A 246,739-nucleotide genomic window follows, 5' to 3' on the forward strand; every position below is an offset into this window, starting at 1 on the left:
TTTGCCTTTCTTGTTCTGCAGCTGTTTGTTTCTGGACCACTTCAGCTACTACAGAACTAGAAAGTGACAGTGGCAGCAAGGCTTGGCCCTCCCCCAGGGCCTACCTGTTGCACTGCAGTTGGCCTATAAAGCCAAAAATTTCTCCTTCCATGTGTTGCTGGACTGAAGGTCATTTGTCTTGCTCCTTTGTATAGCTGCTGAAATCATTGCTGTACAGGCATGGCTGCTTGTAGGCTGGCTTTTTTGCTCAAAGCATGAGTCAAGCATTATGTTCCAAACACTGACATTTTTATTAAGAGGCTCCGTGCCATATAAGATTATGTATTAAGCTCTTGTGTAAACAATGCAAATTGTGGCATAATTCTGAATTAGAGTTGCAAGCTTTAAGATACATTAAAGAAATCTGTGTGCTGTCTGGAGTAGACTTTAAATTTCTTGGGGCAGGCGCTGCATTTTCAGCTGTCTGATATAGCTGTTGTGTGCATGGTTCTGTTCAAACAGAAAAACTGTGCAGGGGAGGGCTTTTTCTTTTGGCTGGTTCAGGAGGCGGAGCTAAACAACGTCAGCAAATTCTGCACCTTCTATGTACAGCTAAATTATGAAGTAGTGAATCAGGTGTGTTGTCAGCGTGCACAAGCGGAGCAGCCATTTCCGGTCCATGCATTAATCCGTCTGTATGACACAGTATGGGTTTGGCAGCTGATCCCCCTCAGCATCATGATGTGATGGATAATATGGTCTCATGAAGGACTTAAATCCATTTGGGCTGCTTGCAGAGATAAGGATGGCATTGGCCGTATGTGGGGAATCTCAAGGCATTTATTAGCATACTACATGAGTGACTTACTTAAAATAGTCTTTGAAAGTGCTGATATAGAAAGATGCTATGATATATAAGCTAGGGTTCCAAATTGGCCTAGAGTTTGGTTTTGATCCCCAACCCCCAGCTGGCTGCAACGGAAAAAAAAAAATTGTGTATGTTAACTAATTGTCGCTGTGGGCGTGACGTTGCAGGACAAAGGCATTGTGCGCTAAGGTGCACACTGCCAGCTGAGTGGTGCGTGTGGCATTTTGCACCTCGCAGCTGGTGCTGTTGGCAGCGGTTTCTGCCATCATCCTGAACATAGCTGCATCGAGCCAGCGATTGCTTTGAGCACACTTGGATTGATCAGCTTCCTCAATAATTTGAAGTCTTCCCATAGCTAAACCTGAAGGCTTGCAAAAAGTTAGGACTTCTTTTTTAGTCCTGTAAAATGATAGTACACGCACAGGTCATACTGTCTCTCTTTGGAGTTTGTGGAGGGAGATTCAACTTCTGAAAGTGACGTCGATGCTTCCAAGACACTCAGATTTTTGGCTTGAAAAGTATGTCGTTTTCTTGTGCCACGCTTCTATCTCTGAATTTGTAAACCCAAACAGTCCCAGTAACTAAGTAACAGCACAGCTGAATGTTTTCATAAAAACAACGTTGCTGCTTAGAGATGTGATTTAGTACTTTAGTGTCTGTCTGTACATATATACAGGGGCAAAAAGTGATGATGACCTCATCTTAAACCAGCTCACAAGAGCAGTCTCAGTTTTTTAGTCTCTAAGCCAAAGACAAATTTACTGTAAGCAGACAGAGCTCCATTGACTGCAGTTGCAGGGTGACCATTAATGTCGGTACTCACTTAATTGCTGAGATAATTCCGTTTGTAGTGATCAGCGCTTGAAATATAAACCTAAAAGAAAAAAATTTATTATCTTGCCTCTTTCCTGGTATCTCTGCACAGAAAGGAAAGGCAGAGAAGCTAGTTAATAGTCAGGGTTTTACAAGTAAATCTTACCATTTTATTTTCTGAATTTTGATATTGCCATGTTAGAAGACTCTTAAACTAATTCAGCAGTGCGTGGACTGTGCCCTTTACTTGGAATCAGTTGTAAGTGATGTTGTATTGCAATTACTAGATGCACAAAGTAGACCTGCATAATTTCTAACCTATGGAAAAAAAGCATCTGCAGGTAACTTTTATTTGGCAAAAGTTTCTCAGAACTTATGGGTCATGTTCCTCCATTTTGTTTAAAAGAAATTCTGGGTCACAAGCAGAATAGTCTGATAAATTTTGGTCAGTTTTAGATGCTGCCCTCACTTCATCTGCATTCATCATATTTAAAATTTCTAAATCTTATGCTTGCATGCTTCTACTGAAACAGTTAATAGTCTTTACCAGAAGGGAAGCTTTCTACTTGTGTAATATTTATTGATGTTAAACCCACATTATATCAGCACAACAATCCAAAGTAATGATAATACATTTTTTTTTATAAATACAAATGAAAGGTGGCAAAATAATGCTAGTGAAGCTAAATAAAAAAAGTAAATTAGCATGTCACAGTCGAGAAAAATTTGGCAAATGATATGACATACTTTTTCTAGAATAGAATCAGATTATTCCCAGATGACAGACTACGACGTTAATCTAGATTAACGATCCCCATAACCGGTCATATCCTGCACCAGAATAGTACTACCTTATGTGCTAAAGTTTATTAGTCACTAAAAAACAAAACAAACTTTGTGTACTTACAAAGCAATACATGTATAGCAGTAATGCAATATATGGTGTACACAATTACAAAATTAAAAAAAAAAAACAACCCTAAGTACAGGACTTCTGAATAACTGAACTGAGATAAAAGATTTCAACACTTTTATTATAAATAATGAAAGATACCATATATGTGCTTCATATAAGGAATACAGTGTTTTCCTTTCATAGCAAAGTATCGTAGCTCGTACCATCAAATGCTCATTTTTCTTGTCAGGCCTAGTAATTCTCCCATCCGTCCCTCCCTCCCCTTCATCTGAAATTCATTGGATTCTAATTTAAAACTACCTAGGCTGGTCTGACTTAGGTGGGGCTCCAGTTTGATGTGGATTGCTTTGCACTCTGAAAGTAGCCTTCAGGCTTTTCATCTACAGCAGACGGGCTCTACCCATTAAAGGCGCTGTCGTTGGCCTGCAGTCAGGAGAAGGAAAAATAAAACCTACCAGAGACACATGCTAGGTTAAGAGGGGGGGGAAGGTGCAAATTTGATGTTATTTTTGTCCATCCTCATCTTCTACTTTCTCAGATCTGCAAGCTTATCACCTGTGGCATATACTTGTCACTGAATTCGTATTGCAGTCTCAACCCATTTTTCACTTACTGTACATTCCTAAAATCCTCACAGACACAACACAAGCTTTAAACAGTCGAACGTCCCATACATACGCTCCCTAGATTTCAGCTCACCTTGGAATTTCAGATTCTTGAAGGGGAGTATTACGAGGTTATGGGCTGGTTCAGGAAATCCACAGAGAGTTTCAACCTCTTGCCCTGTCCCCCTCCCACCCCTTGCAGGAACCTCCTGCAGTGGTTCATACTGTTGGCATTTTTTCCCCATCTAGTTACTAATATTTACAGTCTGGAGTAGACTGTTACTATGGCAGCTCTTTTTCTTCGTTATCTTGAAGAGGTTAAGTTACTTATGCTTAAACTGTCTTTGCTGTATGTTTGTTTGTAAGAAAGCCTCCTCCTAGATGACAAAAAGGAAAAATACAAAAGAATTGAAAGTTAGGGTGTTGGCATTGCTTTATAGAAGTGTCCGTACTAACAGCATTTAAGGCAAGGTATTTTTTCCCGTTGTAGAATAGAAAGCGGTTTGCAGAGATACAGCATTTGCTTACGTTTCTCTTCCTCGTCCCTTCCTGTTTTATCCTTACACTATTGCACTTGTTCATTGTAGCTATCAGAATGCATTGCCGTTTTAGAACTACAGATAACCATACATTCTAATTTTCTTTGTGATCTAATGGCCTCAAATGAAACATCTCGCACCATTAGGATTGTGTAGCATCTACTCACTGCTTATGAAGGCGTGTAGTGATAAATAGTGTTCTCTTCTGAGAAATCCGTCTCTCTCATGTATTTCGGCCTTTATGAAAGGGGTTATTCATAAGAGCTGAAGCAACTTAGGTATAAGGAACTGGTGAATGTGATTTGTTGTGCAACATGTACATTTCTATTAATAACCTACCTAGTCTTCTAATTTGGCATAATGAATAAGGAATATATGGTTATTGTGTTGGTTGTTTATCTTTTGTACTTGAAGGTGTCTGCCTTTGCATAAAGTGACATAGGAGTATCATTGGTCAAGGCAATGGCTTTCAGTGTTTCTGCTTTGAAAGAAAATGACGGAAGCAGCCGCTGGATCTACAGATCGTCACTCTCTACCAAGCCAGACTGCATTGTCAGGTGGACTGGATTTGCTTCGGGCTGGAAAGCTGCTTTGATGTCTAGTCCTTGGTCACAAAGCGCAGCGTATCGGCTGGCCGAGGGCCGCACCTTCTTTGGCTTGGTTGTCTGAGGTGGTTGTTGCCACTGAGCTGTGCAGATTAAAAAGCGAAGAAAAAAGGTTAGCCTTCTTGAGCTCTGCAACAAAGCATACCAGATGCACAATCAACCCTTTGTAAAGGAGGTGCTAATTTCTCAGTGGCAGAAAGCCACGATATCAAAGGTAAGTTTTTTTAATTTCTTTGTGTTTTGGGTTTTTTTTTTCTCTCGGCATCTAGTTTCACTTTCAAATGCGGTAAGTAAAAACAATTGTCTCTCTGTGTGTCACACTGCCTTTCTGGCATAGCTTTGTACCTTCCCTTGTGCCACTGAGAAGGGTAGCAACGAGGGGTTTGCTTCTGTGCACTAATATTACAGTGACAGGCCTGTTCTAGGGTGGGTTGTTGTTGTACATAGAAGGAACTCAGCTGGCTGCCATTGCTGCCCCTTGTTTGCTGAAGAACGCTGAGCCACATCTAATTCACAAGTCCCGCTACCCCCACCACCCCAGCACCTATCCTTTATCATCCCAGTCTCTCCCCTTACCCCCTCCCTGCCCCCCTTAATTCTTGTTACGAGAAGCCTGGTAAGAGACTTTGGTTTAAGAAAACATTCACTATGGAAGGGGCTGCTTTGGACCAGACTGATTATTAAGCAGAAAGCCATAAAAACACCTACTGTTCTTGTGATAGCTGTCACGGGTGTATTATAGACTAATGTACAAAAGAATATGAAAGGTTAGGGAAGTGCTAGCAGAGCAATAGTAATAATGATCCACAAAAATAACGTAATCATGCCGTTATCTGTTGTTAATTAGCTATAATTTAATATACTGAGCAAAAACAGAAAGCATGCATGCTTGTTTTGCTTTAGGTATCTGAAAGATGGCGAAATGTACTTTGACAGAGCATTTGTTGTCTTGATGTGGATCGTTATTATTGAGGACAAACTATAAACAAAAGAAAGAGAGACCAGTGTAAACCATTCTGTGAACAAACTGAAACTTGTAGAACGGTCGCTTTTGGGGGGAATTAATGTGATGATGAAAATTGAAGTCACTTACTATAAACATCCAACCTGGCAGTGCAGGACACAATCCCAGCCTCATTCTTGGCTGAAACGGTGTACCAGCCAGCGTCCTCCTTTGTGGCTCCCTGAATAAGCAGGCAGATGTAGCCGTAGTTATCCTGGTGCATGCTAAATGAAAGAAAAGTAGAAAGTTACTATTGAAATTGCAAAACAGCATAGGCTAGTTTTAAATGTAAGCAGAGCCAACCCTAGTTACAGACTACTTATAGTCCACTTCTAATTAATATGGAACTTCCTCTGAAATTAGCAGGTAGAAAATAAAACCTTGAGTATGCGTGATGATCAGTCAGTTTAATATCCTGTACTGAAAACTAAGAAGCAAAAATGCATAAAGTAACTTCTTTTTCACAATCACCGGTTAAGGCATCTGGAATTTGAGTTTAAGTAGTGGGGGCACCAGAAGTTACCCAGACTTTTTGGGGAAAGGATAAAAAACCCCAAACCTTCTGGAAAAAAGTACTTAAATACTCTTAGTTATTTAGAAGGACAGCAATAATTCATTACAGCGTCATATCAGTAACGAGTCCCTTTTCTTGCAATATATCATGCATTTGCTTTTAAACATTTGTACAAAATGTTATCAAATATTGAAGACAAGTTTATAGTATATAGAATATTAAAAATATTGAATCTTAGTTGCTGAACTACACAGCATATCTATGAATCAAGGTTTCTGCAGAGAAGCAGATGGCTTTACTTAGGAGCCTAGGTTTTCACCAGTAAATTTCTCTAAGTCTTAGTTCTACAAGACAAGAACTACTTCTCCACATGCTTAAAGTGCAAAGATAGTTGTTTAAGTCCAGGGCTGGAAGGCAGAGCTAACATTTTAATTCTGGCTCAGCCACCAGGCTGGCTCCAGGTTTGAGTAAATGTCATCTGTTATTACAATAACTAGTTAATATTCATGAGCTGCTGCTCACACAAAGCATTCTGAAGACCTTCTAGGTTTTCCTTTGTGTTACAGGATAAATTGTCACTGCAGTTATATACGGGGAGATTATTCTAAGTCAGTCTAACCTCACTCGGTCAGTGTTGTATGTGAGTGACTCGTTCTCTTTCTTCCAAAATATCTGAGGAGACGGCTCCCCTGAGATTCGGCACTCCAGTCGCACGGGGAACCCCTCAGTCACACCTGTGTTTTGTAGCTTCTCTATAAACACAGGTGCTTTGTGTACTTCCTTAGCTGTGAAGATAAAGATTGCAGTCATGTTAACACTGGTCTATGAAAATATAGCCTTTCTCTCAGCAACGTGCTAAAAACCAATAGTGAAAAATCTAAGTGGCAGGAAACTTAAGCGTTGTCTTTGTTAATCAAAAAGTCCAGCCCTGGTTCATCTGAAGAAAACATCAGTCCCATCAGTATTTTAATAGGCAAGAAGTGAGCACTAAGAGCTGGAGTGGTGTGTGTCCCCCTCCGCCTCCCCGAAAGAATTGATATGTGGAGCACAAAGACTCCATAAACTGGCCGCACAATGCCTGTTAAGCAGTGTTCCTTAATAATAGGGTGGGCTTTTAATTATAGAAGGAACTGCTCTACCGGGAGTAGAGCGCTGGAATGGCACTAGTCTGATACGCTGTGAAAGGCACAAGCCATGCCATCCTCGCTACCCAGTGGTAAGGCTGGGGCTGCACAAATCGCCATTAAAAACCCTGTTCCAGTGAACAGTCTGGTGTGTGGCCCCAATGTGGCAACCGCCCTCTTTTCTTAACTGTGTACACGGAGGTTACTTATGCCACAACATAACGCAAATGTGTCACCTACAACTAACTGCCATAGTTGTGTTTCTGCCAGGTTCCCTTCCCATACCCCCACCCCTTAACCACCCTGCCTGATGGCACTTAAGGCTTCCTTTTCCATGGTACCCTTACAGTGCTCTGTGTGGAAGCTTAGCGTGACAGTGTTACCTGCAACAATGAGCTCCAGGCTGAATGTATTTTCGCCAGCTCGATTGCTGGCAATACACGTGTAAATTCCAGCATCTCTGGCTGTGACGGGCTCTATGATCAAGGAGTGCACACCATTCTCACGCACCAGCATTTTGTGAGAACTATCGGGGCGAATTGGTCTTCCATTAAGTTGCCAGCTTAAATCTGGAGTCGGCAATCCACTAACCTTAAGTGTAAACAGAATAGAAGGAAACGGTCTTAGCCGTATGAAACACCAGAGAAGTTCGGTTGTGTTTGCTACTGCAGGTGCACTACAAGGTTTGAAGATCTAATCCTGTCCTGAGTTACACACTGACTCAGTTGTAGTCATTTACTTACTTTCTGGCCAACTCCCTGGATTCCACGTCTTATGGGCGTGACTGAAGAAAGATCAGTGTTTAGATATGCTAGAAGCTAAATAGTAATACGTTGCAAAAGAAAAGGCAGGCTGACACCTTTTGTCTTTTTAGATTGTTCACTCTTCACGTGGAACAAGAAGATACTCCTTTCTGGATTAACTTTTTGTGGAAAACTTGCAGCCAAAAAGATGCTTAGCTGACTAATTGCTGGACTCCAAGTTCCATTCTGCTGAGGTGTGACCTAGTGACAGCACCGCCTGCGCTATTAATGCTTGGTGTGTGTGGCCCAGTCTTGTGCTTTGGGAAGCCGTGCTGTGGGTACTGCTTGAAAGCAAATAGCTTCTCCCAAATATGTCAGCGTAAAGTAAACAGAAGTCATCAAAGCCTTAATCAATTCTGTTAGGCAAAGTCATAAATCAAGATTATATTGTTTGAAACTTTAATGGGGGATCGAAACTCAAGTAGTGAAAGGACTTAAAATGGAGAAGTGCACTGTCTTTCTAGTGTGGTGCTGCTTCCCTCCGCACCCTGGCACAGCTGAATTCTAGCTGCCAGCTTGCTCTGAGCTGTAACCTTCGCCTGAAGCACTTTGATTGGAGGGGAGGCAAACTTTTATTGTCAGCTTGCTCATAAGCAATGAGATTAATTAACCTAGTGGCAGTCGCTGAAACTGCCAATAGGTAAAACACCTTTAAAGAGAAACTACCTTGGGTCCTGAGCCAGCTAAGGTTACAGAGAGGCTGCCACTGGCCGGCGCACGATACTTACCTTGCAGTCCATTCTGCAGAGTTTTCCTTCTTGAACAGTCAGGTCTCCAGGAGCCTGCAGAAAATGAGGCCGGAAGAATCGTTCCTGAATTGGTTCATTTTCATCACCACTGTCCCTTGATCGAGATCGTGGTCTTAAAATAATATGAAATAAAGGTAAATTATTTTTTTTCTCTGATAAATCAGAAGAACCAAAATCACTTATAAGACTGCTTTGAATTTTAAATCAATTCTTTGACCTATACCATAATCACTCCGTATTTACACACACACACACATATTTGGCTCAGACTGAGTTAATGATGACACTGTACTTGTGAATTGCTTTTGTTTAATTCATGTTGTGGCAAAAGACGATCTAGAAAACAATCTTGCCACAGAATAATTGCTTGTATTTTTACCTGGTAGTATTTTTCTTTAGAGTTAGTCTTTAAATCACTGAAGTACAAATAAAGTCAGTCAGTCGGCCTTAGCACGTAGCTTCAGTTCCCCATTTCTGGTGTCCTGGGTATTTAATCCCTTCACCCTTGCTGATTACAGCAGAAAGCACCTGTCCTGTTGGTCAACTGTGTTTACCTTTCAGAAAATAACAGCAGCTAAAAGCTGACTCATCTCAGCTGAGAAGAGACTTTGCACGAGACTTATTTTTATTTTGTTCTGTACCACTGCAGGCCACACAGAAAATTCTGTGGCTTGAAGTGCTGTGGGTATTTATTCCTCATTTAACAGGTTTTCTGTTTGAGATGTTCTTGAGCGTTTTCAAAGCCATCAAACTGTGGTGTCAAAACAACGAGAATGGCATTTGTAAGCAATAGGAAGAAAAACTTTGGTCATTAAATTGTTCTTCAAAAAGGGACCCTAAAGTTTAACAAAAAGTAAAAAGAAGGAAAAATAACTCCTGTCCCCAGAAACCGTATCAATTGCCATAAGCTTCCACGGTATCATTTGGTCTATTTTCAGCATTGGCTGTTCTTGCCTGTTAATTTAATCTATAGAATCTTTTTCTTTGCTTAACTGGATTTTTTTCCAGTTGAAATTAGCATGATTCCGTTCATGTGATTTAGTAATGAAATAAATTTGTAATGGAAACAAAATTTTAGGTCAGTTTTTGTCCTTTCTTGATCAGCTCTGATGGATTCTGTTCTGGAGCCAGCTGCTGCCTACGGTACCATCCTGCTGCAGCGAAGGGGAGCTATTCAAATATCCTCCCAGGTAACTCTTATCAATGATACCTCACAGGGAAATTCTCTTTTCTGAATTCCAGTTTCTGTTAACTTCGTCAGTGTTCTGGCCGGTGTCTGCAGCATACATGCTGCCGTAGACATGGCTCTACTGCTTTTTCCACTGCCCAGGGGCGTTTCTTTAGGTTAAAATAATTTGTAACAACAACAAAACAGCTTAAACTCCCCACAGTTACATGTGGAAAAGAAGATGCTGTGCTACGGTATGAGAGAGAAACCCTCTTGCTGCATGCTGTGTGCCACTGAGGTTAAGTCTAATTAGACTTGCTTGAATTTGGTTTATTTTGCCCTCTGTTGTTGCCCTTCTCTCTGTTATTGCGCTGTTTGAATTCTGACCAGTCATCACTTCTACCACCATATAAATCTGTCGTGAACAGATAAATTTTGACTTTTTAATGATCATCACAGCCTTCCCACAGCTATAACTAAAGCAAATGTGTGTGTGTGGGGGGGATCCAACAGGCTGACATCTTTGCGCACACTAAAAGCTTAGGTAATTCTTCAGGTGCCTCAGTCCAGGTCTTAAGCACCCAGGATTTTTGCCACTTGAACATACCTAAAGCTACTGGATTACAGCTCATAAGCAACACTCAGCTCCAGCTGGTGAGTTCCTAACCATTTCTGCAGACAAACCTGCCTCATGCGCATGCAGCTGGGATGGAAAATGGGTGGTAACAAAGAAAGCCTGTACTTGGAGCTTTTGGTAGTGAGTTCTGCAAGACCAACAAGAGATGATGGTATCTGGTCAAGTGAGCGCAACACAGTGCAAGCAACCCTTCAGAGCACTTATGTGCACCCCGGTCAGATGCATGGAAAGGCAGTGCTCACCAAAACTGGGCGAAAAATTCAGCAAAATGAAATGCAAAAAGATCAGGAGTTTGTGACTGAAGATGGCCTTTTTTCCTGATAGTTTTCACGATTCAAGAGCATACTGTTTTCAAATTACTCATTTGAAAGGAAACCTAAATCAGCATTCTGTTTAGTCTGGAGTCAGAAATAAATAATGCATTTCTTTTTACCTCTTTGTAAATTTACTTCTAAAATTGCAGACTACTTTTAAGCTTTCACCTTGAGAGGTGAAACCAGGGTTATTTTAATTCTAAAACATTTTGTGGTTTTAAAGAAATGATGAAACAAGTAGAGCCACGTACTTCAGATGTCCAGGAAAGACAAACTGCCATAGACTGGAATACCCTTGGATTAGTTGTGGGTTCTTTAGAGTTGTGATGTGGGCATCAAATTGCGAAGATCAGTTTCAGCAGTGCTGACATCCTGCACTAAATGTGTCCGGGGGAGACTCCATGGGTTGGAGTGGCGTAACGCACGAGGAATTTCAGCAAGCAAGAAGCTGGGGAACACTTTATGACTCACCTTGTAATAATGATCACTAATTTGGGATAAAGGAGATTAGGTTCAAATTAATCCTCTCACTGAGAGCAGGGGCAATAGGAATATTTATTTTTTAAAGCTTCCTCAAATCTTATACATTTTAAGATCATTTATTTGGGGCTCTGGCTGCAGTGCACTGCAAGACAGCCTAGGTGCTACAGTGTCGAGTGCTGTGTCGTCTAAGGGATTGTGCCCAAGCTCTGTACACATCAAGACACTTCAAGACGTTCCCCCGCCCCGTGCAAAGTGATGCTAAAAAGGTAATGTTTGCAAGCTAAGCAAATGTCAGAAAAATGAAATAACTACAGAGAGTGTTTTAAAATGTTTGTGATTTAGTGAGGATGACAAAAAAACAGAGTTCTGCCAGAACAGTTCTGTAAGAGGATAAAAATACTTCAGGAAAAGCCTGTCAACAGTGTAACAAGTCATAAAGTTCATTAAGCTAATAATTACACTCATTTAAAAAAGAGGGGAAAAAAAAAAAAAAAAGGCTTTTGTTGCTCTCAAGCAGAAAGCTTCCAGAAATAATATTGTAACGCCACAGGAGGATTACTTATCAGAAGTATATGGCAATATACGCAACACATACGATGGTATAGGGGGAGCACGGTATCACCATACGGTGCATTAGACAAGCCAACAGTGGGAGCCTGCCTTAGGGGGCTTTGACACGCTCAAATTTCATCCGTCTCGGGGACAACGGGGTGCTGGGCGCAGTGGGAAATGTCACTAAACAGAAATAGCATTGTGCTGAATGCTCGGCAGAGCCAGGCCTGCCCTAAGTAAACATAGCGGAATGAGCCCTTCACATATGGTCATTTTACAGGAACAAAAAATCCCCAATAATTGCCCTAATTTTAATTAAACTGCTATATGGAAATCTCATATTTGGAATTCATGACTATTGGACCCCCAACTGAAACAATAGTGGCTGCCCGAGTACTTGTCTCAATTAGAAAATAAAATACCAGCTGCCGGCGGCCTCAGACTTTGTTTGAGTTTGGAGAGACTGAAAGATGAGCCTCCCTGTGGGTAACCAAGGGTTTTTTCTGCCCGTCGCAGAAAGAGGCGTCTGTCTTTTGGCCTTCACAACGAGGCAGAAGTGGCAGCTGCTCGCTGTGCTCCTGCCCGCATCCACCTTCCTTTCTCCCGTCCTTGTTTAAAGACGCTTCCCCTTTCTCACCCTGTGCGCGCTAAGTCAGCTGAAGCCTGGCGCTGCATGGCAGCTTTTCCCTGCAGGGATTAACAGAGACTTTTCATTTCTACCTTTTCATTTCATTTGCAGGTGTCACATGCCTTATTTGCTGTACGCCCCACGGACCCAGCTTTTTTGGGCTGTTGTCACGCTGCAGCGACAGAGCGCAGGATACTCCCTTCCGTAAGCAGCCTGAGCCTGGGGTTTCACCGGCCTAAAGGTGAGGCGTTCGAGGGGGAGGTGGTAGGATGCCTCATGAGACACTGGGAAATACTTTCAGGACTGCAGGAAGCCCAGTTTGTTCTGCGCAGGAATAAAACTGACAAGATCTTTTAAACACCCAACCTCACTTCCCAGTACTTTCTAGTTATCAGAGGGGGGAAAGCAAGCCTGTTTGTGTGCAGCAGGGCTACAGTCCATCCTGCTACCTCTACTAATTGTTACAGGAAGCATTTCTTTATTGCACACTATGTAATTACATCTATCCTATATATTACGGTTGGACCGTATGGAGATTCCGTGGCCAGTGTGCCCCTTAAGCAAAACACATGCCTAATCACAGCAGGAGCTGTGATGCGGGAGCCCTTGTACTCCTGTGAGAGCAGTTCTGGTTGGGTAACTAAAACGAATATTTTTGTATTATCTACAGCTGCCTAAGCAGTGCTCAATAGCCTCAGAAATGCTCTGGGTAATGGAAAAAAAGTATTTGAAAGGAAAATTCCCTTATATGGTCCAAAAACATAAAGCAAACCTTCCTATGTGAATAATTGTAAACTCAAAGATAAGTTTAATACTTTATTTCTGACTCATAATTCCTTATAAGAACCTGAAGTGAAATCACTGAAATACTAAAATATTTCTAATGTAAATCTAATAAATGTCTTTGGTGGCAGTTATTTCTGCTGCTTCTTTAAATGGCTACTTATTAAAATCTGCAGAAAGTACAGGTTCCTGGCAGCACCCTGGTCAGGTGAGACGTTTTAAAAAAAGAGAAGTGACAGGGTCCTTCCCAACAGCTGACAGGGTAACGTAAGCCAGGGAGTAATTAGTGAACGGCACAAAGAAAGGCGGAGGAGACAGGCAAAATTAAAGATCCTCAAACGTCGCGTCATTTCCGAGGTGTATGCAAGCTTTGCAGTCCTCTGTAGACAGCAGAGGTTACTTTTTTTTCCCCCAATGCCATAACTTACCTTCTTACTTCACATTCTTTGCCTTACCATCATAATTTTACAAAACATATTATTAAAAGAGGGAGATTAAAAAAAAAAAGCATCAGGTACCTTCTCATATGAGGCTGACCAGAAGGCGACCAAGGACTGCGGCCTCTCTGATTTACAGCTTGAACCATCAGCCTGCCCGTGCAACTTACTCTGCCCTGTTGTGATGAAGGAGAGGAGAAGCATTAAAAGACTTAAAAGCATGGAACGTGAATAAATGTTCAACCTGCTCGCTTCTCTTCTGCCCACCTGTTACAGAGCCCGTAACACAAGCTCTTTTTCACAAAGCCATTGAAAAACATTTGCCAAGATACCTTCTGATGCTAAACTATTGAACCAGCTTCCAGTCTAACACAGAACAGGCTGGAGTTACTGGCACCATAACACAGTAAAGGGTTATTGGTTAAAGGGTTCTGCCTGGAAGTTTTTCTTTTAAAAAAAAGGTTATTAGTGCCACTGGCAATTAAGTCCTTGAAACAGTGTATTGACTAAGTCATCGATGTGGGTGGGAGGTTTCTCTGTGTGGACAGAAAGACGAGCCAACTAGTCAAGATCCTGAAAACGGCACTTGGTAAGCGTTGGCCTCCAAAGCGGATCGATGCCCTTCACCTGGCGGGGCCACAGCTCTGACACCCCCACGAATGTAACAACCAAAAGAATCGCTGGAGTACCTGACGGGTCCCCTCTGCAGAGTGAGCCTGGTTTGGGGTAGGCATCGCACCACAGCGCAGCGCTGCGCTGGTGGCCGTTGGAGACTGTTCAGTCGTCCTGGGTTATTGTCAGTGAATGAGAAATAAAACCTGGGCACTGTCATATTTGGTTCTCTTTTTTATTTTACTTTGTTTCCCAGAAGACAGCGTGTCCACCACAAGCTCTAGAGGTAACAAACGTGGGCGGGGGCTGCCTGCAGCTAGAACTGCTGCTGTCCAGGGGGCTGCAGAATTCACCAGGTGAGGGGGAGAAGCATCTGGTGGCACTAATAAATCTGCACAACAGATACAAATAGAAAAGCTGTGTATAAAAATAATACTGCGGTAAAAGTTTATATACTTCTCTATAACAATGTAATAATTTTACTAGCTTTCCAAAATGAGTTTTAAATAGCTCTTTGATAAATGGATAGCTGGTGCACATCTGCCTCTCAGCCCCTGGAGTGGGCGCAGTAAGGCGATGCCCACGCCAGCTTTGCAGCGTATTGCGGGTCGACGCTATGAGTCCTGCACGCTCAAGTCTGTCCACATAAAAGCGCCAAATATTTTTGCCGCAGTAATTCGGGGGGATGCAAGCAGCTCTTCACTAACAACCATCCAAAGCCCACTGAAAAACAATTTCACTGGGGTCCCAAGCAGCCTCCAAGTGCAGTGGCCGCTGCCTTACTGCCAGGCTGTTAGAAACGAAGTTGCCGTGTCCCGCCTTTATTCCCATGACTCATTTAGTCCACAAGAAAAATACTTGCGTTAAAATAAGCCCTTGCCTGTGACCTGCAGCGATTTCTTAAGCAAAAGCTTTTTTTTCCCCCCCCTGTTACAAGATCATGAGAGACATCTGGAACAAATACAGTTCTATTTTAGGCACCACTGCATATTATTCTTTTTCTGGCAGGTGATGCATTCACACATTTTGAGATAATTTCTGCGTATCTCAGTACAGGAAGGCATCACAAATGAAAGCACAAAGGACAGTACGGAATTTGGATAGGGAAGAACAAGCAGGAAGCCAAAGATTCGGAAAAGTCATGGGATGAAAGGGAAGGAAGCAACGAGTGGACGTAATTGATGAGAAAGTGGCCTAGAAAATAAGGGAAGTCCAGCCTGAGGACTGCAGGTGCATCGTGCAGCGAAGAGAGTGGGATGAAAGGAAAGAAGGTGAAAAAAAGAACTCAACTCGAGCCCACTCAGCTCACGGGAGAAGCTCGGTTTAGGGACGTAACCTTTAACTAAAGGCCTAAAACAGGCAAGGTTCCGTGTTTGCCCAGGCCTGGGGTCCATTTACTCTCGACTGAGTTCTGTGGCAAGTGTTACTGCAGACCCCAGAGGTGCATTAGAACCTTGACTCCGGGTCGCTGCGCTTCACCTCGCAGGCAGTGCTGCCTGACACCGTCACGCCACGGATGCCTTCCGAGGCGTGTCAACAAGTCACTTCACATTAGTGTCACATTAGTCCAGATCCTGAAGTGGCATGAACTGGCAGAGCTTTAATGAGCTGAACCCTTTGTGTTAATAAAATCCATTTCCGTCAACTAAGAATATGCCTTTTTGTTTTGTAGCTCGGTGGTTCCACTAGCAATGACCAAAACACAGCAACAGCCCAGCAAATACCTACCAGCCCATCAGAAGCCCGATGCGGCTCCCTTATATTTACATGTTTTGCTTTTCTTGAGGAAAGCTTGCCAAATTTGCCTTAAGTTTGTGATAGCTGGGAGATGCAGACAACTTTCCATTACAATTGGGGTGGCTATGCCAAAATTATTTCCACTCAGGATGACTTAAAAGAATTGGAATCCCGATCTTTGAGTGTGAAAGGCAAGTACATTAACTCACAGCCCTTCTTTGCCTCCATTGTGCTGTGAAACACACAGTAAAAGCAAGCAAGTAGTGGAAGAGATGAGTGGGTTTGCTTGGGAATTACACTGTGAAGAAAGAACAGAATGGGCTTGGTGCAACAGCCAGATGTTTTGTTTAGGGGAGCCAGAAGAAGATGCTTCTGGTCCTTCTCCAAAGAGGGAGGGGAAAAAAAGCACAGATGCAGTATTACCATTCAACAAAACTGCTTTTTCAATCCCCAAACTAGGAACAATACAAACCCAGCTCATTTTAGTGCAGCTAAAAATCCACTGACAAAGTAGTGTCATCAGTGACCAGAGCTGATAACCTAGGTCACCGTTGTGTCATTGAACGGGAGCGTTACCGAATAACAAATGCCAAAAGCAAGCCCTAAATATCTGGGGCGCGAGTGCAGTGCCCAGACACAGAGGCAGCTTATTCACCAGGTGCTCAAGGTGCTGGATCACGCAGTAATGCCACCTCGGGCAACCCTGTACTGTGTTAACACAAGACGTACAGGAAGACAAACAGGATTTACCTCCTACCTTGAGCACGTATGTATTTATTCATTATTTTTAAACCTGCTGTGAATTTCCGCAGTTTAAATGGTACCAAGTGTTGTAACCCAATGGCCATCTATGTGTCAAAGCTCCCAGCTTGCAGAAGTCCCTTCGCCTTCTGCTATTTCTTTGTTATTTCTTTATTTCTGTTATTTGTATATGTAGAAATAATGGTTAAACCACCTAGATTTAAGCACTGCAGCGTGTAGAATCTAGCCTAAAACTGCTGTTTGTGTGTCGCCTGCGTGCACAGTCCAGCCCAGGCACTCACAAGCACGCTGCAGTGCGAGCAGGACTGACAAAGAGCGAGGCAAAAATGGCAGTGTCGCGCTAAGTAACCTAGCAACGTTCATAACAGAGCACAACACTCCTGTTTAGATTAAACTCTGTCTCAGTGATACAGTTTGTGATTTTACAGTGTGATTCTGCTTGCAGGCCTCGTCTTGGCAAGATATTTGGTGCTACAGAAGAAAATAATTCATTATATCCCACAAGTTATGTTACTGCTGCCTTGGTTTCTCACGTGCAAATCTTTCCCCTCAAGTTGCTGGGCTGTAGGAAAAGCGGCTTGGAAAAATTACTTCAACAGGCTGCATGAACTGTGAGCTTAGCTGGGTCGTACGCACTCGTGGGTTTCTGTTGCACACCTCAGCTCCTGCACTGGGTCTGCGACGAACAAATAATATTACAAAACCAGTCACGCTCTGCGTTTCAGAAAAACTTTGTTTAAGACTTGGGGATCAGCACAGGAGACCTCCCCCCTGCATTATGAGCGCTGGAGTTTTTTGCCTCACAGAATTGCAATCACAGCCTAACGTAAACACAGTGAGGTGTGATACATTCCTACTCATTTCAAAAAGTTGGCCTCAGTCAGTGAGGAGCGTCAACACAAAAATTAAGTTGCTGGATTGGGTGGCTTCTGCTGGTAAACTGGATTTTTTTTCCTCCCTTTAGAGTACGCTTGCTATCCGTGCTGGGTTAGGATATTGAGATGTTATCAGCTGAAACAAATGGGGAAAAGTGATTAAAAAATACCACCCCTCCCCTCTGAATCCTCAAACCACAGGAAAAAAAAAACCTGCTGTTGAGTTGCTAATCTCTTGGAGATAGAAAGGTCCCACCCTACTGATGCAAGATGAAAACAGAAATCTAACTTACATACTTTATGGTGACTTCATCATTTAATTAAATCATGCATACGTAAGATGAGATAGTTTTCTCAAGATTTATGTCCAGAAGCACTTTTGGAGCCAAACCTTCATTTACCTGTGGGTTAGCAGCCATAATAGTGTAATTCCCGTCGTCATCCAGGGTGGAGGCTGCAGTATGCAGTGAGCAAGTTCCATCAGGTTCTCTTTGAATTCGGTAGTGATCACTTCGTTTAGAAATTTGCTTCCCATCTTTAAACCAATAAATCTGCAGGAAAAAAAACAAGGTGCGGCCAATAAGAGGTGGGTGCGCATTGTCATCGTTTCTCAATTAATAGCGCTAATGAATCGTAACTGCTGAAAACTCTCTGGTAAGCATTAAAAGAAAACCCGTTTGGTCAATAAGTGAAAGTGCAGAACCACACTCCACGAACCGCTTGCACTGAAAGACAAGTTACGGATTAACAATCAAAGAGAAAGGCGGCAGCGTGAACATTTACCGAAGAAATTTACAGGTGCGTAAGGGCTGTACCCGTCTCGAGGGCAGAACAGCAGCTGAACGCTTCAAGAGCTGACAATAAGTGACATTATAGAGAAAAGTCCCGTTTCAGAGAAGATTAATAATTTTCAATTTTTATTTCACTTGAATCTGAAGAAGTTGGAGAAAGAACGCTGTCGCTCTTGTTTCAGAAAATAAAAACATAGACCAAGGTAATCGTAGGAATAATTAGTTCAGCGATGAACAAAACAGAAGTAACGCTCTCACTGTTGAAACCCCAGTTCTTGTCTCCTACCCATTGCGCTGCCTGGACCGCCCCAAGAAGCCGAAGGGGGCTGAGCCGCCGGCGCTGGCAGCGAGCAGCTCGGTGTGTGGCCGGGCCAGCTCAGCCGAACGGCACGGCTGAGACCCACAGTGTCACCCCGACGTGACAGACGCCTTCAGAAATGGACGGCTTTACAAAGTAAGAGGAAATACTTCAAAGCGAGTCAGCACACAGATAGCCTTTAATGATGGTGCGCCAACACCGGCGTAGTTCCAAGTTGTACAGAACAGTTAAATTATCTGTCAAACAGAGGTCTCTTCCATTACTTTTGATACACAATTTTATTCTCTGGCTGACCCGAGATCTACTTTCAGTGAGCCAAAAAAAATGATGTATGCAGAATAATATCTTATAGTAATCCATAAGTTACACAAAAAACCATGTATGTGTTTTTAGTGCCTCAAACTTGAGCCGCAAAAGAATTCAAATATTTTGACCCAGCTTTGGGATTTTTTTGCTATCTTTTAAAAATAATGTAAAACCCCAAACTGAAATCTGCTGGAATTAAAACAAAACAAAACAAACAAACAAACAAACAAAAAGCCCCCACAAAAACCCAAACGAAGAAAAGCCAAAACCACCAAACCCCAAACCGTGGTGTACACATGAAAACGCACATAGGAATATGTGAAAAATTTTACCCTAGGGAAGCTGCAGTCAGCTCCCCAGACCAACATTTGAGTAGAACAGTATTTACTTGTCCTTTCTGAGGTATGCATTACTCCGTAAGGTCAGCGGTGTTCAGCATTTCTTAAGTCACTTGTGCAGGTACCGACACAATTTTTATGAGGTTGACCCTTGCAAAGTAGAGCAAATATATTCATCCCAGTCACGTGACTGCTGGGGCTATTTAGTGTGAGGAAAACACACACAGCTTCCTCAGTCTAGTTCCTGAAGTGGGAATTGAGGTCTGACGGTGAGGAAAGGGTGCTGGCTCTCCAGTAAGAATGAAGTGACAAAGCAAATCACAATTCCCGGGTTTAATGTGCCGCCTTCGTCATACATGCCCATGTTTCAAGGCTCCAAATAAATTCACTTGGGGGGAAAGTTAAGGATATACTTTTAAGTTTCACAAAAAGACAATGGAGAACATTTTGGAGGGAACGGTTAGAAATTTCCCTTAAAAATTAATTACCATGTATGGTTTTTATATTAACAAGCATTATGCGTAACTAGAAATGATTTCATTTCCTCAATAGCTGGTTATACTTGTTTCCCGTTTTGTCTGTCAGCAGCCTTGCAGAGACTCTGTGGTGCTAACAAAAGATTTAGTCATGTCTTCTCATCTGCTGACAGAGCACTTACTGGAGATGCAGAAGATATTTGATCACTTACACACACATGCTAATGGATGCTGGTAACAACATAGATGCAAAAAATGAGTTTTAACTTGCACGCTTTACATGTGTCGTAACGTTGCTTGGAAATCGGCTGCATTAAGTAGTAATTATTTAATAACAATGAACTTATCAGAAATATCAGGAGACATGCCAGGAATTATTACAAGGCAACACATGCAAATATTGACTGAACCAGCTAGCCAAACACCATGCGTGTGTTGCCCAATACTCATTTCCACTAAGTATAAAAGCGTTAGCACCACTGGGTTTTACTTATGAGTAAATTCTTAATGTTACCTTTATCTGACATGGAGCTAATAAGTAAAACAGTACCACTGCTGGAAACAACGGCCCTTGCAGGGAAGCATTTTCTTGCTAGGATACCTCTTCATAAATGTACCATTAAGCTACGCAAGCACCGAACGCTGCATCTGGATTTCTTTTGTTTGTACCACGTTTTCAGAAACCTATGTGTGATGACTAGGAATCGAACGGAATACACAGTACAGAAGGGGTTTTGATCTTGGGCGGCACGGGCATTTCTAATCACTAGGAATTATATTCAGCCAGTATGAGCTTTACGCAACAGTCACGTCTCAATTATCCGTTTGTACGGCATTGTCCTAATTCTGAAGGGAAATATCTCTTAAAAAGAAGTATTCCACAATCCCTCTTGAATCACTACAGGTTCTCATTTTAATGAGAAAATAGTTTCATATTACACTGAAGGTTATAACACAAGTAGACTCAGATTTAAAAAGTCCTATTTATGAAGACAGAATTTGCACATCAGTATTCAATTTACATGGCATGTTCAGGGGAAAAAATAATCAAGCCAATAACCCCGCTTAGAAAAATCCCTTGTAATGAATGCCAGATTTTAGAAACACTACAGCCCTTCCCAAAGCCATTCCTTGGCAGAGCTGACAGAAGACTTAGAAGGGAGGAGCTTCAAGTTAGTAAATTATTTCCAGCTTTTCATTTGCCAAAGTAAAGAATTTATTCAGGGGCAACACTTCCAGCTTCAGCAAACGACAGCAGAGGGACAGCCGTCAGCCATCGAGCAGGTCAAAATCGCTGTCTCGGCTTGCTCTGGCAGGTGAGGGGAAGATACAGCCTTGGACATTTGCAAAGCCCAGCTAACAAGTAGCCATCCAACAGGACTGAAATTGGTTCCATCCCAAGCAACTTAACAAATCGCACAAAGCATCTGCAAGTGAATGGAATAAAGGGTCATAGCCCCAGGTGCAGGAGCCAATCACTGCTTAATGTGCGTGCTTTGACGCTGCATAAAACCAGAACACCGTATCGGAATCAGAGTGCACTCACATCAGATACTCCTTTACAGAGCCACGCTTTAGGGGATGCAATAACAATGTGGTTTCTTGGCTGTGCAACCCCTAACACCAAAACGAGGAGAGTGAGGGAAAGGAGACATCCTCTTTCATCTGTCCTAAATCAGATTAAGATGACCGTGAAACTACACCTTAATTGAAAACTGAAAATGAGGGAATGGCTGAATTGACTAAGGCTGACTCATTACAGGTGATCCAGCAACTTAGTCATGAGCCTCAGGCAAAGAGAGTATCTCTCCAGGACACTGCACCTCTAACACCAACGAACCCATTTGTCTTCCACCCTTATTCAGCACAACAGACTCTTCTGTGCGGTCATCTCCAAAGGAATGCTGGACATCAAAGGTTTGGTTTCAGCCAGGCTGGGCTAATCTTCTCAGTGTGCGTCTTCAGCTTGAAGCAGGAGTGCTTTTTGACATGACTATAGTGATCAGCCCCACTTACTTTGCAGTGGTTCACATCGTGTTGTGGTCTTGGAGCACAGAATTGGATTCCTTTCAGATGAAACTAAGCCAGAAAATGTGCTCCAAGAACACATCTAATGTGCTGCATCTGCTCCGGTCTGCGGGACGAGATCAGAGCTAGCCTGAAGTAAAACCTCCTGAAATGCATGCAGGGATGATGTCTCATTCCACAGATTTGCTTCTTCTGGTCTGCACTACTCGCTAATGTAGACATAGCTCTAGTTCTCTGTTGCTCCTTCTTTGCTACCTGACAAAGTCCGTTTTTCCTTCTTACATTCTGTGCACTATCATACACGTGTATCACTGGACATGTAATGGCATTTGCATTTATCTCTGTTCAAAATCCTAAATACCTGTAAAGCTTACGCTAGATGAGAGATATGGATGTGGCTGCTTCTGTGAAGATCTTATCTAAGAGACAAGGCAGCTTTGAACTTGCCTAAGAAGAAAAGAGCCCCTGTCCACAAGAGGTCACTGTAAGAGCTGCAAGGACCTCACGGGGAAGATACTGGTTTTGGCAAGGAAGTTGAAGACACTCCTGCTGTTTGCCTGCTGCATAATGAGTCAGTTGATTGCCAAGCAATTTTTTTCAACGGTTAAACACAACCTACCGAAGGAAGGCATTCTTCCAGACTACTGACATCACGCAACCGGTACTTTTACATTTGCTAAAAGGAAACACTTCCCAAGCCCAACCCTCCCTCAGACGCTCATCATTAAAACCTCAACCATCATGTCTCATCTTGCTGTTGGGATATGTGGGAGCTTATGGTATTTTATTATGCCTTCCTCTAACTTTCAATAAAATTTAGTCTTGTTAGGGTGTATGTGGAGTATGAACTCTGCAACGCTGAAGAATGCAGAAATACCACGCTGGCTCCTGAACCAGAAGCAACGTATTTTTGCATTAGCATGTTGCTGTGTCTGAGCTAATGACCCATGTTGACCTGATGAGGTTGCTTTTGGGACTACTGTGCCAGCTCACATGGGGTTTTCGAGCATTGCACTGCATTCTGTGGCACAGATGTACCCTGAAGGTAACCTTGAAAATGACGGAGGTATTACTTCTAGGTAAAATAACTGAGATGAAGTCTCAGGAGGGAGTAACTAAGAGCGGAAACCTCGCGGTAGGATTTTTGCATAGTATAAATCTAAATAATTACAGTGATGTGAAAAGAGATTTGACAGTTTATACCAGCTAGGAGTCTTTCTTGTCAAGAGAGAATGTCTGCTGTTCCTGTACAGCCCATAGGGTCCAGGGGCTGACTGTTGGTAAGGCATTACCAATATTGGTAAGGTACCAATACAGAATTCTTCAGAATGTTTCTAGAAACATTCACGTTCTTTTCTTACCTTTGGCTTTGGATTTCCTGCCACTCTGCATGTGAATGTGACTGGCATTCCCTCAAAGATTTTGTAATGCTTCAGCTTTATCTCAAAATATGGTGACATGCTGTTATCAGTAGGTTCATCTCCATGTTGCACCTCATCATCTGATTCTTCCACAGGAGATCTCTCCAGCCTGTATTCAATTTCACTGATCAATCTTTGCTCAAAGCTGGAGACTTTATATTCCTGTCAAACAAGAAAAGAACATGTTACTGTCCAGCTTCAACAGAGTGCTCAGCAAGATGTGTTCCTAATGGTTTTGGGTTTTTTTGGTTTGGTTTTTTTTTTTTTATTCTACTGATCCTTGACAATCCGTTAAGGTTTTACATATAAAAGGAAACTGTATCTTGTTGAAGAAAAACACTATAATCCATGCCTCCAATAAATTCCCTAAGAAACAATGAAGACATCTGGTATGAGGCAAAAATTGTATTTCATGTTATCTTAAGGTCTAATTTATAAGAGGAAGGAAAGTCATTGGTTGCTTTCTTTCCATTTTTTAAAAAAGCCTATAAGAACAAAAGTATTCTGAAGCAGTTCATAAAGACCAAAGAAACACACTAATATTTCCTTGAGGGTACAGGCAGATTTAGGCTGGGTTTTGTTTCCAGATGGCCAGAAGACCATATGGTTCACATCTGCTATTTGCATAGAACTGTACCAGAGGCTGCACCAGATGGCTAAAATGATTTTGTTTACAGTTGCCTGTAAAACTGGGGGGGGGGGAAGAAAAAAAAGAAAATGGCAACACTGGCAGTCCATGATAGTTGCTTCCCTTTACTCCTGTTGCCATGGTCCCCTTTGTCTGGCCTTAAAAACAAAATTTGTCATAAAAGTATTGAAGATACAGAAAGAAGAGTAAAAAGTTCATCCAGTGTAAAACACTACTGCTGGTTTAAATTTGCTATTCAGATACTAGGAAACATTACTGTGGCATACGCAGTTATTTACTTTCTTGAGCTGTTCACTTGGTCTACATTGCAGTACAAAAGTCCTACTTTGAATCTCAGTGATAACAAAAATAATGCCAGAATGTAAGAAAGCTCAGAAGCAGGAGAGAAAAAAAAAAATCAAATCTTTATTTGCCAACGCTCTTCTTAGTCAGCAGAAATTGAGGCACTCTTTCAAATGACCTTTGGCCATTGTCTCTGACCCTTATTTTATTTAAGATAGAACAGACATCTTGTACGAAGCCTCCTTTCAGATGCCCATCGTCTGTCATTGCCTCTGGCCTGAAAATGACACGTAGTCTTTCTACTGACTGGTTACAGAACTAATCATAACCCTCAATAACGGTAAAAAAAAGGAAGAAGAGAGAAATACCTTTGCAAACTGCAGAGATATTTTTAAATTTCTTTGTTCGCTGAAAGTTTATCATAAAAGTAAACCATGAAGTACACATGGTATATATAAAGAGCAGCTGATTTGGATGCAAGGCAGTTAGGATCGGTGTATGTTAACATTACGGCAGAAGGATGCTGGAGCACGCCATAACTGCGGTTAAGCTGCCGGCACTCAGACAACTGGGCTTATAGGACAACTTTAACACCTTGAAGGGAGTGCAGCCAAAATCTCACCAGTTATCAATGCTAGGTGACCTCTTGTTATTAACCAAGAATAGCAGAAGGGAAAGGGCAAAGATGACAGAGAAGAAGAAAAAAAAAAAAACAGTGGACAAAAAAGCAAGCCAGGAAAAAGGTGAAAACATTAACCTTTTGAATATCCACAGGAGTGACTACAGAAGCACCAACAGAGCGAGCTTCCTGCAAAGGTAGAAAAAAAGATCAAGAAGCAGAAAGAAGATCAAGAGGCATCCATGGCAGTTTCTCAGAGTTTTTAATCAGGAGAACGTACTTTATGTGGTAACATAAGCAAACGATAGCGACACATTTCCGAATAGCAACTCTGGCATCTGAACAATGGAGAACGTGTACCTGGCCTTTCAAGCGGACTTTATGTTGTGTTTTTGGTCTGCATCCAAAAAGTGCAGATTACACACATAAAGAGAACGTGGTTTCAAGATAGTAAATGTATTTTTGCCTTGAGAGACTTAGAGGTCAGGATAGAATAGGATAAATGGAAGAGTTTAGAGCAGAGAGCAGACATATGAGAACTTTCAACCTTATTCAGTATGGAAAAAACGAGCAACAGGCATGTGATCCTCCAGTTTACTTCACTGATACGTAACATATGACTTCTGTAATGAAAACCGTCCTATCCTGTGCATATTTATTGTCTTATCTAGGACTTTTTTTAAGACAATCACAGCCTGTAAAAAAGAAACATTGAAAGAAATTTTTTGTTTTCCTATGAAATGGTAGAGTTATGTGGCACCTGTATAACAGGCTCCTCTTCTGGTTCCTGTATGTTGAAGACAGTTGCAGCACTGTCTGCTCCCAGCAATCGACGAGCCATTTTCTCCTCATATGTTAATCTCTGAGCAAAAAAATAAAGGGGTGGGATAAGGGGGAGGGAAAAGAAGGTTGAAAATTTCTTATTTCTCCTTAAAAACTACAGGGCTGTTAGTAAGCAATGCTTTAAATAATGTTAATAAAATAAAGCAGCAGTATGGTTCTAACAAATTTTCTGCTACAGTTTGTAATGCATTTTTTTGGCATTACAAGTGGCTCTTGTGGCTTAAGCAACCCTTGCCCTGACTCTGCCATTTGTTTCCATCCTCTTGCCAGGAACTTGGGCAGGAATGAGCAATTAGAACTGCTTAAATCAGCATGGCCATCAAAAAAGTGCATGTCAAATCATCCCAAATCTTACTCCTTGTCGTTCTGCTCAATTTTTACATTAGAACCATACAGCAGAAAACTCTGCCAAAAAGGCTAAGGAGATACTACTCTACTCAATTATTTTGTCAAAAATATGACAGCCCTTATAGAAAAATATATTCTGTAAGGATTTTTTATTTATATTTCTTCTTACCTGTTAGGAAATTAAAGAGGCAGCTTATAAAAGACAATTTACACTCTGAAGGTAAAGCAAGTTAAAAGAAAACCTTAAGCGTACAACTCATTTCATCGTTGTTTTTCCTTCTACAATCAGTAACACTTTTCAGATGCTTAGCCACTTCCTAACAAATCAACATTGCAAAAAAATGCCAGTGAATGAAAGGCAAAGTCATTACATGGTGAAATGCTTCATTTAAACAGAAAAATGAAAGAATGGAAATTGAAAAACATTATGTCTACCTAATGCTTCCATTTTTAAAAAAAGCTCACTTCAGTTTTTAAAAGATGCCATATTGTAGCTGAAACAGCAGGCTGAGACTCATGAAAACTAGGTACCACTCTTGGCTTGCTTACAAATGTCTAAGCAAGTCATGAACTTCTCTTCACTTCAGTTTCTCCTGTGATCACTCCAACTGCCCACAGCCATGATTACACAAACAGAATCACCCAAGACAGGAATCTGCAAGGCAAAAGCCTCATGGCAAGCACAAAAACAGAGTTTACTTGGTTCAAGCTCCCACATCATCTGATCACAGTTTGTTGGGTTTGTTGTTTAGGGGAGAGCTTATGCTTTCCTATCCTTGGGCCATGTGGGTTTTCTCAGGACATTCCATTCATTTGTCCAGGCCAAACATCTCTCTCATTTTCCAAAATAGGCATTGACAATCAAGCTCAGCCCACCTCCTTTGAAAAAAGTGGGAACTTCTACTATGAGAGTGCTTCTGCTTAACTGTTACAGAAAATTGCCGAGCCCTGTGCAGTCAATGGAGAAAGGTAAGTACAGCAGCACTAGTCGCTCTGAACATTTTCCCTACTTCACTCCATTGACCTTATTAAGAACCAGAATCTGGCAGCTGTAGTGTCTGACTCAATAGGCTGTCTTGAACTACAACTCCAGAGTCCGTATCTCAGACACAGTAGGAAGCATAGCAAACTTCTGAGCATTGTCCCGAGAAACGAAAGCACGCTACCTTTCAGTGGCACAAAGGCATCCCAAGGCATTCAGATGCTTTGGAAAACATGTCATTGACAAAGCAGGGGTGACAGTCTACATTTAAAAAATTACTTTCCTGTTTCAAAAACATTTAGATCAATGCCTTAATAACTGTAATCGAGCCTTACGAGAGTTGCTTCTCATCCACTCTGAGCAGGAAGAATTTGGTATTTTATCTTTTCTGCATACCTTAAAATGCACAAAAACTAAGGGAGAACTTTTTGGCTGCACATATCAGTTGTTTGAAATACTTGCCCATTTTCACCTCGTTTCTTGACTCCTCAAGCAGATTGTTAACTCTTCACAAAGTCTGTAAGTTAGTACTATCAGTAGTTCTTTATTCTATTGGTCAAAAAGATCCAACAACTGCGAGCTCTAATGACACCTGATTCCTAATGGGTCCTTTCTCATGATGAACTGCCTTGTCCCCCTCGGATGTCCACTTACCACCTACTCTTTTCCCATCTTGTCCAACAGCTGGGCAAAAGGTAGAATGAGCCTGGACTGATCAAGAGCTATACATATGTTTATTGGCCCTTGATGTTCAGACTGTGCAGGCTTCTTATGCAAATTCATCACCTTTGAGACCTCCATTGCTTTGTTAAGTCCAAGTTGTCTAACAGAAGAAGGAATGATAGGCCAAAACGTACACTATAATTCCTTATGGATATGCAACTAAAAATAATAAATACATAAAATATAAGAATAATCTACAAAAATTATTTTATATGCAGCATGTCTGAGAAACTACCCATGATTCCCACTCCCATTCCCCAGGGTATTTTATGTTTTTATACCGGTTGCCCATTGTTCAAAAGGTCTTCCTTGAAGCGAAGTTTTCTTTCCAGATCCTGAATTACAGCATCTTTTGACCCTTGAATCTCTTCATCTGATGCTATCCTAGCAGTTCTGCCTGTTTTCTTGGGAAATCCCCTGCAAAACAGTACAGGAAAATTCATGAGCTTTCCTGAAACCATTGGTATTTAGGAATTTATCTGGAATCACTGCTATTAATAAAGAAAATGACATTGTGTCTTTGAACTTAGAGGTCTGGCACCTTATTACTATGTTGTCCCTTCTAACTCACATCACTGATTAAATGGTTAGTTTAAGGACAACGTTGAAACTATGCTTTATTTGTGCATTAGTTGAATTAGGGCTCTGGATTTTGTAGCAGTGGCTGTAAACACCATACACTTAAAGAGGAAAGTGATGAGCAATGGCAATAAAGTGAGAAGAGACATGAAAGAGAAAGCATGACTAGATAAGTGGGAATGGAAGATAAACCAGGTTCCTATGAGGTACCAGATGGATAAAGATCAGAAAGATGTAAGACAAGGTAGTTAATTATTAGTTTCCTACATTATTTATTAACTAATTCTGTGTTACAGCTTTTTAATGCACAATGCATAATTTCATGTTTATCCTTCATATCTCTGTGAACACATACCCGTAAGGCAACAAGGAAACGTGGTTTCTGAAAGAAGAGCCATTCACAGAGTCTAGGTTACACTGCTAAAAAGAACTATCATCCCTGTAAAGCAGTTTTCAGCAGCCGGGTTTCGCAGTTTGCGTTCATAGGGCTAAGCTATTCCTCATACCAGTCTACAAGTTATGATTGCACTTTCAGAACATCTCGCTCCTGTTTTCTGGAATGGCACAGGAATTTTTTTTTTCCAATCTGCACTAATATTTAACACTTTTCAGAAATATTATGATGGCTGTGTTGCTGGAAACGCCCAGCAATGGTGGTTTCTACTGGAGATCATCTGCTCTTACACAGTTGTGAAGAAATCAACATTGCTATCAGTATTTGAGATTTGTAGCACACCCCACTTCTCCAGTGAAGTCACACATTACCATTTAAAACATTGATAGTGATAAACAGGGCTCGGTCCATTACATGAGAATGACTTATGCAAAATATGGAATTGAATCAGGTAAATTGCCAAACTCACAGATGACACAGATGGAAAAAAAATCAGACCAGCGTGTAAGGAGTAAACTTCTTTCCAATACACAACTTAATAATTTAATTACCAGCACCAAAATGTTAAACAAGGATCATACAGAGATAACAGATTTTGTTGGATATTGTTTGGTACTATGTTTCTATAACACAGAGAAAACTCATTCTTCATTAAGTGTTTTCAATGGTAATTTTTAGCATTAGTTAAAATGAAACAATACACATATGCTGTCCAAAGCCAAAAAGGAATTAAGTGAATAGATGGAGAAGACAATAATTGGAAACACTTCTGACTAAATTCCTAAAACATTTCATACTCTGTTACTGAAAGTAAATTTAAAATGGGAAAATGATGAAGTTCCTGTAAAAAGAACTGCATTTTCATATTAAATCACAGCAGAAGAGCAGACATTTGCCTAACGTCACCAAGAGCCAGAGAGCAACACCCCTCACCCTAGAAATACTCAGCCATTAGCTGGAGACCTTCTCAGTCATGAGGCAGAATAATTCCCATAGCATTTGGCTGGGGGTGTTTGCAGTCATAAGTAACAAACAAAGTCTTCTCCACTCTGTTTTGGGGAAGAAGTCAGGAAAATTATCCCATTTACAAGGAGGCAAGAGAAAGCTAAGAGGGAGGGGTAGGGTCTCTTCAAGAAAGAGATGCTTCAATAACTCAAGAAACTTGGGGAGAGTAAATGTAAAGGAAGATACAGAAGGAAGATGGGCAGGAGAAGTTGGGAAGAGGGGATCAGAAGGTAATGTCCCTCAGGAAGGCTGGACCAACTGCTGAAAGGCTAGTGGAAAGGTGGCATCTGTCTCTCCTCAGTCTTTCCCTTCACCTTCCGGCCTCTTACCCCACCCAGTCCAGCACCCCCCTGGAACTGAGTTTTATCACTTTTTGGATAAGGACACACACCCCCAAAAACCATACAGCCAACGCAGCAAATTTCAAATTTGGCTTCACTTTGCAGAAGCCCTGTACCAGCTTTTAATGGAGACATGTACCCTGCCTTGAAAATTTCAAGTGATACATTAAGACATACAGTTTTTACTTCACATTCTTACAATTTTCATACTTGAATGATAAAAATAGTCTTAGCAGAAAAAGGCCTGCTGATGCCTGGCACTCCATAGGCTGTAAAGGTAAAATATACAGTTTACCCAAGAAAGTCAGAAGAGTACATGAAAAGAGGGGGATGGGCTAAGTGCTCTGGAGTGGATTTCAAGTAACAAGTGAAACCATTTTCTGAAGCATTATCAGTTACCTCTGAAAACAAAAACCCCTAAGCAAACACACCCATTTTTAAAAGGGAAAGGAGTACCAGGAGAATTACAAGTCAGTGAGTACAATGTCCATACTAAACATAAGAAAACAATATTACATTCCATTTCAAAGCATTGTGGATAATAAGGAAAAGAATATTGAATCCTAACAAACCTCACAAATTTCTCCCTGTGTCAGGTTGAAGGACATACAGATAGGCAAAAAGAAGTAGCTTCGATACACTTCAGTTTGTGGCTTCTGAATAAGCCTTCAGGAGCTGCAATAAGTTCCCTAGTAAATCAGGGAAACAGAATCTGGCTGAAATTTCTATCCTATGGCTGCATAACAGTATGAAAAAGTTATTCAGAGAGTAGCAATGATTTTTTCTTTTTCTATCAAACTGGAAGAATATAGACCAATGAGGTCTATGTATAGTAAGTTCACTACTTAGTATTTAAACCTTAATGACAGGAATAGCGAAACAAAAAAGCACATTCCTCAAATTGGCTGGTGACACTAAACTTGTAGAGTTCGCAACTCATTGTCAGGTAGCAACTGTCATTTACAATAATCTTCATAACTAGTCTAGAAGTGGACTAATGTTCATGAAACGCTGGAAAAATGTTCAAAGCATGACAGCAATACAAATGGAAAATTAGCACTAACATATTAAGCATCTATCCAGAATCTGTGAGATTAAAACTTGGACAACACCACCATTATTTCAAAAGGAAAAGAAATATAATTCTGGGACACATTAGCCTGAGACTGAAACTTCATTGTTTGCCTTTATTCCTTGCAGTTGGACACTGAATCCAGTTTTACCACTGCACTTCAAGAAAAATACAGCAAATTGGAAAGTTTTAGAACAAGAAAACTGTCAGATGGTATTAAAAGCTTAGCTGTTGTGACAAGCTATGTCTCTCACACACACAAAAATATCTTGTTTATTTAGTCAGGAAATAACGAGAATGAAGATAGAGAGGTAAATCAAACACAAAACATCAGAAACCAGCTGACGTTCGGTCATTCTCCATGTCCACTGAGGATGAAGCAGACAACAACTTGAAGAACAACAGGCCTAGCTTGGACAAAAACAACTCAGAACTCTCCTCTCTCCACCCTCCAACAGTGACGGCTCAACACTGGGACAAGTCACGTAGGGAAGCTAAGGAATTAATTTAATAACAAGGTATGCAAACATTTTAGCAATGGCCTGGGGATCCCTGGTAGCTTTTAATAACAGGAGAGGCAGACTCCCTAACAACCTTCCAGATCTCTGGTTATGTGCCAGAACATCCTGAGCTTTGCACAGTGGGTGTGGAAGTGTCATCCAAGACCTCGTCAAGGCAACTTGCCTGAAAACTAGATTCTCTTCTCTTTACTTACATTCACAAATAAGTACTTAAGTGAGGAAGTAGTTGGTTTAAAAATATAACTATAAAAATGAGTATCAGTCAAAATTCCTTCAAATGCCCTTTAGAAAGGTCTCTCTCTTTCAGAACTATTTTAAATTGGGACAAAAAAAAGAACAGGTGCACGAGGAAATGTAATTCTTCCTGCAAATGCTCTATTTCCAACCTCTCTGTAGAACCTTTCTTTCTTTACATATATACACTTTAAAATATGTACATATATATACACCTGTACATACCCCTACACCAAGTTTTTGCGCTTAAGACACACCTTCTCGAGATGAATTTCAGAATGGCTACAAGGCGATGGCAGCAAATAGAAGGTCCTTGGTAAGTCTATCGTCTGAAAGCACAGATCCGTTCAGCTTGAGATGGTTTACATGTCAAGACAGCCTGGCAGCAAACGTTCTTCAGCTGCTTTTGCAAATATTTTTCAGCATCCATACATGCCCTTATCTGGACGCATTAAGTTCCTGAGATTTGTGTCCTCCTTAGTGACTCACCAGCTTTCTTTTTGCCTCTCCTCAGGGATAATATCAAACAAAACGTTCTGCCAATTCATTTCTGTATTTGTATGTTCAATTTTTGCCTGATGCTATTTTCAGAGTACATCATGAGTACTAAGGTAGCAGGAGATGGCTGGAGAAGGCATATTTCAAGATATTGACACCATTAGTCTCGAGCACACAACCACCATCACAAATATGCAAACAATCAGCCTTTGAGAATCAGACTGAAATCCACATGGATTTTAAGCACCTCTGAAACATGCATCACTTAAGTCACTGACGGACTGAGTACAGACGTAGATAAAAGAACACAAGTCTGAATTCTTTTGGTCAGAAAGGGCGCAAAGAAATTGCCAAAACTCAGTCATCTTAATTCACACAGAGATTTTTGACAGCAAAGATTTTTGCAACCTCGGCCTGGCTCTCCTTAGTTTTGAATATTTGCCCTAACATTTGTTTAGAAAGAAGGCCAAACCAGCAGTACTTTTCATGTTTTAATTACACACAGCTCATGCTGGATGCAATTCCCTCTTTTCCTATGTACCTTTTACAGTGTAAACAAGGGCAACAGGCTGGCTGTTGTTATCCTTCCAAGAACAAATTCCTGTTCGCAGCCAATATGGCTCAGTTTCACAGAAATCCAAACCAATTCTCTGGTACTGAGGTAATGAACAGTAACTTGATTTTTCCTTTAAAAACTAAAGCCTTCCAAAAATACAGCTAATTCCTGCCCATTTAACACATTTCTCACTTACTGTAAGAACAAAGTTACTATAAGCACTGTAACAGGTCACAAACTTTGAAGCTGCAGCTGCATATTAAGATTGTTTTAGTCTGATCTTGCCGTACACACTGTGCAGACCAGGAGTCAGCTCAGTACTGCGATGTTACATGCATCTGAATTAAGGGAACGCCTGAGGCACAGACCTGGCTAAGGATGACTTGCAGTAAATGAAACAAAGGTAACAAAAGTTCAATTATTTCTACCACCCAAGAAAAGGTTATGAAACTGTAGTTGCAAAAAAAATATCATGCCTCAGCATTGGATAGGATCAAGACTGACATGAATTACATATATTTCTGAGCAAGTTTGATCCTTCTTAATGATTAGATAACACAAGAAGACAACTCACCTATAAACTGCATGTCTTCTACCAAAAATTTATTTTTCTAAGGCTTATCTTTAAAAATGCATTATTACTCATTAAAAGAAGAATTGCTACTTTTTCATTCTCCTGTTCAGCTCCTTCCCCACCTGAGCAAGTTATCCCTCTGCCTCATGCTGCACTGGTTACCATAGATACGTAAGTGCCATTTGCTCTACAAAAGATGCCCACATACTTGGTTATCCATTTAAAAACTACTACCTATTTTGTAACTGGTAATCTTATCTGCATTTCTATTTGTCAGCAGCACTATGACAGAACTGACGGTCAAGAAGAAATCACTAAAGCACTGACTGCTCCTGAACGTAGAAAAGGCTGGCACAGTCCTCATAGTCCTGAAATCTTGAGAAGAACAGGTAACTGCCAGAATCATGTGAAGAAAAATCTACACTGGACTGAGAAAAGGTAATATATCCAAAATATTAACCTTTGCTCTACTTGATGAAATGCTACTGGTTAAGGTCTCCACAACTATCAAGCACTGTACCTGGCTTTTACATTCACAGACATTCCTGTGGCATTCAGATCTGCTTAAAATAAGAAAGTTATAAAATTAAGTCCTCTGAAGAAAAAACATCTGCAGACCAAAAAAGCTGCAAAGCCACGCTGCTGACAGCCTCTCTCTCTTTTCAACAGAGAGGTATATGTACTAATTCTCTTTATTTAATTCTTTTAACTTAAGTTCAGTTGCCATCTTAGAACACTCTTAAGCATCTTCAAATACCATTTAGAAAAAGAACTGGATAAAAACATCTTGAAAATTAAGACTTCCAGATGCAATGATTGTGAGGATACAGTAGGTCAGTTATTCTGGCTACTGTCTGTGTGTCTCCATATTAAATCCTCAATCTCTACTTTTGAGCAACTTTGATTAGATCTGGGTCACAACCTGGTTTTTGAAGTTCAAGTGGAACAAACGTGCATTCCTCATGTTTCAAAAAAGCTGATATGGATATGTATTTTATGATAATCACATGCATGTACACAATAAGAAGGTGTTATGCTGTGCAAAAAGAAAGCCCCCAACATGAACTGTTTCTTAGCACAACCAATAAGAAGCGATCTGATATCACAGATAAACCACGCAGGTGTTGGTCTAACAGCCACGAGTAGTATCCAAACCATGGGAAAAGGAGGTACAACACAATAAATCAAGAAACTTTGAACAAAAACTGTCTAATGGACAGGAGCAATAGCTTAAGAAAATTGGGGGTTGGGAATGCATCCAAAACCCAATATTTGCTTAAATTTTTCCGGTTACAGAAATACTTGTCTTCAGATATATTTTCCTGAGATCCAGGGATAACTCCAGGTATGTCTGAATAGGTAGCATACAGAGATGAGGTGAAACCCCTCAGAAGCAAGAAAATACCCTGACCTTTCTCCTCATTTTGATGTTGGAATTCTTAATCAAGATACTTCCTCCTACGTATCACTATTTTCACATCGATCATACTGTACGCAACCTCTGTTTTTTAGAGTTGTGACAGACATAACTTACAGAAATGGGAAAAGTAAATGTCCATCCTACACAGGAGAGCAATACAGTTTACTCTGAAATGAAAGCTGGCATTTGTACTGGGAGGCTGTTGAAAGTTGTAAGATGAAAAGATGGAGAAGCGTAGCTTTTCCGCAGAGTGGTCACCACCATTGCTGACTCAAGGAACATAAGGGTTACTAAAATATTTGCTTCAGTGCTATTTAAGACAGAATTCAATAGACAAAGTCACAGTACACAGCTGCAAGGACAGACCAGCAGCTCTGATTCAAAGGTAAAAAAAGCACGATATCCCTCTGATCTTGCTATTCTCATGATTCCTACAGAATCTCCTTTAAGATTTGGATTTAAGATTCTAGAGATCATTGAAACAGCAGTTAAATTTATTATGTAGAACGATAAAAGCAGCTTATTTAATTATGTTTTACAAGATACTTTAGACAATCCTGTCTTCAAACCAATGTTTTCTTCTCCATTTTCCATTCTTTTCCAGAAAGTAGTAAATCTAGAGTTATGTTCTTTCACCAATTCTGTAGAGTCAGATATTTTTTCTGTTTGTGACTAAGGTAGTATTACTGAAAATATCTACTTTAAGAAAAAAAATCTACTTTAAGGAAAAGTGTCTACTTTAAGAAAATACTGCCACTTTTAAAGTTGCTTTCAGAAGGCTATATGTATAGCTGACAATACCTTTTTTATACTTAGAAAGAGATTCCATTCCTCCAGGTTGGATGACTCCACACCTTTTTGTGGCAGGATTTATATTTTTGTTGTTTAAATATTCACAAAATAGTCACTAAATCCTTCTCTGGGATTAACTTTGCTTTCACAAATGCTCACGTAAACTTACCAATGTATGTGCTCACCTAGAATTTGTAAGGATACTTATTTCTTTTCATACAGATATTATTTGTTTTCTCTGTGAACAGTGAAGACCAGATTCTAGCTTCTACAGATTTAACTGTGGGCAAAACCCACTCAGTTCTATGTTTCTGTCGCATTAACTCTGCTCCCCGCAAGTCTTTTGTAACTGAAAGCTAACATGAGTCCAGCACATCCACCCACCCTAGAGTTTTCTTTAGGTAAAGAAAGAACAGAGATTTTTAAGAACAGTATCCAACAAACTTACTCCAGCCAAGTTTTACCTCAGAAATAACAGACAAGTGTTCATAATTCCCTTAAGTACTTAATTAGCTATGCAGTTCCACCAGTACTTCTCTTTTGTTTAATAACACTAGCTTTGGCAAGACATGAATTTATCAAATCTGCCCCATTAATAAAAAAAAAAAAGGTTATTCCCAAAGCTCGTTCAGCTAACACCATCACAGTCACAGCTTGAAGATGCTGGTCACTACAAAGTGTCTAGAGCTTACTGGAATGATGAGATATATTTTATTCAACTAAATCATTTACCATACAATTGTTGCAAATAAATGCTTAGAATATTTTAAGGTGAATTAGTAGGTACTAATGACACAAAGCCACTTTCCATGTTCCAGATGTCCAGATAAAGTATAATACATTCACAAGTAGCTATTCCCATTGTTCAGGCAAGGCTGTAAGACTACATGTTGTTAAAAAACAAAAAAAACGCCACCCCAAAGAAACAAAAAACCCCAGTGCAACGTTTCTAAATCTATCAACTGGAAAGAATATTCATTTGATCAAACTGGTTTAGATAATGCTGTCACTTCCACAGAGTCTCAGAGTTCAAAACCAAGGAAAATGTCAACCCTAGCTGAAATATTAGCATGGCACTTACTGCTCATGGGCTCACAGGCAGAGTACAGGGATCGAAGAGAGGCACAACACCTCCTCGGATTAATTTCTCTTTTAAGCAGAACAAAGATGACACACACATGGGAAAGGAAATGCCTGAAGAAAACTGATGGAGGGAAGGTCTGGCTCCATAAGGAGAAATGAAGACTCTGTTGGTTTACATACAACCACTGTGTCTTCCATTTTACAGAAAACTTCACCGATACTGCCTTTGGCCATGTCCAAAAATAATTAACTCCACCTGAAATGTTTATTACTTTACCTTTATCTGCTCCTACCACAAAAGAAATCTGAAGAAAATAAGACTGATGCCTACTAAGCACTGATTCCGAGGAGCAGATCTGTAATCATGCTAAGATTTAGTAATGAAAAAATAATTTAAATGTATGAAAAAATGAAACAATTATTCAATAAAATTCCACAGACTTATAAAAATAGTCTGCAGAATTTCTTACTCTGCCAAACAATAGTTTTTGTTACTTAAAAGAGACTCTGACAAGGCTAAACATTTATTGTTTTCATTCAGATATTTGGCTATCAGTGCCACAGTACCCATGCCTGGGAAACAAGAGAGGAAACAACCGTGGTAAAAGGCCATATAGTCAAAATATGAACAGTGAATTACCACCCCTGAAACACACACACAAAAAAGACAAGGCAAGAGAAAGGTGCCATGAAAACATTGAAAGCAGACAGGAAACCTCTTTTAAGAGCATTTTATCTGCTAGAGGCACTTGATATGAAAGTGTTGAAGTATCTAAATGGAATGACAGGCCCAAGGCTACTTCCACTGATGTTAAAATATAATAATAAATCATAAAGTTATTGTCTAAGAGGAAGTTCTACCACTTCAAGCACTGTATTTGGAGTCACTAGTAAAAAATGTACCTCCTTTCCATGAAAGGTATTTCAAACTCTGCTTGGTTTACTTTCAGCAACCCATATCATATTCTCAGTATCACCACTACATGACTGATGAAGAAGCAGATGGCTTGACTAGCAGTTTAGGTGCTAAGCTGAAGCAAAACTGTGAATGTTCCAATTCATTCCTTGCACCCGGTCTGTACGGCACGCTGTCAGGCAATACTATCATCCTTTTCAATCAATGGATCTTGGAGATCATGGAGTACCTGGTGAGACTATAGGCTGAGCTTAGGCAATACTGTGAGTGGCTCAAAAACTACGACGTCTGAGAAAGACAAATGCATTCAAGAAAAAAGGATTTGTGAGGATGGAGCAAAAGACAAGGGGAAAGCAGCAAAAAGTTAAGGTGGGAGAAAAAAAGAACTGAGACTGCAGCGCAAAGCAGACGAGACCAAAAGCAGTGGAGGGGAAGGGAGGCAAGGGGAAGAATTGCTCAGGAGTGGTATGAGAATGATGGGAAACAGAATGATATACTCAACAAGACACACCAGACATTAGTAACCTACACAGTAAATGAAAAAAGAGAGGCTAGGGAAAAACTGGCATCAAAGATACACAACAATAGAATTTTTTTTTGCATCACGCAGAACACTTTTACCATGTTTTAATGTTATAATTCAGATGACAAATGCTCAATGTATATATACACACACACATGTATATATACATCTACATAAATTATACACATATACATTCAGTATGGTTTATATGATCCAGCTCCCATCTGGACTACGTTTCCTGAGGGAATGCAGGCCAAACAGCCAACCACCTCAGCCTCAGCTCAGAGCCTTGAGGCTGCTGCCTTGTCCCAGGAAAACAGACACACCATCATGTGCGCACCCAAACTAGCTGCTGGGCTTGGGGAGATGAGGGGCATGGGGAAGGGGGAAGCATCCTTGCAGAGTTGTCTCTCTGTCTAAAGATTGAAGGCAATGAGGAAGAACACAGCTAATGCCTCAGGTGAGGACATGTGTGCATGAACATAGCATAAGAGGGAAAGAGGGACACAGCAGAGACTCAAGCTGTTGCTGTCACCCTCACAACACACAGAAGGGAACTTGAAAGAGAATCCAGTTCCTATCCAGAACTTTATAGCTGTACTAGAGCCTTTCCTGGAAAATCAGGGGTAATTGCAGGCTTTTGCAGACTGTTCTTACCTGTCAAGCTGTCAGTAAATTAATCGTGCAACTTTCAGCAGTCAGTATCAATAGAGAAATTCAGCCAGTGCAAAGGACACAGTAAGACAGAAAATCACAACTCTTACGAGTGCAAGGGCAAACTGTAATATTTATTCATTTTTCCCCTAAATCTGTTTTATGGCCAGACTCCATAATGAGCCATCTGACAGAAATCAAGATAAAGAAATGCTTTTTAAAGCATATACAGGATTTACTACTTTGATATCTGTCCACTTTCTTCCTTCTCTTCCTTTCCATATCTTGGACTGAAATAACAGAAGTTCCCACCGCAACGGTATGTTGCTGAGCAAGTCACCTAGATACCGTAGATATGTTTAGACAAACTTCTAGACAAAGTTATAAATAAGCCTTGGATACAGCTATTCTCATTTTTGTTCTTCAGCATGTCTCTTTGTTCTCTAAGGATGGAATGAGAGTTTAGTGCCAGTGGAAAGACAAACTGATCTATGATGGGAGCTGACATGCTCCAAAATACTATTTTGGCCTTTCGAGAAGACAAAAGGGGAAAACAAGTATGCGGAGTTGTTAGGAGGAGGGATTCTGTTTGTTTTTATGCACTGCTTTTCTAAATCCCCTCCTAAACCCTCTTCCAAACTCCCTTGGAACAAAAGCTCCAGCCAAAAGTCAATATATCATTATGACCACTTTCTTGTCAGATGTATACTTTAATACCTTATACTTTAAGTATCACAAAGCTATAGGGACTCCTGAACAATGCTCTCTTTACTTGATATTTCTCTACCTCCAGACATAGTGGGAACATTGACTGCAAATATCACTGAATATGTAACTTGAAAAGAACTGGGTCATGAGAAGGGTTTTCTTGGGTCTCCTTCCACTGCCCTGGGCATGCAGAGCCTTTTGCTGCTGCTTTCATACTTTCATCAACTCCAATTTAAAGCTTTAGCTTCCCCTCTTTTGTGTTTCTACTGTAGGACTCTTTCAAAGTCTCACTTCTGTGAGGGTTAGAAAACTATATCCCATCTCTAGCGCAGAGGCATTTGCAAATAATTCATGCATCTCTCCATCTCAGGTAGCAGGTAACAGCAAAGGACCCTAGAACAGCATAAAACACAGCAAGTGCAATAATCTTCAGTACAATCTTCAGTACAGTCAAACTCAAGAGCTCATTAGCTGATACTTACGGAGGTGTCACTCCTTTTGGGAGGCCTAATGCGTTGACAGAAACGGGTGGCGGCTGGGATGGCAGCATGGAGCTGAGAAAAGCTGCTGGAGACTGGCTGGAATTAGGAAATCTGGGAGTTGGAGATAGGCTGTGGGAAGGTGAAGAAAGCGAAGGAAGAGGAGGGGGTGGAGGAGGTGGAAGTGGAAAGGAATCACACACCGGATATGTTGTGGTTGGACTAAAGATAGGTGGAGGCGGGGGTGGAGGGGATGGAGAAGAAGGAGACCAGGCGTACTCCCCTTCTGGAGCAAACTGCTGAGAGAAAGGGGGAACAGGCACTCTCCCAAACTGTTTCTGAGAAGCAGTTGGAGACATGGGAGAAGGAAGGCTGGATGTAGATGATCCTGAAGATGGAGTCACATAACCTGAAGCAGGGCTGATATTCTGAGCAGCAATGAATTGCTTAGGCCGAGCATAGTTGAAGGAGCTGGAAGACTGCATGGTTGGGGAAGTATGAGAGTTAAGAATACTCATTGGCACAGGAGGAGTGACAGACTGGCTGGACTCAAGCTCCTGGAAGGAGGGGGGAGGAGGAAAAGAAGGAGAAGAGGGAGGGTGCTGATGATGATCAGGTTGCTTTTGGTGACGATACCACTGGCCACTTTCTTGCTCCTGACGAATTTGGTTCTGCAGCTGCTGTATTTTTATAGGGTCCCTGTAGGAAGGAAAAATAGACAAAGAGATAATCAGACATGCAGTGCTGGTCAGGGAGGAGGTAGAAGTTCCACTGACCTATGGTCTAGGAAAGTTAGAAGGCAGGGAAAGTTCAAAGCGTTTGAGTATCTTGAATAGCTTTATTTCTTCAGTGCTAAAACATTGCTACAAAGGTCCGTTTTTTGAGCTCAAGAAGGGGGGAGAAAAGTATATGCATAATAGAAGTTATCTGAACCTTCAATTCTTAAAATAAAGGTAAATTATAAGACCATTTGAAGACACTTGGGATATTTTAAAGGAGCAATCCAGATAATATAAATAATGGTAAAAACACTGAAGTTCTTGACAAGGTTTCTTTTAGTTTCTTGCCTATTTCACTCAACGGCCCTGTTTCAATAATAAACCTCATATTTACCCAGTGACAACTTCAGCCTTGATTTCTGCTGTAGCCTCTGTGGGCCAATCAGATAGACCTAATTACTGCCATACTCTCAGTGAGGTACTTGGAGACAAGGGACCAACTTCTGTGTAAGAACCATCCATGTATCTGTAGATGAGCGAAGACTTTGAAGAAACATTTGGGACCTAAGGAAATGGTGAACTGAACTGCTCCATGTCTTTAGTCCCACTTCTTTCTCCAAGGCTTTACTCTTAACTGTAGGTCCTGAGACCTGTCTTTGTTATCTACTGAATGCAGGTCTAAGGAATTGCTAATTGCAGTACCATCAGTTCAGATCGAAATGAGAATCTATTTCAGAAATGCAGACATTCATTAGCAGAACAATAAAGACTAAAAAACTAATATGCAGGAGCACTCAAAACTGTTAACTAAGTTAAAAAAAAAAAAAAAAGGCAAAATGTTCAGCAGTGAAGCAAACCAGACCATGCACTGGCTTTTTAAATTTTTTTTTGTCCACAATACAGTTGTTCGAATGACATCGAGATCTAAATTAACTGTGTGATCTCTCATCTTGAAATACATCAGACTGACTTGCTTAAAAATTGTCATGTTCCAGCTGGAAAACATAAATTTACCTCAATACTCCAGATGTCTACAAAGTTTCAGCATATGCACATATACCTTTTCTGTATACTTAATATATAAATACTTCATTATATACAAGTGTGTCATTGTTTATACATAATTTAGGTCATTTAAGCAGAAATTTTAGAAGCTGTCTACTTAATGCATGGCATATGAATGTATCATTCTGGCACAACAATACACTTTTGTTGGTAGCAACAAAATTAGAAATGGTAATATTATCATATTTTCCACTCTAAGAATAATTTCGATATTCCAACCATCCACATTTCCCAGAGAGAGTTTTCTGACAATAATTCTGCTTATGATCTCAGGCCAGAGGAGACTGTTTAGATAAGAAAAAGGGGAGCAAGCTTGCTTAGGACAGAAATTGAAAAATCAGTTATTTATGTTTAACAGTTGCTTTTTTCTTTTTTGTCATAAAGATGGTTCAATTCTAGCAACAGTCATCTCACCAACAATACATATTTCAGGACTTAAAAGAACACTGCATTTTCCTTTTTAATTAAATCAGCAACTAGAACACTGAAACATTGCAGTTCACTTGTACATTTTATAATTAATTTTTTGATGTTGACAATAGAAACTCTAAATCCCGATCAGTTCAACTTTTCAATCCACAGGACATGGGCTGAACCTTATTAGTCAATTTTTGCTAAATTACATAAAAGTCTCCTTTCCCTAAATGGGCTAAAGCAACACAATTTTAGTTCACATTATTATTTTACTTTCTTGGCTGATGACAGAAATACTTCAGGTCACCTCTGACTGGAAAGAGAAAGTCCTGTAAGATTACTACTTTCAGCTCATTCTGTATCTTTAGTCTGACTATTTGCAGACCTACTGTCCGATACCTCTAAAATTATTTAAAATAGTAGTTATTTTATTTTCCATCATAATCACCCCCAATATTTTTTTTTATTTATTACAGAAAGGCTAAGGTTAAAAAAAAATAGGGGAAGTCTAGTATTGTAAATAGTGTGTTGAATACAAAAGAAACTTAGCTGTCTCCAACACTCCTATGTTTACCCAACATGTGCTGAAAGCAAGTCAGAGTGCCTTGTCTTGGGACTTTTTTATTTTCACTGCCAAGTCACATGGCGAAATGCCCAGCCAACAACATAACACAAATGACCATCTATGGCCCTGTCAATGGTAAGTAGACTACTACAGTGCCTGCCACTGGGCTGCTGCTATACCAGCCCGGGCAGAAGTAAGGACCAGATTCAGCGTATGACTACAAAAGGTCGGCAGGCAAACGTGAGGTTGCTCTGCTCTCACGCTTAGCTCATCTTGAGGCCACAGGAATGCACGTGCCTATAAATCAGGGTTTACTAGTTCAGGACAGCACTAATTCCATTTGCAAAGCTTTTGATCAGCTTAGGGTCCAGACAAAGAAAGTGCATGTGTGCTTGAAAAATAGCATGCAGACGCCATCAATATCACATCAGTCCAGTAGCAAAAACATGAAGACCTTCCTAGAGCAAATTTTCATTCCAGGGGTAGAAATGCACGATCCTTGTCTGCAAAGGAATATTCTCCACCTCAGAGTTATTCTTTTAACTGCAGATGCTGCCCTATACTTTTCAATTTCTTGAGTAGATGTATCCTAGGGATGTGTCATTATGAGAAAGAAAATAAAGGAAAAAAATAACCAATTCACAAGTGTTCTTTATGGTGACACCAACAGCAGTCGAAGCTCTAACATGGGTAGGTCCCTGAAAGATAACACCGCTGTGCCACAGATCTGGAGAGCCCAGTAGTCAAAATGATGCAAAGCAATTGGTCTGTTTTGTTGCCTTCATCAGTAGGGAAACAAAGGTGGCAATTTAAAAAAAGTTCTGTTTTTGGATGAGATTACAGGAAAAATTAGTTAATTGTAATTACATCCTCTTTCCAGTTAGCTCAAATATGTTTTGTAATCCCAGTGTTTTAAAGGGCACACATGCTTTCAGAAAACACATCAAGCTTGTTTAAACAATAGAGAATAAAACTTATTTTATTGTGTGGAGGTTTTGGTTTTGCCAATTAATTAATTATAACAATGTAAGAATGAACAGTTAAAAGTAAATTTTAGTAAAATTCAATCAGTGAATCAGTAATAAAAATCAATCATAACTAAAGTAAGGTGAATATTGAGAAATTTCAGCAACTCACTGACAAGCAGGCCTAGTAGTACATAAATATTTTCAAAATTTATTATTTACAGTTTGAATGTGGACAGACTCACTGTCCACAATACTTAATCTTCTCTTATCAGCTACTAAAACAGGAAGGCACAAACTTTTCACCTTCACTTATGAATTTGTCTCAGTTGTTTTCCACTTTTCTATATATTTCTAACTGTGAAAAGAGACGGGAGAATGAGAAGAAGGAGGGGAAAGAAATTCAGTTTGTTCAACAGTTAAGGATGAGGACTTGTTTGCATCACTAATAATATCCACTGCTGGAGGATGTGATAGTGAATAGAAGCTACTCTTGGAGCACTGTTTGTGCTACACAATGTCAGTCTCTCTTTTCTTTATAATATTAAACACTGAAGAGCTAGAATAATTTGTGGATATTTTTATGCTGCCTATTTAGGCATTTCTTTACTTAATATACAGATGGATAAGAAGATGCAATATTACACATTCCCATGTATTTCTACAACCCTGCTTTCTTCTCTGTCCTCTCTAAGAACAAACAACTGAAGGAAGATACAGCAACTAAAATTTTTAAAAATTAATTTATCAGCTTACTTCATGGAAGTGAAGCTAAATGGAGCTAAATGGTGGTGAGAAACATTTGAAAACACATGTTTCAAAGGGATGATAAGACATTAGGTTTCTTGGTGGGCAGCTACAGAATACTATCTTTTTAAAAGCAAACTGCTCTGATCATATGAGGAAAATAGTGGAGAGAGATGCTCAGAATCTTCTCTAAGGATGTGAGCACATATGGCATATTTTAATAGTTACTCAAGAATTCGTGTTCTAAGGTATGCACTTGGTTAAATTATAATAGGCCGTTTTACCTTTTTATCTCATTTTCATAATGTTTTTTCTTCCTGGTACCTTCTTTCTATCACATTGTTTTCAAAATTAATACAGCAGTCCTCAACTTTGAGAGCTGAACTGGTAACAGCCATCATCAGGAATCGTAACTCCATGCCTAGGCCAAGTGCCTGAACACAGTGCTATGAAGGAGGGGAGATAGGTAGGCGGTTGTACATCTCAAAGTCTCAAAAGGAACTGGCTACTGGATTGCAGGGTACATTACAGCAGATGGCATTTTCACGGGTCCAGTAAATCCTTCATACTGAAAGTTGTCTGTCGGGCTCATTCACAGGTTAAAGAACTAAGATTAAACCATTTTTTCTATGCTATAACTTTCTAAATTTCCTGATTTTGGCTCTTCTTTGTCCTCCATTGTGCTCTTAACAAAAGAAAAGGAGCAAATGGAAAGCAGATAAAGAAAAATTATTTTAGTTTAAAAGAAAGAATACTATGTCTCTCATGTATGGAAGAACGACAGGCTCACTTCTGCCTAAAGCCATTCCTGAGTGAAAGCTGACTGGCCCCTTTACAATCCTTCCAGCAATCTGCACCTTGAGAAACAGACAGTTCAATTCTACAGAGATATACTAAAAAATACCTCTGAAATGAAAGTACAGGAATATTTTGAATGAAAATAACCAGAATTAACCACAACTAAGATTGAGCTACTTTTCTAAACTAAGATTTGAAACCAATGCCCCCAAACCTCTGTATTTGTGTCTAGGGGTAACAACTACTCATCTCCATTAAATCTACCTTCCAAGGAAGGCTTAGCTTCTAACTCAACACTAATGCTTCAGAATCACGCCAGAGCTCTACGAAAAGGAAAACAGTCGCCATCATGCTGTTTTAAAAGGCAAGGGCTCTTTCTCAGGTAACACAGATATCCACATCAGTAAATGTTTAGATGTTTAGATATATTTTTATATGTATATATTTATATCTATATCTAGATATTTATACAATGGGTGGAATATTTTAAATTAATAAGTTATTAATTTATTAGAGTTGGAATGTAATCAAATTCAGTTATACTGCTCTAGCTCCTTGGCAGCCCAACTGGGTAACTGGTGGGCAGAGAAGGAAAGGAGAATTGGAAGTGCTATGGGCTGCTGTGGTGCCCTCACCAGATAAGATTCACAGTGTTTCTGCATCTGTGGCTCTTCAGTGGCTGGCATGGCAGACTTGCCAGGTAGCTGTTAAGCTAGCTCTTAAACACACTGTTTAATTTGCTTTCCACAACCACATCATTTGTATTTTACTGGTATAAATGGTACTGTTTTCTAAACTACTTCTGATGGTTACTATTTCAGAGACTGCAATGCACATACCAACTCATGCAAAATTTCACATTGTCCTCTGACAAAAGTCCTAGCATAATTTAAGGTTTTCCACCAGATTTATCAACAGTTGAGAGCTAGCAGTAGATGAATTAACAGCTATACTGAAAATAAATACTCAGAATACACAGGACCTACACACTAAACTGTGTCCACTGAAGGAATAATTTACTAATTTTTAAAGATGTTTAAAATGTACATGTATGACAAGGCAAGAAGGGAGAAGACACATCCCTTTTTACAAGAACTGCAAAGTATTCAATACACAGACAGCCTTCAGGCTGTATTAATATAAATACATTTACCCAAGCATTAAGCTTCCTTATGCTGAACAATCCCTTACACTGTGAGAAACAAATGTGGACTGTTTTAAATCCTACAAGGGTTTGCATTCATGTAAGACTGGAATTATCAGTTAAAATAAAGACTAGGGGGGAAGGAAAAACAAAAACCAACACCAGTTTTGGTTCTGCCCCACAAATGTTCAGAGATGTTTTTTGTCTATACTAGCAGATTTCAGGGAGGACGCAGGGTTGCCATTACAATTTAATCCTTATGTTGAATAACTAGAGAGCTGTAACCAGGAACCATCTCCACCAGCTGCAACCTTTTAACATTTTTATTACTTGCTGTTCAAAGCTTAACAATTTGAAAAATGCAGATTTGTGACAAATAATATTTTCCGTATTTCAGGTTAATATACAGGAGTGTTTATAATTAATTTCTCTGTAACCTAATGCACTCTCAGGGAAATCAGTACGGTGCAAGTGGTACTGTATTATGAGCACACTATGAAACTAAGCTTGACTCTTCATCTGAGAAACTTCATATACACAGAAGATAAATGTAAAAAATCTGCATTGTACCTGTATTGTTTGTGAACTTTCTTGAAGGAAATCTTGCTGTAATTTGGCTGTTAAAAACTTTTCTCTCTATCCTAAAAAGTGGCAGTTGTACCTGTGCCCATTTTCCATTATGGTTTCATTATCTCCCAAAGGCATCAAGGTAATTTCTGTACTAAGGAAACCGACAGTAGTGGTAGTGCCAGTATTCAACAAAGACAAGGAGTTCTTTTACAGACAGGAACCATTTTTAATCTCTATACCACTGCAGGGACATTTTACACAAAACATGCACCAGTGAGATAACACATTTAGCCTGGGTACAGAAAGAAAGGAAATTGTGCTCTTGTGCACATTCATTGTTCCCAAAAGTCATAAAGACACAATATAGCTTTAGTAAACAGCTAAACTTCATATCTCTGGTAGGGTTAGATCATAAGAATTAGTCTGGTAGTCAAAAATCTGTCTGGCTTGATAATTCAATAGCATTACATAACTAGTGCATGAAGGTAACATGTTTTACTCACAGGAAGCAAAACCTGTTATGTTATTAAGAGGTAAATTGTAACAAGGCATTAATAGAAATACAAATTCCAATTCACAGCTGAATTGGCCCAAAGTGTAGGAAATCATGACTTGGAATGCAGGAATGAACTGGCTTGCAAATGAAGTAACAGGTCTTCTGCCTCTGATTGTGCTATAGCACGTGGAAGGTTATATTCTGTGCTGATTGGTATATATTCAAAGAAAGTATGGGGGGGCAGAAAAACTGAACTAGCTTAAAACCAGAAGTGAAGAGAAGATAAGATGGACACCCACTGCTCCTTTTCTACATATAGTATGATGCATTTTCTCAGTGCTGGCACTGGAACAGCACATGCACAGTTGTTGTCTTTATTTATTTATTTTAAATTTAATATATTTTATTAACAATAAGCTCTATAAATCATCACATTTCACCTACCACTAGCTACCAAAGTTAGGACATTTAGTTATTTTTACGCTTACCCACAAACAGTTACAGTGGGCTTAAGACTGGACCTTCTTGCTTTCAATATTAATATTCCAGTATCTGTCAAGCGTCTGTTCTTTGGGTTACACATAAAGACAACTGCTAAGTTCTACTGAAATAGATACTTTTGGGAAGAAGAATGAACATCATATTAAAAAGACAAAAAAATAGAGTAGGTACTGGATGCCCCGACATTAAAGGGAGCACACAGTTGCTGTCAGAGTGTTTTTAGGAAAATTAAAACTTTAACTATTTTTTAAAACTACTTGAAGAAATTAAGGCAGCTTTAGATCCTAAATTCTAGGCTCTTTTACCAGTCGTTCTGTACTTACAAACAGTTCTGACATTTGAGTAGGTCGCTGCCTCATGGATATTACCAGCTGATACATCGATAGTCTATTTTAGCGAAACTCACTGGAGGTATCCTGTTCTTAAATACCGTTTGAAAAGGAACCGCTGGAAAGGAAATAAATACATAAAAACTGGTGTTTATATTAAATAAATAGGTATATCTGAGATTCTCCCACTACAACAATATGACTTGAGGTGTTAGCACCACCTTAGTACCATAAAGTTTTAGTACTATACTGTTCTTGCTGAAGCCCTTCTATACACACAAAAATAACCCTATAAACACCATACACTAACTTTTATGGAAGGAGGAGAAGCACTAGGAAGTAACAGCAACTGCTAGAGGCAGGAATAATCTATTGGAAAGTGAAAATAACACTACAGCATTACTCACAACTTTTGTGATATTTATTCAGCCAAACTAATCCTAACGCAGTTATATGTTGTGCTCAATCCAGTGCAGGATACCATATCCCCGTCATGTAATCTAGGTTGGTAATCTCAATGAAAGTTATGGCAGTGAAAAGAAAGATACTTAAAAGGACAAACTACTGTGTAGTCACTCTGCACACTGCAAACTTCCTAGGGTATCTGAAGTTACTGCTGTATTAGGGATTGGTACCATCCAGAGACGTCTGTAGATCTATTGGGAGAAATTTTCCTCCCAGATGCCCTCTCAGACAGCCTTCTAAAAGCACTGGTGAAGCCCATCTCGTGCATTAATTGAAGAAATAACAGCCTTTCCCTGCTTCCCTGCCCTTGTTCTCTGGCACCTGAAACAGGGAACAAATAACTACCTCCTCCATGTTACATAGCTGCTTGGCTCCAGCTGCAGTTAAGAGTTTGTTCAGGTAGGAAGAAACTGCTTCAGCTTTCTTCCCCCAACAGGCTAGCTGATAGACAAAGCTCTAGTTAAGTGAAATATTCACTTTCTTGCAAAGAACTGAACATAAAAAATAGCAGAATTGTCCTCAGTGTTTGCACATGTTGCAGCATTGCACATAAATATTTCTGCAAAGGGTTGGCAAATGCTCAATCTATTCATAACCAGAACACTCTTTGTGTGCTACACTCCTCACAGAGCAGAATGAAAATTCCAACACGGACCAGCAAAACAGCAGCGACAGAATATCTTAATGAAATGAAAACACTTGACAGTGTGTCTGCTGTTGCATTTAGGAGACGAAAAGGACCCTTTGACAGACTTGGCTGTAGACATAACTTTATCTGCTCATATAGACTGATACAATCTTTTTGGTTTATTGCATTTTTTTTCCTATCAGCAACTGGCTTCAACCTCAGGGATACCTGCCTGATGAATACTGCTGTGGCCTATCTTGCGTCAGGAACAAGCTTTTAAGATGTGGATCTCCATTCATCTTGCTGGACTAATTTTGAAAATAAAGTAGTTTATAGGGCACTGCCACATCTTATCTAGCCAGACGTCCTTCAGAAGCGTGAGGTTTGGGGTTTGGTTTTGTTTTGTTTTTAAAAGGAATCTTCCCCAAAGAGACAAGAAAAATTATGATACTCAAAATGTTGCTAAAGCACCCTTATATATGCAGAGTGACTACTCATTACAACTGCATGATAAACATATCTATAATGAAGATGTTTCAGGCAAATCCTAAGGACTAGGTAGACTTACAGCCTTACTCCACGACTGAATGCTACATCTTACTGTATTTTCCCCATTGCTTGTTATAAAACAAAAAAATCAAGACCTACACAGCAGACTTACTGAGCAAAGGCAAAAAAACCCACAGTACACAGACATCACTGCAGTCAAAATATATTTTAACATATTCAGAAAACACTCTGTGCCTGAACAGATCGAGCAGACCTGTCCAGAGCTACTCGCATACCCTGTCATCACAAAGAGAAACAAAGTATCCTGAAATAACAGACATTTGGACACAGACATTCAGCTTGCACTAACCTCTTGTGCAGGCAGTGCATGATTCTAAGTAGTATTTCCCTGATAAATAGGTTGAGTGATGTAAGAGTGAGAATTTAACACTTTTTAAAACTGCTAACTAAAGCACATTGTGCTGAAGGGCTTAAATAGACTACCTTACATATGAATTTCAGAGCAAATACTTCGTTTTGTACTTTTGAGTGAAAATCCATTCTATAAAGATGATTCATTTCAAATACTATTTATTTCTAAATATATCAAGTATTGATATATTAATAAGTATGGGAAACTTATACAGTAAGGACTTCTTCCCTGAATTAAGCTGTGCTTTAAGTGATGTATAATCCCATTTAAAAAAAAAAAGAGGGAAATGTACAGATAAATTGTGTAGCGATAAACACTTGTTACAGCCAAACACTGTGCCAGTGATTCTGTATGGCTCGTCGCTTCCCTAAAACTGTTCTGAATCTTGCTTAGCTCTCAGTGAAAGGAACCAGCCTTCTTACCCAGAGAAAACAAGAGAAAGGACCAAGTTTCATTTTCCCCAAATAAAATAGTAACTAACCTGGTGACTGGACAAAGGAACCATATAGCCTGCCACTTCTCCTAAGAGGACAGTAAGAACACATCTGCATTTGTGCTTTAGCTTGGATCAGAAATGTGCTTTTGAAACAAACCTCCAGTTTTGCCCACTTGCTTTTTCTCCAGGTTGCATCCTGAAGAAGCCTCTCAAGAACATGGACTGATTTCCTGTCAGGTGAAACAAATGTAACAAACTCCAGCCACTAATGGGCTTCTGTCCATGGGAGCAGGCTAGGGCTAGTCCAAAGGATGAAAACAGAACCCCAAACTCAGTGACTCTGAAAGTGTAGGGTAGATACCATGCCTATAGCATGTTTTTTTTGCACTCTACAGAGCCACTCTTCTTTGAGTACTACTTGCAAACATAGGCTATATATACAGAGTAGATGTATAAACTAGCATGAGGTGTCTAGCTAAACCATACAAGCTAGAGGGCATTTAGCCAGGAGGAGTGGCTGATACGCCAGAAGGCTGTGCTGCCATCCAGCGAGACCTGGACAGGCTGGAGAGCTGGGCCAAGGGGAACCTCATGAAATTCAACAAGAGCAAGTGCAAGGTCCTGCACCTGGGGAGGAACAACCCCAGGCACCAGTAAAAATCGGGGGTTGACCTGCTGGAAAGCAGGTCCGCTGAGAATGACCTGGGAGTCCTGGTGGACAGCAAGCTGACCATGAACCAACAATGTGCCCTTGTGGCCAAGAAGGCTAACGGTGTCCTGGGGTGCATTAAAAGGAGCGTGGCCAGCAGATCGAGAGAGGTTATCCTCCCCCTCTACCCTGCCCTAGCGAGGCCACATTTGGAGTACTGCATCCAGTTTTGGGCCCCCCAGTTTAAGAAGGATGTGGAACTGCCTGAGCAAGTCCAGCAGAAAGCTACGAAGATGCTCAGGGGACTGGAGCATCTCCCATATGAGGAAAGGCTGAGAGACTTAGGTTTGTTCAGCCTGGAGAAGACTGAGGGGGGATTTTACCAATACCTATAAATACCTAAAGGGTGGGTGTCAAGAGGATGGGACTGGACTCTTTTCAGTGGTGCCCAGTGACAGGCCAAGGGGCAATGGGCACAAGCTGGAACACAGGAAGTTCCACCTCAATATGAGAAAAACCTTCTTTCCTGTGAGGGTGCCAGAGCAGTGGGACAGGCTGCCCAGGGAGGGTGTGGAGTCTCCTTCCCTGGAGACATTCAAAACCCGCCTGGATGTGTTCCTGTGCCCCCTGCTCTAGGTGGGCCTGCTCAAGCAGGGGGGTTGGACAAGGTGATCTCCAGGGGTCCTATCCAACCCCTACCATTCTGTGATTTAAAGGTAAGTGTGTAAACTGCAAGAGATTCTGGCTTTATATTTCATGCCAGTCTCAATTTCTAGGAAGTTAAACACATGTCTTGCTAAAGAAGTATGCTGAAAATCAATCTCTTAATTTAACTTATAGAGTTTCTTGAAATATTTTTTAGGTGCACAGCATATTGATGTATAATATGTTGAAGAATAGAGTACCATGCATATTATTTTACATATACACATTCACATTCAGAGAGTGTATAGACCCATCCTAGGCAGTAATTTTACTATTTTGTATGTTGTAGCACAGATTTTATTATCTGATTGTCTGGAGCTGACCTTCAGAATTCAATTAATTCTGCTTCTTCCTTCTGCCTTGCAGTAAAAACCTCCCAGTCAAAAGAAATGTGTCTTATTCATCTTCAGTTTGATCACTGTGCAGTTTCCAAAAAGCTAGTTAAAAAGAAAAGTTTTCTCCTTAAGATTTAAACCCATTTTGTCTGACAATTATGAAGGAAGATTCTTTCTTGATAGACCCATTTTTTGATGAGTCATGCACCTTCTTAGCCTGGAGTTGGACACTCCTGGAGAAAGAATATTGGCCTAGAAACAGCACTTTTCTGATTTGAGGGTCCCCAAGTTATATTTTCTCATATTTATTTATTAAGATTCGATTAATGTTAAAATGAACATTCCAGAATGGATGATGAGAAAAGTGGTTTATCTATTTCTACAGTGAAACCAATTTAGTTTGTCTTGACCAACAGCAGCCTATGTTTCACTCTTTTTGAAAAAAGGTTTTACATTGGATAGCTAGCAGTGTGCACAATATATATAAATTGTTTCTTTAATGTAACTAGAGTACTTAGATTCCACTTGGAAACTACTGGTAAATCACTGTTAGTAAATTGAAATAAAAAAAATAATCCATGCTTTATATTATATACCAATAACGGAAACAAAGAAAGATCTTTATTAGATCTTTATATTATATAAAAGAAAAATCTTATCTGGCTGTGGTTTAATAAACAACCTATAGCTCCATATTGAAAATTTAATTTTGGACTTGTAGGTTACTTCAAAGGCAGAGGGATTTTTACAATCCTGTATGAACCATGAGATTCCACACAATCCTCTGTTCCTCTCAGCAACACTCAGGTCATGGTATAACGCTGGTTTCTCTTCAATTTTTCTTCTCACTGACCTCCCTCTCTCTAACTGCTGCCTTCTTGTCTGTCTCCCTGCCTCTTCCCTTGGGCTATCACCACCTCTTCACCATCCCTTAGGAGCTCTAGAAGCACTACCTAGGGTGTATGATACCAAAATTCCTGACTTTACCTTCTACCTCACTTCATATGCTAGCTTCTCTAGAAAAGCATGCTTCACTCTTTGGAAAACACCGGTCTAAAATACCTGTGGTTTACTACAGTTTTCTACTGTGAATGAAAGGATACTTATTATAGGTGTTAGAACCCACGTGACCCTTGTGTCTCTGGGCCAGTTTACTAAAGCTACTCTAGTCACAAATAAAACTTACACAGTACATTGATCCTGCTTCTCATTTGAAGGATCCCTCTATTCCTTTTCCATTTCAGGGAGAAACCTCAAACATAGCACTGAACAGAAGTGTTACACAATAACAAAAGCGTTTGGATTATTTGAGGTCAGCTAACTGATCAGACAATTCATACAAAATACAATGATAATTTTTTGCAGAACAAGGAATGATTAAATGAAAGTCAAAAAGCTAGAGACACCACAGAGCGTTTTAAAATATTGTACTTTTTGTCACAGAGGGCAAAATAAGGCAAAAACATTTAAGTTCTCTGACTAGTTGTGCCATATATTGGGGAAAGTGGGCACCCAGATTTGCAGAAAGACTGAGCTGCTTAGTAATTTTGTTTGGAGAAAAATAAGTTTGTTCCTCTACAGTCATCCTCTTTTGCATGCCAAGCCTCTAACGAGCCCATGCACTTAGACTTACCACATTAATTACATTCTCACGCCCTAAAGGCAATGTTGTCTGAAGCTGTCCATTTTTTGGTCATTTCACAAACCTTCAGAGACTGCAGTTTTCCAAATGGATTTCAAGACTTCAATATTAAAGTTACTTAAATAATAACTAATCCACCAGGCCTTAGTTTTAAAAATGGGGAAATAAACTTTGCTAAACAAGAATTGATAGCACAAAATTCTTGCTGTACACTGTCCAGGCAATACTTCACAGATTAGTTATGTCTGATCTTCTACACTAGGGAGAACTTTTGTCCTCAAGAGCCTAATACTAGAAATGGCATCTCATGATCCAAGGGTTTTTTTGTTTTGTTTAAATTTGTCTTATTTAAAATCTGATATTTGAAATTAAGAAGAGTCTGTAAGGCAAAAGGCCCAGCTTGATTAACATATTTCATAATTGCAGGAAATGTTTTTCGACCTTTAGTTGACTCAAAATTTTTTCTCATGATTTTTTAGCAGCATGATCTACTTCCCTAATGAATCATTCAGAACTAATGAGAAGAGATCTGCATACTTGGAAATAGCAACAGAATCTCGCAATAATTTTGAAATCCTCTATATATTAAATAGCTTTATATTTCAAAACAAGATCCAGATGTGTAAAACAATGATACTTGATTTGTGATAGGCCTAAAAGATTTCTTGCCTTTTTCTTCTGGCCTTGCAGCACTTCAGTTTGCTGTCAAGTTGCTTTAGTTCTTCCAGTGAAAAGGAGACACATAGGGAAATGTTCTCATCATCTCATCTTTGGCATCTCACTTACACAAGTAATAGTACAGCCTCCTAGATAGCCAGTGAAACCTCCAGAGTGCAGTTCAGAATGTGTAAATTAAATGCTAAATGTCAGAATGTATGAAGACCCTCTTAAAGAAGCATCTTTAGAAGTCATCCCAATAAAACACAGACTTCAAAATGAAGACACGTGACTCAGATTTGACTAGCAAACACATGAGATGTTCAGCACATCCTCAGTAATGCAGATAAAAATAATGCTACTCAAAATTCTTCCCCCTGCCCACCACTTAGTAGATCATGAGTCAACTGCAGATCTCATCATACATCACATTGTTTCACAGTCACACTGGACTTAACATTAATTTATTTATTTTAAAATAGCTTTTTTTTGGTATGTATTATGTAGTTAACTAGTATGACAGCTCTTATTTATCAGCAGCTAACAAATGTACTCAGCTACTCTTGATGGGGAATATTCTTTCAGGTGGACTTAGTATCAGGGAGGCTTTATAGTTCCAACGCTACCACACCCAGCTAGGGTCACCATGTAGGAGTAAAATTAATAGAAGAGGTCAAATTGTTTAACAGCATTCTGAAATAACATTGTTAGAGTCAGGAAGAAATCTTGTGATTATTTATCAACACCATCAGCTGTAGAACAAAGAGTTGAACATAAACCAGGCAAAAAAAATTTAACTCATTAAAAAGGTGACTCATTTATTCATTTAAAAAGTAGTCCTAAAGGAAAGTCAGGGAAGGTAATCAAAAAAGATATGCCAAGCTGATTTTAAACACCAAAAAAAAAAAAAAAAAAGCACAGTATCACACTGTATCCCTTATGAAGATAAATGTAAGTATTTCAGACCAGATCAGATTGGAATGTGTATGGCAAGCCTGGTGTAAGTCACACAGGTTAAATGTGAGGCCATCTCCATTGCTAAGACTAAAAAGACTCAGATCAATGTAAATAACTTCCTTGTACTTTGTGTTCTTTAAACAATCAGCAAAAGAGTTCAATTAAAATGTTAAACAATGCATTTCAGCACAGAAATACATATGTTGCAAGTATAAATGCTAAAAGATACCCTAGCGTCTTCCTATGCACCAGGAACAAATCTGTTATTTACTTTACCCAAGTTCAACCTGTTTTATTTCAATAAGATGCCCCCAAATCTTTTTATAATTATTTCCATTGCATATAAACATAATCTCCTGGTATTAGTAAATTAGCTTGGCTAAATATAGCAAGGAGCACTCATGTTTTATGGGGCATTTTCTTTGGTATGCAGCTAATATAAATAAAATGAGTGGAGAGAAGTTGGCAGTGTTCCACTGACATTACATCACTTTTCCTTAATAGGAAACCTCTCTGCAACTCAACATCTTGCTTTAAACACTCAGAAGTGTCCACAAAGTCTCCGCGAGGATCATCATATAAGGCCAGTTGTTAGCTGCAAAGGACTAGAACATAGAGCTGGAGCTCACGGTACAATACTGAAAAGAGAATGTCTGATTAAAACCACCTTTAAATTGTCACCAGCTGCAGAGCAAGAGAGATGCATAATCTCTAACCAAAGATATGTGTAAGGTGTACATAATTCCAACAGAAAGCAAGGGATGAAGTTCTAATTACCATGACTTTACTTCAGTAGGCTTGGGGTTTCCTCTAGAAACCTTAGAAAGCGACAAATTAAAGAGAGAGGTCTAATCCACTGGTCAAAAGCAGGACAGACACACAAGCATCTACCATAGTTTTATTTGCTGCTTACTCTTTGTGATCCTGAAAAAGACAAACCCTCTGTTTTATGGTAGCATCAGTACCATCCCTCATATGACTTTTTAAAAAGAAATTAGTTATTGTAAAATATATGATATTCATTTACTAAGAGCCAGGTGTTCCCACCTATATATGTTGGGCTTTTCACCACAAACAATAGGACTCCTTGGTTGTACACAATAAAAATTAAATGTTCAGCAAAACCCAGTGGGCCTACAAGGTTTTTCTGAGAAAAAGATAGTCCTTGCACTCAATTTTTTGCATCCATTACTGAGATTGCTAGACTTTGTGTCATATATTGAAAGACAAAAAGCAATCAACAGTATGTGAGGAATAAAAGTGCCCAGAGAAATTTATGTTCATGCTGTAATTAATGTAAACGTAAATTCCAGGTATTGTATTTCTAATATGCAATTGCTGAGCAGTAATCCAACTCTGGCTTCAAGTCTGCATGCAGTATTTGCTGGCATGGAATTTTATTGAGAGCATAATTTATTTAGGCACTGTCACACACGCACACACACAAAAACACAAGAACGTATTTACCACAGTACAAAAAGTCAGGGTAGGTCATTTCATCCTCTGCTTTTCCCAAAAATGTTTGAGGTGTTCACTGAGTGGCTCCTACTGCTTTTAGTTGCAGCTGTGCAACATACAATCTTTGAAAATTTACAGTAAATGTTGCCATGTTTACATCAGTGACTCTCAGGAAAGAAAATGTTAATCAAGTAAAAGTATGCAGCAAATAAATGTAAGACAGTACACTGAATGCCACTGTGAATACTCTCATTTAGGAATCACAAGGTCTTATAATACCAGGGATTCTCTGTCCCCCTTACTCAGTAAGGCATCCCCTAGTACTTCTGTGTCCCCTTCCCTGTTCTTTCACATCCAGTTGTGATGACACAACAGTGTAGGACTCTTACAGCAGAAGGGGCAAGTGAGTTAAAAGTTGAAAGTAGCCCTAGAATTTGAGTGGATTCGTGGGTTTTTTTGGTTGGTTGGGTTTTTTGTGGTTTTCTTTTGGGGCTTTGAGATGGGGCGTGGTGGGTGGTTGGGTTGGTTTGTTTTTTAAACTTGGATCTCTTCACTGCTTCAGATTAAAGAGCAGCCACCCAGGGGGTTCTGCAGGTGCAACAGAAGGGTAGTGCTTGTCCAGGAACAAGCACCTGAAAGCTGGACCTCCCGCAGCTCACACTGCTGTTGAGAAAGTCCCTTCCAAGGTAGGGTTTGTGAGGCCATACCTTTGGTTTGTAACTGTGAAGAACAAGAAAGCATTTCTATATTCACAATTTACCTCTGAATGGCAGCATATGAACAAGATCTTTGTTTTAATTCACATGTACATTTTAAATTCAACTGCCCTAAAACTAATTAAGTCTTTAATGGAAGTAAAGCCAAAGTTTAGGTTACAGCAGAGAAAAGTGATTTTAAACTGGTTAGCATGCACAATAAATAACTGGAGTAAATTTCACCTCTACTGCTGGAACTATCTAAAGATTTCAGATGGAGGGTATTTGTGCAACATTAACATGCTCTCTCCAAGTACACAGTGCAGGCCTTCATTTCACTAAAAATGAAGACACATATCTTAAGACTTAAGCTGATTGACAAAGGTATAAATAACAATATTCGCTTGACCAGTTTAATCTTTGTGTACTTTTATGGATGCGTGAATTGGCTACTTCCTAAATAATTAGGTTTTCTTTATTTTGTAACTATATGCAGAATTATTAGCATCATCCAATGCCCATTTTCTAAAATATCATTTTAGCAGTGGCTTCAATTAATGCCTAGTTTTCAGAAAAGGTCAGGGAAAGCAGAGGAATTAAGTTAGACTCAAAACACAATTTTAAATAACATGGCAATTACATTTATCTAACATTAATCAAACCTTAGTTCTGATAAAACTTCACCAAAATCTGCTGATGATACAATTTCGGCTAAATAAATTATAATTCCCTGTTAAAAGTTACTGTGTTGCACTGTCATTTTGCAAACAGAGAAAACATCTGCTAAAATGAGCTGTAATGGAAAAAATTCAACTGCGAGTCTCTCTCACTCATCCATCCTAGCCCTATTATTATGCAAGTTAGCCTACTATATATAGCAGCCACAAGAGGAACTGATACGCTAGCTGGGCATGTACATGTCAAATCTATCATCTTTTTATTTTACCACCGAAAAAAACAAGCTGCAACAGCTTTCCAAATTTGTGTAAATGAATTCAGGAATTCAAACCAGTAGCCAATTTGTTCAGGCACACAGACATTCCATTAAAATGAATGGGAGCAACGGTAATTAGTAGCTCTAAAAATCAGGCAACTTTTGTACAAATTTAACTTCAAATTTGAAAATTTACATTTAAAAATTCATCCATGCATTACAATAATTTGTTTCAAATTTTAGTTTGTGCTGTAGGAGTATTTTTTAAGGTGAGTTAAGTACCTCAATAGCTTGCCTGTACTTAAATAGCACAGGGATACTTGGAGATGCAAAGGTGTCTTACCCAGTCCCCAGTTAAGTCGAAGCAGTAGTGACAGAAATGGAAAATATCCGATTAGCATTTGGTAGTGTGACTGAAGTGAGTCAACCTCCACTCTCTTCCCAGAAAAGTTGTCACAAAGCCTAAATATACTCCCTTTCATGTCAACCTGTATTAGCAGATTTAAGCAGTGAAAACACAGAAATTTCTCTTTCATGCCTGGAAGATGTCCCTATACATAAAGTAGTGTGGGAAATATTTTGTGGATGTTAACTCAGTGTCCCTGGTGTCACACTGGAGTCTTTTCCAAGTTTTAATTAAAAATTCAGATCACAGGCAACACTTATCATGGCAATACAAGTCCAGGTAATTTAAACAATAGTGATGAATGACATCATCTGCTTTAAAAACTGGAATAGAAAACCTTCCTATTAAGGGGTATGGTAGAATTTCTCAGGAGCTCAGAAGAACTTTTGCTAAATGACCATGGAAAAAGCAATAATATGCAAGTTGCAAAGATCCACACATGTTTAGAGCAGATCTAACTTCACGTACTATTGACATATTTTAGCATCTTTTATGGTTTACGCTGCCTAAACTTGCTTTGTCACTGCTACTTAATGATTTGACTGCCTGAGCTACAGAAAAGCTACAAAGGTACCAACTCTTCCCAGTACAGAGAACCGTACCAAAATTAATAATTTGAAATTAAAATATGAATTCTGCATTGCAAAATAGCTTAAGACAGCTGAAAGCCAAAATAAATTAAATCTTCAGAAAGCTCATACAATGTAGCCTCAGAAGAAACTGTACCACCATCAGGTGAATAACAGTTTAAAATGTCTAGAAATGTTATGTAAATCAGAAGGCATCTCCTTCAGCTAAGTATCATTTATCTAACCACGGCTTAACAACCATTTGTACTAATTTTCTGCAGTAGTTTTAGCCTACAGTACTACAGTTTAGAAATATTGCTTTTCCCTCTGTTTTGTGCTAGGAAGCTAGAGCTGAAGGAACCAGTTGGGCTCATCTATAGGCAGAATTACACCAGAATAGATACTCCTACCACAACAGGTACTCCAAACTACTTAGTGTACACACTTATATTGGAACAGAAACGGCCAAGTTCAGAGTTAATGGGGTACAACTAGTTAAACTTAACACTTCCTGGAGACTTTTATAACTTGGTGTTATTCCCAGCCATAGGCTGACTTGACATAGCCTGAATATGAGGTACAACACTATTATTACTGATTGCTTACATATCCCTCTGTTTTTAGGCCAGCATGTAAATTCAACAGCAACAGTAAGTGTAATCCTAATTTTACTGAGGAGCAAAAAGTCCAAATGTGCCACAGATAACTCTCAAGAGTCAATACCTCAATGAGAATTTAATTAGAAAGACAATTATTCAAAAACACTGGACAACATATGCTATTACCACAGCAAAAGTACTAGTATTTTTTGAAAAGAGGCACTGAAATTGTTCCATAAAACCAAAAGCATGATAGTTTAAACACAGGCCCTTCTCCCTACAACGCACTGATCTGCACATCAGTGTACAATGTTATATGGCAGGAATCTGTACAATGCAAGACCGGTTAACAATAATATTAGGCAGAGTCAGCAATTTACAGGACAACCAAATAATTTAGACCTGAATGTATACCTCCTAGAGCATCCAAGCAAAACTCTGAAACATTGAACTGATTCTCAGATCAATTAGGGAAATATATTCTTCATATGTCCCACATCTTCCAAAAAGCCCTTTCGCCACCCCTTGCCTGTCCTTTATGCAGCATGCTGCAGTTACCTCTACCAACTACAAAACACATATGAAAGCTTTAATTACTCTACAAACTTCACTAGCGGTCAGTGGTTTTAGCAAATGTTAAGTTTTCCAAAATGAAGGGCAATTAACTGAGAAACTAATCATGTTGGTAGCTTCCTTCCTTTTGACTCTTGTCAAAGACATTTTCAATTCCATGCAAAACAGTGGACAACCTATAACAAAACTCTTGAGGAATCTGAGGTAATCAAATTGAGGAAGCATTTGAGAATAATCTCAACAACCAACCACAAAGATTAATATCAGTAACTCAGGAAGCTTGACAACAGATTTCCGTGATTCTTCCTCTATCGCAAAGACCATCACTGATGACAGAAAGACAATTTCCCTCACTCAGAAGCACATTAAGTATTATGTAATTATGGCTTTGTGAAGAATTTAATCTCTCAAACAGGCTGCTCCTGTCTTGTATCCCTCTCTATATGAGGCCCTGCCATTTTAAAAAACATTTCCATTAATTAAAAAGGTACTATTCACACATTTTACAAACATCTCCCGAACATCCTAGTTTCAGTCTAATTAGTCAATCCTCTATTACTCTGCAAAACCAACTTTGCTCTGCCAGTACTGGAAATTCTGGCAGACTTACCATGCCTTTTTGTAAAAGGGAAGATACTTTGTAAAAAAATTAGGTATCCCAGAGCTTTGTATGCTCATACAGATTCACTCAACTCCCCCAAACTTTCATCTACTACAGATCAGCTTCCTGCTTAGATGCATTCCAATTCTATTCTGGTCTGCTCTTTATCAATGAGTGTGAGACTTTAAATATTAGCATTGCTAACAGTTCCTCTAATTCAGTAGTCGTACAAGAATTCATTCAGTAAACAGGGCCTGTCTTTTGCATTTGTAGGCATTAATGCTTAAAGCACAGACATCTATCATCTTAACCCAAAAAAGGACATAACGTGAGCGCTGTGTTTTAGTTGCAAAATGATAATTCGCTTCAGTGGCCGAGGGAGATCTTTTGTAATTCATTATAATTAACTGTCCATAGATCACTCCTCTTTTCTAGCTACAGTCTGCCACCAAGAAAGTCCAAAGTTAGTACCCAACAAGAATGCTAACTTTACAAAGTTACAGAAGTACTACAAAACAGTCTTCAAAGTGAGGATGAAATAGCCTTGCCTGGCAGTTTGTAGGAAGAGCAGACTGCAGTCAGAAGAGGATGAAACCAGAAGTATTTCATTGCCTTTTAGTAGAACAACATGCTAAATGTATCATTAAAAATATCAATATTTTTTCTGAACCAAACATTTCACCACACAAAGAGCCATGTCCATAGATAATAATCAGATCCTTGTAAGGAAGGTAGGAACACCTTGCTTCATCTCAAGGCATGCATGGCAAAAGAACCCGAAACTAATTTATAACATTTGCACTCACATGTTAATGCCCTGATTTATTGATGCAGTCTGTAACAAACAGAACATCCACTACTTTTGTGTGTGTTTCTGAGGTCTACATTTCTTGATACTTCTGCAAACCTGCAGAATCCCAGCGACCGTTTGTTTGTGATAAGAAAGATTCCAGTGAGGTATCATAGACCAGCTGGATATGCTGAAGCTTAGACAAGCAATTGCAAAACCCTGCTCCTTTAAAATGACAGCTCATGCTCCAGAAAGCATTGCTTCCCTCCTTAAAAAAATTCCTCAGAGTTGAAATCTGGTGCTTGATCTTGGGCAAACTGCAATGCATGTGGTCAGCGCTGAGTTTCACCATCCTGGGAATGGTTCCACCATACACGGGTCCACGTACCACACGACGCGCCTTTGACATCAAGACTAGATTACTGCAATATGTTCCAGCTAGGGCTGCAGAGAAGGCTCATGCATTGCTTGCAGCTGGTTGCTGACGGCAGCCATAGAATGGGTGGGAGAGCAAGAGAAACATGGCAAAGATCCTGATTTCTGAGTCACCTGCTCATTTTTCCAGGTATTTCATACGATTCAGATAAATGTCATTATTCACATTAATTATACCTATCCATTATCATGAATACTACATTTTGAAGGGATGGGGACACACAGGATCCTCACTTGAAGACGCTGTGTTTTATGGGCCAGAGACAACCACAGAACTAACCTCAGAGTCAGCGGTTGAAAGTTCATTCTTTGTTTGAGAAAATGTTGACGTATCATTTTGGTTTGATGTTAATAGGCACTCTTTTTCTCTCCATTTATGAGGACAAATATGCATGCAACACTCATCTAAATCAGTTGCATATATGTGAAAGCAGCTCCTAACCTTTTTTTCTCCTGAAAGCTTTGTGTCTTACAAGCACAAATGTTCCTGAAATACAGCTGACGGTAATTTTTTTCCCCTCCTTTCTCTAAAAGAAAGATGATGTTTAGAGGGTATTTTACTACAGAGTAGAAAATGGAAGCAATAATTTTCCAGAAATTCCTGATGAACAACTGAATAAAATGTTAAACAGTTAATAACCTCAAAATCTCTAGCAGACACTCCAAAAGCTACTAAAGATAAAAGAATGGAAACCACAAGTAACATCCTAGAGACTCATAAGACACCATAATGTACTTTCAATATAGTTTGAACTTCTATAGTCTCACTTTATAAATTGGATTTCTTATGTCTGCAGAAACTGATAGAAGAGGTGTGTGCCTTTTTCACGTTACATACAGATCTCCAGATTTTTATAAAGATAGAAAAACTGTGAAGATTTATAGGAAATAAAGACTTCCTCCCTAAAACACAGCCAAACAGTATGGCAAACTATTTACTGCCTGAAAAAAATACTCTACAAAGATTATACGTGAAAGAATAAACATGTGATTTAGCAAGGACATTGAACCTAGGCATGTAAGAGTTATCATGGATACATGAAAATTATCAGGTAGCTTTACAAACAGAAAAACAATAGAATTTGTGTGAGTCGAGGAAACATGTCTGTTGTGGAAAAGAAAGCACAAAAGTGATTCCTCACTGAAAAAAATCTGCAGCTTATAGAGCAAAACACAGAGTCTGGTGGCTTGTCAGTTGAGTAATACTGACGAATGCTTCTGAAGCCCAGGCACTCTTCTCATTAAAACATCTGAAAGACATTTGTATCCATGCACCAACACGTCTGTCAGTGTGGATATCAATACTCCCTTTAAATTTTCTTTACGTAATTCTGGTTTTAGGTGTCTCGGATTTGCACAGAAGTAAATGGCATCATCTTGCAACAGACTCACCATCTGTAATGCAATACCAACTAACTCATGCTTTCATTTAATTCCCTAAAAGTTTTGACAGGAAAAGAATATCACACACGAATGCATATGCATGAAAATACTCCACCCACAAAATATTACGACCACTTCTGGGGTTTTCAAAGCCTCATTTGTACTAAAAAATTCACTAGATCTTTGGTCACCCCAAAATACAGCCATAAATCAGTTTGCCCTCCCAAAACTTTCAAACATTGAGAAGAAAAGGTTTATACTTCAGAGCCAAAATACGTACAGTGAGGTGGGCTGGAAGAAATACCACGCCACTGGGTTTCTGCACAAGGAAACTCCTTTCATTTGTGCAAAACTTTCTATGTTGCCTTGGTGAATCCGCTCCACTAGCCAAAGTTGGCTACTAAAACATTTTTGCACTTTAATAGCTACTTTAAACAAATCTTCACCATGAGTCAGATACAGATTTTACTTATGCTCTGCATGGACACACACACACACACACACACACACGTATATATTCACACACCATGAGATACATATGCACTCAAAAACAGACTTGCATTATCTCCTCTCATTAAAAAGATCTGCATTATCTGTTCTTTGAAGTGAGAAACATACATTTTACACACATCTGCATGTACATATGCATGCGGTCTTTGAAACAACTGAAAGAAACAATTCTGTTTCTAGTGACTACTTTCATACTGTGATTTAGCCTATTCAGAAGATTTAATTCAGCCACAGAATACAAATTTTAAAAGATTACAAAATCCAACTGCAGAAATAACATAATGATCTTTTTTAAAGGATAAGTTTTCCAAGCTGTGAGGTGCAAAAACTGGTAGGAGCAAGTCCAGCTTGAAGCTTGGCCTAAAACCAGCAGGTTGTCTCTCCTGAGAAAAGTTGCTGTAACACATGCAGGTCTTGATTGAAACCAGATTTCTGTATTCAATGTGGCTGGAGAACTGGGGTCATACTTTATAAATGATTTCGTAGCAGAAGCAGCACACACACACAAAAATCAAAATATTCAATAGTCTTTTTCTATTCACTAGAGGCCAGGCAGAAACTCCTAATGAAGCTCCTCCAGCACACCAGATAGTGCCTGCATGCATTTCTTGCTCTCTGAAGTGGATTCTTCTTCATCATAGGAGAAGACTTCTTTTTAAATTGTAATTTAAAAATTAAATCCAGCTGACAATCTTCATCTAAATGCAATGCTTTTAAAGCAAAGTTCATTTTCTTGTAAATGCAAAGATTAAAACAATCCCACCTGAGATCATAAAAGCAAGAAGTTAAATACTGATGTCATAAACTTAATTCCCTATGTTTTCCCATTATTTAAATACACACCTCACGTACTATGTTGCCTTAATGGGTACAGTAGCATATGAGACAAGAATATCACTCTTCACTGAGAATTTGATGGGGTTAGTTGGTTGGTATAAACATAAAAATCTGTTTTAGTAATGTTAGTGTGTTAATCTATTTTTACATTTTAGCCTGGAAAAAGAATGTAACCATGTTGCCAATGAAAACCAAAAAATCTTTTCCTGTACATTTCTGCTGGTTGACACATCATGTCTGCAAATAATCGTCTTTCTCTAGGAAGCCTTCACTTCACACAAATCTAAAAGGACAAATGAGACATGCGCCATCTTATGAACATTTACCAAGACTTGGATACTTTGTCAATGCAGTATAGCAGCCCCTGACGCACAGCCTCAGCTCTTCAACTAAACTCTTCCACATTTTTAGGGCTGAAGTATGAACTCAAACTCACATTGCCACTTTCTTTTTGAAGTGTTCTATAGTAAACTGTGATATAATATTGGTTTATTCAAAAAGAAGAATTGGGTTTTTTCTTCTACATTTCGGACCAGCACACACAATATAGACCATCTTCTGAAACTAACAACATTTTGAGAAGGAATTTCAAGAGGAACATTTTTTTGGTCACACGAAGGAATTAAATTCCCCAATCTCTGAAGAAAGTCCTGGGAAGGACTGGAATGACTTCTGAATAATTGCTACCAAAGGATGGTGTCGCCATCCCTGGAGGTGTTCAAAAAAACATGTAGATGCAGCACTTCAGGGCATGGTTTAGGAGACACAGTAGATTTGGGTTGATGGTTGGACTTCATGATCCTAGAGGTCTTTTCCAACCTTAATGGTTCTTAATGATTCTAAAATAATCCAAGATGTCTTAATCAAATCATCCCTAGAGAGACAGGTACACTATGCAAACTAGGGAAAGCAGATGTGGATGTTTCTTGGCTCATCTCACACAGGTGCACCAGGCAGAAAAAGGCCCAGCAATAAGTTCAGCCCACTGTATTTATTTATTTATATAAAAATAAATGCTGTTTTTCTTAAACTCCTTCACTTTGTGGAAGAGGAAAGCACTGGGGAGTGCCATACACAATACACTAATTACAATCACTTTCTGCTTCAATAAAGGAAATAAAAACTTCCTGCTTTGGCAAGAGCTAGAATGTCTCAAGCAGGTGGGAGAAGGACCACATTAAGTGTCTGAACAGCCATGCAGAGGGAAAATATTTCCTAAATTTTCTATTCATGTGCTGAATCGGAAAGTATACTTCACATAGGTAAAAAAGAACTGCCTTAGTTATTGGTTCTCCTTCTATAATAATGATGATGGCATAATAAGCATTTTTTTTAAATTATATGAACACAAAAACATTAAATGATCTGTAAAGCTCCGGGAAGTTCTGACACTTGTAGTCACAAAAGACTCTCTTCTTCACTTCCTGCAGAATAAGAGGTTAAAATGAGTCTTCTGGGCATACTATAACTTGGTTAATAATAACTCTGTATGTATTCTTCCTAATTCTTCCAAATGGATGTATTATTACTATGAAATCATTGTTCAGTATTGCTATTACTGAGTGGGAGCTTCAATCCAAAGGGAACTTTATTACTTAATCTAGCACTGAAATGCTATCTGTTAAGAAAGTGGGAATATTTCCAAGATGGAAGATTATTCATGAACACAAAATTCCATAGGCATATTTTGATTAAATAATATTCCCATGATGAAAGATTTCCAGCCAATGATTATGTTCTCAAGAATATACGGGACTATCAGTTAATTAATATGTTCTACATAACCCTGATAATTCTATTGGGAAAATAAAATGTTAGAGCCACCAACTCTTCTCAGGTCAGTAAAGGTCCAGTGAATCCTCCAAATACTTGCAGACTGTTTTCTTGGAGAGTAAACATCAAATGAAAAGACACATGACAATAACAATCCATTCCATATGGTAATTATGTAACCAATAGTGCATATGCTTATCTTCATCTTATAGACAGTTTCTCCTCACTGCACCCCATGCACTTCCCTTATCTACATATTTTCATCTTAGAAATTCAGTTTTTTAAAACCAAATGTCTTTACCTTCATGTCTTTCAGGTTTAGTGCCTACCACTATTCATACAGGAAATGATGCTGTACACACAGAGAAAACCTATGACATCACACCAACTGATGCTCTACTCTGCTCTCGGGCACATGGGTCCACATTAACATCGGCATGAGTAAAATCACAAAGCAGCTACTTTAAGCAAAGCTGGCTGAGAAATTAATTTGCTGTTTGAATAATACAATAATTTCCCATCAAATACATTATTTTACCAGTCGGATCAGTTTACTTTGCCCAGCTGAGAACCAGGCAAGTTTAAATAAGGCAAGTCTCTCTCATGTGACATTTTGAAGCAGAGTAAAAGGAAGAGAGACATTCAAAACCTGCCTGGATGTGTTCCTGTGCCCCCTGCTCTAGGTGTCCCTGCTCACGCAGCAGGGTTGGACAAGATGATCTCCAGAGGTCCCTTCCAACCCCTACCATTCTGTGATTCTGTAATTCTGTAGAGGAGAGAAAGAAGGAGTTCTCCATGTAAGCAGGTTGACCAGCATCCCGCAGGTCACTTCCAGCCAGACCGCTCCCTTTGCCTTCCAGTGCCCAAAACCCAACAGCTGAACATTACTCAGATTTACCACTGTGTCCTTGCAGAGATGGAGGCATGCTGTTCTAACATAGCTATTAGAAATGGCTGTCGCAGTCATACAGACCACAAAGTGGATGACAAAACTGCAACCCCACTCCTGTTTGTGGAGAGGTTAGACTATCATGCCCTCCACAATTGTTGTATAAGCTCAAAAAAATTCTTCAGTGGAGGGAAGAGAATAGCAAGTTACTTTCTGTTGCCTGGAACCGTAGATCTCAATAATTACTTGACAATAATTGTAATTGCATAAAAACAATAGTTACTGTAGAATAACACTTTGCAAAGTTTTATATGTTGCAATTATCAGTCTCCGCAAAGAGAAAGCAGTAGACTCAGGGTAGTCAGAAATAATAGGCCCACAGTAAGAGGTGCATGAGTGTCCAGCAAGATGAGCTTGGCCAGGACAACCTGTATAGCTATTCTGCTCTTACCAAAAAAAAAACCAAAAAAACAACCACACACACAAAAAAAAACCCAAAACCAAAAAACACACCACACCACCACCAACCTCAACCTCCCCCCTGCAAAAAACCCCACACGCTCCCACCCCCAAAAGAACACCAACCACAAGAAAGTGAAGAACAATTTGAGGATAAAGAAATTTTTTAGGACTTCATTAAGTGTTAGAACAAAAAAACCATGTATTTTACAGCAGTGTTTTTTAGTGGAATCCTGATATATCAGGCTGTTTATCGTTACTTATATCACACTTTAATTTTTCAGACCAGTTTTTCACTGAAAAAAATATTTTTGTTTGGCTCTCATAAAGCTACAAGAAAAGCTCTGTGCCGTATATCTGCCAGCTGCTAACAAACCTTTACTACACAATTACCATTCTGATTTTAGGAAAACTTTTATGTCAGTGTATGGTAACTTGGTAAATTCTGACTTTGTGATTATCAGGTTTCTACTATTTCAAAAACTAGAGAAATGTTTTTATCCAGATGAGACACTCCTAATTCCAACAAAATCCTACCTGCATATTCCTAAGAGTTTCAAAGGTTGTTAGAACATCTGTATACTTCCCGCTCAATCTTCCTAGTTTCTTTTATTCAAACTCTTATCCCTTTGTCCCCTTCCACCTTCTCCAGGTCAGGGTTTTTCCTCCTGACCAGCAAAATTAGTACCAGAATACTATTTCAGTCAGTTTTTTCAGGTTTTGTTCCCCATCTGAAATCAGGATGCAACAGAATCTCTCTCAGAATCCTGTTCTGACATGCATTTGCCCCCTTTTTCATAATGAAGTGGTTTAGGTGCAATCAACGGACATGGGCTGAGAGCCATTTAATTTTTTTAATGGTTTTTTCCATCCTCTTGTTATCAGTTCTGTATCTTAATCCTTCTATGTCTGGTATGCATTGTGAATCACGGACCAGCTCTGGATGCCTGGAAACCATTGGGCTTCCTTAAGAACATCATCATAACTTTTCCCACCCCAGAACTCCAGTGTATTTCGTTGCACACAGACTTGTGAGTGGACATAAAACTTTCCGTACAATATGCAATACATTTTATGGAGTTAATTTCAGAAATATAAGGTTTGGTCCCAGGAATCATGGCCTCAGTTCAGTACAGCCACAGAATACTGCGGAGAAACAGTTCCTTGACCTCAAAGCCTAACGAAACATCCAATATGTCCGCTCCTATTTTTAGATGTATGCTCTGCAGTGCCATATTCCTTAATATAAGGCTGACCCAAATGTTCCAACAGCAGACGTTGGTTTCTCTTTGATAGCCAATACGTATCTCTGCTTTCCAAGTTTCTGTAAACACATCATTATAAGGAAGGCCAGTCTTACTTTTCCCAGCCTTCTTTCTAATTATGCGCCTGCTGCCAGGAAACTTTCACTTTTTTTTCCTTTTCTACTAAAATTTAAACAAATGCCTGCTACAGACTTGAAAAAGAAGGGGAAAAAAAAATCTCTAAAGCCGTTACTATTATAAGTTACAAAGTTACTAACACCAAGCTCCTTTCAACACTCAATGATAAACATTCAACAAAAAAGTTAGCCATAGGAGTACATCATTGCTAGGTCACCAAATAAGTCTTCTTTACAGACTAATGAATTCCACAGGACCAAAAAAAACCCAAAACAAAACAAAAAAAAAACACAAACCACTACAAAACCCCACCAATATTTTTCTTGATTTTGGTAATAAGCCACAGTAAGTTTTCTAAACCACCCAAGTCCCCAGGCATTACCAACTCTTTTCATCGAGGAGTATCACCCGGTTATTACAGAAGCCTCCTACAAAGAAGGCTGCGAAAGCACTCGTATTTTACTGCTCCTCACATCTTCTAACAAACTAACAAGTGATTTAGCAAGTCTTGAGCTACAGAGCTACAGACAGCAGCTGCCGCCACAACAGCATCCTTTCTGTATTTGGAAGCACGAAGGGGATGGCCAAGGTCGGCAAATAAAGCGCTTCAGCCAAACCCGGGTGCAACGAGAGCCGATGTGGCAAACTGGAAGGGCGAGAAAGAGCCGCGCAAAGAAGAAACACTCGGGAGAAACGCGGTCAGCCCGATCCGGTTAGAGCACGGTCCCGTTCGCCTCATCAGAAGAAAACCCCGCCACGTACGAACTCGTGAAAGCATCCTGCCATCTTACCTCGGCAGCCTTTACGCGGGCGGCTATCGCATACCCGAGCGCGAGTGTGCAGGGGACGAGGCAGCCCGGCGGCGGCGGCGGGAGCGGGGCGGAGCGGCGGGGGCCCGCAGGTACCCGGCCTATATAGCGCAGGGCGGGCCGGGCCGGGCCGGGGCCGGGCGGCGGAGCGCAGGCACCGCGCCGTGACTCAGTGGCCCCCGCCGGCGCGTCCCCGGCCGCCGGCTTCACGTTAAGAGTCCCGCGGGCGCCCCGGGCTCCCCGATGCGTGCGGGAGGCGGTACCGGGCTGCTGGGAACGGCGGGGAAGTGGGGGTTTCCCGCAGCGAATCGCCAGCCGGATCGTCTTTCCCTGCCGCCGCAGTCCCGGTCTTAATTGCTCTCCCCTCGGAGCTGCAGGAACCGGGACTTTCGGATACGCTTTTTGCCAAAAAAGGCTCGGGTCCCACGCTGGAAGTTCACCTTCTTCCCGCCAGGAACTCGGCATCCATAGTCAGCAGAAAAGCTGGAGAAATTTCTCCTAAAGCAGAAGCGGGCGCTGCAGCTGACTGGAGGGTCGAGGGAACGTCCCAGGCGCTTCCATATTGCCGTACAGCTGCACAAAAGTCTTGCCCGAGAGTTTACATTAGCTTTTCTGCGGAGAAAAAGTTTCCATGATTTCCACATCATTCTTGTCTCTATGACAGAGCTGGTGGGATGGCTACATGTTTTAATGTAGGCCTGCAGAAACGATGTCTCAAGTCATCCTTCTAAGCTTTTTAATGCTTTTTCTGTTCGTAAATAACACGCCATTACTCATCACCATCAAGTCCCTGAGTTTTCAGTTAAACTGAATTAAAAACTTTTTTCAGAAAAACTGGTTCGCTCTGTTGTTTATAAAACAGACGGCTAAAGTGTGCAATCATCTCCTGTGCCTTCTTCACCTGCCAAAGAATAGCACCAGGTTCAGAGCACATGTACTATATGTGACAAAAGTCATGCTATTTAGCAGTCTAATTACACAAATCCATCCCGAGTGTCAAACACTTACTGTAAATACATTATTTACTACTGCATATTCCACTAAGGACATAATTTGGAGGTAGATACTTCTTGGTTTTCTTCTTTTTTCCTACAAGGGGATGAAGACTGAAGAACAGATTTCTGTTGTTGGGTTCATACCCTTCCTACTAGAACCCATTTGGTCTGGATCCAGTGCTTTCTTACAGTTTACATGCCAACATCACTTTTATGTGTCATCATAGGTTGCAACCAATCATTAGTAAAATCTACTTAAACATCTGCCTAAAACAAGACAGACAATCTCAAAAGATACATCTACAAAACTGCTATTCTCAAATCCGTGGTCAATCCACAGAGGTAATCAGTGGCATGACTTGAACTTTCTACAGCACAGGCAGCAAAATGAAGGGTACGAACATGCTGCCTCTTATCTCACTACTATTAAACATCCTGGACAACAGTTAAGAGATTTTAGGGCAGCTGAAAGTAAGGGTGCTCCGCTTTCCAGTCAGTGTATTATAGTCCAGCTCTGGATGCCTGGAATCCATTGCGTTTACACAGGAACATCATCGTAACTATTTTTTTCCAACTGGTATGAACCCCCAAGAAGAGCAAGACCCGTGCCTGAGAAATTTCATTCTAGGGTGGATGATACAGAACAAGGTGGCTCTGAAATCTCCCCTGCTTACTCAACCCCTTCACCATCCAGCCCTCTTCAGGACTCAGAACTCACTCCACATCACTTGGTCGCTCCAGAACATAACAGGAAAAACAGAGGAATGTTGCCAACTAGGAAAAAGGGAGGGGGGAAATAAAGCATCTCCCCACTTCTAGAATAGCTAGTGACATGCCAGATCCTGGAGGCAAGATGACTGGCGCTGCACTAATATTCTTTCCAATTCTGGCACAGGACTAGGGGAAGATGCATGGTAGCTCATACACATAGTATTAAGAAAGTACAAAGATTAAAAAAAGCGTATTACTCATCACTAATCAGGTGTTTATATGATTTGGGGTGAGTATGCTGGTCCAGGATAGCATTTTATCTAACAAGCAGATCACAGTAATAGCTGTAGGTAATCTAACCCACAGAGCAAAGAACAGACTGATGTACAGTAGGCAAAGCCAATTATAGAAGAACGGTACCTGGACTTCACATCTCTCAACTGCACCTTCTCTTGATTATAACAGAGTGAGTTAATATTGCAGTAAACTGAGTTCTTGGACATTTTCTTCTGTCACAGCTCTTACATTGCACATATTTCGCACGTATGTTCCAAAAATTTTGGAGAAGAATTTTATGCCTATGCCTGTGTGCTCATGTTCACTTCATGGGGATGGAAGATGAAAGTGAAAAGACAGTTTGTGCACATCAGCTTAGCTCAAGACACTTGCCTCACTGTAACTCCACAAGCACAACCGAGCATGGAAAGTGAAAACGAAGCTCAGCTTACTGGGAACCAAACATGAGGCACAACACGAGATAAAGATCCAAAGAGAAAGGAAACAAAACCATATGCTTTACTTAAAGCTTAATATGATCTGTGATTCTTTCTTGTAAACAACTTTGCCTATCATTCCAGCTCCAGGAACATTTGGTTCTAGTTTATGGGGTTTCCAACTCTATGGGCAACATGACCAGCAAACTAAAATGAGGGAAACTAATTTACAAGTAAAAAGACAACTGCATACAATTCCAATGACGTCCTAATATTTAAACGAAATATTTAAAATGTAATGACAATTATAACAGACAGTTTTTTGGAAAAATGCAGTAAAAAACCCAACAACTAATTTCTGTGAACTAATGGAGGTAATGGTAAATGCCATTAGTAAAACAGACAAACACCAAACCACCTGAAGTTGTATGAGGTTTTTCTTGCTAGCATTCAAAGTCTGAGAATCTTCACAAAATTAAGATTAATTTTTTTACGTTACCCTGTAAATAAAAAGAAATTAGTATTGCTTGAAGTATGAAAACTAAAAAGGCTGAAAATGCAGAGAAAGACCTTATACAAAGTAATTACATCCAGAGCAATGTGAGAGGAAACAAATGAAGATAAAACAACTCAATGCACTTCTTGTGAGAGTCTGTCAAGTTCTTCAACTACTACAGAACAATGTGTAGTATTTAAATGCAACCTTTTTGCGTGCAGTGTATCTTCAGTGAAGGACGTGTATTTTCAGGGAGTGTGTATGCACTGCCACCCACAACAGCTGGTTTCCAGGTGCTACTATACTACAAATAATCACACAGTTCTATTTCCTTTCTACTATTTGCCTACTTGGTTTTTCTTCACTACGATATGCAAAATTTTAGCATCCTAGCTGGTGAATCACAACGATACTAAAAACTACACTGGAGCGTGCAATTCTGATCATGCTAGTTAAGACCAGATATCTCAAATTCTTTAAATCAAAACACGATATTTTTCAAAAGGAAAACAAAAAAATATAACTAAAAAATTCTGAGGTTTAAGGAGAAGTTGTGATTGAGATTCAAATGGTGTTTTCTACATGGGGGACATATATGACACAAGATTCTTTTGGTCTTAAAAACTGGAAATTAAGTCAAGAATATAGGCATACCTGTAAATCAGCCCCAACAGTATTCAGCTACCCACAATGGAGCTTTGCATCGTATAACAGTTCAAACATCCTTAGGTTCAGATGGAAATGGCAGTAACAAAGACACCGAAGGACTAGAAGAGGGAACTGAAAGAGTTCACAAGCTTTCAAACAGATTCACATGCAGCTGACTGATTTCAATAATTTATAGAGCAAATTCAGCAATCTCCCTGTTTTTCTTACATAAAGGAAATTTATCCCATTTATGCTAGCTATGCAAAATAAGCTTTGACATGCCAACCATTGTGTATTCCCAAATTTTTATTTAAAATTAAAAAAAAAAAACCTGTATAAAATCATACCCTTTCCCATACTGTACTTGACAACATTTAAAAGCTTTGAATAAGGATGACTAAGCCAGGAACAGGCCACTGATCTTCTTGGAATGCATGAGAGTTTGAGACTTCTTTAGAGGGCCAGAATGCAAAGTTAGGTTTTCCTGAAAACACAAGGGACTAACTATACCTCTGAAACGGCAATTGCAAAACTTGTACCAACTCAAAGCATTCAGCACTATTTCAAAAGTCTCTTGAATCCTGTATTATCAGCATCCTGTACTACCTGACTTTGCTGGCATTGGCAGACACTGAGGTCGTAACTACGTAAAGTGCTTTGTTTGGTATTATTTCCCGTTCGTGACATTCACAATGACGAACTAGGAGTACCAAGTTGTTTGCGGCTTTTGTTTTTCTTAGTACTTCTGGAAAATAAAGGATCACATGTTTGTTACAAGAAAGATTATTTGAACAAACACTCCCCATCACTTTCAAGTATGCCAATACACACCATCAAAGTTATCTGTTTTACAGAGAAGAAACCGTTGCTGCTAGAAGCCCACATCTGAAAGCAAATCATACTGCAAAGCCTCTCATCTAGTAAAATATTATTCAACAAAAATAAAATGAAAACAGGACCTTTTCCCAAATTTTTAATCATGCATAGAGGAAAGCAGAAATTAAAACTTTCTATTGCTGAGATAATTTTCATAAGAAGGCAATTACCATTTTAATGGACATATATATACCCCCACACATGTGCGTGTATATACATGTTGATGAAGTGACTCATGTTTAAGTCTTCTCTCTTTGTATAATACTAATTACTTCACCTTTTGGATGAAAATAGCAAAGGTCTTCAGGGTACAAAATTGTTTAAATTATATTGATTAGACTTACAGTGTAAACCCTATGATGGCACAGAGAAAAACCGCAGGTCAATTATATAGGCACTTTCTAACAAGGAACTGGAACAGTCATGGTTGTACAACAAGTGTATAGAGAAGTCAAGCATCCCAAAGGCTTCCTTAAAGTACCTAGATACATCAGTACCCACATTCTTAGTCTGTTTTGACCATGAGTAATCCGTGAGAATTTCCTGGCCTGTGCAACTACTGGTATAGAAATGTGTGTGAGCTCTGGAAATAGCTACATTAAATATAACAAATTATAACTTGGAAAACAATTCACTCCTCAAACCCAGAAGGATTTTGACCCATGGTAAGCTCTCTGTTTCACTAACCTCACAAAGGAGAACTATTTTGTATGTTTATCCAACTTTTCTCTCCCAAGCTATACAGCTGGTTCTGCCCTAGATTTGTTTCATAACTCTTGCAGCTTTTCCTTGTGCTTTCATTCTCTCTCACCCTATTACTCCTCTCAGATTCTCTAGTTTTGATTAATGAAATAAATTTCAGACACCTGTAACATATTCTTCGCTTTCAATCAACATATGAGGATCAGGCACAAAATAACCTTGTCTAAGGCTTACCCTCTGTGGTTTTGTTAGCAATGTATCCAGAGCTGCTTCTTTACTTCACAGTAAAATGGGCATAATGCTCTTCAGCTGTGATATTGAAATCACATTTGCAAGCATCACTATGGACCTATGACAGGTCTACCTACACTGCAGATGCTTAAATTTTTAGGAGGCTTCTATAAAGTCACAGGTGGTTGCAGCAATTCAAACATCACCCATTGGTCCTTTGTGGTTCCCAACTCAAATCTCAGCACTACAATCTCTTAATACTCCTCATATGGCACTACTAGCTTTCAATTAGTCACACTTTAGTAACTTACAGCTGCTGTAATTGGGAGGCCTGTCAGGAAAGATAAAGAAGCTGTTTCTTCTAAGTCAGGCTTCCTCACAATATTTAAAGTGTTTTTCAGTAGCTGTTTATGAGCTGATCTGGTCACAATTTCAAGATCAAGGAATAACTCACTTCCTTTCATCAGGATGTCATGCTCACAGGGCATTTAATTGTTTGCTAGAAAGGCTGTGAATTCAGGAGACATTCTGTTGCTAACATTTTGAGACCAGAGCAAACCAGGCCAATATGTTAGGTGTTACTGCTGAAGCTTGTGCCCACAGCTATTTAGTTTTCTCTATTCTAGCTTTCACACAGTCAGCAGAGATCACAGCTGTTCTTTCATCTGCTGAATGCTTCTGTTGTGTTGATTCTTCCTGCACAGAGTAAGTCTGAAGTGAAAAGATGAATGGTGTTCTGTGTCTTTTCCTACCAGGAATAAGACCTTTTAAATTCAGCCCATATAGGTAGAAAACAAACAAACAAAAAACAACAACAAAAAAAATCCCAAGACACTGGAGATCAGGATTGCAGGGTATAAATTCCATACCCATGTTTAAAAGAGCAGCTTAGCTGCATTTCCCATACCCTGGAATATTTCTCCACCAAGTCGTCTTGTTATGAAATGCTTTTCTACCAGAATTGTCAGGATGTGTTTTTTTTATAACTCATTTTCTTTCTTCTCTCTCTGCTACTCTTCTTAACTGTACACCTCAGTCTCTCAGGGGTGCACGTGTACCCTTTCTAGATGAATTTTTAAGTTTTCATTAGAACACTGCAGCAGAGAAAAATTCATAACGTGTTTTCATAATGCTTAAAAGTATCTACAATGGGATTTTTTCCCCAGCAGAGGAAGGCTCATTTATCTTCAAGCTGCTAACCAACGGGGCTGCCAAAGACCCCTCCTTTATAAACAAGAATCTATGAAGAGGTTTCAGAAACATGAGAAAATATGACAAACACAGCTTGAGGTCGTCAGCTTTGCTGGCAGAAGATCACAGAAGGATAACGACAAGTTCGCGAGCCTCCATCCCCTGTATTTACCGCCTCGCTTCAAACAACAGAACGCAGCTTCCTGCAGCAAGACAGCTTCCCCGCCGTCTCCCCCCGCTCCCCGCGCTCGTATTCTGAAATCCTCCGGCTCCAACTTCCTTATTTGGTTGCTGGGACTGTTCTTTGTCTGGCTGGAGCCCCGGGGCCGCGCCGCCCCCGGCTGGGCCAGGCCCGGCTCCAGCGGGCCACCCCGCCCGGGCCCCGGGCGAGCCGCGGCCATGCCCATGTAAGGAGCACCTTCCCCGGGCGCCGGCGGCGCGGCGCGGGGCGGGGCGGGGCGAGGTGAGGGGCCGGCCGGGCCTCGCTCCGCGGGGCGCAGCGGGGACCCTCTTCAGGGGCGCCGCCGGACGCTTCCCGGTTGCTCCGCTCGCCCCGCGGTCGCCGCCGTACCGTCAGAGGCGGAGGGCGGCGGTGGCCTCCCGGCCGGGGCCGCTGCCGCGGCACGGCGAGGCGAAGGGGAGCGAGGTCACAGAGCTCCAGCGTGAAAACTCACGGATTCTTGTCATGTTTGTCATTGTTCTTTAGAACAGGTCGCAGCGTGCCCTTTGGGGGTTTAACTGCCGCTTTCTGCGGAGAAAAAGGAACCCCTCAACAGTGCTACCTATTTTTTAAAAAGTGGCTATTCTGTTTTGCTACATGAACAAAGCAAGCGAGACTGGTTTTACTCTTGACATGCCCCTAAACTCTTTTAAGTACTGTTATAAAGAGCAGCTTACCTGCTGGAAGTCGGCGTATGTTTGCTGGCGGAGCGCTCCATCCTGTTACTACTGCTGCTTGATACTCAGTTCTAGCAGCACATCAGGCACTTCATGAGAAAAAATGTACGGCCTAAATGTACATGTGTCTGTCAGACCGACAGCAAGCAAGGAAGAACACTTAAGTAAGAGAGTTAGCCCTGCTGGTCGCTGTATTTTTTGTTCACGTCTTCCAGATTTTTGAACTTTTGGAAGTGGAATATCACAGGCATATCCATGATAGTAATTTTTAAAGTAAATACCAAGGAATCCTGCAGGAAGCGACTTCTTTCTTTATCATTTTTGCATTTAAATGGAAGAGTTCAGGAGAATATATACTGAATATGTCGACAGTGACAACTGAAACAGAGAAAGTGAATATGCAGGGATATCTCCATCAGACTAAGGAAATTACTGAGCTGGGACTTCTTACAAGGAATACCCTTCACAAAGCAATGATTCAAAATTAGTACAAGTCTTGTAAGATGGTCCTCTCCAAGGCAGTATGACAAGAAACGGTATTTTGCAACAAATTAAAGAAGAAGTTGTAGCTAAACTTCTAACTTTCTAATTCTGTTTGGGAGTCTGGAAGCATTCCCGTATTTCTCAATATGATTCCTTAGTATTAAGTTGTGAAAAGAAGTAATGAAGTAACGCTTAAAGGTCTTCTATTACTGCAAGCTCCTGTGGATGTTTGAGTGAAGTAGGAAACAAGTAGCAGACTGGAACAAAGAGAGTGCTGCATTAGGTCACTGATGCACTTATGGGGCAATAGCGACTGCTCCTGGGCATGAGTGCATTAAAAAAAATGATGAGGGAGAATGCAAAGATGCATTTATAAAGACCTTCCCCTAACGCACCCAACACATTAAGCCAGTTGTATTTTCAGCTCAACAGAAAACTGTCTCTGGTATTTTTATATTGCATTCTTGCCCTCAACAGAGGCCTGAATAAGTTTGTTTACTTGCAAGAAACTCTCAAACTAGAAAAACTTAAGGAAATAGCTTAGTAAGAATAGCACAAAAAGAAACATATTGACCACATCATATTTATATTACATGTATAAGCTACCATGATAAAATTCACTGCAGAAGAAAAAACCCAACTAACTTATGGCAAAATAAGAAACATAGGAACAATTTAGTAGAATTTATGTCCAGAAAAATCTCCTGGTTTCAAGTTATCTGTTTTGAGATGAATGTAATTAAAATGTTCATAACTGACAAAGAAAATGCTAAAAATCAAACTACACAAATGCTTTAAGAATAAATTAAACAAAACTCAAAGCCATACGATTGCCAAACAGTAATTTAAAACAAAATGGGATAGTTCATGGAGCTCATCCTCTCCACTGTTAAAGGCTGCAGCAGTACTGGTTTATGTCAGAACAACTCCATCATCTCCAGCAGGTGTTCAGGCTACTGACAAATAACTCACTGCGGATTCTGCAAGCAATTTACTGTTCAGGCCCTGTCATTTGACATCAGTTCTTCTGAACAGAATGAATTTTGCCATAACAGATATGTTCAGGGTAGAAGGACACATCCTTCGACCTTTGAGGGGCCGTTCTATGTTTGCTCTTTTGCTGTTGTGCCATATTTCCCTTCTGCAAATAAGAGTATGTCTCTGCCGAATGAAGAACTCGCAATGCTCTCAAGAAAGCTCTCTGAAAACTTAGATAAATGCATACAAAAGCTTAGGCCTCTACCCTTGCAGAAAGGACGATCTCCCAGAAATCTGGAAGTTACTATTCAACTGACTTTCAATGACAATTCCAGACCTCTCTCTGGCTGGTCAAACAGGTTTCAAAGTACAGATTTTCTCTTTCCAAATACTCCACACAGTTAAATTGCTACCATTGACCCCAGCAGCATTCTTTCAGCAAGCAGAGCATATGTGTTACCTATGCCTTCTTCTCATTTTGGTAGCTGCAAATTGTGCTTGCACAATTGAATCCTTCCTTCTCCTCCCCCAGTGAGTGCACTCACTCAGACTACTCCACTGCACACAGTAAATCAACAGGTGCAACTAGACCAAGCCTTGGCAGCATCTTTCTCACGGGCTTGAAGCACTGCCCTCAGGGAACAGCACCGCATGCTGTCCCACCTGCACTTCTGCCAGAGTGCACTCGTGTGTCCAGCTCCACATCAACGTTCTGGCAGTTTTATGTAGTCAAAAAACAGAAGGCTATACAGGAACAGTGGAATGGAAGTGTGCCAGGAAAGATCACATCATTAACCCGATGGGCCTGAGTAGTTTTATCACTTGAATATGAAGGTATTAGGTACCAGTACACAACCATTTATCAAGTTTAGAGTACTGGCAGCAACCGTTTCAATGTGCCGCTGGGGAACACCAAATACACAAACCACGAAATCCTTTACTATTATTAAAGGAATTATGAAAACAATCAGAAAACCTCAGCATTTTATCCATAAAACAAAACTGAATTTCTGTACTAGTGTTCAGCCTTGTAATAAAAATTAACCAGCACTGTAACATAAGTGCTAAAGCATTTAGTAATATTGTAAAGCATAATCAACAACACAATTATATTTCTCAGACTTAACATCTTTACATATTCTGGATATAGAGATACACGTACTGATGATAATATATTTTAATACAGAATTTCAACAAATCTCCTGCAAAAGTATGAGAATATATGTTGACTTAACCAATGAAAATAATTCTTTACAGATCTGTTGTACCTAAACATGTAAAACCTGAACACCATTTTTTTGGTTTTTTTTGTTTGTAGGAAAGGGGTTTGGTTTTGTTTTTTAAAACATAAGTGATCTAGAAAAAGAGGCACCTATGATGAGCAGTGCCAGACTCAGCACAGTTCTGTGTCAATTTCAACTGGTTATCTCCTGCTCTTTTGAGAATTGACAGTTTACTTCTATTCTTGGTTACTTTCTTTTAAACACTTATTTTTATTTGGGCAAGAAGATACATTTTGTCAAGCCTTTATCCCTTGGCTGCTTGGTTTATTCAGAAGCCTTTCAAAATGGACCGTGTTGAAAACCTCTGGAAATCCAGTGGATGTTATCAACTAGACTTCACTCATCCACATGGCTCTTGTCAATTCTTTCAAATTGTTTGAATAGTTTTGTAAGGTGCTACCTTGATTTACAAAATTTGCTTTGTTTTCCCAAAATGTCACATTGTGTTCATGATATTATTTTTCTAGCTTCTTTATTCTAGATCATACTGTTATTTCTACATTATCCACTATTTTTTCAGGGCTCATCAGTCAAGAGTCCCCTGAAACTCCCTGAAACTCCTTTTGAAAAATCAGTGCTATATTTGCTGCCTTCAGTTTATTAACTAAATATCATATTACTTTCATATCAAAGTATCGTCCCAAACCGTATTGGCCAATATATAATCGGTAGGCTTAATATTTTTTTTCCTAGACTCTTCTAGACTTCTAGATTCTCTTGAAAGAAACACACGTCCACACTGAAACCAACACAGCATAATCAAGGACTGCTTGCTCCAGATTTCTCCCAGAACTTTCCTGGAAAGACACGGAATGCACACATGCAAGCATAGGCACCATAGGCAGCCACTCAGACACAGGCAAAGAATGCTTATTTCCCAGTTTAAATTTAGTCTGCGCAGTTTAGCTGACCATTAAAGTAGGTTTGCATGGAATCACAAGAAAGATAGAGACAAGACATTTCTACCTCGACATTTTCACCATGATAAGAAAAACAGACAGTTGATACAAAAAGGAACCCTGCATCATGCACTACATGCCTGAACTTACAGCATAGCATTAAATATTTCAACATAACTGTGCAGAAAAGCTTTTCATGATGCTGTAACTATATCTAGAAAACTATTATTTTTTCTAGTATCACGGATTTTTGTCAACTAAATTTAAGTGGGACTCAAAAAGAAATGCCATCTTTTACTGAAACCAAAAACATTTGCTTAATACCAAGACTTTGCTCAACAATATTTCATTACTACACATCAATTTATTGCTTGAATTGAATCCTCATTTAATCTTAATGCATGCTTTTCTGATTACAAACCCATGTGAACAACATTAACAATACATATATCTGAATGAAAACCATGTGCATTCATATCAAAATAGTATTGCCAGAACTTTCAGTGCAGAAGTACTAAAACATATCCTGGGGGAAACCTGGATGAAACCTACTCTGAAATATAATGTAGTTATGAGTGGAAAAAAGTCCTACATTTGACTTATATTTACAGCAGCAGTCAAGGACAACGCTCATGTATGAGAGAGCTGGGCACAAATTCATGGGAACAGGAAGTGTCATTCTCCATATGCATAGTTGACATGCCCTGTTGTATTGCTTTTAGATCTGGAAAATGTTTGCCAACTATTATCATCAAAATGGAGGAGATACACAGAATGGCAGCAGAAATCACTGTCAGTTGCAAGTAGACAACCACTTTCCAGTCTGGTTTCAGAGAGAAATATATGCCGCATGGCTTTGTTAAATGAAAACTAGTGATACCTGTAGTGGTAAATAGTAAATAAGCACAGACTACAGTGGCAGAATGAAATTAAGAAATGACAGACTGAAGCTGACTATAACGGAAAACTTGACAGCATTGCTCCAGAGTTTAACTCATCTCAGTCTGTTGGGCAAAATAGAATATCCACAGATCAGACAGTGCCAAACAGAGAATAAAGCAGGACTGTAATAAAATTAACTCAGTGATACATAATAATTTTCATATTAGCTCTCTTGGTGCCCTGTACTAGTGAGAAATTCTTCCTTTGGAGGATTCATGTTTATCAGATGCTCAGGAGAACAGAACTTTTGAGCAACCAAAACCCACAGTAATGCATAACAAAAACATTGTAATGTTAGGAAGAAGAAACCTGGTTTCTAAAGGACAAAGGACTGTCAAAGCACAACATGTTACAGACTTAATTTTGTCCTTTAGAAACCAGGTTTCTTCTTCCTAAACATTACAACATAATTAAAAAAACCCACTTCAATAGTAATTTGCAATAACTGATCTTATAGGTAATGTACTTCTAGTGGGAGTTCAGAATGACTTAGTGTGAAGATTTGCGGACAAGGTTTTTATGCTATGTTTACATTTTCTGGGAGATTAAGAGAAAACAGTCTGAACTAAGCTGCAGCTAACATGCTACAGGAAATGAAGGAAGAGAACCAGACTTCTAAACAAAGATTTACATTTATATAATGGTGATGGCTATGTTTTGTCTTAGAAAAAGGAATGCCATTGTTCTAAAATACACAGAAAATCTGTGGACTGGCACTTCTCCCTACTTAGTGGATCATGAACCACTCCAACACTATATCAAAATGGTTCTTAAGAGAGCTCTTTCATCATTGTATTTGTTAACAGACCAAAACTTCTTGCATCAGCAAGTCCTCTCTCTGTATGGCAACCAAAGAGACACTGAACCAGCACAAGCCTCACCTATGCCAAATGTGTTGGTGTGAAAGCTACCAGGGCATTTTCCATGGTTGCAGGAGAAAGCGTTCAGACAGTTTGTTGGTAAGTAGTAATATACTCTTCAAAGTATAGCATCATCTTTTATTACACATATCCAGAGCACATTGCTAGAAGAACCTGCCATCAGCTGCTCACAGCTTTGCACTATTTCCATTTGTGCTGAAAAAATTCATGGCAAACATCTGATCAAAATATTTTTGTTGTCTCTTTTTTAAAGTTTTGAACAAAGAAATTTTAGGTGCCTTTGCAATTAAAGTTTTGAAGTTGAAATTAATAAAATGTGCTTCTTATAACTTAAGGTTATTCTAGCATGTGAACACTTCTGTAGAGAATTAATTTATTTGGCAGAGGATCTTACCAGTGCCAGAAACAAGTTCTTTTTCTCTACACTAAACTATGCCTATATTTGGCTAGAACATGAGCTCTTTTCTTTAAAAGTAAACAAACAAAACCCCTTCCTATCAAAAATTCAGCTTTGCACATGCTTAGTACGACATCAAAATTTCCACCCAGATTTTTTCCAGGAAGTCAGAAATCCATGGATCATACATGTAGGAAGGTCTATGTTAGATCTCTGGACTGTTACTGGTTTAGCAGGACTTTCCTAGAAATCCTGCTCTGAAATCACAGATACAAGGCATGAGGACTGAAAGCAAGGAGTTTGTCTCTCTTGCATTCCCAGCCTTTGCCCAAGGTGATGACAGGGCAACCGGATGAAATTCTGTATGAAAGTGAGAGAGTAGAGATTACAGAGAATCACAGGAGATTATAAACTTGTACTTTATAAACTCCTTTTCTCATAATTTTTTTGTGATATATATGGGTAGAAATGGATGAACAAACCTGTCCAAATTAGTTTTAACTTCAATTTTCATCCAGTCTTACATGCTCAACTTCCACAAAAATCTTTTGAGAGAGTTTGCACCATACATCTCTTTCTGGGCTTCTTACCAGTATTTTTGGGAAGCATCAAGTCTTGCACACATCAGCTGTTCAGCTGAGTTGAAAATAAACTGCAAAGGAATACGGTGTCATAAAAGTTCATTTCCAGAAAGAAAGTACTTTTAAGACAAATTTGTTTATAGTGTAGTAACCCTGAATATTAAAATGCTACATTTCATTGAACAAGGATTATTGGAACGTTTTTGTAAAAATCTGTGAAGTGTAATATATGATTGCATGTTTTGATGCCTCTCTAACATACGTACGACCTCTTATTCTAAATTACTTCACAACTTTCACTATATTTTTGCTATCTAATTTACAGTCAACACGGTTTTGTTTTGGTTTTTTTTTTCATTATCTGGACAAGAACTGGTAAAAAGATTAAAACAAAACTTTTGCTGCTTCATCTTGAATTTTGGTTAAAACTTTACCCCTCTCCCTATGCAATTCTATTAAACATAGTGATTTTCTCCTTAAACTCCGTTCAAATATGCAATAAAATGCCCACACTTCGGCTGTAGGACAGAAATACCAATCTACAGATGTGCAGAGGATTCTGAAGTATTCTGCCGTTCCTTTTCGTCTCTAGAAGATGATTTTTTATATTAGAAGTGAAAATTAAATAAAAACAAAATGGGAAATCTCTTTAAAAACAGAGTTGAAAAGGTATCACAGAGTGGTCAGTGATAAAATATTCTGAAAAGTCAATGAAGCAGTAGATATATAGACTATCTTAAAAGCATTGAAATTCTATTTATCTGAATAGGCTTCCATTAGGTACAAGAACTTTGTTTGTATGCGGTTTCCGTGATTTAAAAAGACCATGCTCTGTAAAAATCACAATTTTTACTTTTTTTGTCTCGTATGAATTTTTACGAACAACATTTTGCTTTCACATGATTGTATTATTGTTTAAGATCCTGCTTGAATTTGTAACTAGGCTTTAAAATTGTAGCAGACTAAAAGAATGTGGATGGAGTGGACAGATAACATCTGCTAACTGACGACACAGAGGTGCTAACAACCTTTGATACTTTCTCTTTTACAGTTTTAGTTAGGCCACGAGAAGGCCTTTCTTTGGCAAAGCTAAACAACACAGCAACATTTGTATTCCAGAAGCATGACAAAGACTAGCATGTGAGGTCTTGATTGAGGAGTGCTTCCTGGACAGGGATGCTGTATCTCAATCCAAACTTTTAAAGGTAAAATTTCCTTTGAAAGGGTGTGCCAAGGGAGCAGTACTGCAGGCCAGTACCTAGGCAGCAATCTATGGGATGCCAAAAGTTTCATGGACTTCTACAAGTATCCATTGTGAGAGCAGGTGCAACAGCAGCAGACAGGAGTTCTTGGGCAGGAAGTTTACTTCATGTTATCACCAGCTACATTGGTGACTGGTCATTCGATCTATTCACTAATTCTACTGATATCAACAGTATGGATGTTGTCTACTCTGATTAGGAAGGATAACTGGAGAGTGTTTTAAATTTTTTAAAGCAAATTTATCTTCTAGCCCAACAAATGCACTTATCCAGAGGAGTTATTTTAAAAGAAGTCCAGCTCCATTTGTTACATAGAGTATGATCAAAAGGGAAAAAAAACAACCCCAACCACCAAACAAACAAAAAAATAGTCCACAAACCCATAGCAAATGAGGATTCTTCCGTATCACAACAATATGTTCCCCACTGGAAAAGGACTGCATTGTAGACAAATAGTTCCTATCAATAAACTGACACTTACTGACCAAAACTGGACTTCGAAGAAGTTTGACCTCCTTTTCCCCAGCAATAGGGTGGGTGCCAACAAAGAATGACTAACAATTGTATTTTTTCCCTCAAAATTCTACAATTTTGATTACACTAAAACCATAATATACTTGCAGCAAGGATTTTGCTACAATATTATATAACATGTATGGTTCATATTTGGAGAAACATAACACCTCCATTAAAACACAACCCTTATGATTCATATACACTAACATATGCTGGTTTACAACATTTTATTGTAGCTATCTTGAACTTACAGAACTAGCAGAAACTTTTTTTGAAAAAAAAAAAAAAAACCCAAACAAAAAAAACCAACCAAAACCACTAGGAATTGAATAAGGTGGTGTAGTTAGGGGGGAGCATAAGACAGTTTCCCAGTATATTCATTGCCAAACATATTCTTGGATTACTGCTTTGCCAAATCCAAAGTAAACTTTTCTGTGGGTTTGGCATAATGAGAAGTCCCTATAGGTATCTTGTATAATGGAACACTGTTTATTTTGCTGCGGGCTCTGTTTAGTTTATGGAGAGTCTGTTCTGAAAGAACTACTGTGTTCCTTTTACAACTTTACACTCTGCCATTCTGTAAAATCTATCCTTCCTTCAGCTTATTAGGAGGAAAGGAGGGGATATGCAATTCTCTCCAAGATATTCCACTGTGTTAGTTAAAATTGTTTAGTATTTAGGATTTTGCTGTAGGGTGTTTATGCTAGAAGACTTTGGAAAAATAAAGTTGTTTAAATACTGAAATCAGCACTTACAGAAAATACTTTATAAGTTAATAGGTATACTGTCATGACCGCTATCTGAGAGTGTCTGTGCCTGGGAGAATACCACTGTCTCTAAATTGAATCAATATTTCTTGTATAGAAATTTGTAAACCAAACTCCCATTATGATTACGTGTTCATGGTAAAAAATTTAACTCTAAGTATCTCTCACTCAATATTAATAGACTTATAAAATAAAAAGGCAACTCACAGTTTTCTATAGCTGTAATGAGATTTTTTTGGTATGACCTCTCTCTCACTAGATTTACTGCAATTCCTATAAGTTATTTAAATATTTTTTTATTGTAGAAATAGTTTACAAATGTTTTGTACTTTAAAAATAAAATAATCAAAATCCCTTGCTCAATCATCCAATGGTTGTAAAATAACCACCCTCTGCAGAATTCATTTACCTAAGTAACACTGGAGGGAAGGAAAAAAGGAGTAGTCATGGAAAAAGGTTTGGAAATATTCATTTATAGGTAGCTGGGCAAATGCTTTGAAGAACAGCTCAATCTCTTCATGACAGGCCCCCAGGACTATTCTAGCCTCATAGAGGAAGAGCTCCCAGATGATGTGTGGTTGCTATGCCAACCTTCTGAAACCCCTAAAAAAGATGGGCATGCCAGAAGATTCAAAGAAGAAAAATTATGGTGGCAGCAGGTTTTACTTCAGCAGTCCTTGCCTAGCCAGGAACCACATGGAACTGCTGCTGGGAAGAAGAATATGAAAAAGCTCATATTTCAATCGCAGGAATTGTTCAGGGTGCTCTAGGGAGAAATACTCAATATTCAAGTTCGTCCCAGGATGCTTCTAGATTTCAAGCAGCAACACCACCACATTAAGAATCTAATCTATGTGCAAGGAGAAGCTGAATGCATAAGAATTATAAAATCAGACGGAAAAGTTTACCTGGGAAAGTACTAAAGATAAAAATAGTATCAGTCACATGACTAATGTGGAAAATTTATTTTGACTGGAAAAATACTGTAGAACTAAACTATGGTATGCAAAGTGGTATATGTATGTTTTTTACTTTTTATTTAATATTTATAATGCAAGAAGCATATTCGAGATCTTCACTGAGTATACGCAATCTTTATTAGTCGGGAATTAGTGGGGAATGCTGCTGGAAAGTAACTGAACAGCAATCCAGATGTAACACAGCTAAAAGCTTGATGACACATGAGCCTGAAATCCCTCAATTACTTTTTGCAGAACCACTTTTAAGCAGCAGTTCAGCATCTCTAAAAATGGGACAACTGGAATCAATTTAGGCTAAGCCATGCACAAACATGAGCAAATTTCTATCAAGGGATGTCTCAACCATGGCCACTTGACTATCTGTACCAATGTCTTTTCTCAGGATCCCATAAGGCATATCTCAAAGGGAAGAATTCCTCAAGCCTTTAACTCTTAGAGGGATAGTAGTATTGGAGAGGGCAGTTCCCCAGTTTGATTATTAGCACTCTGCTACTCTGATTACAACAGGTATACCTGTGACTAATTCAGAATTTTGTTGCAATATGTTTCCTTCTTCAACACAAAGTGTGATTTATGTCATAGTACTCAAAGAGCATTGCATTTAAAACAAAAAACCGTGTTTAAACAACTTCAGAAACAAAACAATACACAACAAAATGAGTCTTACCTTTTCAATAAATAAAGGAGTAAAGTCTAGCATGGTTACCTGTCTCTGAACTCTCTGCTGCACACCACCTCCCCTTGGTGCTGGCTGGCTTTTTCCACTGATGCACAAGGAAGCCGGCATCTCATTACTATCATAAGTTACTTTCTTCTCCTTGAAGCTTCTGTGTTACGCTTTAAGGATCTTTTGTCCCCCCCAGCCCACCCTAGGGAAAAATATGCAATACTTTTTTTGATACAGTCAGCTAGGTAATTACACTAGCTCATGTTTTATTAGCACCTTCAAAAGCTGTGCCTGTTTGACTGATTTATTTGCAACACTATTTCCTGGCTTGTTCTTCTCAGAAATACTGTATTGCTTCCTTTACTTAAGTACACATTCCAAGAACACAATGCATAGTGAAGTGAGGAAACAGTCCCACATATATGTAAACGGTAATACAGTGGGTTTTTTTAATTTCCTAGTGAGCAATGATAAAAACATGCCCTAAATAACACTGCCAGCAGAATGCTATGATTGATAGTATGGTCTGATATAGGGTCTGGGATGTGATTCTCAAAAAACAAAGGAAGCCTGATAATTCTGATCCCTAAATGTACTTTCTTATCCTACTTTAATCAGATATTGCCCGGACAGCATCCCGTACATTCTACAATAAAACAACATATAAATAAAGGTCTGGACAAGGAACTGCAATTCTAGTCACTAGTCTGGGAGACTAAAAGCCACCAAAGCCCAACATCACAACAGCCACTAAATCAAAGCTGAATCATTTCAGACAGAAAACTGGGAAAATAAAAAAAAAAAACCAAACAAAAGGAAAAAAAGCAACCCACACTTCAACAAAGCCTGAAGGAATCAGCTGGCTTCAGGCCAAAAAAACGCTAATGGAACACATATTAGCTGAGAAGTAGTGAAATAAGTTTCCAAGAATCATGGAAATTGTTTAAGATAAATACTCATCATACAGGGGAAAAAAGGCAACTCCACTGGACCATTTTCCAAACGCCTGATCCTGCATTCCTTGCACACCCTAATTCCCTTTAAAGTAATTATGAGTTTAGGCTACATGCCAGGATTATATAACTATGTCTTAAAAGACAAATGCACAGTAGCACAAAGCAAAAATATATATAAATCCAGGATTAGGAAAAAATCTCCATAGTTGGACAAACAAAGCTAGAAATTTAGAAAGAAGAGTACAATGAAAACAGCTAGGGGTGAGGCACATTTCTAATCCCTTTCTCTAGAACTGGGAAATATTGAGGAGGAAATTCAGAGTAAAGGGGGTGAAATTGGAACAGTTAAACAGCCTTGTCAACTAACAGAAATATTTGAGTTAGATTTCCTAAACTACTTTAAAAGGGAGTAAATGAACCAAATGCCATCTGAAATTGGCTGTGTGCCCACCACTTTGGTTGACTTCAGGGTCAGTAAGGCAGAGGACAGACAAAAGCTAGCATAGCTGAAAAATCAATACAGATATAGATAAAACACAGATGGAATTTATTATAGAGCAGCTGGAAATGCAGACAAAGAATTTTTGTGGATCTATACCGATGGTGTAACTTTGAAAAATATTCTCCAAGTATGAAAGTGCTTTACAAAACAAACAACTTTAAGAAGTGAAGTTAGACATAGCCATACTACAGAAAACAGACTGTGCTACTCAAAGTCTGGCGTAATGTTTCTGATCAGTTTAATAATGTTACCTTTGAAATAAGTCCAAACAGACTTAAGCCCAAACAGATCAATAAATCCCTCACATAATAATGTAACACATGCATGACAACATCCATGAATGGGCAGAAAACAACTGCCCAAAATAAAATGGGAAATTCTAAGCTGTTTCTTCCCCCATTGCTCTTCTTCTAATATACATTTGTGTTAAATTCTCAGGTACAATTTCTTGTACTGCGCAAAGATTTAAAGAATTCCTGGAAAGTTTTCAAGACATTCATTAATGACAAGATTTTTATTCTGTAGGGAGTCATGTCAGAATCAACACAATAAATGTTGCCATGAAGTATTGCTAGTGAGCCATTCTTACAAGAAAGTTTCCTTCTGTACAAAGCACAGGACAGTCAGTCATATCTCGTTCAGGTTTATATTTCAACAACCCCGTTTCTCAAATACTATGCACCAAGAGTAACATTTAAAGGATTTTTATAAAGGTGTATTGAAGCCATCTTCCATACTAAGGATGCAGTTTCACTGTCAGTTTAAGCTGACTGAAATTTGGCCCAACACTGAAAGGGTAGTGATCTGGCTGAAAAAAAATATTTTTTTTTTATTTCTTTTCAACGATAGCAGCTACCTAATTCAGCTGGCCATGTGGCTGCATGATTGCTGGTGCCTTCGCAGGGGAACAAGCCATAAGATCGGGGTTGGGAAATACAGGTTTATGCTTTTCACAGTAAAATATGGCCCTTGGTGCAGCCTGAGTCAGTCAACAAAACTTCACACCAAAAATAATATGAAGATACTAAATTCTGCTGCATATCTCCTTTGGGCATATGTGGTGCCTGAGACTGCAGATTAAGAGAGTCACTAATTATAAACTTTCATACTTAAAAAGACTGGACAAATGACACATAATGAGAATACCTAAAAAGCTCTTTAGAAGAAACCATGAAAATCAATGGATAGCAAATAGACTGAGTAGCAGGTTATGGGTATTTCCATGAGAGGACAGAACTCCACCTAATGAAGAAAGCCAGCTTGTTTCTGAATCAGAGTATGCTTCTCTTACCCTTTTTTTTTTTTTTTCTTTCTGTATTGATACAACTTCCTGCTTTCCCTACTTTACAACGTTAAAAAAAAAGCCCTTCTGAGAGCAAGGGCACGCATGCTCCATTAGATCTTGCAGTCCCACCTGAAATGGTGTGGAATGGCTTACTTAATAAACACTAGAGGCTACTAATCATATATTGAATTCACAAATCAAAACCAGAGACGTAGATCTTTTTCAGATGCTTACATCAATGTTGATGTTGGTGAGAATTCAGAAGAACTTGTGAAAACAACAGAGCATGTCAAGATTACAACAGCACATATGTAACACTAGGGAGACAGGTATGAATAGCATTTGAAGACAGATATGAATTTAAGCAATACTGTTTTCTATAAACTGCATCTCACAAATTAATATGGATGACTGCCATTCTTCAACAACAGTAAACAAATTCTTCTCTGTATGGATACCAAAGAAGTAGCCATGGTACTATCAAATGCTACTTTTTCTTATTTGTCTCTACAAGACTTCAGTGGGATTTTAGAAATGTGGGCAGCACGAAGGTCCCGTTCCCTCTTTAATCCTCCAACTAGCAGTCCAAGGAGTAGAAGTAGATTCATACTTGGCAAAACGGCATGGTTTCTGCATTTCTGTTGCTGGAGGGAGAGGTAATTTGCACTACCCCACCTACTTGACAAACTCTCCTCGCTGGCAATGACCTTCACTTTGGGAGTGCATTGCTAACTCTACTGGCAGAAAGAAACCTCCCAGTGCACACGCTTGCCATTCAACTCCCCCAGCACCACCAGCTCTCCCCTTCTGAAGTCCCATTGCAAGGCCTGGGAACGTCAGCTGCATAAGGCAACAGGACACCCCATCTGGAAAAAGTAACGATTGAGCCTCTTGTGTCTATAATTCACCCTTACTGAATATACTAATGAATTAAAACATACAATTGTGTTTCAAAGTGCTTATCTCAACTCAAAAAATATCACAGCAATGCAGCTAAGCTCATTTGTGTGCAGCTGCCTTAAATCTAAACCACAGTTATGTCAGCTTCAAGTCATTGGACCAAGAGATCTGTAAGGCAGTTTGTCTGGCTAAATTTCTATGAGACAGGTTATGTCTCACTGCAAAGGAGCGGGGGAAGGGAAGCTATCTTGAAAGGCTTTCAAGAGCTTCCCCAAGACTTTCCACCTACTTGGCAAAGAACGCTTCAGGATATGCAAAGACTAAACTATGATGCTGGGCCAGTTCATGAGAGTAATTCTGACCACAAATAAATTTCAGGGATATTGCTTCATACTCGGTACAGAACATAGACTGAGATGATGTCGGTCTTGATAGTCTGCAGAGCACTGTCAAACACTTGTCTTGTTTAGATTCTTCCTTCGGGAGCTTCAACTTTTAACTTTCAGTTGTCTGCCTGATGTAAGCTGAAGCTCTCCTCCTCTCCTCCCACCTCATGGTTGAGCTACATCATTTCAAAATGTTTTTTCTTTTTTTAAACAATGAAAAAAAACTGAAGGAGATTTTAGTAATTATTATAAATGGCTGAAGGTGGGCCAGAAACAAAAGCCCACCTCTGAAATCCCCTGGAGCTCCGATTTGTAATTTTCAGTCTGAACCATTTCTTGATCCCTAGTATAGAGAACAAGCCTGGGGAAGAAGTAAAAGGGAAGTCCATGAAAATAAATCAAAAGCTACACAGGTTATGGTACTGAGACTGCTGTGGCCCTGAAAATGAACAGCCAAAGCACACAGAGGAAAATCGCCATGGCCTGTTACAGTTATAACTGCCATTTGTAATAAAAATCTACAATTTCTGTGTAAGGGAAATTTGCAGATTAGTTTGTGAAGTGTTAATAAATCAAAACATGGGCATTTTTAAAAACTGTGTTATTCCCTAGTTACCCAATCTCACCAATTAGTAGTTTGGCATTGTTCCTTATTAAAAAGTTCTGGCAGCTTTTATAATCTGCTAGATAGTGGGTGAAAGTGAATGACTGCTTTTGCTGAAAAGAGGTTGATACAGACTGGTCAGATTCTCCCCAAGACTTTCAAACTCCTGCCAATATATTTTATATAGAAAGTAGAAAGCAAGCAGTCTTGCTTTAAATCTTTATGCTTTGAAGATACAAACAGACATTCACAATAAATCAAGACGGGCTACAGCTTCATTTTGAATGTGTAGGTTATGCCAGATTAATTAGAAAGTAAGCATCAATAAGCAAAAACAGTGGAACTGCCATTCTAGTTGCATTATAAATTTTTCACAAAAAGAAAGGGAGCTTCATTTGAAGAGGGTATACTCCTAGATCCTGAATAAATATACTCTTGAAAGAGCATACAGTATGACATTTTCCTCATTATGGAAAATGTGGATAATGAATTAATTATTTTCAGCAATATTTTTGGCTTTTGACATGATTACTGTTTGAAGGAGAGATATAAGCTCTGCTAAATGTATAGGTAGTCTGTTTTTCAGAGTTCTAAGAGTGTAGGAGCTATAAGCAACCTAGCTTAGAAATTGGCAACTGACTAACATCATTGATTTGCAAGAAGAAGAGGAAACCAAGAAAATCAGGCTCCCCTGATGTGGAAGTAAAATTTTAGAAGAGGGGATGGTGCATTCTGAGTCTTCTCATGAGATAAAAACATAACATGGTTTGATGGGACAGCTGGACATTGAAATGCTCCTGGGTTCTGCAGAACAATAACCTGAAACAACCCCTATAAGAGCTCCCCCACTTACTAAGCACATAGGACATGATGCGCAACCAGCCTCCTAATATAGCATTCTTTGTGTGCATTAAGCAGTGTGAACAACCCGTACTTCTTTGCAAGCAACCTTTTTCACAGTGACTGGTAAGCATTTGCTTTATGTCAAATGCTGGAACAGTTTTTGCTGGACAAAGAGCTTGTCACAAAGGAAAAGAATTCCAGTAGTTTGTCAATAGCTGTAATTGCTGTGTGGTGCTTGCTAGCTAGACCTGTAGTCTGCAAAGTACCACCATTAATATCAGACCTAACCTGATTTTGAGGCCACAAGGTCATAACTTTAATAAACCAGTAAGCTTTTTCGTGAGACTTCAGCTGCTAAAATAACCTTTACTGTTGTTTTGAAAACTCTTTTAATTCTGGAAGCATTTGAACTTCTTGTTGAAGTCCTAGCCATCAGAATAAGTTTAATGTGCTTCATGGGTGGTCATGAGTAAAAATAAAGAAGTAAAATAGCCTGACAATCAAGAAATTACAACAAAGTATGGGCTTCCTGAATTACCTCCCTTAGGGATGTCAAACTAGGAGACAGGGAATTATAGCATGCTTCACTGTTAAACCAGAGCTTGGAATTATCTAAAGGAAAAATGAACTTTGAACTCACACTGTGTGAAAACCAGTGGGAAGAAGAGCTTTTAGAGACTCTTTCTAGTTTACAGTAAGTGGCTACAATCTTCCCTAGAATACTTTTTTTCCTAATACAATAAAACGCCCTCCATTCAGATTCTTCTCTAAAAGGCAATGCATGAGTGTTCCTCATTCTGTTTCCAAGCAGACTGATAAATATATGCAAACAGATACATGCCTACACAGAGAAGAGTCTGGTTCAGCAACTTAATATAATTCATTCTGAAATGCGCGATTGTTCTGTCTGGAGCACCCAGTGTTCTTCATCTGCCCAGGAAAATTCTTTTTTACATTGTCACTTCAGTAGAAGAAAGCCATTGTGGAAGCGTATTTAGAGTCATACCTTTTTGCTTTGCGTAAACAAGCAGTTTTAGGGTCGTATCTTTAAAATGAAAAAAACCAGCTGCAGTATATGGTTTGTATCAGTGCACACGGGTGCATACTGCAGCCACCCACAAATATCCAAACACAGATGCCCTATAACCATTTTTATGGATGTTTAGACTAAGTGGTCATTTAAACACTACATGTAATTGTACATGTACAATTTTTTAAAAATTTGGTACTTTGTTTCCAAAAACAGAGCTATGATCAGAAAACAGATACAAACCCAGTTGTGACACTGGCCTCTAAAGCTCAGGATATTGCATACTGGTGTCTCACATTAAAACCAACAAAATCCCTTGGTGATGGAATGTTGAGAGCTAACAAAAAAAAATCCAAACATTTTTGCATTGATCAAGAGCTGGGATGATGGTATTCTTATTTTATCTGATCTAGTTTACTTTTTTCTAATTCTGAGAAAAACATTCAACTGCAAATATAAGTTGTAGAAAAAGAAGCATAACATCCGGACTAAGTGATATGTATAAAATACAAATTATCAACTTGTGGTGAAAGTAACATTTGCCGTATTTTTTGACTATTTTACCTCAGTTGGTACTGTTAGATGCTAGTTTTGCCTTACAATCTGGTGCCTTATATAAGATTGATTTGCCTTAATTGAAAACAGTGACAAATTTTGTGAAGTGTTTCTTTAGCTCTGAAATAATCATAATTCTGTATGAATTATCATCTTGCATCATATTCTTAGATGATAATGGGTTTATGTTTTCATTACATTTTAAAGAAGTTTCTGTGTCTCAGACACACACACACAATTGGTCTTGGCACAACCTGATGGAGATGAACATGCAGCTGGGGACAGAGAACGGAAACTTTAAGTAAGTGGAACAGAAACATTTTCCATCAGTAATTTTAGGAATTTGCCTCTTCCCCTCCTTCTCAGTCACTTCTTCATCCCTCTAGGCACCATTGCTCCAGTTTCTCACCTCTCTGCTAACACAACTGTTCGTGTGATTAGACTCTCAGGTGACAGAAATGTTTCTGTTAAATGTTAATTATTTATTTCTGTCACCTCAGAGACACAAAATTTATTTCTTATTCTTCTCTCCCAAATCAGTTACTAGTTGACCCATGAAACAAAGTTCACAGTTGCATTAGACAAATTTTGAAATCAGTAACTGGTACTAAAAGTACGCAATGCAAGATTCCCAATAGCACTATCACTGTACCACAGAAGGAAAGATAAAGCCACCCTGAAGGAGACCTGTATTTGCTAATTTTCATAGTTAGGGGCTTTGTCTGGCTTTGAGTAAACAGTGGAAAAATGGAAAGAATTTGGGGAGAGGCTACTGTTTGAAGTGACAAGAACTGAGGAGGTGGGGGCAGGACAGGGGCTGGGCTTGAAAGGGAACAACACAGGACAACAAAGTGGAATGGAACAGTGCTATTACACTGCTCAGTTCCAATGGAAGTTTCTACAACTCCCCTTCTTTCCAAATGAGTGAACATTCCTTCATATTTTTCTGAAGGATGGGGTGAAACTCACTAACAGAGTATAAATCAGTTGCAGGTGTTTCTTTGGAGTCTGATTTTCTAGGATACTTGTTATAGCAGCTTTGTCTTTTCAGCTACCAGACCTCAAGGGACTGTAAATTCAGAATGAGAAATAAAAAACAGCAACAGAAGGAGCAAATGAACTCATGGATAAAGATCCTGGGCCAAAAGTCTTTCTGTTAAACTAAAACCTGTTTATACTGCACAGTTATGAAAAAAACCCAAAAGCAACAAAAACATTTCCCCCAGTAGAGTTATTGAGGAGGAGGCCACCGTCACTGGAACAGTTCTGAAGCCACAGTTTCACATACAGGTGTTTTAAGTTGGCATTACTGTTGTTAAGAAGCTACTGCTCACTGCCCCCACCCTAGTGCCAGCACAAGCATTTATGCAGGCATCTGCTGCATTTACTACCTCTCACCTGGCATGGCGCCCTGGGCTGATTCTTCCTCTGCTCCAAGGGAAGAAACGCCACAGGGCTGGGGTGGCTGAGGGGAGACCAGAACAGGGGGACAGCCGTATAGACTTATACTTGTTGTGATAGTGCATACATGAGACCACACCTTAAACTAATCCTCTCACATCTTTCAGTACTGGCATGTTGAAAGTAGGCCAAAGCAGAAGAGGCCTCCTGGAGTGCGTATCACTACTATTATTTACTACTGAGAATCCATAAAAAGTCTATGAAAAAAAGCACTATAGGCTACAGAAGGCTGGAAACCTTTCAGGCTATCTAAGAAAAGTGGGTTGCTATAGCTAGTTTAAAAGCACCTCCCTTCACTTGCTATGAGCAGGATCTCTTGCTCTGAAATTATTCTTAACATTAAAAATTCTATGAAAGAACAAAGCTATTCAGTGTACAGTAAAACCATTCTTGAAACAGAATACTTTTCTAAGCTTTCCATGTAGTATTTGTGGGTCATTGGGTTATTACAACCACCTACTAAAAATAATAACTGAAAGTGTGCAATTAATTGGTCAAGAAAAAACTACTGTCTTCTTTCCTCCCCAGAGCATGTTTACAGTGATTTGGAATAACCTGCCTTGCTTTGGCAGGCTGTCTTAAGCTCACTGAGCTGAACAGACCAGTTTTAAAGGGACAGCTTTACTTTACCTGAAACATCTCTTGGCAGCTTGGTAAACCAAGAGTGTTCCAAACACATTTTGCACCTAGAGCTATAGATGTTTTGTTTTGTTTAAGAATATTGTCATATAAAAGTGACCTTGCAACTATGCATCACCAAAACCCACAACATAACATAGCCTCACTGCAGAAATTAAAAATGCAGTACCAGTTTTATGTTTTCTGTGCTGCTTTGGCAGCCTGATTTTGTCATAAATAATATTTACCAAAAAAAAAAGTTGACTCCAGTTTTGCAAGCTTAGATTAGGTGACTACAAACTGACTTCTAACAGATTGTGTAAAGACTGTGTGAAGACTGACCTCTAAATGACTGTGTGAAACCAGCCTCACCAGTGAGACTCACACTCAAGACATACTGAGGATAAACAGATGACAAAGCTTAACTAATCAAATGAAATGAGCTGTGAAAACCTCAGGTGAAGTGTCAAAAGAAGTGTCAGACTTCAGAGTGATGCTCGAGTTTCCTCCTACATATAGGATGAACTAACCCATGCAGTTAATCTAGCAACTAAATGTCTCCCAATCTGGAACCAGTGTTTTCCTGTACTGGAGTAAAGGAGGAAAAAATATAGCCATATTTGATAGCTTAATGGAACAAGTCTGGCTGGGCCTTATCTTGGTAGGTCTCCTGATCCATCAGCTGTATAGCCAAATTGACACTGTGTCTACCCCGGTGGAGAGAGAGCGGGTTCTTCCCATTTGCTCCTGGAAGACAGTGATGTTGATGAGGTAGATTTAAACACAGTTCTTGGCAATCAAAGCCATAAGAGAAAGGTCAAGTGTTAATAATTTTGAATCTGTGAAGAATTTGAGGCACACAATATCCTAATACTCTTAAAGTAGCAGTATCCTAGATCTAGTCCATCAATAAACCTGGAACCAACTTCAGGGATATATATTCAGCACAACTGTCAAATAAGAGAAAACAAGTGCAACACAAAAAAACCCTTAACAATCCAAAATGACAGCAGAAGTGCTTTCCAGGTAAATACACAAAATCAAAAGTGAACTCACATTCAGAATATCAGATGCCTAGTAAAATTGCTATTATACATCATTTCTAAACTGGTAAGACTGAGGTTTCCTTTTGAGTACTAGAAAATATTTTGATGTGAAAGAATCTTTTTAAAAGGATTATCAAAGGAATCCATACACATATATACATACATTATTACCAACTATCATAAACATAGACCTAACCAACTTACATTTTGGATAGTTTTTGTTCATAAAAGAAAGGATCTAATAACCCTGTTATTTCCACATTCTAGAAGATGTGTGTAATATCGTTGCTCTGAGGGCTGGTAAAGAATGTAGCTGGGTTCTACTCAAACCAGCACAAGACTGAAGTATATTTTGGGAACTTACAGAAAGAGAATTAATATGGTCTGCAAATATTCAGGAGAGATTAAATAATTAGTATCTGAAAACCCCCTTCTCCTTACTTTCATGTTAACATATATAGCTAATTTCAAAGGGTCTTATAAAAGTCTATCCCTTTCCAACCAAAAAAAGAAAAGGGTTTAGCGGTATCAAAAAATAACAAAATCCATTTCAATTTCTGGCTAAAATAAGCTACAATATTACTGGGTTTTAAAATCTGTTTCCAAGAAGCTACCTAGACATAGGGTATTAAGTGGATATTCCAGTAAAGGCGGAGAAAATCAGAGTCAGGTCATTGCACATTAAAATGGGGATCTGAAAGTTTATGTTTTGGATATTTGTAAAGTTTGACGTTGATTACTGAAACAAAACTTACAAAAATACCTCTGTCTTCTCAGAATTATTTTTGCCTTTATATCAGAGGTGAAATGCTCATTACCTTTGTTTATAATACTTCTTTCTCATTTTAGAGAGAATGTTTCTCTCTCACTCACTGTTTCTGAAGTTTAAGTGAATAACCTTCCTTCTAACCACAAATGAAGAAGTAAAATACTTGGGCTGCAAACCAACTGTTTTCGGACAGCTTATGACAAATCCTCTGACTATATCTAAAAATAGTTTCTGGTTTATGGGGGATACTATGTGGCATAAAAGCAATCATTAGAACGGGTTACAATGTTTAAAAGCATATGGATTGCTATACAAGCAAGAGCAAATGGGTACAGAGAACTCAAAGAATTTGCTACATATTTTCAGCAAGGTCAACAACCAACAGCCAACATACAAAGCTGATAAAGTTACAGTCTGAAATCTGGACTCTTAAAAATGTTATTCTGCCCTTAAATAATGCTGGACTGCATTTTTCATCAGCAAAATGTTGATGTAGTTTCACAGTGTTTTTCTGAAACATTCCAGGGGTGCATAAACATGAAATGTACAAATGGTATGCAACGAGTTGAATATAAACAGCTATTTCCCATCCTTAACATTTCCTTTAATAAGTTACATCTATGTTGTCCAAATCTCCAGTCACTGGTTTCACAAGACACTAAAATCATACTGGTACTCATCTGTTACTACATTTTAACCTCTATTTGTAAATCTTTGCAGAATATCGTTATCCAGAGCACTGATTCTAAATGTTTCACTCCAGATATTGCCTAAACAGGCTTGGCAGTCCAGAGCTTGCTCTTTCACAGTTTGAGCAGAAACTGGGATTTAGATGTGGCTTCAGCAGGGGTTCTTAGTATGTGGACGTCTTTTTAGGAGGATCAGATCTTATCTTTCAAAGCTCTTGTTTTGCACTCGATTTTGTTTGCCATGAAGAAAGGACACAACATACTCTACCAATATTGATAACAGAGAAGTAAATATTTTCTAAGTTTTACTGCTTATGCCATTACTTATACCAGTTTGAATTGTACAGTAGTAGTAAAAGAATAGAAAGAAACACATTTGTCTACCTCACATTTTACCAGTATGTTTGGGAGGTTTTCAGCTATAAAATGTCATTAATTGTTGACTGACTTCTTCAATATTTTTAAAGAAAAATTAATGATGATTTGTGACATTACCATTTGTTCTAGTGACTTGAAAGTTTGTTCTGAATTGGCCTTATCTCATTTTGGAAACAATGGCATAATTTATTTAACGGTCAAATTCCATGTCTATTGTTGGAAGCATCATTCCAGTGAGCTACAACATCTTTCTTTCAAGATACATAATGCTATTTTTTTCCTCAAATAAGGGTTAATTTTGCCTTGCTTTAATAAGGCTGGTTCTCTGGCAGAAATCAGAGAGGCTTGTTTGGAAAAGGATTTGACATGCATGCTCTCTCCTGCTCAGAACTGGCAGAACAAACCTCATAAAAACCCTGCTACATCAAAGCCTGGGAAGCTCATCCACTCATATATTTAAGTATCTTAAAAACAAAAACAAAACCACAAAAAACAAACTTAACACCTTTTCCTTGAAGAACTTTTGAAGAACTATACTTTATGTCCCGTAACAGTTCTTGCGGATGGTAGAGGCAGTAACCAAGCAAAACACCTATGTGTCAATATTTTCTTTAAGTACCCATGCTTATTTTCAAAAGCATGTCTTAAATCCAAAATTTCAAACCTTCTGAGTTCCAGTTTGACAAATTTATGAAAAGCAGCTAGATACCCTAAATGAAGATGATTTAATTCTGTCTTTCACATTTTTCTGTCAGTAACAACTTGCTAGAATTAACTCATTTTTCATTCTGGCTGTAGAACAATACATGGTAGGGCAACTCGGAGCCTCCTTCAGCATCTTCTTTTTAATATTAACAGAGAATTGGCAGGTATATTTAAAATACCTCTTTACCAATCAGCACAGAGTATTACCTTGTGTTGGGTAACTTCTATCCCTGACTGAGGTTAAACTGAAATGCTTTCCTGAAATTCCCAGCTGAGTTTTTCTCCTGAAATCATTCTGCTATAGAACCACTTATATGCTGATAACTTGTTAGAAATAGACTGTACTGAGGATAAAACATGGGTCTCCCAGTAAGGGTTCTGCATTTCTTAACAACCATCTTCTGTCCACAGCTTACAGCAGAGAGCCTTAAATGAGGTGTTAGCAGCCCCACTGTAAGAAGATTCTGACAAAAAATGGCATCTGCTGCCAGACACTGCCTACAACTAACGTGATAGTAAACAACATGGAAACCTGAACAAGCAATATGCTTGTTTTTAAAAGCCATGGTAAATAGCCCTGCAATATTCTGAGTGCAAGTAAAATCTGGATTATCCATTGCTTTACAGTTTTTTCCTTAATGAAACACAGAATAATTAGAATTTAACTATTTCGCAAAATATTTACCAGTGAAAACACTGTGGAATACCTTGATTAGCTGCTGATAGTTCCGCAGTATCTCTAATAAGCTGTTTTATCTGTTTCTGCACTTACCAAGAACAGAGGGGTTTTTATCTCAACCTGGGAATATTGTGAGAATAGTATTTAGCACTTCATGATGTAATGAAATTACTAATTATGTTTGCACAATATCAAAATCAGAAAGTCACGTCTGTAGCTTTCTCCAATAAAACACATTACTGCAACTACAGTTAGTTATAAAATCCTGTGAATTAGTGACAGAAAAAGTTGAGTTCTATTGTGTCTTTTATTTTTCTACTGCCAGGGACAAGAATTCACATAGGAAAAGTAAATTGGGCAGAGCAAAAAGTACACACATCAGTATTAGAACTCCAGAGTCCTATCTCGGTGACTTAAACATCTCTGCTGTCTTTCATTGTTCACAATTCTTAGTCTCTCATCTACATAAACACATGCACTAGGAAAAAAAAGAAGATATATTTACCTATACTACAGCAACAGTCAGGGTGAACATATGTAGTGCTGGGCATTTGTAAGGGTTTTTTGCCCCCTCCCCCCAGATATTGTGACTATTTTCTTTTGCAGCAGGTGTTTTAGATGCACAATATACAGTCCTCTGCTGTGGCACGTCATCAAAATCTTCTGTGACTTTGATAAAGCCAGGTTGAGTCTTATTATGTGATCCCAATGGCAATGGACGCTGACAGGATGTTTGTGCTTATTGAGTATTTTATGCTGCACATTTCTAAGGTGTTTGCTGATAACCAGCACCATGTTTATGTGTTTTAATGGAAGCTGAAGGCACACAGTTCTGACTTCAGGGGCTGACTTGGCAGTTTCACTCAGACAGGCATTTACTAGATAACAAAGTCTGCAAATGTCACTTAAGTCCATTTTAGACTGTTGAGAGTTAAGTAAACATGATTAGTAAGGGGCCAGAAGGGTAGTTGTGATTTTCTGTTTCTGACAGGAAACACTGTTTATCCTATATTACTTCAGGGAGAAAGAGTTTAATTCCCAGTGAGCATTATAAAAGTAAACATAAGTTGAATTGTATCCAACTCAAAATTCTAAGCAATTTCAGCAAGCCAATAACATCTAAGCTAATAAGACAACTATTTCCTTAAGTTTTTAAAATACCACAGAAATTAATTTTAAAAAAAAAGAAGATAAAATGAAGCACTTAAGAGGACTTCTCACATCCATGTATACTCCATTATCAATTTTATCCTGTAAGCAGTTAGGTAAAATTAGTGAATTTTAAAGATGTTATTAAAATGCATGCTTGGAACACTCAGTTGTCAGAAAATAAAACCAGACTTTTCCATTAATGTTTGACATTTTAGTATCGTAGGTTTTGAATATTTAATAATAAAATAAAACCTATTTTTCTTAAAAATGCCACAACAAAAAAATGTTACTGCTGAATTCAGAAGTGTGGAAAACAAAACCACCTCCATCCTTTAGGTAAAACCAGAAACAAACCGCTGTGATAAAACTGTTTTCACTTGAGGTTGGTTGAGTTTTCTCTCTCTATTTTTCAGTAGGTCACTTTCTGAAAGTAAATGTGCTACCTGACATTCATTAAACTTTCCCTAAACTACAAAAGCAGTCATGCCATTCTGCTTTGCCTTTTGGAACTGTATGTGCTGTTGATGCTCTAATTTATTCAGCTATTTATTCAGGGAGAAATGCACTGCTGTTGAATCACGCAGTTGGGTTCTTCAACCAGATCACCACTCACATACCTATTGCTACTCTTGAATATCTGAGAAGGTTCTGCAGAGATACAAGATTTGCTTACTTAATTTGTTTTACAGAGGCTGAACTAGAAAGAAGTAGCATTCAAGTACTCTGAACGCAGGTCCTCATCAGGAATCTACAGGTTTTCAGATTAGTAAAGTTTGTTTACTTCCCTAATTCTCTTCCAAAAAACCAACAAACCAAAAAAAAACAATCCAAACCCAAACATTGGACTGTGGCTGCCAACACAAATAAAAACCAAAGAAATCCTTAGTTTAAGAAATCAGCTACAGGTGGAAATAGAAAAAAGGAAACAGGTACAAATAGGAAAGGGGAAAAATACCAAAGGACTTGCCCAATGCATTCACTGGCAAGGTATCTTGGGAAAGTCCATGAGATAAACTCAGATGAATTACTGTAAGATCACTACCTGTTAATGTTTGGCAAGTATACTGTACACATAGAAGATTTTAGACGAGTATTTTTTTCCAGATTCCAGGCCAATCTTTAGCACACAGAATAAGCAGAAAATTATGTAATGAGAAAGTATCCTTCTGCAGTCAGTGAGAAATTTTAAATATCCCACAGACCACTTGCGGATTCAGTTATGTTTCTAATATTTTTATACCTCTATTTACGTGTATTTAAAACTAGAACCAAGGTTTGGCAGTTAAACTCACATCTGTTACATTCACAACTTATCATCAGCTTGCCATTTGCATGACACATCCTTGGGTGAAACAGCTAGTTTGTCAACAAGACAATGTCACGCTTGGTATTCAATAAGAATTGCTGGTATACTTTTGTGTATGTACATTGAGAGCTCATCCAGTCTGCATGGAGCGTAGAGGAAGATCTGCATTTACCAAAGTCTTAATCACTATATGACAATTCCAAGAAGGCAGTAGAGTTCATAGGCGCTATATGATGGTTTTTATATTAGGGAATTGTAACAGAATATAAGCAATTCTGAAGCTGCAAGTACAGGGTTTTTTTAGAAGACCAACATGTTAACTGTTTCACAGACATCTATTCCAAATGTAATATTAAGATACTAAGAGAAATTATAAGCAATTGGACAAACCAAGAACATCAGAACAACAAAGCAGAACATGATTACAGAAGAGCACTATAGGTGGAATTAATAGAGAAACATATCATTTTTCCCACTCAAATCAGCAAGAAAATGACTTAATTATTCAAGCTCTAAGTATGTTGTTAGCCCAGCTTTGTAAAGTCAGCACCATTAAAACAGACCAGTATAACCACTTAATATTACAAGGAATAACTTATCAGTTCACTAGAAAGAATTTCCATGGTGTCTTTAATGCAACCTCTTTAGTAAGAATTTTTAAACTAAAAATTCAGACTTCTTCCCTGTCCTTTCAAGGTTTCACCCACTGAGAACTTAAGTATTTTGATCTGCATTTTATAAACCTGTCAGGATCATCCCAATATTTAATTTCTCCAACCAGGAAAATGAATACAACAGCTAAATTATAAACCAGAACTCACAGGCGAGGAAAGGAGTTCCTACTGCAACACTTACGTTACTGTATTTGAAATTGAAAATATGCTATGATTTTTTGCTCTGACTCTGCTAAGAAGCCTTTGAGGCCTCCTGAAAACACGACAGCGCAATTAACACAAAAGAGTCCTTATCCTGAACTGATAAGCCTTATGCTAATAGTGGTTCATCTGTCAGAATTATGAAGGTTTTCCTTCAGAATGAAAGAAGGGGGGAGGGAGAGAGAAGGCGAGAGCAAGTGTTAGTGAGAGAGCACATGAGCAACAGCAAGTGAAGGAAAGGAAATGAAGGAAAAGCTACTTCAAGCTCTAGTTACTTGAGCTTTTTTTTCCTATTATAATTATTTTAACAAAAGTGTTCTAGAAAGAAACATGTAAGTAAACTCTTTCCTTTAATTGCTCTTTTAAAATTCTAAAGCCAAAGATTTTTCATGCAGTAATCTAAGCTAGAGAAATTTTTCCCTTGGATTGTTATTACTCTCCCCATCTCCATTTTTCACTGCAGAAACATCAACAACTGCAACAGGATTTCAGTAAACTACTACCTGTTGTACTAAATTGAATTTAATGAAATGAATGACAGAGAGAGAATACTAAATACTTGTAAATTTTCAGTACTAGTACAGTAAAATTATTAAGAATTTAAATTGTTGTGAACTTCGAGCAATTTTAACTGAGTGAGCTTCTTCACTCAGTCTTAAATATTTCTGTTTTTTAAAACATAATTTATATCCTTCAATTATTTTCTGGAAACTAATTTGTAAAAGTCTCTAATACAGGCAGAGGACAGATGTTACTGAAAATGTTAAACAGTTTTTAATGGCATTCTCCCTGTTTTTCTAAATGCATTTTTCAGCTGCTGCCATAATTCACCAGATTTCAAATCGGCATACTTACCATGGATTGATATTTATCAACCATATAAAATAGGCAAAAATATAGGCACTCAGTCCCATAGAGGACTGAGGAGTACAGTCAACAAATCAAAGGTTATTTTGATAATAGTTTCATTTGCAAACATGTTTTTCTCATCTGACTTTTGCTGTTTTCATTATTACATTTCACATTATTTCCCAGGTTGTAATCTTATAGACAGTCTTCAAATTTCTAATGAATCCTGACAGCCAGTGAAAACATATGTAGTGAAAACGTGTGTAAAACTACTCTCTGACATGTCATTGCATCTGCCAGATATTGTAAATATCCTGTGACCTCCAAAATATGCCTAGGAGTTTAGTGTTTTCACAGTCATATGAGAAACAGGTAACCTGTAGATCTGATCAATTTGGCTTCAGTTATTCTTCAGTCGTCAAAAAAAATATTTGTTTGCATAAGCACATTATTGCTTTGTGTCACAGGTATAATATATAGGGTGTGAAAGCCTCCCCTTCTTAGTGAAAAGTGACCATGATTTTTGGACCTTTTCATGGTTAGTAACTAAACATGTAGCTTTTTCTTAGTATTTAGCTCACAAACAACGGCTGCTATTAACTAACAAAGTTTATATGTTAATTACGGTGAGACAGAAGTCAATTTAGGAGACAAAAAATAGACCTAGAGCATAAGGTCAACTTGAACTAATATATGACAACCAGTATATTTTGTTCACTGTTCATGAGGCTGACTGAAGATCTAATGCATGGAACAGTAAGAATGTGGAAGGCACCAGGAGAGGAGGAAAAGTTGTAGTAGACAAGACAATGGAAGGTAAATGCAGAGAAAGGTTGAAGGCAGGCAGCAGAATAGTAGAAATAGAAAAGTAGAAAGAATGACTCTTGGAATTTAGAAATGGATGTCTTGAAGAATTAATATTAAACACTATAAATGTGTTTAAGAATAACTGCAGAAGGACATCTTAAGAAATCTAACATGCATATCTGTAGTAAAGTGACGGCATACATAATAATTACAAAAAAATTATAATAATTCTCAAAATAAGGTTTGGAAATGCAAGTGAGAATAAAAGACAAAACAATTGACTGATACTTCTAATCCATGATTTATTAATTTCATAATCTGTGCAGCAGTAAGAGAAAGCAACAGGTGAGCAGATCTCTGGAAGAAGGAGGAAAGGATTTTGTGACATTTAAATATTGTGGTGTACCTAATTAAGGAGAACAAGAAGAGCAAATACAGTGCAGTGAAAGAATATTTGTGAAAAAAAAATGACAAGCCAATGGCTTATGTCACGCCATCGGAAAACAGCATGATAAAACAAAGATTCACAGAATGCACAGTAGAAAAAAGGTTAGAATAGTTCCTAACAGAGCAAGCATCTCTGCCTCTTTTGTGAAAATCAGGAGTCCATATACATTTATCACTAAGAGCCAGGGACCAATCATATTGAAAAGGCTTGAAGGGAAAGGACTTGCTTCATTTGGGGGCAAATCTTGTTTTGGTGGTCCAGAAAGACCATCTCAGGGCGAGTAGCTCTGTGTAGGTGTGCCAGAAATAGAGATGGAGAAGGAGAGCAGCTGATGATCTTTACAAGTGTGGTTGATGATGGATCCAACACCTTTATTAGGGTTAAACATGGACCTAAAATCTGTACCTTCCACGCTTCTGTACTATCCAACACGTAACTGCTGAATCTGAACTCCAGTAGTTTTGATCTTAGTCGATGAAAGTATAATCTAAATCTAACTTAAAAAAACCACGGTATAAAAATCTACAAAAGCTACTCTCCTACCATAACAAGTTACTAACTCACTGATGGAGACAGGAATAACCAGCCTTTGACAAATAGGCATACAGAGTTTTTAAGAAACCTTACATATGTTACAAATGGCAAAGCTGGTGCTATTGAAGAACTGTACATAGGAAAAGCTCTATGGGTCTCACAGAGAAGATTTTAAATGGAATGGTACTTAAAAAAAAACAAACTAAACATAAAGAAAGCTCACTTTGTCCTAAACTCACAGTTTCATTAATTTCACATATCACATTAGTTATCTGACTCTAACTGCAATTAAAAAAAAGGGTAGCTTAGGTATTATAAAAAAATTGAAGACAGTTCTACTTCTATTTCCTACATGATATACCACAGAGAGGGAAGAAAGGTGAAACAGGGAGATGGTGAGCAAAATCATGACAGACAAAATCTTGCACTTGAGTGAAACAGGAAAAAACACAGGCCACCTGTGTTTCTTAAATAGTTTACAGAAACAAAAAGAAGCTACAGGCAGAAACACTACAGAGGTCCACATGGTTAGGGAGAGGGAAAGAGATTCAGAGAAGGAAGGACAAAAACTCAGAAAATTTGCAACTGTGTCTTTCAAATGCATGCAGAAGAACATGGAAAGGGTTTTCAAGTATTAGTTGGTACAATACAGGTGAACTCCAGAATCAAGATAATGGAGATCAGAGAAACAAATTTCAAAGAACATACAAGAAACTAGCAATTTGCCTGTGTAAAGGCATATGGAGTACAGATTTACAGTATACAGATTTCAACGTGTACTGAGCTGATGCTTCACATTCTTGAAAAACGAAGACATTTTATACAGTGTGCATTACCAAACATCACACAGATCTGCTTTAATAAATTTGTGATGAATAAAAACCAGGAATTAGTCAAATGAAACAAAAATGCAGTGCCTTCAAGAGGTCATATGAGCCTTGCCTAGATCTCATCCTGGAAGCAAAATTTCAAGACATTTACTGGGGGTCTGATTCCATTAGCTTCATATACGCTACTTATTTTTCTGACTACCTATACTGCAGCATTTTATGAGGATACCTAAAGGCCTGACACAAAGTAACAGGCAGGAGTTTTAGAACGCCACAGATCTCAACCATGTTAGGCTCTTAGGAGCATTCACAAGTGCTACATTTTTTTATATATATACTGTACACATGCACACACAAAAGGTATCCTTTTTTTATACACACAGTCTTTATATATTATATATTATCAAGTCTACTAGAAGATAAAAAGGTTGTTATATCTCTAGTAAATAACTGTTCTACTTGATACAAAGGTCAGCCGTTTGTCATCCCTTGGAGGCATTTTATATATTGGTCCTTGAACTGCTCTGTGTAAACACTTCTAGTGTCCTGTCCTAAGGTTTGTGGTCTTTTCTGCCTTCACTGCTAATAGTTTTTAACTGAACACCCAACTTTCCCTCCATAGCCAAATTCTAGACTCATGCTTCCAACTTGGTATTCCTCCTAGGGCACAAACAAGGTCTCTGAAAGTGGTCCCCCTCCCCTGGCTTTTATATTATTTTCTCAATATTCTAGAAAGTATCAAGCTGTCTCCCTGACAGACATGTACCCAAGCAATACTGTTCCCTCCACTGGACAGCTTTTTCTGTTCTTACCTCCATAAAAGTCTCTGTGATAGCAATAAGGTTTCTTATGGCAAGAAATATTCAATAGCATTAATATGGCTGACAGAACAGGACCTGCAGCACTTTCTCGGTTCTTAGGTCTTCTCCAATCTATTTACTGTGGGCATTTGCTTGAGTACATAAACTAGGAATTTGGCTTTAATTGACCGACATTAGTAACCTTAAACCCTGGCACCTCTATTGAGTTTTTAAATAACAAAAAATGAGCACATGGAAATTCTTTATCCAAAGTTTTATAGCAAGCATACTGAACCAGATAGAAACAAATGCCACTGAATTCCAACCTCCCACATTTTGTCACCAGAAAACTTCTCATAACATGGGGCAGAAAATGCTTATAGTTAACAACTGTCATACGACTACCATAAACTCTTTTTGCAAATGGACAGTACAACATCTCCTCCTGTATGTTCTGATTCAAAGTTGTATCATAAACTGCTGCCATACTGATCTACTCGACCTTGTTACAGAGAAAAAAACAGCACCCTGATGGCCGGATCTGTGCCCACGCCCTGGCCTTTACTACCTTTATTCGGTAACGCTGTCTGGTTATTTGTGCATCTGCATGATTCCGTGTACTTCCAGCACCAGCTGAAAATGAAGAAGGTTCTTAGCATTTAGGCTGAGCTTCTAGTTTCTATTTGTTTCTTAGAAAAAAGCCTCCTATTGGTACCTTGAGAGGAACAGTTGGAGAAAGGTGGCAAAGCTATGAAACAATAGCCAGGCAGAAAAGAGAGGGAGAGCATTCTTGGAGGCACTAAAGATTTTTACAAGCTTACAGCATGTGTTTAAATAAAAACAAAATGCACACGCTCAATCAAGTGGCTGAACCTCTGTTTATTTACCTCCATTTCCCTGCATATCCTATATATCTGGATTACTTTCAGTGTTAAAAGAAAAACATAAAAACCACTGAAGTCCTGTGTGCATATTGTGCTGACAGCACATGCACTACTGCAGTTTTGGGAGGGTATACACTACACTTATTTTATAACTGATTCAAGGATGTTTGACTCTTCCTGTTAAAATACTGATTAGCTTTTATGTAAGCAGGATGTACAGTTAGTTGTCTCCACCTACTAAAGGTCAGAAAACATCAGTGCCAAAAGAAGAATGAAAAAAACCCTAAAAAATACATTTCTCACCTACCTTTAACCTTTCTTGTTATGAATATCCATGGTTACAATGAGATTTGATTTCTATTGCTGCAGATTTTGAAAGGCTTAAAGTTCACTTGCACATACCCTTTAACACTGTGTTATCAAAGGCATCAGTAAAAAGGAAATTTCTCAGCAAAAACTGCCACTGTTTTTGGATCATGCTATTCCTTGGTCTGAAATAGGCAATTAAAGTCACTGACAGCAGAACAAGCACAAAAACCCAATTAATGATTTTTATTTACAATTTGAAATTACTATCTGTTCTTAGGTTTGCATTAAAGTCACCTTTAGGACCTGGAAAAAAAGGTGACATTCTACTTCCTGAGCAGGCTGCCTTTAAGAGCAGACCAACCGGCATATCATTCCAATATTCAAGATATTTGCAACTATTTTGAGGAATACAAAAGAAATTGTTCACACATTTTCATGTGACTTTAAGTGTCTAAATGAGGAATGATGAAAGCCACTGGGATTAGAATTGTCTCATAAAATTGAATTTAGGATAGTATGAACAAATGGATCATTAGTATGCAGCATCAGAACTATCTGATCAGTAGTTAACGAATGGAAAGCTCTATTTTAAGGTGGAACTGAAATAGTTTTATATCTCTTGAAGTTCAGGCAGTTGCATTACAGCTGATACAACTTGATACAACTCAATTACAGCATTTTCACACAAGTATTATATAATTACATTTATATTTTTTAACATACTACGTACAGACAATCTAGTTTTCTCAGCAAAATTGGGTCTTCCTTCTTATAAGAAAAATGGTGCAGTTCTCTAGCAAAGAGCAATGCTTTTAGAAGTGTTCTTTTAGTCATAAGGCAGTAAAGATAGAACAGCTTAAAGATTTGTAGGAAGATTTAGGATTTAGCATCATTATAACTTGAAGAAAAGAGAATGATAGTTTTGATTCTAGTCCTCTCACACCGGGTGTCCTTGCATACTTTTTTAACAGGTGGCTGTCTCTACAGCTGCAATGTCCTATTGCCCACGTGATTTTTTTGCCTCTCCTACCTGCAAACATCAATCTAACATATCACAAAATGCCTAGAAACTTTGTCCTACTGACCTCTCTTTTTTTTTTTTGTAAAAGATAAACAACACTCCCTTTGTTCTTTAAAGCAGTGAGATACAAACCATGATAAATAAATATGACTTTCAACCGATACTTCCTATTTCCTGTCTTATATCTCCCAGTGGTCTCAGAGTTTTTCACAGTGATCTAAGATCACTATGGAAGTCAACTAATACCTTGGTTTAAACTAACATAATATACTGTATTCAGTTCAGAGGTGTGCCATGAGGCATTATAATATTCCTTGTTCCTTCTCAGGATTTGCGACTTCTGTGTAAGAAAATAGCCTGAGAAAATAAAGACAAACCCCTATTTCTTAGTCTATTCTCTCATAAAGCCTCTTCTCTTTTTATATATTATCTGTTATTAGTAAATCATAAACCCTAGTCATAGTACAACAAGTGCCTGTTGATTAGTAGCTACTGAAACGGAAATTCTTCAAAAGAGTTTTCCTTGATTTATCTCTAATCCTGTTAAAAAAAACACTGGTATGAAATAGAAGAGAGAAACAAAATCACTACAAATGAACCATTCATTTCATCATTCATCAAGTGAACAATTCATATTAATAGTGAAAACAGATGTAGAAAATGCACAGGACATACTATAATCAAAAGATTAACTTTGTGTGCAATTTTCTGCGTTATATTTTAGCAAATTTTATTAGCATTAGTTATTTCCACTACAGTAGAAAATATGTGTAGATCAAAGTTTTATTGTGGGTAGAGTTTATGAGCAAGATAAGGATCCAAAGGTCCTTATCAGCCTTTAAAGAGCAGAGCAGAAGAAACTAAGGAAGTTGACCTGGGTGGACCTTTGTTCATGAGTGCAAAGCTACATGTTTACTGTGATCACGAACTCCTAGGCAAAACAAGTGTGTTACAAGTTTCTTATACAGATGAAGATTTTCATGTTCATTTGCAAGTAAAATGCCATGAATGTTTACAACTTTAAATTTTGTTCAGCTTTATGGAATACTGGAACCTCAATTATACATTACACCTTTTTTCTATCAGACAGTATTACAATTACAGGGGATGTTAACCAGTGTCTTATTCTCTGTAAGAGTACAGATTTGGAATGTGAACTTTCAGAATCCATGGAATTTAAAATTGTTGGGTTTTGGTTTAAATTTTATATAACTTCACATTTTTTTATAACAGCCATGTTTTCTTTTTCTTTTTGCATTTCTGTAACGACAAAGCTTTCACTTCCCACATTTTTGATGTAGCAAATATTTCTGATTGACAGTTCTAATTCAAAATTAATAATACCTGCTTTTGTTTTTTAACTTAGCTGTTGGAGAAATACGGAAAACCCACTAGAACATAGTTCATTGCTGAATCACATAAGAGGTGGGAAATATCTTTCCCACAGCTGGGAAAGGATCCATTATTTTTTGTTTCATACAAATAATGGCAGAAGAGCTCTGCTCTGTGCATCATTCAAACCATGCAAGAATGGTTTTCTATTCAGGGTTTTATCAGAAGATTCAATAACTTCAAAGAAAAACTTACATAAATCAGTGTTTAACATTCAAGTTGAGCATTTCTGTGGTCAGTCTTTCCTAGTTTAGGCTGCTAAAGCAAATCACATTCATATATACATTCACAGAACTGGATGGAAAACAGATTTCCTACATCACGTGTCTTCTCACAATTTCCAGAATGTTGTTCTGCACAAGAACAAATGTGAAGCCTTCAAAGCTCCCAGCACAAGTGTCTGGGCTTCAGTGGCCTGGGCTCTCTTAGGCAGACTAAGGACTTATACTTTTGTATATTCCAAGGCATTAATCATTGGATTGTTCTCTATTCTCACATGTTCTTTTTCTATACAGCTCTTCCTAATATAGCCTAAACAGTGACCTACCGCTTGCGTCTATCAAGTACAATTATTAAGGAAAAATTTCTTGTAGTATCTTTAAAACTCAATGCCTGGCAGGATAGGCATTACAAACATCATAGCATGTAGATGACCAGAAGTAAAAGTAAGCTCAATATTAAGCAAGTTGCTAGCAGAAAAATCAAGTTAAGAAATAATTTCAGTGATGAGTGAAATATAGTGAAATAAACATTTAATAAAGGATGTAAGAGACATTCTAGAAATGACTGAACTAGCATCTTTGCAAAAAATGTCTAAGGCATCAATTACAAAACAGAAGAAACCATGAAAGAAAACTCAGCTGCTGAGGAGTGGACATTGAAGTGACAAATAATTCAGTTCAAGAAATAGTTTAACTTTCACAACTAGTATGAACACAAGTGTTTATAGTTAAGGAAGTTCTATCAACCCACACAGCTGTGACTTTGATGCATATCAACCAGATTAACTCCTTATCTTAAGAGACAATTTTAATTATAAACTCAGCTTTTCCTTACTGATGTTACATATAAACTGCTTGCTATCTTTTAAATAATGTTTATGATTAATTTCTTCTGTATATTATTTAAAAAAACTAAGACTCAGAAAAAAACAGGAAAAAATATAGCCATGGCTGTTGAAGGAAATACTCATTATCAACAACTTCATAACGTGCAAGAAATTATCTCCTACTGCTTTTCACTTTTAACAGATATTCTTTTTACAAAATTAATACTTGCTTTTCATTTTCACTGTTCAAAAAACATTGTCAAAGAGAGGTGGAAGTCAGGAATTCTGCCTATTCGTCTTCCTCACAGCATGCGTGATGCATGCCCATGAAGAACACTACTTCTCACAGCAATGCAGTGAAAAAAATATTGATCATTCTACAGAGGTAGGTTTTGCTGTGCTCATTTTAAAGGTGTCAAACATGTCGCTTCCTACTGGCTTCTTCTGAGTTGATGTTAACAGATTAACTATAGAAAGAAGGCTATCAATACCTACAGTTGCTCTCTGCATCTGCAAGGGAGAAGCATGGAAGAGAGCAACTCCCACTAAGCTAATACTCTTTCTGATCAGTGTATGTTACAGACTGGAATAACGCTCCAACAGAAAGAGGATAAAACAGTAACCATTTGAAGAGAAGCTCTCCAGTCAGGGAATTCTGGCACCACACTGTAATCACATTGAGCGTATGAACCTTGAACTGATGGCTTGTTACAAAGCCAGCTAACATCACATACCTAGGTACATCTAGTGTCCATATGAGCACCATCTTCTTTTCTGCTACTGCTTTAACAGACACATGGAAAAATAATAGCAATACTAGACCACTTGAATGGAAGTTCTTCATCTGAAACAATGGACATGTCATATACAGTTCTACAGAACACTGTCCTGCCTTTTTTGCAGACATTCAGACTGAGGATTACAAGAGGTTTAAGGCAGTACTTTCACATGTGGACTACATACTGAAATTAATATTAACACTTATTTGCCTAATTTTGAGAGATACAAAGAAACTGGAGATACCATACACTTATGGGGACATTTCGGAAAACTCATCTGTGCATTACACCCATATGGTCTGGAAAAGTCCAATAGCTGGACCTCTTCAAACTGGTCACAGAAGCAGAGATCAGAATTGCAGAAATATGGGGATTTTTTGGTCTCAGTTCAACAGTTCTTGCTCTCTTGTCTACATAAACTCCTGGTGCAAACAAGGCATGACAAAATATTGTGCCTTTTAACCATATTTAGCATTATGTCTTCTAAATTCTGTGTTAGCAGAATATCTGGTATTGACTGCTTTCCCAGTTAATTAAATATATTTTTCCCCAGAAAATTCTGTATATTATCACATTAAACTCTGTTTTAAATATCCTCAGCACCAGACTAGGCAACAACTAATATAATGGCTCAAAGATGACTTAACTTTAGTATCTGTAACCACAAACTGAACATTATGAGGGCTTTAAAAACACTTTTCAAGCCTGAAGAAAACTACAGTAACTCAGTAGCATGCCAGCTCTTGCATTGGACTGAATTGTGGTAAATTATTTTTTATACGTGTTGGCTACAGCTGCATTGCCAATGTGCAAATGTATTTCCTACTTCTAGAAGGTACTCCGTCTCTCCTTGTTAAACTAAAAATAATAATTATCATAAAAAAACACCAAACCAAAAGCAGCCCATCATTCCCAAACTCTTTGCAACTACTTTCAGTGTTGGCTGAATAAACTATTTTCAGAGAGTTCACAGATAAAACCGTTAGGCAATTTATGAGTTAAGCTTGAAAAGAAAAGGTTCATTAGGAAATTTAAAATCAGAGTCAGTCTTTATCAAAACTAAAACTCACTAATGCTATTGAGAAGCTTCAAGCTTTCTACGTAGCCAACATTACTTTAAATGTTTAAATAATTAAAAAAAATAGATTATAATAAACGTGTTTGCTATTATGTCATTGTTAATATATGCTGCTTCTGTCATCAAATACTAATACTCTATGGACAGATACAACTCCATAGATGAGTCCTCTTCAAGAGGGATCACTCTCATGGTTGAGATAATAACTTTACTACTCAGCTAATTTTAATGGAATTATTTTGTTAGCTTTGACTTGGGATGCAGTTTCCACACTGCTGAAAGCTGATTTTAAGTCTCTGCAGCTAGACATTTCCTTTCCTCCTCCTGTTAGCACCTCTTCCCTTTCTTAAGCTATCACTATGCTTGGGAGCAAAATACTTGGCTGAGGGGAAGGCAAGATCTCCATTTCTGACAGCAGCATGACTTATACTGGCTTTGGCCAAGCAAAACATGAATGTTGACTGCAATCAAGATCAGTCTCTTGCACATCAAGTGTTGTTATTGGCAAAATATAGGACTCAAGTGCAATTGCACTAGAGATTCCAAGGTCATCAATTTGGACATCAGCAACCAAAAGGATTCCCATAATAGCATCCCTCTCAGATCATTGTATACAATGTTCACCTCTGTTTATATGCTGACTCTATGTTTAAAAACAAATCTTGCACAAGTAGCAGTGAACATTGTACAATGGGAAGTCTATTACACAGCCTTCTCTCCTTTATCTAGGGCAACCTCATTTTGGGGAAAGAAAGCTCTGTAGTGAAATTGGATTTCTGCTGCTCTGCTATCTCCTTTCTTCACAAATGGGTCTTGCAACAGATGTGGTGGGTACAGGACCACCTCGCTCACTCCACAACACATATCTGCAAGTTGCCATCCTCAGCAATCTCCCTCCCATACATGCAGTAACTACCATATATACTATTCTTCCACCTCTCTGTCTTTCTACTTCTTCCAGTCCTCCTTCTCTTCTACAGTTGTCAGAGACTGCTTAGAATGACAAAGAGCAACAGAAAGAAAAAACTCCTGAGGGAGATGGAAAAGGGGAGTCTGCACAATGCTAAAATCAAGCTATAAGTTAACAGTAAGCATAAGATCCCTCTTGCATATGAATGGTATCATTGCTAACATAAGGCAAAAATGTTACTATCATTTTTTTCACTTATTTCTCTCTCTCTCCTGCTTGAGCTTTTCCTTTTCAGATTTTCAGTTAGAAAAGAGCCATGGTAATCTGTCTGACAACAGAATGAGTTACAAGTTATATATAAACATAATGCAAGAAATACTACAAACATTACACACCTGAATACCCACTGACTACACAAAACCAAGAACATTCAGAATAAAGATAGCTAACCAGTCTTGAAAAAGGAATAGCATGCAAGAATCTCAGGCTACTACGACATTCAGGTACAGTGACTAAGAATAAAAAGCACAGAGCAACAGCCACTACTACACTACTACTTACTTATTTTTTGTTACTTTATCTTAAATCTTTCTATATAATTTTATATATATAATGCACTTCCCTGTGATATAGCATTATGAGAAAGAACACAGTTCTTTCTTGTATTCAGCTCTTCGGGACATAAATCACAGCAGTAAGAAGATTGCTCAAGGGATGAGCACAGAGTCCATTATTGGTCTAACACTAAATTGTTCTAGGCAAAAATTTGCTTTCAATAAATATCAAGTTTATAGGAAACAAACAAAAAAAAGACAAACAAAAAAATACTCACAGCTTTGGTTTAGCAAGCACAGGTGGTGGCTCCTTGGTGGGTGAAAGCAAGACAGCTGGAGGTGGGATGGATTTATCACTGTTTGGCTTGCTGTTAATCACTCCATTTACTCCATGAATGGGATGGATGCCATTTGCTTTTTCTGCAGATGAATTGAGCTGTAATTGAAGGGCTGTCACACCAGATCTTGACTCAGTGTTGTTTGCTTCATGGGTGTCTGTATGTTTCTTAGGAAGAAGCTCAAGAGAGCTAATTTCAACTGGAGGAAGTGGTAGGAAATGATGGAAATCATCACCATTGGATTCTCTTGTCAGTGATTCATGACTAGAGCTTTCTGAGTTAGCTAAAAGAAATAAAAAAGAATGCCTCTCTGACAAGTCATAGACAAAGTACACCGTACATACGTGCTGTACTTTCAGTTTATTAAAGGTAAGATTTCTCTGGTTCTGTGCAGATATATTTCTAGACCTCCTGTTGATAATTCATGCTGAATTAGATACATGACTGGCTATTCGTTTTCTGACTTTGCCTCATGCAAAAGACACAATAAGGAACCTTATGGGTCCCTCTAAATCTGTTCCTGGAATCCAGCCACTAACTGAGATTGGCAAGTACTACGGGACAACATAATCTGAAACGGCATTCCCACGTCCTGGAGTCTCAGCATCATTTAAGAACAAATGATTTAAAAATACTGAAGGATGTATGTACACATGGCATGTTAGTGCATTCTGCAACAATAAGGATGTAAACATATTACAAAACTGAATATACCATGTCACAGTGTTTTATTTTACAAAAGGCATATGCCAACTCTGGTAGCATAATTTAATCAGCTTTCATTTTGCCTCTGCTGCCATCTAGTCCCAGAACCCTAATGCTTAAAAATTTGCCAGACTCGTGGCAGACACTTTAAAAATGCATTTTACATGAAGAAAAATTTTAAACTAGGAAATGAGCCAATAAAAACATTCAGTTTGCTTTATACAAATGCTCTGAAGTTGACAAGACCACTGTCTTACAGCAGCCCTTTTCTACAAGGGAAGCAGACGGATAACTTCACAGGTAAACTAATTATCTAAGATCTATGATTAAAAATTCCATTCTCTTCATCACATACCTGAGCAGACAGTTAGTTGTGCATTGCTTGTTACTGAACCATGTTCATTTGTTGCTGTGCATGTGAAAAGTCCTGAATCTTCAGGAAAAGTTTCTGCAATTACAAGGGTACATATCTCTTCTGGAAATAAACAGAAAAATAAACTGCATCGTAAACTATTCAAAATAATGTAATGTTTTTGTGTTGTATGTTAGAAGGGCACCAGAAAGTGCTTATACAAAGAAATTCTGGGAGAACTGCAGAAAAGCTTCCAACATAAATGGCTTCAAAGAAAATCACTTTGTATCTAAAACAAGTAAATTTATCAAGCGAAGTTTTAAACAGAGGCCTGTCTTGAACTGTAATTTTGCCATCACAAGTCTGTGCAGTCATTTCACAGGTTCTATATAGGATACTACTTATTCGTACAAATCAATGTGTTGGTTTCCATACATGATTAACACTTTTTGCAAGATCTTTGTGGGTCTCTAAATAACACCACCAATATGAATGTCATATCATTCCTTCTTTCCTTGAAATTTTCTATATTTAATGCAACATTTTAGATTAAATCGCATTCCTAGTAAAACCAGAAAGTATTTTGTCATCAATTCCAATTAACTTTTCTGCATAAATTGACCAGAACTAAAAACTCTGAATGCATAAATAGTCCCCTTATGCAGAGTTTGGGAAGAAAATTTCCGTCTCTGTCTGTACAGCAGTGAGAATGGATAAATTGAAAATATAGGACAAAACAGCATCCCCAGAAACTCTTCAGAATGCTGCAACACAGATGTATTCTGTGGCTGTTTGAAATCTGTTCATTCTACTTTGATATATGCCATAGTATATGCTTTGATTATACCACTCAGAAAAGTTGCATGAATGTTGGGTCTCACAGTAATGTTTTTAAAATAATTTCCATCAATTTCTAAAGGGCATATTTAATTATCTAGGCATATCTTTTTCCAGATTCTTCAAAGAAGTCACTTTATCTCTACTTGTAATGGTATTCTAATATTTTTAAAGATTCACAGTATAACTAATCTAAATAATCCTAGTATTTATACACACACCTAGATAATTTTAGACCTGAACAATATTACATTTTGGGTTTCCTTAAGTAGTTAGGAGTTTCTTTTGCTTGTGCTCATTTTCCAGTCTCAAATCCGAAGCAGGGAAGTTTTATAGAATTCTGTTTCATTTTAAATAAAAAAAAAAAAGCATTTCACATTTTGGACATTTACACAGAATAATCCCATTTATTATTACATAATAAATGGAATACAGCTAATAAAAACAAACTGAAGAGAGAGGGAAAATATTTCAGTCTCCAATAACTTTCCCATGAAAAGTGTTCTGTAGAAGAGGTTCAGTAAGGTAAGCTTCACTTCTTTTAGTTCAAAGAAGGAAAACGTTTTCCAATAGTTCTTTTTTTTTTTTCTTTCCTAATTTTCATTGTGGAATGGCAGACCACCGTCTCATTTAGACAGTTAACAAAAAAGTTATGCAATTTTTCTAATTATAAATGACAATGTATCCAAAAACTTCCTGTACTGGAAATGAGCTAAAAATGAATGACTAACTGAAGATTTGGCAGAGAGTTGTTCTTCAGATAGAACATGGTTTTTTTTGGCAATACAAACCAGTCATTCTGTGTAGTTGCAAGAGGCATGTCTGGTAATACTGTAGCACGTTGGATCTTATCTGACCCAGATGAAGATTAATGACTCGTGAAAGGTCTTATCAGGAAAGTAATGGGTAACACAAGCTAGTTTTTGAACTACCGAGATCAACTTTTTTAGAGTCTTGGCATGTTGTAAGCAGCTGAAGCTATACTGTTAACCACATATCCATACTCCTGGACTGAACTGACTCTGGGGATGCCATCTGATACATGCAGTGCACTAGTTTCCTGTTCATTTAACAGCAGAATTCTGAAAGCTGGGTATTTCGGGACTGCAAGTAAAAAAATCACTCCCACCATGCTGAGAACTGCTGTTCGAATGAGGGCAAAGGTGCTACCAAATATAAAAACCAGCAGAATTCCTATTTTCCAAACAGCAGAGCTAATCAATGCATAACGTTCTTTCAGCTTTTTAAGTATGCATAATGATCACATAAAAAGAGCTGATGTTCAGTCTCCAGTGGTAATAGAATTCTAATGGATTCTACAATGATGTGGTTTGTTTACTGAAGTGATATATTTGAAAATTATACATGGTAAATTGCAGTAATCCTTGTGAAAGAAATTGCAAGTAACTTGGTGATGAAAATAATCAGAGTTTAAAACTCAGTGTTCTCAGCCAGATGACCAAACTACAACACAGTTATGATCAATCATGAGAAAACTGGCTAAACTGAAAACATAAAAAAACCCCTAAGAACTAATCAAAAGGCAGCTCTGGCAAAAAGCACGTGCAAGCAACATATTGTCGTTGTCTTTATTCATTTTGCTCCCCCCAAACCAAGAATCGCTGACCTCCAGGTCCTTGCTAAAAGGCTTACTACTGTGGAAAGCACAGAAATAAAATACTAATTTGACAAAAGAAACATCTTTAAAGATTTCCATAACACAGCCTGGATGCATAGTACTCTGAGTATTTTTCTAGCTTTACATCCTGACTTAAGTAATTATTTTTCTTTCTCTTACTGTGCTAAGTAGAATCTGATGATCTGAAGTAAATAACGTCTGTTCTACTTCCCGGCAATCATCAGCTGACAAATAATTTCATCACAAAAATGCGTTCCAGAAAGCAGCTCCGAAATGCTGTTCTCAGGGCCTTAAAACATATTTAACACTTGACTAAATGAATACAAAAGCATTCTGTTCACTGAAACATGCAAAATGCTTAGGCATGCAAGTACTTGACTATTTTGTCAGTTATTTAAAAGAAAGATTACATTTTACAGAGTAATCCTTTCTATTTATGGTTCATGAGTCCATTAGGAGGAATAATCTTTGGTAAGACAGAAAACTGTTGCATTTTAACAAATATCATCACTGGCAATGCGTTTACTTCAGAATGTCTCTACATATTACATTAATGGTAGAGTAGTTCTTTATCTCATCTTCATCTCCAGATGTGATCATTAGCTTCCTCCACTGTAATGCACATACAGTCCTGGGAAATAAGTATGGTCTTTTATCAGCAGTTGTTCATTACCATGCAATGAACAGAGCTATTTCTATAGATATACATTCAAAGCCATAACTTTTCTGCTACACAAAGACAGTGGATAGTTACAGTGGTGGTTTCCTGGTTAAAAATCCAACCAAACACAATCCTGCCATCTTGTAGACAATTCGTCTCGCATTGTCCCTCTTGTTCCCTTATCCATCAGATGTTTAACTACAGTTTAATGGCAAAGCACTATGCCCATTAGGTAGCTTCTCATTTAGGTATCTGTGCATCTTTTATATAAAGAGAATGGGAAATTGTGAAAATAGAGAAGAACTGAATATGCATATTAGTATAATAGAAGTGTTGCAGACCTGTAGATGCCTTAACTTGAAATAGCACAATGAAAAAAGTATTTAATTTACCTGTTTCTGATGATCACTATTGTATACAACCCAGACAGGCAGCAGTTCTGGATTATTTAATAGGCTTTATGCCACTCAAGAAATGAAGAGACAAGTTTCTAAAAGACATAGAGAGCTGACTATGTTTGAAGATATCTCAAACAGCACTTACAAAATACTGAGAAATAAAGCTGAACAACAGCGAATATGATTGTGAGCAATATAATGCAGTTTCAGGGTACAGAACCTAGGTTACAGCATATGTAACCAATACCCAAGATGGCTGCTATCTAGCCAGTTCAGGTACAATAAATGGACTTTAGTCCCTAAAGCAATGCTCAGGTTTGAGGAGAAATTAAGCCATTTATCAGGGTCAAGGAAAAGTTTATGCTAAAGCTTACACTAAGGCAGTTACGATGCTGTAGATGCCTAAGCCAGCTAGTTTGAAATTAAGTCAGGTGTATACATCAAAGCTGAAATCAACATATTCAGCAACGTAATTGTGATGATTAATGTACCCCAATAAGCTTTAAATATTTAAAACTGAAGAGGAATAGGAGATGGTACAAAAAAGATCAGATGTTTATATTGAATTTGGAAGCATCAACAAGCAAGGACAGTCGTAGCGGTCAGACTTCCGATGGGATAACTGATAGGACCAGAATTCTGTAGGTACCTTGGGAGCGCAGAGTACAACTGAAAAAGTAATTGACAAGCAAAAGTGCATAGGTTGGTCAGACCACCTTTAATGAAGGATAGTTTTAACTTATTTTCAGTTTTTCTCTTCATTTGCCATCTTGAGCTATAGCTCATTGGAGATTGCTTTCTTCAAGCCGTTCTTTGCTGCTCAGCAGTGAAAGAGGGAGCCAGACTCTTAGGTGTAATTCTTTTGTTTTCACTAAAAAATGCAAGGATTCAACATACACACTGACCTACTGAAGTTTCTGTGCTTTGAGCTTCATCAGCTATCAGAAAGCTGTTTTTCTTGGTGTTGGGAGGCAGTAAGGATATCCGTAACATTTGCCATATATTTTCAGTTTCAAACATTATGCAGAAATAGAGGGGGATTTCTAAGGGAGTTACTTACTAGAGTTGAAACTCTGAAACACAGCAGTCAAACAGGGAACAAGAAAGCACAATCCAAGAGAATCAATGACTATCTTTTGAGATGTGTTTGGGGAACATACACAGCATTGTGCTTAGGAAAAAAAGCATGTATATGTGGCAATTCCCTGGCAATTTAAGAAAAATTACTTCATACAGTTTTCTTCTTACATGCCATTAGACAATTGTTCTAATGTAATTCAATACAGTTTGTGGCTGCCTCCAGACAGCTGAGTAATGGTCAAAATATCAACAGCTGGCAAATTACTCTATGGGATTTTTCAGTCTCAGGCAGCCTTTTCTTTGAAGGATTCAATCAGTATAAAGTCAAAACGTCCAAGAAAGAAGTACAGAGCAGGTAATTTGACAAACTGTGATGTTGGCTTTAAGTAATCTGACTAGCTATTAATTCACAAAGCAGTCTGGAGAGATTTGTGATGCAAACTGATTTCTGTCTAGACAGAAGAAGGAGTGCAAAACACATTAGGGTAGATAGAATGTACCCAAAAAAGCATAGCCAGATCCTCCCCACCCCCGCTTCTTAATTTCTTACCTTTATGAGTTCATGGAACATTTTTCTTTTAAATCATTAGAATTGACCTAGCAAAGGATAACCAATGGTTTTGAGCACTACTAAGTGTTTATTGACAGTTGGACTTTGGTTGACAACCAGCAATTAAAGTCACACCAAAACTTGTTACAATTTATGTAAAATTCCATGGAAGTTGTACACTTGGAAAAATTTTTAGAAATCATGTCCATCTTTCAAAATTCTGAATACTTATCTAGCATAGGCATGTTGGTTTCCCTGTCAGTCTTGTACACTTATTCCCCATCTGCGCTGAACAGCAGTTATACATTTGCTTATGAACAATCTCCTCTGCAGGTATTGATTTGTCTGGCTTCTTAGAGTATGAATTGCAACACAAAGCAGTGCTGTACCTATTACTTTTCTGGAACCCACCAGGTTCCTACTGTAGAAATTTTAAGATCCTTCATGGCATCCTAAAAATCAGTGTTACTTATTACCAGCATTACTACTAAAATACACAAAACACTGCTCATCATTTATGCCAAAAGGAAATATGTACATTTGGCCCAAACTTGATTTACATTCCCTTTGCATGCACAGAGTCAATTCCTACACAAATAAGCCAATAAATGTAGTCATTAATTTTCATGGAGCGTAAGACACTACACATTATTTAATAAGGCTTAGTCGGAACTGATATATGCACAAATCTTACAGGGATAGTACTTGGCTCAATGAACCCAGGGAGAACAAAATACCAAACTGAAACTCTTTAATAGGTTTTGGGTAGCAGGAAGGTGCGTATAAATCATAGAATCATTAAGATTGGAAAAGACCTCTAGGAACATTAAGTCTAACTGTCAACCCAACACCATCATGCCTCCTAAACCATGCCCTGAAGTGCCACATCCACACATTTTTTTAACCCCCAGGGATGGTGACTCCACCACCTCCCTGGGCAGCCTGTTCCAATGCCTCTTTCAGTAAAGAAATTTTTCCTAATATCAGTCTAAACCTCCCCTGGCACAGCTTGAGGACATTTCCTCATGTTCTATCACAACTAACTTGGGAGTAGAGACCAACACCCACCTCACTACAATGTCCTTTCAGGTAGTTGTAGAGAGCAATAAGGTCTCCCCTCAGCCTCCTCTTCTCCAGACTAAACAACCGCAGTTCCCTTGGCTGCTCCTCATAAGACCTGCTCTCCAGACCCTTCACCAGCTTCGTTGCCATTCTTTGGACACGTTCCAGCACCTCAATGTCCTTCTTGTAGAGAGGGGCCCAAAACTGAACACAATATTCAAGGCACGGCCTCACCAGTGCTGTGTACAGGGGCACAATCACTTCCTTACTCCTGCTGGACACACTATTCCTGATACAAGCCAGGATGCTGTTGGCCTTCTTGGCCAATATATATTACAACAGGATTACAAGCATGGAAAAAAAAAGGCATACTGCTGTCAGGCATTCACTACTCTTATGTCTATTAAACTGCAACAATACAGATACCAAAATAGTATTTTGAGGTACCTTCCTACTCTTGCCTTGCGACCCACCTTGAGAGTAGTATGAGATATGTTGATATTAAATTACTTTCCTGTATCCGTGAAAACTCAAGAAATGCACCTTTCATGTAAGGGTCCATTCCCTAGTACTCTTTAGAAGGCTTCAGGTATCTTCTCCCAAGATTTGAAAGCTAACCAGACATGGCAAGGAAAGCATTCAGCAACATCAACGTGACGGTGCAGTTATGTGAGAGGGTTGGCAAAGTGATGATCTTTTTGGACTCAGAATCCCACCTTCTATTTCCCATTTCAGGTGGCAGTTATGAAAGGAAATCGTTAGCTTTGTGAATTATCATGAATATTCTTACTTATTCCACAGTAATATCTGTCAGATAAGCTATAAGAACCTTCCAACTAACAATGCTGAAAATTACTGTGTTGTCCATGAAAAAAGCCTTCTAGCAAGACACATAATACACAACTCAGGTATTCACACAATGGCATTTGAATCTTTTGTCTCAAGCAAAGAAGTGCTTCTCCTTTCAACTACATAACATTGCACTCCTACTCTAAATTATTTTGTTCATCTAGCATTATTCACACTATGTTGCCTAAAGAGGGGGTAGGGGTAAAAAAAGATTACCAAAGATAAGCAAACATTATTCATGATTGTGAGTTTTGACAGAAGAGTTTCAAATTAGATATTAAAAAGAAAAACCCTAAGATATGCTAGTAAAGTCTTCATAGAAACTTTTGTGTAAAGTTTCTGTCCTTTCAGATACTTTCTATGATGTTAAAGTAGAGAGTGAACGCAGTTCAAGTGACTCTGTAGAAAAGAAGCTCCTAGTAACTGTGAGTTAGATATACTAGGTACTATGGTGGTAAATTAAATATAGAAAAGATGTTACTACTTGGACAGGAAATAAGTTTCTCTGGGAAGGGGAAAAAGTCAATCCAGTTTTTTAAAGATATCAAGAAAAGCTAAGTTGAGAGACTTATTTTGTTATATTACAGGAAAATGTTCCAAGAAAGATAGAGAATTGAACATATTTCAACACAAATCTATTCTCCTTTACTTCTTTTCATATCCAAAGGCTTGATATGATATTGAAACTCTCCTCAAACTGTTTTGTACTGTAACTTACAATTTTAAAACCTTAAAGTTTGGGTTATGATTATCAACTACCAATAACCTATTGTTAGCACTTGGACATGTTTTAATTCCTCATTAGAGGTTAATTTGGTTTTCCAGCACTGTTCTTTCCTTCACATGGCTCACATTTCAAGTCTCCATAAATCAAATCATTCAGTCACGTGTATTCTGGGCATCAGCTGTTACTAGAGGTGATGATGGTGCACACCACAATTAATAATATTAACTGTCAGGATAGAGCATGCGTGTGTGTGTGTGCGCATGTGTGTGTGCATATATACATATATGTATGATGGTCATGAAGTATAACAGGTATATAACAATTTTGTGAAGCAGTAAGAAAATTAGCGAATAACTGACAAAAAAAAGCAAAATCTTTTTCCCTCTTTACCTCCTCTCCTTTCTGTGAAAGCTAAGTGAAAGCTGCATTTCTCCTAGGATTAATCCTTTGCTACTTCTTCCTAGTCCGTATCCTCATAGCCACACTGCTACTTTACAAACATCACTCAGCTGCGAAGTGTGTTCACCCTGCAGTCAAAGACTGCCAATGCAACCCCTCAAAGTTTAAAACATCCCCCCGTTGCTAAGGTCCTTCAGTTCAGAGACATTCTTTGGGAATACCCAGGTCTTAGAAAACTTTTCTGTTTTATCTTTCTACTCCATAACTAAAAATCTCTCCAAATTCAAACACGTTCAGTCACAATCAGCCACCCTCTTAAAGCAAGGCTCAGACCATATCACTGTCTTCTCTTTTACATGTTGTTTGACATAGAAACATTAAAGAAAAGAACAAACATTCTCCTCCTTTTAGCATCCACTTACTATTCAAGAAAATACCACAATATATAGTGATGTATAATGGGAAAATGAAGCAGCCAGAGAAAACCTGTAGCTGGAAGAACACTTTTTGCTTGCTGAAATCTAGGACTTTTCTCTTGCAAGTAGGCTAGAAAAATTCAATGTGCCCTTGTTTTTGAGGATCAGCTTTTACTTGCACTTAAGACACTTCACATATGCCAAACTAGATTGGCAAAACTAGCATTTAGTGGTTGGGTGTTATGAAACTCTTCTGAGTACAACTTGGGTAATGGAATTTTGTGGGATTCGTTCTTTTTCCTCAGTAGCATGCAAATTGCTCATTTTCTCAGAATGAAGTTTGCTTCAAAGTTTAAGCTGTGAGACTCTCCTTGCTGGTCTAAATGGAATTTACTGTTCGACTATTAAAAGAATTGATGTAAAGGACAGTGTAGCATTCTGAAGGTGTGATAAAGAAACATTGTCTTTAAGGGGGTTTCATATTACCAATACTCAGCAGAAACACTTTTCTATTTATGGCTTCAGTACAAACACAAAAAGCTAGTGAATCAAGAGATCATTTTTTCATATGATTCTTACCAGGTTCAGTTGCAGATCGTGGCTCTGTATATCACATCATAAGGAGGGGAAACAAACAAGAAAATGGTATTAGAGATTACATTAATAAACAACAGTATACTGAATGAACATATTATACTGAAATACTGCAGACAAGTACAGAATCTGTGCGGATGCACTGCAAAATAAGGAAGACTTAAATTGTCTGTTTGTAGCAGTAGTTCAGTTATTACTTCTAGCCATTATAATTGCTGAAATGGGAGGAAGAGAGGAGTCTATCCAAAACTCAATCCTGACAGACTAATTTCATGATCTTTCCCCACCTCGTATCAAAAGTAGCCACTTCAGATTACTGCCTTACTTTTTTGGAGAATTCTGAAGTCAGGAGAATCTTGAATTTCAACACCCTGTCGAAACCACTTAACATGAATGGGAGGGGGTCCTCTGACCCTGCATTCCAAAACCACGACTTGTCCCTCAGATGCTGTGGAGTTTTGTAGCTCCTGAAATATAAAAATCACAATTCAAATGAACCAGGAGGATTTAACATTCTTAAAAATAGTATTTTCTTCCCTCTGTACTTCAACTGTATTTTATCGTGTCATTACATTTTTGCAATAGACGTTTTCTGTGAGCTGTATTTTCACTCTGATAAAATTTAATGTATCAGCTATATAGTTAAAAATGCCTGAATAGGTTATTTTCAAATACATTCTTTATATGACCAAAGCTGGGAAAGGTGTAGAAGTATTTAATTCCTCAGACCAGCACAAGAAGATAGCTGCAGTCTGACCTTTCATTTTTCATCCTTCTTCCACAAGGTGAAATGAAAATTCTGCCACTAACTACACATTGATTTACTTGGTCCTGAGAGAGTAGCTGCACTGCTTTCAGGTCAGCCTCTAGAATGGGGAGTTGCTTTTCCTTTGAGCCGTTTATAAACAACCAAGCAAAATTAGATGACACAAATATGATTAGGAAATATCAGCTTGTTTACGGGTACCTTCTGAGACAGTATTATGGCTGTAATAAATCCTTATATACATCTGAAAAATTTCAGGAAGAGCCTAAACCTTTGATGAAGAACTACAGTAAGAGAGGAGAAACGCAGTATTTTAACTAACAGAATTGACAGGAGACAGCCAGTATTTTTGTCTTAGTATCCATCTTAAGATTATAATCAGAGTCTTTTTTACTGTACTGGCTGTCTCATTCCCTGTCCAGTTTATTAACAACGTTTAGGCCTTGATGAAGCAAAGCACTTGAAGTTAGGTCTAAGCTCAGAGTTATCCCTAGTTACTATTCATAGATCTCTAGTTAATCAAATATGTAAGAAATTTGTTACATGGAAACCTAAAAAATCTTTGGGTTGTTCCCCGAAGTTTCTATAGACAGAAATTTACATCAGGAAGCTGGATTAAGCGTATTTTTTGTTGTTCATATCTGGTTCACTTCTTCTGTAACTGAAGTTGGTTTGGTTTGGTATGTTCCAGCTGGCTTAAGACAGTTAATATTGGATTTCAGGGACAAGAGATACGAGGACTGGGAAGGAACAGTGGAGCTTTGATTGCTTGGGTAGCTCCTGAATGAGGGCTGGATTTCTCCTATTTCCCACTCTTACTAGGAAGTTGCCTGCCTCCCTACCTTGCAGTAACCACATTCTTTAATCCCTTGCACCTCCACTATTCACTCTCCTGTGATACCTGCAATATCAGTGCAGAATTATGAGGGATAGAATCAGACCATTCCTGACATGAGAAAGGGATATGATGGAGCCAAGCTAGATGGTTGTGGAGAACAGGGTTTACTCTTACTTATCTTTATGCAAAACTACTTGCTGTTCCATATTAGCGTTTAGTCAACTGTTTTTCTGAAGTAATAAGCAGAAATGCCTTCTTATATTCATTTTGATGTCAACAATGGTGATTAAATTATAGTTACTGCTATAGAGATGATGGTTTGAGGCATAATGAAAATCATATTTTCGGTTAAACTTGTACATTAGAGATTAGGGAAATATGCTGTCCTTTTTGCTGTTACCTAATTCCCAGTTCTGAAGTTTGATGAATGTGAAGATAAATATGGACTTAAAAAGTTACTTAGGAATTACTGAATAAAAGTTTCCCTTCTAGAAGGTCCATGTATAATAGTGTAGCCAGCAGCAGTAGGGAAGTGATCACGCCCCTGTACACAGCACTGGTGAGGCCGCACCTCAAATACTGTGTTTAGTGTTGGACCCCTTACTACAAGAAGGGCACTGAGTTGCTGGAGTATGTCCAAAGAAGGGCAACGAATCTGGTGAAGGGTCTGGAGAGCAAGTCTTATGGGGAGCGGCCAAGGGAACTGCGGTTGTTTAGTCTGGAGAAGAGGAGGCTGAGGGGAGACCTTATTGCTCTCTACAACTACCTGAAAGGACATTGTAGTGAGGTGGGTGTTGGTCTCTTCTCCCAAGTAACAAGCAATAGGACAAGAGGAAATGTCCTCAAGCTGTGCCAGGGGAGGTTTAGATTGGATATTAGGAAAGATTTCTTCACTGAAAGGGTTGTCAAGCATTGGGACAGGCTGCCCAGGGAAGTCGTGGAGTCACCATCCCTGGAGGTGTTTAAAGATATGCAAATGTGATGCTTAGGGACATGGTTTAGTGGTGGACTTGCCAGTCTTAGGTTTACGGTTGGACTCAATGATCCTAAAGGTCTTTTCCAACCTAAATCATTCTATGATTCTATGCCTTATATTTTACAAGACATCCCAATGAAGAATATCTGAACTGCTTTTTTAACTAACATACCTACATGGATTTTTTTCCTAAAACAAAGTTAAAAAGCCTGTGGTATTTGTTCTTTCTCAAGAAGGAACTCTTGAATGACAAGTATTCATCAAGTTCACGAACTCTTGAATTCTCAGGAATCAAGGATTTCTCAGTGGAGGGCAGTCATGGGCATAAGACGAACACACAATATGCATGTAATTCTGCTAGTGATTTTAATAGGGTACAATGTACAATAACTTCATTGTTACAGTGGAAAAGTATTTTCTTAGGAAGTCATTAATACGAAAAAGGATAATGAAAACTGTAAAACTTTTAACACGACCAAACATTCCTGCATTAGGATATATCATTTTAATATTTCCTTCTGGACTATAGGAGTGTGATATGAAACTCACGATGGATAAAACATACCTTTGTAAAAATGGGTGCAGAAGAGATAGGCTTGGGTCCATCCAGACGGTGCAGGTGTGAAGGAGGGCTTTGAACCTGCAAAGCAGTGCAACAATGTGATAAAATGGTAAGAATATTGGTTTCAACAATATGGCCTGCATATACTTATGCAATAATGCAAACTCTCAAATGCACATCTTATTATGGTGTTCTCATGCTAGCACGCTTCTTCGGTGACATCACTATTTCACATCTGTTTTATTTCTCAAATCAAAATGCAAGCTTTAAAGGCTTCTATACTTCCCATGAGAATTTTGTATCCAACTGTCTTTGCCTTGAGGTGTTTTGAGAGTTTGACTCCTGTTAATATCATTCAAGTAAGTCCTTTGCACTGAAGCATTTTTGCCTCTCCTGTTATTACATCCCTTGACTAACTAATGAACACTGATTTTCTATATTGAACTTCTAGGTAGTAAAATTTAATCTTCTCTAAAAGACCCAAAGAAATGACAACACTATTTAATTTAATAACAAAATGTCTAAGTTTTTCTACAAAATATTGCTGTCATTAATTTGATTACATCTTTTGGAATTGGAACAGGCCACTATTAAGTGATATACTCTGTAATTTTCATCATCACCAGATCTGTCAGCTGCTTACATGCTGTGTTGATATATACTGTGTAAGAATCCATATGCATATTTACTTTTATGCCCCATTCACTAGATATATACTTAATATTTTTAAACATTCTTAATATAATAACGTAAATTCATAGTTCAGTAATATAATTCCTCAAAATGACAGAGTTTTTCAGGACTTACAAATTTTGAAATAAAATTTAAAATACTTCTACTAATTTAGAAATTGGTGTCTAAAAATACCTGCTGACTGGGCACAGAGATAGGTTGAATTACAGCTGTGGTGACCCCAGACTTTGGTGTAGAAGATCCTATTGTCAAGGAAACGGAGGTGGTTTTCTTCTGGGCCCTGAAAAAAGAAGAAAATGGCAAGCACTTAATAAGATCCAAAATCAGAATATGTTAGTTTGTAACCCATAAGCCACCTTGTATTTTCTACATCTTTAAATATGTCATTATCAGCTGCAAAGATCAACATTGGAGGAAGCTTGAGTAGAACACAATCTTTGTGTAATTTACACTTTCACAGCCAATAAAAAGGCTGATTTAAGATACGAACTAAAATGCATTTTGTTTCTTTAATTGTAGGCCTCTGCATGGTTTTTTGGAGGCACAGGGTGATAACAAATAAATATGAAAAGCTGATATCAACAATAGAGTTGTCAGAGTAGGGCCAGACTTCTCTGACAGAACAAGCACACTAATACAATTATAGTTACAATACTACACTTTTATATCACATGAGAGGAGAAAAGACAAGACATACACAAATATAGCCCAGATGCTTATTGAGATCTAAAACTACCAAAGATTTTCCAGTGCCCCTTCTTAAGAACATTTGCACATCATTGGTTCTACTCTGCACACTTACTGTGGCATAGCTCCAGATTTTGATTTGAAAATTAAACTTTCACTCTCTGAATCTGTGGAACTGGCACCTGGAAAAGAAAGTATTTTCAGTAATCTTATATTCCTTTACTGATTTATTAATGTTTAAATTCTAAAGAAAAAGCTATGCTACTTTTGCATTTCACTTCAAGAGTTCGGAATTCTCTGTAGGAAACTACTGCAGTTTTTCTTATCTGATAAAGATTGTAACTATGTACTTTAGACAGTTGCAGAAATCACAACCATACCAATGTAACTGCAAACTGTTTTCCCTAGGCTCTTAGTTGTCTTCCTTCATATTGAAGCAAATATGGCCAAAAAAGGGAAAAAAAATGCTGACTACTACTAGTCCTCTACTGGAAATGTATAATTTTATTTACTTGAATGTTAAAACTTAAAGCTTAAGCAAACATATGACTTATACACAGATAAAAGATCTTCAACCTTAAGTAAGAGCAACTCAGTATAGCAAGACATTTTCAGACTAAACTTGCTACCCACTATCTCCACAGTTCAGACTATTTATATTAACCTGTACATAACATTTATGTACCGGTATTTCTTGTCAGTGGAAGTCTTGATATAATGTATGTGTTTGGGAATAGCCTGAACTCACTTAAAGAAAAAAAATATGAAGGCATTTATTCACTTTGTCTTAATTTTTCCTAACAACTGGTACTTCACACAACATTTGTTCTAGACATTTATGCAGGACATATTATTCTTCAACGTATTTGTGCATACATATGGATAGCTGTATTTGTAATACAAATCATAAGCAATTCATAATCATTATGCATAGTATAGCATAGACTGATACCAGTGAAACAAAACAAAGCTTGGACTGAGGCACCCAAGTACCCTATTTATTTACAAAGTTTAAACTACAAAGACCAAAGCAACAAGTAGCACAGAAAAGGTAAGAAAAGAGAAGCAAAGTGGGTCTACATGAAAGTATTTCGCATGAGCAAAGGATAACCAGGTCTTGTGTGGCTGGGCCTGCCGCACAGAGGAAAATATTAGGCTTCAGTGTCATCAAGACTATCAACATACAAAGCTTGTATGACAAGCTGGTTTCTGTAAAGATCATAGGGGAATAGCCTAATGACTTATACAACACTCTCAAAGTTACATGTTGCAAAACTTCAAGATAACAACTCCACATAGTAAGACATTTCAAGACCTCAAAAAAGGAATTGTTTTACTCACTGTATCTCTCCACCTAGCTGTTTCTTTTTCCAGTGTTGCTTCTGTTATTATAACTTCACACAGTATTATATATTTGTACTATGTCTGAGTATTTCTGAAATCATGCTTACGACTGTAAAGAAAAGTCTTACTAGAATCCGTGAGATTCAGAGAAGTCTTGGGGATTTTGCTATTATACCCCAATGCAGGATAACAAATTTCTGAGAATAAAAAACATAATGAAAGAAACCCTATGAATGCTCATCTGTCACAATTTAGCTGATTTATAGTGAAAAGTTTATTGCTTTGTTAATCAAAAGCTATTTAATCATTTTGGTATGGTATTATTCAGATTTGTTATGAGTATTTGTTATATTAATTTGTTTTATGCTTTCAAATAACCATTTAAATTAATTTTAGTGAGTTACAAAACTGGTAAAAATACATATTACCAAATTTTTTGAAAGATGCATAAATTAAAATAAAAATCAGTATTCAAGCCTGGAATACAATACTCCACTAAAAAAATAATAATTTTACTCATGGTCAAGTGTTAACTATCCTCAGAGAAAATAATACTTGAATTATACCTAATTTCAAAGCCAAGAAATATTTTGACAATTACTAGCAGTTGCTTCTGGACAAAACCAGTATGGCTGACTTTTACACTGACTTAAAGTCAGTGTACCAAAAATTAAGAATTATAATACATTTACACTTGACTGAAGAAGACTGACTTGGGGCAGCCACTTCTATGTGCACTGGGAGGAAGTTCAGAACTGAGGCAGGGATTACTGCTATCATGAAAATCATTATTGATATCACCAGTCAAATCTTTGATTTACAGAGGGTACTACTTAAAAGCTAACCATATGCCAAAAGTTCTGCTTTTTCCTCCTTTTCCATTCTTTATCTTACTTGTACCCTAAATAAATAGCAATCTAACCACTGATTCTTGGGACATTCCTTGAAATACCTGAATTAATACGACTTGATGTTGAAAATGTGTTGCATTAAAGGGAAGTAGAGGAACACCATAAAAATACCACCAAAGCAATTGTAATCTTAATATACTGAACCAAAAAGTACACTTCAGCTCGGTTATCTTTTCCTGTATGTATCAAATATCTTATTATTTCACCTCTTACCTTCGATGAATATTTCAGCTGATGTACTATCTGAACCAACAGAATTTGAAGCCAGACAAGTATAGCGTCCAGTATCGTCTTCAAAGGCTTCTGCTATAATTAGTGAATGAAGTCCTCCACTTCCAGAACGGATCTGAATGTCAGGGGAATTCTGGAGTTCTTTTCCTTCACAGAACCATCTGCAGCCCACACACATTTAGAAAGCCAAAGAAGAAAAGAACATAAAAGATTGGTTCAGGCTCATCGCACACAAGAAGACATTACACTCTGCCTCAAAAATCTAAATTACTACTGAAAGCAGCACATGGTGCTTTGAAGTGTTTAATGGCATTTGCAAAGAAAAAGCTTGCTGGAATAAACTTTGCTTAAAAGGTAGTGAGAAATTTTTGAATGCTAAGAAAATTGTACACACCTACAATATAAAACTATTCCCTGTCCTGTTTTGGTAGAATTAATGCTTTCTACATATCTTATGTACTAGCTTGCTTTGACCACAGTCTAATCCATTTAAATTTAACTTGCTACTCCCTTCTTCCTAATACTCACTGGTTCTCCACACAGGATATTTGATTTTTGTATATCATGCCCAGTCAAACTAATATAATCCCATAATACAGGCTCCATATTGCTAAACTTTGAAAAGGTTTACTCCTGCCTCAGATCAGGAACAAAAACTGGTTTTCTAGCCCTGGGTTTTTATGTTTGTATATAATACATGTTCTACTACCAAAAAGGCATGCCCCAGTAAAACTGCTGGGTATAGGTACAGGCAAAAGAGACACTTATCTGGGGTGATTTATTGCTAGGCAAAAGCATACCGTATTTTGTTTACATTGGGTCAACCAAGCATTTTCCAGTGCAGGCTGCCCGAAAAGCTAGTCCATGTTTTCAGTCCGCATTGCTGCGATGAACGTACCAGCTCACATCTTTTTTCTGTTTGATTCCCTCCTATCAGCTAGTTCTGTTCTCATAGGCTGCTCCCTGATTTATCTATATCTCTAGAAGCCCAGCAAGTATGAGAAGGGGATAATTCTTTTTTTTTACAGGGGCCACTATGCATTTTTGTGAGGAGTGGTAGATTGGTGAGTCACTAAAGGAAAATCATTAGGGATCAGTCTTCTTTCCGTTCTCAGATTTTCACTATGTCCCAAAACCAAATTTTGCCAAGTCTTTCTGAGCTTGTTATTCCTGCTCCAGTCCTACAAACTCAGTCTGATCTTTACCACTCTTCCTTCCCTTCCTCTCACCCTATAATCCTAGTCTGTGCTTTTCCATATTCTCTCTCTCCTTCCTTTCCCTCTTCTTCCTCTACCCCCCCCCCAAAAATTCAAATATTGCTGTGGTGAGGATAAAGACAAATTCTTGACAGCAAGCTTCAAAAGTCATCTTTCATTCTTTTCCCCCCGTACACTTTTAGTTTCCTACTGTAGTAAGGATTTTTTTTAACAAATATAACCACAGAAATTCATGGACAGTCAATTCAAATTAAAAGATAATGGTATTTTTAAAAAATATTTTAAAGACTTAAAATCTGTCACAAAAAATTTGATATTTTTCCTTTAGTTTGTACAGGTCTATGAGAGAATTTTTGCAGTTACATTCCGGTTATACTTCAGAATAAAATGTTCTTTTTTCCTTACAGATGACTTTCCCCTGTCCCCACAAAACAAAGTAATCCTAAAGAGTTACAGAAACCAACCTATTTAGGAAAAGCATGCAACACTACAGGATGGCAGATACCACAAAATAACAGCCAGTGAGGAGTCTTTAGAAGAAATGAATTGCCTCGCTTACACAGTGCTTTTTTTATTAGTGAAGTACATGTAATTAAAAGAAATAAAAAATGTTACAAAACTTTTTTTCTGAAAATATTAGATTGAAAAACTTGACATTTCATGCTTATTTCAGAATGCAGAGTTACAAAACCTAACAGCTTTACATGTAAGACAACTCCCCTTGATTAACACCTAGAACTGTGGGCAAGCCCTCTGTGTTTATGAACAACAGATATTTTATTCCTGAATGTGAAAAAAAAAAATGTTGATAGTGGCATTAAAGTCACATGCAATTGTCTTCTGTAATTAAAAGACTAATAAGTTCCTTTTCTGTCTTCTGTTGTGCCCAGACAGTACACACAGAAAGTATCATTTTTGGAAGGAACTAACAAACTGCCATTTGTTTACTCAGTAGACCCCTTTGGCCTACTTTTACAACTACTGGGCTTGGAGACAAATCTGTTCTGTCAGCTCGACTGCCAAAATTAACATTTCTCTTCCCTCTCTCCCCCTCCTTTCCTCTCTTGTCACAAGTCCTCCCTTCTCCCGGTGTGAGGACCTCTGCTACTATTTCTGCTTATTAGACCTTCAGAGTCCTAACCTCTGTGCAGCCTTTCCTAAGTTACATTTTAAAGGATATGCACAAGAGAGAGGTTAATTCAATTTCTAGACAATCACAGACAACAGCCTGTAATATGAGGTCCTACTTAACCATTAGTTCTATTTTTCTTTCCTTTCCAGAAACATCCTGCAAAGGAAAACCTCTCCTTCAAGCCTAATTATTTTCTCAGATAGATCCTGTTTTAGTTTCATTCACATTGTATGGCTTTCTACTGTCTCCCGGACTCCATGTTCCCCAAATATTTAACTGTGATAAGCACATGAACCTAAACCAAAAAATCCATTTATACTTTTTTTGGTCAGATGACGTTTAATAAACAGTTTTCTTAGGAGGAGAAGTTCTACACTGTCCCTTGATTCATACATAGATACAGTCAGCCTCAAGTACTGGGAGCTATTCCTCAACACTGGCTAGGGCAGAGATTCATTGCATCACATCAGTGCCATACCACTGAAACAAGTCCTGACCTGCTACATCAGACACTGTCTGCCACAGAGGAAAACACATAAGTAAGCAATTCAATACAAAATTACCTCAGCAATCATTAAGGTGATGTTTGATGAATGGGAAACAGCCCTGGTGTGGGACTGTGGTGTTTATTGTGGAAAGAAGAATTCACCTTCACAATGGCCAAGAGCAGAGCTATTTGACATGAAGAACACTGGAATAGACTTAGGAATATTCTCTTTCTTTTTCTAATTGTATTTTTTTTTCTTTTCTATCTACATGTTGATAAAAGGAGAGGATTAATTAATGTGAATTTCTTTTGGAGATTACATCAAAATTAAGTGAATGAGAAAATACTCAATTGAAATACTTGTCCTGCAATAACCTGCTAGTTGCCAGTTCAGTTCAAGAGAGTTTGTGAATTAAAAAAAGGGACAGCTAATAAAAATAAATCAAGTATTTTTTGCCCAAACACAGACTGAATTTTAGTTTTCCATTGTTTATATAGTATGGGTTACTACAGAGCACAAAACTACTGTCTACAGGCCCCGTCAGCCTTACTGCCACTACACTGGGAGTAGTCAAGGTAAGAGGAGTTTCTGCTCCTAAGGACTGAAAAACACTCAAAGACAAATCTTTGAAGCATACTCTGTTTCTGCAGAGGGATCACCAAAGCAAGTAACAGATCAGTATCAAAGGGAGACTGAGCCAAAGAAACCAGAAGGACTCATGGCTAGACACAGAAAAACAGCCACAAAGCAAGTCTTACAAGAAAATTCCAGCTTTATGCTAACTAGGGCAGCATTAACTCATATCCAATCTTTTCCAGCCTACTTATCCTCTTGGGGATAAGAGGATTACGATCTAGCTGTGAGAAGGCAATAATGCTTCTGGAGAGCCAAAAAAACCCAAACCAAACCAAAACCAAAAGACAGAGAGTACCACAGAGGAACAACTGCACTGCAGATGCTTTGTGAAAAGAGAATTCCCTGTATAGAGAATACTGGTTTAAAAATACATCTATTTCACAGGTTCTGGATCCTGCAAGTACAAAAATTATCTACTCATTTCCCTACCCCATTGTTGTAGGTTCTCAATATTGTATAAAATGTGCAGATAGAAACAAAAGAGGCAGAGAGACCAACAAAAGGTTTTGCATATGTGTGTACATATCGGTCCGCAGACTAAGAACTCAAGGTTCCATCCTGGGTGCATTCCTGCAGGCCATACTAGTGTTCATGAAAATTTGTAGACGACTCTTCCCTTGAGAGAGAACTGTAGTGATGTCAGGTAAAGGCTGGCAAGAAAATAAAGAAAAAGGAATATACATTTTATGTAACTGGAATATTTTATTAGTCATTATGTATCTTGCCGACTTTCATATTATACTGAACTTCTCTGTTCTTTCCTACTTTCTTCTTCATTCTCTTTCCTCCAGTTCTTTTCCTGCCTGCATTTCCACTGTACCACTCTTTGCCTTGCCTTTTCTCCAACTACATGTAGTTTTCACCTACATTGTATCTACTGTATGTTAAGACAATAGCAATTAAGTCTTTAATGCAGAGCCTGAAACATAATCACTAGACTAGAAAGTCTGTTCTCCAAGGAAGCAAACCAGAGGTATTTTAGTAGCAGGGGAACAATGGTTAAGATACTCAATTTCACGTTTCAAAGCCTACTTTGCTGGCTACATTATTGTATGACAGCAAAACTAGAACAATAACAAAAAAGGACGGACAGTCAGATGCCAGGTGAGCAGCCATTCACACACACTGACATCAAGTAGCAATTCACACAATATGACTTTCTTTTTCCCTCTTCTTTCCTTTATGCTCTCACAACCCACCGTGCATGGAAATACATACTAGCACATGTGTCTGGGATTTTTAATGACTGTGAACAAAATATAAACAGAGTTGAACAGTACACTGACTGAGTAAGCACCAGGGCCTTAAGAAAAACAGTTCAAGGTTCTCTCTAATGCATAATCCTGCTGGAACTTGTGTTTTTTGAGAGTCACTGAGGAATAGAGAGGTTTTCCTTTCTGCACACTCTTAAAAGTTAATTTAAAATGGCAGCTGAAGTGAAACTTTAAGATATAGCCTTAGGGAAGAATTATAATAGGGAACTCTGACCACTACAAAAAGTGCAGAGAGATAAGTTGTAAATTAAAAAGTAATTTTATCCTTAGTGGTGTTAAGTATGTCCAGCAAGAAAAGTTAAAATGACATACTCCGACGTTCCTGCACTGGCAGAGTCAGCGTTTCCATCACAATGGTGTGTAACTTCCATTTTGTTTTTTCTCCATTCAAGTTAAGCAGTCCAACACTTCTAGACTGTAAAGCGTTACTACTTAAAGAACTTAACTTGATTTTTAAAAGAAATCAACTTCACTGTATAAGATTTAGAGTACACTGCAGTAATCAGCTTATTCAGATGCTTATGTTCTTTGCGAACTGCTCAATATTTGTGCAACTTGCAATGTAATATTTTCATACCTTATATACATCTTTATTATTTGTGTAAGCAATTAATAAAATAGTTACCAATAACAACATACATATTTTAAATACTTAAAATTTGTAATCTTAAAAGAAAATGAAGATCTGAATATAGATGCTGGTGCTTTGCCTGAACCTCCAGTTAAGCAATTAGAAAACGGCTCTATATAATGAAAACTGCAGAAACCAATTTTATAATAAAAATCGTGTTACATTATAAACAGTATACATTATAAACTTATTCAGAATTTAACTGATTCTTCAGGTGTTGCACAGTGTTTTCCAAGCTCTCACAAATTTCAATGAGGACTTCACACCCAGATGAGTAATTTGCATGATTAGGTATTTGGAGGCCAAAACTGCCTTCTCAAATTGTAAAAAAAAGGCAAAAGAATACATAAATGGCTGTATTTTCAAGACACGCATCACCATTTCAGCCTGCCTTTTCCTACAAGCTAATTCTGCTCCCTCTGAAGTCAAGCTTTGCATCATGCTCTGTGCAAGGATGTGATCAGATGAGCCATGGGCTACAAAGCTTCCAAGAAAGTGAGCAATGGCCTCTGTCGCTGTTTGCAGGCTGCAGGAACATCAAAGATCATTTTTTTTAACTTATTCCTGCCATTAGGGAAATTCCTTCCCTACATTCTTGTGCAGATTTCCCAAGTCTGTTCACTTTACCTGCGGGACAAGGATTCTGCTCTGCTTCAGTATTTCAGCTGGGGAAACAAACTGAAAGTTAGCTTGAGCTTTTGACAGCTCCAGACAAGATATTCAGAGTTACAGCAGAGATCCTGCCTCTGGGTACTGCAATGTTCTATAGCCTTACAGAGCTGTGTACAGTTAATTACGAAAGAAAAACAGTATTGCCACACTTGATTAAAAACTAATTGTTCCATCTTTAAAATCACAGGATTAGCTTAAAAGTTCTTAAAATTCTTTTGAGATTGTATCTTGTATCTGCCTTCACAATTATTGGCCTCACTTTATAGCTTTTAAGTACAGAGGCTTTTAAAAAATACAGCTTTTAATTACCTGAATGATAGAGATATTCACATAAAAAATCACAAAACTGATGCTAGAAAGTATGAAAATTGAACACAACACTGAGCAAAGAAAAGATTTATAATTGTCTAACTTGCCATACACCAAATCCTCTAGAGAACACTACTTTTACTTCTTAGATTAAGAGAATTTTAAATAATTTGCTTGATAGTTACCATTGCTTAGTTTGCATTTCCCTGGCATTGGTTTAATGCGTGCCACTGATTTAAACTCTGCTATGGTTATTCTTAGGCACAGCAAGAATTTTTGCCACAAAATGTATTTTTCTGAAGTCAGCAAACTTGCTGAAATTTACTCCTACTACAAATTTACCACTGAGGCAACTACCTACTATTTCCTAGGGCCCTTCTGCTTTACCTCAGATTTTTGTTATAAACTATTTTTAATGGAGCACCCTAGTCAAAACAATTGTGCATGTTATAATATGAGCTGACTACATCTCCTGGTAATTTGCCACTGAATTAAAGGTGCACAACAAATTTGACCTGAAATAGAAATATTTTTTTTAAAAGGAATGCTTACAGCTCTGTTTAGATTGGGGTTGTTTTTTTGGTGTTGGTTTTTTTTTTTTTTTTTTTTGAGAGAGAGAGAGTCTTAAAGATGTGGCCTTGGTGTGGGACAAGCGTAACCAGTAATGTAAATAAATATATTCATTTTTTTTCTATTTTACATGTATTGTAATCTGACTATGCATTATGGAAGATTATGGAGAAGAATGAGCTAATAAAGCAAAACCATTCTAATTTAGTGAAATTTCATTGTTATAAATTGCACATCTCTGTGTTAATCCTGCATTCTTACAAAAGTCTATAAGATATGCATGATGTGATGTAGTAATGAAGCATCTGGATGTAAAGGAAAAGATGGTGCATTTTAAAGAATAAAACTGAATTATATTCTATGTCTATAAAGAAGTTTAATGCTAATATTTTCTTTATAGAAACCAGAGATAATCTATCATATAGAAAAGAGGTGCTGTATGACTTATTTGGATATGTAATCCAAATCTATTTATTTGTGATTAATAAACATCTCTCTTATAACAGGCTGTGCAGGATGTTAAGGTAATGTTCACTACCGGCCACTCACTTCCCGCAGGAGTAACTTTTTTAAAAACTAGGTATGTTCACTAATTTTTTAGAACTCTGATTATAAGAAAACTATCTAAATACTTAATAGAAGAACAATGAAAAGCATCTAGCAACTTTCTTGTTGAACTGGCTTCAAAGCCTTATAGGTACATTCATGACACACAGCAGGGAAGTGACTCCTGTTGATGGTACTGTGGTGTTGGGGCAGATGACATTTTACAAATGCATGCAATGGTATCCAAATGAAATACTACATTTCAGGTAATCCCGTTTCATCATGCAGAACAAAGCCATCTGTGCAGCTGTATTTATTCAGTAATAACAGCAAGGAGATCATATTTCTTTAACTGGCCAAAGAAGCAGTCAATATTAAAAATCTGTATGTTTTCTTTTCTAACCAGAATAAACAAATATCTTATGCTTATTAAAAAAATATTGCTTATGTTACAGTCAACCTTCATATATGAAATAACAGAATGCTGAACTGTATGCTGAATAACTTATTTTCCATTTCTGAAGTCCAATCTTTAAACCCTACCTCATATCCTATTTTGACTTATCTTTTCCCTTGGCCCCAAAAGATTTATCTTTTTTCCTTACCTCTGTCCATCACCAGAACACAGAGTACCTTATTACTCTTGATCCTAACTGCATGTTTTCTGAAGACAAAAGCATTGACCAGGTGTAGGTGTAACCCATGGATTTCACAGTTTCAGAAACCTTACAAAGAACTTTCTTTTCTGTATTTGGGCACAAGCCCACACTATAAATGTGTCACTTTCAGAAGCAGCAATTTAACTGAGAAATAGATGTATCTAGATAATTCAGTTTATTCTGTATATGGTCAATCATCACATCAAGAAAGAGAAAGTACTGTGCAATTTAAGGACCAGTTATGTAGTGCAAACTGCAAACTACCTTTTACAACAAGCATGCTGATTATTTGCCACATATACTGCTAGTTATTTAAAAAATAACAATGCCTTCTCATTTCATTGAGTAACTTCTATAACTAGTGAATTTGGCCATATGTAAATTTACTAATTATTTGTCTATTTTCATACATGTACATAAAAAGTATTAATAAAAAACCCAGTAATAACTTATATGCAATTTAAGATACTAAGGTTTCCATACTTTTATCTGTAAGACATTTCTGAGGGTGGTTGGACTCATTAGCTATGTGGAACTGTACTGCAGGTTAATTCAATGAGATTCTTCATAGCAGTAAGTTTCTTCAGAAAATTCAGAAATCTTATTGCAGAACAAGTGATTCACAATATCTAATGTAACAATTTCCCTACATCATCTCTTCTTGGACAGTTTATTCACACTTTACTATTTTCTCAAGAATTATTTTGTACCTGACATCTTCAAGTCTACAGGAGGATATTTTATATAATCTTCTAGTTGACTAAGCTTGAGTTCCTGGCACATATATCAGTACTGCTGCCACTTACAACTCAACTACGTATCTGAGATACATCTCCTAAAGTGGCTTTTGAGATGAAGTGCAGTCTGTGCAAAGATGGCTAGATCTTCTTAGAGGTGCCTAAGAAATAACTCTGCTGTGTCAGAGGTTAGCCAGACTGAACAAGGATAAACCAGAATAATCAAAGGGAAAACTACTACTCTTCTCAAAAGTCAGAGTAGGCACCTTCTGGCACAACTGAAAAGTAAAAAAACTCTTCGCTCCACTACAATTACAAATCTGTATTTCAGTAATGAAAGCAATCACTCAACAACTTGGATGGCTGCGCTTGGTAATAGGTCATTTTTTCAAGCTCTTGTTACATGTCAAAATCGAAATAAATTTCCTACAGAACAAAGCCAATACTGCCTTATAACAAAATACCTTCAATTTCAGAAGGCTAAGCTGTTAAAGGTCAAGACTGAAAAATCTCTTCCCTTAATTTAAAATTATTTTCCTTAGTTATAAGACCCCAAAATTATAAAAGCCTGCAAATATCAGGGAAAAAAAGAGATTGGATTGGAAATAGCAGCAAGCGGCAATAACCCAACAGTTATGTATGTATTTTTTTAAATATATGTTATATATATAAATATGTTTTCTCAGTATCATTTAACACATGATATGGCAAAATAATTTAATAGTTGCAAATTCCCACTTGTTCTTAACCCCCAGATTATGCGACTTCGGTTTGGAAAATGGTTGCTTGTTTAATAAATACAGTAGTAAACCCATCTGTAACCTCTCTGGGTTTCAGAGTTTAAAAAAAAAAAAATATGAAAAAATCACAGCCCAACACCCATGAATACTAATGTATCATAATGTGATCTGCAATTTGCAAAATTATTTAAAATGCATTAAAAAGGAAAATTCTTTGGCCTTCTGACATATTTTGAATCCAGTTCTCCACAATGAGTTAAAACAAAAACAAAACAAAAGCCAAGAATCAGGACAGTAGACACAGAAAAACAATGTTCATACAGTAGTCTTGTGGTACATTTACCTGTATTTCAGAAGACTTTACGCTAAAATAAGCAGGTGCTATGAGCAGTTAGAGGAAGAATGAAGCAAAGTACAAGTTCAAATGAAAACAGGCAGAGTATGTACAGCTAATGCACATTCGTTTCATTCCTTAACACTCCATGCAACTTCCTCATTTTGTCTTTTTACGTTTCATATTTTGCTGGAAGATTTTTTTTTCTTTTGAAATATCTTATACAGTTTGATCTCCACTGCAATATAGGCAATAGCTTGCCTCCAGTGCCAATAAACATGGAAGCTGCTACCATGTATCAAAGCACAAAGACGGAACAGTTTATAAATGTGAAGAATGAGGAACAGCAGCATAAAAACCTTGACAATAGCTGACTCTGCAGTTTTGTCCCTAATATTATTGTAGATGTTTTCATTTTTTTTTAAAATGTAATTCAGGTTTAAATGATTACCAGGTATAACCTTTCATTTTCCACACTATTAGAGTTTTATACTCTCAGAGGTTTATCACAGAACTGTGAAACACTCTATACGGAATTCATCACTGAACACAGAAAAAAAACCCTGCACCTAAAACACACACTTCGCATTTAACTAGGTACTACATAGGAGCCCCTATAGTTTTAGGGCATGAAATGCCAGACAGTGAGCAATAATTTCTTTCTTTCTGACAGGTAATTTAATTGACTGGTTTTGTACAACTTCCTTATTGGGCCTGGAACATCTTACCCTGAAGTCAAAGTGTGGTAGACATTATCTACATTTCAGATTGTTCCACTAATTCATTTGTCAGTAAGTCAAGCAGACCCCTTTCTGCTTGTGTCTGTAGTTGTGCCAGCAGAAACTGATTTATTTGCTGTTTTGTTTCATGCAAAGATTATCATCTCTTTCCAAAAAATCAGAATATTAGACTTCCAAAGTAGAGATGCTGCTCCGTATTTTTCACCCTGTGGCTAAGGGAACCCTTTGCCACACATGGAAATACATACATGCAAATTTTATCTCCAAAGTGGATTGCAAAGTTAATGCAGGAAACACTGCCTGTTTCATTTTCTGTTGAGTGTCCTCAAATATTTGTTTAAAGGAAGTTACAGAAAGATATCCCATAAATTTTAAAAAGCAGTCTTGAAATGCAACCAGCCCTGTACTGGGAGCCAGTAGCAGCGGAAGCATACAAGAGCAGAGTTACAGTTTAGTGCTTCAGAAGAAACACACATATGGTATTAGAGATAACATTCCTGCTTTCATATGGTTTGTTCTCAGTGTCAGAGTGTGCTGGAAGAGCCAACTAGCACATCATACTATGCCTCAGCCATTTTATTCCACCATTCCCTCACCTCATCCGTTCTTCCCATTCTGTTATGTTAGGCATACCCTCATGTGTATTCTCAGTAAGAACACTCACCGTAATCTTCCAGAGTGTCTAGCACATCGCACTTATCTTACTGAATATAAGCATTGGACTACCACTGGTAACAACAGCCTAGAGAGGATCTAATGGTTCACAACAACAGTTCCCTCTAATCTTCCGTGCACCTCAGCAGTGAACGATCTTGTGCCTGAGGTAGCTGAATAAAAATGTTTGTCTAAAGGATAAGACTTTGAGCACTGAAAGAGTAATTGAACATAAGATAATTAGATACATTTTATTATTGAGAACCAGGGGTTAAGCACTTTGTCCGTCGTCACAAAAGAAAGGTAAAAGCCAGGTCAGAACTCAGCTTCCACTGCCTCAACTCTAAGACCACCTTCTACGTGCTGACCAGGTTTCTGGAACAAGAACAGATTCTGACCTTGCATTACCAGCTGTACTGTTAGCCTTAAAATTATTATTCAGTCTTTTAAAAACCTAGCAGATAGGAATGAAGAGACTAACATAAGTTATTACACAGCACTGCATGGCAATGACGTACTGGAGTTTCATTCTTAGGGGTCTGTTTGCCTTTTGTTACAGAAGGATTTTATGTGGCCGCCTTCTGTTAACCCAGAGGGCAGTTAGGCACCTAAGTCTCTCTGGTGAGTGCACTAAATAACTGTTGTTACTACGTACGTTTAAATTGCAGATACCATCACTTGGCTTATGCAGACCTAGGCTTACAAGTTACCACTTCTAGTACTTGATAGGAAATTAACATGATCACAGAAGGGAAGAAAAGAAAGAAAATTAAAAGCAGTGAAGACAATTACAGCAGGTTAAAAAAATTAAGTATCTAATAATGACATGTCAAATGCTGAACATTTTTCAGACCCAAAGATCTGTTGAGGCTTGTAGGATTAACACAATTGCTTGTCTAGCTGAAATGGAATGCATATTATCTATAACAGAAACGCCGCTCTTAGCTATCCATTATAACTGTATACTCCTTTGACCAGAAACAGATTTGGAACTAGCATGCTGCCATTATTTTGCCTACATGGGGAGGGGAACCTCTTACAGAACTGCCAGGCATAGTCTTCTAGTGGAATAACATTGAGAGAGGACTGTAAAGAGTTAAGAGTAAAGAAAAAAAATTGAAAGTTATAAGGATAAAATTGCATTTATGCAGTTTAAGTTCCATACATAAGGTAAACTGCATTTAATATGATTGTGGTGAGTGAGTTAGTGGCAAGTTCATGGCTGGCAACACACACTTCAGACGAAGTAGTAATACTTCTTCCCAAAACCACAATACTTAAAAAGGGGAAGATGCTGAGAAGTACTTTAGACCAATCAATCTAGTTCACAAAAAAAAAAACCAACAACAGTCAATCATGAGACCTTAATAACTGGCAAATCAAAAATAAATAAAAAGAAACCTCCATCCAGGGTATGTAGTCTAATTCGTACTGAAAATACGGAAGTGGCAACTGCGGAACTTGCAGGTTTACCTTCAGAACTGGCAGACATCTTGCCGGAGTTATGAAAGGTAGGAAGTTATTAAATCAGTTATGACATATATTGCCATCACTGTGTTTTTATAGGCACAATTAAATGATGCCTACAGAAGACAGTTATCTACATTATGGTAGCTGAATAGATAAACCCTTTGATTTCCAGCTGCAACATTAGCTAAACTAGACCAGATTAAATACAAAATGAGACCCTACATATGCAATACAAAACTGTTTCATTCTTATATGGATACTGTTCCTACTATCACCTCCCTTTTTCTTACTTCCCAGTTACTTCCAAGCCAGAGTCAGTAAACATAACTTTGTTGACCGGAAGATAAAAGGCTTGATCCATGCAGGTCAGGTCAGCAACTTAGTAGCTGAAATCAAAGGAAGCAAGCTGTCAGCGGTTTTGTCAGTGCCTTGCATTAAGTATGACAGCAGTCAAATTTACTCAGTGAGGCTCAGCCTTCAGAGATTGGCATCGTTCTGCAGAGTGACACAGGATGTAGAGAACAAGCACCTCAGCACTTTGCTGACTATGGCTTTCAATATTAGCAGTAGATCTTGAATGGCTCAGATGCCAACGGAGGAAACTCCGTTACTGAAGCATTCCAGATTAGGATGACCTGTATTCACAGACAGTTGCCAGAGTTCAATCTGTTTCATGTATTTACAGATCACAAAAGCAGCAATTGTATAATTATAACAGATGGTTTGGCTGAAGTTGGCAGCGTATGGCTTAAAGCTCTATGTAATAATTTCTGTCAGTGATCATCACAATTTTAATCTCCTAAACTTAAAGTCCTCATGCAAGTGCCCTCAGGACTATCAGGAAAATTAAATGTGTATTTTGTGTGTTTGCATGAGGTACCCAACAACATAGATCTCAGAAAAAAATTCATATGCCTTCTGGTTTTTTTTTTTAAAAAGTCACTAGTAACCACTTATACTCTGGTTCTTGGGGTTTTGTTTATTCCTTGCTGTTTTAATCAACAATTTCCTAATATTTTCTTGTTCATAAATAAAATCAGAACTTTGTAAATAGGGACTATTCTGTATTTTGGGGTCTTGACAATTTTGTTGTTTGAATGTTTTTCTTTAGTAATGCCAAGCAGTGAGCAAAAACAGAAATCCTGATCATTCCAGTTCAATTTTAATTCAAAATATTTATCTTTCCCTATAATGCTTCTTAAATTTTAATTATTTTGAACTTTTTCTTTATTTTTCACATTTGCTTGGCATCCCAGAAGCCAATAGAAGCTTCTGGGATTCTGGATTAAGGCCCAGCAATAATGCAGCTAATTTGCATTATTTTTAAATGGCTAATTTTTTTGTCAAAATTTGTTCTTAACTTATGGATGTGGTCTTTGCCAAATATGCTGAAGTCTCCTTCATCCATACAGCTAAATCTTGCTATCTTGCATGCATTCTTTAATTTGTAATTCAGACTCAGTGACATTGACTACTTTCTTTATGTAAGGACAACGGGAAAATTTTGAGAAAACTATTTAAAGGGAAAATCAGGAAAGAAAATTATTAAAGCTAGATCTAAGGTCACCTGTAAAATAATTGAAATACAGAAAAAAATATAGAAATTAACTTTCTTTCAATAATAGTTTAATATCCAGAACAGCCAGAGAACTTCACTTTGCAAACCCACATTTGTAACATGTTAAATAATTTCTGAGCCTACCGGTCCAGACTGAAACTGGAAGTTTTGGGAATTAATTTCTAACATTAACTACCAAAACAATACATCAGCAATACTGACTATACCTATTCTGATTCATAATGCTAATATTATCAAAGACATTCTTCGCAGTTGCTGGTGGAAAAAGAAGGCTTGATCTCTATGTGACAGCTGTCATCTTAACAAGCAACTGTACTTTCCTTTGGCATGCTATTTCCTTTTATCCTACTTCAGAGGTAAGTACAATAACAGACATAACAAAAAGCTACCCATTAAAAGACGCAAAATAAGATTCAAGGCTTTAGACTCCCAGATAACATCTGTGGTGTTCTAGGACAGAGTTAGAGTGTGCTATGTGAAAGGGTCTACTTGAAACAGCAGATAAGAGGAAGGAAAGGGCGGGGAAGGAAAGTTGCCTGCCTTTGGAGCCTCAGTTCTCCCAAGACAGCAAAACTTACACCACCATTTCCTCAGCAGCCTTATACAATTACATAGCATAGGCAAAAGTTGACTGACCTACTTGTTTTATGCAAATGGATACCTGTCATTAGGGTTAATTGCTGCATTACTGTGCCTTTCAAAACCCACAAAGACTCTTTAGTGGAGGACTGCATTCACCACCTAAGCCAGAGCTAAGGACTAGGCATCACCTTTGCCTAATTAATAATGATTAACTGATGCTATCTATTCAGCTATCAGTTAAAGTGCCTTTAAATGCTCTCACTAGCTGCAAGACACAGTGTGGCTCTCACTTGAGGCTTTGGTTTCAGCCTTATCAGACAAGCTTATATCCATGGTTGCCAGCCATCAGTATGCTATGATCCAAAAGCATGCATGTACCCTTGCTAAGTTCTTTGGTCACTACCTGCGTAGCTATGGCCAGTGTCTGCTCGTTCCCTCCAAACATTCATCACTTCCAAGATTCTTCCCACCTGCCAACATCCACTGGCCTAGCCAGCCATGCCTCAAAGCATACCATGTGTATTTTTCACAGCCATTATGAAAACTGAAGTATGAAACAGTACCAAAAGCAGGTTTTACTGGAGAATCAAAAATTCCACAGGAGTCCAACAGGCTGAGGGTCAACGCTCAAGACTGCTTTAAGGTCTACTCCTTTTTGCTATGACTAGAATCTATATATGCTTACTGTGGCCCATGTAAATCCTGGAATTCCTTGATCCTTATTTCCAGCCCTTTTCCATCATGCCTCTCTCTGTTGCTTGAAAAGCTGACCGAAAGAGAGGGGATCTATTTTACATACGGGCAGTGCAACGCAGATTGCACCAGCAACACAGTCAGAAAAGCCACATAAGTAGTCATTAAGTTTGGGAAGAATAGTAAATGTCAATCTAGTTACAAATTAATACCTGCATACCCTCAGCAGCCCTATCAAAGCTGTCCCAGACAGGTCTCAAGGAACAGAATATTCTGGTCTTTATATGAAGACACAGGGATATTCCCACCTATACTATGCAGCAGAATCTTACCACCACTGCTTCACTCAATCTGTAAAACACTGAGGGGCTCTGGAATTTGTCAAAGACTTCAGGCACAAGATGCATCTTTTAAGACTGGGCACCATAAAGACCATCCTTCCTTTTCTTTTGCAGAAAAACTGTACTGTTTTAGCCACAATACAATTAGGGTTTTCTAGTATAAAATCAATTCAGGTTGGTTCTACATGTTTCATATGCATTAACACAGCAAAACTGAACATTGACACAACACATTACCATATCAGAGGCAGAAATATCAAGGTGCTGTAGTACACATTTTGACCTCTGATTAATTCTCACAGCAGTTATTCAGAAATACTAATAGCTTTCCTATCTGCATTGTGCACTTCAAAGTAACAAAAAACTGCAAATAACTTTTAAACATTTATATTGTAGTTTATGTGAGGCAAAAATTAACTAACAGTGATTTGTGAACCCTGGTTAAAGTTTGGGGTTTTTTTTTTAGTTTTTATCCTTTTTTTAAGTTACAAACAAAGTTCATGTGCATCCTGGAAATTATAGAGAGAAGTATTGTTAAGCAAGAAACTAGTTCAAAAGGATGTACACAGCTATAAGACTGATTATTCTCTTTTTTTTTTTTCAGTTTCAGCCCACCACATTTACTACCCCAATACTTAAAGATAGCAAAAAGCTTATAATTGTTTAATGGATTTGCTTTGTAGAATAATACTTCCATATTATTTCTAGATAAATTACTGTGTATGCAGAAGTACTGTAGGACTTGTTCTTCATCTTTACTTCATCTTCCAACCAGAGGCAAGAATAAACATTGTTTTTCAATGCTATAATTTTTGATCTGTTGTCTACATTTGAAACTCCATGGACACGTTTTCCCATTTAGAAAGTATCCTTATTAAAAACATTCACCATCTAATAGTCACATTTGAAGGAGATTTTGATGAAAGCCTTATATCAAGTGCTATGCATCAGTTTATAGGAGAAAGGATATAACTGAGAAGAAAAAACTATGAGAGTACTGAGGGAAGAACAAGATTTGATTACGAGTAACTATTTCAGAATAAACAATATGCATAAAAAGAATACAAAGTGCCTACAATATAGATTATTAAAATCTCACCCTTCACATTAGGCATATACTTTGTTCTAGATAGTTATAACAGTTTAATAAAGGGCTTAATATAAACTTTTTGTTCCTCTTAAGAGCAGCCCAAAATGCTAACTTTGAGAGCAAGCAATTAAACTGTATACTATCAAAAAGGTCATTGTCCCCTCTTTTTACTTTTCATAATGTATTTGGGATGGAACATATTTACGGTGATTTATAAATGGAGATCTTCCCTTATCTCTATCCTTCTCTCTCGCTCTCAAATCAGGTCACCAATCACCCTGTAATGTCCAAGAGAATTCCTGAGATACATTTGCTCTCATTTAACAGAGACATGTTTGTATTCTATGCAAAATATTCAAAGAAGCCATTTCTCCTTTTATTCAAAGGAACATTAAAAACTATTTGTTTTAACCCCGACCTTACCATTAAATGCTATGATCCCCACTCTTAGCCTCTAGGCAATGAAAAAAAAATCGTTTGAGTACATCCAGCCAACAATTTCCACGTTAAAAAAAAGTCTAAGTTGGAGCCATGTGGTCTCAATCAGGCAGTAAAAACCCCTCTGTATTTTCTTAAATGCACAACTGCAGTATGCCCATAACCTCTCTTTTAAATCATCTTAACCAGATCTGAATCACTCTCACCACAAATGATTCGGTGGCCCTGGAATGTGCTGGGGTAGACAGAGTTGCTCTGCAATGAACATTGGGACATTTCCCACTTCCCTAGTGTTAAAGAGAATAGTCTGCAGCAAAAAAAAAAAAAAAAAAAAAAAGTTCTTTAAAAGGTTAAAGCCAAGACAAAAAGTGACATCACAGTTCAATCATTCAAGAAAAAATGAAAAAAAAAAAAAGCAACTACTGCCTAATAAATCAGTGCTGTGTGCCACAAACCACAGTGAGGCAACACAGCCAAAGAACAGTTTTTCTTGCTGAAGCAGAGATACCCCAAGCAGCTGGCAGATGCATGTGTAGTTTTGTTCACAGGGAGCCATTGAATCCATTAAACCAGCCAGACTCAGAGAAGTTGATCAATTAAAAAAGCAGAATAACCATGATTTCAGTAACAATCTGTGCACCCCCTTACATTGCACTACAGTATTTCTTACCACGGGCTACCACAATTTTTTGCACAGATGAGTATGTATATGGCACTTTCTTAAAAGCTTGTGGGCAAACCACTTAGGATCAAAAAAACCCTTTGAGGACCTGAATTACCTGGATATATGCTGCTAGCCTTCTCCACTGTTCCACCCGAGCAAGTAGCACTGACAGGCACAAAGCACCTTAGCTTTCTCAGCATATCTCAGAAGGAGTTCCAAAATATTACTTACATCTAAGTTATAATAGAGGAAGGGGAATGTTATTCCTTGAGGGCTCCTAAAAGTCAAGTTTAAGGAGCAAATGAGCAAGCTTTGCTTGACTAACTTAATGCCACTTCCTCTTTAAAAGTCTGTCTGCAGCCTGAAAGATTTCTTTCAGTCTTAATCACCTCAAAAAACAATTTAAACATGTGGCCAAAGTGATGCTCATTTAAAATGGGAATAGGCCAGAGCCAAGATGTTTGGATCCAGTTATTAACCTTCTCATAGTTCATGGATGTAGGAATCCAGGGTTTTTCGTACAGGCCCATCTCTGAACTCAACACTCATTGCCAAACCTCACAGTCAGTAGAAAATATGCTTCAACATATCAAAGCAGGAAAAACAGCATAAAGATGTCCACCACATCAATGAGAAAAAATGTCATTATAGCACCCATGTAAATTCTGAAACCGAAAGCAGCTGCTGAGGCAACCTGACATGGTGCCATCAGCGGGGGGGAGCCCAACACAGGAAAACACTACTCCATTTTTAGCTCTGAAAAAGTATCTTTGCTAGTTCTAGTGTGCAATTCCAGTACAGTGAGTAACTTGCCATAAATAGAGCTAGTAACTGCTATAGAAAGAAGTGCCTTAGTACATGGTAAACAAAATGTGTACTAAACATCCCCAACATCCTAACATACCATACACTATCCTGCTGAGCACTGTTTTGCAGTCATTACATAGTAACAGAATTCAGTGGATCATTTTTACCTACTACCACACCAAGCAAAGTGTTCTTCCAAATGCAGGAAGACTTCCAGTGAAGTCAGAATGAGAGAGCTTTGGTTACGAGTTTCTGAGTTGGAAAAAACAAACTTACAGACTTCTAAAAGTTAATTGACTGTGCCTGTTACACTTTGCACGATCACCCATTTGCTCATTCAGCATATTTTTCATGTGACTAGAGTCACCTTCACAAATCCCTGATAACCAGCAGTTAATAAGGGGACAGGGGGAAGGGGCTGCTCACCTTATCAACAAATAAGGAGGTAGGGGGAAGGGACCGCTCACCTTGTCAACACAAAATATTGGAATAACTACTTGAAGCAGCTGACAGAGCCAGAGTTAAGGGAAGGGATAGGAAAGCTTTCCTCTTTTCAGGTCTGTTGTCCCAGTAATGTTTTTTTTGTTTGCTTGTTTTTTAAAAGTACGTAAGTACATTCAATCACCTGGTCTTTCCCCCTTTGTCAAATTTATTATACAGCTGAACTTTTTCAAGAGTTTCTTATTTATCACTTTATTAAGATAGATAACCCAGGTAGCAAGACATAATAGCATGCTGATAGCTAGCAGGGCTTATCAGTAGCTTTTAAACAAATGAGTCCCTACAGTGAATTTCTTTGACAGCTAGATGGCATTTCTGAAAGCAAGGCTATTGGATTAACCTGCCGCTGTGCTGATGATTATAAAACTTTTCCTAAAGACAAGACAGGGAGATGAAAAAAAAGTCCTTGTAACAAAGCAATCCATTCTGCTAGTAAACTTAAAAGGCGGCAGCAGGATTAACCCTTTTGTAAACCAAGAATAGCTAAATCATTTTGCTTACTGGAAGAAAACCCAGCTTCTTTTTGCAATTTGTGCTCTCTCTCAGAATCATTTATCCAAGCATACACTCTTTTCCACTGTACATTAGCTTTCACTTGCATGCCCTCGAACAGTAGACCCTCAAAGCTTTTTGTTTTTAAAGACAGATTCACTTGGCTCCTAATGCTGGGGAGGGGGGGAGCGGGGGGGTGTGTTCTCTGAATGAATGCCAATCATTTAAAACAAGTTTATTTTGGGTTCCTATAATCTAACCTACTTAGGAAGCATTTCATCTCTTTTCACTCCCCCGTCCTCCTGAATTTTAGTTCTATTCGTATCCTCTGTGATGTAAGTGCTCTTGCACTTACAACAAATAGGTTACTCCACTAGTTAAAATTACTCTATACTACACATGGTTCAAAACAAAACAGAATTGCAGAAAACCCAATAATGAAGCCATTTGGAAAGCTTTCCAGAATTGTACAGGTACTTAGGAATTGTGCTAATATATATATATATTCTTATAGTGCTTTTTGGAAAGGGAAAAATATGGAACATTTTACTGCTAGGAACTGTTCCGAGACCACTATAACTGAGCACACACTGTATGATTCACTCACGTACTTTTTTTTCCCTCCTCTACTGTAGTAAAACAGCTAAAGCACCTTCTTGTTTCTTGCATCTTTATACGTATTTAATGCTGGCACTTACCGTTGCAGAACCGATGGACCCCCACCCCCCACAAAGAAGTTGATAGCTGATGGTCTCTGGATCCTTTATTTCTTGACTGTCCCCAGGTCTTAGCTTTGCTGCTCTAAATTCAGCCTAGTTCGCAGAAGAGCACAGAAAAAATTAATAGACAGCCGAGTTGCCAAATTCCAACCACTCACGATCGGCAATGAAGACGTTCTCCCTAGTTCTGAATGATTCCAAAGAACAAAGCCTGCTGGCAATGAGGAAGCGGAGTTTAAGTCCTCTGGCTTCAGTCCAACTGTTGCTCTTGCTTTTCCTTCAGAGTACGTGAGAGTGTTTGTATGAGCTTGTAACGCATGTAAGAGATGGGGGCTGGGAAAAAAAGAGGGTGTGTGTAAGGGGAGGAATGCTAGTCATATCCAAAAATAACACGAAGGAAGTAATGTAGTGATCCGTCTCCCCTCATTCTCTCCTCTTATCGCATGTGCTGAGAGTGTCTGTATCCTAAGATTCTCATCTCAAGAGTAGGTAGAAAAAACCTTCCAGTGTGACTTGCAGCTCATTTGATTGCGCTATTAAACTGTAACTGAGGAGCTCTACACTTACAAGGACACGTCACGAAACGCATGATTTAGTAGCAATCTACTTGATAATACTGAAGCCAGAGTGCATTTCACACTGTGTGCATTTGTTCGCAAACTGGAGAGAAAAACCAGAAACCACTATTGAAGTTTATTACGTGTCAGAAAAAATGGCATCACATTTGCCTTTCCAGAAGTTCCTAAATTCCAGTCCTAGGTATTTCTAGGTAATGTAGATTTTAAAAATAGCAAATGTTGCAAGATTACAATATAATGCAGAAATAGGGGTATAAAAATCTCTATATAGTTTAATTTTGCCATGCTTGTTCAGAAATTTTCATAAACAAATTCCGCATTCAAAAGAATACCCTCTGTCAAAAAGAAAATCAATGCTCACCACACAAAGAAGAAAACCCCACAGAGCAAAAATATTAAGGCTTCTTTCCTGGATAATCAGAACGCTATAATGTAACTATTGTAAATGTTTTTTTAAAAAGCTTTAGAATATAGGTCCTAATAATTGCGGGCATTTTAAAATCTTAAAAATAGTAGTTAATAAGTGAACAATAAATTTAAGGAAAAATAACAAATCATTAGTGACAGCCTCAATTTTTTATTTTATTACTTGCATTTAATCTGGACGCTGTCAAATAAATTTGAGGACCACTGAACCACCTATACATCCAGTAGCAGTCTCTGTGATTAGATAAAATTTCTGGATAATTTTTATTGTATCCAGTAGGGCTTCAATCTCAAGCAAGTGCCCTCAAAATATTACAAGCTAACACAGGACAACTTATCCTTTTATCATACTACTTTCTGCGAAGAGTAGTACTTTGCACAATATTGTAGTATTACCTTTTAAAAGGTTTAATTAGGACAATAAGAAAGGTCAAAGCGATTTTGGATTTCATCTCATCTCATGCAGAATAGTTTAGCCCAAGATTTTGAGGTATCTGACTTGGTATTTTAGAAAACCAAAACTGGTCATTTTCCACAATGAATGGTTTTGAAATACCAATTCTTACAGCAGAAATAGAAGTGGGAAAGAAGGGAGAAAAGAGAAATTAACACTCCGGTGTGCCAGCCACCTGTTTACACAAGACTTTGTTCCTTATTATGGGAGACAGCGTAGATCGGACCTAGCGGTTTCCATATCCAGGGACAATATTTTTCTGGATCTCCTTTTTTTTATCCTTTAGTTAGACTAATGGAGCTTTGGACAGGAGCTTAGGTTTTATAGAAATTATATATATTCCCATTACATTACAGAAATTACAGTGCTTTTCCAAAGCTAGTAGCAAACAGAATTGTTAGGATAAATTTTAAAACTACAAATACACTCTAAGTTGAAGGTAAATCTCAGAAGCCTATAGAAACCATCTGGAATGAAAGGAAGTTATGATGATTTAAGTTTGCCTTCCTGCATATTCACTAGAGACCGAATTTCAATATATTGTAAGGCCATAAAAGTTACAGTAAATCCAAGTTCTGTATCAGGAAGTTCACTGAGCCCTACTGTGATGTACTTTTCTGCTGGTACTTTACTCCTTGGTAGCATTACAGAGCTTGGCTTCCTTTGCTGTCCTAAGGTTTGCCAGTCCAAATTTAACCTGACAAATTTCACATGCAAGAAAAGATCAAGATCAGATAAGATTACCTGAGGGCTTTTAGTCCACACCTCATCCCATGTTGAACATCAGCTGCACTGAATTTGCTGAATTGGCTAATTACAGTTCTAACTTGAAAAACATATGCTTTGAGTGGACAACAATAAGCCCACATTTACTTTCATTTGCAATTGAGTCTCCAGATGAAAGAGGTTAGTCTAAAACCCAGTCTTAGTCCAGACATTTGAATTTGTTTTGCCATTATGGAAAACCATGGGCCTGAAAGAACCCGAATTCAGCAAAAGATTAAAATTGCAACATAAACACAAAAAAAGCAAGCAAACAAAAAAGTAACAGGGAACTGCCATCTGCTTTCCTCTGTCTGAGCACTGCTGTCATAACCAGACCCAAAACCATAATGCCACTTTCAGGAGAATTTTAAACCCAGACAACCAAAAATTCTAATTAGGTATGATAAAGTAAAGTTGAGTAGTTCAGTAGCTAATATTCCACAACATTTATCCATCAAACGAATCATTACTAGCATAGATAGTACAATCTTCTTGTTCTCTGATGTATACATAGATGACAAAGACAAGCGCCACAAAAAATACCTGGAATTATTTGTCATTGTGTAATTAGTGAATTAAAAGATCGAATTTTTCAGGGGTCTCAGTTGCATAAAAGCTAACAAGACTAATGTTGCTGGTTTTTAACTCGATGTAATGTAACCCTATCACATTTAGGATACTTATGAGAACTATACATTTGCTAATTTGCAGCTCATCTGCTCCAAGTAAAATATCTTATTTTCTGACAACAAGCAATTCAGCTGCAATTTTCAAATTCTGATGGACATTTATCAGAATTCAGTTTGTTTTCCAACTGTTGTCACTTCTAGTTAAGTTAGAAAGGAAAAGATACGTATTATAGTTTCTTTCACTGAAAGTTCATTCTCATTACACACAGAAATGAGGTGCTTTGTGAGAGCAACACTTTGACTGGTAAGACACAGCCATCATAAATTATTTGCTGCTCAGACCAGATGGCTACAGTAATTTCTGAAGCATTAGATAAATGCATCAGAAATTATAATCAGCAAAAAATAATAGAGATTTAAAACATTCCTTAAGGGTGATTGAGGTGTTCTAAGTACTGTCAGAAATTACTACCGTCAACTACCGTTGTAACTTCTAAAAATGCAAGGTTTTCTCAGATTACTATATGGTAAGGCCCATTCAGAGAGGTTATGGCAGACCCTCCTGGACTGTTTGCATGAAGAAGCCATTATGTTTCTTTTTTTTTTTGCCCCAGAATAATAGTATAATATAATAATAGCCATATATTAAGAGGAAAAAATAAGTTTTACTTGCTGCCTCTGAGCAGTTGCTCGACACAAGCTCTGGTAAATTGGGCCATTTAACAACTTCAGTGTCTTGTACTCTGTACACACAAATGTGTTCCCAATATAGCCTATGCAAATTTGGCATTCAGCAGTTAAGGTCACAGAGTGTTTGGATGTAGGGAGCACTTGCAAGACAAGGGCTATAATCTAATAAAAGAAACAAGACTGATGAAAAATGCAAAAGGTAGAAAACTGAGGTCTGACAGACTGTGTTTTCCTAATTCAAACATTTTCCTTTTAGTGTCTACATACTTTAATTGCTCAAATGATGACCAATGCTGAGTTTATCTTTGATTAGGAAAACATGTAAAGGTTTTGCTTTTTCTATCCATACAGCCTCACCATGGTTTCTGTGACTACCGACCCAAAGCATGCTCTTTCCTGATCTCCTTCACCCTCTCCACTGCTCCTAAAGGCTTGTGTTCTTTTAAAAAGTGGAAGTGTTTCTGTGGTGTAGGTTTAGAGAGGAGCTTTTTCTCTGTAAAGATAATGTGTGAAGTATTTGCACATTCTGAAATTATTTAATGCCACAATTTCATTCTCAAAAGGGCCTAAAGAGCATTTAGACATTTTTGAAAGTGAGACTTAGAGTTTCAGAGTCTTCTCTGTCTCTTAGAGGAGTAATGTAAGCTAGTATTTATTTATGAGAAATAGAACTCCCCCCGTCCAAAATTTGAATAAACTTTTACAGAAAATATTATCTAAATCAGAGGAAATAAAAACTTTTGTAATGCTTTCCTTGCATGAAAACTTTCTTATTTGAAAGAAAAAAGAATATACATAATTCTGTCTTTGGCGTCTCTAGTGTTTCTATTTACAAACATTGTAAATTTACTTATACATAAGCAGTAGAAATGCAAAAGAACAAGGTACTAGAAACAGCCATATAGGCAGTGTATATCAAAGGGGTGTGTTCAGATAACTTAGAATAAATTTATTAATGAGATCTCTTCCACACAACCCAAGTTCAGAATTAATATCATACCTAAACTGAAGTTTCAAAGAAATCACGAGGTTTTCAAACCTAGTATCTATTAAAATGAACAGTACCTACAAGCTCCAGCCTCAAGCAGAATGCCCTCAAGATTAGTATCTGTATCATACTGACAGTACGTGTCTGGACAAGTTTGCTTTTCCAAATGCTTTATAGCTGCATCATAACATAAACTGATAGGGATACATATTTGTTACAATTACACAAATAAAAATCCTCCTCATCTGCACTTAAGCTTGAAAGTCAGTCAAACCACATGAATGATATATCAGAACACTAGAAGAATGTAGGAACCTTGTAGAGTATGCATGTCTCATTTACATGCCAACAGGAATTCCCCAAAGACTGAAAAGCCGAAGAACCATTTTAATAACTGTTATTTTCCAAATCAGTTGCTATATCTGATTTCAATGAAATTTGTTTACTTTTAGGGGAATACATGCAGGCATCCAAGCCCAAACAAGTCAAATGGCTGAAGTATTCATTCACAGAGTCAAAGAACCATCTACTTCTTTTGTTTGTTTATTGAATCCATTGTAATCTCAGGATAAGTATATAATAATCAACCCTGAAATAGGTTCCGTTTAAATTGCTGAGCAATTAAATGTAAGGCACCTTAAAAGGATGCATGAACTACAATAATGGTAGGGTGGAGATGAGGGGAACCAAACATTTCTAAAACTCAACTCATCCACTTGTTTAATTCATGCATTGTCCATATGATTCATACACTGGGGATATTCTGCTTGAGGCTATAGCTCATGGGAATTATTATTCTTAATTGCCAGTGAGTCTGAGAATCTCATGCCTTCTCTGATGCATCTGTTTATCTGCAGTTTTAGTTCACCTTCATTCTCACGTTGAGAAAACATACAAACCTACGGTGTGGAAATGGGTAATGATTCTCCATTACATTCCGTCAGAAAGTAAAAACGCAAGTACTTCTTTCTGGATAGTGCAGATATTCTCAGTCAGAATTGAAGATTTTCACAAATAAGTGAAGGCTTTGAAAGCTATTAAAGAAAATTACACTCCTCCTTTCATAAGAAATTATAAATCCAGTATAGGGCTAGAGAAAGGTGTCAGTTTTGATTATAAAAAATAACAAACTACACCTAAAAATTGTTGCAACTCTTGTAATATAATGTTCAGTGTGAATGCTCCCTAGTTCTACCCCTATTCTCAGTGGGGTTTTTTTCCCGTTAGTTTTATTTCATGTCATTGTCTGCTAATATACAGACAATACAGAAAATCTATGAAGAATGCCAGAAACAAATGTAGCTTGAACACAGCATAAACCTTCCATGGTTATATTACTAAAGAAACTGGAACCACAGGTGTTTAGCAGCCTTTCTTTCCAAGCAAGCAAGGCAAAAGGTTGGGACAACTGACCGGACTCCTCTACCAAAACAACTCTAGTATTCTGAAAAAGCAGAATGCTTGTTATCAGTTCTTAAAAAAGAGCTTACAGCATTGCCAGTACATCTTTCTCTAGGCAAATGGATGTCCAGGATGTCAGCAGATGCTGCTGCTACCACCTCACCACCAAATCCATTTTAGCTAAGAAACAAGAAGTCAAAGAGTAATGACAGAAGAAGCTCATAAACAATTTTCTTTCAGTTTAAACTTAGAGAAGATGGTTTCAATAAAGTGACAAAAGAATCACTACATCCTGTACAACATATTCTTTTTTTTACTTATTTCATTTGCAATTCTAAGACCCTGTGAAGAACACAGTCTGTGAAGGAGAATTATTTATATTAGTTCTTAGCTTAGTTTACATAGTTTTTTAATATGAACAATGCCAAAGTCCTGATGTTATAATCTAATTAACTATCAGGAGCTTAACAATAAAATGTAGCAATACAACAAGAGGTTTGTGGGGCCCAAACCTTTCTGCCCACCACATCTCATACAAATATTCTGAAGGTGGGTTTTTTTGTTTGTTGGTTTGTTTTTAAAACCACAGTGGTTTTAAAAAGTGTAGTCATTGCCTTATCCCATTCTAGTCGAGCTTTTAAATAACAATACTTTTCTGCAGCCTTTATTAGCAAAAGGAGTATTAAACGAAGAAAGCCACCTACTGCTGCATTTTCATTTAAATAAAAGTACATTTTAAGATTGAAACAACAAGCATTTTGAAAAAAATAGAATGAAATAAAGTGTAGCTAAGCTGGGAAGGAAAGACCCTGTTTTTCCTCATGTCCTAAAGGTTCAGTTCTTGAACTCTGATCAAGTTGTTAACTGACAGCAAAGCAACTGCCGTCCCCTGAAAGTCATATAACAGTTATTAAAAAATAAGTTGCATGTTTTACAACAAAACCATGCAAAACTGTAACCATCCTGCCATTGTCACCATACAATAAATCCTTCTATTCTCAGAGAACAGCAGGTTGAGAACCAGCAACCACAAAGCTTTAAAACAGGAAGAACCACCTCCTTTTAATGAAACACAGTGATTAGTTTAAGCCAAGTGAAAAATGCTGCATTTTTCAAGATGTGTTTACTAAGCAGTACAAGCATTCAGCAGAGTTGATGGTTAGCCAGCATTTACAAATTCTCATAAAGAAAGCAGCTAAATTGAAGAAACAAACCCTTGTATTTGGTTCTGATGTAAATTAATCAGTACTTGAGAAGTTCTTATAGCCACGACATTGAGTCTTTGTTTTCAAAAAAACCCCTATGATTCTTTAGTTTACTACTAATAGAAAATGTAAATTGTTTGCACAAATGCTTTATGTTAGACAAGGGTAGAATTTAAATGAGCCAAAAACCCATGTCCATCTGCGATGACATAAACAGTATGTATGTCTACTTATTTAAAGAGAGATCTTCTCTTTCTACCACTACTGGTATTCTTTTTCATAAGAAAGGTTACAAAGGTGGCCACAATTTTTCCTTCTTAAACTTTTGTAATGTTAAATTTTGAGAGATACTATATATTAAAAAATTATATTTTTCTGGAAGGTTAAAATATTTTCTTTATCAATGAAAGAAAAAAAGAAATTACATTTGGATATAGAGAGTGAGAAGTAGAAATAACTTAGGAATTAACATTTGTCATAGAGGAAGTATTATTATCAGCAGAAAATTAAATTAAAAGTACATTTAAATAATCTTCAAAAGTATATCTAATTCTTGATTTTTAAAATTGAAATCTCATTCATTTCTATATTCTTTCACTTTGGAGTCAAAACAGAATTTTTTTTAAAACAAACTATGCGATGTCTTTAAGAATGATTTCCAGAAAAGCTATTTTGGCACAAACACTGAGGATTAGGTCGGGTGGGGGAAAACTTCCCAATAGATCACCTAGCAGAGACTGCTGACTGGACCATAAGGGGGTCCCAGTTCACGCATCGCCTGGAAAGGGCCTCCCTTGAACATCAATCAATGCTTTTTATATAGACTCAAGCTTGCTTTGGCTGTTTGGATAGCTGCAGAGTGAAGGCTGAGTTTTACCAGGCTGCCTGCTTCACCTACTTCTGGGACAAATCCCCTTTCATGATTTGAAAAAATCTTAAAAATGCTATTCAGGCAGATTAACTGCACAGCAGTAATTCTTCAAAAGTAACTTGAGGTAAACCACATATTTCTATTCCTGAGCATGGAGGAAAATCAGTTCAGGAAATGAGCTCATAGGTAGATTAAAAAATAAAATTAAAGCAAACCAGAAAAAGTAATGCTTAACACACAGTTCTATTCCCCTTCAGATGTATTGCTGAAACCTTGAGGAAGGGGCGGGGTGTATGTGCATGCTGATATACGGATTCGGTAGTGTTTCTGGCCAATAGTAACCAAAGCTGCACCCAAACTTTTTCTTGATGTCGTTAATGGGATTTTAAGATTAAGTTTTTTCTGTAGAAGCTCAGATGTTTTATGTTACCAAGTACACAGCAGGTTCTGCTCGTCAGAACAGTACTTCTGAAATATCTAGAATATCCAGCCATTTCGGAAAATCAGCTATTTATTAAAGCGCATACAAACAATTTAAGAAGCAATATGCAGTATTCTTGTGTTTGTTTGTTTTTTTTAATATTGCAATGTACAGCCTATTTGTTGCTACCTCATTCCCCAGCTTTTTTCCTTTAATTGCTCATCTTCCCAGCTTTGACGGGGAGTATTAGGAAACCTAAATGCTTCTTGCATATAACTTCCAAAACAACTATGTTTGTTTATAGCAGATAATTTTTGCCATTTAAAAGTTATACCGGGTTTCCAAGCCACTATCTCAAAAAGCCACTGATTTGCCATTTAAGATACATGTATCTGAACTGCCCCTTCTTCAGGTGCATATTGCCTTTCCCAGGTAACATCAACACACAGTTAGCAGTCATTGTAACCATGTTTATGCATATAAAGTATTACCTCTACCCCTGAGGTACTAATGGTTGGAGGTTTTTTTTTCTTTTCAGACACCACACATATGAAGTTTGTGCCCCTTTGCAAAGCTAAATTATTCCAAATTCTGGATATTTCCATACATATTTCCTGTAGTTTCCCCTCAGGCCCAGAACACTATTTTGTAAATGTTCCCTACACATTACCATTTAGTTTGGGCCTATTCAAGGAGTGATTTCTTACTTATACCCAATCATCCTCATACATACAGCTTTTTAAATTTTACAAGCAATAAAACCCAGGCTACTCTTCAGGGATGATTTCTTGCAGATTTATGTTTTCTCCACCTTAATAAGTTACAAAGCTGTGTTACACAAATCACAAAATCTCTTCCCCGTAACAGCATCAGTGTCAACCCTCAAACCTGCACCTTGCAATCCTTTCTATGCCCCTAGCTACCAAACATTATATGTTGTGTTGACATCGATACTTCTGCTCTGCTATGTACAAGCTGACTGAACAGGCAGCTGGGCAAACAAAATAATAATTTTGCATAACAATTTGCACCAACAAAGAAGCCTAAAGCTCAATAGGTGTATTAAGTTTCATTTCTTATTTTAACAGAACTTTTAATTAGTTAGCTTTGAAGTCTCTACTTGTGATAAATTCTGTTTGAAATTGGCCTGCAGTTCAACTGTTATTATGCCAGAAAGAGGCAGAAATATTCAGATGAAGGGCAAGCAGAATTGGAGTGTGTCCACACCAAGGACATCACTTGCATGGCAAGCTTTCATGAACAGTTGGGCTTCTTTAAGATCATGGCTTCTTCAGAAAAAGGCTGTCAAACCCTCTGCTGCTGACACACTTTCAGTGCTTTTCTCACGGTGAGCTAGCATGCATGGGGGTGTTTTTTTCTACCAGTCCTTTGAAATCCCATGCTCTTTTAACTGAGTTTTTTTCACTTGAGTTTTGTGTTTATATTTGGTGGTGACAAGACGAAAGAAAAAACAACAGTAGTGAAACAGGAACAGTGTCACATCTATGTTATAGGTTTTACATTTTTAAGAGATAAGCTTTCCTAACTTCATTCCAAGTAAAGTATCTCAATGTCAAAGCTGAATTTGCAAAGCTTTACACAGAAGTAAGTTTCAGGATATTGGAAAATTTAAGTAAAATTGTAATGTACATGTGTCTGAGCAATTACTGTACACAGTATGTCAGAGCTTTTTAACTGAAGCTTTTAAATGAGGACAGTCTTCTCCACAGAAGGCTTCTTCTTATAGATCAGTTATAGACATTGCAAGGGATAAGCAGGACATCATTAGGACAAGCTGAGATGCCTTACATCTAGCATGCTATGCCTTTCAGGCATATCTTAGCGTGTATCTTAGCCCCAACCCTCCCCCTGCACCCTCTTTGTAAGAGGGTGTACAGACCTTTAAAACAGAACTCAGAGCCCTCTTACCTGCTCACATCGGAGAGGTGCTTCCTCACTTGAGTGCGCTTAAGTAAAGTGTAGGTAATGATAGAATCGTAGAATCATTTAGGTTGGAAAAGACCTTTAAAATCATTGAGTCCAACCGTTAACCTAAGACAGGCAAGTCCACCACTGAACCATGTCCCTAAGCACCACATCTTTTCAATAACCCCAGGGAAGGTGGCTCAACTACTTCCCTGGGCAGCCTGTCCCAATGCCTGACAACCCTTTCAATGAAGAAATTTTTCCTAATATCAATCTAAACCTCCCCTGGCACAGCTTGAGGACATTTCCTCTTGTCCTATTGCTTGTTACTTGGGAGAAGAGACCAACGCCCACCGCACTACAACCTCCTTTCAGGTAGTTGCAGAGAGCAATAAGGTCTCCCCTCAGCCTCCTTTTCTCCAGACTAAACAACCCCAATTCCCTCAGCCGCTCCTCATAAGACCTGCTCTCCAGAACCTTCACCAGCTTCGTTGCCATTCTTTGGACATGCTCCAGCAACTCAATGCCCGTCTTGTACTGAGGGGCCCAAAACTGAACACAGTATTCAAGGTGTGGCCTCACCAGTGCTGTGTACAGGGGCACAATCACTTCCCTACTCCTGCTGGCCACACTATTCCTGATACAAGCCAGGGTGCTGCTGGCCTTCTTGCACACCTGGGCACACTGCTGGCTTCTTTTCAGCTGGCTGTTGACCAACACCCCCAAGTCCTTCTCTGCCATGCACCCTTCCAGCCACTCTTCCCCAGGCCTGTAGCATTGCATGGGGTTGTTGTGACCCAAGTGCAGGACCCAGCACTTGGCCTTGTTAAAACTCATACAGTTGGCCTCGGCCCATCGATCCAACCTGTCCAGGTCCCTCTCTAGAGCCTTCCTGCCCTCGAGCAGATTGACACTCCCGCACAGCTTAGTGCCATCTGCAAACTTGCTGAGGGTGCACTTGACGCCCTCATTCAGATCACTGATAAAGATATTAAACAGAACTGGCCCCAACACTGAGCCTGGGGAACATCGCTTGTAACTGGCTGCTGACTGCATTTAACTCCATTTGCCACAACTATTTGGACCTGGTCATTCAGCCAGTTTTTTTACCCAGCAGAGAGTACACCTGTCCAAGCCATGAGCAGCCAGTTTTTCCAGGAGAATGCTGTGGGAAATGGTGTCAAAAGCTTTACTAAAGTCTAGATAGACAACCTCCACAGCCTTTCCCTCATCCGCTAGGCGGGTTACCTTGTCATAGAAAGAGAACAGGTTAGCCAAGCAGGACCTGTCTTTCATAAGCCCATGCTGACTGGGCCTGATCACCTGGGTGTCCCATACATGCCACGTGATGTCACTCAAGATGACCAGCTCCATCACCTTCCCCGGCACCAAGGTCAGACTGACAGTCCTGTAGTTTCCCAGTCCTCCTTCTGATCCTTCTTGTAGGTGGGCATCACATGTTCTAACCACAAGTCAACTGGGACCTCCCCAGTGAGCCAGGACTGCTGATAATTGATGGAAAGTGGTTTGGTGAGCACTTCTGCCAGCTCCCTCAGTACCCTTGGGTGGATCCCATCCATCCCCATAGACTTGTATGTGCCCAGGTTGTGTAGCAGGTCACTAACTATTTCTCCTTGGGTTATGGGGGATTTATTATGATCCCCACCCCTGTCTTCCAGCTCAGGGGGCTGAGTACCCAGGGAAGAACTGGTCTTACTATTGAAGATTGAGTTGAAGAAGTACCTCAGCCTTTTCCTCATCCTTTGTCACTGTGTTTCCCCCCACATCCAGTAAAGGCTGGAGATTCTTCTTAGCCCTCCTTTTGTTGCTAATTTATTTATAGAAACATTTTTAATTGTCTTTCACTGCAGTAGCCAAATGAAGTTCTAGGTGGGCTTTGGCCCTTCTATTTTTCTCTCTGCATAACTCACGACATCCTTGGAGTCCTCCTGAGTTGCCTGCCCCTTCTTCCAAAGGTCATAAACTCTCCTTTTTTTTTTCCTGAGTTCCGGCCAAAGCGCTCTGTTCAGCCAGGCTGCCTTCTTCCCTGCTGGCTCATCTTCTCATCTTTTGGCACATGGGGATGGCCCGCTCCTGTTCCTTGAAGATTTCCTTGAGGAATGTCCAGCCTTCCTGGACTCCTTTGCCCTTCAGGACTGCCTCCCAAGGGACTCTGTCAACCAGTCTCCTAAACAGGCCAAAATTTGCCCTCTAGAAGTCCATGACGGCAGTTCTGCTGACCCCCCTCCTTACTTCTCCAAGAATCAAAAACTCTATCATTTCAGGATCACTATGCCCAAGACAGCCTCCAACCATCACCATCACCCACAAGTCCTTCTCTTTGGTTCACTCACCAGCTCTATCAGGAAGTTATCTTCCACACACTCCAGGAACTTCCTAGACTGTTTTCCCTCTACTGTACTGTATTTCCAGCAGGCATCTGGTAAGTTGAAGCCCCCCATGAGAACAAGGCCTTCTGATTGTGACAATTCTCCCAGCTGCTTAGAATATTTTGTCTGCCTCTTCATCCCAGTTGGGTTGTCTGTAACAGACTCCCACCATGATATCTGCCTCATTGGCCTTCTCCCTGATTCTTACCCATAAACACTCAACCCTATCGCTACCAATCGCTCCAGACAATCCAAACACTCCCTATCATACAGAGCTACCCCACTGTCTCTCCTGCCTTGCCTATCCCTTCTGAAGAGTTTATAGCCATCTTATAGCCATCCATTGCAGCACTCCAGTTGTGCAAGTCATCCCACCATGTTTCCATGATGGCAACTGTATCATAGTTTCCCTGCTACACAGTGCCTTCCAGCTTCTCCTGTTTGTTGCCCATGCTGTGCGCATTGGTGTAGATGCACTTCATCTGGGCTATTGAACCCACTGTCTTTCTAAGGGGAGAAGACCTAATTCCTGTGTGACCATTCTTAGGTGCTTCCATGGTTTCTAACACACCAATAACCATTGCATCTTTGCTGCTGCATGGATCTCCTTCCCCTGCTTCCATGGAGACAGCAGACTGAAGGACCTTGCTAGCACACTGTCCCTTGAACATTGGCATGCCACCCCAAGCTTATCTCTAGTGAGCCTGGTTTTATCCCTTTCTCCCTTCAAATCTAGCTTAAAGCTTTTTCAATGAGTCCTGCTAACTCCTTGGCAAAAATCCTTTTTCCTCTTTGAGACAGGTGTACCCCATCTATTCCCAGCAGGCCTGGCATCATGTAAAGCAACCCATGATGAAAAACCCTAAAATTCTGCAGGTGCCACCAAGCTTAGAGCCAGGCGTTGGTCTGCTGTCTCTTCCTGTTTCTTCCTTCATCATTCCCTGTAACTGGAAGGGTAGGGGAGAACACTACTTGTGCTCCTGATCCCTTAATGAGTCATCCCAAGGCCCTGAAGTGTCTCTTGATTGCCCTTGACTTCTTGTTGCAACTTCATTGCTGCCTACCTGAAAAATCATTAATGGATAATAATCTGAGGGCCATATTGTGGTAGGAAGCTTTCTCTTCACATCTTTAACCCAAGCCCCAGGGAGGCAGCAGACTTCCCTAAGAAGTGGGCCTGGAATGCATATTGGGCCTTCTGTTCCCTTCAGAAGGGAGTCTCCTATGACAATGACTTCTCTTTTTCATTATGGAAGCAGTTTTGACACCGGGCCGACAGGCCTGCTGTCTACCTAAAGATTGCTCCTCAGCCCTGATAGATAGCCAGAAGTGAGTTGCAGCACTACTGGCAGCTGGGACAGGAGGCCTGAGAACTGTGCAGGAAGAATGGAGGTACCCTCCTGGAGTCCACAGTCTACTCTTTAACTGCCTATCCTACATACTTAATATCCCTTCTTCTTGCCTTTGGAGGTGAAGTGCTATGAATATGTTGTCTTCCTTCAGTCCAATATTATTTAACAGGGTAGTTGCACCCTGTCCATATGCAAAAAATATCTCATTAAAGTATGATCACCAGTAACCAGTATACAAAAATAAAAGCAGAGACTGCATGTGTATTTCATCGTAGAACCTGATCACATTTCACATCATTCTGCAGTGCAAGCTCTGAGCTAAGTGCATGGCAGACAGGATTTATGGTGCAAAATGGATACTCCATGCATACACTATTCAAAATGTCTTAACCAGATATCCTGCTGCTCTCCAGTGCAGTATCCGTGATCTTTACATACCTTCAACAATAGCCTCAGAAACTGGAGGGCAAATTGCCCAAGCAGATCTGGAAACACATTCTTAAAGTTTCACTCTAGCAGCATGGCCAGCTGCTCCATAGCAGCTGATGAACAAATGCAGAAAACATCCACAAAGCATTCGAACACTCCTTGCTCCCTCACAGCTTCACTGTGCACAAAAGGGTTAAGCTAGGTTAAGAGTACTAATGAGTAATGCAGATGGCAAGAAGTTCTCTTTCCCCTCTCACTCACTGAAAAACTGGCTTTTGTTTCTGCATTCAGTGAATGAACTCATGCAGCAATACCTGTTGGCAAATTGAGGCTTGTTGTATTGCTAAGATACATACAATGCTGCCAAGTCCTTGATGTCTTCACAGATCTTTGCTACACAGATTGGTATGCCAGGGACTCAGCAGATCATCAAGCCCACACAGTGCCAGAAGTAACATCCCATTGACACATGCCAGTCAGAGCTCTTGGGACACAGACAGAGCATCTGTGTTTGCCAAAGTTCGTTCACAGCCTCCCCTTTGGATACCACTGAAAATGCCAACTCTCCATTTAAAATGGAAGATATTTTATTTTAAGCATGTAGTAACTTGATGCAAGACTTATCATTCCTTTGCTTTCCCTTCAACCCTGCCTACTCCTCTAATAGATATTATTAATATTGATTTCTTACTACTTGTTGCAGTGATTGATGCATATGGGGAATAGAAATAAATTTTCACTTACTTGCTTATTATATATTTATACAATTCCCTTGACTTGGTGGAGGCAGAAAGATATTTTTATGCTCTAGCCTTACAAAGAAATTAAAGCTTTTTCGGTAATAGTGCTCCATTTTCTATAGGCAGTTTACCTACTTTGTAAAGTGCACACAAGCTGAGTTAAGTCTGTCTGTGCCACCATGGTCCCATCAATAGCTTCCTATTTCAAGGGCCGCATTTTGCAAACATTACCTGTCTTCCATTAAGGGTTATCTGTAGGAGGACTTGCATAGTAACCTTTCAACAGAAGTGTCTGCGGAAGGAAACCTGGCCAATTTGAAGACAACTACGATCTATCAAGTATGTAGCTCACTGAACTGCATTCACCCTTCTAGTCTAGGAAGAAGGGATGAGCCTGGCCAGATCGAGATGGTTCATAGACAATCACTTTGTATTTCCTCTTATTTTACCACTCTTCAGAAAAGCAGCAAGCTGCTGAATGACAAGGAGAGTCAATTGAAATATGCTATAAATACAAGTTACTGGGGACTTGAAATAGTATCTTAATTTACAGAGCAAGCAGGTCAACACACACAAGCATTAACAACAATATTTTTATAAAAATTGCTAGTACATACAAAAAAGCACATTTATTAAAATGTATGCATTTCAGCATACAATATTAGCTGAATAAAAATGACTGGAGTAGCTACGTGTCCAACTGAAGTACTGAACAAAAGACTATAGAGACTTTGAGCTGCTGAGAGTTCATTATATGATCCATGTAAAGCACCTCAAATTGCAGTGTCAGTTTTGCAAGCGTTATATTATCTGTTTACTAAGCTATTGCAGATCTTCCCTGTAAATAAACATTCAGAAACAAAGAAACATTTCTGATTTCCTTTACATGTTCTCAAAACAGAAAAGAGAGAATAGAAAAACAAGAAGATACAATAGGTAAGATACAGTTCACATCCATTACTAAACTCGTATCATGAAGTCAGAGTTCAAGAACTTGTTTTATGTTACAGCATACGATTGACATTGCAAAAGGCAGCTACTGAAACAGAACTGCAAAATGGGTATCTCTATAGCACATTCTTGGTAGCAGCTCATAATTAATGCTGCATTCCTTTTTAAAATGAGGATAAGACTTTTCATTTAAATATGTGTAAACTTTGTAAAATTGCATATAAGACTGAATTATTTATATGGAATAAAAGTTATTGGCTTTCTCTGCACATTGCTTATCAGGAACAGAGCGTAAAGACTTTTTCTGCTAAACAGAACTTCAGCTTTTTTCTTTTGCAATCCCACTTTATGTTACCTGAAAAAAAAAATCAGCTACAACACAGAAATGCGTGTTCTGAGGTGTCCACTAGAGAAAAGATGGGATTCATTTGGATTTAGTTTCATTTCTGAACAGCTATTTACATTCCAGACAGAGTTTGATAACATACACAGGAGCCTGTTTGATTGACACAGACTGCGGGCACACATAAAGCTATCTCCATCAGAAGTTACACTCTTCTGTTAGATTTTGCATGTCTTTTGTAACATGGATTCTCCTGCAAATGTTCTGGATAACCCAGCTCAATGTCACTGCAAAGCATATGGTAGTACAGTTGGTACCATTACCTAGTCAAAGCAATATGAAGAGAAGTTACCCAAATGTCAGATCCTTCTAAGCACCTAAGTACAGGCAAACATTAGCTCAAAGCTAAGCAGGTAAATATAGAACTCTTCTTCCAGGGGACTAATTCTGAATAGCTGCTTTAGATTCCTGAAAGCATCAGCACACAACTGAAAACAAGCAGTTTGAAGTTCCATTTATTAACATAAAGTCACTAAAACCTCCTTTCACTGTATGGCGACTCTCAAAGGACGAAGCAAAACACAGAATATTACATTTTGCTTTAGTATTTGTCATTTTGTATCAAAAACCAAGGGGAGGAAAAAAACCTATAGGCATCCAAAAATCAACAGAATTTTGGAAGGAGTTTATAGAGTAGGATGGGGGAAATATCCAAACCATACACTAGAGTGCAGTACAGAGACGCCGGAGGTAGTGTCTGTTCTGCTGCTGCGCAAGGACAGCAAGGTATGAAGGTGTTATGCCTCAGGTCCTTCAACCTGGCAAAATGGTATCAACGAGTCTCTGAAAGTCAACTCAAGTGAAATTAAAAAAAGGGTTTAGGAATAAATATCAGTATGTCTACTGATACATTATGCAGAACACAAAATCAAGGCTCTAAGGAGCATAAGCAAAGTACAAAGGGCTGAGAACCTTTCTGCGGAAAATATTCTTCTATAAGCATCCAAGAGGAGACGTCTTACAATCGACCAAAAGAATCTAGTCTGACATTTTCCATTTCCCTTTTTCTTCAAATTAAATTTTTTCCCCACAAGTTTAGTCATTAATACAAACTAACACACACAGGGATGAAACTAAAAATTGAACTAAACTCAGTACACCTGCTTGCAGCTTTCCTTTCTAAGAGGTGTCATCTAGTATGTGTATTTCTCATAACATGAGCTAATGGCAATAATAAGTCTAGAGATTGGACTATCATTTTCCAGTCATCACCAGAGAGGACACAGGCTGACACCAAATCAGCTAGAAGGCTCATGACATGAAATATGACAATATGTAATGAATTTTTTTCTAACTCAAGATGGTGAAACCTACATATATTAATTAGTATACTGTACAAGTTTCATTTTAACATATGGACTAAAGACCAACGTTTTCCTTTAACATCCTTGAAGTACTCCTTGAAACGGGTGCTCTCATGTTTAGGAATGATAGCAATTTGGGGCTTGCTAAAGTTTATATACAGTCAACCAAAGATGTCACTGTTGAGAAAGACAGAGATAAATTATTTGGCACTAAATTGGAATGCTGCATAAGTTATCTCCAGTTCTTACATCATAAATGATAACTCCACAGCGAGTTGATTTGTCCCTGATGTAAACTGTCTTTGTAAAATGATACTATAAGATATCACGTTCAAGTAGAAAGGCTACCTGAAAGAACAAAAAAGACAAATCTAAACCCTTGGGAAATAGAGGATGAAGGACTAATGGCACCTTCTCCAGCTGTAAGCTACTTCCACAAGAGGAATGGAGACTATGTCTTCAGCTCCCACAAAGGAACCATCCACACAGGCTCATTTTGCTTGAATGATGAGCACACATGGCAGTTCTAGCTAAGAGGAGGCTAAGAAGTGGTTACAAAATTGTAACCTAGACAGTTAAGCTTGACTCCATGATGTTGACAATAAGCAACTTCACAGTCATTAAGAGGTTATTAGAGTATAATCGAATTGCATTTCATTTCTGCTGGTGTCACTTTGGACAGATGCTCTTGTTTATCCTGAGAACAAAATAAACTGTGCATGAAGATCCAATGAGCACCCTATATCTAACGTAAATTATTTAATAGCAGTTGTTAAAACAAAAGGTTTAATTTCTTCTGTCAGAAACCGATTGGAGAATTTGACAAAAAAAGTTATTCACAAATGTATACCTGTTTGATAAGCTTTGACCTGTAAATTATTTCAATGTTTAACTGCAAATATTCAAACATAATTTCCTGGCTCATTTAAGGAGGGAAGAGAAAGAATCCTCCTAATTTACTAGAGTAAAATGCCACCTTAAATGATTAAATTTAAAATACACTAATGTAAAAGGAAATTTATCTTAAAAGAAAAATTTGTGAGAGATTTAGAAGTATCTTCAAATACTCATGTGAGATGTGTCAGAAGTGACAATCAAGAAAGCAGTCAAATAAAATACCAACCAGTATTTCAAATGTATTTTGCCTGGCCTGGATTAGTCAGCTACATCAATGTATCTTTTTGTACAGTCTGCTCAGCAAAACTTGATTTTACATTCTTGTCAATTGATTTTCTTTCCTATTCTTCATCAGTATTTATGTTTATCAGTGTAAGACATGTTCTTCACTAATTCACAGATATGAGTTTATGGCTGTGGTGACTTGCTGTAGCCTGTGACATGCTTCATTGAAATAGCAGATACATCGCAAAAACAGAAAAGTTAGGTGAGAGACAAGGTCATGTATCCTGTTCTATGATCGCAAGATTTGCTTAGCTAATATTTGAAATATTAATTGTATTTATTAATGTATTTTACTCAAAAGTTTGGAAAAATGACCATTCTAAAAACTGGATAGTATTTGCCCTCCCTGGCTGCAATGATTTGTGTGTGCAACATGGAGCTGGTGTTACAGTTTGGGTTTTTTTTTTACTGTAAGAGCATGCCTGCAGAAAGAAGTGCAGTAAATTAACACTTTTTTTCAGCTTTCTATTTGTTCTTGAGATGAAATTTCACTATGTTTTTCTCAGTTGTGCATACTTATAATTAAATGCTTCCCTCATAAGTTTTAGGTAGGCATGTAGGAAATTAGTGTCACAAAACTCAGTGCAAAACCTTGTGGAAGATGAAATAACATTTACAGTATCTCCAGGTAATTTGATTTTACCTACTCACTCATTCCCAGTCAATTTCATTTACTCTTGATCTTAGCACATGCTCTCACACCTACATATATTTACAATCACCAAGACGTGTTTAGAGGTCTGGCCAAGATCACTTGCATGCAACCTAGAAAACAAGAGATGCTGGCTATCAAGTCCTTGTGTTTTTCTAGGCTTCTTCTTGACTAGCAATAATGATAGATTTTTATATTCTTTAAGAGTTAGTTGTTATGGGAAGTCTTTTGCTGTAAGATTTCTTCCTTTTGGACTAACAGAAAAAGAAATAGCACCTATGACAACCTTGTTCCCGCCCTTCTGTTGTCTGAAAGCATAGTCTTCCAATAACAAGATGCTGTGGTCCTACTGAAGTGCAGGCCTTTTCAGTTTGATAGAAGCAACACAGTCTTTCATTTGATCAACTGGGAATTATGTTCTTGGCTATCATTTCAGGCCATTCTTTTAAGACTTATTCTGATGCTTCTCTTGATGCTTACACACACATTTTTATTTATGCTTCATTGATATCGATCTTAAAATTTGTTATGAGTCTCTAAAAGAGTTATTTCCACTTCTCTACCACCTTTTACCCCGTGAGAAGACCCCCTTCCTATACTGCACAGACCTTTGTTTAGTAGGATTGGTAAAAACAAAAACAAAACCTGCTTTCAGAATCCTATCGGTATGATTACTGCTGACTGATAGTTCCCCAACCAGTCTGAGCAGTCTGTTTTGAAAACACTTCTGGCCTATTTTATCAGGGCAGAACAAGGAATATAACAGCCATTCAATCTGACAAACAATTTACTGTACTATAAAAGTACTCACCAGACACAACTACACTATCCATTGAAAGGAGCATCCAGTTTACTGTTAATACACAGTGCCAAAGTCAGTAACTCCTGGACGATACCTGCTTACAAGTCAACACTACCCCTTTCTCCCTGTACTCCCACAGAACATGACATGGCCTTTCCTCCTTGATGGCTCTGAAGGCAGGCCCAGCTATGCTGTGGGACTTCCAACTCCCTCTGAAAAAAAGAGGGATGTATTTATGGAATGCACATTATTACTTTGAAAAAGCTAACTAGGAAATAGATAATTCTCACATATTCAGTAGAGATAACAGATGTTGGTCTTAAAAATATCACACACAAACAAAAGGACTCCTTCCAGTTGAGGCCTTAGGCCCCTGTTGGGTCATGGACTTCATCCTATAAAGTGGACACTAGAATCTCTGTTGATCTCCCTTCCATAGAAAAAAATATTGGTTCCTAATTCCAATTTTGAATAAAAATGAATTTAAAGTAGTGAAAATTTTCACAACATGTAATGCCTGTTCCACATAATATCTAATATTCAGCTGGGTTTCAGATTACTTTGTACGTTTACTTGTACTTCTCTCTACAGGAAGGCTTTTGTTTGCTTGTTTCTACATCTGAAGCAAAAAACACCTAGACCTCAATATGCTGGCTCCTTCTGGCCAACAAAAGTACAGAAACTGTATTTCAGCTCTTCCCAATGAATGTAGGCCCTCCTAGGAATAAGATCATTGGAGCTCACTAGCACCTGCTACTACTGTTACTTTGAGGGGATATCCAGAAATAATAACAGCTATCTGCCAATTCTCTTTCAAGCTCAAACACTGCTTCCCCTGTATTTTCAAATATGGCAGTGCGATTTATGCTCAAATCATCAAAATGCCCACAGGTCCAAAAGACAGGCCTACTTCAAGTATGCTGAATTTATTCACTGCAATTAGTTTGGCTGAATGAGTCTGTAAGAATATAAACATTTGTTCTGAGATGCTATTGCATGTAATACAAATAGTTTTAGTCAGAAAGTAAGAAACAACATTAAAAACCAAAGACCTAAGAATCCACTATGGAATTTTCCAGTTGTACATCTTTTCCAAGACTGAAGTTGTTAGCAGTTTCTACTCAGCCTAGGGGAGATGTTAATTTACAATAGACAACTACCCATTTATAAGATGAACCAACTCTCAATTTTATTGATGCAGTCCTTCAAGCTCTATTTATGCCTTTGGAGCTTAAAAAAAGCAAATGAGAATGTTTTCACTAAAAACAAGGATAAAGCTTTAGTAGAAATGTTTAAGTATACAATGACACTTGCTTTTTTTTTTGTTTCAATGGCACTGGAGCTTTCTGTAGCTATGAAATTATAATGGTTCATAACAAGTCAATAATCTAAGTTCCTAATACATCTGAATACAGAGGTAAACAATTAATAACCTAAAAGAAATACCACGGAAGTTTGTTATTAAGATCCTTGATCTAGGAACATTCCATGATCAAATTCCTTTCTTCTTCTGTAACATCCAGGCTTAATAAAAACAGAAGTTTGTCTACCTTTTAATCTCATTTTATCACTCTGTTGGTATGCTAATCTGTCATCAAGATGTGGAAATCAGAGACTACGAATGTTAATTAAAATGACACAATTCAGTTTGGATCCAAAGGAAGCCATTAAATTCAGGGCTTGAATTTCTGTAAGTGTTCTATGGAAGGGTCAAGATCAAACATGTACAAATGCAATTTACAATTATACCATTTTTGCGTAGCCACAGTGAAGTGGTGGAGAATAACTGCTGTAAGATGACACACATTTCATATGAGAGGAAGCACTTCATATCTTGCTACCACATAGACTAAATCTGTTTTGTCACTTGATATGAGCTATTTCAAACATTCATCTTACAGGGACCATATTTATGCAATCTTGGTACAAATAACCTGTAGCATGATGATCCTCACAGGGGTAGTCCAGGAAAGAATATGAAAGAACAAACTGCTTTGTGACCAGTGCTTTTACTCTGCCTGCGAGGAAGCTTACTTACTCATTTTCTACATATTCTTCATTTTCCTTGTCTTTAAACACTTATTTAAGTCATTTGCCTCTACATAGCCAAGATCATTATGGGGAAAGTTATGAAAGAGAATTAATGTCTAATGACTGAATTGTCATAAATAGCAAGCATACACATTAGAACTTAAACACCCTAAATTTTATGCCACTTTTGTGTTCTCTAAAAGCATCCAAAAATTCTTCAATCCATATAACTCCTCTTATGTAGAACATGTAATATTGTTGGCAAGTCCTGAAACAAAAGGGTTTCTGTACAGGGTAAATATAAACTCACTTTAAATTCAGTAATAGAACTAACAGAGGCGAAAACCACAATGCAAACAAAGATAAAACTTAAGCGAAGTATTCATCTGAGGCAAGAGGTTTAAGTAAAATCAATGTGTATATTCCCACGCTTACAAACATTTAAGTTCTTCTGAAAAATCTGTTTAATATTCTTTGTCAGTAGGACAGCATGGCATTAGAGTTTTAGACTTTTAGATCCCATCCAATTCAGATGTAACTTTGCAGCTCACCTTTAAGGACAACGTGCAGAAACCATGATATCACTGACCTTTCTGGTCTTCAGATTAAGTTGGCAGATTAAGTGACCTACTGAAATGATTATGAAATCTGCATGATCAGCAGGAATCAGAACAAGAACATACTCTATATACAATTTAGCAGTTTATGGCATAATAAATGGTTTTGTATCAACAATTTGTATAAACAATAATTTCTGTATGAACACTGCACATTTAAACAACTGTTCTTTCTGTCTTCAAGTTATTCGATCTGATAAAATATACCTCCACAATGTTTTTTTCACAGTGTTCTACAGTCTACAACTTTGTAAAAGATAATCCTGCTGGCTTTAATTTATATATGAAAAGTGGCATCTTTTGTTTCATTAATTTAAAGTCAGAAAGCTACACTGAATGTTAAAAAATGGAAACTTTAGCTCTTTAGATTCAAAATAGTTCTACTTAAATTTTGAGTTTAGATGTAGGAAGAAGCACTACTTTAGGACATTTGGTGCTTTTGGACATTTTTTACTACTATTGACACATGTTGTCATCTCACCTATCTCTTCAAGTCAGAAACACTATCTTTAAAACAAAAGATGACCTATTCCTAAAAGCAAAATTAAATTAAAATAAAAGGTAGCATTTTCCCTATTGACCTCAAAGTCCTCTCCCTCTTTCCTTTGTATTGCTATAGAAGTGTTTTCATGTGATATTTATGATTAATGAGAAGTCAAAACCTTAATAATATGCAAAATTATAAGATATTATTCTTTATCATGTTCACAAGTGGAATATACATATATTACAACATTTACTCAAAATATATTATACTGGGTTTAAACTGGAAGGAAGAGGTAAGTCTCCATAGTAGAAATTGTATTTACATAGAAAACACCCTTAAAAAATAGACACCTATAAGAAAAACCAAAAACAAACACAAAAAACATTTTTAACATTCCAAACACTTGCTGACTTATATTTTGATGGCTCTTCCCTTCGGATGCCCTAAGTATATTCTACATGAAAAAGTATATTCTATATTAATAACATGTACAAGGAAAAGCAGCCAATATAATATTTCACATTTTATTCTTCTGTCCAGAGTGAAGTAAAGGCACTTCAGCAACAAAATGGAGAATTAAAAGAGGCGTTATTAGGTGGCAGATGTTATAAGCTTATAAACAAGGGGAGTGAACAGCGTTTGATTTTTTTCTCCAGTCACTGCTTGTTTATGAACAATAAAAGGCAGCTGAGTGCAGTTCCACTAAGAGGCCCTAAAAACAGGGAGGATGTTAAATAGAATGCTAAATACTGCACACGTGAATTCTTACTGAAATTATGAATAAGTTAGAGTGATTAAGAGTAAAATTTTTTGTAAATATGTATATGTCATTAATAACAGAAAAATAAAAGTGCTTCCTACCTAAATTCTTCATGAAGCAAGCCTCAGCACTTTCTAATACTTTCCTGTCATAAAAGTGCCAAGTATTTACAATTTGCAGATGAGATCATACTCTAAAAACGTTAACGTAAGTGAAATGGGGAGGGGGTTCTCAGAAGGAGGGATTGCAGTATGGTGCTATTGGCATGAGCAAAGCTACCGCAATGTGCCCTGCCTCTCATTGACCACCCCAGACCACTGGAACAATATTTGCTGGTTGCTATGTAGACAGAAGTCATTGCCAATTCATCCTGTTAACAAGACTGAACCTGGTTCTGGTTGATAAGAATGGTTATTGTTTGAGTAAAATGTGCTGATAAAATACTCCCCACAGGTAAAACTGGTAATTTTTATGTGCTTGAAGAATGTCAAACTCATGCCTTGTGACCACTCATTTAACAGAAATTTTTATTTGCATATCATATTTGTTAGTTGTGCTTTTCGGCAGATTTGGAGGAATGATTCCTCATGTTTTTAAAAGGGTACAAAGTATTTGTTGAGTATTTTACTCATTTCAACCCACAGGTTAAATAATCATTCTCAAATAGTTTTACAGTTTATTATTTATGTATTTTAAAGTCAGCTGGAGCAGCTGCATGCCTGACAAGCTGACTTTATGCATCTCATGAACGACGACTGAGGGTTCTGAGCTTTCAGTATTACATTTGGAAAGAAAAGACATTACATACAAGCCTAGTACATTAAAAGCATTGCTAAGAGGTTAAGCACTCGGATGTTAGGAAGTGCCAAATAGCAAACACCTACTCTTGAGAGAATTCACCAAGCAAAAAATGGTGTCTGGGAGAAAATAGGATGGAGCTGTTTGTTACCAGGTTTCACCAACATTTACTAATGGTGCAGGAAGCATAAGAGTAAAGATCTGAGAGTCTGAAAGGGACCCATTCTCCCCCCATTTGTCCTCAACTTGATATATCCATGCCCATTACTGTTTTATCTCTTCCATAACCTTGGCTTCATCAAACAACATTTGGACTTCTTTACTATACCATGCCTACCTACTTTTAAGACTATCATTAATATCTTAGAGTCTTTTTTATTTCCTTCTACACAAATACTTCATAAGCAACTTCTTTTCAGAATTAACACTGTGAGATAAAAGGTGTTATCATTGCTTTGCAAGTGGGATTGCAAAATATAATTTAAAATATTTAGGAGCTGCTTTTTCAGGGAATACAAAATGCTTTTAAATACATATGTATTTAAAGCAGCATTTCTACTGCTTTCAGTTGCAGCTGAAAATGCTGACTTCAGCACCTTGAATAACATGAGTAATTTTTCAGTATTCATTCAATATTATGCTTTCCAGCTTCAGCAATCATAAGATAAGTATCCTACAAAAATCCTTTCTTGATTGTACCCTTCATCTCATGAATGTGGGGGGGGAGAGGGGAATGTGATTATGTGATTATGTAATTACATACTGTAGTGTACAGTTTAAGTACAACTTTGTTTTCTACATTTTAAATCCTTGACTTTATAACTTTGATAATTCTTTATAATTGAAAGTATTTTTTTGTTTCTTAGAACAAGCTGACAAGGTAAGTTCTATCATACAGCATCACAGAAAGGTACAGAATTACACCAGAACCTTTTTGTCTACCGTAAGAACTTCTGACTTAACTAAATATTGAGCAAGACACTTGAACACTGTTGTCTTCGCCCATTCTGGTTCCATCCCTTCTACATCTATAGCTTTTTGTGTACCCAGCCCTAATTCATGATCTTCAGATTTCTTACCACAGGCCCAGTGTTACCCTGACTGCTCTTGCTTAGTTTTCTTTGTATTCCAGCTCCTTCCATCTATATCTACTGGATCACAGTTCCGGCCTACTTTTTCAGGCACTGCATCCTTCCCTCTTCACCCAGTTCTCGAGGGCTTTCATCTGATCAGCTCTCAGTTTGTTCACAGCACCCTGTAGTGGCCTCTTTGGTCAATCAGTGCTGAGCCACGCTCCTGACCAAAGCTTCTCTTCACACTGCCTCAGTTTCTTTAGCCTATTGGAGAGCATAGAAGTCCGCCAGACCATAAAGGCTTTAGGCTGCTTGGGTTATGTTTCAGAGATGAACACAGCCAGTACAAACATAGTCTTTGCTTAGGGCAAAATTCCCCAATCATGGAACCACATATAAACCCAGGAAGAACTGCAGGTTGCAACTTGGCCAGGTCTGGGTGGATTTTCATAGGAGTGGCAAAAGGCACATCTCTAGCACAAAGGTTGCCCTGTATCAAATTTCAAAATATGCCCTAAAGAACTGGCAGGATAATGTATCTATTAGTGGGCAGCATTTTCTTTTAATTCAGGCAAACTAAACACCTAATTTTCTGCTCATTCCTCTCTTACAAAGGAAAAAAGAAAAAATCCCACACCCTTAGCTGTCACAAAATCCTTCCCAGAACCTTTTAATTGGTTGGGACTTTTGAAGTTAAGGGATGATGCAGCCGTAGTCAGCAGGTCTTCAAAGGATAGAAACAATTAAGGGAGGTGTGGATGCCCCCAAAGAAATAATTTATGATATGATGTCATTACAGTATCTGGCATCATGAATCATAATGCCTGCAGTACTAACATGACCGATGCTGATTCTCACATGCTACCCACAATACCATTCCTGCGTGGGACTGGCAAAAAGATGGAATCCCACATTCCCTCCAATGACACCTTCTGTTGCAACATCCATCCTACTCCAGCAAGAGATGGGATCAGACTGCCTTGGTGGAGGACAGTCATTGTAGGTCTGGGTCTTAATTCCCCCTACCTTGCGGGATCCTACTGGTGCCTTTTTAAGTTACATGAATATTGTGATTGCTGAATCGTTCGCTTAGAGAAGAAGTATCACTATCACAATTCATGTGGTAAATGTAACACAGGCAGTGACATTTCAAACACATTATAAACTGAAGTGCACTTTCTGAAATAGAAGTTATTTAGTACATAATAACATATTGTGATAGCTTTGCCCCCAAAAATAGAATGGCGGTCAACAATTTGCAATCATCTTGAGCAATAACATATTTCACTGTTCAAATTTCATCAGCATACCTTTTTCTGTACAATAAACAACAGTTCTTTTAAAGGTCCGTAAGTAACCAAAATGCTTTCAAGGTTGAAGGGATTTGAAATCCTTCCAACCATCTAGAGCCTTTCCCTCCCTCCCTGCCCAGCCAACCCCTCCCCCCAGTGCTATCTAGACGCACACAATGGTCTCTCCACAAAGACTTCAAAAAAGAAAAGAAAAACCAAGCTCACTTGGTACAACAAACAGGAGAAACAGATAATTGCAGGCCCATCACTGCACTTTTCAGGATATATTACTGACATTGACTGTGCCAAGAGTCAGTTCTGTTAAGTAAAGTACTCCAGATATGTTATTTTAGTGTTTGCCTTTAAGGTGACACATTTGTGCTATAGAGTCGTGAATAGCATATGCTGTTCTCTAGTAGATATTCCAGTATACTATTGTTCAAGTATAATAAAGGTCCTCCCTAAAACAATGGTATTCTGTAGTTTTTCCCCTCTCTCCCCATCTAATTAAAGCATATTTTAAATAAATACAGACAAAGAGTTAGACTACAGACTGTGTTTCAAACAAGAAGTCTGTTCTCTAAGGTGACAATCTAATTCTAGAAAGCAGTGTGAAATGAAGCTAGTGTCTTTAAAAATATATTACTTTTCAAGTTACTCGATACCTTCACTCTCCCAGAGAAAATTTCCTGCTCTGGCTGATGGCCAAAGAGATTATATAGTAAGAGGCCATATCCTTTTGCCTTTCATTATCTAGGCTATATTTCATCCTATTACAATGTAATCAAAATACTTCCTTTCTAGCCAATATTTGGCCCTAACACACATTAACATTGGTATTTTTAAGTAGCTACTCTGAAGAGAAACATCACTGAATCTCAGCATTTTTTCATTTCGCCTTCATGCTGTGATAAAAAGCAAAAGTATTCTGTTAGATCTATGATGACTGCCCTCAAAAGGTTCTCAGACTATAAGGTTTCATGAAGCATAAAATTAGAAAAGTGAAAGGGATTCAAATATTAGGTGAAAGGATAGTTTTATTTTTCTTAGCCCAAAATAGACATAGGAGAAGAGCCATTTATAGAAATAATATAATCACATAGAAATAAGGAAAACCATTTGGATATATTTTAAAAACTTGCAACGATTATTTGCCCCTTGTTTTTCTCACTTCAAGATCCTTTCCTGACTTCTGTGAAAAAGCAACAAAAAAGCACAGTACTGTTTACAAAACAAGGTAAAAGAAGCTCTACAGGACTTGCTGGCCTTACTGAAGTTGCACAGTGCATGTATAACTTGTCTTCCTTGAAGAAAGAAGTTTTTTGATCATCATGTAGCCAATAGACATATGGCTTGTTATTCATCAAACCATGTTTGTTGTGTTCACAACACAGGTGTGTTGTGAAACCATGGTAGACTATCATCTTTTCAGAATCTATATCTGTTTGTATGTATGGAACAGATTTCAGCAGGTACACACATATTTGCAAACAAAGATTAGAATAAAGCAGTCAGTTCTGGACTCTAGTGGTAGCTCTGGAACAGGACATGATGCTCTTGTTACAACCACCACAGCTAAGTACAAAGTTGTCACAGCCATTCTCTACAACTGAGTGACTTCATGAAATTCTATACCACAAATGAGAGGTGGCTATACTTAGGATGAGGTGGCTATAGTTAGGATGCAGTAGAGCTACAAAAATGCATTAAAACTCAAGTCCAGTGACAACTGCAAAACTCCTAGAAGAATAGGGGAAATAGCAATAATAATAATCATATCTGTAGCTTGCACCAATCTCCATCCATTCAACTATGTCATGGGCTTAAACCCCTGCCTGACTCTTGCCTTGCTTGCACCCTGCGATATCTTTGTGCTCTGTGAGGAGAGTGAGTCACCAAAGGATCTCATGAGGTCAGTTGTACTACAGATTTCTTTAGTTCTCTAACCTAGTTACATCAGAAAGAAGACCAAGCTCTTTTCTGTCCGCTAGCTTGCTCTGTCTCTCAGATATCTCTCACTGATGCCCATGTTTCAATACAAGGGTTTAAGACTTGAGAAATAAATATAAAGTACATGAATCTCTCAGGCCCCTGAAATCAGTCTCCTAGATTCCTGTTTACTGTACTGTCTATATGTTAAAGGGTATTTTGAAATTGGAATTGGTTGTGCAAAATGCTTGCTTGCTTGAAGCTTAGAAGTAAGAATAAATTGTTAGAATTCTGAAATAACAGTCAGGAGGCTTCCTGTCCCTGGCTTGTACTCGTTAAACACTGATGTGCTTCAAATTCAACTTCCTCTTGCTTCGGTTAACTAACAAATGAGAACTGGACACTTGCAAGCAATTTCAAAGTATGACTACAGAGTTATCATCAGCTTTAAACAAGTTCCTTTGGAATGGAGCCCTTTTTTACATATTTTGCTTTTTTATTTATTCAGGACCCTGGGTTTAAGTGAACTCTTTAGTACAAGAGCCTGAATTATGGATGGTACTAAAACAGTGATGTCCCTCCCCTTTCCCCCCAACCAGTAGCTTTAAGAATAATTTAAAACTTTGCCAGAGCTATTATGTAGAAAGCCTGCATCTGTCAGAAATTAATCTCCCTGCAGCCTAAAAGGTCAATCTGAAAGATTTTGGCATTCCGCTCTTCAGCAAGCCAAGAAAAGGTTCAGTTTTATTCTGTAGGATTCACTAAATAAAACTAGCAGAGCAACTGATTTAACTGATCTTATAGCTGAAGCTATCCTGCTTCAGCTTACACAAGATATTTTAATTTTAGAAGAATACCAGATGCCTGCAATATTTTAGAAGCCTCAGCATTTCTCCTCCTCCCTTTTCCTTTGGCCCACAACACAAGGTCTTTTGGGGAGTCAAGATGAAATAGGCCAGATTGAACATTTGGCACTGTGTGTTTAGACAGTTCTGTTAATTTTGACTTTTTTATGAAACACAGTAGCTCTTTAAAATGCCTCATAGGACTTCAAATAGATGACAATCTAATTCTCAGTTATTCATACATTTTGTTTTGCAGGCATAATGCCTCAAATAATATTGGTGACACACTAAGTACAATATGAAACCACCACCCACTGCAATAAGCGTGAAGAATGGCTCACTAAAGACTTCACAAAAACATCTAGTCTTACAACTGAAAAAATAAGATCTTCCCCAAATTTAACAGAAATATGCCCAAGTTAATCAAGCATTATTCCTGTACTTCAATTTCCAGCATAGTATGTCCCAGTAATCTTCAATACATCATGAGATTTGTCCCCATTGTTGTTGGTTTTTTAATCTTAATTAAAGAAAAGCAAAGAACAGTTCTTTATGGTACCACAAGTACCTTAGATTGACAGTTATGTGCCTTCCTCCTGAGAAGATTATGCTAACCCTTGATTCACTGCAGAACAAAGAAACCAACAAAAAAGCCAACAAAGAAATTCCACATTTTAAATAGCCTACTGTCACTCCTAAACAAAGGTGCAAATAATTATTTTATATCAAATATTACATCTGTGTTAACACACCACTGAAATCCCTTCTGGTTCAGATAACAGGTATTAAGAATTCTTATTACACTTTTCAAGACCTAAGTGAAAAGTTCAATGCAATGTTTCCATCTTAAGACATGCATCTAATATACAGGGAATGGGTAATGGAGTAGTGTTAAACCCCCCTGCCCGACCCCCACACTCCGGTATCTTTGAGATTTGATTTCAAATAGCCAGTTTTTGATGCTTCCTTACTTAATGACCACTTGAATCTTTTCATTGCTACTGATTTTTAATTCAGTCATGGATTTAGTCGCTGTTTTTTGGTGAACAATGAGGAAAAAAAGCCTTTTTGTTCAAAGAATCTTAAATACTTTTTATGACCAAAAGTTTTGAGGGAGATAATAACTAATTAGACGGATTCAATTCTGAGTACGGTGGAAAAGAGTTTTAAGAAATAGTTTTTGTACTGTTCAGTAAGCATAAATGAACAAACAAGAAAATAGATCCAATATAATATGGAAGGCAAAAATAAAATGGTAAGTATGAAGCTATTCCCTGCACACTGTTCACCGAACAGACACGAGAAAGAATTCAAAGGTTGAAAACTTAATTAGCAATAAAAAGAAACAGAATTATTCCAAAGAACAACAGAACAGCAATCTGATGAAAGACTTAACACATTTCATGTATTAAGAACTTGGAATTGAGGGCAGATGTGTTCTACTTCTGGGAAGACAAGAAAAATCAGCATCACTCTATGGAAGTGGAGTATAGCCTAATTTAGACACAACTAAAGGTACTAGCTCAGCTGAGGGATTTAAAAAATAAATAAAAAGACAGCAAGAGGCTAAAGAAGAGGTACAAGTAGTCAAACCCTCTAACTGTATTCTAGTGGAAGAAGAATAAGCATCTTGGTAAAATACCTGGCAACACACTGAGGAACTGCCCTGGTCTAACTGACACTCCTGCAGCTGAGTTTCCACAGCTGCCTTTGATCTCCAAGCTGGATTTGAAAACCAGACTGAATCTGAGGAAAAAAAAAATCCCTGACATTAGATTCTGGATGTTATGCATGAGTGGGACTATCTTATACTGTGAAAGAAAAACTTTCTGAATACCTAAAGGAAAAAGTAGGGAGAAACAAAGACTTTTGGTAGACAGATGTAAAGGGTTATGAAGCTACTTGATTTCTCGGAGACACTTGCCCTTCTATGAAAAGAAATTGCTGTTTCTTGAAATACAGATTTGAAGAAAAGGGGAGAGGCACAGATGGTAGTGTTAAATATTCTTCCACAAAAGAAAAAAAGATACCACTTGATTTTTTTAGGTACATTACTAAAGTTGATTTCTAAAGCAGAATTTGCCATTAGTAATACAGATAAAAGTATACAATAAAACACTAGTAACTTCATCTCTTCTGTTGTATGTGATGGTCACCACATCTTCTGTACAAGTTCTACCTGTAGGTTAATTAGTAGAAATTAACAAAGGACATTTCTGTTGAAAGAAAATATATAAGCGTGTGGTTAGCACAAAAGGCAGTCAGATTGAGGTATGCTTCTAAACCTTCTCCCAGGAAGCTCTGCACCTCAGTTTCATCACCTATGAGCAGGAGATAAGAATAAGATGTTTGTCTACAACAGTAGGAGTCCTTAAAGAGATGTCAAAACCAGACTGAACTGGCAAAACCAAATTCCAGTAAAGGCAGTGCCCGAGGCCTCTCTCTAGCATTCCTGAGTAGTGGCTGTTTCTTCAGTTCTTTCATTTCACCCATAAATAGCATGTTTGCATGTACTGTAGTTTTCCTGCACTGCCAATTCACAGAATGCCTTAGGCATATATGGGAAGATCCATGCACAGGGTCAGTGGTTCCTCATGTCTCCCACTGTCAGACGTTTGCATTCCAAGAATCTTTATTAGGTGTGTTGAGAGCGCCTTTCTAAGGCATCAAAAGTTGCTTATTTCACTCCTGACGTTCCTTATCTAAGGAAGCTACTGCAATACTCTTCAAGCAAAAATACAGAGAAGCTACCAGAAGTGCAGCTACAGTGTTGCTGGCTACTACTATGCAAATTTTAGTAAATATTAAAAAGGAGACATTTCACTTCTAACTGTGGTAAGTTAGATACTTTATTCTCAGCTACATACCTTAGAAATAGCCCTGCACTCTTAAGGCAGCAAAGGGCAACCAGGTGATTTCTAGAACAGTGGTTTTCACTTCCAGCTTGTCTCTCAAAAGCTCTTGCTGGCTGCAAATGCAATCTTAATAGAACACCATGTAAACTGGGTGTAAATAGAACTTGAACTTAGTGAGGGCTTCTTTATCTAGACTAGCATGCTTTTGTTTGTCCCGTGATTCTTTTAAGTGTATAAATCCTATTACAACACTGAGTCAGGTTTCAGGTTGTAATAATCTCTGCTCCAAGTTTTAATATTATATGTTTTTTTTAAAATGGAATTTTTTTCAGTCAAGTGAGATTACTGAACCTGCTAGTGTCATTGCTGGTGCAGAATAAGGGAAATTGGCAAGGCGTTTTACAAACTGGAGTTAAGAATAGATTTGCCAGGCAACATGTCTCAGTTCAAAAACAGACAGAAATTCATGGGAGATTTGTAGCATATACTAAAAATATTATCTGAACATGGGTCTTTCCTGAAAAATTGAGTTGAATTTTTTTTTTAACAAAGATTAGTATTAATTGTCTCCCTCTTACTTGAAAATAGAGAACCAGTAGTCTAGATTGAATAACTTGCTCTGGGAGAAAAATTAACCATTTAGATTAAAAGAACTTTAGTTCTTCTATTAAGAAATTCAAGACAAAGAAGGGAATCAAAGAATACAAAGAAGCTTTTCAGCAAGTGTACCTTTTGCAGATTGTTTCCCATTTCTCAGTGTGTGATCCCTTCTGATTTTGGATATTCATTCTATACTTACATCTTTATATATTATTAGATTATATTTTATATATATATAGATGACTTAAATATTAATCCACTGTTAGACAATGCTTGATTTACATCAACAATATAAAAATACATGACTAGGGATAATATCTCCCTTCAACCCAATGTTCACACTCCCTTTTCCACAAAAAGGTGAGGTTACCTAAAATACCAAATTAGAGCTTCTTATCGAATTAAGGGGCAGGGGGGGAGAGTCACAAGGAACCAAACGACTGCAAAACAATATTCTCCTCGCTATCATGGCTACCCTCTTTGCCCTAACATGTGCAGAGCATTGAGCTGTCTTAAACACACATTCGTACAAGAAAAAGAGATAGACAACTGGACTTAAGTAGCAAATTTCCAAGCCCCTGAAGAACTCTGTCTGTTAAAGTCAAAATTTTTAGTTGCACCCTAAACCCCATAGAATTGCTCTGAGTTCTGAATTAAGCATGAAAAATCCCATGCAAATTCTTTCTAAACTGAGGCATTATAACAATATGCAATAGTTAATTTTCTAAAGGGTCTGAAGTTTAAATTTGCATATAATACACTACTATGCTCTTTCCTGAAGCAGGAAAGTTATGGATAACATTACATACATTTGATCGAGAGATGCTTCTTGGGACAGCAAAATCCACTTTAATGTCAACATATAACTCCTTTCCTGTTCTCTATTTAGAAAGCAGTATTTAAGTTATAGGTGAGGAAGTTAATCTTTGAGAATGCCAGAACAAAGAAAAGGGAACAGTTCTCATACTATGAATAAATAATAGTGCAGCAAATCAGGCTCATCCCTGGGATGAACAGGGCCACAGAGGTACATGCCACATTTTTGTTGCAGTTTGAACTATCTAGACATTACATAATGTAGCAGCCTTAAAATATATAATCCCAAGCAAAATATCCACACCTATAAGAGAGGCTGCATTAAAAAACCTGTAAAGTCTTTCAGTCAGTCAAACAGCAGAGCAGACTATATGGTTAATGGAAGCAGTAATTAATGAAATCCATCTGTGTTTAAAATGCAAAGTATTGAAGTGTAGCCCAACCTTGTGCTGAAGGCTGATGTACTAGAGCCATCTTTCAAATAGGCAAGAGGCAGGGTAAGACAGTCTGCTTTGAACCATAACTACTTTCACTTAAATGTTACCTATCCAACACCATCCAGCTAGGGAAACTTTAATAGTGCATCTTCCTTCTCAATCCAAAGCATGTAATTTCTATCCTTATGTCATACACCTGAAGAACAGTCCATCTGAGGACAAAAGCTGTGAAGGAACATAATATAGTGGGCCTGCTATAACTATTAAACTAGGGAAGGCCTTCACTGAAAGATAATTTCTGTATCAGTTTTACAGGAATTTGCCGTAGCTCTTATGCCAGTCCTGGGTTCTGCAGTGACTTTGGCTGAAATATCAGATTACACAAGGTCACATGCATCCAATTTTCAGGTTGCCACTTATCTCGATTACAGCAACGGTCGTGTTCCCTCTATCCACCAAGAGATTAAGTTAATCTCATTGACATTCTGTTTTAGGTTGTTGTTCGTTTTTTTGTTGGGTTTTGGTTTTTTGTTTTGGTTTTTATAATTTCTTTTTATTTTTTTTTAAATGGCGGTGGGGCTTTATTAGGTGATTTAGAAATGGTCTGAGAATAAAGAGAGATTCTAGGCTGAAACTCAATCACCAGCCTCTGACCTTGCAGTCAGTAGCATGTTCTAGAGTTGCAATGCCTGGCATCTGTAATAATTCCCCAGTTAACTGCCAGTCACCATCTTACCTACTTCCTTTATAGGTAAAGTCCCCCAAAATTCTCTCTCACAGTTTTTGTGGAAAACAGGCTTTTATAGATTCCTTCTGACCATATGGCAAAGCCTGAGGAAGCTCAGAGAGAATCAACTCTCCTTCTCTCCCAACCCTCCCTAATTAAACTTGAAAGCCCTCACCAGAGGCAATGCTGTTTTGGAAAAAAGGCAGAAAATATACAGTCATGTTTACCTCTGTAAGGCTACAACTGTTTTCTCTTATTCTTCACTACACAAGAGACTCATTGTACCAACATCTCAAGCAAATCATAAATTGAGAATTTAGTTGTCCATCTCTGTTCCTGTAAGGGACAAAGGATTGCAGTCTTTAGATCCAGTCAGTATCGATATTAATTGATGATAAAGAATGTAACATACAAATGCTCTCTGCAGTTTATAGGAAAGACATATTAAAAAATTAAGTTCAGCATTCTAGTTTGGATTACGTTATCCTGCTTCTTAACTATGTTTCAAGCTCTCCGTAAATTAACACCTGCAGAAGAATTCCTTCCAGCAGCAGCGATTCACAGGCATTATTGGGGAAACTGTCCATTCAGAGAGATAAGTATTTTCCCCTCCATTTTTTTTCTTTTCCAAATTTGCTTTGCTGTTGAGCAGTTAAGGAAAAACATAGTTTAGGAGACATAAAAATCCATATTTAATTAAGAAAGTTGTTAAAGTACAGAAACAGAAATTGAGAGAATATCCTCACTTTTTAAAAATCGGTTTGGAATATTATACCAATCTTCAACTATGTTATATTATACATAGTATCAAAATCAGTTGTGCATGAAAGAACTCAAAGAATTTAGGAACATAAATCCTATTCATTGATTATCATGGAGTTCACTTTCTGAGGACACCCCATAGAGCAACTCTGAGAATCAAATTGTCCAGGGATTAGTCATTCAGAATTAAAGCAGGTCCTTAAAAAAATAAGTTATATTTCCCTACTTTTTATTAATAACTTCAATTCTGCACAAGAATGTCCCTGGAGGATTTTTTTTTTCATTCTTTTAAGACACTAATACACTTAGTAACCTTTGTTTATCTGCTTGAGGCACATATCAATTGGTCACTGCAAGTTTTAGAAGGGTTTGGTTTACACTGCTTATAAACAGGCCACTTGATAAATAGCTATGTCAGTTATCTTCATATAAGTCTTTAAGATTTAAAAACTAGAAAATTCTGAGTGAAGGGATCTAACTGGAACTAAGAATGAATTTTGCCAATAAATATTTAACAGAAGAAGCTGATATTATATATTAAGAACAGGAAAAATGAAATGCCACTTTTATACCTTACATTGCATTTGTTAATTTAACTATCTACATTATTTCATCCCTGTTATTTTCTGAACTAATTGGTTCAGCAAGTTTTCACATGCAGAACTAGCAGAGAAACACATTTCAAGGAAGAAGGGAGCAAATCAAAAAAAGTTTTGGTGAGCTTCACATTGTACTAAGCGGGACATCTGATACTTGAATAAGAATTCTAAGCCAACACACTTTTTAATCAGCAATAAGAGAAATCCACTTTTCAAACACTTTAACAGTTATAAAAATTAACTTATATAACTCAAACTATGCATTACTTCTTTTTATCCAGAACTATGCTTTAGCTGAAAATAAGCATGTCAATTCACTTACACATTATCTTTGTTTAAATAACTTGGGGGGCGGGGGAATAAGGTGAAAACTAAGTTAGTTCACATTCAAGCTTTACCTATGGATAATTGACATTATGAGATCCATGTATCTACTTGATTGCTGGGCTTAAGTAGGATATTGCAAAGAATACTTCTGTGCCCACTCATGGCCTTTAGAGTCCAACATAGACATGTAGAATATTTAACTGTAGCAATGAGTTACTGCAAGCACTTCCACCTTAAAAAACAAACAAAACCCTTTTCTTCCTTCTATACATCACACAATGACTGCTTGTATTAGACACTGAAAACATATTTATCTGATAACACAATATCTATTTTTGCAATGTTTTCTAGCTTGACAATGAATAGAGACACATGCTTACGTACGAGAGAGAACAGGAATTTTCTTTATTGATTTTGCACATATTGAGAGAATGCCATTGCATTGTAACTGGCCTCATTTTAGTTAAGTGAATGTACCTGTTAAACTAATCAACAGAGAATTTATATTTTTGTTGAACTGGATTCCACTTTGATATCTTATTCCCAGGAGGAAACTGTGCGAGTAATGCACTCAGCACCCTTGGAGAGTTTGTTTGAATACAGCTTGTCTTCCTGCATGAAGGAGTGTGCTTTGACTCCTAGGTTTTCAAGGTGGTTTTTCTGTTTCCTGCCTCTTTAAAGCAAAGCTGTCATAACACACAGGGACATACTTGACCAAAGAGACCCACCTTCCCCTTCAGAATTGGCTATCTGGAAAACATATACCAAGGATAATAGGTTCTGACAGCATCTGATGCTATACTTGGCTCCTAATTGTCAGTGCATTAAGACTTTATCCATTTTCCTAATATGTCACAGTGAAAAAAAGATAGTGGAATAGCAAAATGCTGAGGATGCTAGGTTGTGGCCAAATGTCTTCTATGAAGCTTGTTATCAGCTTGCACTCGTCAAGATTAGTCTACAAGAGTAGGAGGCCCTCAGTTCTTGTTGGTTCAGTACATGCCTCAGCTACTCACAGGGCAAATATTTAAGTAGTGTTCCCATAAACAACGATTTACTCTTGGCCCAAGTGTTATCTTAGTGGCCACACTTTCTGTGATATTAAAAGAATTCATAGTTCATAGTTAGCTATGGGTACCTGTCAGCTGAACCATAAATGAGAGATGGATTCTGCTTGTCTAATCCTTTTCCCTTGGCCACCTGAAAAGCACAACCTTTTCAAACAAAAGGAGATAAACAAAAGCTGTTCACATAATATCCAAGCTGTTTATAAAGCACTGAACTGCTCAGATGAAAAGCACTGCGTAAGTGTGAAGTATTAATTATTTTTATAACATTACTGCATGCTTACACTGCAAGTACACATTATTAATAAGATGGAACGATGAATCACTTTGATTTGAAGCAGCATGTTAATGTTAGACTAAAAGAAACTTGTCTTCATAACAGACTTGTTGCACAAAAATGTTAGTCCTCTACCTGCTTTGACCTGAAGGTAGCTGAAAAAGCCCAGTGTTTTAGGAGGAATTCTACCCGCTAATTACCTCCAACCCCCAAGCATTTTAATTTATTACCCTTTTCCACAGGAAGTCTGGCCAATTTGAGTTCACACCACTCCTGATCTTGAGTGGTATACTCATCTATACTGAGAGGTATCACCCTAATAGTAGTGTGTTACTTAAGGAAGAGAGGGTTCTTGGCATCTGGTCTGTAATAAGCACTTTGACATGCAGTACTTCAGTACATCAGATAAGATACTTGTATACAGGCATTTGCCCCTTCTGCAACTTAAAGGTAACTTTGTATATACAAATTAAATTACCTAGTTGAATTATTCCTCCTGATTTGTTTCATAAAATAGCATCTCTTCTCTACCCAGGTATATTTTTAAGACATCTGCTCATTTCCTGATATACAGAAACATGCCATGGATATTGATTCAAGTTTTTAATACTTAAGCAAGCCCCCTACTATTTCCGTTGTTTGCAGTTTTTCACTATTCCTACTAATCGATTCTCCTTTCGTGGGTTGCCTCAGATGAGGCAACCGGCAGGGACACAAAGCAGTAATTAAGTCAATTTCTTACATTACTTATTGTAAAAGTTTTCTAGAAGACGAAAGTGAAAAAAACCCTAAATGTCTAAGGGGACAACACCTCAGTGAAGGTTTATTCTGTGCAAAGCTAAACTTCCAAATCCTGTTCATTTTTCAGTCTTAAAAGAAATGCTCTCCTCACTACATAACTGTAGATTATTTTTCAATATCCAAAAGTAAAAAAAACCAAACTCAAATCCAAAACCAAACAACAACAACAAAAAAAAACCCAAAAAATCTGGATTGTGAGAACTCGTGACAACATAAAATGTTTTCTGAATAAGTAACATGACGAGAAAACATTATAATGCTTGGATATAAACAAAATTGCTATTCCACATATAGTCCATCATCAGAGGTTTTGTAAAGTTCTGCCTAAAGTAGGAACAACAGGCTTCTTTCATCACTGTATCCCTTGAACATCTCTCCAACATACCCTAAAAAGCTACCCAGGATTTCCATTTCTTTCTTTCTTCTACCAGCCTCACTGTTGATCGGTGATGGGTTTCACTGAAAGGAAGATTTTCAGAGGGTTCATGGAAATAACAGGTCTATTTACTGATGTTCTTGCACCACCCACCTTTCAATGTGAGCACCGTTGTACAAGGTATAAAAACAAAGCACTGGTAATTCCTTAACTTTCCTGCTCACTTTACATCTCTGTGCTCAAGAAAGGAAATACAGATATTATGGGAAGCACTTTCTCTCTTATTTTCTTAAGTGACAGGGAGTAGGTGGGCAAGGGAATTTCTTTTACTCCTTCCTTTAACTTTGCATGGGCCTAAAGGCAAGCCCATGGCCTATTAAATGAACCACATTTACGGTCCACTTAACAGAGCCCCATCAAACTATAAGACTTGTTAAAAAGAATGCACTTTCCAGATGGGTTCTAGAACTAATAAAATAAGCTCCATTTTCACTTCTGTTTAACAAAGTTTCTTCTATGTTTGATCTACTCTAAGCTTTTAGTCCATAGCCTTCTCTACCCACCACAAAGTCCTGTCAACTCTAATTGTATGAACTGAAGTCTACCATTTCCAGTCAACAGCTATGAATGTTTGCAGAAAAGTCCTGTTCAATTTCATCATCCAGATCCGTGAAGTTAGCTTTCACATTGTCAAGAATACATTTACAGAGCGTATTTCAGACATGACAATGTTTTTTATTGGGAAAGAATTTTTAAAGCATCAAGTTTCAAAGTGATAATTGTATTTACTTGATTTATATTTATAAAGCAACATATTGTATCTTACAAAGGTATGTCCTGTTTAAGTAACATTATTAAACTGCTGTAATTACCCTTAAGAAACTTAAACAATCCAAGATGTGGTATTGCCTTCAGGCAAATGAGCAAACATGTCAAAGAATATTAAGCATATTTTAAATAGGATTTGGAATAGCACTGAATACCTGTTGAACATTGATAAGTAACAATTGCAGAATTACTGACTCCAAATACTTCTCTCTATGAAAAGACTCACTACTCCATTTCTCTTCACACGTCAGTACAAACAAAATAGTCCACTCCTAAAACATCTGGGTATGTTACCGCCTCTGTTCTACTTAGCCTCTAGATTTAGTTTTAATTTTCACAGGTCGATACTTTCAATCAGTTCGTGACAAGCAGATTGCTAATGTATTTCCTCACTGTCAGACTTCTTGGCTGTTGGTGCTTTGCACAATACTGGAAAGGCCCAGAGACATATATAAAATTTATACAAATAAATGCTGAAACATGAAGTAAAAGCAGCTTCTTGGAATACTGCCTCTGGCCCTGTTTCAGCACCACTTTTTTTTGAAATCTGTATTTTAAAACTACTTCAATTAAGCTTAGTTTTTAAAGTAAAAATGTTTAACATGGACAAAGCTAGTGCAGTGAAAGAGCTTTCTGAAGACATGTGGTGCCTTGTTATTTTAGAGTTCATCCAAGTCTCATTCAGTTCCTATGTAAATAAAAGGCAAAAGTTCTTTATATGTATTTTTTCATCATGCAGATAGCAGTACCATTTTTCTTATTTTAGAAGAGCAACTTTTATTAATTTACTTTTAAGCTTTTCACATTAGCCATCAAGCACAGAATCAGTTAAAAAATGTACTTTGATAACATTTTCATCTAAACTTTGAGTCTTTTTATAAATACTAGCTAATACATTATTTATTTATGGAGCATTAGCAAGGAACTTTAGATCTGCATTCTTTTACTGAGAGGCAGACAAAGCAGAACAAAAGAAAAAAGAAGTGAACTGAGATTCTTTTAAACTTTCAGTAATGTAACAAGAAATACACCAAGACAGAGACACTGGTATTCACAAGTAGGCAGAGAAAAATAAAGGAGCTGAGCTGGGATTCTCTTCCTAACTCCAATTTGAAAGAGCAGGCCTAGTTTCAACAACTATCCCACTGTTTTTACAATTGCCTCTTACACCACCCATCTTCATGCACCCAACAGACTTCATTCTTCCTATTTTTAGGACGTAAGACCAAAAAGGAAGTATGCAAGACTCTAAAACAAAAAATACCAAAAGGTATTTCAGTGTTCATGAAAAATACTAAACTTACAGCTCTGAAGAAAGAGAGCCTGGTGATGCACAGAGCCTGTATAACGAAGATGAGGAAATACATACATCATGTAGTCAAAACTATTCTACAGAGACAAAAAGTAAATGAAACACAAGAATAACCCCAGTGTCCAGCATCTATGGTTTCTCCTTGGGGCTTTTACAAAAAACAAACAAGCAAACAGTCTGTGTCCCCTCCAGCCACACCACTCCCCCAACCACACCCCCATAGTCTCAATTTTACATCTTTGAATATTCATTTTGTAACATCATTGGAATTCTCAGCCTAAGTTATGCTTGAATTAGCAATCTGTTTATTTTATAAGACTTTCATAAATTATCCTGTTATCACATTCTGGGCTTTGTAAAAATTATTTCACCTAGGAAAGAGCCTGGATCTCCAGATGATACCCATTTTAAATACTGTACTCTATGGTTTTAGACAATAAAGTGAGACCAAAACAACCCCATCCAAATAGAACATTTGGTTATCATATACTACGAGAGTTTCCTAAATGCTCTTAAGTAGTGTGATGACAAATCATAAAGAATCCTCCTTCCAACATCCCTGTGGTTGTAAGGTAAAAGGAGATTACTTACGAGTTAACTAGCAGTTTTCAGATATGCCACACTATTTTCAAAGCAGATGGGCACATGATCTAAATAGGCCTTAACTCCACTGTATGTTTTCCCCCAGATGCAGAAAATCCTGGCATGGTGGTCTTTCATTGCCACAAAATGAATGGAGAATGGAAAAGAAAATATTTGAAAGATGCATGTTACCTACCTAAAACCTGCAGACCGCCAATTACTACAGGCAGCCACTGCAATAGCTTAACCATTTGTGCTAGGGCACAAACCCTTGCTTCCCCAATAAAGCCCAGTAGTCCAGAACACTGTTCTAAGACAAATGGAATTAAGAAGCAGTTTCACGAGTCACTGAGGTGACTTTCAACGTTACATTCCAGATCTGCTCTGAAGGAAAATGAAACTTCAGGGATCCCTGGAGACGGACAGGCCTTATCTCAAATTAGCAAAAGCAAACAAACAAAATCCAAGACATAAGAATGGCATAGAATGGACCAATAAACCAAGAATATGAAAGGAAATAAATGGGAATTGAAGAAGGGCTAAAAGAATAACAAAGTCAAGACTGTAAATAGCCATAATTTTGACTTGTAAATAAATAAATAATAAAAAAGACAAAAGTAGAGATCAGTGACATAAGGAGGATTAAGAAAAAAATATTCTTGTGACAGAAAAATATTGAGGATGTTGATAAATCATTTTCATATCTAGAGATATATCTTAACTTGAATGCAAATAAAATGCTAAATGACAACAGCTGAGCAGATTTTTGAAATGAATATACTACCAGATTAAAATGGGTAACAACATACTTCTGTTTACATTCAGCAATATTACACATGCTGTTTATAATTTCAGATGATCTTCAATGCTCCATACATAGAAAAATATCCAAATCTGCAAAGATAATATTTTTGATCCAAGGAGCTCCTTAGGTGCAAGACTCTTCCTCCATTCTTAAAAAGTACCCTCTCTTTGTAGAAGACTAGTAAGAAGGTTAGTGGGATTCTGCCCTGAAATGATTAGTAGAAGACTATTGTAGATTCCTATATAAAAGTGTGTTTATCGGGCAAATTAGTTTCATAAAGAAAACCAATCAGACTGTGGGGAGAATACAACAAAAATGCTTATATTTGGAAGGAGTTTAACGACTAACTCCATAACTAACTTATTTCCCTTAGGAAATAAATACAAAATATTCTGGAAATACCTCTTGTTTACAAAAGGTTGTACAATAAAAAAGAACAACTATTTCTTTAGTAATCAGTTAATAACAATAAACAAAACCAATTATAACAGTAATATGAATTAATGGAATAGAGACCATCCTGTAAGTTAGGGAAGTATTTTAGATTTATTCTTAGTGTAAAATATTTCATTTGGTAACTGTGGTGGGTTGACCCTGGCTGGACACCAGATGCCCACCAAAGCCACTCTATCACTCCCCTCCTCAGCTGACAGGGGAGAGAAAATACAAAAAAAGACTTGTAGGTCGATATAAGGACAGGGAGAGATCACTCACCAATTACCACCATGGCAAAACAGACTCAACTTGGGGACATTAGTTTAATTTATTACCAAATCAGAGTAGGGTAATGAAAAATCTTACAAATACCTTCCTCCACCCTCCCTTCTTCCTGGGCTCAACTTCAGTCCCAATTTTCTCTACCTCCTCCCCACCAGCAGCGCAGGGGGACAGGGAACGGGGGTTGCCGTCAATTCATCACACGTTGTCTGTGCTGCTTCCACTGAGGAGGACTCCTCACACTCTTCCCCTGCTCCAGCGAGGGGTGTCTCCCGTGGGAGACAGTCTTCCACAAACTTCTCCAACGTGGGTCCTTCCCATGGACTGCAGTTCTTCATGAACTGCTCCAGTGTGGGTCCCTTCCGCATGGTGCAGTCCTTCAGGAACAGACTGCTCCAGTGTGGGTCACCCATGGGGTCACAAGTGCTGCCAGCAAATCTGTTCCAGCCTGGGCTCTTCTCCGCAGGGCCACAGGTCCTGCCAGGAGCCTGCTTCAACGTGGGCTTCCCATGGGGTCACAGCCTCCTTTGGGCACCTCCACCTGCTCCAGCATGCAGTCCTCCACAGGCTGCAGGTGGATGGGTACCTGCTGCACCATTAACTTCCATGGGCTGCAGGGGGACAGCCTGCCTCACCAGGGTCTTCTACAGGGGCTGCAGGGGAATTTCTGCTCTGGCACCTGGAGCACCTCCTCCTCCTCCTTCTTTGCTGACACTGGTGTCTGCAGGGTTGTTTGTCTCATATATTCTCACTCCTCTCTCCAGCTGCAGGTTGTTCCACAGCGTTGTTTTTTTTTTTCCCCTTCTTAAATATATTATCCCAGAGGCACTACCACCATTGCTGATGGGCTCGGCCTTGGCCAGTGGCAGGTCCACCTTGGAGCCAGATAGCATTGGCTCTGTCAGGCATAGGGGAAGCTTCTAGCAGCCTCTTACAGAAGCCACCCCTGTAGCCCCCCTGCTACCAAAACCTTGCCATGCAAACCCAATATAGTAGTAAACTAAAGTAAAACCGCCACGAATACACACAATAAACAGAAAATCCAGTAGACTACAGACCAAAGGAAAAAGTGAAACATGACAGAATTGCTGTGCTTAAACATTGTTAAAATACTTTGTATATTAATATATCTGAGTTAAAATGAAAAATGTAACTTCATCCTAAAACTATCAATACCTGAATAAAATGTATTAGAGACCTCCTAAAGTAAGCAGGTCTCTTATAAGGCTGTAAGGCTGCTAGAGCATCTAAAGAAACACATGAGGAGATGGATGTGTTTAAAAAAAAAGACAAAAGAAAAATTAGAGGCACTTTGCTATAATTACAGTATTAGTAATGAATTTTGACAAATTTAAATGACAAGTCTCAATAATAAAAATTGCAAAAATTCAGAAATAAATTATTTGTATAGTCAATACTATCTCTAGAACAAAGTAGCACTTCAGTTTCTGCAGCAGAATTGTTGCCTATTTCTATCCTCTTCTCAAAAACTGAGCTTCATTTTAAAGCACATGTATAGGAAGTAATGTGAGAATCACGTTAAACTTCAATAAAATATTTGATTTTTACAGTATAATAGGCTCATACACTTTGAAGGAGAGCTACTGGCTGAGACAAAGGTTTTGAGAGTAATATAGAAAATTTGTGTTTCAACTTATATTTTATATGCTTTAGTCCTTCTTTAGAAGACATATCGTAGAATTTCTCAAACTACCCAATACTTTGCTAGGTCTTAGGTTGAAATCTGGGTTGTTCTGCAATGTTAAAATTGTTCTAACCAGAGACAAAATCTTCATTGTTAGATATCTAATTTTCTGATAGCAGAACTAGTGAGTTAGGCATTGAATTTTGAAGAAATGTAGTGGTTCTTGAAATCTACTGACTTGTTTTCTCCTGGGATTGAACCCTGAGTTTCTAGTTATAAGTCCTCCTGTCAAAGTTTACTTGTTTTACTCCTGTAGAACAAAGCTACTTTAGTGAAGTTTTGTTACTCAAACCATAATACTTACAATTTTTATTTTCTATATGATACAGCTATGAACATCCAAGGAACTTAAAATTTAAGAGGCCTTCTTAGTCACATAACCTCCAAACATAAACCTCGTCCTTACACTACATTTGATGGTTTCTTTGCTTGTAATAAGATTCTGCAACCTTATATCCTTAGCCTTATAAGAAGTGTGGCAGGGTTCTTGCTCCAATTTGGATAGTGCTTTTGAAAACTAGATTACCAAAATGGAAGAGAATGGTCAACTAATATTGTATCACTACTATTTGGGTTTTTTTCTAACCATATATAAAAATCTAATTTACAGAAAAGTTCCCGAAAGTGCCACAAACAGCAAGCATTCTTTACTTGCTCTGCAATACATCAGTGGTTTTAAATAGGCTTGTCTTTTTCCACTGCCGCATATTAGCTACTTACTGGATATTCAGGATATACCATGCCCCCTTTCAGCTCCAGAAAGAGGAAGTGATGTACATAGGTGATATTATGTAACTATTTAGGAGTTCCTAGTAATGTTGCTATAGTCTAGAACCCACTACAAATTTCTTCTGCATGCTTTTTTATCTTCTACAGGAAAGAACCCCTTCCTTTCCCCAAGATCCAGAGATAGGACTTTGGAGTCTCACCTAAACAGCACACAAGTATTTGCTGAGACTTTGCACGGTTAGCACAGTCTCTTAACCACTGAATGAATCCTGGCTTTGTTCTATGGGCTCCCCAACAGCACCCGATAGCTAAGGGGCTCTATGCTTCCTCCCTATGCTCCTCGGCACTCAGAAATCATCCAGCCTGCAAGAACCCAGCCGGTGCTGTGTGCGAGTGACCTCTTCAGCCAAGTCAGAGTCATTGCAGAAAGCTCCCGGTGCAAAATTGCATTGGCTTTCAAAACGAATAATTTTGAGGTAAAGCTGACATATTTTTCCTCTCTTGAAGATCCACAATGAAATGGAGACTAACGGGGAAATGTATTTTTAGTGGGAACTTCGGAAAAGTAGTTATTTGTTAGTAAGTAGTATGTTTTCTTTAAGTATATTCATAAATTTGTGTGCTGTTGCCAGGTGGAGAATTATTAATAATTATTAAATAAGACCTATTCGAGGATGGACCATGCAAGTGTACTAAATTGACTGCCAAGGAGCTTTGCAAAAGACTGAGAAGTTGGAATGAAGCAAATTTGCTGCGATTCAGCAATGGTTGTATCTGCTGACTATTAACATAGCACAACTATGGGTTTCAAAAAGGGAAATAAACCAAAAGGTACAAATTAATTGATACTGATGAGGTTACTTAAAAGTATACTTGATTTTTAAAATAATATTATGTCAGCAGTGTGATTAAGATTTGCCTTCTCATTTAATGATTCTGCAAGAATAAAGATTCAGAAAAGCACAGTTAAAATTTAAAGAACATAAAGCTTTTCTCTAGACTTCTTGTACACATTTTGATACTAGCAGCCTCTGAGACGAATACAACAGTGATGTAAAAGACCTAAGCAAAAAGCTCCATAGCTTGTACACAACTTCCTAGTTCAGTTGATATTTACGTGCAGTTCTGGAGTCATATCACAGAAGTAAAGACATATGTTCTGCCAGATAAAATAAGAGCAACAAGATACTGAAGCATTACAATAGTGCATCTTTGCTATTAAAACACGGCAACCTCATTCCTGCTGTTAAACTCACCTAAACTGTCTATGCTGTATTTCATAAAACAAATCAACAACTTCTAATCATTTCTGAAGAGAACTGTAGTTGTACAAATGGCAGGAAACAGAGTCTGTGAGTCTGTGGCACCAGTGAGGTATTTTTTTCTGTGTTATGAAAGTAAATGCCTGTTGACCTTAGGACCCATGTAGTGGATATTTAGTAATTCTGTTTTTAGAGGTCCACCATGCTTATGAGCTGCCTACATTAAGATCATTTTCACCCCACAAAATAGGTTTTGTAACACAGTAGGACTGAAATATGTGTTAAAGCATAACAGACTGATGGTGGTAAAACCATTCAAGCCAACAGAAACAGTGTTTTATTCTAGTAAAACAGTATTGTCTACAGGCTCACTCTCAGTACCTTAATAGTGTTATTAATTACTTGATAAGTAGTACCCTATAAAAAAAAGCCTTTGCATCTCTTGCTTTCTTAACAAAAAACTTTGTAAGAAAGTTTGCTGTTCAACTTATGGAAGTATGGATGTTTTCAAAATTGAAATACTAGGAAAACTTAGTTCCTTTGAGGCAATAGGTATCATGGTAAATTCTCACCTGTAAGAAAGACAGTTTAGTTTTTTTCTTCTAGTTGCATTACCTGTGGATATGAGTTGGCAGGGCAACTCTTCCTCCCTGTGCCATCCATTGGCAGAGAGATGGGCGGGATTCACCTTACCTATTATAGCAAGCTAATAATGAAGTGTTTAGTCTGATGTATTTGCCTTAAGTTCTTGTCAATGTACCAAACAGGTGACTCTTGGTAGGCGTGCTTCTCTAGTGACTGTAGATGGAGACTAGAGTGACGTGGTCAGGTTAAATATCTAACCTACAAATGGGTAAAATCAGGTGAAAAGGCCTTTAGTATTAATGAATGGTAACTTTTTTTCCCTTAAGGGTAGTCCTTCTGTCTGTTGCTACGACTTTATTTTACAACTCAAAAGTATCAGTAATAGCATGTTAGCTGTCATATTACCTGACCCAACAACAACAACAAAAGAATTATTAGAAGTTAACAGCTTGTGTTGCTCTAGTGTCTGCATCAGTACCACTGGCAGGCTGCAATATCTTAGAATGAGGAGGAAGGAAGAATCTATGAGGAGACACAAGAGAAGGATTCCCTGGCTGTCATAATTGTGTGACTTCTACAATTCCTCTTTTCTGCTTCATGGAAGTCTGAAAGAGAACCAACAACTGGAATGCTTTTGCACCCATAACTATGATTCTTGTCCTTTTTTCCCCAGCAGATGTTTTAAAAAAATAAAATACCAAACAGTTTATTAATGACATGACATGGCTGTCATATTGCTTGATTGGCATTACGATTTAGGCATTATGATTACATTTTGAGGGTAAGCTTCCTGACTTGTTGGCAAGGCTCATGATGTAATTCCTTTGTTTAGCATGCCTGGATCCACAGCTTGTCTTGGTTTAGAAGATCAGTTGGCTTTGGTTTGCAGGACAATCTAAGCTTGAGTACATAATCAATGTATTCAATGTGTTGAGGTACAACTTCTTCCACTTTGTATGCAGAAACAACTGAACATACTTGATGTCGCTGGAAATTATCTTTTGACCCTGTAAAAATTTCAGTGTCGCAATATTCAGCTTGTCTGGGATATATTTTCACTGAAGTCTCAGAGAAGGATAAAGGCAATGCTGTTGTCTTCAACAGCCACAAACAAGACTCTGAAGTTATTTTCTACAAAGTAAGTTTTCACCTTGGAAAGAAAGCATATACAAGCACATAGAGCCATCGCATGACTTTTCAAAGCTGTACTTTTTTTAACCTTGTTGACATAGATCTAAAATCTTCAAACTGACAGGTCTGCTTATTCCCTCTGCAAACCTGTACCAAAAGGTATAGATTTTAAAAATACGTTAAAGACTGATTTCAAAGGGAACTTCAGTTATGGTATGCATGAAGACACTGTTTGGTGATGGACAGTAATTCCTAAGCTTGCATAGCCACAAGGCCCATACATGTGACTATCTGCAAGCAATCAGGGGTAACTTAATGCAAAAATATTAGTAATTTCAAAGTGTTGAAAGACTTCACAGCAAAAAATATGAAGAAATTTAAAGCACAGGTATTAGAGGAAATTGACTGCTAAGTTCCTATAAGGAAATGTTGATAACTTTAAAAGAGTTATGTAGTCTTCAGATGTAACTAAAGAACCTTACAGAAAGTCCTCAGTGAGGAACTACAAATTCTGTCCTGTCCAAACAGGACTTTTTGGACAAAATTTTCCTTTCAGAATATCAAATATGCTCAGTTGACTTGAAACCAAAATAGATTGTGAGTAACTATTAAACTAGAGGTATAATCTACCTCTCCGCGAGTTAAGCAATCATATTAGTATTAAGGCTCAGACCTGTGAAGTGGCAAGCACAGTCTGTGCAGTGCTGGTTGACCTTGATCTCTATTAGTTTTAGAAGGAAAGAAAGACAGCATTATGAGTTATTCAGCCCTCACTGATACTGCAAATGTAGCTTTTATAACTGTTATAAACACATGTTAATAAAAAGCCTAAACCAAATAAACTTACACTGCAGTTGCTTTTATGTTTTATCGTCAAACAAAAGCAAATGCACATAAATTTCACTACAAAGTATCAAAAGAAATTTTGAAATGGGGACCATATTAATGTCTTAAAACACTCTAAGAGGACTAAAGAGGTCAGAATCTGTTATTCCATGTGCTTACTAACCACTGCATGATCCACCATTCTTATGTGACTACCTCTGAGAAGGTCCACTGTTACATCTGTCCTTAGGTATCTTCCACAATCCAGTGACTCAGTTAAAAGCCATGCACTTACCTGACATGAGGGACTGGGTTGCCAGCAACTCTGCATTCCAGCAATACTTTGTTTCCTTCAGCAACTTCCTGGCTCCGGAGCTTCTGAGTGAATTGAGGTGGTGAAGACTGATTCTCTTCCATGTTGATGAAGGGGTGGCAAAGGACCATTTCGCTCTGAGTGGTGGTCTCCCTTTCAGAAAAGTGCTCTCCATTCAGATGAACCCCAGGTAATTTTGTCTCGGTCTCAGTCTCTTGACGTGGCTTGTCAAACTCCTGGTTCACTGAGGTACTTACAGCTGGCTGTTTCTTTTTAGGAGACAGGTATCCACTGTCCGGAGAAGAAGAGTCCCCATCAGGGCTTCGGCCTCTTGTCTTTGCTGCCTGTCTAAATATAGATGACAGTTCCTCTATGAATGTGGCAGCTTTGTCACACAACTTGTTCCTGAAAGGAACTTCTCCCTGGGATGCTGATTCGGACTTTGGGCTTGTCTTAGTTACACCTGGACCATCTTTCTCCAAATGTTTCAGGCTTCTAATGAAGCTGGGACTAGCAGCTAGAAAAGGTGAGGTGCTTGCTTGCCTCCTGGGAACTGTGACAAAACTACCTGATGTTTGAGGTGCAGTGAATTGTGCTTTCTGATTCCCTGGGAGCATGTGACTTTCAGCAGGTGAAGCCAGACTGTTTGCTTGACGCCTCTGTAAAGCATCTTTCTCGTGCACTTTGGTATCCCTGAAAGAAGGATTTTCTGAAGTGCTAGGAAGAGAGGTATTGAAATAATGAGTAAAGTCTGGTGCTGCATTCTGATGCTCTTTCATGGAATTAGCAATGGCTTCCTGAGCTATGTCAAGGCTCTTATATATCTCCTCCTGGGTAAGGAAGGCAGAAAGTTCATTTGAAAATTCCCCATTCTGTATGTCTGATAGAGAATCATAGAAAAAGTCATGGTAGGATGAAGCTTCTGACATATTTTCAGGATATCCCTTATCGGTGCCTTTCTCAGCACAGTAAGCCTCCTTCCGCATTAAAGAAAGAGGCAATGCTTGGCCACAGCTTCTGTCTTGCATCCTGGAAGACATAAATACAATTCCTTAACAAAAAAAAATCCTTGTCAATAAAAAAACCCCTGTTATATCCTGGTTCTCATAAGCTGGACACAAAACTGAGAGAAGAGCAGAACCCAAGGATATGTGAAATACTTACTGTAAACCTTACTTTCTATTAGAATGGGCCAGGGCTGCAAATTGTCTAGGTGGAAATGAGAGCACTTAGGAGTCATTTTTCTCATGCGTCTTCCTTCAGAACTATGAAGACATCCTTTGTCTGTACATTGCCTAGCACAAGCTCAATTCCACTGGACCAGTCATGAGCAATTTGTTATTTGACTTCTGATTTGTTATTTCACATCAATGCTATTACACTTCGCTTTTTATGGTTTTAGGCTTATGATTATTTGGGGAAAATATTTACTTTTCTCAACACTGCTTTCCAGACACTAAACCATCACATTCCAAGAGGAAAACACTGTTCTAGTTGAAACCATTGTAAGAATCTACACAAGGATGACTGGATTAGAAATTCCAAGTTATCCTTTCTGTTTAATGTTGATAATGTGTTGAATATTATTTTACTTCTTGTGCTAACATTTTTACCTTGTTACCTTTCAGTACAATTTAGTAGCACTTTTCTCAACAGATAGGTGGAATATCAAACTACCACAAAGAAACTGATTTCACAACCTATGTATCATCCTGCACCACATAAGTGTATAACAATATTCTGTAGCAGTTTCACAAAGTGTAGAAGCATCTATGCATCTCCAGTTTTCCCGCATGACTTTAGAATGAGGATGAATGAGTGCTCTCTGTCCTCTGTAAAGCCAGCAAGAAAAAAGACATCAGGGAAACCACTCTTCTCCCAAGGGAAGGATCTGCCTGAAACTCTCCTTACTGAAATTTATTTGTGCTGGACACCAGATTTTGGGTGACCTGATCTTAAAAGTAATTGCTGCTTCTGCAAAGCATTTAATTAAGTTGAACATCAGTGTTTTTAATTACCCTTGAAAATTGTTTTCTTAAGATAATTTCTATAAGATTAGTTCTGCATAACTTTTTAAAAATATTATATTTTCTCTTAATGGTCAAAAATATTCCTCCACTGATAGATAGGTGGCTTGACAGTCATGAGATACACTCGGATGTATTTTACATCAGCTTGTGCAAGCTCCAATTACCTTTAGTCACTTCACCAGGGCTTACCCAGCATGTAGTCATTAACTGACTGATAGATACTGGAATTCCTGGCCTGGCGTATGCACCTCTTGATATGCCTGTTTGCCTTGCCAATAGATTATAACTCAACACATAAAAGATGACTATAAGGGAACCAAAGTATTTTAGGATTTGATACATGTTTTCATAGAATACAGCGATAGGTTTATTTGCTGGCTTTACATCTTTCTTTCCTTTTTTTCTGTGTTTAAAGGGCAACAAATTTAGCAACCATGCCAATCTCTTGCCAACAAGATCTAAAAAAGTATATACAGTATAACTGACTACCACATAGCAGCTTTAAAGAATTAATCTGAGAAGCCAAGCAAACAGTTGGTCTAGAGGCTCAGCTGCTAAGGCATAAACTGGATGAATGCCAGGGAACCATGGGCTAAACCTGGAGAGTTTCTGCCTCTGTAATCTTAGTTATTTTTTAAAACTTTGTATTAAAATGAACAAAGGTGCTAGTTTAGTGTTTAGATAATTCATAAATATCTGTGCTTCAAATGATATCTTTACTTAAATCTGATTTGTACCAGTTCCTAGTTTGCTCACATCTCAAAGTGATATGTTACATACTTAGATAAACTTCTCTGACTTCCAACATTAAGCTGCTCCAGTGTTTCACTGAGTTTTGGGTCAGAAGACAATTTCATCTATTGCTAGACACCCAACATGCTGATTAAAAGGAATGTCTCATGAATGAGAATATCTCCTCCTAATAGTCAGCTTTATGCTGTTTTGTCACTCATTAGAAAAATATAATAGCTACATACATCATAGTTTCCAAAGCCCAATGTTTAAACTTAGGTAAATCAATCCATAGCTGGGTATTTAAATAAAGTCGGTGAATTTAAACATGTGCTGGTTATTGGTAATTTCTAATGCTGATAAGATTTCTCGGTGAGAAAGGTCTGGTGCCTAAAAATGGATTTATATGTCTAGCTTTAGACAGCTGAATGGAAGCTTCCAGTATAAAGACTTTTTTTCAGCCACACTGTAATACCGCTATTCTTTTAGAGCAACTTGTAACCACAGCGAACTAGAGGTGAAGTATCGCTAACCCTATCAAGTAGCATATAAGATCATAATTAGAAATTTTAAATGCTATTTCTAGCTTCTCCAAGTTAGACTACAACGTATTTATAACGGTTTTCATCATCATTACTCATTAGGTAGTCTGCAAAGCCATATACTGTATCATCTAAAGACACAAACCGTAGAAGACCAACTTGAAGAACAAGCAATTTAAAACCAAGGCTAACTTGAAACCCCCTAGAACAAAGAACTCTTTGAACCATGCGAGTGCACCAAGACGGTCGGTGAATCTGAGTAGCCTCTCCCTCCTTCCCTGGAGGGATGTGACACAAATGTAAAATACAATGTTGCATGCAGATCAGCGTTTAGCTGTACTTCCAGCATTATTGCATATAAACTACTTATTGGGTCCTATTTGCAATATATTTAAAAACTACTCACAAGTAAACACACATTTTAATATCACATTGTTTAAATATTTATTCAGAAAATAATATAGATGCTCTAAGGAATAACGTCGTAAAAAGTAAATTCAAGAGATAAATAATGAAATATGGAAAACCATAGAAAATCAAAGGACTCATTTAAAGAAAAGTATAAGCATCCTGAATTTGCAAACCTGTCCAATGAAAAATTTTTACTTAAAAAGATATGACCCAAAGCCAATCTGTTCAAAGGAATAATATGACGGAAGAAATATATCTATTACAAAAAAGCACTTTTTTTTCCCTCTGAATTTTGAAATCATGCAAAATTACTCCCCAAAATACAATAATTAAATTTAGCAGAAAATACAAAACAGACCTTACAATGAACAGGCCAATATGAAGATCTCAAGTGTAATTAACAGCAGGTAAATTTGCTTTTTTCCTTCTTTATCTAAGCAGGCTTAAAGTTGCTCCAGCTATTCACTAAAGATTGCTTGGTCCTCAGTAAGCATTGAGAAGACTGTGGCCTGAGCATTACATCTGTCCTCTGTGACTATGTAATTCTTACCCCACTCATCTATATTTGGTTACTGAACTCATGTTTCAGCAGACGGACGCTATCTGGAATTCCAGAAGAAGCAATGTTAGGCCTGGAAGTAGCACAAAGTTCTGTACACTTACTACTCAGAATTTCAGAGAACTTAATCATTTAAATGAGCATTTTTTGTTGTATTTAACACAGTATTTTAGGCTAGTTTATCTGGAATTTTAGGATGTGATTTTTGCTCACTATTAAAGGGCCTACCTCCACAGGTCATAGAAAACACAGTGTGTGAAAGTTAATTTTTGAAAAACAATTTCTTTCTACAGCATTTTGTCTTAACAGATTTTTTTTTTTAGCAAAATTAACTATTTTTATGACAATAAATAAAATAATTGGCTTTTTCTACTAAAAGTAGTTTAAACTAATAGTTTCCTTCTCTACCTTAAAATCTTCCAGTAAAAGAAAACACAGAGTATCATAGAATCATTTAGGTTGGAAATTACCTTTAACATTTTTTGAGTTATCAGCAGAAATGGTACATACTTTTGTAATAATAGAAAATTAATAATCTGTAAATCTTATACTATACTGTATAAATAAATTTACCTACTGAATTTTCACATCTCAAATGAAGTAATCCTATCATCAGACAAGAAGCATCTCCCTCAGAAATGACACACAAAATCCCTAGAAACATGTGTGCTTTAAAAAGACCCCACAACTCTGACACATGTATTAACACTGAAACAATCAAAATGCATTTCTTGTAGAGTGTAATGAGTACCACAGTCAGTCCTCCCTTACTGGCTTTGCTAAGGCAGTACTTTCACCTCATTAAGAACTCCTGTAAGAGTTTTGTCTCAGGGTAGAAAAATTTTCTGTCCACGAGCACACTTGTGCCTTCTCAGGCACATAATTTCCTTTGATACTCAGTGAAAGGAAGAAATAAACACGAAGATTGCTGGTTTAATCCACATGCTTTATCACATAATTTCCAGAAATAAAAGCAATGTGTAGGTAGGATTGTTTCTGCCAGATCGCACCATATTGGGAGTTAAATTCTCCATAGTAGACAGGATAAATTGTAGCTCCAAATAGGTGTTATGGACCTCTTTCCCTTCTGTCAGCATCCATTACATCTGCTCGATGATTTGAATTCATTTTGTGGGCTGGCACTTGTTCTTAGCTAAAGGTCTTCTAGATATTGCCTTGCATTTTTTACTGAAGTTTATTCCTCGGCAACAATGGCAGTGCAGCAGACCCGCTGCTGTGACAGAAGTGCACAAGTCTCATAGCTCCCTGTTGGTCCCAGACCAAGGCAACACAAGCTTTATGTGTTACCAAGTGCTGGTATCACACATTTTATTTCAGTGGTTAATATCGTATCTTTCTTTGCATCTTCATACAGGCAATTACTGCCCCTTAATCAGAGGTTCCACAGATTCACTGTGGGATTAGCAATACTTACTTCACAACGCATACAAACCCCATTCTTATGACTTGGGATCCTTACTGTGTTGTAACAAAATTAATAAAAAGGATTTTCTTTCATGTCACCTTACAGTAATTTCAGTGTGTCAAATAAGAACACAATTGCCATTCTAAAAATTCCAGGCTAAAAACTGTACAGAAGAACGCAGCTGGTCACATAAGAGTTAACCACTGTATGCCTAATTTTTAAGCAGTCACTCCACAGAGTGGAATCCAGGCCCTGTGTCAGGCACTGGCCCCTCCACTAAATGCACAAGAGTTAGCCACCTTGGAATGGGAGCCAAAAATAGCTTGCATATAAACAGCAACAAACTGCCTCAGGCTATCTTCAGCATTTTCTACAGGGAGGGGTGGATGAAATCCTAGTTCTTGGAATCATATGTTTAAATTGTCACTTCTGGGAAGAAAATATATCTGCCTGGAGACACCTGCAGAGATAATTTTTGAAGGATCTGAGCTTTTACAAATATAGTTACACTGGTGATTTGTGTAAATCAGGTATGCCTATTACTTTTTGTACAGCATGATAGAAACATTTGGCCAGAAAGTGAAAGATCCATGTTCAATTTATTCCCAGTGGCTTCAAGTGTTAATGAAATACTCAGCATAACTTGCAAATTTATTAGGGTAAGGTTTTATGCAGCTGTATTAAGCCATGAACAAATTTTCCAAATGTCATTCTGTCGTGATTTAGGGAATGCTTACATCCTTTGACCTATGCTGAGTCTTTTGGAAACTTACTTAGTTTTTCATCAAGACCTTCTACTTTTATTGCAAAAATAATGTGTACGCTCATTTACAAAGGTGGTAGACAGCACCTTTATTAGTTGTCACAGAATCCTCCAGTTATTTTGAGTCACTAACAGACATTTTTTCCACCTCTGAAAGTTTTTTAAAAAAAGGTCTCCTGCAGTTAAACATACTGGGTCACTGCCTTGCTGTAGTTTGATGCCATATATAGCTTTGCATTTTTTGTTTTGCCTCAGTATGCAAACATGTTTAATTTTGCATGTAAATATACTTGCGTGTAAATACACTTGTAAATAAATTTGTTACATAGCTAGAGCTAATCTGTGTTTGTTGCATGTATTGGAAGTACCTATCTGTCATATATATACAAAATTGTCAAACATAGTGAAATAGTCAAGCAGTGTCAACGATACTCAAACACCATATTTCCAAGTTTCTGGAAGAGTTTCTCTGAGGATTTTTTAGGAGGACACCGTAGAAGTGCAACGGAAAAGCTCATACACCTTCAGTTTTGCTAGCAGTTGGACCGGTACTTGGTCCAGAAGAAATACAACAGTTGTTAAAATTAAACTGTTAAAAGAACAGTAATAGTAACTCACACCCTTCTTTTACAGAATACTTCATCAACAAAGTGACTGAGGGGCTGCAAGTAACAACAGTTCAATAAACTTCAAACAGTTCAATAAACTTAAAAATATTGCAACTTTTCAGAATTACCATGTCTGTGAGTAGGAAAGGAAACCATAAAATGGAAAGGAAAGCTAATAAGCATCTCACAAAGAACTAATACTGTTTGTTAAACTGGGGAAGAGATGGCAGCTTCTCAGCCCAAGACCTAAGGTCTTGCTGAGGCAATCTACCTCAGACTGAGAAACCTGTAATTCAGCTTCCCTTATCTCAAGACTACTAGAACACTAGTAATACTATTCCTTCTCCAGAAGCCATATTTTTTACTCTACTACTAGCCAGACAAGTAAAAACTGAACTCATGGATAGATTGCTATTTTACTGGTGTTTTCAACATTGCTTAAAATCTCAAGGGATTTGCACCCTTGTGCACTGTGATTAATACACTTTTGCATCTGGGGCTGTGAAGCACACTGTGCCCTCACAGGATTTTTCACAAAGGTGAAGAAACCTAGAGCAAAGCTATTCGATCCTTGCCAATAAACGCTGCCTGGGGTAAAGATGTCCCTGCCCACATTACCTGAGAGCAGGCAGTGCAGCCAACAGCCAGCCGCCTGAGCCTGTGGGACTTCCAGCTCCTTCGCTTTTTGCCAGGCCCCGGCGTTTACCAGACTCCCTCGAGGTTCATGACGCTGTCATACACAATGGTTCCGAGCCTGCTTTTCGCCTTTTTAAACCCTTCCAGTCACAGGCCCACGTACCCGCTCAGCGGCCCGAAGCGAGGCGCTGCAGGAGAAAAGGGCGGGAAGGGGGTCGGCGCTGAGCGAGAAGTGGGGCGGGCGGTTGTCACCGACTGAGGGGCTGCACTGTCTCGGGCGGGGAAGGGTGAGGGGGAGAGGGGTGGGAGCGACCGCCGGAGCCCACCGCTCCCCCTGGCTGTGGCGGCCGGGAGGGTGTCGCGGCACGGCAGAGGCCCACAGAACAAGCTCGGCTGTCAGGCCGTGCTGCTCTGGAGTGTGCTGTCAAACTTTTCGGCCAGGGGCCAGCGTGTATGTTAGGCCCTGCATGGTTGTCACGTTTCTCGTCGAAATTCCTCCTCAGAATGGAGAACATGCATGGACAATCTGATTTACAGGTAGTGATATTTTTGTAATAGAAGTCCTTAAAAAACCACATAGGCTAGGCTCACATCTGTGCAGGAGGCCTAGAGATGGCCTTTTCACTCCCTGATTCCATTAAAATATTTAAGACATATTATATAATAGTATTAAAAGACAAGAAATGAGGTGTCGACAAACTGGAATTGGCAGTCTTCTGTGGTTTATGTAGAAAGGCCATTCCAGGTTTTAGCATTTGGGAGTGTATATGAATGAGAATTTACGCAAGTCTGTATACAGCTGCTGATGTTAAAGCACAGAAAACCAAGAAATCCATTTCCTGTTGAATTAAGAAACGTAGGAAAGGCATGAAAGTTACAGAAGACAGGACTGATGCAATCTCACAGGAGTAGAGAAAACAAGGATAAAATCTGGCAGTGTAGCACATGGCAATATAATTGAGATTGGATAGTCTAGCTTGTAAAGATGTTGGATCATATGATACATTTAAAAAATCTAAGCACACTTCTTAATGTATTGGCTCAGTGTAGTCCTACATAATTTTCTAAGGAAATAAGTGAAATAAATTATAACTAAAACACTGTAGTGGAAAATCTGTGTCACAAACGTAACATTCTAACTTAAACAGACTGATGTCTCATATACTGTTTGAAAGAAGAAAAGCAAACCAGAAGTGTTGGGGAGTTAATTTAAGTGTCCTGACTGTGCAAAGCAGAATTAACACTAGTCTTGTTCTTAAAATTATGAGTTTTCTTTTAAGGGGTCCACGTTCAAGACCTTAGCTGTAATATTGTATAGTTTCATTTAGCTTAACTGCTTCAACTGTTAACTCTTCTCTAAGTTTTTGTCCTGTATTCTGTAAATATTAGTCATATTCAGGTGGCTTTACCATTTCTCTTATTTTGTAAATTAATTACACTTGTTATTGCTCCCTGTACCGTATCTGAAAAGTTATCCATCCCGCTATGCCCTGTGTAATATGGAACTCCTGCTTTAAGTATGTGCTTCTATCCCATTCACATTAGCTGTTACCTGTATACCTCTGTGAAAAATATATTTCAAGCAAATCTGATAGGTTTTTATAAAAACTGTTTGCAGTTATGCATATCATAAAACTCCCATAGCTAGGCAGTGGGAAAAATGCATTATAGCATCAAATGGCATCTTTTTATGTTGTATGTACTAAGCCTTTGTCAATGCAGCTCAGTTAGACTTTCCTCTTCTTAAGGAAGATGATCTCCATTAGATTAATTTTAGCTGCAAGCCTATAGTGCATATTTTACATGTTTATATTCACAGCCAGTTATATACTCAGATTCCTTCTTAGCATGTGAAGTGTGTTTGATCTGAGCAGCCACAGACAGCGCTGAAGTTCAATACCAGATTAAAGCCTCTTTCTTTACAAGGGGATTAACTTTGAAAAAGGAATGTGCCTCTTTCAATGAACTGTGAAATGCTGATCTCTAGGAAAATAAATATTTTCTTCCCTTTTTCCTTTTATCATAATACAGTTTTACATTACTTTACCTTTTTAACAGCTACTGCAAGCTGTCTTTTGATTATGCCAAATGTGTTCCTGTGGTCTGTAGGAAGGCTCAGCCTGCCACCTAAAAACATGTCTGGTGCAAGATAAGGGTAGACAGCTGTGTAGTGCTGCCAGAAGTCATAGTGCTAAACAAAGACAAATGTGCAAGAATGTGACATCCGTACTTATGGAAAGAGGAACGAATGCTGAAGGAGGAACACTGAACAGCTGATTACTTCCGCTGTTAACCTCAGTGGGGCCAAATTAAAAAAAAAAAAAAAGTTAAAACACAACTGGCTATATAGTATGAACTGCTGAGAGATCTGTCAGTCACTAGCTTCTATTAGGGAGACACTTAGCTTGGGAGTATTTTTGGAAAGAGTTTCCGTAGAGTTGGAGGCCTTTTGCTTTTTTCTGATTGGCCAACAGACAGGTGCTGAAAAAGGTGGTGGCAGAAATATTCCAGACATGGTGAATATCATATGGACAAGCAATGGGAACTTATTTTTTGTTTTATGATAGGCCGTATCGCATAAAAATATAACAGAATTTTTCCTTTCTTTCCTTCTGATGTGAAATGAAAAGAGGTCAGACAAAGCACTGAATAATGTCAGTTGAAAATATAACAACCTGTGTTCACAATTTGGGAGTGGTATATTCTACCATAGCACATGTTTAATGGCTTAAAACTGAAACAATATACTTTTTTTTCCAGGATGAAGTGTTCTACTTACCTCTGATTTACAAATACATGTTTTATGTTCAAAGTGCCTATGTTCTTCACATAGAAATGTATAACTCTATTGTAAATGAGTACTTTTAAAGGTAAATCCTGTAGCAAACAAATTATTTTTAAAAATAGGTGCTTTTAAGAATGACATAAAGTAAGCCTCAGAACTTGGGAGAAAGCAGGACCCTTTCAGTGGCAATGAAAACTTGTGTGGTGGCACTGACAATCCTTGTATTTTTTCATTTTGGAGTCAATTTATAGAGCTTGAATCCACTGATTCTGTTGAAAGCAAGAGTTAGAATTTTGACAGAGTATTGATTATGTACTTACAAGTACATCTCTTTCTAGGCATTACAGCTTCAGAGCCAATGATGAAACACTGTGGGGTACGCAATCAGGTGAATAATTTTTTACCTTGAAAAAATAAAAAATCCTGATACTTTGTCATTGACGGACTGGAAAAAAGGAGGTCCAAGATTTTTAAGTGAAAGAAGCTCACATATTCTCTCTCTGTTTAGACAGACAGAAGTTCTCTATTTAGGCAGGATCAAGTTTTTTCCTTTTCCTAAACAGTGATCATTTTGGGGTGGGGGATAGGTGTGTGAAATTGTAGAGACTAATTGAGTACATTTAGAAGGCAGTGGTTAAAAGCTATGTAAAAATATATTCCAGACATAACATGATAGGTTCTACTCACCATCAAGCATGAAAAATGTATGACAAGGTATGCACACCTCCCTTGCGGTCTGGTTTGATACCTTGGTTTGAATCAAGATAAAGAGGCAAAGTATGCAGTTACCTGCAGGTATGTTTTTATATGCTTTAAATTCTACATCATCAGATGTGCACATTGTATTGGATACTCCCTATCAAAGAAGTAACAGTTAATTCTGAATTAATGTATTTCATAGTTGTTGAATGAGATGTCATTTGAGTTTCGGTGATACTTTTGTGCTGGTTTTGGCTAAGAAAGAGTTAATTCTTTTCACTGTAGCACCTGTAGCAGTCAGGGGCCTTTCCAGCTTCCCATGCTCTGCCGTGTGGGCGGGAGGCCAGGAGGGGCGGGGCCACAGCCAAGACAGCTGACCCCGACTGGCCAATGGGATGTTCATTCCATACCACGTGACGCCATGACCAGGACATTAACCGGGGCAGCTGGTGCATGGGGTGTTGGCGGGTGGTGAGCAGCTTCATCATGTGTGGTTTGTTTTGGTTGTTCATTCCCCCAGCCCGGGTTTCGCATCTCTCTCATTGTTTTACTTTCCATTGTATTATTGTTGCTGTTATTGTTTTAATTATTAAACTGTTCTTATCTCAACTGATGAACTTTACCCTCCTGATTCTCTCCCCATCCCTCCGGTGGGGGAGTGAGCAAATGGCTGTGTGGGGCTGAGTTGCCTTCTAAACCACAACACTTTATACAGCGATTTTCTGTTCCTTATATGAAGCTGGTGGTATTAGTCTAGAAAAAGGAGTCAGACTGATCAGTGAACTAACAAACTCTCTATAAAAGGGGAAATGTTAAAGATAATAATGCAAAATATTCAACCAGTCAGAGGAAGAATGTGGACTTGGAGGAAGCAGGCCTGAAGAGCCAAGACAACTACACTTCAATGATGATGCTAGTATGCATATGAGACTTAAAAGCTGTCATGAGACAGCTGAGGGAGCTACTGAAACAGTGACTCACCCAAGTGTATTATTAGAAACACCACCTTTGAACTGTTCGGAATATAATTTCTGACTTTGCCATCAATACTTGACTGGATCCAAAGAACCAGCAGATGAAAGACAGGAGGCTTTTGTGATGCTATCACAAAAGGCTCTGAAATTCTAAGGTGCCATATAAGCAATCTAATGCTTTGAAATTTGGGCAAGGGTAAAACCTGGCTATAGGTTATAGAACTTAGGCAGTAAATCTGTTACTGAAAAACTTTTTGGAATAGCATTAACTGTATTGTTGTACAGGTGGTACAGATGAAAAATAGAGGCAGGTCTGGTGTGCAAAATTAGGATCCAACAGAACCAATCAATCTAGATTTTACTTTATGTAACAAGTGGGGGGGGAGTTTGGTGTTCTAAACAAACCATACCAAACAACAAGATGCTTAATTCACTTTGTTGCCACCCTCAAATCCTAAAATAATCCAAACAGGCTGGAGAGTTAGAAAGTTTTTGTTGGCAGAAACAGTTTGAGAGGAGGAATTAGGTATCTTTTATATGGAATTGGGGTAATAATTATGCAAAACATATTTTTGAAAAAATACCTGCACATGTACAACTACAATATGTAAATACAGAGTTTTGAGGTATTAGTTAACACAAAACTTGTATTGTTTTGAGGTAATTGTACTTACTGTATGAGAACATATTGCACAGTTTTGTGATCAGTAGATAATTTCCATGTAAACAAGCCATTACAGCATTCTTGTCTCTATTTTTAATAGGATTATTCTGGAGTATGTTGTTTAAGTCCTAAATTGAAAATAATCTTACAAGTGAGTCTCAGGAATTGAAATTTAAAGCTTCCTCTTGGTACCTGCTGTCCGTGAGTGTTTAATCACAGAGTCAACTGCCTCAAAGCCCATAATAGTTACAGATCTCCCTTGCAGACATCTAGGTATGTTTGACCACGAACTCTCTTCTTACTGTCCTTCTCCAGTTTGAATGGATTGGTGTATCATTCCAGCAAGCAGTGAAGCCTAGAGGGTTTCCTGTATAGCCAGTTTTGATGCTCTTAATTTTCCTGGGCACTAGTATGGGTGGGAGTGAGTTTGAAGTTTTGGGAGCTGCACAGAAGGGACGGCAGAGGCTATGCTTAGGGTTGTTGGTGTCCATTGACTTTGAACCCTGATGAAGTAAATTAGTAAATATGATTTACCAAAACTTATAACAACAGCTAGCTTTCATCTTTTGAAGTTCCATTGATTTCATTTATAGTTATTTAACTAGTAAATTTTATAGGAATATTTTTTTTCTTAGAGGTACCCAGAAGATGTAATAAGCATATATAAACTGAAACGGGACAGTCATGGCATCTGCAGTTTGTTTTCAAAATAGAAATCATAGTGACGATTTCATAGCTAAAAGCTGTGAAGAAAAAATATCTTTTGAGGATCAGGGCAAAAATAAATGTGACTACAGAGAATTTTCAAATACATTTTATTGGAGAGAAATAGAGCAGGCAGATGTTGACAGTCAATGAGTTTAACAAAGAAGATTTAAAAAATTCAAGTAAGAAGCTAATTCTCTTTTGTGTTTATCAAACTTTCATATGGTTTGAGGAAGGTACTTTAATAAAAACTCTTTTTTCTTCTAAGTTCATTACAGAGCTTTTATTCTAAGTATTTCCCTATTATAATGATTATTCTGATCTTCACCAGCATTCTACATGGACAGGTAACAGTTTATGACTTAGGAAATGTTGGGTTTAACCAAATACTTTATTTTTGGTCAGCTGTAATCAAGTAGGAACTGATGCTTGTCATGTACAGACTTCAGTCCTTGCAGAAGGCTTTCAAATTCCTAAATGCAACAGCTTTGAAAGCAGACTGCATATTTGTACGGGAAGTTGCCTTACTGCTAAGATAATTTATCCATTCCTGTCCTAAGTTTCTATATGATTTCATTTTCTTTCTGCAGGCAGACTTTACTGAGGGAGCTGGTGGAGGAGCTTGCCAAGCCACTCTCCATCATTTATCAGCAGTCCTCGCTCACTGGGGAGGTTCCAGATGACTGGAGGCTTGCCAGTGTGATGCCCATCTACAAGAAGGGCCAGAAGGTGGATCCGGGGAACTACAGGCCACTTGGCCTGACCTCGGTACCAGGGAAGGTTATGGAGTGGTTCATCTTGAGTGTGCTCACCAGGCATGTGCAGGACAACCAGGGGATCAGGCCCAGCCAGCATGACTTCATGAAAGGCAGGTCCTGCCTGACCAACCTGATCTCCTGCTATTATCAGGTAACCCACCTAGTGGATGAGCAAAAGGCTGTGGATGTTGTCTGCCTGGACTTTAGTAAAGCCTTTGACACTGTCTCCCACAGTACCCTCCTAGAGAAGCTGGCGTCTCATGGCTTGGACAGGTGTACTCTTCGCTGGGTAAAAAAATGGCTGGGTGGCCGAGCCCAGAGAGTTGTGGTGAATTTTTAACAAGTCTTAACAAGGCCAAGTGCCGGGTCCTGCACTTGGGTCACAACAACCCCATGCAACACTACAGGTCTGGGGAAGAGTGGCTGGAAAGGTGCATGGCAGAGAAGGACCTGGGGGTGTTGGTCAACAGCCAGCTGAAAATGAGCCAGCAGTGTGCCCAGGTGGCCAAGAAGGCCAAAAGCATCCTGGCTTGTATCAGGAATAGTGTGGCCAGCAGGAGTAGGGAAGCGATCGTGCCCCTGTACACAGCACTGGTGAGGCCACACCTCAAATACTATATTCAGTTTTGGGCCCCTCACTACAAGAAGGGCACTGAGTTGCTGGACTATGTCCAAAGAAGGGCAACGAAGCTGGTGAAGGGTCTGGAAAACAAGTCTTATGAGGAGCGGCTGAGGGAGCTGGGCTTGTTTAGTCTGGAGAAGAGGAGGCTGAGGGGAGACCTTATCACTCTCTACAGCTACCTGAAAGGAGGTTGTAGTGAGGTGGTGTTGGTCTCTTCTCCCAAGTTACTAGTGATAGAAAGAGGAAATGGCCTCAAGCTGCATCAGGGGAGGTTTAGATTGGATATTAGGAAAAATTTCTTCACTGAAAGGGTTGTCAGGCACTGGAACAGGCTGCTCAGGGAGGTGGTGGAGTTGCCATCCCTGGAGGTATTTAAAAAATGTGTAGACGTGGCACTTCAGGGCATGGTTTATGAGACATGGTCATGTTGGTTTGATGGTTGGACTTGATGATCCTAGAGATCTTTTCTGATCTTAATGATTCTATGATTCATTTTGTCATTACCTGATTTCTGAATATTTGGCTTTGCAGTCTTAATGTTGTCTTGTGTGTTGCATCCTGTAATAAAGGGGTATTTGAATATGATTGCATAGTCCTTGTGATAGTTTGCAAAGACTTTCTAAAATTTCACTTACAGGATTGCACAGATGTATGTTGAATGTACTAGTGTTTCATCATAGGGTGTGTGTGTATAAGTTTACTTTGGTTCTTAGGTTCTATCTAAAACACTGGCATCTGAGTGGTTGTTATTTAATACATTCAGATCCACATTTCCTCAGAAATACAGTTCAAAATGTTAGCAAGACTTAATGCTAAATCTCTTCAATCTCTTGTTTTAGTGATGCATACTGATAAGAAAGGATCAGTACTGGTCCTTTTTGCTTGCAGCCCCCACATCTTTTTTGAGCATTTCTTACAGGGAACAGGGGCTAAAAGCGGGAAATTCACACTGCTTACATGTATACAACAATTATTTTGTTTCTTGGCTAATACACAGAAAATGGGACAGAGCAGAGGAATGGCAAAGGCATGTGAAGGAATCGATGTTCTAGGTATTGTTATTGTTAGACACTTTAATTAGCAAACGAGTGGCAAATATTCTTTTACAAAGGTTGTTTATTCTAAATATCATCATAATTTTGGATAGTAGCTGATACAGACTGAAAACTTTGTTTCAAAAGGTTTGAATGGTACAATAGGAAAAAAGTTTCATTTAGTCTAAATATGTAAGGTACTCAGTTGAATATCACTGCTGTTTTGTGTATTTATGTATTAACCAACTCGTATGTATGATAAAGTACACATGCGGCCTTTACTTAGAACAAAGATTGAAGAGTTCTCAAAGCCTTAATATTGCTTTGTCGTTGGACATGTTTTCTTCACTGTATGTGGGTATGTTTCCTTACCACTGGGTTATTACTGGTGGTATATGTGCTGACCATGATTTTGTTTTGAAAATATTTTGAGAAATGCAAAATGTAAATCAAATTTATAAAACAATGAACATGGGATTTATGGAAGACATTTAGCATTTGTTAAATAAAATTTCACAGATACTTTATATGTAATTTGATTTATCAGTAGAATTCAAAAGCAGAAAAACATTGAAGAAAACCAGAAAAGGATGAAAGATAAGAGGAAAATAAGAGCAGAAACAATGGAAAAGCCTTTGCATTGACAACCAAATTAAACAGAATTTCAGGTCTGGAATAAATAAGTTAAAAGATTTCCTGGAAACATGTCAAAGTAATTCTGTGAAATGTACTGCAGAAATGTCTGGTTTGAATGTCTGTTTTCAACTGTGGAAAGAACAATCCCTAGATAAAAGTAAGTGTATGTTTTTTTGTGGTTTCTTTGGAGGGGATGGCAGGAATTAACTGTATGAAGACTGGAGAAGAACATCCTAATAAATTTTGCCTATTGTAATGGCATAGTGTTTTTATACTAACAGCAGAGTTTTGTGTGCAGCTCAGAACACTTTAAGGAAATTAGTTTATGGACAGGCGTGTTCTGTGTTTGAGGAGTTTTCTAGGCATTGCAGTAATTCATCAGTTTGGCATCATCTGAGTTTTCTAAGTAGTTTTTCATAATAGGTGTATTGCAGATTATGTTGGGCCAGTTGAGTAACAGAGGAGCAAATAAAGCTTTAAACATGATAAGACACACAATAGACCCATATTGTGCTTTTCGAGGGTGTTTTTATTACATCAAGCTTGCATATCTTCATTTCTGTTTACACTAAATTCATAGCAGTGATGGTGAACATATGTTCTTCACATGATGAACAATAAGGTGTAAAAAGGTCCATGAGTGAGGTATGCATCCACTGGGTGTAAAGGCCTCTCTTCTGCCCAACACTCCACAGTGTCAGCCAGCGGCTCTGGTACTGCATCAGGTGATGCATTGCTATTGTGTGGTTGCCCAGACCCACAACCCATTAATTTGGGATTGTTGATGCTGCTCAATTTGAGCTTTTTTGATGAGCCCACTGATACACTCTCTGGGAATGGAAGGAAATTATAAACAGCTTGCAGTAGCCTTTGGTTTGGCTCTTTTCAGGCTAATAATTTCCAGTCCTGTACATACCAGCTTCTTATTGCAGCTTTTTGCTTTGTTTTCAAGCTGCATCACCTAACAGATAAAGGTTAGCCTATTATCAGTTAAAGTAGAATAACTGGGAGAGTAACACCTAGCAATGAAGTGGTGACAAGAGTTAGGGGTGGGCTGACATTATTAACTATTTCACCCAGATCAGCAGGTGCCTCTAAGGTTTATAGGACTGGAGATCTGGAATGATAGGGGAGACCAGGGGAAAGTGCATGCCACGCATTTGCAGACAGATTATGCATGCATTTTTGTTTCCAGGTATATCTACTCCATATGCTGATTTTTGTACAAATTGGGACATCTGTGAGAATCACTGGCTCCTGATTTTTGAAAGTTTCTTCCATTAGGGGAAAGATTCTTAAAAGCAAAAGTATTGAATATGACAATTGAATATGACAAACATTATATTTTCCCCAAGGCAGAAGTGTGAAATGTGTAAGAATTGGTGTTGAAGCAAAGAGAAGAATCTATTCTCTACTGGTTAAATAGCAAGATTTACTGGAGGCAACAGATTATCAGAGGATTGCCAAATGCCATAGATATTCTCGATTTGAGAATTTAGCACAGGTTATGTCTAAAAAATGAAAAAAATTATTTTACTGTTTTTCCTATATATATTTGCTGCTGCATAGTTGATATTGTTTTTCAGTGAAGCCCCAATAAAAACTTAACTTACATTGCAAAATAGAGAACTGTAAAGCTCAGCAATGCACTATTTAATGGCCTGTACTACGTCTTGTAAGCAAATAATGGAGTGGAAGTTAAGATTGGTTTTCCTGAATATGAAAAGTGCAAAACCTCCATCGAAGGCCTCTGTAACAGTATTTTAAATGTAATTCTATGTTCATTAGAGGGAAAAAGGCAAGAAAATATTTTATTACATGGCACTGACTCCATAACACATTATCACCAAGGCTTTAACCCCTAGACCTATGACATGGCTGCCATTTTCAAATGTTAAATGCCTAGCACTATGTGGCTGACTGCGTATCAGAGTGTGGTGCTTGATATCTTAAGAAGCACTTTCTCTGTGTGTAAGCTTTTATAATAAATTTCTTTCTCAGCATCTTGTAGCAGTTCGTTCAGATTTAAATGACTGTCCAGCAATCCCATTCACTTCCAACTTATTAGGTCAATAATACCCTTTCTAAATTATGCTTCTTTTCTTTTCTGAAGAGCACATACCACTTTAGCAGCGCAACTGTGATTCTTTGTAGTCCTTTTGAATTCATTTGCATTTTGTAGGCCTACCTCCCTAAAGAATGCAGGCCACTATCCATATTTGGGAAAAATACGAGGTTTGTAAACTGAAATCCTTAACCGAATGTCAGATAATTTCTGATATATTAGCATGTGCTTGATGTTGTTGCCACATCTTCTTTTATCCATTCAGTTTACGTGGTTGGTTTTTTTTTTTAAACTCTGCTTAACTCTTCTTACACTGATGTCTGCGTCATTTGTATGGCATTTCTCAAAATAGGTGGTTAGTTTTGTCAAGCTGGGATGCATTATGCATTTGGCACTTGTTTTTACCCACTTCATCAAGATTTCATTTCTTTAAGAATTAAAGTCTGCCCAGGATATTTTCTGGGTCCTTTGATGCAACTGAAATGTACAAAACGTCTACAGAATCCAGGGCACAGTCAAACAGAGGTCTCCACCTTTTCTGTTAGTCTGGAAGTAGCTCAATTTCAACTACAGGACATGGGCAATTACCTGTTATGAGAAGAGAGGAAGATAGAGATCCCAGGGTTCAAAGTTTTTATCTGGATGCAAGGCAGGTAATACCATACACGGATAATTTTATTTAATGTGCTTATGTTTATCGGTGTGCACAGGAAGACACTAGTATTATAAGAAATAAATTCAAAGATAATCTTGAGATACTGGTAAAAAAGTACTCTGACATGTATCTTTGAGCCAATAGTTATTTGAATAGGCTCAACAAAGAAGAGAGTGAAGGTGACATCTACTTTCTCATTTCAATATTGTTCATTTCAAAGTGAGTGAAGTCTCAAGTATCATGAGATTGGATTAAAAATAATCAGATAAAAACAATTTTATTAAATTAATTTCTTAATTTTCTTCTATTCCGAACTTTGGGGTATATCTAGATTATGTTTTCAAGCATTTTCCACTAAAGTGAGAAATCAAAAACAAAATGGGGATTACCAATCTCAAAAGAACTTCATTTTTTTCTGCAACAAGAAAGCAAAAATCTAAACTTAGATACTGTGAGACATGACAAACTGATAAGGATAGAGAGAAGGAACTAGGAGCTTTATTCACAGTGTCGTGTTTTAGTAATACTAAATAGCAGGATGACATCAATTAAGGAAAGATTACTTTCCTTTAACAAGGAAATTATTTCCTTAAAGGAAAAAATTGTGAAGAAAAAATAGAAAATTTGCCCCTGTATCAGTGAAACATTGTAATTGTGTGTGTGTGTAATTCTGTATTTATCACAAAGTTTTCTTAACTTGCCATTCAGTTGCTCCCTCTTCAGCAAATGATTCTTGATATTGTAGGTAACAATAAGTCTGCAGGGACTATTGCCCATATTTCATCAGGGAAAATGTATGCATCATGCTACTGCATGGAAAAAATCCTGAGGGAAAGTAATGAAGGGGTAGTTGTGTATGTTGCTCCCACAAAGGTATGACTTTACTACTTTGTGTAGCTTAACACAAACCAGTAATTCACTGCAGTGTTACAGTATCACCTGCATGTCTGAAATAGTGTATTTACATTGAACTTTTTGAAGCTAAGCAGCCATGCAGGCTGATGATCCAGCTAGCTGGAGTTAAATGCTTAATTTTCAGCGTAGAAAAAGACAAGACCAAACCCACATAGAAATCAGCAAAAATTTGTCAGGTGTTTAATTTGGCCTCTACTATGTGGCTAATCTGATCTTTTGCAATCTTTCTTGCATTCAGTATAATTCTTCTGTCATTCTTTTCTGATATACCTGACATGCTGAGTTGCTTTCTATTATACCACATCCTTAATCTCTATAAATCTCTATAAATTGTATTTTGAATTGTATGCCTTTAGCATACAGTAGTCTACTGCTGTAGTTACAGTAGTATAACTTGGGTAGTTCATTGATCACAGACCCACAGAATGGCTAGGGTTGGAAGGGACCTCTGGAGGTCATCTGGTCCAACCCCCTGCTCAAGCAGAGCCACCAAGAGTAACTCCAAGGAGGGAGACTCCACATTCTCCCTGGGCAACCTGTGCTAGTGCTCAGTCACCCTCACAGCATGACCCTCTGACATATCAGGCACTCCTACTTTTCTGACATCTGGAAGATGATGAACCAAAATCTTTATTTACACTTTTTCATCTCTTACTTTTGTTTACTGCATTTTCCCCAAAACCAAGCTCTTGTTAACCAAGTATGGGCCACTATTTGTCATCAATTTAATAAAACTGCCAGACTGCTTTGCAGTGAGTGGTGTTTTCCGATGGGGTTTTTGCCATGATGGTCTCAACTGCCAGGTATGCTATATTATTTCAATTATTTTGAAAAATATGATTATTCAAACTTGGGGTATATCAGTATTAAAAAGTTCTATTTATAAATTTTGACCTTCCAAAGAAATAAGAACATATAAAAACTAACACTGTTGGACAAAGGATGACGCTATAGAACAAATACGCTCTCATTAGCATCATGGTTGTCTCACCAAGGAATGCATATGAACGCTGATTTGACACCTACTGTAACTATCTTATTGAAGTGCCAGCTGGAAGATGTTGAATTCCAACCCAGAAATTAGATATAAGTTATTAGGCATTGTCTCATATGGAGTTCAGGATCTGGAGCTTTTCTCCAAGTAATTTCCTTCTTCTCGCACTAACATTCATACACTTATGCACCCAAACATACACATGTGGACAAATAACTACACGTACACGCATATCATGCAGGCGCACAGGAGAGTGCAAAATAAAATCATTCTGTGTATTACAAAGATGAATAAACGTATAATTGGCTACAATATCGTGTTAGGTTTGCTTACTTTCTAATGCTCTTAGTTGTAGTTTCCACTTACTTTTTGCAGAAGAAACTTTTTGTCAGAATTTGCCTTTCATGATAAATCCTGGGGGAAAAAAATGTATAAAATAATCTGAGTGGGGATTGTATTAAAAAAGATGAGGGAGTGAATCTGTGGGCTCTATCTAAAAGCAGTTCAGCAACTTCTCGGACACTGCTGTGCTGCTAACTCTGCACCTTACAAGAAGCTAATGTATCTACCTAATCTCTGGCTGGTCAGCCACAAACAGTATAAATGAGGAAACCTCTTACACCCACAGCAGACCATTTACATACTGTTCATTGTCTGCCACCCAATGGCTGTTAGGCAAATGGAAATAAAAATGCGTTCATTAGTGACATAAAATAATACCCTTTTACCAGTGGATTCTGCATTCGTTGTTGTTGTTTTGAAGAGTGTGCCAAGTTTTTATAGCTATATTACATCTGCTAGAAAAGTAATAAATGCATTGTATTTTAGGTTTTTTTTAGATAGTTACAGGAAGTAAAGAGATGTTGGCAACATGCTGAGAGGAAAGAAGAAGAAATCTCCAGTTTGTTGACAGATTCCAAAAAAAAGAAGGAGAAAACAGAAGACTGCCAAGACAATAAATAATACATACAGTGTTAGATTGGGTAAGTAGGGGAAACTACAATGCCTTTAATTTGAATATAAGTCTCTTTTAAAATACAGGGTTTTTTTTAATATAGGCATCCAAGTTTAGGCACTTAATTCTATATTTAAGATTGAATGGCATGTTTGTCTGCATTCTTAGTACCCACAGTTACCATTGATATAAATGGGAAAGTAAACATCTTTGCAAATATGGAGAATTCTGAAGAGTACCATCAGAGGCCCTGAGCCAAGAGCCAGTCTAATGGTTTGTTGGGGCAAAAAAGGCCACCCTAGTTTTGCTTCTCCCCTTCTCCACTCTTTTCTTTCTCCCGTTGCAGCTGTGTGAGCTACCCCATCTCACACTGGCTCTTGGTACTTCGTCTGGCCCCACAGCAAGTGAATTCAGGAAGACAATGCAGGAGAGAACTATCCCAAGAAGGAAGTGAATAGTTTTCTACCATCTTAGTGAGCTGAATGAGCAAATGAGTGACAAACAAAACTAGAAAAGGGATGAGGCTGTGTGTTTGAGAGTGAGCGATGGGTGGTAAAGGAGTGAAAGAGCTGAAGGAGAGGTATTATGAAAAGGAAATATTCCCAGCAGCTGCAATGAACTGTCATCAGCTCACATGTCATACTACAAAATATATTTTGTACAATGGGGAAGGTAGATCAAGGGTCTCCCTCCCTCTGCTGATCAGTTTGGCCTCAGCAACTGCAAGTGGAACTATACTTGTACTGATACTTTTATCAGTACAAGACTGTGGGGATGGATCACTGACACGATGCAGGCCGAAAATAATCCCATTCTTTTGGCTGCTTGTATTTAGCTTTGTATGGCTCAGTGATCCAGGTGAGAGCAAAGCACAAGAAGTGCATTCTAGGCATCACTGAGAAGGTGCTAATCTATATCTTTAAGCGTGCCTGTATTCAAGTGCGGGCTTTTAATATTCAGATTTAAAACCCTAAATGTGTTTACGCTGCACTATGAAGAGAGATACAATGATTTAGTAAAGTATATATGTTCCTTGGAGAACAGTGATTTTGTCATTCATCACTACCATCCATGTGCAGCCTATAACTCTGAAGTATATAATTTAAATAGCAAAAGTAAATGGAATTAAAATATAAAAAGATTAGAAAATGTATTTTAAAGTTATTTCATGACCGAAATCGGTTTCCTGCTTAGGTTGTCAGATGCAGGAATGTTATATAAACAAATAATGAAGATTCTTAATGAACATTGCCATATCATTTGTAGCAGAATTCAAAATCAGAGTATTTTGATGGACACAATAAATAGAAGTTTTCTCTCCCTCCTATTTTAAAATGCACACTGAATTGCAGGCATCAAAGCCAAAGGTATAAATATCAGAGTGGAAAAATTTCTTACGGCATAAGAGTGAAAAAAATCACAAGAGTAAAATATATTTCTGTTCTCTTTTGGTTTTGGTTTGTGTGTTTTGTTTTGTTTTGTTTTGTTTTGTTTTAAAAATGGCTTCCCTTCAGACCTTGCTTTATCACCACAAGAAAGTCTTTTATTATATGACACATGGTAAAGGTCAGGAAAAACTGGCCAAGGGCCCATGTAAGTACCACTTGCTATTATTTCTACAGTTAGCTGGAGTGGTTGTTTTGTCAGGGAATTTTCATGTTCACATTTTCCACATATTTTTAATGAACTGAATCCTGAGGAATTTACCTGCTTTAAAAATAACCTAGTAGTCAAAAAGACAGATGCAGGGAAATATGACAATTAATTGGAAGAGGAACAGAAAAATTGGATTTCACATAATAACAAAGAAGAGGTAGTTGTTAATTTCTGTGAGGGTTTTCTTTGGGTAAAACAAGAAAATCGGATTTATTACAAAAACATTAACTCTACTTCTGCTAGGAAGAAAGTTTATACACAACATTTTTTTTCCTCAAAATAATTTGTCATTATTTTTGTAATATATACATAAAATTCATGCTAATTTTAAGGTTTTTTTATCTTGATGATAATCTTGCTGAAACGTACAGAATTGTACAGAATGTACTTGCTTATTTTGTGAATACTGATAAAGTTGCTGATTTTTTTTTAGATGTCACATAATCTTGAGTTTTTAAATTGATACAAATATCATAATAAAAAGAGAGACCAGGAAATATATAATAAGTGGATACTGCAATCTTGTTATATAGATGAAGAAGCTAGCTGAAATTTTAACTGTTTTAAGAAGTATGGTTTTACTTTATGGTGAGTTCTTTAGGATGAAATGTTGTTACAATAACTTATATGCATTTCTGATTACTAAAGTACTTGTATTCATTGTGCATCTCATTTTGTCTTACATTCTCCTTCTGTTTTAAAAGTCTTTTAAAAGACTTTCAAAATCTCTTCATTATAAAGATGCAAAGGACTTGTTTTGCTTTCCAGACCTAAGGATATGTATGTGTATGAGAAGGCTTATTGTTTCAGATGAAGGAGCATGTGGAGTCATTGAAAAACACATCAAGTGGATTCTCCATGCTCTTAGAATCAGAATCATTAAGGTTGGTTCTCCACCAGGCACCTTTCCAGCCACTCTTCCCCAAGCCTGTAGCGTTGCATGGGGTGGTTGTGACCCAAGGGCAGGACCCGGCACTTGGCCTTGTTAAACTTCATCCAGTTGGGCTCGGCCCATCAATCCAGCCTGTCCAGATCCCTCTGCAGAGCCTTCCTACCCTCGCCTACCTACCCTCCAACACTCCCACCCATTTGGTGTCTTCTTCAACTATTTCTTTTATTTCTAGGTTAAGAAGGTACTAGATTTGCTACAACCTTTTGTCAGTGCATATTCAGAAAATGAAATTAAAGTAAATTTTCTACTCTTCGCTGAAAAGCCAAGAGAAACTAATGAAATGCTTATATTATTCTTTATGCAAGTTACACCTTTAATAAAAATAAAATACTTAGCTTTTAGAATATAGGGGTGTTGCATATAATCAAATGAAGTATCTTGGAATCTAAGAAATCTAATAGTAAACACAATTCTCAGGGCAGGTCTCATTATGACTCTGAAATACTTGAAATCAAAAGGAAAAATTCCATTTCCTCATAATTTCAGAATATCTGTGAGTGGCAAGACAGTGAATATACCATACATGAAGTAGTTGCTATTGTTACATAAACTTGGAGGTGGTACTGGAATGCATGATGCATCTCATTTAATGTATCAGGCAAAGCTCTGACTTGTAAACTAATGGGAAGCCTTATATTGCAGCTAGGAATAAAAGCAGGGCTACTGACATATGTATATATTTCTGCTGAATCGGTCTAGATTTAAGAAAGTTTCCTCATCTTCTTGTGCAGTGCTGAAGCTACAGTTAATGGCTGTGGTCATCTCTCCTTGGCAGCCTCCTGTTACAGTAAGTCCCTCACAAAGTTCTTCACCTGTAGATACTTTCTTTGCCCACTGCTATTATGGAGGTGAGATCCCACAAATGATGCCTCAGGATTCAGTGGAAGAGTCTACCTTCAACTCTTTCATTAACAGCCCTAACTACATTGCTTTGGAGAGCATCTGTGACACTTTTTCCCCAAACCTTGGAGCTGGAAATACTTAGGTATCCAGAGACTTGCTCTTCCAATTCTATAGATGACTGTACAGACAATACATCTGAAAAATCTGACTTTGGCTCAGTCTCCAAAATCTGATTTCACATTCAACCTTAAAAAGGTGGAACAAGGGGCTGAAAATGTAAACAACTACGTGGAGGGAAAACAGAAGAGTAAACAAATGCCCAAACCTGAGAGGCATACAAAAGTATTGACAAATAAAATGGGAAAAAAATGGGAAAGACAGTACAGAAACAGAGGGCTATGGAAGTGTTATTTGCACTTGACTCTTCTGAAATGTATCAATATTCCCAAGTCCAGGTATTAGTGATGAAAGATACAAATAACTTTTCTAAAATACAAATAATCCACAATTCCCCCTTGATTCCCCAGGAGCACAAAGTGCTCTTCTGTATATCCTGTATCTCAGAAAAAAAGATTTGAATGATACAGGGATTTATATGGATATCTTCCTCCTTATTCTTCCCTCTTCCAAATTGCCTTCTCTCTGTCAAGCATTAGAACATGGCTACTTGAGTGGGACTAACTATCCAAATCTGCTCATGCATCCAGGATCAGTCTGAGATTTCTGACCTGTTATTAGAACCATTTTATCACTTTACCTGGAAAACTATCTTCTTTGTTCTAAATAAGAATTAGTCTCACATTCCCCGAGTCCCTGACTGCTTCTGAAGCTGAACAGCAACACATGCAGCAAACACTTGAGAATTACTAGAATTCTTCCCGACTGCACATATGGAAACTGCCACGCTGCCAATACAGAGGTGAGAAAAAAATATTGCTGGTACTTTCTTTAGTGTATTACATGAAAAATTCACAAAAAATATTATTTTACTTGTGTTTTCTACTGTTCTTACTACCACCATATCATGGCAGGTTCTGGTACTGCTGTTAGGTATAGGACTAATATCCATCACATGTGGTTACAATTTTTCACTCCTCTCCTTTACAAGACAAAAAATAAATAAAAGTAGTGTTCCAGTCCTGTCGTTTTTTCTTTTTTTTTTTTTTTTGACAATGCCTATACTTCGCTATGTGCTTCTATCTACAGTAAGACAGAGAAAAACTAATGAATTTTAAGTAAAAGTGAGGAGTTTATGACATTCCTTATTTCTGTTTGTACTTTCTTTGGCTCCCTGGGAAACTTGTCTGTTCTCCATCCTTACTGATACATTGTGAAGTACCACTTTACCATCTTACAAGGTTGCCAGCCATGTCCTTAAGGCTATTAAAAATAATTTTGATATTTTGGCACTGAACTTGCAAATTTTGTATGGAAGACGACCATTTATTTTAATTATTATTTATCTTAGACTCTGCAGAAATTGGTTGATTGAACACAGTCAATGAAATCGCTTAAAGATGCTTGTGTGGAGGGGACTTGGATACCATCATGCTGCTATCGACCACAAAGGAAGATAGTTGCTATAGATACTGTTCAGAAAAGGATTTATAGAGGTCTTTTCAAAGATTTTGTGCATATGAAGACAACTGTGATAAGCTATCTTACATCCCCCTTTCCTCAACTGATAATTGGAAAGGGTTTATTAGCTGCAATAAAGAGGTTACTACTGATGGGGGAGGTATTACAGAAGCCTTTACTAACGTAGAACAAATTCATCCCAGTTTTAAAAGAATCTTTAACTAATGCTGGAAAAGGGACACTGCCAACTCTCTCACTTAAAGCTAGAGAGTGATTGCTTTGATGCCCTCAAACCAAATATGGTCAAATGTTGATTCTGCCAAGGTAGCTGATAAAGCTGATTGCACTATTGGAAAGGGCAGTACAAAGAACAGATGAAGATTAGAATATTCATTTATACATTGCTTAACAGTCTGGTTTTTTCTGGTGTTACAATAGTATTTCAGTAAACGAACGTGCTCTTTCTCCTGTTATCTCAGAGCTGGCTTGCACCTGAATACCCTTTTACCTTACAGCTCACCTATGTTGTGAAATGCCTATCACCCTTAGATAAACTTAGGGATGTGCACAGTCCCTTAGAAAAATAGCATTAAATGTTTAAATGAAAAATACAGTACTATGCCAATATAAATCCTTACTGCATTATTTGACAAACCGACACCATTTCAGAATGCTAAATATTCTTACATATTTTCATCCCTACTCCATTTTGTAATCCTTTTTCCATCTAACAGGAATTTACAGCATGTAAAGTTAATTTTCAGGCTCAATTATCCTGTGACTTTTTGTCTGTGCTACTGTTGTCACTGAAGAACTGTTATTTGAGGAAGAGTAGCAAAACCTTTTTTCTACTATTCTTGATACATTTGCAGTACTAACTGTTACATTTCACTTTTCATGGGGAGCATTTTAGGCTTTACTTTCTTAATGGGACAGGGAAGACCATGTGCTGAACAGGCTAAATCTCAAAAAAATGCCTGAAGAATCCTTTGCTCAACTGCTCCATATCTGAAACACAAAACCTACAACATAAAAGTCACACCAAACTGTAGTTGAGAGACATGTAGATTTTTAATGATCACTTTTTAAAGTGCATCGTTTAAACAGAGCAACCACCTTGACTGTGGAAGATCTGACTCTACTACAAGTCCATTGCTTTAGGGGGTGAAGCACTTGTGTCTCTTACCTGTGCCTGAAGGAATTAAGGAAAAGAGACTTGAATTTGTAGATTTTGAGCTTCAAAAATTTTGGTTTTCAAAATAGAAACTTATGATTTAAAATATAAACTTGCACCATTTTTTTTTTGTTTTCTTTTAGGTTGTTACAGCTACTAGGTCATTGGCTTTAGGAATCAACATGCATGTAAATCTGTTGTCTTTTTACAGAACTCTTGCTTGGACGCTCTGAAATACAGACAGGTATGGAAATACATAAGCAGCATGACACGCATACTGAACATGTAAAGTTCATATATATGTATATGTAGCTACCACAAATATAAACCAACATTTTCTTATGTATAATTGCCTGGTGACCTGCAAGAAATCCCAGCCCAGCATGTACACGTGTTCACAAAGTATAAAGGGAGGTTTGTGGTTGTTCCCTGGCTGCCTTGGGTAAAAACACTCACCTCTGCATCCTGCGTTGTAAATAGAGCCCAAACTGAAATTCTTCCTTCTCATCCTCTCAGGATGTAAGAGCCAGAGGTTTATGGTGTTAACTGTCTAGGACTAATTCTTCCCACCACTTCCTACAGCATGAATAGACATTTCAATAGCCAAATGAGAGCTGTGTGGAAACAAGTCGTGCTTGAGGCCTCTGTTTAAGGCAAGTCTAGGTAAAACATCTCATAACTTCAGGAGGTCTAATCCACTACGTAAGCTCTCTGCCTCTTTTCTTCACCTGCATGTCCCTTCAGCCTGCTCTGACCTTTTGCAGCCTATGTAGTCTTCCAGTGGTGGTTTAGCTGGCATTCAGTATAAGAAACAGGGAAGCATCAAGGTGCTGGATCGTGTCCAAAGAAGGGCAACAAAGCTGGTGAAGGGTCTAGAGAACAAGTCTTATGAGGAGCGGCTGAGGGAGCTGGGCTTGTTTAGTCTGGAGAAGAGGAGGCTGAGGGGAGACCTTATCACTCTCTACAGCTACCTGAAAGGAGGTTGTAGCGAGGCAGGGGTTAGACTCTTCTGCCTAGTAAGAAGCGATAGGACGAGAGGAAATGGCCTCAAGGTGCGCCAGGGGATATTTAGATTGGATATTAGGAAAAACTTCTTCACCAAAAGTGTTGTCAAACATTGGAACAGGCTGCCCAGAGAGGTGGTGGAGTCTCCATCCCTGGAGGTATTCAGAAGAAGGGTAGATGTGGTGCTTGAGGATATGGTTTAGTGGTGGACTTGGCAGTGATAGGTTAGCGGTTGGACTCGATGATCTTAAGAGTCTTTTCCAACCTTAACGATTCTGTGATTCTATGATCTTGGTGGAGACAGGGGAGTGGGAAAAAGTGTTTTTCTGTGTTATAATTGATGGAGGATTTCCTTCCCCCATTCTTAACCTATGCAATTGAATGAAGATAGTTACTGAAGCTCATAAATTGGAAAAAAAACCCCAATACTTACAATGCAATGTTAAAACTTGCTGAAAAATCTCATCTTTTTGGTAACATTAAGTGGGGTATGTAGAATGCTTGAGTGTGTTCATTGTCATTTGTAGCAGTTTGTGAAATTTGCCTATAGTTTCATCCCTAATGAATCATAATGCAACATTATTTGGCTTAAATATGTAGGAGGAACAGAATGGGGGATAACCGCAGAGTACAGTGATTTGGAGAGGGATGGTGGTGTAAATTTGGCCACAAGTTGGAAAGAAATGGGTTGGCAGTTGGGTTCATTAGTTTTGCCATATAGTGCTGAAACTGACATTTTTCCTGCATGTCACAGAGGCAGGGTGATATGTAGAATTCGATGAACAGAAAAAAATCATGCATGGATAAATGAATCTGTAAATCATAAAAACCAAGATAATTTTAAGCCTTTACATTGGAAGTGGTGACCTGATAAAAAGTGTGTGAACAGAGAGGAGGAGGAACAAAGGACTGTGTCCTGCCATAAACAGTGGAAGAATAAATGTCCCTTTAAAAAACCATGTATACTTTACAATAACAACATGTAGACTCCTGTTACTCCAGTAACAGCATGTAAACTTCATTTACACTTCACAACTCCAATACTGGTTCTTTACAAATGTTTAGCTAGTGGAAGTGGCAACATTTTGTTATTTGAAACACTTTGAAATGAAAAAACTCAGCATACTTTTTTCCTTACACTTCCTTCATTTAACAGCTGAGTATGGTCCTGTATACCTACTCTGTACAGCATAAAATACAGTCTGAATAGTGGCACTGACTGGTTTGCCTCTGCTTTTTTCTCCACTGACTGTTTTAAAAGGTTTAATTTAATTATGAGGCATCTTGCAGTAAAATAATCACATGGAGGGAGGTTGCATAACACAAGGTTCTCACATCTCTGAAATCTTACTTTTTACCAACTCACATCCCAAATGACCAGAGCTGAGGTAGCTGTCTGAGGGTCAGAAAGATGTGGAGTGCACTAATTTAAAAATGTTTTCACCTGAGATGGCATGATACCAATACTTCTAATACAGCAGATTTGATGAAGGAATAGTTTGATTCACTTAAACACTTCTTTATTTTCTTCTTCCACTTCTGTCTCTCTTCTCTTTCTGTCTAGGCTACAATCTTGAGATGCAGTCATACAGTGCCAGAATTTTCTCCACTTCATTTATCTCAGATCCTATCTACTCCTGGAAATACTAACACCCACAAGTTACACTGTGGTATCATTGATTCAGTGTACCTTTCTCCACCCAAGATCCTCCTGATGACACACTTCACTTTAAGGCATAGCCCTGAATATTACTAAAATGACATTTTGCTAGGATAGTAAATGAAATAAAATTGTATTTTTGAACCCTTCTTTTCAGACGTCTGGAAGAGCTGGACAGCATAGACTAGATGTGCTGGGAAATATGATTTTCTGTAATATTCCACTGCCCAAAATAAGAAAACATGCAAAATTCAACGTACTTCAGCTGAAAGGCCAGTTTCTGCTAAGTATCACATTGGTATTGAGGCTCGTGCTGGTTTTTGCCAAAGCTGATGACTAGGCAGATGCAAAATAGTTTTATTCCTCATTTTGAGAATGGATTCTGTGCCTTATAGCCTAACGTATTTTTAAAATCTTAAATAAATATTTTAAATCTATGTATTATTTTGGCAAGCTGAAAAATATGCATTCTGTTTTCAGTAAAAAGATTAAAAACAGCATTCCCGATACATTAAATGATAAAAAATTTATATTTTTCTTTAGTTTGTATTCTGTGTAATATACCTGCTTTCTTTCTATTATTTACTTAAAGTGCTCACAGAGATCTCTGCTTAGGAGAAATATCTTCTATTACTTGTTCAGAAGGATGGAGAGAAGGCTGTAATGTTAACAAAGAAAATAGGGTCATCTCTACTGTATAAGAAAAAACTATATAACTGTCTTCATAGGTTATACCTTCATCCATGGTTCACATCTCATTTTTGTCGGCAGAAAAATGTTCCCTGCTCCAAACAGAAAGAGAATAGGGAAAAACGATATGCCTTCCCAACCTTTCACTTTATTTTTCTTTTCCCCAGACACCTCAAAATTGTCATTATACAACTAACAGCTAATTACTAGCAGATAATCTGTTTAGAATTTTTAAAGAGGTTATTTAAGGTATTTTTCTCTCAAAGGGTTTGTCACTGCTGACGCATTCATTTATGTCCTTCAAACAACTAAAAGCCTTAGAGATATTAAAGCTCTACTTTTTGTTTTCTGTGCATTTTTTTATGAGAGGTAATTCTTTGTCATGTTTCTTTTTTATAGCCAAATGGATTATTTCTGCATTTACACTCTGTTGCTGTACGCTTCTGTGGGAGAACTTATCTTGGGCCGCATATCTCCGGGACACAGGGCTCTACCCACCCTGGGGACAGTGATGCACAGACATCAATATGATGGATACAAAATGTCCGTTTATTTAGCTGCGTCACACGCTTATATAGCTCTTGCGCTTCCTGTTCCTGCCACTCCTATGGGGAGGAGTCTGTCTTTCTGTCACATCCCGTGATCTTCCGGTCGCTGATCCCTGTCTATTCCCCTACAGCACTCTTGTGACCTCAATATACTATCTGGGCACAAATATCTATCTATCCACGCAGAGTTCTTTGCAGGGTAAATTCCTTTTCAAATATGTTATGCCATTTAGCTTTTGTCACTGCATGGCCAGCTATACTGGTTGTAACCGCTTTTACTGTCCAAAAGCTTTCCAGTTGTGCTGTTCAGTCCCAAAATTTTCCGTGTACTACAGTTCACTTTCCATGCACTTCACTTGCATCAGAAATGCTGAATAGTGAACAGAGATTAAATATTTACTAATTAACACTTTATTTCCCTCCCTGCCCCACCCATGTGCTTTATTTGACATCTTTATCAAATAAACTTAATTTTAATGCTCTATTTCCTTTGCAGGTCAGGAATTCCACATCATCAGCCAGACTGTAGGTTCTAGCACCGCCATCATAACACCACCATTGTGTTTTAACTGCATGTTAAAATTATGATAAAGGAAGGCAAATAGAGGTGGACTGCCTGATAGTACATGATAGTTGGAAATCTGGCAAGAAATATCCAACTTCATTTTATCACTGGGAGTGCCAGTGTGACAGCAACCATACTGAAAACTGTTGATTCAGAATATATTCTCAGATGTAAACCACAGAAGTTGATGATCCCTTGAAGGTATTAGAGTCCTTTGCAAGCATATCACCTCTCTGAAAGAGTATTTCTATGACAGCTAGAAGCCTTTGCCAAACATTCACAAAATATGCACCACAACCTAAGAATTTCTCTCATGCACTAAAAAATTTTCCCTTAAAAATATTTATCTGGAAATATAACAATTCTTTACACAGGAAAGTAATATTAGGAACATATTAATTGTGTTGTCATTCTGCTTTCTTGAACACAGTGTCTAAAAAACAAGACAGCCCCTGGCACTTGGTCACCAGTGACAAAGGGACCATAGTCCAAGATATTCTGTGCTAATACTGTTTTCACCGAGCATATGATAAGTTTCTGGAATTATGGGTAAGGTCTTTCCTATGTAATCAATAAGAAACATGCAGCATAGAAGACATATTCACATTCTCTAAAATACTCTTTCACCAGATTTGGAAGCAGAGGAAGGTACCAAATCACATCTTCAAGTGTAAGCTCCAGGAACAGTATGAAATAAAATATAAATTGTCTGCAAAATTCCAAAGCTAATGAGTAGATTTGCTTTGAAATTCTGTGCTTTAAAACTGCAAAATACATGGATCTTATCTTTACATCAGCTTTAATTCTTGGAAGTCAATACACAGATATTGAAACCTGCTTGAAAAGTAATTTAGCCTAAGCTCAGATACTGTCAGGGTTCCTGAGTGTACTAATTGCCCAGACCAGCCTTACCTGGAGCCTTCCTCTATGCTCCCCCAGCTGTGGGGCTGCATTTAAGCTTGGTCCAGTTGCAGCTGGCTTGTCTTAGGTCTGTTCCTGAATAACTCTGTGGGGTTCCTGGGTTGACCTTGGCTTATTGCTTTGTCTGATGATGACTGGGTGGTTGGTGGGACCCTTTGCTGTCACCACCCTGCCTTGCTTGTCCACCTGCCTTTGGTGTGGTGAGACTGTGCCCCTCGGTACAGTTGCTGCCCAGCCCGCAATGTGGCTGCCTGCTCTGTGCTTCCAGCTTGGCCACAGGACAGGAGTGGCCCTGCGCCTCTTGTTCGTCATTAGCTGCACTGATTGATTGTTGTGGCTGTATTGTAATGAACTTCAATTATACTATTTGATTTGATGATGGCTTTTCATGTTTTCTTCTGGCTGCTCAGAAACATAAATGTAAAGTGGGTTCAGGTTTGTGGGTTTTGGTTTTTTTTTTGTTAGGTAATGATCTCCCAGAAGTTGCTGCTGCTGCATCGAAGGAGTGCAACAGCAAAACCAAGAAGAACTTTGGCCAGTTCCTATTGATTGCTTCTAGAATGGTCGATATGAAACTGACTTCCTGGTTTAGGAACTGGCAGGTAAATATTCTATTTTTATAGGCAGGCACACAGTGTAACTTCAACAAACTGCTGTATGGATTGCAGGAAGATTTGGAGGACCATCGGTGTGGGTGTGTGCAAGAAAATGTCATTTCATATAATATCAGGCTGGCAGTGCCCCCATTCTCCTACTATGGTTGTTCTTCCTCTAATCAAAACCTGTTTGCTTATTGTGTCTCCACCCAGTGCACCAACAAACATTTTACTGCTGCTCCTGTGTTTGCATCCCTTTGACAATTTTCCTCTGTGATGATCGTGAGATTGAAAGAGAGAGTAAGGCATGTTCAGTGTGGTTAGTACGGGCACTTGATGCATATGAAATGTAGGAGTAATCAGAGATTTCAGTAGAGTGTCACAAATAACCTGTACTGAATTCGTACAATTATATTCTACCTATGGATAGAATTTAGCCCAAATCTTGGTGAACTTTTGTTAGGACTTAAAATGCACATGTCTAACACCAAAAGTAATTGAAATTTTTCTGTGCTATATATTGTGTTACATAAATTTTGCAGCTGGCCAAGGAAACAGGCTAGGAAGCAAAGTACAGAATTACAAAGGTAAATATTTATTCATGAGCATTAGGTGTCCCAGCCAAACTGGGGCACACTGAATGTGGTTTTATACGGGGTTCTTATACCCTTCAGGTGTGCGGGTACAATACAATTTGACTAACGACTAATTAACACATATGCTACCTACTACTAAGCATAGTAAAACATTGCAAAGCAACTGTATTTCTGCAGCACCCTCATCCATCAGTGTTCTTGCTGCTTGTTCACTGAATCACATGTCCTTGGACTCAGTCTTGCTGTAGGACTTATTTGTGACACCAGATGCTGGGATGGTTTCCAAGATGTGTTGGAAGGGCTAGGATGCTAGTGTTACCTTGTTTGTCCAGGGGTATCTTTTATCCTTCATGAGCAGCTCTAAAAAGCAAAGTTGTAATTTCTGGGCCTGAGCTGTCCTTCTGGTGCTTGCGATGAGGTGGTATCCTTTAGTTTACTTAAATATGAACAACACCAAAGACTCCAGTAAAATTCCACTCCCTCATTACACTGCAATTAGGGAAGGAAATTTTCATAACAGTTCTGGGTACAACCTTTTTTGATAGAGGTTTCTAAAGAAACAGAAAAATAATACTAGCTAAAGAGAGTCCTGTTTTCCCCTAAAATTATTCTCGGTAATTGCTAAAAGGTTTGAATCTTTAAGAAACGCCTATTCATACTGAGGCAAAAAGCATGCTTGTGAAATCTCTGATCAGATTCGTTTTAGCCAAAATTACAAGTGGGTGAGAACACAGACTCTGTATATACAAAGTGAGAAAAGATTTACTGGGGTGTAAAATGATCTCAATTGTTAAAAAAAATTGATGAAGAACATCTTTTTCTGAATTTTTCTTTAATGAAAAGTAAGTCTTGAAGATTTTTAATGTTTTTCTGTAACTTCAAATTTATAGAGGTAGTGCTTAAATAACACTAGCATGAAGAAGCTTTTTGTATGGGTTGGAGAAGAATGGTGTGTCTAAATATGGCTACGCTTACATTTTATGTCATTTCTGTTTAGACTTCTCAGGTAATGAATGCACTAACTCAGAATTGTGAACTTACTTAATAGGTTGTATTAATGGAAGAACAGCTATTTCACCTTTTGCTGGTCTGGAAGTGATGATAACTGCTTATGCAGCAATTAAAAGCTCATGCAGAAAGTGTCAATGTTGTAAGTATGTAATTAAAAGGCTTACAAGTACACATTGTATTCAGGATGGGTATATTTCAGAAAATGCATGTGAAATTCTATAGATTGTGTTTTGTTACTGGTTTTGAGGATATTAATATGCTTGATAAACATGTAGGAAATCGAATTTCAAGGCAGCCACAAGAGAAAGGCATTCTTATTTTACAAAGAACGCTTTTCTATTTAATGTCAAATTCTTTGTCTCTCCTTTTACAGCCACATGCAATTTAGTGGTGATCAGCAGATTTTATACCTGTAAAAGTTTGTTTTATGTCATTAAATTTGACCTTATGGTCTTGCCACTGTTTGGCCTGGAGCCCCTGGTAGACAACTCCTCCAGGGGCCTCACTCTTAGAGACATGCATACCTGGCTCCCAGGCTGCTTCACCTGCTTGCCAGCAAGTCTGGCTTGGTAGTCACTAGGGTTTGCACGCTGACTTATGTACCCTCACTCAGTCCTGTTTCTGGTTCCACAGACACATGGACCCCCGTGACCCATGGTCCGATGCCAGTTGGTGGCACTCAGACCTCTATCCACACACACGCACACAGGTAGTCCCTCACCCAGGAAGGTGGTTAGAAATGGGGTTTAATGAGCAGACAGGGCAGCCTGTGCTGATTAGGTGCATGTGCATGGCTAGACAAGCATTCTGCCCAGCAACCTGTTTACATGCAATCAGCCTCTTGCCTCCTTATCCCTCTGTTTTCCCATGTTTGTTCACACACAACCCCCCCCAACCACCGTGATATATCCCTCCTCCAGAGCAAAACCACCGTTGGGATCCTATGCTAGTGCCTTGCTTACCATTGTGCTAGAAAGCAGAGTAATTTGTCCATGCAGAATGGCCTGCAAACCCACTTCAGAAATCTCACATGAATGGGTAAATCATTATGAGCAGATGCAGATCCCTAGAGTCTGGGAGAGACTTGTTCCTTATTCCTATAAACTGAATAGAAATGTATGAAAATCTAGCTGATCTTAAGAAATGGAGATGAAATATTTGGATATTGGGGAGCCCTCTATGATGATTAGTTTCAGGAAAAACTGACAAGATGAGCATGACTGGAGCTTCACCTTTTAGAAAGTTCAATGAGAAAATGCACAGTAAAAATACTGATAAAAATGATTGGATAACTCTGAATAGTTCCTAATTTAAAACTTTAGCTTGTTCATAATAACGCTATCTTAACACTAAGCAAAGAATTTTTCTTCTACATCAAAGTATGTGCACATTTAATCTTGCCTTTAATTTTCCAGTGTTTATTTAATTGACCCCTGAGAAATGTGGTGAAAGTTCTATGTCTGGGGGTAGACCAGACCAAAAACCTGTTGAGGCACAACTTACGCAAAATTTGAATGTATGTATTTACTTGTAAGATGAGAGCTTAGCTTGGCTTAAGGTAGGTGGTTCCTGATGGCTTCAAGTAAACGTTGGGGAATTTTTATTGTACCCCTTGTGGCGAATTAAATACACATTTGTGCTTAAGTATAAAGTGATTTAATGGACAATACATTGGACAGAGTCCTACTGCCGTGAGTGGTTCTACAGGGAGTCTGCAAAGATGTAGCATGAGCTGATTCCTTATACACGCACCAGCACCAGTCATATCATTACAAATCAATATTGCAGCATTTCTTACTTTGTCAGGAAGGGAATTTGTTCTCCCTTATATAGCGTCATTTCACCTCTGGCATTCCTGTTTCTGTTGTTTAACCTGGTTCTGGAGTTAGGCCTTCCCACTGCCAGGAGCAGGTCATTACTTGGTCTCCAATTACCATTGCTGAACAGTTACTATTTGAATTTCCCTTTGGCAAGATGTCTCAAGTTAAAATTTCTGCAGCTGCTTTTCTATACTAGATGGTTACTGCCAAATGCTTGATAATTATAGGCATTCTGGTTCATGCTTGAAAGAACGTCTGTCTTGGGTCCTCACTTCAAGCATCTAGCTATACTCCTTCCCCCTTTGCCTCATGCATTATGTAGATCTACTAGAATGTGGTGGGTTGACACGGGCCAACTGCCAGATGCTCACCCAGCTCTTCTCTCACTCCCCCCCTCACAGGAGGGGGCAGAAAATAGGATGGAAAAGCTTGTGGGCCAACACAAAGACAGGGGGACTGCTTACCAGTTACCATCACAGGCAAAACAGACTCAAGTTGGGGAAACATGACTTAATTTATTGCCAATTAAATATAGATTTTGGTAGTGAGAAACAAAACTAAAATTTTGAACACCTTCCCCCCACTCTCCCCTTTCTCAGGTCAACTTTAGTCCTTCATTCTTGACTGTTCTATCCCTCCTCATCCCCTGAGCAGTACAAGGGGGATGAGGGGTTGGGGGGGGTGGGGGGGAAGGTGTATGTTAGTCAGGACATAACAGGTTTTCTTTACACTTTACCCCTTCTGCAGTGCAGTCCTCTCCATGGGCTGCAGTCCTTCAGAATAAAACTGCTCTAATATGGGCTTTCCACAGGCTGTGTTTTTTTCAGGGCATATCCACCTGCTCCAGCATAGGGTCCTTCATGGGAGCATCTGACCTTGGTGTTTGCACTAGTGTTTCTCAGTCTTACCCCGGCCCCAGCCTGAGTGGTGTTTTTGCTCTTTCTTAAATATGTTTTCATGGAGGTGGCACCAGCTTCCTCAGGAACATGTCTGATCTGCCTTTTAGTCAGATGAATAGCAGACCTAAAATACACTTCTCTGAACAAAAATGCATTGTCCAAAGGGATGGAAAATTGAATCTAAAGGTCTGTCTTCAGGACTTAATTAAAAATTATATTAAATTCTGTTGAAGCATTGGGCTAAAGATCTTCTCCCATTTAATTTGAGGAGAGGAAATAACGAGTTCCAACTATTTCCTAGATTGTTACCTACCAAAGAAGCAGCAAGTGTGCTGAGAGCAGGCAGCAGGGGCTTATCTTGGCTAGGTAAGCAACGCAATTCTGATATGCTGGAGCACTGTGGGTGTGTTTACTATTCTGTAAAAGATACCATTCTCCTGGGTTTCTGGAATCTTTGTACCAGTCTCAAAGGAAATGCAGGATGTGGAAAAAGACCTCTGATCTGCTTACGCAGCAACTGTTACGTGTCAGCTGTCCACCAGGGAGGCTGGCAAAAACCTGCCTGGGACCATGAGGAGAATACTTACTTATGTAACCCCAGTGCATTTCTGTGCTGTAGACTCACAAGCATCTCATCTAAGGAGGAGCTGGGCTTTTCACTTCTCACCAAGACAATGTGATACATAAACTCTGTTTTCCTAAACGTCGTTTCAACAGTGCTTGGGTATCCAGATTCACTTGCGAATCGAAGGTTCACTATTTTAAACTAAGTGATAGGGGCCCAGTACTGTTCCCACTAAAGGATTTGCTGCAAATGTTAAAAAGTGTGTAAACCATCTCTCTTAGTTTATTTTTACATGGCATTTCCTACTTTAAGCAAAGCAGGCTGGTAGAAGAACAGGTTGTGGTGAAAAAAGGGGCAGAAATAGGAATGAATATTTTCTGCACTGTACATGCAACCTGCATTAACAACATTCTTAAGCAATGCAGGCTTAACGACTCGTGGACCACTAGGTGAAGCCGTCATGA

At 38.1% G+C, this 246,739-nt stretch overlaps 1 protein-coding gene across 4 annotated transcripts; it reads right to left on the reverse strand.

The window, feature by feature from the left end:
* Positions 1-2,214: 2,214 nt before the first annotated feature.
* Positions 2,215-208,057, reverse strand: PALLD (palladin, cytoskeletal associated protein). Of its 4 annotated transcripts, none has more exons than XM_064449749.1 (20): positions 207,011-208,057; positions 135,467-135,645; positions 133,114-133,180; positions 132,486-132,591; positions 131,622-131,696; positions 128,802-128,943; positions 128,462-128,485; positions 119,268-119,387; positions 118,148-118,406; positions 39,984-40,679; positions 27,913-28,048; positions 25,496-25,597; positions 23,126-23,347; positions 17,908-18,057; positions 13,602-13,696; positions 8,498-8,630; positions 7,350-7,557; positions 6,462-6,627; positions 5,419-5,552; positions 2,215-4,408 (listed from the first exon to the last, which is right to left on the reverse strand). In XM_064449749.1, exons 1-20 carry the CDS (start codon positions 208,054-208,056, stop codon positions 4,236-4,238), a joined length of 4,233 nt encoding a protein of 1,410 aa, XP_064305819.1. In that variant the 5' UTR covers position 208,057; the 3' UTR covers positions 2,215-4,235. The 4 variants fall into 4 exon arrangements, with proteins under 4 accessions (XP_064305819.1, XP_064305817.1, XP_064305820.1 ...); XM_064449747.1 differs by having other exon boundaries at positions 118,148-118,490; XM_064449750.1 differs by lacking the exons at positions 118,148-118,406; positions 119,268-119,387; positions 128,462-128,485; ... (4 more) ...; positions 135,467-135,645; positions 207,011-208,057 and adding an exon at positions 70,774-71,235.
* Between the last annotated feature and the right edge of the window lie 38,682 nt (positions 208,058-246,739).

This window comes from Phalacrocorax carbo, chromosome 4 (genome assembly GCF_963921805.1).
Source record: "Phalacrocorax carbo chromosome 4, bPhaCar2.1, whole genome shotgun sequence".
NCBI lineage: Eukaryota > Metazoa > Chordata > Aves > Suliformes > Phalacrocoracidae > Phalacrocorax > Phalacrocorax carbo.

Bases quoted from the DNA above. Each gene is read 5' to 3' on its own strand.
- PALLD (XM_064449747.1), bottom strand. From the start codon at position 208,056: ATGCAAGACAGAAGCTGTGGCCAAGCATTGCCTCTTTCTTTAATGCGG. The intron at 28,049-39,983 runs GTAAGTATCAGC...ACTGTTTTGCAG, and splicing joins CCAAAAGGAGTGACACCTCC to GGGATTTCCCAAGAAAACAG. The intron at 6,628-7,349 runs GTAACACTGTCA...TTATCTTCACAG, and splicing joins CCTGGAGCTCATTGTTGCAG to CTAAGGAAGTACACAAAGCA.